This window comes from Typopeltis vanoorti, chromosome 9, assembly GCF_054136105.1.
Source record: "Typopeltis vanoorti isolate ZY-2024b chromosome 9, IOZ_Tvanoo_1.0, whole genome shotgun sequence".
In the NCBI taxonomy this organism is placed as follows: Eukaryota; Metazoa; Arthropoda; class Arachnida; order Uropygi; family Thelyphonidae; genus Typopeltis; species Typopeltis vanoorti.
Genome location: NC_143557.1, coordinates 24,671,918 through 24,960,275, shown reverse-complemented (window position 1 = coordinate 24,960,275; position 288,358 = coordinate 24,671,918). Strand labels below are relative to the sequence as shown.

At 35.4% G+C, this 288,358-nt stretch overlaps 2 protein-coding genes and 1 long non-coding RNA gene across 3 annotated transcripts in view; 1 reads left to right on the top strand and 2 right to left on the bottom strand.

Moving 5' to 3' along the window:
- Shmt (serine hydroxymethyl transferase) overlaps window positions 1-65,586 on the bottom strand; it is a 103,058-nt gene extending 37,472 nt beyond the window's left edge. The window contains exons 1-5 of the mRNA XM_090397325.1: window positions 65,467-65,586; window positions 25,968-26,173; window positions 20,724-21,082; window positions 12,286-12,498; window positions 7,834-7,950 (exon numbers count right to left, since the gene is read on the bottom strand). Coding sequence (XP_090253451.1) covers window positions 7,834-7,950; window positions 12,286-12,498; window positions 20,724-21,082; window positions 25,968-26,152 — 874 coding nt within the window. The 5' untranslated portion in view covers window positions 26,153-26,173; window positions 65,467-65,586. The remainder of the gene's footprint in view (window positions 1-7,833; window positions 7,951-12,285; window positions 12,499-20,723; window positions 21,083-25,967; window positions 26,174-65,466) is intronic.
- Window positions 65,587-91,185: 25,599 nt separating this feature from the next.
- LOC150102932 (netrin-1-like) lies at window positions 91,186-269,388 on the bottom strand. Its single transcript, XM_090397348.1, has 6 exons — window positions 267,765-269,388; window positions 139,030-139,218; window positions 109,547-109,591; window positions 103,746-103,814; window positions 92,583-92,771; window positions 91,186-92,144 (listed from the first exon to the last, which is right to left on the bottom strand). Exons 1-6 carry the CDS (start codon window positions 268,768-268,770, stop codon window positions 92,008-92,010), a joined length of 1,635 nt encoding a protein of 544 aa, XP_090253474.1. The 5' UTR covers window positions 268,771-269,388; the 3' UTR covers window positions 91,186-92,007.
- Window positions 113,961-248,619, top strand: LOC150102933 (uncharacterized). Its single transcript, XR_016548767.1, has 3 exons — window positions 113,961-114,080; window positions 164,086-164,193; window positions 248,601-248,619. It is a non-coding gene; the product is annotated as an uncharacterized LOC150102933 (long non-coding RNA).
- Window positions 269,389-288,358: the final 18,970 nt, after the last annotated feature.

The following is a 288,358-nucleotide window of genomic DNA, read 5'->3' as shown; positions in this document are numbered from 1 at the left end:
CTAAAGTTTCTCTCTCTTACACTCAACCTTTTCAATATTAGTTTCCCTGCCCAATAACTTCAACCTGTTCAGAAAACAATAACTTCTTCAATCTCTTATGTCCTTCCATGTTAAGATGCAGTCCATCTCTAGCATACAACTGCCTTTTTCCTTCAAACACACTCCAAACATCAACAAACTCCAGACCTCTTTTTCTGCACATTCTTGCAATCATATCATTCATTATCATTGCTCGTCTACTTAACTCGTAATTGTCAAAACGAGGCAGCACACACACTATTCTCCCATTGACACTTTTCCTCTTCACAATATCTAATAATGTTCTTAAATCTTTTCCTACCCGATTTATATTACCTCTCAGGTCATTCGTACCCACCATAACTATCATCTTGTCTGTTTCATGCCCTCTCTTTATTGCTAAAGCCACTCTTTCTATTGTACCATCAGCGAAGCACTCCTCATGCATACCACTCTCCATACCCTTAATCATAGAATCACCATATATTTTACCACTATTAACTTCATTCAAGTTCACACTCATGGACTCATTCTCTACACTATTCAGCATGACTCTCCCAGCTTCATTACTCAACTCTCTATTACTTACCCCCCCACTCTCACTACATCTCATTTCTTCTTGGCCACTTGTGGTTTTATTATGTTGACTCCCAATCACTCCCATACTATTTATTACTGAATCATTCACCAAAGACTCACCCATATGTAATCCTGTTCTAGTTACTTCAGCTAAAGTAATCTCTATAGTCCTAATTTCTCTGTTTAACACATTAAACTCAGCTTTAACTTCCAGTATCTCCTTACCGATCACTTCCACTTCCTCATGAAGAAGATGAAGGTCATTTTTCATTTTCATAAACTCCCGCCGAAGTTCTTCCGCTACGGTCCCGATGTCGGCTTCCATTCCTAAACGCTCCAGCCTATCCCGACACTTCTCACATACGTCGACATTTTCTTTCTTCTCATTTTGCCAGACCGACCACAGATCCTTCACATTTTTCGGTGCATACATGTAGCAGTTTCTGCAACGCATCCATTGCGAAAAATCTAACGCTGAGCCAGCCTTTCGTGTAGTAGTAGAAGTCCTGCGCGCCGCTAACGTACGTTTCTTGTTGGACGCCATCTTTACACGTTGATATAGTGAAACAAACGGCAGTGAAAACACAATATATACAACACAGTTCTAAACAATAATACCAATCAATCAACCAAACAAATATCTGCAGTAATTACTTTAAATGACTTAAATGAAACAAGAAGTGGTAGAATAGTGGCAAAACATATTCAAGAGGACTGCAATCAGGAGTACACTTATGTTACCCAAGACAGAAAAAGCCATCAAAACCTGCAATGCGAGAAGGCAGCTGTAATAGATGATATTCGATCAGAAATGCTCAAGAATGAAGGTATAAAAGTTTTACAGTGCATGCACTGCATAATTCAGAAGGCATGGTTAGGTTGACGTCTAATTCCATATGACTGGAATAGAGCTCTCATAGTGCCTATCTAGAAAAAAATATCTACATTCTGAAACAGAATGTGAAAATTACACAGAGAAAGTTATGCAAGCATACTTGAGAAGACGGAAACAATTGTGGAAAAGAAACTTGGAGAATAACAAGCTAAATTCAGATAGATAGGTGAAAAATCATGAAAATATAACAAGGATCTCTAAATTTTGTACATATGGGAAAAGGCATATGATAAGGTAGGTACGTACTGAGAGAAAAACTATTCAAAACACTACAGTTATGAGGAGTAAATGGGACATTATACAGAGAAATAATACACAGCCTATATTTAAGTTGTAAATCAGCAGTTAGAATTAACAAGTATAGGAGAATGGATTGATATCAAATCTAATGTAAGGTAAGGGTGTAATTAACCTCTCCTGATATTCGTCATCTATTTGGATCATATTATGAAAGAAATCCACATTAAACCTGTTATCAAAATTAGAAACATTTAACTATGACATTTACTTTATGCTGATGTTATACTCTTAAATAAATCTAGTACAAATCTACAGGATTCCTTAACCAAACTGAATAACTGTTGTAACATAAACAGCATGTAAATATGCAGAAACATGGAAAACTTCAAGTGTATCCTAAATGGGAAGCCTGTGAAACAAGTAAAACATTTCTGTGTAGGCACAATTTCTCGTGGTGATGGCAAACTGAATATGGAAATGAACATAATAAGCAAAGTTAGTATGGTAAGGATTCAAATTAATAAATTTATATGAAATAAGACAGAAATTAATCAAAACACTAAAGCTATATACAAGACTGCGTTCAAACCTATGGATCTAAGAGTAGGGTTAGAATGGGAGAGAAACATTAGAAAGCAAGTGTTTGATACTAAAATGGTAGGAAAAAGATCCAAAGCAAGGCCAAAAATGTAGGTGGATTGATACATTTAGAAGTGAAATAGTTGAACAGGGGGTGCTTAAGGGTCAAAGCTGTATAACTGAGAGGAGACCTCCACATAGCCTTTAAAGGAATGCGGAGAGCCGACCAGGGCTTCTGACCTAATGTCCAATCTTCACCTTCTCGTGGTGCACCCTGTTGGGTATCTACTTGGATACTGAATGAACGAGGATGGGCTGGCAATTTGGGATTTAGCCGAGCAAATTGTATTCTTATTGGTTAAACCAAAATAAAAAAATGATGGTACAACATGACAAAATTTCATGCCAGCTGGGGCGTCACCCAGTTAAACAAGGTCCCCATTGTTTTTGCCAGGGAACCAGGGCGAGCAGCGAAAAGTCAGCTACTGGAACAAATCTGAAAACAAACCCCAACTCAACACCACCAGAGTTAAAGATTGGTACTATTAACGTAAAAAGCCCAAATGGCAAAGAAATGGAGCTAGCTGAGGAATTAGATAAGTACCAGATTGACATAATAGGGGTGACTGAAACAAAAAAGACTAAAACTGGTGAGATCTTTCTGAGCAATAAATACAAAATGTTATATTCAGGCAATGACACTCAAGGAAAAGAAGGAGAAGTCATAGTATTCAACACAAAATACGAGGCTAATCTTCTTGAATGGCAGTCAGTCTCAAGTAGAGTAATGTGGGCACATATGAGAATGGGGAGCTGGACAATGAGACTTATTTGTGCCTGTGGTCCCACAGAAGGTTCTACTAAGGTAGAAGTGGAGGAATTTTTTGAGGCTTTAGAAAAAGCAACTGAACACAATGAAAAAAGAAAAGTTGGTCCTTGTTGGTGATCTAAATAGCAGAGTAGGAAATGATTGTGAGACATACAAAAATATTTTGGGAAAATTTGGAGAAAAGAGCAAAGCTAATAATAATGGCAAATATCTGTTGGATTTCTGCTCAGGACATGGACTGGTTATTACTAACACCATGTTCCAACATAATAATGTGCACAAATTTACATGGAGAGAAGAGGCTAGGAATAAGAAAAGTCTCATTGACTATGTTATTGTTGATAGTGATGTTTTCTCCCTGGTGCAGGACACCAGAGTTTACAGAGGATTTGAAATTGAAAGTGATCACTATTTAGTCTTGAGCAGGATAAAATTGAATTTTATATTGAAAAGAATAGCATGTAACAAAGTTTTAAAGCAAATAAAAGTTGAGCAGCTCTCAGATGTGAACTGTAGACTAAAATACACAAAGATTATATTAAAAAAAAATGAAAGAGTTTGAGAACAGGAATCAAACCTTGGAGATTCAGTGGCAAACTCTGAAGGAAACATTGATTGATTCTGCCAGAGAGGCATGTGGTGAGGTTGTCTGCAAGGATAAAAAAATCAGAACCCCCTGGTGGACACAGGTAGTTAAAGAGGCAGTGAAGGAAAAGAAGAAAGCATATCAAAAGTTTCTGGCAAATAAGTCAGCTTGTGCTCTTAGAGAATATAGAGACAAATGCAAGAATGCTAAACACTGTGTAAAACTAGCTAAACAAAAGTCATGGGACGACTTTGGCAAGAATATAGAAAATAAATATCAAGAAGGTGGCAAAATATTCCGGAAGTTGTTGAGAAAGCTTAGGAATGGAGGAAAGAGTGCTGTAAAAGGAGTTAGAGATGATAAAGGTGACATGAAAACGGGAGAAAAAGATATCCTTGAAGTATGGAGTAATTACTTTGAAAAACTGCTAAATGAAACAAGCAGTGATGACAGCACAGTGGTAAAAAACACTGACCAGTCATGAATACATATCCATACTCGAAGTCGAAAAAGCCATCAAAGGCTTGAAATGTGGAAAGGCAGTTGGAGTGGATGATATTCGACCAGAAATGCTGAAGTATGGTGGTATAAGAGTCTTACAGTGGCTGCACTGCATAGTTCAGAAAGCCTGGACAGAGGGACGAATTCCCGATGATTGGAGTAGAGCTCTCATATTACCCATATATAAAAAAGGGAAATAAAACCGAATGTGAGAATTACAGAGGTATTTCCCTACTGAGTGTTCCTGGCAAGATCTATGCAAGTATACTTGAGAAACGGTTGAGAAGAATTGTGGAAGAACAAGCTGGATTCAGGCCAAACAGAGGCTGTCAGGATCAGATCTTCACTTTACGACAAATAGTCGAGAAAGCATGGGAACGTAACAAAGATCTGTATTTAAGTTTTGTCGATTTGGAAAAGGCATATGATAAGGTGCCAAGAGAGAAGCTATTCAATACGCTGCAGTTATATGGTGGCAATGGGGCATTATATCAAGCAATACTTAGTCTTTATTTGAGTTGTAAGTCAGCAGTTAGAATTGAAGGAAGTACAGGAAGATGGTTTAATGTTAAATCTGGTGTGAGACAAGGATATACATTATCCCCTCTGTTATTCATTATCTATATGGATCACATTATTAAGGAAAGTGGTATTAAACATGATATCAAAATTGGGGATGTTAACATGAGCTCTTTGCTTTATGCGGATGATGTTATACTTCTAAATAAATCTGCAACAAGTCTGCAAGATTCTCTGACTAAATTGAATAGCTGTTGTAATAGATATGGTATGAAGGTCAACAATAAAAAGAATGAAAATAGGCAGAATCATTGAAAATGTCAACTATGTTGTGAATGGAGAACCTGTGGAACAAATAAAACATTTCAGCTACTTAGGCACGATTTTTACTGAAGATGGTAAATTAAATATAGAAATAGACAACAGAATCAGCAAAGCTGGTATGGTGGGAAGTCAATTGAATAAATTTATATGGAATAAGAGAGAAATTAGCCAGAACACTAAATTAGCTGTATACAAGACAGTGTTCGAACCAGTTTTAACTTATGGATCTGAGAGCTGGGTCATAAGTAAAACACTTGACCAAAGACTAGAGACCGCAGATATGAGAGTCCTGAGAAAGATTATAGGTGTTAACAGATGGCATCAATGGCAATATCATATTAAAAATGAGGATATTAGGAAAGAACTTGACATTGTCAGCATCCAGGAATGCGTTAGCAGAGCTAATCTCAGGTGGTATGGTCACCTAAACAGAATGGGCGAGCAAAACAAGTGTTCTCTGCCAGGTTGGCAGCAAAACGACCCAGAGGAAGACCAAGATATAGGTGGATTGATACGGTACAAAGTGCCTTAGACGATAGAAATATAAGATCCGATAATGTTGGAGTCTTGACAAGTAACAGATTGATTTGGAGGAAAATTGTAGATAGGAAGTTAGTAATAATATAATTTTTTCATGTAGTACTATCATATCCTGTACACCCCTTGTGGATACATGGCAGGAATTTGATGATGATGATGATAGTTGAACAGAGCGGAGACTATGGACATGAGAATTCTGATAAAATAAAATATCATATTAAAATAAAGATATCAGAAAAGAATCTGATATTGCTGGCATTCAGAAATGTGTGAGCAGACTTAATTTCTGATGCGATAGTCAATTAAACAGAATGGGAGAGAAAAGATTAGAAAGCAAGTGTTTGATACTACAATGGTAGGAAAAAGATCCAGAGCAAGGCCAAAAATGTAGGTGGATTGATACAGTTAGAAGAATCTTAAATCAAAATTTAAGAGCTATCAATATTTGAGTTCTGATAATAAAAAACTAATTTGGAGGAAAACTGTTGATATGATATTAGTAAATTTTTCATATAGTACAATCATAGTATTCTATATACTCCTTGATGGTACATATGAGGAATTTGATGATTATATCTTTATCTGTTCATACTACTTCATATTTTTTAATTTATGACACTTACACTTAGCAAGTATAAACAAGAGTGCGTAGCTATGTGTAAAAGTAACTAAAAAAAAGTCATGGGAAACATTGGTAAGAATATAGAAAATAAATATCAGGAAGGTGACAAAAAGTTCTGGATTAATTACTTTGAAAGACTTAAAATGAAACAGGCAGTCCATACTAGAAAACTTTCACATATTTTATATATATATATATATATATATATATAACACACAAACACACACACACACACACACTAGGGGGCTCTTCCCCCGCCCGCAGAGTTCCGGGCTGGTAGGCCAGTTCTTTATGAACCTCACTTTAATTATTCAAAATCACGAAATGAAAATAAAATATTTCCTATATCATCAGTCATGACATGCACTTTATGCTAATTTTAGTAATAAATACTAACACGTACTGTTCTAATGGTCGACAATGAGTTTGATTGTTGTAATCCTGAAACGATAAAATTGTTGTCTCGTGAAGGCAAACACACTGTTGGACGGTTAAAAACGTGACATAAAAATTTTTCAAATTTCGGCTTATCTTTTTATATATATAGATTGGATATATATATATATATATATATATATATATATATATATATACAGGGTGTTCGGGATAAATTTGACAGTTTCGTAAGGAAAAAGAAAATCTTCTTTGTATCTATTAAATTTAATGAATTGACAAAAAAACATTACAGGCAGAGTTAATTACAATACTATCAACAAGATTTACTCAAAATAACCACCATTAGCATCGATCACAGCTTCAATTCTGCTTCGGAACCTCGAACAAGCTGATGCTACAGTCTCCCTGGGAAGGGCCGCAAAAACTGTTTTAATTTTATCCATTAACTGGGCTTTTGTATTACTGGAAGTGCGATTGGTGTCTTTTTCAACTGCGCCCCATACAAAATAATCCATGGGGTTAAGGTCTGGGGAGTTTGGAGGCCAAACATTTGGACTGGTGAAGTCGTAGAAATTTTCAGACAACCATTTTTGACTTTTCCCAGAGGTGTGGCAAGGGGCCGAATCCTGCTGCCATACATACGGCCTACCATTGGCTACCCTTGTTATCCAGGGCTTGACTACAGTTAGCAACTCCACGAACACAGCCCGAATTCCAATGCCAGGGTTCTTCAACACCTGTTCCTGCAGATTTGCGAGGAATTCTGCTGTACGAACGCAATCAGATCGTCTGCTAGGGATCTTTCTTCTTGCTACATCCTCGTAGTCACCATTGCAAGTCTCTAGTTCATGCCTGATTGTTTTTACTGTATTCAGGGAGCATTGGGCAGCAGTCGTAATATCCTTATTTTGATGGCGGGCACGAATCATCATGATACAAGTTATTCTCTTCCATGATTCAGGTGGGTTCCAGCTATCCATCCTTTCTGACATCTTGTATATGAATGAAGAAGGGTCCAAACTTTTAAATGAAGAGAAGTGTGTGTTAATACATGTAACTTACGGAAAAATATAATTAATTATAAATATGTCAAATTTATCCCGAACACCCTGTATATATATATATATATGAAAAATCATTAAATTAGAGAATTTTATAATCCTTAAACAAAATTAAAATACTACATCTATATAAAAGTTGGTTACCTGCAATTGTATTGTTATGTGGACCTCCTTGCAACCCAGGAAATACTGCTTGATTAATTTTTTCCTCAATATCATAAAACACCTTTGCTTGTGTTGCTTTATTTACTGAACGAACACCTAGAAATAACAGTAATGAAGAAATATGTTTCATCATTATCATATAACACATTAACAATAAATGTTTTTAAAAAGGTTCACTAAATATTGTCTTAATGGCCACATTCCACTCAATTAGAAACTTTTATTTAATACAATGTTGGACCTCCTTTAGCCCGGATTTCAGCACATATGTGGTTTGCATAGATTCACAAGGTGTTGGATTGCATCTGTCTACAACATACCAGGCCTTCACCAGACAGTCCTTCAATTAGTTCAGATTTGACAGAAGAGGACTTTGCTCCCAGATCTGTTTTTCTAACATATCCCATACATTCTCAGTGGGGTTCAGATTTGGGCTTTGTATGGCCAGGGAAGATGGTGAAAGTCACTGTTATGCTTGCTGAACAATTCTTGTGCAATAGACAGTAACACATTGTTTTCCATGAAAAAAATGTCGCCTGTTGGATAAAAATCAACATTGCAGGATGGACATGATCAGCAACAATGTTCAGATATTCCTTGTAGGACACCTGACCTTCCAGCAATATCAGGGGACCTGTTCTGTACCAAAAGAACATGACCCACACCATGATACTATCTCCAGAACATTGAGTTGTGTTTATAAGGCAAGGTGGGTTCAATGCTTCATGGGACTACTGCCAAACTCTCTGCCGACATTGTTAAAGAACAAGGTGCACTGTGACTCAGACTGCATGACTTTTTGCTAGTCTTCTAGTGTCTAGTCACAGCCTTTCTGATGCCACTATAGATGAACTTTCTGGTTCTTTGCAGAAATCAGTGGTACATAGTTCAGTGAAATATGGGTCAGGAACAGCCTTTTCTCACATTTGGGTGGTGTGCTCCTAAGACATCCCTAAAAATTCTTGATTCAGTACAGAAGAGAGCATTTAGGTTAATTAGTAACCATCTATAACTGATTCACTCTAATCTTCTTCACAAATGCTCAGTTTTTGCTGGATGGACTGGCATCAGTAATTCTCACACTCTCCCATAAATCATTAAGACACACAATGGCCAGTCACACCCCTTCACAATTTAGTCCCAAACTCAGAAAACAAATTTTTCTTTCTCATTCATTCCTTTTACTGCTATCTTTTGAAACAACTTCTCCTATAAGTTTTTTTACCTTGGGAATAACGCATTAGATTTACCAAGTAATTTACCAAGTTTATAAAATTATTTGGTAAACCTATTACAACTTCTCTCATTATGTGTTTCCTAAAAGAGTACAATTTGCAGGTCTTCAAATGCAATACTAATAACTTTCTTCTTTCTCAATGCCTGTCCTTCTACAGCACTAGGATATTGTAGATTGAAGAGCATCTTTTGTGTGTGTGTGTGGGGGGGGGGGGGGGGGATTACCATAACAAATAACAGAAAGAATCAAGAATGTCATCATTATGCCAAGTTTCAAAATCTCCAGAATTAGGAATTTTTTAAATAACTGGGAACAAAAGGCAGCAACAGTGACCAATTACACCATCTATCTATCTATATGTTCACTGGACATCCTCAGATGCTGTATGGTCACTCCGATGCTCAGTGATGTGCCACACCAGGCCTAGCTAGTCCTGTTGTTTGCTTTTCTGGAGACTTCAACTCTCTGAAGATTAGTTGCTCCACACACACACACCATCCATCCATCTCATTGATGGTCTACCCCTTCCTCTTTTTCAAGAAGGCCTCCTTCCATCCTTTCAATGTGTCCAAAATATTTTAACTTTCTTTTGTCAATATCCTTAAGGAGACTTAAAGTTCTACTGATCTTTTCTAACATCCATTCATTTGTACACCTTTCAGTATATGATATCCTCAACGGCCTTCTGTAGCACCATATCTCTAAAGCAGATATCCTTTTCTTATCTGACCTCTTTAGGTTCCAGGTCTCACATCCATAAGTCGCTGTTGGAAAAACAATTGCATCCAAAATCCTCAACTTTGTTCCCATAGAGATAGATCTATCCTTCCAGATTTTAGACAAGTCTCTGACTGTTGTTTTAGTTTTTTCCTAATCTACTTCTGATGTCTTCTGAACAGTAATTCTTCACATTAATAATGGATCCCAGGTACTCAAACTTGCTGACTTTTTCAATTCTTTTTCCATTAAGGTAAACTTGTTTCTCAAGAGCTTCCCTGTTTGTGTTTCCTTTGAGAACCATAATCTTTGTCTTGCTAGGATTTAGTTGAAGTTCTCTGTTATTACTGATCTTGTTAATTATGTCAAGAATTTGTCCTAGTTCTTCTATATCATTACAAAGGAGTACTGTATCATCAGCATACCTCAGATTACTGATCAGTCTATCTCCTATCCTAATTCCTGTCTTGAGCTTATCCAATGCTTCACGCATGATATCCTCCACATATATATATATATATATATATATATATATATACACACATATACACTAAACAAGTGATGAGAAAGTAAACATCCTTGCCTTACTCCTTTTTCAACCTGAAGCCAATCAGTTAATCCAACACCTGTTCTTACTGTGGCTTCTTGCTCCCTGTACAAGTTGGCTATCAACCAGATAGTGTCTTGAGGAAAACCCATTTTTTTCATTACTTCCCACAGTTTCACATGCCAATTACACCAATAGTATTAAAATGACACTTATGTCCAACAACAAAGGCAGAACAACCCAGATTCAATTGTGGAACTTGCTGTGTAATGTTGATGACCAAGTTCAGCATTCAGTCATCTGGAAGGTCACTTGGTAGTACATAAGATGTCATGCAACTCAGTCCATGTGTTTTACTCATCGTGGAAGGTTTTTTTTTTTTTTTTTTTTTTTAAAACCATAGATTTACACCATTAAGAAAGGGAAAAGAAGAAATTTGAGACATATGTCATCAAATAATGATGGGCAGATTTAAATGGAAAACTGTTGCTATACCAGAACAGTACTACTTGTCATTCTTATATCTAGGTTAATAGAAGTATTTGAACTGTCCCTCTTGTATTTCACTTTTATTGTATATCATAATAAATAATTGTACCCGAATTATATATAAAGAACTTATTCATGTGAAAAAATTAATATATGAATCATTTATGTATTGATGCTGAAAGTAATTTTCTGTCCAAGCTGGGCAAGTGCTTAATGGATATGGATATTAGTGATTGTTTTTAGGTGGGAGGTGAAGATTGTCACTCATTGTAGACCCCCATTTTCAAGAAATTCAAATCCACTTTCAAAAGTGTATTGGAAAAGTTCCATGTATGGTCTCCAGAGCAGGGTACCAGATTATGTAAAAAATAATTAAAAAATCCTTAGCCCACCCATAGTACTACAGGGAGAGAGAGAGCCTCCATAGCTCAGTTGGTATAGATGAAGCCCTTTGGTCAGAAAGACCTGGGTTCGATTCCCATCCATGATGTTGGGAACCTTTATCTGGTCGCTTTCAACTAAAGGTGAATTTCATAGGGAAGCCAATCTCATAGGGAAGTAGAAGGTTTTTTTCACCTGGAAACTGGTTTTTCATCCCTCAGAACAGGCAAACTGGCCCCAGTGAACACACACACACACGGATTACAGCCATGAATACTTGCAACAATGTAGAAGAGATAGAGTCCTCACCACATTATCATTACACCAGTAGTCAACCTCCTGGATGGAGTTGACACGTGATGATGATGAGTACTATAGGTTTACAACGTATAGTGGGCAGGGTCACAGGGGAAAAAAAAGTATATTAGTTGCAAACCAACATACTTTGAACAAACTAGATAAACAGCTAATATCCACCTGGATATTAGCTGTTTGTTCAAAGGGAAAACACAGAAACTATGTTATCTATACTATAGCCTTTCTTGTGTGGCAGACTATGCCATGGAAACAGATCACTGGATCCAAGGGAAGAAAACTTTTGTTTTATACAGAGGTTTTCTTTTATATCTAAAAGACTATTTTGAGAATCTGTAACAGAAATACAACATTCTCCAAATATAAAATTCGGCTGCCTCACATTACCAGAAATGTGGGAGACTATTTTTTAACCTTCAGGAAGATTCCATCTCTGCACCAACAGAGGGTGGCAGTTTAACTTTAGGATCATGCATTGTTACAATCAGTCTGTGTTTACTTTCTTGCTTGTATGTCTGTATACAGACACATAAGCAAGAAATATGATACATCCTGCTTCCAGTGGAAGCAGGATGTATTTCTTTCGTCCATGAAGATGCCTTCGTGACCAAAGAGAAATATTGGCCTAACATTAACACAAGTATTTTTAATTTAACTGAAATTATTTTACAGGATTTGGTTAATACATAAATATTGCTCCACTAACTTTTCTAACAATGAAACAAAGATAAATTATTACCCTTACCTTTCCTGAAAAATATGATTCCAGCTCTTGGACCTCTTAATGTTTTATGAGTAGTAGTAGAAACAACATCACAATACTCAAAAGGATTTGGTGCAAGTTTAGCAGCAACTAAACCACTAACATGGGCCATATCTGCCATAAGATATGCATTATTTTCATCAGCTATCTCTCTAAACATCTTATAGTTTAAGTCACGTGGATAGCAGCTAACACCTAAAAATTAAAGCAGTAATTAACTTTCTTACCAAACAGTTAACAAAAATCAATGGTTTGATTTGTTGATTAATCTAGCACATTAAAATTTACTCAAATATGGCATCTGTATTGTAAAAAATGTACACACTGATAGCCTGATTGGCTGAGTGGTTAGCATACCTTCTCTCTAACTAACAGGTCAGGGGTTCAAATCATTGTGGAAGGTTTATCACCAACATCGATATGGATGTTGGTGATCATCTTTAGGTAGAAGATGAATTTCATCGACCAGTGTGAAACTACCACCCTGCTTATTGGAGGTCTGAAGTGGCTTGAAAAAGTTCCATGTTTGGTCTCTAGAGCAGGGTTTCTTTCTGGACTATGTAAAAAAATAAATGAAAAATTATAAAAAATATATAAAAATCATTAGCACAACGACAGTGCAAAAGTACTATAGATTTATTAATAACCTTTCGTGGATGGGAACCACATAAAAAAGAAAACGTTTCTGTAGTTTTCATGTAGAATCATATGTTTACTGACTAAACTGCACTTAATTAAACTTAAAACTCATTATTAAACATGATAATACAATACTCAGCATACAGCAAGTACATTACATTGGTTTCCCATGGACAACTGTTAATAACCAGTGAAAGGTCCTGTCTTTAAAAAAAAATTATGTTCCTAAATGACATTACTAGCAGAGATGAATGCATTTTATACAAATTAATACCACATATCTATTTCTAAATCTGCACATATGGTTTACAATAATCTACAATAATTACACAGTTTACATTAGTACTATATAATATTCATAAGAGCATTTTCATTATTAATTATCACAGCCAAGAAATTCACACAAACTATAACACAACAAAGAGAGAAAAGAAAAAAAAAAACACACTGCCATAAGTACCAAATACATTTTAAAAGGTAGAAACCAATCTCCTTCCTTGTCACATTTCCTCCGATTCCTGAACCAACATTCTTGGTAAATGCCCATCTCCTATTTTCTGAATTTTTGCAAGATTTCATAAGAATTATCCTCACCACATATCAAAACATCTCCAAGTCCTGATGGCATTTATCTGATTGTTCCGATTTGTCTTGTAGAGTTTCCTCCTTTTCTATGTCCCCTATCTATCCTGCATTTAGAAATTAGCCTGTATTCAGCTCATTCCTAAGAAGAGTATTTTTTCTCTTACTCAAGTTCTTTCTGAAGTAAAGGAAAAAACCATTAACAATCAACTTCTATACTACCTAGAAACTCTTCTCTTCCACTAATAAATGATTATCAGTATGAATTTTTCACTGTTAACAGAGAAATCATTATTCCTCTTTTAACAGTGGAAAATCTTTGGAATAGGTGACACAAGTCACCTATCTTTGGAAAAATTACATGGAAAGTCTGGGAAATCTCAAGTAGTTGCTTGAAATCTCTAAAGCATTTGACTGTGTTTGGCACAAAGACCAAGTTAATAAGCTCCCATCATGTGGCCTGTTTTCTGATCTGAAAATGGGCAGCTATTCGCATATTACATGAGATAATGAATGCATCTTTACCTTCAACTTCTGCAACAAATACAAGGGCTTCATAATGCTCTGTACATTCTCCTGTACTCTTCCTTCTATCTATCAATGTGTATTTTCCAGCACACTGTAAATCCAGTCCATAGTTCTGCTGATGACAATACACTTTGCTACTTTCTTATTTGATAGCCCCTCCCCATTCTATAAAAAAACAGAATTTTTTTTCATATTCAACTAATATTTTCTTCCAATGTTTGCAACATATTATTATTATAATTATTATTTGACACCTCCAGGGAGTCCAAGGACTCATCGAGGGAGGCCACCAAGTTTACAACTTCGTCTCCTGTCCACCATTCAATCACAACTGACCGCAACTACACCAACGCCATCTACTGCCTACCACCACTGGTATTTCCACAAACAATCACAAACATCCATGCCCACGGCGGGATTCAAACCCGCAGCCCTTTGGCTGGAGAGCAGATACGCTATCCACTTGGCCAACCAGGCCATATAACATAGTGTACTTGAAATAAGCAAGTGGCTCTTGTCTGTTTTTAAAGTTTTTTCCACATATCAAATCAGTGTACAAAGAATATAAATAGCAAATACTTATAAAAAACCACTAATAATATATTTTGGTAAGTCATATGATTTTTTCAAAAAAAAAAAAAAACTATTATTTTGATCTAAAAAAAGAAAATGTTATGGAGAATTTACAAGGAGAAAGGCGATCAGTACACCCACGAGCAGCACAAGGCTCAAGCTAGGAAAGTTACCAGCATAGTAAGAAAAGTTAATCAGATTATGAGAAGACCTTAGCCAAGGAGTAATCTCAAAGAGTTCTTTTGCTATGTGGCAAGTAAAAGGAAGAATGACTTCGGAAGGATAACTTTAGTGGGTGCTGATGGTATTGAGGTGACAAATTCAGATGTAATAGTAGAGTTACTGAGTGATCACTTTTCAAAAGTCTATACCCCAAGTGAGGATATCTCTGTACCTGTAGCAATAACTAATGTGAGAAATGAAGATACAAAATCAGAGGTACTTAGTATACCACAAAATTTAAATGCAAACACTGCTGTAGGTTTAGATGGAATATCAGCTCGGGTGTTGCGTGAATGTGCAAAGGAATTGTCAGCGCCTCTTACTTGGTTAATTAACTTAAATTTAAACTCGGGTATGGTCACTAGGGAGTGGAAGGAAAGCAAAGTAGTTCTTTTACATAAAGGTGGCTTTAAATTGCAATAGTTAATTACAGCCCAATCACCATCTCAGGTGTGGTGGTAAAAGTATTGGAAAAGTTGGTCATTATCATCATCAAATTCCTGACATGTACCATCAAGGGGTGTACAGGATATGATAGTACTACATGAAAAATTTTCATCATCACTAACTTCCTATCTACAATTTTCCTCCAAATCAGTCTGTTACTTGTCAAGACTCCAACATTATCAGATCTTATATTTCTATCGTCTAAGACACTTTGTACTGTATCAATCCACTATATCTTGGTCTTCCTTTGGGTCGTTTTGCTGCCAACCTAGCAGAGAACACTTATTTTGCTAATCTCTCCTCGCAAATTCTGTTTAAGTAACCATACTGCCTGAGATTAGCTCAGCTAACGCATTCCTGGATGCTGACAACGTCAAGTTCTTTCCTAATATCCTCATTTTTAATATGATATTGCCATTGATGCCATCTGTTCACGCCTCTAATCTTTCTCAGGACTCTCATATCTGCGGTCTCTAGGCTTTGGTCAAGTGTTTTACTTCTGACCCAGCTCACATAAGTTAAAACTGGTTTGAACACTGTCTTGTATACAGCTAATTTAGTGTTCCGACTAATTTCTCTCTTATTCCATATAAATTTACTCAGTTGACTGCCTACTATACCAGCTTTGTTGATTCTATTGTCTATTTCTATATTTATTTACCACCTTCAGTAAAAATCATGCCTAAGTAGCTGAAATGTTTTACTTGTTCCACAGGTTCCCCGTTCACAACATAGTTGACATTGTCAACAATTCTACCTATTTTCATTGTCTTTGCCTTTTTAATGCTGACCTTCATACCATATCTATTACAACAGCTATTCAATTTAGTCAGGGAATCTTGCAAACTTGTAGCGGATTTATTTAGAAGTATAACATCATCCGCATAAAGCAAAGAGCTGACATTAACATCTCCAATTCTGATATCATGTTTAATACCACTTTCCTTCATAATGTGATCCATATAGATAATGAATAACAGAGGGGATAATGTACATCCTTGTCTCATACCAGATTTAACATTAAACCATCTTCCTATACTTCAATTCTAACTGCTGACTTACAACTCAAATAAAGACTAAGTATTGCTTGATATAATGCCCCATTGACACCATATAACTGTAGCGTATTGAATAGCTTCTCTCTTGGCACCTTGTCACATGCCTTTTCCGGATCAACAAAACTTAAAATAGATCTTTGTTATATTCCCATGCTTTCTCAACTATCTGTCATAAAGTGAACAATCCAGCTTGTTCTTCACCAAGCTTTTCTTCCACAATTCTTCTCAACCGTTTCTCAAGTATACTTGCATAGATCTTGCCTGGAACACTCAGTAGGGAAATACCTCTGTAATTCTCACATTCAGTTTTATTTCCCTTTTTATATATGGGTACTATTAGAGCTCTACTCCAATCATCCCTCTGTCCAGGCTTTCTGAACTATGCAGTGCAGCCACTGTAAGACTTTTATACCACCATACTTCCGCATTTCTGGTCGAATATCATCTACTCCTGCTGCCTTTCCACATTTCAAGCCTTTGATGGCTTTTTCTACTTCAAGTATGGATATGTATTCCTGACTGTATGCCTGTTGAGTGTTTTTTACCACTGTGCTATCACTGCTTGTTTCATTTAGCAATTTTTCAAAGTAATTACTCCATACTTCAAGGATATCTCTTTCTCCTGTTTTCATGTCACCTTTATCATCTCTAATTCCTTTTACAGCACTCTTTCCTCCATTTCTGAGCTTCTTCAATAACCTCCAGAATATTTTGTCACCTCTTGATATTTATTTTCTATGTTCTTGCCAAAATCCTCCCATGAATTGTGTTTAGCTAGTTTTACACAGTGTTTAGCTTTCTTACATTTGTCTCTGTATTCTCTAAGAGCACAAGCTGACTTTCAACAATAACATAGTCAATGAGACTTTTCTTATTCCTAGCCTCTTCTCTCCATGTAAATTTGTGCACATTATTATGTTGGAACATGGTGTTAGTAATAACCAGTCCATGTCCTGAGCATAAATCCAACAGATATTTGCCATTATTATTAGCATTGCTCTTTTCTCCAGATTTTCCCAAAATATTTTTGTATGTCTCACAATCATTTCCTACGCTGCTATTTAGATCCCCAACAAGGACTTTTTCATTGTGTCAGCTGCTTTTTCGAAAGCATCAAAAAATTCCTCCACTTCTACCTTAGTAGAACCTTCTCTGGCACCATAGGCACAAATAGGTCTCATTGTCCAATTACCCATTCTGATATTTACCCACATCACTCTACTTGAGACTGTCAGCCATTCAAGAAGATTAGCCTCATATTTTGTGTTGAATACTATGGCTACTCCTTCTTTTCCTTGATTGTCATTTCCTGAATATAACATTTTGTATTTTTTGCTCAGAAAGATCTCACCAGTTTTTGTCTTTTTTGTTTCAGTCACCCCTATTATGTCAATCTGGTACTTATCTGATTCTTCAGCTAGCTCTTTGCCATTCAGGCTTCTTATGTTGATAGTACCGATCTTTAACTCTGGTGATGTTGAGTTGGGGTGTGTGCTTTCAGATTTGTTCCAGTAGCTGACTTTTTGCTGTTCACCCTGGTTCCCTGGCGAAAACAACAGGGGCCTTGTTTAACCAGGCGACGCCCCAGCTGGCATGAAATTTTGTCATGTTGTACCATCATTTTCTATATTGGTTTAAGCCAATAAGAATACAATTTGATCGGCTAAATCCCAAATTGCCAGCCCATCCTCGTTCGTTCAGTATCCAGTTAGATACCCAACAGGGTGCACCATGAGAAGGTGAGGATTGGACATTAGGTCAGAAGCCCTTGTCGGCTCTCTGCATTCCTTTAAAGGCTATGTAGAGGTTTCCTCTCAGTTATACAGCTTTGACCCCTAAGCACCCCTGGAAAAGTGGGTTAAAGACAAAATTCAAGAATGGGTGGATCAGGATATGATTCTCTATAGGGGCCAACATGGTTTTGTTAAAGGTCTATCCTGCAATTTATTAACTTTTTATAATAAAATGACATCTGAGTTGGACAAAAGAAATGGCTACACAGTGGTACTTCTGGACTTTGCTAAGGCTTTTGACAGAATACCCCATGGAATACTGTTGTGCAAATTGGAGCAGATGAGGATGGATACTAAACTGGTGATATTAATAGGAGAATGGCTCAGAGAGAGATACCATAAGGTGGTGTATGGAGGAGCAGAGTCCAGGATGAGGCAGGTGACCAGTGGTGTGCCTCGGAGCTCTGTGCCATTGTTGTTTAATTTGTACATAAATTATATAGAAAATAGCTTAAAGGGAGATATTCAGTTGTTTGCTAATGATGCAGAGTTGGGTAGCACAATAAAAAAATCAAGCTGATGTTGAGAGTTTGCAGGATGATTTAAATAAGCTGGCAAAATGGGCAAAAGGTAATGGATGTCAGTTCAAAGTGGAAAAGTGTAAAGTTATGCATTTTGGGATTAAAAGATTACCAGCTGTGTACTACATTGATGGAACGGTACTCCAAGAGATTGATGAGGCTAGGGACTTAGAGGTGTTGATGGATAGGGAGATGAAGTTCAGGGGACACATTGTTAAGATGTCCAAATTGCACATAGGATTACTTGGTTATTGAGGAACACACTAACATCCAGAGATAAAGAGGTTATTATTCTCCTTTATAAAGCGTTGATACTTCCACATTTGGATTATTGTGCTCAGGTCTGGTCACCTGGATTCCTTGGAGATGAGGAGGTTGTGGAGAGGGTTCAGAGGAGAGTGACTAAGTTGGTGAGTGATGTAAAAAATGCTCCCTACATTGATAGATTGAGAGCTTGTGGATTGCAGAGGTTGGTTGATAGGCAGAGAAGAGGGGATATGATAGAAACATTTAAATTACTAAAAAGTTTTTATAAGATTGATGCAGGGGAAATGTTTCAGCTATGTGATAGTGATGGAAGAACAAGAGATCATCTCTGGAAAAGTGTGGTTAACAAGGGTGTGAGAACGAGGTTTTTCACCTGGAGGGTGGTGAATGAGTGGAATGCATTGCCTGACTCAATTGTGAGTTCTTCGTCTGTAAATGAATTTAAGAAGAGATATGATAGATATTGTTTTGATAGTTTGGGTCTCCCACGATGAGTCTACTGACTCCATAGAGATGCCCATAATAATAATAATAATAATTTTCATTGATAGTGCATGCTTAAAAACCTAAGCTGCTGAAGTGTCTTATTCTCATATTAAGGTTTAATGATTCAGATATTCTGTCTCTGTCAGACAGAAAACTTCTGGGATGCAATATGAAAATTATAATAATGCAAACAAACACACAAAAAAGTAACTAGACAACATCATACTATATCTAATGTTCTAAGAGAGCATATCCTCTATGGACACTAGTAGGCAGCCATGGCTGTTGGGCAACAGGTAAGATTTATTAACAATGGATAAGACACAACAATTAATGTGTCCCAAATCTTGGGACATTTCATGCAATCATATTTATTAAGATTTGGTTGGTTTTTTTAAATGTTTTTTAAATTGAATCTAAAAAAAAAAAAATTAAAAAAAAAGCTTTTCAAATATCTGCTACAGTGAAGAATAGTAGTTATGGTTAGCTAGAACTGATTGACCATAATTGTGGTGGCAGATATGTTTCTTGTGTTCTTCAAGATCGATGTTAGCAGATCTTCCAGTTTAATCATGATAGGACAGGTTGCAAGAACTTTACATACACCTGGAAATGTGTATATGTAAGGTTCATACAAGGGTTAAAACAATACAGGCACTGTCTTATTGTCTCAATAACGAGCCACAGATCCTCATGGTAGGTTCTTAACATGCTAATCTTAAATTATCCCCCCCCCTCTCTCTCTCTCTCTCACATTCCTTCTTTGCTGCAAAAATACCTACCCAACACTCTGTCATAATGCTTTTTGGACCCAATTCCATGTAATAGCAGATATTACAACAGGCAAGGGTCTGCTCTGAAAATAGCTTTATTTGTAGATCTCGTTGAGATAAAATAGGAGACAGATTATGATAATTAATAATGTTAACTTTAAGCTAAATTTCTTTTAACATTTCACATAAAATAAAAAAATAAGATTACTACTGACATCTTAAATACCGAAATGACAGCTCCAGCAAACCATGCTTTGTAAATATTTTTAAGCATATAAACTGAAATTTCTCGAACAGAAATTTATATTAAAACATTACTTTTAGGAGTACTTTCTAAATTACCTGAAAGAATCAAAATATCTGAATTACTCTTCCTGTTCTTAGTCTATTTCCCAACTAAAGGCTGTGGATATAAAAGCAACCAATAGACAAAATGGAAAATAGAGAAATTTTTTTAGTTGGAATTTTCATTTTGAGTACAGTATTGTAATGTGTAAAACCAATTTCTAATTAAATTCATACCAAACTCACCTGCAATGATAAGCTTAGGTTTGAAGAGGCGAGCAGTTTCTTTTAGCTTATTATAATCAATTAATCCAGTTTCAGGATTAACTTTGTAAGGCATTGATTCAAAAAAAATAGAAGTAGCTGAAATTTTCTTCTTATCTGTCATATATCCATGGGTGAGATGCCCACCATCTGGCAAATCTAAACCCATAATTCTTCCATGAGGTTCAACAAGTGCTGTATACACTGCAAAGTTTGCCGGAGATCCAGAATATGGTTGAACATTTACACCCCATTCTTCAGGATTCAAATCAAAGGCAGCTAGTGCTCTCTTCTGGCAGAGCCTTTCTACATCATCAATAAACTGATTACCACCATAATATCTAAAATGCAAAGACAATAAAAATAGGCATAAGAAATAAGCTTGGATGCATTTGAACAACAACAGTAAAAGTATTAAAGTAAAAATTTTACTTTATGCTAAAATAGCATATCCCTTAAAAAAAGGATGCCTCTGCTGAACAGCACAATCATGAAGAGAGGTGGCATTTGTCCTTTGGTTTGAAAGATGTTCGAACCTAACCTATGATGTGAAGAACCATTATAAGGACTTTTCAACTGAAAGTAAGTTAGCTAGTTTCAAAAAGAGGTGTAAGGGTTTTTACCTCTCAGAAACTGTAGGATTTTTATCCTGCAAAATTAGGCAAACTGTCCTGAAGATACATGAAGAGTATTAGAATAAAAATAGGAGCTACACATGACAGCAATAATTACCGACCCTCCAAATTTAACAACTGAGCAGTCTTAATTTCATAATAAATCATTTTCATCATCTTCATTTGTAAACAAATGATTCTGCCACAGAAGCATGAGGTTAAGTTGTCTGCAATGAGAGAAAAATTTGATCTCCATGGTGGAACTCAAGAAGTTAAAGAGGTAGTCACAGAAAAGAAGGTGCATCAAAAGTTCATAGCAAATGAGTTAAGCACGTGCTGTAAGAGAATTATTATTACATGACACCTCCAAGGAGTCCAAAAACTCATCAAGGGAGAGCACATACTCTACAACTCTTCATCTCCACCATCACGCCATACATACAGAGAAAAACATAAGAATGTGAAGCAATGTGCAAAAATAGCTAAGTCATGGCAAGATTTTGATAAGAATGTAGAAGATTGGCAATGTGGATACAGAAGTATCCATTTTTTCTGTGAGGATGTCTGATGGTCTAATCTTTAAGTGATATCCTTGCCATAATTTTTTGGCAAGTGGGTTCCCATCGAATGGAACTATTTCTGGAGTGGGAGAGCAGGTCATGTGATTGATGCACTCACAATCAAAGTTAAGGTATGGTGAAATTATCAGATGGTGGAATAGACAAACATGCTTGCGATGCTGTTGATATTTTCTTAGCTGCCACCTTCTCAGCACAAGAGGATTTCAGAACAGAATAAAATGATCTATTTTGTTCTGTTTTAATATTTTGTATTTCTTTTTCATTTCTCCACTTCTGGACATGCACAAGAGTAAGTTGGATGATTTCCCTGACAGTTGACACATTTAGCTTTCTATGCAGAGCAAGATTTGTTATCATGCTCTTTACTACTACATTGGGCACAGGTGGTAGAGCAGGCAGTTTGTGCATGTCCATATTTCTGACATTTGAAGCATCTTAGTGTTTTAGGGATGTACAGTCTAACAGGAGAGTTTAGATACCTTGTAACACAAATGAGATACAGATGATGGAGGCTTAGGTGTATCAAAAGTAAGGATAATGTTCCTGATCGGAACCAGGTGAACCATCCCTACATATCAGGATGCACCTCGCACGTCACTCCCTGATCTTTAAACGCTAAACATATCTCATCATGAGGAACATCTAGGAGATTGATCCCATCACTCCTCTACAAGCATTGAGTGTTTCATGAAGTTTTACTGTGACTGATATTCCACCCCATTAATGTTGCTGACATGATGTTTCCACAAGGATATCATCAGAATGTAGTTTCTTAACAGTTTTAAGAGATCCTGCCAATTGTTCTAAGCCTTCTGAATAAAGGGTGGCATTTTCCCTATTTTCTTTTCACCTGCTGCATGGGTAATCAGAAACACTGGTACATTTATACTGGTATCACATACCTTTTGTTTCTCACTTCTGTTACCAAATGCTGTAACTGGTATCAGTACTTGTTGTGACCTTGTTAGGGCCCCTGAAAGAATTGAGGATGAAGAATTCATGCTCAAGGGATTTTTAGTTTGGCACCTGAGCTCCCCACCCACCACAGAGCCACACATGGATGCCTACTGACCAGCAAGCAATGACTGTGATCAGAAGTAAAATGCCAAAACTACCCTGAACGCTATACCAGCACACCAGAGCAAGACTTTAGTATCAACCCTGGACCATAGGGTGAAAGACTTACTGCAACATAGTTGATCCCTGCAGGCAAGCCCACTAGCTGACAGATCCTGGCCAGGCCATCTAAGACCACCTATTGAAGCAAAGGCTAAAGTAGTGCAAGACTACTTTAAACTACATGATCCCCCCCCCCCCTTTCCAGATGTCCACAGGTCACACCAAATGGCAAACACAGTAGTAGGACATTGGATCCCAGTGATGATGATGGTCTGGAAGAAAGGATGGTCAAAAAGACTTAGGAGAAGTACAGCGAAGAATATGGGAAGAAAAGAAAAGAAAATGATTAAGAATGAAAAGGACCGTTACCATCACTGTGAGATCTCCTCCACCATGAACAGGGTCCCATAGGGGTGATACTGGGGTGAGCAACTAATATGCATTCTAGTGATGCACTACTTTAGTCATATACAAGTGGCAGGAGAATTTTAAATATACGAATGCGTTTGTGTTTGCAGCTCAGCAGATTCAATTTGTCTAAAAATTAGTGGGGGTCAGAAAACCATGGTTGCCTAAAAATTACACTGTAGCAAAAAAAGAAATGGAGGATGCATAACACATTCAGGTAAAATAAAAAGGATAAAGAAGGAGGAATACTAGTAATTATAGCAGAAGATTAAACCTTCTCAGAGGAGAAAACTAGGATAGAAATAAAGGAAGACATGGCATTGGAAGTCTGTGGAGCAAAGTGGGGAAGCACAGAGAAGGTGATGTAAAGTGTTTAAGCATATTAGCTTAGTTAGTGCAAGATGGGTAATCATTATTGGAAATTTTAATTATAGCATATATACTGGAAAGAAGAATCAATTTTTTTTTTTTCTGGAACTTATCAGAGATGATTATCATAGGTGGCATGTAATGTAGGAAACAAAGAGAGATAGAGTCCTGACTAGATAATATTATTATTATTATTATTATTCCTGATACCTCCAAGGAGTCCGAAGACTCATCGCGGGAGGACATCTTCAACTGTCTCTACACCTTACCTCTACTACGAATCAACGCCATCTACCGCCCACCTCCAACACCACCACAACTTAGTAATTTTTGTCTGTAAATTGCGTGTGTTCTGAAGGGCCGATTTGTATGTATGCGGGATGAAAAACCCGAGTTTCCGGGAGAAAAAACCCTGCTACCTCCGTATGAGATCGGCTAACTCACATATACTGCATCAGAAAATACTGTGGACAAGATAGGATGTCAGCTTTACCTCCAACAGGGAAGGCTGATTACAATCCTTACTTGGGAAAGTCAGTATAGGAATGTGTAAAGTAAAAAGAGATATATAGGTATCATTTGAGCATTCCCAAATTATCATTATTATTCAGCAGTCATCAGAACACCAGTTAAGTGCTTATCTCATCTCCTTCCTTATTACACCTCATTTTGCATTCTTCTTAATATACTTCTTATTGTGAAGGTAGCTTGAATAATGATGATCACTAAATTATTAATATAACTTTGCCAGTATTGCCAAGATATTAAACTATCATGATAATGTCAACAAAATCTCTTGTACAAAAATTGTAACCAGGGATATGTGTAAAATAAGTTGTGTTAAGAGATGTCTGAAAGACAGTTTCAGATGGCTGAAAATACTTAGAGAGATAGTTAAACAATACTTGAAGTTAGAAACAAGGAAATATGGCTAAGATTAGGAATACAATTAGGATAGAAAGAGTGAAAATGAAATGGATAAATAAAAGGCATCAAACAAGAGCTGGCGTGTGCGGTAAAATAGTAGCCATGAAAGTATAAAAGAAAATGTAGACTATGAAGAATATAAAATGCAAGCCAGGAAATGTCTAGTATGGAAAGATAAATTAGAATAGGAGAAAAGACTAACAGCAAGCAAAAAAGAATCCAAAAAAGGTTTTGTTAGATGGCCAACAAGAAAAGAAATGATCATGGGAGAAAGCTTTGTTGGAAGAAGCTAGTAATCATGTAACTAGTGCAAGAGATAATGAACTATGCAGTAAATTCAAAGCAAGGAGGAAAGAGCTGTGGAATTAGAAGTGAGTAAACTTGTGGCATTTAGAACATTAAATCTAAATGCTAAAATTTCCCCCACACATTTTAATAACTTATGCAAGGCGAGAGACTTGTTGAGACCACTAGTTGAGAGAGAGAGACCGATTAAGTGAGCAATATTTGAAAGGAGAAGAGTAACATATTCAGAAACCACAGAGCTCCATACTTACTCCACTGCTGTTCAACCATATATAAATGACAGTCGGAATGGTTTGGGGAAAGATGTGCAGATTCCCCCCGCCCCAATAATGCAGAAATGGAGAGAGTTACTAGATATGCTTTAGCCCTTCAGGAGGAGGAGGACCTAATATGGAAGTTCTAGAAAGGGTGATATGGAATGCAGGTTATGCAGATAGATTGAGGGATGTAAATCACAGGGTTCTAATAGAAATATGAGTAAAAGGAGTTACAGTATATAGCTGAGACATATATTTTGAGAAGAGCTTACTAGATAGGTATTGGAGGAATTCTTCAGAATGGAAGTATTAAGAACAAGAGGCCATCCCTGAAACCTGCATAAAATGTGCTAACTAGAAGCATAATGAATATGCTTTTTTTTGGTGATGCACTCCAAAATTGCATCACCAAAAAGTGTCAGGGGTGCAAAGACTGTGAACATGTTTAAGGTATAGCATAACAAAAGTGACAGTCGAGATGAATTTCCCAAAGTGAGTCATTTGATTCTATCGAATATGTTGTAATAATAATAATGTTAGCTATGTGAACTTATAAACATCCAGATAATGGGGATAGGTGGGGGGGGGGGTGCATATTTAATAAAAAATTACAAAATTTCAGTTTACATAAACTCAAATCATTACCTCACTCCTGGATATCCTTCTGAATATTTATTATGCAAACATGTACTTAAGGCATGGAGAACAGCTCTACTGGTAAAATTTTCTGAAGCAATCATCTCCACACATCTGACTTGTCTGTTTTTCTCCTTTTGGATGATCTTAAATAGTTCAGGATCATTATTATCCAATGTTTGATTAAATTCCATTATTTTATCGAATAAGATGTCCTAAAGCATAGAATCGAACTATAAGATTAGTGCATATTATAAAATTAGTGTGTGCCTCACATACATTAATTTGTATGGGAGGTGTACACTAATCAAAGATGTTTCATCATTGTTTCAAAACTTGACTGAAGACATCCATCCAATAAATCTAAAAATTTTTACATTTAAGGAACATATATATTTATTTTTGAAAGAAATATGTTAACTGCTATCATTTCAATTAAATTTTTGACAAAGTTTAATAATTATTCAAAACTCTAACTGCATCCCAGATTATAGTTAGTTGTTTTAGGCTAACATGAACAACTGAAAGATCAGTGGTGGCTCATGGCTTGAAAATGTGGGGGTGCTGCAACTTTCAAAATATACATACACACTGTAAGTACAGTGTTATACGTGTTTGGATAAAATATCAAAATTATGGTAAAAAATTGTAAAAAAATTAAACATGAAACAATATTGTTTATTATCAATAAAATTATACAGTTTAGTATAAACTGTATAATTATTAATAATAAAATATAAATATTAATAATCAAAATTATTTAAAAATAAAATCCATTATATCATAACCCCAATAATGTTCTAAAATAAAAACTATAACAAATGTTATGTCTTTAATTATAATGTCCAAACATTTAAAGATACAGAGTAAACATGATAAGCACTATGAACACTATACTAATAGTTTTATCGATGTACATTCGATAAAACTATAACAAATGTTACATCTTTAATTATAATGTCCAAATATTTAAAGAGACGGAGTAAACATGATAAGCACTATGAACACTCTACTACTGGCACAAACTGCATATAGACAACAGTATAACTGTACGACGGACAGTGCCGCATGACGTGCATATGCTTGCGCATAGCAATATGCCACTGTGGTAAACAGTGCTACTAATATCCTTCTTCCTCCTAAGCGCAACAAGATGGATTTTTATTATTTTTTATACAAAATAAGAGAATTGTATAGGATTATTGATGATAAAATTAAATGTTACAAGCAAATATAAATAAATTAATAAATATATTTATATATCGAGAAAAATTGAGGGTGCTGCAGTTCCACAGTGCCTATGCATGAGCTGCCCCTGTGAAAGATAATGATTTTCAGTTATTCACATTAACTCAGTGAACACTATGCACACATGTAAAAATCTGTAAATAATAAATAATGTAAATACATAATAAGTCATGGGGGGACCATCACAGGCTAAATCACAAAAGTAAGAGCTCTTTGACTGTATTCCAAAATTGGTAGTCAATTTAAGTTGTGTTTTTCAAATTTTTGGAATATGCATCAGTTTATAATTGGTTTCCATTATTTTTTACATATTTCTTTTTCTGTAGTGAATTAGAATAGCAGAAATCACAAGTTAAAAACACATAAAAATTTTATTTGAATTATAAAACATTTTTCTAAATTTCACATGCCACCTGAGCAATGATGCCAATCATATATGAATGTTCAGAAAGCTATGTAAAGTGAATCTGACATAAGTAATGATTAGTATCTAAAACACCAGTTTATAAATTTTAATAAACACAGAGAACAAAAAAAAAGACTATATACAGGCCTCAAGAGATGCTAAGTACAGAAACTAAAAACAAACAGGGAGAAGTTCAAGTCAGTGCAATGGAACAAGACAATTTATGTTCTTTCAATTTACTCACAATATAGAAACAATTTTTTTTCACACAATTTTCAAATGTTTGTTTGCACTGAAAATTATCATGTTAAATATTTGTCATTTTTAATAACATTTATTGAAATAAATGTGACCTTTCGCTTTCTTTCCTTGCAAAATACCATTACATGGATTATCACACTTCAGTTTTAGAAACGATTTATATTTATATATGTGTGTGTGAACAATAAATTATGTTAAATTGCATTACTTGCAGTGGCGTAGCTAGAGCTTTTGCCGCAATGGACGGTCCCTGAGCTTGCCGTCCCTCTCAATAAACACCAAAAAGTCAGAATGACGTATAATATAATAGGGGCTCCGCAGAAATATTATTACATCGACAGGCCCTAAAATCCTGTCGATGGCCTTAGTTATATGAGAAATTAGAAGAAAGAAAAGAAGGGGGAAAAAAACGTTTTCGCAAATGTGTACTGTGCGGTGCCGTGGTATGAGCAATTATATTAAAGCAATCGCCGTGCCATGCGTTTTATTGTTTTATTTTTAAGAATTTGAATAATAGTATGATAGAGAAATGTAACAAATATTTTGTTATATTTAAACTAATTATTAATTAAGTAACAAAAGAAAAATAAAATTGTCTCACGTGAACATCCCAAAAAAAGTGGCACCCGGGGTGGACCGCCTAGCTACGCTACTGATTACTCGGTTTCCGATTGTGAGACTCTTTTAATATCAAAAATTTATATCCAATAATATTTCAGGGTATATCAGGGACTTTTGCGCCTTCGTCTTGTGCTTAAAATTGGAACAAATGTTTTTTTTTTTTTTTTTTTTCTGTAGGATGCACATTACTATAATAGACTATACGGACTGATTAAATTTTATGCTAATTTTTAAACTTTTCAACTGCATCCCCTCCCCTCCTCATCTACTGGAAATGAATTACATAACTATTTACTCTGCCTAATTTCCACTGGTTTGAAAATTTTCACAAACAGCATTCAAAATCTTTTGCCGTTTTAACAAAAGAAATAAAGCAATAATCAGGGGCGTACTTGCACTTTTCCCGAGGTGGGCAGGGCTCGAGGTATTTCTCGAGGTAATTCCGAACTATTTCTTTGCAATCTAAAAGCAGCCATCTGCTGAAATTATTCTAAGTTTTAGAAACATTATGCTATATTTTACCATATAAAAACTGTTTTTATTTATGACACAAAAAAGAAAGTTCATTTTTTTTATTTTTCTTAAAAAAAAAATTCTAAATATTACTGCTTCTGCTGGTTGCTATTTCTGAAATAATTTACGTTTAAAAATACTCGATAATAATCTGCTTGGCTTGGGGAAAGGCTAAAGGCTTACATTACTCTTGCTGCTATTGAGAAAGAAAAGAGAACCCTTCTCCAGAAGTCACACGAAAGTGCAGAATACATCAGCAATGTTTTATTTGTTTTCAATTGTTGATTATTAAGCCCTTAGGCAGGCTGCCTCTCCCTGTCGACGGCACTGTTGATAATCAACCCAAGGCGCTCGTTTAGCCATATTGCAGTAGGCGCTGTGAACTGTTAACGTAGCAAATGCGGAAAGAAGTTTTTCCAAGCTTAAACTGGTTAAAAATTATCAGCGAACAGCAATGACCCAAGAAAGATTGGTTGGTCTAGCAACTATATCGATAGAGGCGGACATAGTTTATCATTTAAATTTAGAAGAGCTTATAAGCAGTTTTATTTTGCGATATCCCCATAGAGCAAACATTTAATTAATATTATTATGTAATCGTTTTGCATTTATAAATGTAATTTATTAATTACATTTATTAATAACTCTTGTAATAAAAACAAAATAGTAACTGGAGATTTTTCTTATATTTTTGTCTTATAATCCATCAGAGGCAATGTTTAATTGTTTGCCTCAGGGCGCGATCTAATCTGGCGACGCCCCTGATTATCAGACATCCAAAACCGAAATACTGATATTTCTTTTACAGGCTGATACAGTATTTATGTTAAAATAATTCTTTCTTAATTTATAATTTCCACAGTTTCATTTTTATTATCGAAAAATTATACATTAATCTTGGGAGAAAAAAAAGGATTTGAATTCTTAAAAAAAAAAAAAAAGCGTACACGTGTGAGGGTTATACACCTATTCAACCTGCAGACATTTTAGAGAATTTATTTTCAAAATCGTTCCCAAGACAATTGTTACAAACGCAAAAATCAGTTAGGGAACATGCTCATACATTTTAGTGTAAAACAGTAGCAAAAGTATAATTATTTCAACAATGCCATGTATCTAAACTAGAGGAAATTGTCTTTTTAAAATGTGCAGTGATTTCTTCTTTGTACTACAAGGAAAAAAAAAACATAATAATAGTAAGGGGGGGGGGAAATACATAGTATTTTCTTTTTCATTAGGTGAAGTTACAATGTTCTTTCTTTGTGTTTTGAAAGGAAAGTGCACATGATTATTTTCTTGTTATTTTTGCCAACAGAACATCTGATATAATTACAAGAGTAGCATTTTACCGTTTTTCTCCCACACGAGAAAAAAAATAAGGCAATAATAATATTGTTGAATCTATCGAACTTAATTGTAGTGTAGTTGCAACCTTCATGACCTCTTGACTTGAAAAACATTGAAAACGAAACAGACTATTATTGTTGTTGTTATTTGTAGAGCGAGGATTTCATTAATATTTTTTATTTTTAACCATAAAATATATGATGAAATTATCTGAGACATTTCCTATACGGAATTGTTTCAATTTTATGTTCGTTTTATCCAGTTACCTGCCGCCACGACTGCCCATAGTAACTGAATTATAAATATCTACTTTTTTATTCTTTCGTATTTCATACTTTTCGCAGTGTGTACTTCACATTTCAGTATTAGAAATCTACAACTACATTTTAGTCGTCGAGAAATGAATTGAAATAATTATTCTATGTCCATACTATTTCTTTGCTATTTGATTATTCCAACCTACTTTCTATTCTTTCTGAGTCTCAGTATTCAGTAATAAGTTGTTTGGGGAATAGCGATAATCTAAAATTGTAATTTTTACTAATACATTACCTGTTATTGTTCGTACGTAAAAAGTCTTATGTCATGAACATTAGATATGAAGGTTATATTAGTTTCTGATCTTAAAAAAATGAAGAAAGGAAGCTGAAATGCATAAAATAATTTTTCTGCACTTCTGAATCTTATTTTTCCCTTTTGAATATGTCATGACATTTTTTTTACTTTGCTGTTTTGTAATAAAACATATTATTAGTGCTACTTTGAAAATTTCTAATCTGTGGCACACACACTGCTATAAAAATTTAATCTTCTTCTTCTACGCGTTATTCCCGCTTCCTATGCAGGGTCCGCGTGTTACTTAGATACGACTTCTTGTTAGTACTACTCCCAACCGACCCGTCGCCTGGTCTGCCGCTGGGGGGGGGGGGGTATTTTTTTTGACTGTAGAGGCGTATGTTCACGAGGCCGGTTTGCCTGCTTGCGGGATGAAAAACGCCAGATAAACTGGCGGAAAAAACCCTACTGACCACGCCCAAGACCGGCTAACTTGGCTATGCCTGAGGAAGATCCTCAAATTCCTCACGTCTACAACGGGAATCGAACCTGGGTCACTCCTTCCCCAGGCATATGGTTGCGAAGCGCAAAGCCACTAGGCTAACCGCGCGGTGCTATAAAAATTTAATAGTTTTACTAATTTTTAAAAATTTAATAGTTTTTTCCCCGTCATCAGTACTCTAGCGGTGGGGAAAAAAATATTAATGTCATTATTATTATTTATTTTTGTTTATTTTTATTTATTTATTATTGTTTTTATTATTATTTGGTGAAATAACTTAGTTTTCAATTGTAGCATGCTTACCCGATTGATAAAAGTTGATATTTCATGAAAAACAGAATTTGAGTATTATGAGATAACATGAACATCTTCTGTTGAGGTTACTCTAAGTATTTGGAAAATTGCTTGTTCTAATAGTAATTGTTTTACTTTCTTTTCCATTAGAAATAAAAATTTTATAATAAGAGTAATAGTTAATCTTATTTTATTCGTTCTTCTTTGAGTGAATGAGAATAATAAATATTATATTGTATGCTGGCCTGGTTGGCCGAGTGGTTAGCGTATCCGTTCTCCAGCAAAAGGCTGAGGGTTCGAATCCCACCGTGGGCATGGATGATTGTGAAAATACTAATGGTTGACGGTAGAGAGCATTGTTGTAGTTGGTGGATTCTGAGTGGTGGAGACAGAGAGTTGTAGAGTAGGTGCCCTCCCTCGATGAGTCTTTAGACTCCCTGGAGGTGTCAGATAATAATATTGTTATCACTATGCTGTTATTACAGAATACAATTTACATTACGATAACACAATAAATTTTCTTATATAAATTGATATGTACATGAAGAGTCCATTTATCCCACTTTTAGTAAAATATTACTACTACTACTAACAATATTAACGCTATGTTCCATATGCTGAAAGTGGGCATATTTCTTGTTTGATCTTTCAAGTAATGGAAAACTTGAAACTTTGTGTGTGCTAGGACGAACAGCGGAAACCCTTCCAAGTGTTAACTTTTGCATTTACCACTTGTGCAAAACTGAGGATTTCACAGCCCATCCAGAAAACTTTGCTCTGTAAGAACTGTGACCATGAAACTTTTTTTTTTATAAACGCCGTTTCTAAAACAACAGAAAAAGTATCTCAATTTCTTTCCTTTTTAGAAATTATGGATCTTCTCTATGCAGAACAAACAAATCAGCTGGCATGCGTTTCACAGATATGAGATAGGTGGTCCATAATGAATGCCTCTAAACAGATGTGAAGAGAGTGAAACAATTTCCTTCTGTTATAAAACCTATGTAGTACTATGAGAACCTTCGTTACGGGTTCTCAACTGAAAATCAGCTAGACAATTTCATACTGAGATGATAGTTTTCCCTACCAGGAAGTCACGTTTTTCAGCAAAGAGGCCAAACATTAACGGGAAAATATCAGACACACAATGTACTTGCCTCAGAGTTTTTCTGCCATAATTCCAATCAAAATCACGGCCTTGGTCGACTCAATCCTTTTCCTGATTGAAACAACTAAACTTGAGGACCCAAATGGAGATGGTCGTTGTTGTTGTTTTTTTACTAAGCAGCTGCAAATTAGAATCCTCATATTAGCACGAATGCTTATGAAAATATTTAGGTGGATAGATGAATTTGGTTCTGTAAATAACACAGCAAGGCCATCACCCAGTTTATTGGAGAAATGAAAAAAAAAACATTTGGTCTTATCTCTGATGTTAATTATCCTACATCTAGCATTAACGTTTATAGATTTCCAAACTTTTGCGGTTGTGAACAAAAAGAAAAAAAAAAAAGTATCTGCACCTAGAAGGCATGTGTCCCCCTATTTTTATTTTATTCCCTCAAAAAAGACACTATTAGCCACTTCGAGAGGAACAATATATTATTCTGTGTGTTATTGTATAAAAACAACTTAAATTCCTCTTCAAGAGGAACTGGAATGAGTACAGTCAGACATCTCTCTATCAATATTTGTAATCTGGAAAAGGACTTGTTTTGATGACCCTGAAAGCAGAGGCGTAGCTAAGGAGGGGCGGGGGGAATCACGCCAGCTGTGAACGCAAGGCGAACGAGGTAGTGCTCGGGAGGACCGATCGCTACTTCGTTTGCCCGAGCCGAGCCAGAGGAGATCACGGGTATCATGTATTGGCGATCACTGCAGATGTTCAGTCATAGATCGTATGCAATGCGTAGTGTCTATTCTCAAATCGTCTAGTCAACTCGCCCCTACCCCCAAGATTATATCCTGAGCGCGTCGCTGGTTAGATTAGTAACATATTGGGAACCAAATGCAAAAAAGCTAGACTAGCGGGAAAGGGAGGAATGAACAGATTCCTCCACTGAAATATCTTAATCGCAATAAGCTCAAGCTTAATGCGAAAAAGTAAATTCCACATTCAACACAACTGTGGCTTATAAAATGCCAATTATTTTTTTTAACGTTGTGTCGTGTCTTCTATTTCTATACTACTTATGATTAGCGGTCACATAAGGTGGGAATATCCTATAGCTCTCGGGAATCACGCCCACTGTGAAGGCAAGGCGAACGAGGTAGTGCTCGGGAGGACCGAGCGCTACTTCGTTTGCCCGAGTCGGGCCAGAGAATCAATCACTACGCGGAAGTCCCTCCTTAACAAAGTCAAGATGTCTCTCTTAAAGTTGTGTATCACTGTTCATTCACTCCTGATTTGCTGTTCGACCAACTTTACCAAGACACCACACCAGAAATGCTAATTAGGCTATAATTTTTTTTCTGCTCAATGCAGGAGAAGATGCATATTTGTCCTTCGGTCCGAAAGAATTTGGTTCTAATCAAAAGTCGAGAGATAAATTTTATGAGTTCTTCAATTAAAAGCAGGTAAATCAGTAACATGGGGGGGGGGGTGTTTCCCCTCACGTCACCCATTCGGGTTTTTCTTTGGCTTATTCTCCTGCAGAATCGACGACAAATCGGTCACCTCACTGACAGGCAAAATATAATACGTCACTCATCTGAGAAACAGTTTTGTTTTTGTTTTTTCATTTAACTTAACAATTAAACAATTAATTTATCAGTTAAACAAATCTTGAGGATAAAAAAAAATCCAACTTTTAAACGCCACGTTCATTTAATACAAACTCAATATCATCAGAATATTGTTTTTAATGAAATATTTTACCTATTTCCCACGTTAAATTAACAAGTAGGAGAGGTCACAGTTCCAGACCATATAAAATATCTATTGGCCAGTCAAGTTATGAACATCAAAGATAATACGATCTATGTAACATTTCTTCTTAACCTTGACCTTCAGATAATAGCTCTTCGAATGGGAGAAAAACATACGATCACATGACACAATTCTATTACTTTTATCTTTCTTTACAAAATGTTCGTGCAAAGTTCTTCACGTTATGTTATGAAAGAAATGTGTGTGTATGTATAAGAAACCTTTAAATTCTGATAAGGACAGTCATGCTTGCATATATTGTATACATATTTAATTTTATCTCGTACAAGGTAACTTATGTAACCTGAGCTGTTGAAGTGTTCATTAATACTGCTATAACTAGCTGTACACTTATACGAGCACAAGTAGTCTTTTTCACTCATAACATGTTTTGCACTCTTATCTTATTGTTTGATTTACACCCCCCCCCCCCCTCACAAACAAACGGAAATGCACTCATTTTAAATTTAAGGAAAATATCTGTATGTATAACAAATTAAAGAAAATAAAAATACGTAAATACTCTAAGCGAGTTTTCATTCGCCAATGGGAGTAAGCAGAGCTCTTTTACAGCAAACTTTTGGAAATCATAAGGAGAGACAGGTCTCCTCCACACAGCTGAACTCATGGCTATCAAAGAGAGAGAATAATACAGACAACTCTCACTATCCCCGTGATCCTAAACTCTAGTCATTGTTGTCTGAAATAGTTTAGCAATCGAGTTTTCTGAGATATATTGTAAAGTTGAGTTTCCGGGAGAGGATCAACAGTCTTTCTTATGATGGCCTAGTATTATAGCAAACAGAAACGTTTCATAGCATTAAAATGAAAACAGTGTGCTCGATCTATTTTCGATCGAATGTAAAATGGTAAAATTAACAGCTACGGAACTGCGTTGTACTGACTGTGCTACATTATAATATAATAGCGTCGCTTTGCTATAAATGCTAATTACTCGATCTTAGAAACGTATCATAATTTTCTGGAGTATATCTGCAAGGACGGTTTTGCAACCTAGATATCATGGCAGTACACCACAATATCCCATTACTAGTTTCCTATCAACAGTTTCTTCCAGACCTCCCGACGAAAGCAATGTAATAAATCAACTGCTTTATAATGCATATTTTCTTGGAGGACAAGCACGCGAACAAGTTTAGTTTATTTAAAATATACTATAACGAAAGACTTAATTAAAAATATGGCAGTTTAAATCTTGTTACATGAAAACATTTCACAACAAATTGAAAACAGTATATCTAGTATTCAAAAAAAAAAAAAAAAAAAAATGTAAATATTAGTGATTCAATAGTTTGAAACTTCAAGTTTCATTCAATGCGGGTGTTAAATCTTATTCTTTCCTCATCGAAGAATATAAAAAGGCATTCAATCAGTATTATTAATAAACACCTCCAAGGAGTCCCAAAGACTCATCGATGGTGGACACCTGCCCTACAGCTCTGTTTCCACCAAATGACCGCAACTACACCAACGCCATCTACCGCCGACCACCACCACTAGTATTTCCATAGACAATCATCACTGCCCACGGAGAGATTCGAATCCGCAGCCTTTTCGACTGGAGAGCGGATACACTAACCACTCGGCCAGCCAGGATGGCATTAGATAATTTTTTTTCTTGTCTTATCGTAAATAACTGCAAAATCAGAAAAAATATAATAGCAACAGAAGCAATGATTACGCGTCACACACTTGACAGACCAGAACACTGGTCTGTCAAGTGTCAATAAATCTTGAAATTATTCAAAGTTATCATCAAACCTTCGTGCACGATGGAATGATGGATTTACTTGACAGGCAATTTTCTCTTCAAGATTCCTTAGTAAATAAATAAATAAATTTATTTATTTATTTTTCCTGCCAGATAATTGGGAATTTTCAATTCGCAAACAGAAAAATCGGCCTACGAACATGCAGAGTACTGGTTCGAGGGCATTCTAATAGATTGGAACCTACATCTGAAGACTTAGAAAATGTTGAAACGTCATGTAGAGGCTGAAAAGCTGGAAATCTGTAGTAGAGCTGCAGATTATTGAAATCTTGAAGAGAAAGTTGCCTATCAAGTAAACCTGTAATGCAGGACTCCAACTTGAAGGACTGCATGTTAAGACCATACCTGTCCAATAACTAAACAACTAATCCTTATTCTTTACACTTTCAAAGTTTCATGGGTAATTTCCTATTCTTGTTCTCTTCCTTACTTTGTGTCCTTTAAAAAATATCCCAAACATTTGGCAAGCTCCTCTCAAAAGTTTATCAGCTGAGAATCTGGGGATGGGGGAGGGTTAAATCCCAAGATATCGAAGTGTAGTCTCAGTATAATGTTACTTTCCCCAAATGCACTTTGAATACAAATATCAGCGTGGTTTTAGAAATTTATTAAAATATAAAAAATAATAACGAGATTAAAAATGGTATGCAGAAATCCCATAAAACCACCATTTGAAGAACTCCAAAATTTTTGTACCATGCAGGAATAGCGATATAACTTAGAGTGGAGGTCACTGGGATGAAAACGCTGATATGAATGAAATGGCGAATCCTCGAGAAAGCGTTTTGTGTGCTAGTTATTATTATACTGGCATCTCCATGGAATCAGCAGGCTTATCGCGGGAGACCGAAACCATCCACACAATATCTATCATACCTCTTTTTGAACTCATTTACAGACAAAGCACTCACAACTGAAACAGGCAACGCATTCCATTTATTGCCTGTTTCAGTTGTGTCACTCCCCCAAACAAAAAATCTAGTCCTCACACCCTTGTTTGACCACACTCTTACTTAATTTTCAGGGATGACCTTGTTCTTCCACCACTAGCCCACTGCATCAATCCTATAAAAACCTTTTAGTAACTTAAATGTTTCTCTCATATCCCCATCTTCTCTGCCTATCAACCAACTTCTGTAACTCACAACTCTCAATCTATCAATATAGGGAGCATACATTACACCACTCAACAACTTAGTAATCCACCTCTGAATATTTTCTACCACTTCATCTCCAAGGAATCCAGGACCTGAGCACAGTAATCCAGATGTGGATATATCAACGCCTTATAAAGAGAAATAATAACTTCTTTATCTCTGCATGTTAATGTGTTCTTCAATAATCAAGCAATTATCAATGTGTCCTCTGAACTTCAACTCTTTCCATCAGCCCTCCCACCCCAAGTCTCTTGGAGTACAATTCCATCAGTGTGGTACACAGCTTGTAATCTTTCAATTCCAAAATGCATAATTCATACTTTTCGACATTGAACATCTGTTATCTTTTGCACATACTGCCAGTGTATTGAAATCATCCTGCAAGCAATCTTACGTCAGCTTGATTAATTATTACCCAACTTTGCATCCTCAGCAAACAACGTCATTTCTATATATAATTTTGGACTCCCTGGAGGTGTCTTGTAATAATAATAATTTATGTCAAAATAAACAATAATAATTCCAGCACAGAGCCTTGTGGCACATCACTGGTCACCTGCTCCATCCTGGACTCTGTTCCTCCATACATTACTTTCTGCTATCTACATCACCAGTATAATATCCATCCTCATTTGTTCTAATTTGCATAACAGTATTCCATGGGGTATCTAGCAAAATCCAGCAGTATTACTGTGTAGCCATTCCGTTTGCCCAACTCAGCTGTCACTCTATTATATATAAAAAAAGTTAATAAATTACTAAGGCAAGACCGACCTTAAACAAAACCATGCCCCCCCCCCCGAGTATCATATGCTTATCCACCCATTCCTAGATTCTGTTTTTAACCAGCTTTTCCGATAATTTTACCACCACTCCCGAAATGGTGCCTGGTCTGCAATTTTCTACCGCAGTATCTTAGAGCTCCTTTATGCAAATAAAATATTTTATTCCTTCTACTCCCCAGGGACCTCACTAGAGCTCAGACTTTAGTTAAACAAGTAAATGGCACTGAAAATTCATTTGCACATTCACGTAATATATTCCACGAATCTTTCTTTAACGGATTTCTTGGAAGAAATTTCAAAACAACCTTCTATTTGTTAAGATGATTTCAAGAAAGACTGCATCTTCAGAAAGAAATTCCAGGGTAGTTGCATGCCAGTGTAGAAACAGTTATGTGGTCGGCAGTCATTTTCCGTAGTCCTCGGAAATCAACGAACTGAACTGGACGACCGTAAAGTGCACCTACCGCTAACGATATACAGTATTGTAATATGGATATGGACCATCTTGATAGAAGTGAAATTCACCTATTCAAAATTTGTTCTGGTGACTAGGCCATATTTCATCTCAACAGGATGGAACATTAAAATCATAAGTGAACATATAGATTACGGATAAGCCAATGGCAAACTAGTGTTGCACTATGATCTCTGATAGTGTTGTCTTTTTAATTTACTGAGTAAAAATACAAACGATAAATCTTTATAAGGCTTTGCAAAATTAGATTCATATGGAAAGTTTCCTTCTTGGAAATAAACTCAAGTTTTGCATCCAACAAACTGGACAGAGAGCGCACACAATTAAGACATAAGTACACTGGTCTCATAATTTTGGAGCGTAAAATAAAGAAAGAAAATAATAATAATAATAATAATAATGAAATATCGATCTCAACATGGTCGCGATTGTCTATCACACATACACACACATAGATATTTATCAATGCCATCATATTCACGATACGTTCAATACATTAGCAAACGCAAATATGTAATCACTGGATTGACTGAAGGAAAGTTGGGGGAGGGGCGCTAGCCGCTGCGTTCACGTAATAAACCCACCTACCTTGATCCTCTTCTGGATCTCTATCAATTATCGAGTTACATGTTCTACTGTGGCTAGTAATGTTGAAAAATTAACAAGGGAATGTTCTCAACAGCACTATTATAAAATGCCAGGTTTCCAGTAAGAAATATAGCATGCTTCAAAAAACTCCCTATATTAGTGTTTGTTTTTTTCGGTAAACTATTTCAGTGCCTGCTGCTCACTGATTTGCGGTTTGTTTGTTTTTTCTCTTGATGCCTCATAAAAAGGTAAAACACCTGACGATCTGGTAGCAATCTCTCATTTTAGGCCAATCAGATTAAATTTTCCAGAGGTTTGCAGCACTGCACATCAGGGGCGAATGCTAGTCTTGAAATTCACGCTTGCTCTTGTTATCATTCAGGGAGTGATTGAAGTCTGATTAGCGGAATAACGAATTACTGACCATTTAAAACTATATACTGTATTTAGAAAGTTATGTACATTTAATTATACAAATAGATTATCATTTGTAAAATAGATGTATCTTTTTCAATTTAGCTACTTGAATACAAATTCTACCCTACGGTTCTTCTTTATGAACAGGTCAATAACATCGTCATAAAAAGTTGGTTGTAACTTAATTTTCCCAAGCAACACGCACACTTGTAAAGGCTGGCTGAAGCTCACTAGCTAGAGCTACTTTGGCTGCGTATGACTTTGTGTTTAAGACGACGTGAAGGGAGCGGAAAGTTTAAGACGACGTGAAGGGAGCGGAAATAGTTATGCGCGCGCATACTGCAGCGAGGACCTGGAAGCACCTACAACCGAGCAAGCTAGTGTAGCTTTGACTAGACGAACATGCATCGGCCTTCGATACACAACATAACGCAAAGCTCAATTATTGCCGCGCAAGCTTAAGACGTCTTCTGTCTACAAACATAAAAGCCTAAATGAAATGCTTATAAATGCATGCATTTATTAACAAATAGATATTACTTCTTTCTCAATTAATGAGCTTGCACAGCAAGCATGGAGAATTCGCCACTGCTGCACATCATAAGGAGGTGTTTGAGGAAGAAACAAAAGGTGGGGGATTAAGCTTTTGGGCTACTTTTCATATCTCTTATGTTATTACAGCACTTCAAAATATTTTTAGAAAAAAATTATCCACTGTGACTTGAAATTGGCCTTGATGGCCGATTGCAGTCCTCTTATCCAGTATTGGCATAGCAGATGAAGCAGAAATAGTCATAGAAAGCCACCTCAACTTGAGAAGAAATTACATTCTTGTAATTCCTTTACAAGAATGTAAATAATTTCAATTACAGAATTCATACTTTTGTAATTTCTTGTCAAGCAAAGTTTACGCACGAAGCATCGTCATGCGTAGTCTTGTTGTACATCGTGTCTGTTGATTTCACAGCAATTGTCTCAGTGTATTCCATAATGATTTTGCATTATGATGGGGGATACTGAGACTGATGTGAAACTAATACCTTTATATACCAAACAGCGTAGCAGTGAAGATTCTTCACGCACAAACTGTTCGCTTACGTAAGCTTGGGTAAAGGATAAAAACAATAATTAATTTCACATCAAGTTTAATATACTGCCGAAGCACCAAGGCCTACAATGACAGTAACAATTGTGTGTGTTTAACGGCTGGTATGTTTCTTTTATGGAAAGAAAACTTTTCGTCGTAATGAGTGCGGTAACTCACAGTCGGTTGGGTAAAAAAAAAAAAAAAAAAAAAAAAATCTTTTCTATCTCACTCGGCAAACGAGGAAAATTATATGCCTGTTTTTGAATATCACACCGAAGAAGCTACAAGCTTTTCAACACCGTAAAAGCAAATCGTGAAGAAGTTAAAACTCAAAGCGAGTTTTAACTTCTTCACAAGAGGAGAAGTTAAAAGCCCAACTGAAACCTAAGTATGAACTACGGAATTGTTGTTGCCAATCAAATAGAAATACAGCACTATTTGTGCTTATCCCTGCGACTGCATTACGAAAATAAATAAATAAAAAAAAGAAGAAATTATGTATTTGAATTATAAGACATAAAAATTTCTTAGAAGGTATACATAAAGTATCCGTACGAACATAATTTTTAATTAATAAATATTCATTTTATACTGCAATTGTATGAAATGTGAGTGAAATTATTTATTTCATGAAACAAATACAGGAAGTTCCTGAGTTTACGTCTCTTTATTTTATTTTCCTCCAAGAAAAGAATGCTAATTCTAATAAACTCCTAATTCTAATAAAAAAAATTTCTAATTTCTGGCTCCCACTGAGACCTCAATAAAGGTCGAAACCAACCTGTCTGAGTAGTGACCATTCCCATAATGAATAGCATCATCCATGTCTGTAAGGATAAGTGCTTTGCATTATGGGATGCTAAGGCTAGTGATGTGAAGTCACTAGCTTCTATATATGAGTTGCCCAGTCCTGAAGTTACTTCAGGTGCAAACTTTGTTTGCTTACACTTGGATCAAGGATTAGACCAAGAATATAATTTCTTGCCATTTTTAATTTATAGTATAACCAAGTGGAAAAACTTCCAACAACTTAAGTAGCACAGTATAAATAATTCTGAAGTCTTTTTTTTTTATGACAATCCACCCATGGAAGGTTGCTAATTAATAATCACAGTACTGTTGATGGGCTAAAGGTTAGATAATCTGGGAAGCAATGCTGTAGACACTAAGATTATACTTTTTCAAGAAACTCCAGGTCTCTAGTAGAAAAAAAAAAAAAGCAGTCTGATATCTGGGAAATTGTAAACCATCACCCACAATAAAAACCTTCACAAACATCCATGCCACAATGAGATTTGAATCCACATCCAGTAGACTTAAAACCACAGATACTGCCTACTCAGCCAACAGACCTTTCTAATAATAGTAATAAAATGACTAATGATATCCGAAAATAAATATAAGCATAGCACTGGAGATTAGCAATGGGGAAGTTATTCTGTACATCAAATAAAATTAATAATATTAAAAAAATCACATATACATCTTATGTCAAAAATGTCAATCTAAAATTATAAATTAAAAATGTGTCTTTTTTTTTTTAGAAAAATGTAGTTATTTATAAAATTAATTACAAAAGCTCAGGAAGAAAAATCAAGATCTCCTCTAAATATAAACATAGGAATGAGAACTGGGAAAGGATGACTTTTTATATTAGCTAATTAAAAAGAAATTTTCACATATTAGGAAACTACCAGTATGTTATATTTCTAAACACATTTCCACATAAATTTACTTCCCCCCCTGCCCATGAAGAATGTAAACCTATAGTACATTAATATTAATATTGCAGGTAGGATTAAATGTTAGATAATCTGTAAACTATACTCTAGAAACCAAACATTTAACAAGTTTAAGCCACTTCAGACTACCACCAATAAGCAGGATAGTAGTCTCACAGTGGATGATGAAATGTCATCTACCACCTAATCACAGATGTCTGTGCTCGTTTGTGAGATTTGAACTAGACAGGCAAATTTTTCCTTGCAATTGTTTAAAAGATGCCTGTCACCTTGATAAAGCTACCAGATATAAGTAGCAAAACATTATTATTACTGGAAGTTTATTTTGCACTTGGTTAGACTATAATATAATAAATTTAGTTTAATCCTTTATCCAAGTGTAAGCAAACAAAGTTTCCGCCTGAAAATATCTCCAGGACTGAGGTAAGGTGGTGTAACACCAGGCAACTCTGAACAAAGGTGGACCAAGCTCTCATTACTCCTTGTCTCAGTATCTCCCATAATGCAAAGCACATCTCCTTGCAGACATGTGTACTGCTATGCATTAAGGGAAGGGCCACTATCCAGACCGGTTTCGACCTTTATTGAGGTCTCGTCAGTGGGAGGCAGACCCAACCGTGGAGATACTAGGCAGAAGCAATAGGAGGTCATATTTACCTATACAAGTTGGCAACAGGTGTATCATCTTATTAAGGTGTAAAAAGTGTTGCACCACCTTACCTCAGTCCTGAAGATATTTTCAGTCGCAAACTTTGTTTGCTTACACTTGGATAAAGGATTAAACTAAATTTATTATAGTCTAATCAAGTGCAAAATATACTTCCAACATCTTTCTCTAAATCCAAAGTAATTCAATAATAAGGTGATACACCTGTTGGCAACTTGTATAGGTAAATATGACCTCTCCTATTGCTTCTGCCTAGTATCTCGAGTTAGTGTGAGTTTGAGACTGATTTTGATGTGAATGGACATATTAGTTTAGACTGAGCCTGATTAGTTTGTTTACAAGGTTTTTCACGAAACGCGCATCGCACTGGTGCAGACACAGTTTGTTTCCTACTGTCTCCCCCTGCATGAAACATGCAAGAGGTCTAATGGCCGGCATGCCCCACCCGCAGTGAGGACCAGTGGTGGATTTATGGTTTTATTTGGGGAGGTAGGATTTCAATCTGTGGCCAAGTGATTTCGTGACAGTCCTTTTCCCTATCATAGGACAGCTAGTTGTATTTTGTTGCTGGTAGACACCCAAGAGTGTCTACGGGATTTGACCCTCAAAAGTCTACAGGATTATCTTTAACCTGCTTGGGACACCTGAGCAATCTCTACTCTTTCTCCATCTGTGTCTTAACACATTTCTAAATTACTGTCATGGCAAAACTTCTGAATGAGGCCAAATTCAAGGAAGTATACATGGAATTCCTCAGACGAGGAAAGCTGCTGAGTGATAATTTGCCAGGAAAAGTCAAGCTCTTTGCACCCCCCCCCACCACAGCAGTCACAGAGGACAATATGAATGATATAAGTGAATAGCCCATAACTCCGACACAATCAGATTTTGCACACTCCCCAAGTATGGAAGATGCTACATCCCAAGACAGCAGTTATCATATCTTGGTAACAGATACAGAGTTCCAAATGGTCAAAAAGAAGAGGAAAATGTGGAAGAACCCAACCCAAAACAACAGGGATAGAAGCACTCAATGGTCCTAAAGAAAAGATATTCCAGTCATATTAAGGGATAAGGAAAAATGGATCCCTGTCTCGTCAGCCCTCAGAGAACAAAACATCTCATTCTCATGGGCCAAAAACTCAGATGAGGGAGTTAAAATACAACCCGCTACTGTCATGGATGACAGACAAATGACCAGATTTATGGACAATGCTAACGTCCCGTATCACACCTTCACTTTACCCTACGTGGGATAGCTGAAGGAATCACTCCTGAAGATGTGAGCACTGATCTCTCCAGACAGGGCCTGTCCCCAGTAAAAGTGAGCAGAATGCTCAGATCTGATAAAAGACCAATGCCTTTGGTGCTGGTGGAAATAAGCAACACACAAAAGCAGATCTATGAACTGACAGTAGTATGCAGACTCAAGATTTCAACTGAGCCTCTTAGGAAAAGAGCATCTGCAGGTCAGTGTCATAGATGCCAAAGGTTTGGACATGTCCAAAAATTATGTAAGGCAGCCTTTAGGTGCTTGAAGTGCGGCGAAGGACACCAGACCATCACATGCACCAAGCCACGCACAACTCCAGCATGCTGTGCAAACTGCAGAGGAACTCACCCTGCCAATTACAAGGGATGCCTTTCCAATCCAAAAAATGGAGGATCAACAAAAGTCAATCTTGCTCCTCCACGTAACAACGTTTTAAGCAACCAAACAGATCGTCCTCCAGTCCAAAACACCTCGCCTTCAACCTCACAGGAAGGAACAACCATGACCAAAAATATGCTGAGGCTGCAAGAACTAAGCCTCCTACATCTCTCAAGCTAGAAAGCTCCAACATAACATCCGTTTTAACAGCCTCACTTGCCAGAATGCTGCAGGAATTCAGCAAGACATGCCCCTCACCATCTTCCAGAAAGAGATTCCTGCAAGGCACTCAAAACATTATAACAGCCATCTGTCATGAATAATAAATTCAAACCAAAAGCTCTTAAGATAATCGCATGGAATGCAAATGGATTGATGAACAAGGTTTTGGAACTTCAAGAATTTGCAACTCGTCTCAGTGCTGATATCATCTTGATTAGTGAAAAACACCTAAGACCAGCTAATAACCCAAAAATTCGTGGATACACTATGTACAGAAACGACAGTATTGGCACAAGAGGTGGAGGCACAACCATATATATTAAGAGTTATTTGAATCATAATACAATAGACAAGCCCCAAACAGTAAACCTGGAGGTGACCGGTGTGGAGGTACATACCTGCAATGCTGGGAGTCTCAAGATCTATGCTGCTTATAACCCTCCGAGCATTCCTCTGCTGACAACAGATCTGGACTCCATACTTGGTCCAAATGACTCCATAATAATAGCAGGAGATCTCAACTCAAAACACACAGCTTGGTACAGCTCATCAACTAACACCAAAGGCCACACACTTTTCAACTTTGCAATGCTCAACTCTGTTGTTGTGGCCGGCCCTACCGAGCCCACCCACTTCGGCCCTTTAGATAGCTCAGATGTACTAGACATTGTCATCTTTAAAAATTGAAGATACCAATTCAAATTGGAATCAGTCAACGAATTATCTTCTGACCACATTCCCATAGTGCTTAATCTAGGTTCATCAGATCAATTCTCTCCTCTGCACACATTCATACCATGGGATAAGTTAGCCAAGGTTCTTCCTGATCATATTGGTCTGGTGCCCAATATCAGTAAAAAGGAAGAGATTGACACAGCAGTAAATAACTTAGCCATACAAATTCAGAAAGCAATAGAATCAGTCAGACAATCCACTGTCTTCTACCCAACCAACCATATCCATAAAGAAATCATGGAGCTAATCAGAGCAAAATATAGAGCCAGAAAGAGACACCACAATACCAGAGCCCCACAAGATAAAACAGTGTTGAACAATCTAAACAGGCAGGTCTGGGAAGTTCTTCAAAAACACAGAAACCATAAATTGGAAAGCAAACTGGCTAACATCAATAGTGAAGATCATTCTGTATGGAAATTCTTAAGAGCAATCTGCACCAAAAAGCAACTCATACCCCCTATACAAACCAAGAAAGGGACAGTTCACAAAGATGAAGAGGAAGCCAAAGCACTAGTAGATAACCTAGAATCTCAGTGCAATCCATCTTATACAAATCTAAATATCAACCTTATGTACAAGATTCGTCGTCATGTTAGGACAACCTTAAGACAGAACACTGTTAACTCCGAACATATCACTCCTACAAATCCGGCAGAAATGATAAATATCACCTCCTATATAAAACAGTAAAAAAGCTCCTGGACCGGATGGCATAACTAACAGAATAGTAAAACTACTTCCAAGAAAGGCCATAGTCCATCTCGTCAATATTACAAATGCCATCTTTAGATTCCAGCATTTCCCTACTACATGGAAAACAGCTACCATCATGCCATTGAAGAAGCCAGGAAAAAATCCTCACCTTCCCAAAAGCTACAGACCCATTAGCCTATTGTCCAGCCTTGGAAAGGTGACAGAGAAAGTGATCCTCTCAAGATTCCAAGCAGAAACAGATAAGTTAGGAATTTTGCCTAATGAACAGTTCAGCTTCCGTAAGGCCCATAGTACAGCTCAACAAGTGCACCGGCTGGTAGAAATCATTACTAAAGGTTTTAACTGGAAACTCAATACAGCTGCCATCTTCATCAACGCAGAGAAGGCATTTTAAAAAGTATGGCATCAAGGCCTTCTCTACAAACCGATAAAATTTAACTTGCCAGTCAAGTTAATAAAAATAATACATTCTTACATGAAAGACAGATATATGCAGGTCAGGGTCAGCGTAATGGTTTTGACCTGATTCAGGATCTCAGCAGGCATACCTCAGGAATCTCTTCTGACACCTCTCCTGTTCTCAATCTATGTAGCGGACATCCCTCTGAACCCAAGAACAACATTCACTGCATTATATGCAGATGATACTGCACTGATGGCAAGATCACTGAGCCCAAAACTGGCAACTAAAAGACTCCAAACCAGCATACACATTTTAGAAAAGTGGATGGCAGACTGGAGGATCCAAGTTAATCTCCAAAAAAGCTCAGCTTTATTGTTTACTAGAAAGAAAATCCATACCATGGAGGATATTTATTTATTGGGAGTAAAGATTCCATGACAGACTGAAGTTAAATATCTTGGAGTGATTCTTGATAGTAAACTCCTATTCAGCAACCATATTAGTTACATTATCTCAAAGACATCCCAAGTCTTAGCACAGCTCTACCCTATGATCAACAGACAAAGTAAACTGGACATGCAAACAAAATTAACAATTTACAAGATGGTAATTCGACCGGTCATCACTTACGCATCTCCAGTGTGGAGCCACACCACAAATTCAAACATTCTAAAACTTCAGAGATTACAGAATAAGTGCCTGAGGATGATTCTGGATGCCCCTTGGTTTATAAGAAACACCCAGATCCATAGAGAAGTTAATATTCCTTATATCTCTTCCCTTCTCCTAAATCTAGCTGAGAAGTTCTTTACCGAGACAAGTAACTATCCAAACCTTGTTAATCAAGGAAGCCTCAGAATACAATGAAGCAGAAAGTTACAAATATAAAAGACCAAAGTCTATCTTAAGTTCAGCTGAACACAGCTAACTTCACTGCCCTCAATGGGCGAGCATATAGCTCACAAACACTCCATTCAAAGTTCTTTCATTACAGGACAAAGGGGAATATGAAAAGCAATTTTGCTTCACCCATCTAGCCAGAAATATTAAAATGTTAAATGCCTAATATCTCCACATTTCGGTCTGCTTCCCATGCTGAATAGATATATATGAGAGGCTCTGCTTGGAGTAGGTTTTTGCCTGTCTCTGAGTAGAGTCACTGCTAAGATTATGGCTCTATCTGGTGGTGGGGTGAGACTGCCACTAGGTAGAACCAACGCTGAGAAGTTCTTGGTGACAGAGTGAGCCTGTCACCAAGTGGAACAAAGCTGGGTCGGGTGATCTTTCGAGATCGTCTAATTTTTAGAGAGGTCTTTACTTAAATACACCTCAATAAAGGTCGAAACCAGTCTGGGTAGTAGCCCTTCCCTTAATGCATAGCAGTATACATGTCCGCAAGGAGATGTGCTTTGCATTATGGGAGATACTGAGACAAGGAGTGATGAGAACTTGGTCCACCTTTGCTCAGAGTTTCCTGGTGTTGCACCACCTTACCTCAGTCCTGAAGATATTTTCAGGTGCAAACTTTGTTTGCTTGCACTTAGATAAAGGATTAAACTAAATTTATTATTATTATTATTATGTAACACCTCCAGGGAGTCCAAAGACTCATTGAGGGAGGGTGCCTACTCTACTCTCTCTCCACTAACACCAACACCATCTACTGCCCACCACCACTAGTATTTTCACAGATGATCACAAACATCCATACCCATGGTGGAATTCGAATCCGCAGCCTTTTGGCTGGAGAGTGGATACGTTAACCATTCAGCCAACCTGGCCAGCTTAACATGTGAGGAATCCAATTGGCATTAAATAGCATGACATCAGAATAACTCTGTTATTCTAATTTATTATTTTACTTCTTTCTTCTACACAGAATTTACATATATCAAAATTATCCATGATGCAATAATTCTTATAACATATTATATGAAATTATGTATTTATTTATATGAAAAAAAGCACATAAAAATGTCATAATGTAGTTGACTATTTATGGTGCACTCACTGTTATAATTAAATCATTCACTACAATGACTTTTTCTTGTAGTCCATACAAGTTGTTGAGACCAAAGAAAAATTGCAGTGAATGTTCTACATATTAAGAGTTATAAAGGAATATATTTTAATTGCAATTAACATTCAGATTTTGTCACTTGAAATGAGATGTTTGCTGCAGTGCTATGAAATCTAAAATAATTTGTTACCATTCTTATTCCCTGATTTGTAGAGCATCCTATAATACTTGGATTTTTTTTTTTTTTTTTTTTTTTTGATTACCCAGTCTGGAGGATTGCAGATACCCTTTGAACACTGTGTAATTAGGGAGGAAGCAGGTGATGGTGCATGATGCTGGTACCAATAAGGCAAATGAGTGTGCTAATGAGATTTTCAGTCCAGAGCATCAAGATAGTTGTGGGCCTTTTAAGGCTAATACCCTTTACGTATACTAATGCCAAAAGCATGGAACATGAAGGAGGAGTTTTGGCATTGATTAGTTCCTATTGTTCAAAAGTTATTATTATTATATACTTGTCCGAATACCTAACGCCATATTATCAGACACTATTCTACCAAACAAGGAAAGTAAAAACAGAAAAAAAAAATACCAGTTTATATGGATAAGAGACAGCAAAATATTCCTTAAAAAGGCACAAGAAGCAAAACCAATCGAAATAAAATCAGTAGAAGACCTCAACAGGCTGCCACATTAAAAGGAATATTGACGACTCGTAAAGAAGGAACAGCACACCAACCTACATGGAAGGAAACCATCAAGCAGACATAATCACCCCGGAACATGATAATTGCTACATTCTGAAATCAATAACAGAATGGGAACAAGTGACTATCCCCAAAAAAGGACTATCTATTTTCAACGTTAACATCAGAAGCATTCAAAAATACTGGCTGACCTCGCAAGCTTATCTGAAGGAAGATATAGACAACATAGACATTTTAATGCTGACTAAATTATCTACAACAAACGAAGAGGCAACTATCTACCAAATGCCACACTTCCAACAACAAACACTGCAGGCAAACAAAATGAGGCGGTGGTATAATAATATTTACCAAACATAAACTAGAAGTAACAAATAAACTATAAATTAGAATATGCAGAAAACATATGCATCGAAATTAAAAACATCAAAACAAGAAAACTCCTTGATAATAAATGCAATATACAGACCACCCAACTTAAGCACCACAAAATTTCTAGATGAACTAAACAGATGGCTTTCAGGCATGGAAGAAGGTGCCTCAGAATACTTGATAATAATAGGAGACATGAATATAAACATTAGGAATATAAATAACAACATAGAACAATACCCAGACCTCTTATCAGCATATAACATAACCCCATCCATACAGTCGTATACACAAGAAGAGATTGTTGGAAATACAACAACCTCATCCTGCATTGACCATATAAATATACGGGCCCCTCCAAACAGCCACACAGCAGCCGTCAAAACATACAAACTGGCAGACCATTATTTCACAGCATTACAGTTACACACACAACCAGAACCCATAAAACTCACTGAGACTACAAAACAGTATTATAGAATTCTAAATGAAACAATAGTAAATGACGAAATCAGAAAAACAGACTGGATGCAGATAGCATCTTTAGACTCTGCTGAAGCTGTATATAATAACCTTAAACTTGCATTTAATAAAATATATAACAAAGCATTAACAAAAATAAAAATATGCTACCAAACGAAACAGAATCCATGGATAACAGACAACATATTAACAAATATACAAAGAAAAGATGCCCTATGGAAACAACTTAAGAAGTTGCCAAACAATATCACTTTACAAGCTGAATACAAAAAAAAATGGAATCTCCTAACAACACAGATTAGAACAGCAAAAAGAAACTACTAGAGCAACAAATTAACAACAACTCAGAACGACATAAAGGAAACCTGGCACCTGATTAATGAAATGCTGGACAATATATACAGAACCACTGTCTCAGAAACAATAAAACACAGATATGCTTGCGACCCCAAATCCCTCAAACAGCTTTAATCAGCACTTTGTGAACTCTGTCCAAAAACTACAAGAAACAACTTTCCTCACACAAACGAACATTCTCCACTAGGTCCATGAGCAATCCAGTCAATGTGGTTCCCCACAGTAACAAAAGAAGAACTATCACTTGCAATTCAACAAATTAACCCTAACAAAGGACCGGGGATAGACGGAATCAGACCAAAAGCCATCAAGAAACATTCAACCAACCTATGTCCAGTTATACAAAAACTATTAAATAAAATCTTCAAAATGGGACACATACCTGAAACATTAAAGACTGCATTAATCACACCCATACACAAACATGGAAAAAGAAACATAAGTAATTACAGACCCATCGCCATGTTGTCTGTAATCAACCAAATCATAGAGCGCATCACACAATATGGCTATCAAAAGAATAAAGGAACAGCAACACTCCTGGGAGATTTTGCAGACCTAATAAACACTGCATTGGATAAAAACAGAATAACATTAGTCGTATTCATTGACCTAACAAAAGCATTTGACACACTAACATACAAAACCTTGTTAACGAAACTAATGCATATCAGAATCGGAGGTCGTCTACTCCAGTGGTTTAAACATACATGAAAAACAGGGAGCACATTACGTGTATAGGATCAGCGTACAGCAAAGAGGTACCAGTAACCTGTGGAATACTGCAAGGAGCTGTCCTATCTCAAATTCTATTTAACATATACACACATGACATAAGCCATCTTCCCCTAAAAAAGTAAAATCTTCCAGTAAGCAGATGACACGGCCATAATATCCATTCACAACAACACAAATATCACTTACACAAATATGCAATACAACATCAATCAAATCACTAACTGGTTAACCAAAAACGGCATATATATAAACCCTAAAAAAACAAAGCTAATGATATTCAATAATGAAACTAAATGCCTCACTATCCGACATTCATCCTCCTATACACAAAGCGCTGAACCTAAAACTACAACCATCACACAGGTGAAAACAGCACGCTATCTCGGACTTCACTTCGATGCTAATCCAAGTTGGAATAGCCATATAAACTACCTACACACCAAGCTTAGGATAATAGCAAGCAAACTATACTGATTAAAAGACATTGCCCCGACACACATAAAAATACTAATCTATAAAGCATTATGTGAAAACACTTTAAGATACGCAATCACATCATACGCATTCAGCGCAGACCACAGACTTAACAAGTTGCAATGGTTGCAAGATAAAATGGTAAAACTGATATTCTGGGAACCTCTCCAGCATTGATCCTATAACAACCCCATACTAACTTGTAGGTCTCTATCATATCTCCCCTCTTCCTCCTGTCCACCAGACTCTGCAAGTTGTATCTTCTCAATCTTTCCTCATACTCGACATTCCAGAGGTTAGAAACTACCTTAGTCAGTCGCCTCTGGACCATTTCCAACATCTCTTCATCCTTCTGAAAACCAGGTGACCAAATCTGGGCAAAAGAAAAATCACTGTCGGTGAGTGGGATTCGAACCCACGCCCATATTCGTGGACCAGAATTCAGTCATGCTACACGAAAGGAGATTATCCTTGAATTTTTCAAGGATTATTGGTAGTAGCAAGAGACATGGCTGAAAGAAGATGATATAGTTGGCATAGAATGTAGAAGCTATAGTATTTTTAGGATAAAACAAACAGGTTGGGAGATGGGTATTACCAATAATAGTAGATGAATTGCAAATAAAGAGTTGGTTTCGATTTCGACAGGAGATCAGTAAGATCAACAGTGTACTTGAAGCCATCTGCCTATGTGAGAGAGATAACAGAACAAAGTAAACAACAAACTACACAATAACCATAGTAATTAACTTTAATGAAATGAAAGTACAGATATTTCGTACTGAAAATAACAGTACATCATCTTTGTGTAGAAACAAGCAAATCAAAGAAATAGGAACACAAGGTACATATATATAACAATTGGTTTACCAATTAAAACGGTTGCCACATGCTAGAAATTAATATATTATATTAAAGCTATTTTTGATGTTTACATAAAATGAGAATTTCCCAAACTTTTGGGAGAGAGACAATCGTTCCAATTCAGGTTTGGCTAATATAAAAAGGACCTTGCAACTTTCTTTAAAAAGGCGTTCATATTTAAAACTGCTTCTATGGAAAAGACGAGCTTCATCACACCAGAGAGTGTGTTTAGTGTCAATACTATGTTGTGCCAGACCAAACTTTTGAAGTGTCATGTACTCAATAAAATATTGATGTTCATTAATTATTTTTTCCACAGAGAGGCCCGCCAAAAATATGTCAAATTACATTGACAAGGTATCTGGAAAACACCAGCTAATGATAGAGATGACAGTTTGTCTTTTGTAGGTGGTGGTAACAGATGAGAAATTTTGTTGATAGGAAAATATATGGGAATAAGGTGATACTTCTTCAATTTACCAATATATTAAAAGATATACCAGAAACATAAGGGATTGGAATCCTGAGGTCTATTGAAGAATCTTTAGGTATTGGAATACAGGAGTCAATTATCTACTGGATATAATGAGGATTGTAACCATTAAATTCTATTAAATTTTGATACTGAAAAGTCCTTGTTGTAAGCTCTTGCTGTATTCCCATTTCTTTGATTTGCTTGTTTCTACACAATGACGATGTACTGTTATTTTTAGTACGAAATGTCTGTACTTTCATTTCATTAAAGTTAATTGCTGTGATTATCGTGTAATTTATTGTTTTATAGTTATGCCACAGGTACCTTTTAAAGAAAAGAACAAAGTATTTAGTCAGTTGCCATTATTGGCCATGGGGAATACAAAGAATAATGCGGGTGATATGTATCACCCTCATTATCCATATTATCAAATAAACTCAATAAATAGAGGGTGAGTAATTATTATGGGGGACTTCAATTATGGAGATATAGGTAGGAAGGAAGAAAGGTCACACAGGCAAAGGGAAATGGAATTTAAGCAGTGTCTTAGGTAATTATTCCTTAGCAGCTGTATAAATTCTGTGTGATTAATCAGAGATTTATCTACAATTAAGATGGCTATATTGCCAGCAAGTGTAGTTTCAGTTTCTTCAGTTTTGATCTGGGGATTGGCTAAGCATGTGAACTTTTCAGTAAAGAAGATGTTGTTTAATTTTGATGATATATATATATCAGAACACAGATTATAAATAAATAATTATTTATTGACTTATTGCTGATATTTTGCTGGTGTTATAAGCATCTTCAGAGCACAAAAACACAGTTTGTCACAGTCTGCGAGACTACAACAACATGGTGTAACAAAGGGACTAGTTTAACAAAATTGTAGCAACAACACAAAGACTAAAGTCCTAATTAGGCGCCTTCTATCTAAAAAAAAAAAAAAAACAGAGAGAAAAAGCAGGTACTAGTTATGTCTTAAAATGAATGTCTCCGAAATCTTAGGCAAATTTATACAGCCATATTTGTTGAGATTCAGAGTATGTTTCAAGCTTCTGTTGCTTCTAAGAAATCTCTGACTTGTAAAAGCGTCTGTGCAGTACTTTTGTTTTCTTCCAGTTGATCCTGTGTGCTGGGATATCCAAAGCATGGTCTGCTAGGCCCGACTTGCCACAGTGATAGTGCCGGATGTATCTTTTATGTTCACTGATGCAGATGTCCACAGTTCTTCCTGTTTGACCGTAGTAAGCTTCATCACATGAGCAGGGTACTTCATAGACTGCTGGATGTAATAAAGGAGGGATGCTGTCCTTGGGTGAATGGATGAGAGTTGTTAATTTGACACACGGTCTGAATACAGTGCATAGCTGATGTTTATTGAGACTAGTTTTGTTAAACTACTTTTGCTGATAGTCCCTTTGTTACATCATGTTGTTGTAGTCTCACGTACTGTGATGAACTGTGTTTTTGTGCTCTGAAGATGCTGGTTATAACACCAGCAAAATATCAGCAATAAGTCAATAAATAGTTATTTACTAATAATTCTGTGTTCTGATATATACTGTGAAAATTAAACACATGTACAACGAACACATAAGCCTTTCTACACGTTTCAATAAAGAAGAGTTACATATGGAATTACAGAGCCGATTAGGAGAAACTTAAGAGATTACTTGCAGTAATGCCATGAAGAGACATGCTGCAGGGAAAAAAAATGTTAATAGAATATGGAAAGTGGTCAAGGGGTGTTTGAAAGAAGAAGTAACAGAATGCTGGAGTTAGGGAGAATTAAATGGATGAGATGTAGCATTAAGTAGGAATTAAAAAGAAAGAAAAGCAAGTAGAGGACATTCAAAGGAGGAAGGTGATCACTGGACCCACATTCATTATAAGTATGACAGGAGAGTAGTAAAGAGGGAGCCAAATTACAAGAGTTCTTTCAATATATAATAAGTAAACAAAAGAATGGAGCCTCTGTGACTCAGTCATATAGACGAAGCCTTTGGTCAGAAAGACCTGAGTTTGATTCCTGTCCATGATATGAGGAACCTTTATCTGGTCTCTTTCGACTAAAGGCGAGTTAGCCGGTCTCATACGAAAGTAGGGTTTTTTTCACCCAGAAACTCAGGTTTTTCGTCCCATAGAACAGGCAAACAGGCCCCATGAACACATGTATCTACAGTCATAGGACACACCGAAGGTATAAGGCCAACAACCTCATCCTCAAGACGGTTATGGAGTCCACAGCTATGAACTTTAAGGGTTCTGAAAGCTTAAGACAAGATAAAGGAAAGAATGCCCATGATAGAATAATTTTGATAGTGCAGATGGCCCAATGACTACACTAGAGAGGATAAGAGTTCTTTCAGTTGAATGATTAAGTGATCACATTGCAAATATGTATCATCAAGGTGAGATATTTCAATAATAGATGTAACAGATTGATTAGTGTAAGCTGAGGTGTATAAGATATTACAATATCTTGATGTGCATTCAGCGATGCATTTGGATGAGATAGCAGCTTGCAAATCATAAGAATGTGCTAGGGAATTGGTACTGCCCTTCAGCAGATTTTTTAACTTGTGTCTCAGCTCTGGTAAGGTCTCATGGAAGTGGAACAAGAGGAAAATCATTCCTCTGTATAAAGGAGGCTCCAAAACAGAAGTAGCAAATTACTGAGTAATCAGCAAGGTATTGGAAAAGTTAGTTAAAGATAAAATTCAGGAATGGGATACTGTATGGGGTGCAGCATGGTTTTGTGAAGAAGGTCATGCCCCAGTAACTTATGTTTTATAATAAAGTAACAGCTGAGATTGAAAAAAGTAATGGTTACGTCGTGAGACTGCAGGATACAATGTGGAATTTGGATAATAAATTGCAGCAAATGGAGATGGATATAAAGTTGGTAATGTGGAAAAGAGGATGGCTGATGCATATACCAGACATTAGGTTATGCAGAAGTGAGTAGAAGGCCAGTGACTGTGGCAAGTACCTATTTCCTATATCATTAATTTGTGAATTAATGATATGGGAAATGATTTCAAGGGAAATATTTAGTTTTCCCTATGATCAGTGCCATAACTAGTTTTTTCATAGGTCCTGTGCAAGATTTTATTTTTGGTCCCATGGCCCCATTAGTCTCCATGAGCTTTTTTGGGGGGAAAAAACGATAGAAATAGATTGGTTAATTTTTAACTTTAACCAGAAACGTTATGGAATTGGCCCCATGGTGGCAAAATTTAAAAAAAATTTAAAAATTTAAAAAAAAGATATCAAAAAAAAAAAAAATCAGTATTATATTTTCATATTTTTGATATCCCATTTCAGGCCCCCTTGATCCTGGGCCCTATGCCTGTTGCACGTGCCCAGTTACAGCACTGCCTATGATTGCACAATTGAGTAATGCAACAAGAAAGAACATCAAAAATGATGTTGAAATTATTCAGGATGATTTAAATATACTGAGAATATGGCAAAGAAGAATGGATTCAGTTTAATGTGGCAAAGTATAAGGTTATGCATTTTGGGATGAAAAGATTACTAGCATTGTACCATACCGATGGAATTCTACTCCAGGAAACTAATGAAGTCAGAGATTTGGGAATGTTGATGAATAAAGAGTTTAAGTTCAGAGGCATATTGCAAAAGTGGCTAAAACAGCTCACGCAGATTATCTGGTTACTGAAGGACACTCTGACAAGCAGAGATAAGCAAGTTATACCTCTTTATAAGGACTTGAATAAGGCCCCATCTGGGCTAATGTGCAGAGATCTGCACCTGGGTTTTTGGAGATATGAAAAAGGTTGAATGGATTCAGAGGCAGACCTAGATAGTGAAGGAGAAATCAAAGATTTGTGAGTTACAGAAGCTGACAGAGAAGGTAGGAGATAAATTCAAAAACTGTCTGATATGTAATATGCAGATAAGGGAGGATATAACATATAAGATGCTTATAAGATTGATATGGAGGGATTTTTCAATACATGACTAGTATGGGGAAAACTAAGGATCAACCCTGGAAATTTAAGTAAGATCACTGTCAGTGCCAGGTTATTTTGCGGCCTAGGCAAAGTTTACAAGTGCGCCTATTATTTCACAAGTTGGATATTTTTTAAAATGAAATTTTAAATATAAAAATTTTGAATTATTTTGAAAATTCTCAGTTATAATTCGTTTACAAAAAAAAGTTATAAAATACCGAAATTTAATATTTTAAAATGTTAACATTTTAAAATATTTATCTTAACTGAATTTTAAATAGCAGTAAGTTCAAATCATTTAGGTAAGGAACAAAAAAGAACCAAGAGTTAAATAGTAAAATAGTGTGATGTGTGAGGGATAAGGAAAAAGAATCGATACCTAAATCATATATCACTATTTAATTTAGATATTTTAGTAAAGTGTGAATAAAGCATAGCTTGAAGTTTTGCACTCCTTCATGGCTTGTGGCCTAGGCGGTTGCCTAGTTTGCCTAAATGGTAATGCCAACCCTGAGTAAGATCATAGTTATCAAGTAAGTGAGGACTAATTTTTTTGTTTGGAGAGTGGTGAATGAGTTCAAAGCAAGATATGACAGATAATGTGCAAATTATTCTTAATGATGATGTTAGTAACCTTCTTATAATGAGTCTTCTGACTCCATGAGGGGGTGCCCTTATGATAAAAGTATTTCTGATAGAAAAATTACAATGAGAGAGAAAGAAAGAAAGCATAAACTTTATGGGCAAGTAGCTGAACCCTTGACCAACTGGTAAGTCTACAAATGAATTAGCATTACTGATTGAATTATTACATTATTAAAAAAAATACTCACTGGAAAAAAAAGTATCTGAATATTCTTGAAAAAAAAGATGATAACCATAGACATCCAATCCAAAATCACTGAATAAATTATTCAATGATTTGGAGGTAGTATAATATTTACAGACTGATTCCAAGGAACCTCGATTTTGCTATATTTGTATAAACAACGTTGAGTAGTAGTAGTAGTAGGCAATTAGATGAAGTTCACACAAAGTTAGTACATAACTGATGCCAGTAACAAATTTCTATATCAGTCTGTTAATGACAGTATGAGACGATGACCTGTTCTCCAATACTCATTGTGTAAATGAAATCACTACATGATATGGTGGGCCATATGACTGAAATGTCATCAGAAGTACATCATTATGGTAACCAGAAAGCCACCAAGTGAAAGACCAGGAACCATTATTTATTATTTATTATTATTATTCAGGCCTCCAAGGAGTCAAAAGACTCATCGAGGGAGGTCCTTCCTAAGACATAAAGTCTGTCAAGACTCATCGAGGGGAGGTCCCCCCCTGAGAAACACAAAGTCTATCATACCACTCCTTAAACTCACTGACTGTTCTCGCTCCCACCACTCCATCAGGCAATGCATTCCACGGCTCAATCACCCTCCACACAAAGAAACCACTCCTTACCCTCTTGCTCACAGTTTCCTTTCGTAACTTCCAGGGATAGCCTCTTGTCATCACTCCTTCCCGCTGTTCAACCAAACAAAAGAACTCCCCAGTGTCAACCCTGTAATTATGCGCCATTGGGTGAAAGGATGGGTCAGTTTTTGAGGTGGAGCACAGCAGGTGAGTGTAAATTAGTCTCCATCAGCTGCGGAGGTGTTTGGTACTTGATACTTGTTGGCTACATTTCTACTATATATATCATCATCATCATCATGCGTATCAACGATTTAGGCCTAGCATGGCCTGTACCAGCCTTAGAAGTCATCGTTGAATTGTTTAAGAGGACGTCTCCTGGTTTTCTTTTTCCTAATGGCTTGTACTTTAAGGCTAATGGTAATCTTTCTGTTTTCATTCTTTAAACGTGTTCCATAAAAAATATAAAGATAAACATCCATTTATGTTTATATTTTTTAATTTTTTCTATTACTGGTTCTTGGTTTAATTCTTTCATAATTTCTTCATTGTTTGTTTTTGAACTAGGTTTGGTTTAAATATAGAGTTAATTACACCTGTTATTTTTAAATATTTTGCAATTTTTACGTTTATATCTTTTTCATTTTCATATGTGATCATACATCCTAGTTAAATGAATTCACCTGTTCTAAGATCTTGTTATCTATTACTATTTTAGTTCTTGCTGGATCTTGTCCTTTAAAGGCCATAGTTTTTGATTTTTCTGTTGATATTATCACCATAATCTTTGGATATCTCATTTAGATCTAAAATAGCTTTCTGTAAGTTATTTTCAGAATTTGTAATTATTATTTGGTTGTCGGCAAAGAGGAGAGTGTTTAAGTTTACTGTAGGAGAAAGTTTAATTCCTTGATGTAAATTTTTATTCCATTTTATTATTATTTCATTTAAGTAGATATTAAAAACAGTTGCTGAGAGGGGACTCACCTGTCAGACCCCTTGGTTTATCTCTCTCGTATATGATAGCTCGTGATTTAATCTTATTTGTATTTGATTATTTTCATATATACTTGTGATAGCTTTTAGGATATTATTTGGTATTTGTCTTTCTTTTAATATGTTAAATAATATGTTTCTTAACTTTGTCAAATGCTTTTTCAAAGTCAATAAATGCAATATTGCAATATGTGTTTCTAAATTGCATTCTCTTCTTTTCTCTATTATTAATTTTAGGCAAAAGGCCGGGTGAATACAAGATCATCCTTTTCTAAATCCATTCCGTACTTCTAAGATAAAGTTTTCAGAATATTTCATTAGTTTGCTATTTAAGATTCTGCTATATATTTTGTAACAGGAATTTAGTATACTGATACCTCTATAGTTTTTAGGGTCATCTCTATTATCTTTTTTAAAGATAGGAATCACAATTGCTTTTTTCCATTCTATTGGGGAGATACCAGTTGAATAAATTTTATTTAAAAATAATAAGAGTCTTTCTTTGAATCTTGAATATTTTTTGAATATTTATATAGTTTTGAACCTAGCTTATCTTCTCCAGATGATTTTCTGTTTCTTGTTTCTTTCAGGCTGATTTCTAATTCTTCTTTAGTTATTTCCTTTTCATATATATATATATATATATATATATATATATATATATATATGTTGAAGTGGCGACTTTTTGATATCAGAGGTGTTTGGTACTTGTTGGCAACATTTCTGCTATATATATATATATATATATATATATATTATTTTTTTTTTTTTTTTACTGGTTCATTTTCAGGATTTTTAATCACTTAAAGTTGCTGAAATGAACAAATCACCACTTCAACATAAACAAAAAAAAAAAAAGGATGAAAAAAAACTATACCAGAAACACAGCCAACAATTATTCTTAATTGTTGTACCCAAATTCAGTGCCTTTAACAGATTACTTTTAATTAAATTTTCTGCAACAAAAATAATATCGTACAATTATACGAAGTTAGTGAATAACTGATATAAAAGAAATGCTATCTATAACATTTATTATATAAATGCCGTTTATTTATATATATATTATATAAATATATATAGCTGGCCTAGTTGATAGCGTATCAGCTTTCCAGGCTGCGGGTTCGAATCTGGCCGTTAGCATGGATATTTGTTATAGTCTGTGGAAATACTAGTGGTAGATGGCCTTGATGTAGTTGCGATCAGTTGGTGAATGAATGGTGAGACGGAGTTGTAGAGCAGGTTCCCTCCCTCGATGAGTCCTTGGACTCTCTGAGGTGTTAAATAATAATTATTATTATTATTTCGGGCGACTCCAGGAGTCCTTAGACTCATCAAGGGAGGCCCTAAACATCATGTCCACACAACTATACGACATTCTCACAGTATCTATCATACCTTGCCTTGAACTCGCTAACTGTCATAGCACCCACAACAGACTCTGGCAGCTTATTCCAATCATTTACCACTCTAAAAGTAAAGAACCCAGCTCTAACACCCCTGCTAACCACACTCTTGCCCAGCTTCCATAGGTGTCCTCTAGTTCTCCCACCACCAGTCCTGATCTCAAAAATATCCTCTGAATTAATCCTATAGAATCCCTTTAGCAATTTGAATGTCTCGATCATATCTCCCCTCCTCTGCCTATCAACTAGTTTCTGCAACCCACAAATCTTCAACCTGTTCTCATATGGTTCATTCCATAGACCTGTTATCATCTTAGTCACTCGCCTCTGGATCCTCTCCACCTCCTCCCCATCAAGAAGGAACCGAGGTGACCAAATCTGGGCACAGTAGTCGAGATGAGGTCTTATCAAGGCTCGGTACAGAGGTACAATAACTTGCTTGTCTCTGCTCGTCAAGGTATTTTTCAACAACCAAGTGAGTTGATGAGCTGATTTAGCTACTTTTGCAGTGTGCCCCCTAAACTTCATCTCCCTATCCACCAACACTCCCAAGTCCCTGGCCTCATCAATCTCTTGGAGTACAGTTCCACCAATGTGGTATACTGCTGCTAATCTTTTCACCCCAAAATGCATAACCTTACATTTTGTCACATTAAACTGACATCCATTCTCCTCAGCCCAGAACTCCAATCTATCTAAGTCATCCTGCAAGACTTTGACATCTTCTGCATTCACTATTGCCCTACCCAACTTTGCATCATCAGCGAACAAATGAATTGTTCCACTTAGATCCTTCCCTATATCGTTAATGAACAGATTAAACAGCAGTGGTCCAAGAACAGAACCCTGCGGCACACCACTAGTCACAGGCCGTCTTTTTTGGACTCTACTACTGAATAAACTACTCTTTAATATCTCTCCATCAACCAACCACCTATCCACCTCACCAACCCTATATCCATTCCCATATGTTGTAGTTTACGGATTAGTATTCCACGTGGTATCCTGTCAAACGCCTTTGCCAGGTCCAGCAGTATCACTGTAAACCCATTTCCTTTATCCAGTTCAGCCGTCACCTTATTATAAAACTTGAGCAAGTTACTGAAGCATGATCTACCCTTCACAAAGCCATGCTGTCCCCTGTACAGTATCTCATTTTCATCAATCCATTCCTGTATTTTTCCCTTGACTACTTTCTCTAAGACCTTGACAACGACTCCTGATATGCTGATCGGTCGGTAATTTGCAACCGTAGTCTTGGATCCTCCTTTATGCAGTGAAACTATTTTCCCCTCTTTCCACACCTTCGGGACTAAGCCAGACCTGAGACTCAGATTAAACAACATGGTCAAGGGCACTGATAATTCTTTAGCCGCTTCACGCAAGACCCGTGCCGGTATACCATCCAATCCCACAATGTGTTCACATTAGGGTTCTGTAATAGACTAGTCGCCTTCACTTCATTCATCACTATTCCCGTATAAACTAATGGTTCCTTCATTTTTTCAATGTCACCACCTGGATGATATGCTTTTGCAAAGTGCGCGCTCAGTAACTCCACTATATCGACTGATTCAGTGACCTCCTTACCATCGTCATTCCTTAAAATCATTTTACCGTGTACAGTTTTTTTCTTGTTTGCAGCATATTGAAAGAACTGTTTTGGATTCTCTTTTGCTTGCAAAGCTAGTTTCCTTTCATAGTCCGCTTTTGCTTTTTTTTACCACACTCGTTACCTTTCTGGCCTGCACTTTATACGATTCGTGTGCCTGCAGGTCATCCCTTTCTTTAAATTCCCTCCACAGTTGTTTCTTTTTTTGCAGCTCAAGCTTAATGGTGTTATTCATCCATTTAACCCCTACTTGTTTTACTATTCGGAGCCTGGGTATACAATCAGCCATTACCTCCTGTAAATGCTCCTTGACCACTTCCCATGCTCTATCGACGTCCAGCCCTTGCAGTTGTACATGCCATGGCACTGATCCAAGCAATCTCCTAAGCTTGTCATACTTGCCAGCATGGTAATTCCACATATACCCTGTCTTAATCGAAAATTCCACACCTTTAGCCACCTCCCAGGTCAAGACCTTATGATCACTCTCACCAATAGGTGGCAACATGGTCATATTCATTACAGTCAAATTCTCAGATGCTATTACCAGGTCAAGCACTCTCACACCCCTAGTATTTTCAATTACATGCTGTCTCAGATGGTTATCCCTTAATAATTGAATAAAATCCTTTTCCTTCCTCACATGTGTCCTCTCCTCCTTCCAATCAATGTTACCATAGTTGAAATCCCCATAATAATTACCCTCCTTCCACTCATTTCATCAATTTCCCTATGCATACTATCTCCACCATCTATTCCATCACCTGGTCTATAGCAGCACCCAACTGTATATTTTATTCTGCCAGTCTCAATCTCACACCAAATAGCCTCAAATGAGCTCCTTTCACTATCCTGCAATACAACTTCAATTCACCTTGGCTGCAGTTTCATCAGCTATCATCAATAATACCCCTCCCCCCATTTTATTCTCTCTGTCCCTCCTAAACACACTATAACCTACACATTCTATCCCACCTACTATATCTTCTTCCGTCAGCCATGTTTCACTAATGCCAATAACCTGTGGCCAGGAAGAGCCAATCAAGACCAAAAATTCTTCCTTCTTGTTCCTAATACTCCTGGCATTAGTATACATGAAATGCAGTGATCCCTTAGTCCCACCCCTATATTAATACGTTATTCTAAATGACCCATTCCCATTTTTTGTCCTTAGTGCTGGCTCGGGTACATTATATACATTCTTACACTCATCTGTCTCACTGATGTCTGCATATCCATCCCCCCCCCCTTGGTAGTTCTAGTTTCCCTGGTTTTACACATCCATTTTCCCTTCATTCAGCAACACTCTTTCCAGTCTCCGCACACCAAGTCCATTCAAATGCAGGCCATCCATCTTGTATAAGTCCTTTCGCCCTTCAAACTCATTCCACACGTCCACGAATTCCACACCACACCGTCTGCATAACCTACGCATAATGTCATTTGCAATTATGGCCCTCCTCCTAAACTCCTCTCTGTCATACCGCGGCAACAGACTAACCATTCTAACTCTGTCACTCTTTTCTTTCGCTACCTTTAACAATACTTTCAGGTCCTCTCTCAAATAATAATAATATATTCTGAGCAAAACTAAACAAAAGGTTCGTGGATATGAGTAAGGTTATGAAGAAATAAAAGCGTCACAGAAAGTTTGTCGTTTCATTGAGATTTGTAGTGTTTATGTGGCATCTTTTCTGAATATTACTTGGCTTGTTTCCTTTTTGAAGTTCTATGTTTTCCAAATTTGGCGCGGATTAATTTCTATTATTCAGAGTGGTGGAGCATTCGTTCACAATCCGACGCGTGACAGCGCTTCACTCGCCGAGTGACGCCACTTTCGGTGATGTTCATTTGTACCGCCTACTCAGTCACGTGATTTTGTTTACATAAGGGATATCATTGAGCTCTGGGTGGGATACCACTTGATTTACTGCTCCTCTAGATAACTACTTTTTTTTTTTTTTTTTTTTTTTTAGTTTCATACATTTAAAAGTAATTTAGAAATAACGAGCATCCTTGCCCGTTATTTCTTAGTACAAAGAAGAGAAGCTTAAAAAATACGGGCATCCTTGCCCGTCATTTCTTAAGGAATGCTAATAAAGAGTACTTACAAATACAATAATGAAATCAAAATTATTACAGTAATATTCAAGCAGTGCTCTGTCGACTGTCTTCCAAAAATTGATGACCATACTCTGCAACTCCGCTACAAAGGCATAAATTATTTGGTTTTTCTGAAATACTAGAAAACTTAGCGCCGTTTTCGATCAAAAAATATTTTCAGCGTGTATATAATAACAATAAACATGGCGATCTAAGCAAAAAACGACTTATTCTTCATAACGATGACCTCTCCAATCTATATCAATATTCCATAATATACGCATAACTTCGAACTAAGACAAACTGAAATTACTTAAAACTGTATTAATCATATACACCAAAATGGCATGATTTATCAGAAGCCTATGGTACTGCCAGTACTACTTACAATACGCCAGTTGTGTTCCAATAATTAGCTACAACAAGGGAAGACACAATAATAAAAATCAAAGTTGCTACACGTGCGCAACCACCGCGGGATTAATTCTTTACACTTAAGGCTCTAAATAGAACCTTGTTTACACTAGAAACGCACTAATTCGCTATTGGCTGAAAGTTTCAAGCTGACGTTTTACTCAATGCGCCCTCTACATGATGTGAAACTCTATTACTTGCGTTAAATATTTCGTTAAAAGAGAATGGTGAATGGAACGATCGCTTCTCCAGCAGTTTGGAGAAGCTCTAGTTCTACCTTATATTCTATTCTCCGATTATTCTAGTCTCCGATTAGAGAGCCTTTTACTAGGCATTTTTTTTCCCAGTCGGTAGCCAAGCTACTCTGTCTGTGGCACACGGACAAGTGTCGTTTTTTATTTGTTTTGTTCTTTTTTATCTTGAAATTAGTACTTTTTTAACCTTAAAATACACGAAAATAGACCTCACTTTATCTCAGATAATAATGCAGTATTAGAGTTGGTGATCAGCGATGTGGCAATTGTCTGCTGTACTTTTCTTCATGGATGCCTTTGAATCGCGTCAGTGATGGTTTGAGGACAGCTATTAGCCACCGTGAAGGATGGAGGGTGACTGGCCATTGATATCTTATAAGTTAGTTAAGGCTAAAACGGCCTCGCCTGCTTCCCTTTAGTAAATAAGAGGCTTTGAAAGATTATCATTACTATTCTGATTATTCAAATTTTGGAATAAAATATGAACGTCGAGCAATGGCAAGGCCATCGCCAGATTAGATCGCGCCCTGAGGCAAACAATTAAATATCCCCCCTGATGGATTATTGAAAAACAAAACTATAAGAAAATTTACAAATGCTATTTTGTTTTTATTACAAGAGAAACATTAATGAAAAACTATTACATAATAATATTAGTTAATGTTGCTGTACAGTAATATCGCACAATAAAACTGTTATAAGCTCTTCTAAGTTTAAATTATAAGCTATCCGCATCTATCGATATAGTTGCTAGACCAACCAATATTTCTTGGGTCATTGCTGTTCGCAAATAATTTTTAATCAGTTTAAGCTTGGAAAAATGTATTTTCACACTTACTACACTAACAGGAATTGTTAGCGTAGCGATGGCGCCTATCGCAATATTACTGAACAAGCGCCCTTATTAAGCCGCGCCGTGAGGCTGGCTGCCTTTGTGCTACACCCTGTCGATGGTACTGGCAAGGTTTATCCTTTTTTTCATAGTGCATCAAATGATTATGTGTGCATATATCTCATAATCATTTGATGCGGCTTTGTTCATGAAATTTTAGTTTTGGGCTCCCCCCCTCAAAAAAAGGGAAAGACTTACTCGAGTTATCAATTATTCTGGAGAAAATAAAAATAATGAGCAATCTCTCACTTCTCAGATGTTTTCCAAGTTCAAAATGCATACGCCGATCCAAAGCAGTTGTTGGTATCATTTCAGAAGTGGCCAACCGGATTGTACGGTTTGCCGAATACAAGCCGGTGGTGTCCGTATTGTTATAAAGAGTGTGCTAATAAACACAATGGATTCCTCTCCTCCTCCTCCTTAATGAACAACCTATTGTCCTACATTGTCGCATGATGGACTCTTCCATCAAAGACAACATCCCATGTCACACGGTTTGCATTGTGCAAGTATGGTTCGAAGAGGATATCGAAGTATTCCGTATGCTACCCTAAAGCTTCCTAAATCGCCTGGTTTGAATCAATCGAACATTTGTTGCCACATGTGCAATACTGCATCCGCCAGTCGATGCCAGCTACTCTCATTCGCTAACCTCTTGTTCGTTAGTCTGTCTAGTTGGTCTAGAATAGACGCATGACACATCTATTGGTCTAGTGGACCCCCAAATGCCAACGGTTATCTCGGCCAAAGGAACTACAACATGCTACTAGGTAAGTGGCGTTATGTTTTGCTCATGAGTTCCATACAATTAAACCGTATGATGCTATTTCAATGAGATTGCATCATAACGGTTTAATTGTATGGAATTTCTATTGTTCAATTGTTCTTTTTCTTTTATTATAAGGGAGGGCTGTGTAGTCCTATATAAATTAGGTTTACTTTCTACTTTCATACCGCTAACCAATAGATAAATAGAGGGGGGAGGACTAAGAAAAATGGCCTAGAAAATTTTCTCTAGTATGACATGCTAGAGAAATTTTTCTAGGTCATTTTTCACCTGTCGATATTTGGCACGGAAAATAGGGTTTTGTTCCCTGCAAAACAAGAAGTTTTAAACCCTCAACTATTTTTGGACTATTTCGGAAAATGAGATATCTCTGTTAAGATTTAAGACTACGAGAAGGCCACAGGTTTCTTTCATATTCTCTTTCCTGTTTCCTATAAAATCACTGATAGCATGGGCCTCAGCTATTACTAAAAGTTGCCTAATGGTCTTCCGAAAAGTTATTATTGAAAGAGCTCCGTTTGCTAATCTTAGGAATAAAAGACATTTGATGATGTTTAATTTATTAGTTTCTAATAAAGCGAATTTCTAAACAACATGTTTTTAAATTAATCATTCTGTAGGAGCCTGTGTAGCTCAGTGGATGTGATGTTTGCACACTACAGCCCTTGACCGCACGAAGGAAGACTTTCTTTCGAATCTAGTCGACGACTAGGGGAAATGTTTCGACCGGTTCCCGAGTTAATCGATCTCTGGCAAGGGTAAGCAGGATTTTTCGTCCTTTAAACTCAATAAAATCGACTATAGAACCCAAACTATTTTCAGACATTAAATATATTGTGTTAGAGTTAGGGACCGCGAGATGGCGATACTTGTTGAGCAGTCTCTCTTCACTGAGTTCCACTTAATTAGTAATAGCCTTGGGCCAGCTGTCCCTGATTGGGTACCAGTGGATATTGAACTGCCGACTCAGTCTCCAAAAGCTAGACATGGCTCACCTAATCCCTATACGAGAATAAAAGGCGTTAGCTGATTTTTTTTATATATTTATAATGTGCATGTTTTTGATTTCAGATTATTTCTGATCATTTCTTTGCCTATTTTAAATCATGTTTCTAAGCCATTTCGTCAAGCATGACTTTAGTGTCATACTTGGCAAAATACCATGTATTTGGTTTAAATACAATACAAGAGAGTTTGAAAATTAATATTATGAAAAAATCGTCTTGTATGAATCCACTAATGCTTTGTATTTCCCAAAGGGAGTAGTCGCGGCCGTTTTAGTTTTATCTAACTTTTGGTGACTGAACTTCAGTCAAACTCCACCTTTACCAAATCAGATATACCTGGTCTAAACGATCAGTAATATTAAATGGCATCTAGAGAGGAGAATATTACAAACACCTGTCGCCATCTCGTTCTCCCTAATTCGAACAGAGTATATTATTGTCTGAAATAGTTTGGGCGCTATGATCAATTTTCTTCAGTTTACAAAATGGAAAACCCGAGTTTTTGGGAGAAAAAAAAGCCAATTTCCAGTGCCAGAGAAGATTGAGCAATCCCAGAACCAGGTTGAAGAAAGGCTTTAAAAATTTCCTTTTTCAGTATCAGCATTCGCCAAAAGTACGTGTACCCCCTGGAGGTATGCAAAAGATCTTGGGCGATATGTAGAACTTTTTTTTCAATTTTTATTACCCTCTTTTTACTTTTCATTTTTTTCACCATATTGTTACAGATAAATGCAGGTCTAGTCTATAAATAACTTTTCAATAACTCAAAAATCTAAAGAAAGTTTTATACAAAATATGTCTGTTGGCATGTATCAAGTGACCTCGATTTTGGGTGCACCTAGTTAAACGGTCCCGTTTTAGCAGTGTGGTTTGAACTGTTTGTATTAAGTTAATGAGAGCCACACCGTCCGAACTCTAATAAACTTCGATTAGCTCATTTAACTTTTTCATTATTGAAAATTTAAATTTCATAATTTTTGTTTTTACTGTGTGTTGGCATATAACTAAAACTCTATTTAATAATTAAAATAGATATTTCACGTGTTTATTTTATTATAACGGAAATGTTACAAAATAAATAACTTTATAATTATTCATGTTTGAATGAAATATTAAAATTACGTGAGTACTGAATGTTTTTGAAAAACACTGCTCCAGTCGTAAGTGGAGCAGTGTTTTTCTCTAGAATCGATCTTAGAATGGTCTTTTTTCAGGCGGCCTAGCGCTATGGATGCAAACTCCATTTTCACAGGGCCACACGTCTTTCAGTATGTAGATATTATTTTAAAAAATCTGCTAATGTGAAATATTCCTTAGACCATTTAGACCTAACTAATTTCTGAAGACTGTAGAAAGAATATGCTACAGTTTATTCCAGATAGCTGGACAGAAAGGTGTAAATGATTTTCATTGGTATCTAGAGGGACAACCACTTCATATTCTGGCATTTATCTGTAACACCATAACATTATTGTCTGCAATAGTGTGAGTTCAATGATCGATTTTCTTCATCTGCTGTATTAAAATCTTCAGTTTTTGAGAGAAAAGTTCCTGCTTTTGTAGCGATCACTACTTGTGTAGTAACCTTATTTCATATCCAGCAGGGAAAAAAGGCCTAGAAAAATTTCTCTAGCTGGCGACTAAAATCCAACTTTTAGTAGTTGTACAGTCCTATGGAAAAGGCGTTTGCATTCATAATGATCGGCTGTCTGAAGAAAGACTGTTATACGTTGAAATCTAATCACTGACTAAAGATACTAGTCAGATTTTAGTTCCTCTTGCAATAGCCTTCCCTCCCCCCCCCCACTTTTTTTTTTTTTTCGCTAATTCCCTAGGTATTCGATTTTGGCATGGGCAAATATAGGTTTTTTTCCCTCCAAGAAACTCAGATCTGAAAAATTCTTCATTGAACTCACACTGCTATACTCGTAGACAATATACGATTGTAAGGATTTATGGCCCCAAGTTTCGAAATTTATCTGCCATCCATCTCTTTCTCTCTCTCTCTGAATCTCCTGAAGAATGGAGAAGAATATCTACCATCTTTAGAAAGTTAATTAATTCTAAAGAAGCTCTGCTTACTCCGTTTAGAGAAGAAATGGTTAGAGGATTTTTTAATGCTTTCTAAATCTGTATATAAAGTGATTTTTATTTTACCGTAATGAACTTAAATATAACAAATTCCCTATGCGTTTTCTTCCCAAAATGTATGTGGCAGTTTCTGGCTCTGACTTTTTTTTTTGGAAAGAAATTGGTAATTAGCCCCTCCTTCGTCATTTACCAAAAGTATTATATTTTTATCATTTTTATCCAAACCGTGTAGACAAGTATATGAGAATACAGCGGATTACAGTTATCTCATGGTCCTATTCATTAATTGTTATTATTGCATGAACTTATTATTAGGGAACTCTTTTTAAAAAGCCTAATCAAAGTTCCTATAATAACCGGATAGAGGAACGGTTTCTAGACGTTTTCCTGTAGCGTTGTGATGTGTTTGTGAAATGAAAATAGTGAAAGAAAATTCGCGGGGAGGGACAAGCAGAAGAAGAAGAAAATTTTCAGGTCTTTCTTCTGCTGTTTTTAGTAATTTAAATATTCACGATATCCATTTCACTATGGAGAGTACCTGTGTGGCCTTCTAATACACTACATTTATGATGATGGTTAAAATTTCCTGCAAGAGTAGTATATATTTTATATAAATTTTGCATTTTTGCAATCAGCTGTCCTATCTGAGAGGGATTAAAAATGTCACTGATTGGGGGAGCAATGGCAATCTTGGAATAAGTGGCATGTTTACAGCTTTGCGGAGCATTATCCTCAAGTTGTTATGGATATTCTCCTCCCAAGATTTACTGCAGAGCTAATGGTTACTGCTTTTAGTTAATATATACGTGTTGTTTTCAAAGCTATGTTGTGCATGGTTGCTGATCCTAGAGGTTAATTTTGTCTTCTGACACTGGAAATTTGTTTGTGTGAGCATGACCTGTTTGTCCTGTTTGTCCTTCGCAGACAAGTAGGATTTTTTTCCGGCAAAGTAGATTATTTTTCCACTGATTAATCACCCAGGGATATCTCACCTTTGAAAAGCCAGACAGCTTTCCTATTTTTAGAATTGTGGCTCCAGCCAGACCAGCACCCACAATGAGTCCTTTATCGAATGATAATTTGTTTTTCCCATTGTGATCAATCCTATTGACGATTACTGACCAGCGTCATTCTTAAATAGTTGCCTACAACACGTGCTCACGCACGTGACCAAATATTTTGCATATACATTTGCATTAAAGTTTCTAATTTAGTGGCCGGTATGTGTAGATATTAGAAAGTTCCCCACAATTAGTATTTAATTAATTACTTTCTGATCAACTTTTTTTCCAAATAGCTATTATTTGTGAAGTCTCTCATTCGTTCAGCTCGTACATGTTCATTCGTCTGCTGCTCTGCTAACATCATAGATTTAATTATATCTTGTTCTTCCTCTGGATCTTCTTCCTCAAGTCACTCTTTTCTAATATTTCATCCTCCATTCTGTTTAAATCAGCTGGTCAGGGTGAGCATATCTGTTAACTGTTTTTTCTAAGTGGGAGTATCTAGCCAATCCACAGTTTGGGTTATCATGAAATCATTCTTATGGATGCTTTGAGACGCATATATATGGGAAGATAATTTTTTATGGGAAGATCATTTTTAATAGTGTCCCAATAGGAACAGGAACAAAAAAAAAAGAGAAAAATGGGCAGGAATTTGCCTGTTTTTGTGTGTTTTGTTTGATTTTCAGCTGGTTTCAGATAATGCGTAAGTGCCTGTTAGATTCGTAGAATTTATGCATCGTATTCTGGGATTCTGGTCATTTAGATTTTGTTGATATTTCATATTTGGAATTCATACAGATATTTCTTTACTCATCTCATCTTACACGTGGATAAAGGATTATTTCGGAGCACCGAAAAATTAGCAAATTTAATAGTCCAAACAATGAGCGGGGGAGGGGCCCCTGAGTACTCTTCCTCGGGAAAAGTGCAGGTACTGCCCTGTGTACATGAGTCCTCATGGACAATTTTGTTTTACCTATTTTGCCACAAAATGTTTGGTTCTATAAAGAAAAAAGAGAGAGAGAGAGAGAGAGAGAGAGAGAGAAATTTTATTAACGACTTGGGGGTGAAAGTCATTCTTCAAACAGTTAAACTAGAACTAGTATAACACAATTTCTTCTTACTACTGCATGCATTCTAACCAGATTCACGTTAGGTAACAACATTTCATATATACGAAATGTTATTTATACAATAATCTTGTATATTCAGTACATTACAATAATGATGTAACAATAACAATAATGATGTTTACGCTTTAGGGTGGAATTCTCGATAGTCGATATTTTCATTGTTTACACGAGAACTGTGATGATACCTGTGACAAGTTATTCAAAGAGCTCTAGCGAATGGTTTCTGGAACAATCCGACAAGGGTGTAATCAGAAGTTACGGCACCTTTATAGATACGTCAACCTATTTTTGGCTTATGTACATTAGATATATAATTTTGTCTGGCGATTTCTTTTTATTATTTATTATTATTATTATTATTTTCCTTCTAGTGGCTTGATTGTAACTGAGAATGTATTGCAAGGTTTTAAGTTTTCTTTGTTGCATCTGAAGGAAATCAGCGATTGTGAAACAGCGCTTTCACGTAGTTGGATCTTTGAAATGTACTACGCGTTGAGTATACCGTCTTTACAGGCTTTCTTTCTTTTTTTTTTTTTAAGTCTCTCTCTCTCTCTCTCTCTTAAAAATTAAGGCAACATGCAGCTAGTTGTAATTTTACTTTACTTTACGGTTTAGCATTTAAAAAGTAAAAACTAATATTGATGGAAGACTCTCAGATTTCAAAATAAGAATGATAATATGCCTGCTTATATATTTAACTTAGATTTAACTCAGTTATACTTTTCCATTAGCCCATGTTATAAAATTTACAGTTCAGATTTAATGGCGGCCATTAATATAATATATAATTTTATTATAATTATAAAACTCTTTACGGGTGTATGTGATGGTGTATATAATTGTTTAGATTATAATAAAACCTTGTATTAAAGGACACATTGTCGGTATAGTCTCAATATATGGTAGAGCAAACATGGCGACAAAGACGCCTTTTGTCTTAGGAGTTTAATGTGCGAGATTGTGTTCGGAGCAGTATGTGTGAGATGTATTCGTCACAGAAGTTGAAAGATTTGTGGAAGGAAAGGGAGACTTGTGGGCGAATGGATCGGAAGTGTTCTGAGAGTGAGTGTCAATTTTGTGGGGAGAGTAAAACATGTGAAAGTAGAGAAGATTGACAAGGAAAATGTAAATATCGATAATATTGTTGATAGACCTGTGATGGATTCTACGCTAGCGTGCTATTTCTTGCGCTGTATATTATTATTATTATTATTATTTGACACCTCCAGGGAGTCCAAGGACTCATCGAGGGAGGACACCAGGTCTACAACTCCGTCTCCACCATTCAATCACAACTGACCACAACTACACCAATGCCATCTACCGCCTACCACCACTGGTATTTCCACAGACAATCACAAGCGCCAATGCCCACGGCGGGATTCGAACCCACAGCCCTTTGGCTGGAGAGCGGATACGCTATCGACTCGGCCAACCAAGCCGGTATATTAAGTCCTTTTCATTTTCTTGGCTTCCATCACTGCTCTATCAACAATATCATCGATATTTACATTTTCTTTGTCAATCTTCTCTACTTTCACATGTTTTACTCTCCTTTAAAGTTTGCAGAAACGTTAGACGATTGGTAGATTTCAGAAGAGAAAAGCGCAAGAGGTGCGAGATAAGAAACAGGATGACTAAGCGAGAGGAGAGTAAGATCAAAAATTTGAAGGTGATTCTGTGATAAGGAGCGTGACTAAATTTTATTTTCCTGGTATAAAAATTAATAATATCAGTTTTATTTACCCATCCTGGTAGTTTCTATCAGGATGTAGAAAGGCAAAGCGAAAGAATTGATTGTACTGGCTGCAATATTAGACCATAAAGGGGGGAAATACTGTATGAGAAAGATATAAAATATAATAGTTATTGAAAGAAGAGCGAGAAAGTGAAGTTTGATGTTAGAATCGAGAACTGTGATAGAATCGAGTTAAGGGGAGGACACTGATCACAAGCGAAGCAATGCGCAGACTTTATAGAAGGAATTGTGTGGAGTTTGAAAACCTATGGACAGAATGTGACGGATGCAAGGACTTATATAATCTTTATGGTCTGCACGTAAATCGATTTGGAGTTAGGTGTCTCGAGAAAGCTTTGTTTACTGAGAGTATTGAAGCGCAGATGCAAGTCAGGGAAGATTGCGTGTGGTGGGTGGATGCTTGCAGGCGCCCAAGAATGAGTGTCAGCATGACCAAAAAAATGCGGAATTTTAAGGATTAGGGTGCGGACCGTGCAATAACATGTTTACCAACCACCCGGAAGCTGTTCACCATAGAAAAAGTTGTAGGTTTAAGGTATACAGGTGGTTGGAAGCCTGAGGGGCTACAGTTTATGTATAGTAATGCTAGACATATTAGCAATAAGAGGGAACGGTTTTTGACATTGGATGACTCAAATTGTCTAATAGCAGATGATGTAATTACAGAGACAGAATATCAATAGAATAACATTTTCAGGGGGGGGGACAGAGATAACAGGGAGAAAGAATATCCCTTTCCCTTTATTTCTGTCCTCTCTGAGTGCTGATGATAGCAAATGAATTGGAGACAAACAGAGCAAGACATCAGGAAGACAGGCGTGTGGCATGCAGTTCATTAGAACCAGTCTGCTATAAGACAAAGACCAATAGGACAAAATATGCAGTTGGTTGTTGCTATAGGTTAAGCGGTGTGAAAGGGATGAAATGCATCATCCAGAAATGCAGACATTGCACCAGCAAGTTACTATAATGAGTGCAGTTTGAGTAATTATTTTGAGGGAGCTTCAGTTACAGAGACATAATTGGAAGGAGGAAAGATCACACGAAGATAACGAAATGGAATTTATCCACCTGGTAAGAGATAAATACAGGGTGATCAAAATTAAAGGATCCCTCTTTAAGGTCTTGTGGAGCGTCATCTACTGATCTGAATGCTACCAAACTTTGCAGAAATACATTGTGCGATATGTAAGAAAAAAAAAAGTACAGTGGTATCTCGCTAATCCGAACTAATAAAAACCGTGCTCGTTCGGATTAGCGAATTTTCCCTAAGAGACAACAATAACTAGCATTTAAGACAAAAATAATTAGATTCTAATGGTATTTCTGTAAATAAATGAAGTAACTGATAGAAAAAAAATCTACTGTACTGTAATGTAAAACATAAAAAAGATACAGTACACAACTTTATTTAAGTAAAAAATTTAGTTCGTATATACTGTATTGGTGAGGATTCTGATTTATTAAAATTGCATAGTTCAGTACATAACTTAATTTGCGTAAAAATATCACTTTCTTGTACACAACACACAAAAAAAGCTTTTTTTATTTCTTTGTAAAATAGTCACTGATTTTCTTTTGCTTTTTAGACGCTAAACTTTTTTCGAATGCTTCTTCTCAGAGTTGCATTAGCAATAAAATTGTGGAATGGCATATCATTCTGCTTAGCCCATTCTATACGCATATTAAAACTGTCAACTGCCTCTTTATGTTTTATTTTTTTTTCACGTTCTTTATCGTCATCATCATCATCTTCTAATTCATTCTGTAGTGTCATATTTATAATTTCAGCATCTGATTTGATTTCGAATTCACTTTCGGTTCTGCCTGTAATCTACAGTAAGACCGTACAATCGACATAATGAAAAAAATACCGTACTTTAATAATAATAAAATAAATAATAGTTAATAATAATTATTAAATTGCAGTTCGGATTACTGGAGGGTTCGGACTAAAGAGGTTCAGATTAGCGAGATACCACTGTAGTTCCAAAATTCGCCACCAGATGGACTTGTAAACATAAATGCATGGAATTTGCCTATCACTCAACTCGAGAGGTGCTAGGGTGGTTTAAAAAGATACACACAGGACTTAATTGTAATTGTACACACACACCTACATACACACACACCCTTCATTTTGGTTGTTAATACGGTCCACAGTCATGGCACTAATCTTTCCCAAACGTGCTTTGCTCCTGAAGCTGTACTAACTAAACACCTCCTGCACTACGAGAATTCCCTCGCCTGAACAAATGTCGACGAGGTTTACACTCTCCATGTGCTCTGCGGCGAATAATTAGTCATTTTGAAGAAACGGGATTGTTGGGAATTAGACCCGGCCAAGGTCACAAACCAATCGGTTCATAAGTGAATGAAGTTTCTACTGCTATTTTAGAAGACCACGAATAACAACATTGGTTCCTGCGCTGTATCATGACACTTTGATGTACCTTACAGAACTGTCCGGAAAATTCTATGGAAGATTCTGTATTTCTACCCATTCAAGACAACCCTGACACAGAACTCGCCCCTGCAGTGCTTTGAAAGTCGACTAACATTCGTTTTAACATTCCTTGTTCGAGTAAAGTTGGATGCTGCGTGGTTGTGGATGATTTTGTGAGGAGATGACACTTACTCTTACCTGAACGGAGCTGGGGATACCCATAATTGCCAGGTGTGGGCTATGCAAAACCCTCATGCAATCCAGCAAATTCCTTTGCATTCACCCAAAGTTACTATCTGGTGCTGGTTTACAACTATGTTTATCATTTGACCATTCTTCTTTGAGGACATTCGCGATATGATAAACAATTTTATTGTGCCACAGTTACAGGCATGGATCCCTTCCACACATTGGTCGATCTGTACAGGAGGTTCTTCGAGAACATTTCACGGACGCCAGAGTGATGACAGCATGGCCTCCTCATTCACTAACATCAATCCAGCTGGTCTTTTCACTTTTCTCCTCTCACACACACACACACACACACACACAGAGAGAGAGAGAGAGAGAGGGGGGGGGAAGGGAGAGAGAGAGAGAGAGAGAGATTGATACATCTACCACTACATTAGGTACATCATATAGCGCTCCTTGTTGATGAATTTTTGAACTACAGTACTTTTTTTTTCCCCTTAGATATCGCTTCCGCATGACGCACAATGTATCCCTGCAAAGTTTCGCAGCATTTGGATCACTGGGTGGGTGGCGTTCCACAAGGCCTTAAACATGGATACGTTAATTCTGATCACCCTTTACGTGAAACAGCATGTGATGATCTGGTCATAGTATCAGATCTGTCCAGAACTAAGGTGGTCACATTTTCTCAGCTTGTGGAGGAAGATCATGCGGGTTTGCTATGGGAGATTGCGAATCATGTGGAATTTGCAATTAAGAAGTTAGGAGATTAAAGCAGTGCCATATCATAAGATCAGCAATGGAGAAGGTATCAGTAGATGAAAGAAAGCAGGTAATGACTAGCAGTATGCCTGTAGACATCAATATATCCATACAGATGTTCTGCAGAATTTTGTTTGTGTACATTAGTGTAAAGTTAATTTTTTCTGTTTCAAATTACCATTTTCGGTTGTTAGTACATTTATATTTTGAGAAATGCACGATTAATTGCTTATATATATATAGTTATGAATTGTTTATATACAGTATAGAAGTTGTGCATAGTTAATATATCGTGTTTACGTGTAGTCCTACTTTTTAACGAACTGTATATAGTAGATTCGCTTGTTAGTTTGACCTAAAACTGGTATTATAGTTTAATATATGTGTATGTTTAAAATATATAAGTTAAAAAGACTTATTTAGTTGACTGAAAATGTGAATTTTTACCACTTTAAAGCAAAGCCCTGTGAATTTAACGTGTAATAGGGACGGTTTCTCTTACTTCACGATTGAAGTGGAACCGGAAATATTGTTCGCGCTGGAGCATGTGCGAGTGTAAAGAACACGGATAGAGAGCTGTGTAAGAGAGAGAGAGAGAGAGAGAGAGAGAGATTGAAGTTTTTGGAACTAGTCAGAAAAAGTTCCCTTAGTTTAGTAGCAGTCTTTCAGAAAGAAAGATGTTTTGAAAGCTATTTAGCTGTCATGTTAGAAGAGTAACTGGAATAACAATTGTTGGGGATAGTTATAGGAACTTTGGGACTTGATAAATGAACGTTCTCATAGAGAAAGAGAAATGTTTATCAGATATTAAATGTTCCATTATCGCAGTAATGATTCAACGGCTGTTTCGGAGAATAGATATAGGGAGTTGATTTTATTATTAGCGTTCAATCATTTTTCCTTGGGAATCCTTCATACAGGAGGATGGGAAAAGATTGTGAATCTTGCAGAATAAAGTGAAAAGAAGCAACGCTTATGTGACTTCCCCCCCCCTCCATAGAAGCCATTATAGAAGAAATACTAAACAGTGTTCGAATTCGTTGTCAAGTCTGAACTTTTTGTGTTTCTGACAAGGTATGGAAAATCTACAGTTATTGCCCAGATAGAGTGGTGTTTTCAGAAGAACTGTTTCCTCCAAAGGAATAAAGAAACTGATTCATTCAAGAGAGGTCCTGACGCAGTTAAGCGACATAATGTTCTATTTAGCTGGTACATTTTTGGGCCCAAAAACCAAGATGAGCTGAAATTTGTCTGTCTTTTTAGCTTTAAGTAAGACAAGTTTCTGTTGTTGAAGTAATGTTCAGAATTTGTGTGTGTGTGTGTGTGTGTGTGTGTGTGTGTGTGTGTGTTTAGAGGTGTGAAAACTCAATTTACTTAATTATTGTTGAAGTTAATGGATTTTGAGAATAGATAGCGAATTATCATAGAAAAATTGCATATATCTAGGATCTTCTTTGTGTGCTTAGATTCAGCATAGAAATCTGATACCATTTGCAAACTATTTTTACAATAGACTGAGTAGACAAGATTTAATAATTTATTTTTTATTTCGTATGATGATTCAACGGCCGTGATCCTCTTTTATGGGGAGGTACGGCACCATCTCAGTCTCCCCTATTTTTATCCGAGCTCGGGACTGGCATAGCTGACGAATCAGACCTATGGCTGAAGGGACCGTCTTAAGTATTCCTGACTGTAATCCGTGTGTGTTCAAGGGGCCGATTTGCCTGTTCTGGGGGACGAGTTTCCTGGTGAGAAATCCCCCTACTTCCTTATGAGACGGTCTAACTCACCTTTCGTCGAAAGAGAAACGTCACTGACAGGAATCGAATCAAGGTCTTTCTGACCACAGGGTTTTGTCTATACCGACTGAGCTACGCAGGCTCGATTTAATAGTTTAAAACTATTCACAATAGTGCAATCCAAGGCAGGATTTAGTAATAAATAAATGAAACTTTTTACGAATAATAAAAAGTTTTAAAATCTTCTTCACTGCCAAGCTCTCTGTGCCTTGGACAACTATTTTAATTTCCTACACAAATGATGTAGGAAATGATTTGAAAGGAATATTCAGTTATTTGTTATTTGCTGATTGTACAAAAATTGGCTGGTGTTATAGTTAATTAAAACGATGTAAAAGGCATAGGGCGATTTAAATAGGCTGACAGTATGAACAAAAGATAATGAAGACTGTTTAATGCGGAAAAGTGTAAGATTACTGGCTGTGTATTACATTAATGGAATTGTACTCCAGAAAATCGATAAAGTTAAGCATTTAATGATGTTAATAGACAGAGATGAAGTTTAGATGGTCTATTGCAAAGATCGCCTAGGTAGCTCATATGGTTACTTGGCTATTAGGGTTACTACATAGGGTTACTTGGTTATATCACTAACAAGCAAAGATAAAGAAGTTATCGTTCCTCTTTATCACGCCATGATAAAGGTGGTAATAAAGGTAATTTTCTTGAGATGAAGAAGAGGTGTAAAGGATCCAAAGGCTAAGTGATCACGATGGCGATTGTCTGGGGAATGCTCCCTTTGACAACAGATTGAGGGTATTGGTTTGCAAAAAGTTGGTTGACAGGTGGAAAACATGCACGTTATTGGAAGCGTTTTGAAGGACTGAGGCAGAGAAAATATTTTAGCACTTGGCTATCCAAGCAGAACAAGGATTATCCCTGGAATGAGATAGCCAGAATGGCTATCTTTCTCTTTTCACATACATTTAGTTCTTCGGTGTTTATGCTACTTCATTCGTAAAAGCAGAAATCGTGTAACCTAGAAAGTGCGTTTAGAGTAGCAAAAATATGGGGGTGGGAGATGAGGAAATATAGTGTAATAAGCTTATCATACAGGTTATACGAAGAATAATCATTCACTTCAAAGAAAGGCTCTGACTGTCTTTATTTTGCAAGTTCATTTTAAAGGAAAGATCTATAGTGAACATATACGTACAACACAGGCTAAGTACGTTACAGTGATTCAATCTAATTATTATAAGATTAAAATACAACCAAACAAAAATTATTTAACAATATGGCACATTATTAACAGTTCAAAGTAGTTTACGAATGTTTCTACAAGTTTTCTAGAGATATATTGGAGCTTTTCTTTATTTCTTTCTTTGATTTCAAAATTTTGTTGCTATGATCACACAAAATGGTTATGACGAGTAGAATTCATCAAAACAGTCAGTAAAGTCAAGAAAATAATTTATATGATGCCTTTCTATAAAAACTTTCATAACTCCACATAAAACACTTGGGATGCTTATAAAACAACAATATTGTACACTGAGGAGAATATAAAATTGTAATGTACAGAACAAATCTACATTCTAATAAACACGTGGAATAATTCTTTACGAACAGGGCAATCGGTAACCTAGTTACAGTTACTATCACTGTTTATATTAAGTTCTTTTCAAAATATTGTCCTTATATTCTTCAAGGCATTCAGAGTTCCTTAGCATGTTTCTTGAATTACAGAATTATTAGGAAAGAATCATTTGAGATTACGGCTTAATCTGCTTCACTGAGGAAAAGGAAGAGAAGGAAAGCATCAGACCAGATTAACCAGAGAAGCAGTGCGTTCTAATAAGTAATTAAAAAAAAAATGAAAGAATTATGGGAATGCTTTTCATAGGAAAGAAATTTTGCTTCACAGTTGAAATCTTCCCCAAATTAACCGATATTCGTACTTTAATTTACGACACAGAACGCAAGTACGTGACGATGTTCCTTCGTTACCTTAGGTGTTCGCTTACCCATAGCAAGTTTGGTGATCAGAATAAGATATTACAATCGGTTCATGGGAAGGTCCTGAGTAAATACAGCACATTCCCGATAATACTTATCATATAACACAGTGTTTATCCATACATGCGCTGATGACTGTCCGTAATTGCACGGCGTGGAATCTGAATTCATTATGCAATCTGATTCCGTGTTCAAATTACAAAATTATTGTAAAATAATATGATTACATATGTGTTTCTCAGTAAGTAACCCTTACTGATGATGATGTCTGAGCAATTCCCCCCCCCCCCACACACACACACTTTTTTTCTCATGTTTACAATTCCTGGAATAAAATTTTGTGGAATTAACTATTTTACTGTTTCAACATTAAACTGATAAAGATTTATCAGTTCCCGTATTTGAATTTCAGGCATGTACATATGCCATCTGCCTTTAGAGCTATACTTCTTACTTCTAGAGCACTCTGATCACAAAGCAAAACGATGCGTAAACCGTGGATTAACAAAACGCCTTTCGCCGTTTGCCAGGAGGTCAACAGTACAAATAATAAGGGAAGAGTTTCTGTGCTGTTTCTTTCAAAAGCGATGAAATCGTTTAAGTATGCGAATAATTTTTGTTCTACTCCGAAGATAATGATTACTATTTCATCAATTTGGACGCACACGCGCATGCACACACACACACACATAGAGAGAGAGAGAGAGAGAAAGAAACGGCTTCTTAACCTAATCAACCTGCAGTGTTGCGGCATATTAATATCTATCTCCCCCCCCCCACTTCCTTTACAACTTTCGCTGAATTTTGATTCAGTTAGGTTGAAATTATTCCAGAACCATCAAAAATGTAATCATGGACTGTATTTGGTCACAATTGGTTGACTCATCGACCTAAATGTCTGCTGAGGAAGAAATACCGCCCTCTATTTTAACCCAGTTGTGCTAAAATTGAGGAGGACCGTATGTAAAACAGGATGTTTCTTACATACGGAGGACCGTATGTAAAACGACCGTATGTCGTTTAACATATTTCAACTTCATTGAAATCTGTTAAACGACAAACTGCAGAGGAGAAAGAAAAAGGACTAAAATAATGCTTTTTAGTACCCCTTCAAAGTGCTCTTCTAGTTATTTTATAAACAATATTCAATTTTGAATAATGGGTATTCAACTTGTAATAAGAAACACCAGTATTTCTACAGGACTTGGCGTAAGATTCATTGCTGTGACTCTGCATGAAAGGCAGTTATTTAAAAAATCATTTAAAATTGAAATGAGAAATAATTTTGATTTATTAATATGTATTTCAGATATACTATTGTGTTTCGCTTCTAGATAATTTAACTTTACATGCCTGAGATTTAGAATGTGTTAACTGGCTAGATATTAGACAGAAAATAAATTGGCTAGCATATTATCAACATATTTTAATTCCCTACTTGTTTAAGATATACAGTTGTGTATCTTAGAGTCAGACCATACATAGTGCCTGACCCTAAGAGGAGAACGCACTCACAAGAATACGCTATATTAACACGTGATACAGCATTAATAAAAAAAAGTCTTTAATTTTTCAGTCTTTAATACTTAATTTAAATTAGAAATTGCTAGTGTACATTTTGCGAATGCGTACTAGGCTGCGAGGAAGCAGAGCAAACTCTTTCCCTCAACAACAAGCGTTACAGGAGAGCGTCAGTATTATACTCCTAAATAATCTGAACTGGCTTCCCAGACATAAATACACGTGCCTATTTCTTTTAAATATTAATGATTAATTTCTGAATTGTCGGAACAGCATTCTACTACTACTACTACTACTAATAATAATAATAAAACCGCTCTCCAATTTATGAAGGTGTGACTGCCATTCCTAGCGAAATTAAGCAATGTCGTCACGCTCCAGTTTTTGATGTTTTCTTTCACTATCGAACGTTAGTTGCCTGTGAGCTCTTACGCTGATACCATTTGTATCAGCATAAGAGCTCACAGTACACTTATATTATTCACACAGGATCCCTTCCTCTTTTTTTTTTTTTTTAATTCCCCATTATTTTCGTATTTCAGTTTGCTTTGAAACTGTTTTTGCCATCTGTTTTTATCCAATGTAAATTAATATGTATATAATAAAAATATATAATAACGCTTGTCTAGACCGGGCTTAGGCTTAGCAAACATTTATGTCTTATATGAAATTTTAACTTTAGTGACTTTTATCAATTGAGCTAACAGACACTCGCAAGTTCCACTCTGTTACTCGTCTGACGCTTGTTCCCATTGCAGTTCAAAATATATGCGTTTATTTATTCATTAATTTATCTGTTTTAATCACTTTCATTAATTAGAATCTTAAGAATATCTCTGTAATAATTTTATATTTGAATATTTTGTGTTATTTGCAGATTTTCATAATATACATTACAAGGGCAGATTTTCATATATACAAATGAAAATCTGCCCTTATTATGGAGTCACGTGAGTTTGTCTAAGAAAACTTAAATCGAAAATAATAGAAGTGAAACTGCCACTTTTTTAATTCACCATTTAATAATTCTCCATGGAACATGGCACAGCGTCGCAGAGTAAAGAATAATGTCGTTGGTCTACTGGTTTTAACACTTTTAGCGCCAATTTCTCACTACTTTTGACGTCTGCATTTCGTTCGGTTAAAAATCGACACTGTTTATACTGAGTTTCAATAACTATTGTTATGTTTTGATTAAATATCAAGTAAAAATAAATATATCGTCTTAATAATAAATATCGTAATAAAAATGCTTAAATCAGATCACTAATGATTATGCGTAAATGTGTAGGGTATATGCATATAATATAAAACGAAATTATATTGGTTTTCAATGTTTACTGAAATCTGTGAAATATGAGTACAATGCAAGATATCTAAACTGCTAAACATAACTGTTTATAAAACTTTTCCCAAGGTGAGTATAATTTTATGACGGTATGCAACTGCAGTAGGCACCATGTTTATGTTTAATGGCAAGTACATACCCGTTTTTCGAACACTATCTCAATAATTAAATACTGTCGAAACTGTTCAGTTTGAGCAGTAAACTTTAAGTAGTTGTAAACATTATTTTCCAACATTAACGTTCTCAATGAAAATGAAAATACGAAACTTTGCTGATCTATAAAATAAAAATTTCAGTCTTAAATCATCCTTTATCTCAAATTTTAGCATTTTACAAGAATTTGTTATACCGTCGATAGATTGTAATGTAATATTTTTCATTATGCAACAAAATCCAAGTTTTTATATCATGTCATTTTTATTTATTTATTTTATTTTTTCGCCTCATAAACTCGAGCTACACTAGTCGGACTGTCGTAGTCACGGTCCTGCAAGTGACGCGTGTGAGAGCGGATATATATATATATCCGTTTTACTTTACCGTTTTACTCCATAATATATATATATATTAAATTAAATGCTAAGGTGAAAATAAAGATCGTATTTCTTAATATTTATTATAAATGTTATTATTTATTAAGCCAATAATAAATAATAATTTTACATAATGTGTAAAATATATACATGGAAGCATATACAGTAGCACCTAGAGCATACATATGACTATTTGCTCATGACGCCATTTTGAGTATACATCTAACTAGATAAACTGTAAATGTTCGTTTAAGGGCACTACAAAACTGATAACTATTCTAAATGTAAGCTAGCCTGACCAGTGGCCTAATGCATTCTTGCTACAACATGTCTCTGTTGGTAGACAAGATATGTCATTAATATGGCAATAATGGACATTTAGAAACACAGGCATTCCATTTGACTGGGGAAGGAATTGTTTAGAAGGATCTGAGAGAATGCGTGAATTTCCTGCGTCATCTTTTTTGTCTTAGTTCGTGCTTACGTTTCTCTATTTCTCAGTGGGAAGGAGGATAGGGTCGGAAGAGCTCCATTGCAAACTTAGTTCCTGAGCCAGAAATATGTTTTCTACTTACAGGACGTATTCTGTGTGAGTGAGTGTGTGTGTGTATGTGAGAGAGAGAGAGAGACTTAATTCCTTCATCAGATTAACAAAAGCTTTTTCAAGTCGTAGAAATTGTTTTAAGTAAATGAATCTGACTCAGTTATGCCACTTATTATTATATTTACGGTAATATTTGTAGCTAAACTATTCTAAGGAATAATCTAAGGAGCTGTCTATATCATTAATGATTTCAGTTGAATCTAAACTTAATATCGTTTGATCAGAATTTCTACCCAAGTTTAGCGAAAAAGTTTGATATATTCAAAGCGGAATCTTTCAGAATTAAAAAAAAAATTTTTTTTTTAATTTTTAATTTAAATAAAAAGAGCATCTATCTGAAAGACTGTACCTTTTTAACGTGATTTTCATGTTCCAGGTCATTATCGATATGATATATTACGTACATTCAACAGAGCAAATTAAAACACACTGAAAAATATTTTTTCCGGAGAATAAAAGAAAGTACCTCTCTGTGGACATTTTTGAACTACAACCTTCACTGACAGTTAACAGTTACCTAAAAATTTAGTCACTTGGAAAGAGTGGGGATTTTCCTTAAAAATAGCAAAAAACAGAACTTATCGCTTCATAGGAAAGCATCGACTTATTTTCTTGTGATTTATCTCGTACGAGTTCCATGAGGAATACAGGCAATACTTATAATATAAAATCAACATTCTCTAGCAAAGAATTATGACACTAAAAATAAAATGTATCCTTCAATTAGAAATGGCCTGAGTGCGATTACGTCACGACAAGAGCAATCTCGTATGGCCATTTCAACTGAAGGTGAGTTAACCAATCTTACATAGAGTTAACCTTAAACAGGGTTTTTGGTCCTACAAAACAGCGAAACTGGTCAGAGAATATACCAATTTAACAGACAGAAGTGCTGTGTAGTACATGGTAGATGGAATAGCATAACCGATAGATAGTTTAATGTAGAGTAGAGTGGCTTTCTGCGATGAGTTCTCAGAATTCGCGGAGTTTTCAAGCCATACTAATAATAAAAAGTACATAACTTTTAGAAGGGGTGTATGTTTAGTCTCGTGCAGATAATTCTGGTAATCGATTCAGCAACCAGTGGAACTTTTTCGCATTTCCCCCCTCATCCATTTCAAGTATTAATCGATCTTTGGTGCAGGTAATCGAGATTTTATTTATTTTTTATTTTTTGAAAAACTCTGGCCTTAACCACCGCAATAGATAAAATAAATCATATAACACAAATGCACAAACAAACATACAAATAAATACTGGTTAGGATTAGAAACATCACCTCTTTATCTTGCGCTCCGTGGGCGGTACTTAGCTCGATGGTGAGAGGTTACGTTTGGTTGCCTAACGATTTTTAAAACGTTATGCTGAAAGAGTATCGCCTACTTTCAGAGAATAAGAAAGCATTAATTGGTTTATTGAAGTTTTTTAGACAATAAAAAAAACAAATTAGTGCAATGCACCTGTTATCAAACGCCTGCTATAAACAAGCTAACAACAAAAAAGTTCAAGGTCTATTAGAAGCGTAAATGCACGAAAGTATAAAAGCCGCGAGCTAACTTACAAAGCCAAATGAACGATCTTTCAGACAAATGGGTAAGAAAAGGAAACAGTGAAAGAGCAAACATAGTTCTGAAAAATAAACTTCTGCTTGTTCCTTTTATCTGTTTGCTTCTAAAACAAATATAAACATAAGAGCATATTTATATTTGTTTAACTAATAAGAAAGGTGTGTGAAGTGCAAGATTTGTTAAAAGACAACATAGAATCTGCTTAGCAGGTGTCCTCAATAAATGCTCTTCTTCTTGCATTAAGCTATAATATTATCAAGTAAGCTGCGTTGCTTATTTAATTTATTTATACAAGATTTTTATAGAATGGATTCTCGTGGTGTTTATTCACCTTTGGTCAAATCGCTTATCACCTTTTGTTAGTTTCGGATTGCATGAGCCTAACAAAAGCTCATATTACTAACTGGAGCTTATTTCGAATTACAAGGTAGCATTCAAGCAATTTTGGCTCCGTCTTTGCCAAAATTAGATATATGTTTTTGAGCAGCTGATATACTTTTGCCACTTACTAATTAACTTTATTGTTGTTTTACTCTATGGCAGTCAGTAATATTGTATATATAAAAATTAACTTTCTTTCCCAGGTTGACACTTTTCTCCATATTGTTTAGACTTGTACAAGCCCGATGAAATATGATACTGACACACATTTCTGAAAGAATATTGAATACTTTTCAAAAGGGAAGGAGGAGGGGGCGCAGAACTTTTCACGGTGTGTTTTTTGAGCACTGTTTTGTTTTGCGCTGTGCTTTTTGCATTGTTTCAGCAGAATGTTTTTAAACATTCTGCTGAACAACAAAAACTATTGTGCCATGCAAATTCATATATATATATATATATATATATATATATATATATATATTGAAAAAAGTTCTGACAAATATCATAAAACTTATTTTAATCAAGATAATCGTCTTTTTGGATTGTATTTAGGGAATGCTAATTGTCATCTATCTGATTATCCTCTTTTCGGTTATACTGTCCTCTTTCTCTTCCCAACAAAATATTTCTAAAATAGTTTGATATTTTAGAATAACAAGTGCTGTATATCTGTAGCGTAATTTGGTGATGCTAACTTACAAAGCCAAATGAACGATCTTGCAGACAAATGAATAAGAAAAGGAAACAGTGAAGGAGCAAACATAGTTCTGAAATATAAACTTCTGCTTGTTCCTTTTATCTGTTTGCTTCTAAAACAAATATAAATATAAGAGCATATTTATATTTGTTCGACTAATAAGAAAGGTGTGTGAAGTGCAAGATTTGTTAAAAGACAACATAGAATCTGCTTAGCAGGTGATGTTATTACCGTGCATATATGTAAAATGGATGAACATTTAGGCACGCAATTTAAGCAAATTAGATCGAAACATGTAATTGGTCCTCCCTCACCTTTCCTACTCCAGATATAGGTGAAAAATTAGTTTGGTACCTTGTACTTTATTTGTTTATTATTATGCTTAATGCTTATTATTACGGAATCGCTACCTTTTTAGTATGTGGTAGGTGTTCAGACGTGACGTTTCTGAGACAGTTGCGCTAACCGTCTTGCTTTTATATAGCAATGCAAGTCGTGCAAAGTAGCTCGAGTTACTTTTTATTTATTTATTTAATGTTATTTATTATTGTTTTTATTCATGGATTTTATTGATACTTGCTCGATTCGTTTACTTAGCATTTGATGAGCGAGAATCTAGAACATGTGACCAGAAGTTGATAGGAAATACATTGTTGGACGTTTTGTACAAAATGCGGAAAGTCAGGCACTATGACTCGCTATTTATAAATGGATGGTATTGGTGTGGATGTGGAACTTACGGCAGATTCGAGCTCACGATCTTTCAATATGGCCATTACATTTACCCTAATACACGCATATGCATATATGCATATTAGTGTTCTTTAATCATGCGATACCATGCAATCGGTCATGGCCAGATTTACGCATAAGGTAGATAAGCTACAGCTTAGGCCATCGTATCATTACAGGGCATCTGAAAAGTTATTAAACCAAAAATTTATTTAGTAGAGGGGGATGAACCTCATAAAAGTTATAGCTTATTACAGAAACATTAAATACTGACCTAAATACTGCTTCAGGAGCATTCAATGAAAGATCCAATGGAAGCTCAGGTTCTTGCAACATTTTGTTTGCTCTAATAACATGTTTGTCAAGAATATACCCTAAAACCATTCTGCTTTGGAACTTTTAAGAGATGGTTAGTTTCGGATGTTGTCTGGAGCTACAAAACATCCCAAATTGTCAGTCCAGTTTTTCTATCAACCTGAGATTGCAATCCTTACTCCAACCAGGCAGTTTTTAATTTGAACGCATAATTCCATTTCGTGGAAACACTGACTTCCTACAGACGTTCTTCTTTAGTCTTCTCCTGGCCCTTAGAACCTTTGACCTGCCAAGCATCCTTGGTGTCCATAACCGCCATTTAGTAAAAGTCTTATGGCTGTTGAAATATCGGTCTGTAAATGGCATGTGCTCTTCTGGTAGGTTTGCAAAAAATTAAAAACCGAAGTTTGGAGAAATAGCCTTCTTTCGTACGAAACCGCTAACTCATCTTATGCCGAAAAGCCTGTATAATAGTTTCGCCTCCTAGAGAAGATTTGGGTCTTTCCAGATCGTCATTCTTACCGACTGGTTTACGGAAGTTCTGCTTCTGGACATTATACAAGGTCATATTTACAAATGCACGGCCGTACAGTTTATAATAATTTCGATTATCTGCAGCCACAATGCGTAGTATATTTGCTGGAGATTTCAGAATCTATATTTTAATATCATTCGGTGGCACTGAAATAGAGAGTATGAACTCTTCAACAAATAAATGAAAGGGAAAATATGACTCTGTGTTCTTTCTTGCAATAAGCTACTGTCAAGTTTTCTATCTGTACTAATATTCCTTTATGAGCAGGATCGATATTCCTTTCTCAGAACGAAAAAAAAAATTTATAAAAACTGAAACACCATCACATTTTAGTCGAACAGTATCAACGTATAACATGGATCTCTTTCCATCCTCTTGTTGAACGTATCCCTGATATAATTTACACCAATATCACTTTCGATGACACATTTTAAAATTTTAAATTCGGTATAAATTTTTATGTTCGAGAAAAATTTTATGTTTTAAGAACCAAATATCTTTGGTTCTTAAAAGGGAAAATGCACACACGGCCAGTAATTGCAAAATTACTGGCCGTGTGTGCTCTGTTGTTTTTGGTATTCAGACAGCTGAGTGAAGAAAAGTTGGGAATCGAAACCTTAATAAACGAAAATATTGCAAGACGAAAAGAATACTTATAATACGAAGACCTCTTTAAAAAAATTGCTAATCCACTACATAAATAGTAAACTATTTATGAATCTGTCGTTAAACAGTGTCTTTTGAATGCATCCTAAAGAAAAAGTTATTACTTTGAAGTTATTATTCTTTCTGTAGAAAATAATAAATTTGTCCATTATGTATAAAGCCATTTTAATTTTTTTTTTTTTTTTTTTCCCGGTAAGAAGTGTTTACGCTATTATGAGATGTTACTACTTGATTATCTGTGTGTGTGTGTGGGGGGGGAAGCTAGTTACTGAATCCATCTGGTTATAAATAACATTTGTTTACTTCACGATACTTCGTTATGCCTGCAAAGATATCATCATGCGTCTATAAAAAAAAAAGATAGCTAATCTAGTGGGTAACGTGAAATTAATTCGAATTTTTAGGATAGCTCATAGGAAACTTAAGAAATTTACACTTCACTTGTAAGAAGTTTTACTCAGATTCACTGTCATTATAATTTCTGAAATTTTGAAATATATTTTTAAAAAAGTCGACGGGTGTTTTTTATTTAATCTCATTTCGTATTTCATTGCTGAATATGAATCCCTGTGCTGTTTTTCGAATCTTTTATTAAGTGCCCTTGATCATAAAATATAAATAAGTATACCTATTCTAAAAAAATTCTGAGCATATTTCCGAAAAATGTGTTCAGAAAATATCAGTAATAAATTCCAGATTTATTACGCATAAATAAATAAGTTTATGCGTAATATTTTTTTAACATCAATATAGTATATAGTATAGACATTCAATATAGTATATTGAATGTCTGATATTCAAACAGACCTTTGGGAATATATTTATTTTTAAACTGCGTCTATTTTTAAACGCGCAACAATTTTACTGTATTATTGTAAGTTGGCTGTATTATTCCAAACGAATGTTAAATAAACAGCGATGATGCCGTTCAGTAGAAACACTGTTCCCATTTGACGAGTGTCGACCTGCGTCAAATTGCTTGCTTTCCTTTCGGCATCTGCCTGACGTAGATAAGTTGGAATGAGCGACAATGTGATATCACATTAACACACACACATGCATACAATACAACATCCATAATACTCAATAGAATAGTACAAAACACAGAGCCACTAGGAACTTCTTATACACACGACATTCTCGAATCAGAGAAAACACGGCCTCTGTGGTGTAATCCAAGCAAAATGGGTAGTTGACCATCAATGCAAAATCTTCCTCTTCTTGTTGACTAAGACTCTTACTACATAAATGATATGTTTCACATGAAACTATTACGACATTTTTAGACTGGTTTCACTTTTTTTTTTTTTTTATCTTTCTCCTTTAACTGTAATCACCGCTGACAGAGGCTCACGTCCTACCCTTGGCTTGAATATATTAGTGTAGCATGCGTCCACGTTACCTGGGAGGAATTCTTGTGTACAGGCAACAGAACAGGACGTAAAGGAAGCTTTTTACACACCGATTCAGTAACACGATGTTTCAGGAAGAGTGTGGCTCTGTCGTGAGGTTATTTTATTCTCATCAGTTTTTACATCGTCCTTTCCGCTGTCGACGCTGAAATCGTCGCATTCGACGTGCCCAGTCATCCTTCCATTCGATTACGATATTTCGACTGTCTGCAGTAAGACCTGGGTGTTCTGAGTTTCGACTGTCTTTCCCTGAAAACAGACAGAGAAAATTATTATTCCGTCACTTTTTGTTAATATTCTTTCTTAATATATGTTCTCAGTATGTTTGTATACTTGCAATCATGCATAAAAGAGTTACATGATTTTAATAAACATCTTTTGGCTATGTTTACTTTTAAAGCTCAGTTTTAAGGGTAAACGAAATCATATGGTAAAGTATTTTTATTAGATGTCAAGTACTTGGGTACAACACTAATTCTTAAACAATTTTTAACATTTTATCAACTAAATTGAGAATTACAGTTCAATTCGTTTATTATTATTATTATTATTATTATTATTATTATTATTATTATTATTATTTTATTATTATTATTATATTAATAGCGTTCACTTTCACATTTTGAATGTTAGAATACAAGATTATTATAAACAGAGATTTATAAACCATTTAGAACAACCTCTTACCTAGAATGAGGTAGGAATTTTTCACTCTCAACTTAGGACACTTGCATGCTAAATCCGTTGTGCTCACCCACAAGAACTGAGTTCCTCTGCGTACTTTACTGGGACCCGGTTTGTATACTTGCATTATATGAACAGTAAAGCGAACCCAGTCTCCCATAGTCTCACGAGAGAGGATATTCGCTTGCAGAGCTGAAAGACAAACAATAATCGTCATCATTTTTTTATTTTAATCATAATCCATAACAGTTTAAAATTACTCAAGTTAGAAATGAAAGATTAAAGATTTGCTAAAATATACAGACCAATTTTAAAATATTCTTAAGATAAACAAATATAAAAAATTATTCAAGTTAATCACGAAAGCATAAATGCATAGTATTTATTCTACAGTGATGTCAGATATCACAACTTGAGTTAAATCCTTTTTGCGCATGAGTTATAGGCAGTTTTATTATTATTATTATTATTATTATTATTTATAATATATATTTGTAGGACTTCGGTTTATTTATTTGTGTAATTTCTCCATTAAAATAGCTCACGAGTGAAAATAAAACTGACATGAGTTAATAACTCAATAACAAAGATCACAAATATCGATAGAACGGTCACCAGCCAGATCCGAGTTCTGTATGCGCTAAAACAAACCTGTTGCTTTCATCTAAAATTTATTCAAGGATACCTTAAATTGCATACGGAAAATTTATACTTGATGAGTGTTTCAACAAAAAATTCGCTGTGCATTATATGCTAACATTTTGCCTAATAAAAAAAAGCACACAGTTAACACTATGGTAACCATTTTTTACTCACGCCAGTCCTCGACATCTAAAACGTTTTCCTAACAATATATATATATATATATATATATATTAGGGGTCCTCCCCCTGACGCCTACGGCGCCCAACCCCCCGTGTTCCGGACTGGTAGGCCGGTTCTCCTTGAATTCTGATGACTCGAATTGTGAAGACTCGACCTCAGGGTAGCCCCTAAGTTTCAAAACGTTTCAAATAACTTGACAAAAACGTTACAGCTTAAATCCGTTTCAAGCCGACGTCACATCCGTTGCCAATTTCAGCTTATCATTTTATAGTATAGTATATATATATATATATATATATATATATATGTATGTATGTGTGTGTGTATGTGTGTTAAAGATACCAAGCTATTTTAAACCTGGTTTTTACTCCATTTCCCAAGTAAGCAAACAGACAAATAAGTCAACTTTGTGCCTGCGTGTATTGCAAGTCCAGGTGACCCGTAAAGTAGTACAAGTCTAGGCAACTCGTGGTAAAGGTGGAATAAGCTCTGATCACTATTCTTAATATTTACCCTTAATGCAAAGCCCATCTCCTTGAGGAGATGTGTGATGCTATGCATTAAAGGCAAGGGTCCACTACCCATACCGGTTTCGACCTTTATTGAGGTCTCATTAGTGGGTGCCAGGCTTAGAAATATCAAAGTTAAGTAATACAGAGCTGATAAGTATTTTTACAAAACAAGTTTACTATAAGGTGCTTTGACCTTATTAAATAAAAATCTCAGGATGAGAGATAGATGTAGAAAGTTTTTTTACCCTGGGTATATACTATGTTAAAGATAACAAGCTATTTTAAATCTGATTTTACTCCATTTCCCAAGTAAGTAAACAGACAGATAAGTCAAGTTTGCCTGCACATACCATAGCATCATACATCTCCTCAAGGAGATGGGCTTTGCATTAAGGGTAAATATTAAGAATAGTGATCAGAGCTTATCCACCTTTTACCCATGAGTTGCCTTGGTCTTGCACTACGTGTGGGATCACCTAGACTTGCAATACTTGCAGGCGCAAACTTGACTTACTTGTCTGTTTGCTTACTTGGTAAATGGAGTAAAACCAGGTTTAAAATAGCTTGGTATCTTTAACATTTATTATACCCAAAGTAAAATACTTTCTACATACATACATTATATATATATATATATATATATATATATATATATTTATTGCGTCAATCCGCACAATATAATTTTAACACTAATATCACAATAAATAAATAAATAAAAAAATAAGCGTACAAGATGGTAATAAATAATTATTTTAATTTTTTTAAGATACTTATACATATTTAAAAACAACATTATCAACCAAATGGATTTTGACTTTTGATTTTGATATTTGACTCAATCGCCTACTTGAAATCTTTTTTTTTTTTTTTAGATTACATTTTGTAGTTTCCGTGTTTGGAGGTTCCACTGTGATTTCTCAGCAGTTCTCAAGTTGTTTATTATTGAAAATAGACGTTCTGTTGCTGCATTCGCTCCAGGCAAATAGTGTTTAATGTAAACAACCCATTTGAAGAAAGTGCTTCAACGCTTCTAATTACTTTCTGCATAATTCCGCAGTTGGTGTTGAAGTTCACGAATTTGTCAACAAACCTTTCCTTTTTGTATACCGCTTTGTTTACAGCTTTGTTTAGCGAAGACTTTAAGGTTGGTGGAACAAATTTACAAGAAATTCTTTCCTTGCATTTAAAAAACTAATCGTTGTTTAGTTGATTACTTGATTATCTGTTCTATTAAGAAGGCGAATATACAAAAAACATTCAGTAAACGTTATCTCATTTTTGAAATAATATTGCCGCCAATAGGTGGCGACTTAATTCAAAGGACAAATTATTTTTATGAAAAACGCCATAAACTTAAACGTTACTTTCAACGCTTATCAGGCAACTTGCAAGAGCTTATGAATGGTGTTTCAATTTACTAATTTGGAGCAATGTATTAGAATCCGTGACGGTTGGTCACCCTCCACATAACACACCCCATAGCCCTTTCTGTTTCGGCTGTGATTCAAAAAACAAACAAAACCAAGAAAAAAACACCGTTATAACCATTCACTGTAAGTTGGCTTTTGTGCATCTTTTTGTTTGTTGCTTGTTCACGAGACCAAAAAAAAATGATGTTTAGATCTGGCAAGTTTGAATAGCCCAAAAAATATTCTCAACACTCGAATGCCTCTTATGTATTATTCTTTGTGGAAATCATATCAGTGCAGATACTTTTCAAAGCATAACTTCCATTGTATAAATGTCATTTAAATGGGAAAACGGCATGAGTTCGGATCAGTGGCATAGCTAGTTTTGTCGCCCGTGGGGAGTGTCCCTGAGTTTGCCGCCCCTCTCAATACACACCAAAAATACTACAAAAAGTCAAAACGACGTATAGAGAAATAAATTAAAACGCTATGTTTGTTTTTGAAGTAAAACTTTAACGCCAACATTCTAAAATGTTATTTATTTATTTATTTGCTCTTCTGTTAGCAGAATCGTCGATGAACATTGGCGAAGCTTATTTCATAGTAATGTAGGTAATTCCTTGATGAATTTTAATTTAGAAAAACTCCTCTCACAACTAGCAACACTTACAGTAATTGTGAGGAAAATTCGCAGTAGTATTACAATATTAGGAAATGAGTTCTCGAGACTGTATTTTAGAATAAGCTGCAAAAGTTCAAAAAGGTTCAAAGTCCCGGGGCGGACCATCCCCTCCGTCTTCTCCTAGATACGCCACTGGTTCGAATTCTATCTGTGCCGAAAGAATTTCTCAGATCTTTTTTTTTTTCAAGCTTATTTTATGGCAGAAACAGATTTTAAAAATAAAAACTTTTTTTTTTCACTACTAAAATCGGGATTTTTCTTCTGGCAACACAGTCTCCAGGACATCTTAGCATTTGCCGTTTGGTGGAAAAGATCCTTTTCAAACCCCGTGAGTAAGATGCAAGGAATCTTTATAAGGATTTTTCAACCAAAAGGGAGTTGCCCAGTCCCATATGGAGGTGAGGAGGGATTTGTTCCAGAAAACTTGGATTATTTTATTCCAAAAAAGGTAAATCAACAGGAAAACATGTGACTGACAAACAAAATACATTGACCTCAGGAATTAGTTTCTTCAGTAGTAATTATAAGCAAACCAAACTGTTTAAAGAGTACAAAAATATTCGAGATTCAAACTGTCCGAAATTCAGGCCTCTAAATTAGATAACAGATTTGATGTTGTGAGATATTTCTTTTCTGGCGGTGCAAAGTTATTTAATTGTACAATGAAACCTGTGGAAAATTCACGACTAAATAAACACACGTAATAACCACAGTAATAAGTTTTAATAAGTAAATATTTCATCCTAAGTAGCTTAGGACATCGTCAGTCCAGTTAAGTCAAACAATACTAGGAATAACATACAGTTAGGGCACATGATTACAATGGAATCCCAATATGCGTGCAGTAGCTTGTTATAGAATTAAATTAAAATATATCTGGATGGGGAAAAAAGATTATATTGAAATAAGATAACATATATAAAAAAATATTATTTTACATAATTTTATATGACAATTTCCCATACTTTAGGAATAGCAAGAACGTCATTACGGTTTAGATTTGGTCTGTGAAGTAGGGCTTCAGCATTTTCTTTATATTAACGTTCATATTTATATAAAGATATATATGTAGAAATTTGGTCTTTTTCCAATGGATTCTATGGTTTGGGTTTTCAACTCCGTGTGCGAGGCCAGGTTTCTGCGGTTCGATAAGACGGATATGGTCTTGATATTCCGAATTGCGTTTATGAGCAGATCTACCAGTCTGTCCATAGTAAGACAATTTACAGGAGCATGGAACCTCGTACACGCCAGAGGTGAGAGTTTGTCTTTAGAAGGTAACAAGTTATAGATCTGGTTGATTGGTTTGTAGGTAGTAGCAAGTTTGTATTTCTTCATAATTTTTGAAAGATGTTCGGAAATGCCTTTGACATAAGGTATGGGAATCCTAGGGGCTTGTTCATGTCTAGGTTGATGTGTGGGGAAGTGAATGATGATTTTTAGTTGTTTTAAGATTGTATCCATTTAGTATGGCTGTATTTTTTTTATTATTTCCAATTCCTTGTTTAGAGATTCTTCAGAGGAGCAGAATCTCTGTGCTCTGGTTGCTAATGATTTAATGATGCCGAATTTTTGAGATGGATGATAAGCAGAAGAATTGTGAATGTGGCGACCTGAAAATGTCGGCTTCGATAGACAGAAGTGGAGATGGAACCATTTTCTTTTCTTTGGATGTGTAAATCCAGAAAGAGAATTTGTGGATGAAGAAGGTTTATTTTATCTAGATACAGGTGTAGGTCTTCTTCGGAATGACCCCAGACAACAAAGAGGTCATCGACATATCGTAGCCAAATTTTTGATTTGGGTTTAAACGTGAAAATCTTTTCTTCAACGTATTGAAGAAAAGATTTTCTTTTCTTCAATACGTCGAAGAAAAGTTTTCTTCAAAGAAACTTAGCCAACCTGTTTTTTCTTCAAGGTATTCTAGAAACAGTTTGGCTATGTTTCTAGAATACCGTCGTCTGAGAAGACTTGCAGGGACAAACATAACTTCCTGTATGCAGCAATTGGCCGAATCATTTAATAAAAGCTGTTCCGACTCGTATCTCACCAGAGAAGTATGCTCAGGAAATTGAAGAGGGTCGGTATTGGTAGTCGCTAAAGGAGTTCCAATACGGTATTACATAAAAGTTTCTAATTCAGATAACTACCTACGGTAATAATCTGCTATACGTGTTGCATAACTGTGTTAAAAATGCTGCTAATGTTATTCCCCAAAGGAATAATTAGGTAATTAGTCATTCAGAGAATTTAAATAACTTTGACTAAACAAACACACGTAATAACCACAGTAATATGTTTTAATAAGTAAATATTTCATCTCATTTCATCGGTAATCTCGTTCCTGATAGGCTGTCTTAAGACCACAGTTACGCCTCTTAGACAAGCAATGTGGGTTATTTTCCCACTAAGTAAACGGCCGGGATATCTCACCTTTTGAGAAACCAGATAGCTCTGCTGTGTTCATAATCATGGCTCCAGACGGCAACACAATAAGCCCTTTATCGAACTCCGAAAGATCCTTTGTTTTTCCTATTGGGATCAACGCTGTTGACGATTATTGATCAGCAACATTTTTAAATAATTGCCTAGAACACTTGACCAAGTATTTTGACTCTCGTGACCAAGTATTTTGCATATACGCTGCATAAGTGATGTTTATATATTTGCAGAAAGGTTTCTAATTCAGTGGCCGATATGTGTAGAACCTGTTATACAAATAAAACAAATTTTTTTCCAACTTCTTGAGGCTTCCAATAAAAAATATGACAGTTTCATATGCGATAAAAAATAATCTTTTCACGAACATCCACACAGTGGAATTCGAACCCTCAAGTTGTAGGTGTAGATAGTTGCAATAAGAAGCTGTTTACTTGGCTCCACAGATCGGCAATTTGTTGATTCAACTGAATTTCACTTCCATTTATGGTGGCAAAATGTTTCGAAACATTATATACTAATTGAGAGTACTAATTATCTACGGTTTACTTTTTGTAACCGTAAAAAAAGCTTTCTCTCAGTTGCCGTGATAATGGTGTTGGTGACATGGCTATACAAGACAGTCTACATAATTTTGTATTTTTTGAATCGGTTTTAGACACTGAAACGATCCGAAGGAGATTAACTTTTCAGGACACTTTTGTCAATAATTTTTCTCATTTTCCACACGCATATGGTTATAAGCTTTTATTGAAATGCCTGATAAATTTTTGAGTTGCCCAGAAATGGCATTTCCACAACTAGATGTGACTTTTGAAGCTTAAAAGAAAATAATAATCAGAAAATAGGTCAGAGCCGATTAATCAATCAGGAAAAAAAAAACGGAAAAGAAACAGAACAAACAGCAGCATGAAAACTGAAAGCATACTAACATAAACAAGTGCAGCGAAAACGAGACTGTATAAAAAAAAAGTGTCCTTCGTAAATAGAATTCTTGTATTTCAAGTAATTCATTCATGGCAACATCCAACTCGCCCAAAAGCTCCCCCCCCCCATTTCATAGTGGGAGGATCTTGGGTGTATAGATATTGGGAAACCAATAACTCAGTAGGAGTCTCGTTAAGTGATTAGTGATGTTGGATCATCGTTTGCATTAAAGCTTGCATTTTTTTTTAAAATTATTTGTGGGAAAACCATTCCAGTAATAAGCATAAGAAAAACCGTAAAACACAGCATTGATTTTTTGTGTTTGGAAAATATTTGTTACATAGGTTTTTGTTGCTAGAATTGGCCCTTTGTATAAGCACATTCTTCTGTCTTTTCTTAAAGCTGAAAAATTTTGTTAGGAAGTTATTGTTTATTAAATTAAAAAAGTCATGTTTTGTCCATCAATAAGTAAAATCGTTCGGGCTAGCAATATAGATATTTAATAAATAACAAGTGAATAATATATTTATCTTAATTTATTTTCCAGTATTCTAAAAAAAAAAATGCTTTCTATAAAGCCATTTTTTTGCGCAACTCCAGCTGGCGCGCTGTGAAAAAAACATTTTTTTTTTTTGATAATAACAGTAATAATAATAATAATAATCTCGCCAAAGTTAAAACATTTTGATGTCTGTTTGAACTTGATAATAGACGTTTGATCTCTCCGGTATTATCGCCACACTATGTTTCTAACGCAGCTACACCGATGTTGCAGGGAACACGCGTATGTCGAGGTAGTACATTCACTTCGTCGGTTGGACTTGTGTCTTTCGTTGTTTACAGATTATTTTATTAAAATAACTTGCTAAAAATTCCCTCATTCCACTGTAACTGTGTAAAGGAAAATGGAATTCGATGGCTGAAGATTTAATTAAAAAGGAAAGTAAGACGAATGATTATTTTTTGTGGAGCACAAAAGGAATCTCCTTATGCCTCATAAGCAAAGAATCGGTAGTCGCTGTAAAGGAGTGTAACATTTTTTGTTGTTTATTTATACACGTACCGATGAAATTGGTTAATACGTGGCAGGATTTCTATAAATTTACTTGAGTTTTAAATATCACCTTAAGTTTAAAAGTAATTTACTTCAAAAAGCGTTAGTAAATCAATACTTTAATATGTTTTTGTACAATTTTGTAATAAACATGCATTTTTAAAAACACAAGCTATTGAAGTTATTTTAGTACAAATATTCTTTAAGTATGCCACATATGTGTGTGTGTTTTTACGTCCGTTTGACCATATGATTGCATTTTTATTGATGTATGAAAGTTTTAAGAGTGTACAGGGCATCAGTGCTCAGCTTAATTGGTCTAATGCAATTAACTGTAGGATAACTTTAATTTATCAATTAATTGTAACCCAATCTTCGCAGAGTGCCTCAAATCTACGCATGTGTTTATTTTAAGATACTGTATATTAGAAAACAATAATGAAGGAGAATGATATATTTGTGCAGTATATTTGAATTACTCAAAGGTGTAAAATTTGGATGAGGACGTGGCTTACCTCCTTTGAATACAATACTGTTTCCCATAGCTCCTTGTAGCTCAGTCGATAGACGAAGACCTCTGGTCGGAAAGATCTGGGTTCGATTCCCGGCTATGACGTGAATAACCTTTATCTGGTCTCTTTCGACTAAAGGTGAGTTAGCCGGTTTCATACGGAGATAGAGGATTTTTCATTCACAGAAAAGGAACATCTTCCCCGTGAACACACAAGGATTTACAGTCCTAAGATACACACACACACACACACACACACACGAGGGTGGTCTGAAAAGTTCTCTGCCTAACAATGAAAAAACGCATTAATAATTTCAAATTATTTTTATTTTTCAACATAATCTCCCTTAAGACACATTTATTCAAGCGATGCTCCAGTGCCATTATTCCTTCCATGTAGTGGTTCCTCACTAAGATCTGCAAAATACCCCTCTACAGCTGCAATCACCTCTTGATTCGAAGAAAAACGCTGACCAGCGAGGAAGAGTTTTAGTTTTGGGAAAAGATAGAAGTCAGAGGGAGCCAAATCTGGAGAATAGGGTGGATGTTCCAACAATTCATAGTGCAGATCCCTTAATTTTTCCACTGCCAAAACACCTTTTTTTGTGAGCAAGTGCATTGTCCTGATGAAAGGTGATTTTTTCTTCTGCAACCTAGGTCATTTCTCACAAATGTTTTCGTCTAGCCTGGTTAAAAGATCGGAATAATATTCCCCGGTTATTGTTTTATCCTTTTCAAGATAATTTATAAACAAAATGCCTTTAGCATCCCAATCCCATAACACCGATGCCATGACCTTTCCTGCTGATGGAACCGACTTTGTCTTCTTTGGCGCTGAAGAACCGGCTTCTGACGACTGTTTTGACTACTGTTAGGATTCTGGTGTGTAATGGTGAATCCAAGTCTCATCCATAGTAACAAATCGACGCACAAAATCAGTTTTATTCTTGTTAAAACGCTCCAAGCACTGTTTTTCATGCAATTTTCATGAGATTTTCATGCAAGTGCGTTTTTGATCTGCTGTGAAAAAGCGCAGCACCCATCTTGCGGAAAGCTTTTTCATTTGCAATATTCTTCATGCAAAATATATCCTACACGTTCTTTTGAAATGCCTATAGTCTCAGCAATTTCACGCGCTTTGACTCGCTGGTCATCCAATACCCTATCGTGCACTTGATCAATGATTTCTGGTGTTGTTACACTTTTTGGACGTCTTTCACGTGGATCATCTTCAAGGCTGGTACGGCCACGTTTAAATTCGGCAGCCAATTTCTTAACTGTCGAAAATGAAGGAGAAGGGTGCCCATAAACTTTTATGAACTTCGAATGAATTTGTTTTGGCGTTAAACCTTCTTTTACTAGGAATTTTATAACACGATACTCAATTTTATCCATTTGAATGGATTCAGATAGCACTTTTGCTTCAGACACTGTATAAAACAAACTACTTGATAGAATGACTTGCAATTTCACATGGAGATGTACCAACTTAGAAAAAAAAAATCTTCCCGATAGTGTTGCCATCTAGGGTCGAGCTGAGAACTTTTCAGACTTTTCTTATGTAGTAGCTCAGGAGTGGCCACTTACAAATCTCAGTCTAAATGCAATGCGCGTCAATGAAAAGTTGCCATCCAGTGGTATATGTTATGCGATATTATCTCAACAAAACACAGCAGGACAATGAGGCATTTGACAAACAGCATTGACGTTTTAAGTATTTTAATGTACAAATACATCGAAAGCTTCCCGCGACCATCAAATCTGCTAAGAATTAAACATTTTTAGATATAAAATACATATTCGTAATGTTACTGATTCCCCCCCACCACACACACTGTTTGCTGAGAACTTGAACACACTCGTGCGAGTTGAAGCTAAACTATAAATATTTTGAACGAATTTGTGAGAGAAAAAAAATCGTCCTCTCTCTCTCACTTACACACACATACACACACACACACAGCGAGAAAACGAAATGCCAGGAACATAAATACCTTTCCGGATATTTCAAGCAGCCAATAAAGTAATTAACAATTAACTCAAATGAGGTGAGCAGATACAACAAACTATCCACTTATTCCATTGATCTCGATGTACTCCAACTCTCTCTCTCTCTCTGTGTGTGTGTGTGTGTGTGTATACGTGCGAGCGCGCGTGTGGCAACCAAATGCTCAAAATACCATCAAGTAGCAAAAGTTGAGGGGGGAACGTGCAGATGCTCCCGGTTCAAATTCATTCCGCTTCTTGTACCATAACAGATTCCGTTATTCTAATCAACCGTGCAGCGCAGTAGATAAGAGATTTGTCACATGGAAGGGATCGCGTGGCTGTGGTATGTTTCGACGATGAACTAAGTGAGCTAGTGGAGTACGGCGCATCTGCACTATCCCGTAATGTTAACCAACGAAGAATAAGAAATATCTTCCCTTATAGAACCACAATTTGGAAAGAAGCATTGCAAAGGACTATAAGCTCTACTATACTACATGTAAAGAGATAAGCTGTTGTAACACCGATACAATATTGATACTACGGATAACTGCAAACGTTTGAGAAGGCAAATGATGCAATATCATGATTCTTGTGAATTCTTATTATTCTAAAATCGCACATTGAGACGCTCTTTGAGCACCAGCTTGTATTTTATGCCTTTAACTTAATTGCTTATAAACGATAAATTCATGACAAAAGGATTACTAATTTTTAGGTTTTAGGTTTTCCCTATACCTCTGCAAAAAGTCCGATGTAAAAGAGAAGAAAACAAAAGTATGCACATAATGTCGAGAAATGCTAATTAAATTACTTACCGTAATCTCTCTTGCAGTATTTGTTTAAATTTACCCGTTTTTTTGCAGCTTTACAGTTTGTACATTTTTCTGAAAATAAATGAAACACATGAGAATAGAATAATGCATTAAATTTATATTTTGTATTTCAGGATATTATGAATGCAAAATATAATCACATGAAGAAAAGGATACAAACTACGTAACAGCTCTCAGGCCTTTTCCAACAAAATGCTTTATTCTTCCGAATAATGACGCATTGATTGGAAGCACTTTAACACAATGGTGATAAGAATTGTTTTACAAAACGGTTCGCATTAAACATTATAGCTACTATTAAAAGATGTCCTGTGATTAAGAAAGATTTCATCTTAGTCTTACAATAAATTACTTACATACTCGGTCTCAGGCTAGCGCTACTTTTTTTTTTTTTTTTTTTATTTTTTAAGCAGTAAGGAGATTGATTTGAGTAGCACAGCAGTTTGTTAATCATAGACCAGTAACACAATCTCATACTTCTTTCCGTATATTATGTTATAAATTCATCAAAAGAAGTTAGTAGTACTGTACGCCCACAGATGCGAGACCTTTCGACACTTCTGCGCATGTCAAAAGAAGGAGAATCCATTCCGATATTAGGGTAATCAATGCGTTTCATGGAATGGTTGTTTATTATTATACGTCGGAAAATTAGCTTTTCTTTTATGAAAATTCTAGTTCTTAAAGTGGTAACTATTTTGCTTGTACAACAGTTGGAAAATTTACGTATAAAGGCACGTGATTTCGCATGTTGGTAACCAATTCGTACAGCCTTTATTTCTTTCTCCCCGTCAGCATGAATTGACTATTCTTGACACAAAGCCAAGGTCTGCTCCACGAAGTGTGGGCGTACAATACACCTTACCTTACATGAGTTTGTGACCAAGTCCCAAAATTGAAAGCAAGCATGGCATAAGGAAATTATAACTCTTTTCCCTGTTCCCCCTCATTTAACTAGTATAAACTACGTTATTAACCTTTATATAGAAGGAATATAAATTGAAGTCACGCAATAATAAACTAAACTGGATTGTAGAAACTATTATGAATTTATGCATTGAGGAAGATAATAAAAGAGAAGACTTAGTAAACACAAAACAGACCAAAAGACAAATTCCAAAGAGTTTAACAGAGGGTGGGTTCCGAAGTTTTATTCTGGAGAGAACATTACATCGGAAACTACGAGGACGGAAGATCTATGCGCCTGTTTCAAATCCCCCCCCTCTTCATCTCCAGTAGGAAATAACCTCCAGTGGTACAAAAATTTTGGATTAGCACAAAATGTTAGAATGCGGACGTATGATGGAGCCAATTTTTCAAGTGGCCACTACAAACTCTGAATGACTCTGTAAATAGAAAGAATTTTTACTGCTGACTATTTGTAGGGTTAGTCAGAGTTTGCAGTGGCCACTTGAAAAAGTGGCTCCATCACATGCTGCTTAAATTTCAAGATGGGAGAAGTGTGTCACAAGATCTGTGGAGCATTTCTTTAGTCCATAACAATCAAAACGCCCTTGAGCACATTTTTCAAATGTGTTGCAGTGTTCATAATCGTTGTGCAGCTTCACCTATGTCTCCATATCTCAATAATACCAACTTCCAGTAATGCGCTTTTCCGGTATAATAGCACCACTAATTTCTTGTGAAAAATACTAAGCCATCGTTTGCAGAGCACTATAGGGACTTTCAAACTTATCTCGGCAGCTCCTAAACCATGTGGACTATTCTGAAACAAACTATCGACCTCATCATCTTACGCTTAGATATAACGGCGAACATAGTCCTTTTTTGGAAGTGGTCCTTTTTAGAGGACAATACAGAGAACACTGATAACAAACCAAGTGAAATGGGTAAATCTTCAAATAAATTTTTGCATTTACCGTTATTCAAGAAAGGATGGTGGTTATAAATGGAGTTAGTAATCTGCTTTATAAAAACGGTGAACTTAAATATATTTTGGTAACTGGATATTAAATTGAAGAAAAACAGAACACTTAATTAAGGTATAGACTTAACAAAACTCCAAAAAGAGACATCAAATGTTCCTCATCAAGCAAGGCAAGAAGTAGTTAGACTGTCGACTTTAATAATGAAGACTTCGTTTGGATATAGAATAGGTTCTAGTTGGAAGGACAAATGTTGTCCTAATCCATAAAGAAGGATCAAAAAGTGAAATGGGATTCTGCATGCTTGTAATTTTACCATCTGTCGTTGGTAAAATAATGGAGTCTGTGGTCAAGGTTAGCTTGCAGGAATATTTAGATGCCAATAAAAACTTATAAGTGAATCACAACACAAGTTAGTAAGTAAGTGCAAGTGCTATTTATCAATCGGATGGAAAGAATATTTCAGAATTGCATATTTAGATTTTTAATGAAACATTTATTAACTGCACGGCATAGTCATCGCAGTCGACTGGTGGATGACCGATAAGAATGATGTTTATGCTAGGATGAAATGTCGATATTCGTTTTCATGCTCTTTATGAATAAAGGAGAGCCTCCTCAGTCGGTAAAGACCTGGGTTCGATTCCCGTCAGTGACGTGAGGAACTTTTATCTGGACTTTTCGATTAAAGATGAGTTAGCCGGTCTCATACTGGGATAGGGTTTTTTTTTTTTTCCACACGGAAACTCGGGGTTTTCGTCCCCCAGAACAGGCAAACCGGCCCCGTGAACACACACGGATTACAGTCATGAATACGTCCCAGCCATATGCCAGTCCTGAGCCCGGATAAAATTGAGGGGTTGGGGAAAGCAATGGTGAACTACCCTGTAAAATTCTCACCAGGAATACTTTGTAGGCAATGCCTACAAAGTCACCTAGAAAGTCGGATACGACTGAAAGGGAAAATCAGTATAGTCATCTTATTTTCAAATTGGGGAAATACATTATTAAGGGTTAGCCATGGAGTGATTAGAAGGACTATTAAGGTTGAGGTGCAGGGAAAGATAACCAGAAGCATAGCGATAATACCTGAAATGCGAAGACCAAGATTGCAGGAGACTCCAATTGTTTAACCGTATGGTGAAGGTATATGACCCACTTAGAGATAAAATTTATGAATTTACGTTGCATACTCGATTCAGTTCAAAATATTGGATACAGCCATATTATTGTGGAATCGTTTCATTCTGTTGATATGGAGTTATTTTCAGCGACAAAAATGTTAGGTGATGCGGCGGAAGAAGTATAAAATTTAAGTGACGAAGTTGCAGAAGGAGAAAAAGTAAATCATGCTATACAATTTTGTATATTATCTGATGTATTAAATCTAATAAAAGAAACATTAATATTTCATACTTTTAAATGCATAAAAGTGCATTTGTGATGTGAAGAATTTCATTAACTTACAAGAAATCATTATTACTAGAGCCCGATATGTACATAATTAGCATGTTATTCATAACTTATGAGACCCCTTTATGAATCATAAAGTACTCTGTATTATTACCTGCGGGAATGCCCCTATATGTTCAAGTACGCGAACGGCGATGATTAATGGTTATACCTCCTACCGGGCCCGTGTGAGTGGTGGATTCCATTGTGGTTAGCATTCGGTCCACAGTTATCTTAATTTTTTATAACTGATAATGGAATTAAAAGCTTAATAAAAAGGCTCTGCCATTAATGCCACCAGTTCACTCCCCTAATTTTCCTCAGAGCTTTCATATCTACGATCTTCAATTCTTGACCAACTCTTTTATTTGTAAATCAGCTGTCAAATCCGTACAATAAATCACTTTGAGTACTGTTTTGTTAGCTGGTAGCTTGTCTTTTAACTTATTTCTCTTGTTCCATATCAGATTATGACTTCAGTGTTACTTATTCCATTAACTCTTCTTATATTTCATTTGCCAATTTAGCTAAAATTGTGTTTCAGCCGTTACCATTTTTAATTTGTCCAGCATGAACAAATTGAATATGTAACACTACTGTCGATATTGAATTGTCAGTTGATGCATATCTTCATAACTTTTGTTTGTTTAATGCTGTTGTCATATCAGATTTGTCACAGCATTCGTTTATTTTGCTTAAATATGTAGCAAACTTAGTGGATAACATATTCTCTTTTTAGTAAAGAACTAAACATATCCTAGTTTTGCCACCGAAATATAAAATATATTTCTTCAGAACAAGCTTCAGAACAAAAATCTTCGAAGCTCTTAAGATTTTTATCTTGACATTTTATCATATACTTCTGGACTTCAGTAATGCCAGTTAAGGGAAACTACTGGAAATATCTGCCATTTTTCAAAACTTCGTGAATTTTTCCGCTAAATTTTCCTACTGTTACTGAACTATAATGGGTTCCACAGGAGGGATCTGTCAAATCCCTCGAGTCTTTAAGCAAAAATGTTTAGATCTATATTGATACTAATTCTGGGACAGACTTTTTGGAAATCATTGTACCATTCGTCAACTAATTGAAGTGCTGGCTAATGTGCACGTATTATCGTGGTCTAGTTAAGTAGTCTAGTTCCTACAAGCATTCTCATGGCTTGTTGTGTGTTATTGGATTGATAGTGTGCAGTAGTGCGTGTTTAAACGATTCCGAGTAATTTTCAAATGAGGAGTATGTTATTTTCCACTTCATCCATAGTTTCCAGCAGCAAGTCAAGAGCTGCTATTGAAGAATTTTGAAAGCAAATGCCCGATATTATTTTCAATAATTGATATGTTTCTATTGAAGTACGCCGACCTCTCCCGGAAACACGACCATTTGGTGCTGGACTGAATGTGGCATTAATCACTGAGTTCAAAATAACGTCCAGCAGTGATGCAACGCACACGTCAAGCATCTCCTTCCCTACAGTTCCTTAAACGACTGTTTACTAATTAAAGAGCTTTTCATTTCTTCCATTTGCCAAAAAAAAAAAAAAAAAGCCTTATATGCAAGGAGTGATAATACTTAATATTCTAAAAGGGGTGAGCAATATCAGTAACATTCGTGCAACAACTGAACGAACTTCCGATGCTGGGGGTCTCGATAAAAGATGTATACTTTTTAGGAAACAAAATCGGATTACTGAAAATTACTTGTAAAAATATTCTAAAATCATATATCTTAGAATTTTGTTTGTCATATTAGAAGCTTTTATGTTATTTGTAATAAGAATTTGAAGAGCTAATAATTTGACGTTTCACTTCTCCCAGTAATTTTTTCTCTTTCTTATGAGGCTCGAATAGAAGAAATATAAAGCTCTTTCTTTATAACTTGTGGTCAAACATAAATTAAAACAAATTTGACGAATCCTACCTGATTTCTAACACTGAAATAATATGCGATGAAATATTACATTTTTCATCCATTTCATACGGATATATTTCGTGACACGAAGGAAAAAGATGATTGAAATTATATCACATTTCTATAAAACAAGATTCCTATACAATAGTGTTAGCCAAACTTTCAGTATTCGCATATCTCTTTAAAATTTTAGTAACACCAGCGTATAGGTAAAGACAATTTGGGAAAGAGTTATGAGACAAATGGAATTTAGCGGAGAGTTACGACCGCGTGATTTGAACTGGATATTTTGTAATTTAAAATATCCGGACGCCTGCTTAGTCAGACGGCGACAAAAATATAAAAGTAAAAGAAGGTAATCAAAATTTAAAAAAAAAAAAAAAGTGCCTCGTATTCCCTAAAGACCGTTTGCGTACCCTAAAGGTACACTTTAAGAAACACTACTGTAAGAAATTGCTTTTTGAAAATCATGGAGTCATATTACTGACATTGAATAAAGATTAATATAAAAACTACCCATTTGTTGCTCTTACCCGGTCTTCCTACAGACTGTTTTGGCACATCAACTCGAGGTATTTCTAAAATAAGAAATAAAAGTTTGTTATTATAAATTCGAAAGAAACAAATTAACAAATAATTAAGAGGGTTACAAAACAACTGAATGAAAAAAAAATTGAGACAGGGTTAATAACAGTAATAGTTTAGCAATTTTAGAGAGTTTCATTTAAGTTCACAACATTTTTTTAGTCGTCGATTTTTTCCATTAAAACAGAACTTCATTAGTGTTTGTCAAGTTAATTCATTAATATTTTCGTGTGAAGGTAACAGTGAGTTATCACCTTTACAGGTATTTAAATCATTAAATAGTGCTAAATGCTTAGTCTTCGTAAACTATAAAACACTTAGAAATAATTACTTGAATAATGGATAATCATTTTGATATTTAACTGAATTTTTATCTACAATGCTTACTCGCACTTAACTTCTGATATCTTTGCTGCTTCCCTTCAAACTGATCTGGTAATCATTTCCTTCAGACAATACTAGTGTAATCTAGTGGTGACCGAAAAAAAAAGGAGTTGGTTCATCCTAAGCCAGCTTCTTTCTTAACTGAGCACGTCATCATAAATATTGTAGACAATATCAATGCATAAAAGTAGAGTGTGAAAAAAAAAACACTCATTATGGAATGTAAATATTTTCACTGCATTATTTTTTCCTAGCTTTCTCAGCGAAATCATTCTGGACCAGTACCTATTACCGAATGACGAAATAGATTTTGAAAACAGGTGTCATTCGTTGCTTGCAGAGTAATTCAGTTGTGAACTGATTCTGCCGAGGAAAGTTATAAATATGCGATAAGAAAGGATGAATGAATATAATAATTATGAATTGGAATTATCCCAGGAGGAAAATAGCCACGCCAGATTAATCATCAGTGACACTGTGATTTATCTCTTCATAGCTACAAAATTATATGTATTTCGCCTTCATAGTGTCTAGCATGGCCGATCTGCTTTCTTTATTCACCGTGCTTTGTTCAGATTTATGGAAGGGAACGTTTAAGATTCGCTATATTATATCTATAACACATGATAATTTTAATCTCAAAATAATAATTTCACGAGGAAACCAATGGTATTGATTAGGCTGGGATGGCTAGATAGCACGTGAAAGCCATTCAATATTGAACTTATATTTCGAATTTACAGATTTGTTTTTATTAGCTTAATAAAAAAATAGGAGGCAAAAGATTTTATCCAAACAAAAGATAATCATCCTTTTCATTATGCTTATGTGTACAGATTAATAGATTTAACTGTCTCCAAAATCATAGAATGATTATAAGGATGATGACACTCTCTTATGAAGATAATAGTGAAAAAACTCACTAGTAAAGAAATTTTTCTCTGAAGAAACAGGAGAAATAACAAATCCTCATGGTGCAGCACCAGGAAAACTCTTTACAGAAGTAAAGAATGAAGTGGTATGAGAATGTCAAAAGATTAATACTTTGTTCAGATTTCAAACGTCTCTGAACTGTCCTGTACCTCATACTACTTCCTTCTAATGAAGACACAATACATTGTATTATTTTTTTATTCCACCAAATCAAAAAATATAATAAAATAATAAAAATATGCGAAACTTGGAAGTTCAGAGCAAGAATAAAGAAGAAACTCATTTGTATTACCGAAAAAAACAGAAGGAACCAAATGATTCCTTCTGTTTCAGTAATACATACGTATTACTGAAACAGAAGGAAAATTACCTATATCATTTATGGCGATTAGGAATTTAATAAAACATTATTAAATAAAACGGGATAAATGGCTTTACTTTTTTTAGCTATTGAGAATAACTATTTTACCGAAGAAAAAAACAACTAAAAAACTTGACTGCAATTTTATAAAATTATGTCTCAATCGCTGCAGTTTACACACTTCCGCCAACGCCTGGACAATTTTGTGAGTTTCGTTAAACTAACGAAACTGACGAATTTTTAATTTACTCCTTTTATGAATCTGATCTGTGATTTATTTTGTTTTATTTAATTAGTAATTAAAGAAGTTAATCAAATATGTCTTAAATATATCGCTCAAAGAAAATCATGAATAGTGATATTTTTGCGTTAATACTTCAACGCAAAAAAGAACATGGCTAGCATAATTAGAGTTGTGATTACCGTGAAAATGAGAACATACTTTTAAAAAAGGCAGTGCGTTATAACTTCATAGACACGTTTTTTTTTTTTTTTTGAATGACAGACTCATTTTCCGATTTTTGAATGAACCATTTACGCCGCAAAAAAGGGTACCAAGGATTGCATCTCATGGGATGTAACATCCGAAGGCCAACAGTACCGTCTACATGCTTTTATCCTAGATACAGTTCTCATTCGACTGAATTGCAGTCAGAAACTCAGTCACTGATTGATGCTTCATTCTCAAGTGGCTTCGTCTCCTTTGCACTTCAGACAGCTTATCAAATAAAATATAAAATTTTGTGCCAGACTACGGGAACATCTAATGAATGAATGTGGTTTAGCTGACATGCCAAAAAACTACGCCGAAAAATTTTCCCGAATAATTTTTTCGTAAAAAAATAGGAAGCATTACTTTTTAACACGTTTCAATAAGATATGTATGTCATTGTAATATCGATTCTCCATATTTATATATATGACTGAATAAAAATCCTTCAGCGTTCCTAAGGCCAACAAGCAAATAATAGCTTAATATTTTAAAGCAACCAGGATAACGTTTTATTCTTCGAATGAATGAAGTTCTATTCAGATTTGGTTTGGAATCCCGGCATGGTTTCTCATCGAACAACCATAAACTGTGTCAATTACTTATCACGATTGAAGTTTTTTTTTTTTTCTGGGGGGGGGGGGCTATGATATTAACTGACTAGTGTTTTTTCTTCTTTTTCTGCTTTAATAATAACACTAAAACATCAATAACAAAAACATACTTCAAGTTAATTAACGCTTGACTAAATAACGATAAGGCTAAACCTAAATAAATAAATATTTATTCAGGTCTAGTTTTAATAAGATTTTGACGATGAGTTTTTATGTTTACTTTGTTATATGATGTCGACAATTATTTAAATATTCGACACCCGGTTGTACGTCTGCCTAAAATAAAGAGATATCTTTCATGAGGAAGATATCTCATTGGAAGCATGCATTATATAAATAATCGTAAGCATTTCTTTAAGCTGATTTTTATAATAAAATAATAACTTTAGAATAATGTTCATTAAAATAAATATTATTTTTATGTTATTCTTTTATTATTATTATTATTATTATTATTAAAGAATATATTATCTCTTAATATTGTTTTAAAATGAATACGATTTCCAAATGCAAAGACAACGTGTATTAAATTGTATCGTCAGTGAGGTATTTTATAAACATATCGTTGTGGGTGAGTAAAAGCAGTACACCGATTTCTCATCGGTTTTACATAAAAGCCAATTCAAAGTTTAATGCAAAACATTAATGCCAAAACCTAAATTTAATATATATATATATATATGCATTTCTTTTCAGTCTTCATAAGTATACTGTAACCTGAAAATGTGAAGGAGACTAGAAATACTAAGTTAGGTAAACTGTCGTTTGTAATTAAAATTTGCTAGAAGCATTCATTCATCATCCATTATAAATTATCAATATTAGAAAGCAGTAGTTAGCCTACCACTCAGGCATACACCTACTGATGCATGGGGCAATAGGGGAACGGCTCTGTTGATAACCTTTAGCACAACGGTTGCACGTTACGCCTGTCACTCCATCTTTACAGGGACACTGGCCGGTGGTTTGATTGCATGTCCTTCCTGAAGCTCCTACTGGGTGGCAGTCGCATGCTGGACACAAGCACAAATATGAGTTTACAGAGTAGAAGTTACGTATCAGTAAAGACAAACTAGGCTAACAACATGTCACTGGTTTTCTTTAGTTCAAATACAACTGACAAACAACGCAATCTTTAGCATTTCCAAGGTGAACTGGAGAAGTTTAATTATCGCAAAATTATACTTGGCGTGTTTACAAACAACGAATGAATTTTTGTGTTGAATACGTAATTTCAACTATAAAAAAAAAGTGTATATGGATCAAAATACTTAATTTAATAATGAAGCAACGAAACTGATTTTTTTTTTTTTTTTTTTTTTTGTGGAAAATGTAGTAGCAGATATTTGATTCGGTTATTTTGAAGTTATAGTAAGTATTATATTGAAGCAAAATAATTTTATTCCTTTCCCCCCCCCTTAAAAATGGGTGATAAACGCTTAGAACCGAATCAGTATTAACAGCGTTAATAAGATAATTGAAAAGTTTTCTGTTTAAAGATTTTGTTCCGTTTAATAGATTTCGAGAAGTATCGAAAGATGACAGCATATCGAGTAGTCCGAGAATTTGAAGAACTGATTCCAAACTGTCTAAGAAGTGACAACAAAATGGTTGCAGGAAAGAATTTCAGCAAGCGACTTGTTGGGGTGTGTGTTTGAAATCAGAAGGAGAGTGAATGGAAGAAAAGTACACAACTAACGGTTAGTGATAAATTAATTTTTATCTCATTAATTTATTGTTGGAATGAGATATATTAATACAATTTATTCCACATAATGCAACATTTATTGACATGTTTCATTATTTTTGTAAAGCGTAATATATTTTCTATCAGTAGCAAGGTAAAACATCCACAGACGCAATCAGCGTCATGGTTCATATGAATTAAGACAACACATGGCGCAGGTTAAATGAATGGTACGGATTTGCGCAGCAAATCCGTATCATTCATTCAACAAAACATTCACAAGGAATCTTTTGTCGTGAATGAGTGGGGAGGAGGTAGAGTCGATTAATCCCTTGCCGACAATTTATATGAATATGAATGAATATGAATACAATTTTGAATATGTATTCGTATTCAAAATTGCGAACGTGCTATGTTCTATTTCAATTTCGTTTAAGTACGGAAGGCATTCCAATACAAACTTTATAATATGCATTAGCAAAACTTTGAGCAATATGTAATATGAGGCAAACTGAAGCAGTTTATATCAGCTCGTTCATTTTTTTTTTTTTAAATTGGAGTTTTTAATAGAGTTATGTTTTGCTGGTGCTAACATCGATCGAATTCATTTCATGATATTTGATAAGATACAACCAAAGAACTAAGAAGAAAAAAAAAACGTTCAGAAATGTAACACAGTGCTAACGTTTTACAGGAGTTTACTGTGATATAAAGATTATGCACAGTTAGCAAAAGTTGTTTTCGTATTACTTATGTGTGGAGAGAATGTTAATCCGGGTAGACTTTTCTAATTAGTTTAGCTGCAATTAGTGCATACAATGCTAAATGTCCGATACGGAACCCGGTAACAGAAAATGGGTAAACTGATGAAATTTGTTAACTTGGAGAGGCAGAAATATAAAATACAATCAAGTGTCAACAGATAAAAGGAACTATAAAACTTACAGTTCAATACATTTGACATAATTAGTTGCACACCCATGGTGCACACTCTTTTCTAATAATATCTGCATAATTGACTCGTTAAAATTTCCAATTAAAATAAAAAAAATAAAAAAAAACACGTGCTTCAACCAGAAGCGCACTGAGGATTTAATCTTGGTAGGGGCGAGTTGAGTAGACGATTTGGGAATACACACTACGCATAGCATACGACCTATGACTGGGCATCTGCAATGATCGCTAATTCATAAGTAGTATAGAAATAGGAGTCACAACACAACTTAAATTTTAAAAAAAATGAATTTTAATTAGGAAAAGATTTTAATTAGGAGAAGTTTTCTAGCGATTTTTTCCTTTTTCTTTGGGTGCATCACTGGCTTCAATAAGGATAAACATTGCTTTAAAATTTTAAAATTAGGAATACACATAAATATTGGTGAACTGTTATGTAAATGATGTACCAAAACCCGTAGAATTCTAAAATTAGTTGACTTCACTCCAGTAAATCATATTAACAAAAACCTGGAGGAGTTGAATCAAAACATTGCTTGCTACCAGGAACTAATTTTGAAGATGATGGTTCAGCTTAGTTCAAGCACTCAAAAAGAATTTTAAAAAATTCCTTCTCTCTTAATTCCTGCCTACAACGCGTCATTAACGTGCTGTAGGTTCTGCAACTTTTCGTTGTGATGGGCTGATACTGAAAAAACATCGACTATTCTAGACTTTTGGGCTCAGCGGATTGCTACAAAGCCTTTTCCAAAACTCATATCGGGCTATTTGTATCAATAACTGTGAAAAATATTAAGAGGGCACTTTTTTAAAAGTGATACTGATAAAGACAGCAATATTTAAATCTTTTTAATATGTTACGTTACAGAGATTTAAAAACTTTACATTATGCCATGCGTACCCGAATACCTGGTAGGATCTAACTCGGTAATTAATTCCAGTATATGCCGATATATATTAAATGGCTTGATTATGAATTAGTCTTTTGGATTTTTTAAATAAAATATTTATATAGGTAAATTTTAGTAATAGTGTTAACAAAGACAGAATTTACAACTGAATAATATCAAAGTTCGAAATATTTTACGTACGAACCGGATACTATGAAAGAAATATATACTTTTACAACCCTGATGTGGATCTTATGACGAACGTTTAATGGGCAATGACAAATTGATTTCATTCAGTGTAAAATAATTCACACCTGTCTATTATCGCAATAAATAAAAAATAAAACCCCTCATTGAATTTATCTCATTCTTTAAATAAGACTCACGCTTCTAGTTAAGACAAGAGTTTTTTTTTTTTCTCTCTCTCTCACTCTTTTAATGATTATAACATTCGTTTACATAAGAATGTCATAGCACTGCGGTTATTTCTTTTTTCCGTTACCGGCACTAAAGCCTCGTTCTTTTTACGTATACAGTGGCTTCTGTGAAGGAATTCCACTAGCTCATGCTCAAATACTTGCACATGTAAAAGTTTTTGTTATTCTTTTGTTATTTGTTAAATCATCAGAAATAAGATTTCTTATTATTTAACTCTCATCCTCCCACAGTGCTAATATACGATAGACTTATAGCCTCTCAAGCTTGTGATTCGCATTAAAAAAGCTTAATAAATAAATATTATTACCTAGTATATTTCTAATAATAATAAAAAATCAGTTAACGCCTTTTATAGGGAGTAGGCGAGGCCATTTTAGTCCTATCTAACTTCAAACGTAAAGAAATCAAACTTGTAATTTATTTCATTTAAAAACATGTGAATATTTAGTGCAATGGGTGATTTGTCTTTCAGCCCCAACTTCGTCCTGTTGCAGTGTATTTAAACTTGAGAATTTACAAAGTATAGTTTTCGACACTGCTCTCTCATGTGTACTCAGTTCAAAAGATATTCACTAGAAGACAAAAGTAAATTATATATAATTTGATAGTTCGTCCAGTTGTTACTTACGGATGTCAAAACCTGCATATTTACAGCAAGGGTGGAGGATTTAATTTCAGCTTTTGAAAGGAAATTTCTTAGAAAATAGCCCAGTGAATAATAAGCTCTGAAGGATCAGATCCAATCATGAGTTATATCAACTTTATTATACTGGATATTGCAGGCTGTTTATAAAGAACCCACAATATCCAATGTAATCAAGTTCAAAAAGTTGCAGTGGGCAGGACATATTTTTCGTAATCAAAATGACAGTGTTCTTAAGAAGTTAATAAATATTAAAATGATTATAAAAGACCAAAAGGAAAACCTAGAAAGAAAATGGATAGACACCATTAGTCAAGATATCAACATCATATTACAAATACTTTATTTTTACATTCTTTTTTTTATTAGGTCATATTACAATGTCCAAACTGGAGAAGTAAAATTTTGGTTTGAAGGCAACAAATCCAGGAGGCCAAGGCTGGATTTGGGCTGTATAGCCATAAGAAGTTTACGGCACTGCTGTAGAACATGGCAATGCTTGCTCCAGTACATGATGTCAATGTACTTGAGCAAGCATATAACATCCAAACATGTTGTTATATGCTGGCAACTTCTATGCACAAGATCTTTTCTTTTACAACTTCTACTTTTCTTCATAAAGCGAAGGTCAAGGATAGACAGATAACATGCCACTGAAATGTGATTGGAATTATTTTGAGCATACCTTCCGTTGATAAAGAATCTCGCTAATATTTGGAAATCCTGCCATAATGAGAAGCTCAACCTTTATTCTCATGTGTAGAGTGCTTCACGTAAAGTGAGGATAGCTATGTAGCACTGCTATCAGAACTTTCGATTTATTTCTGCGCAAAAGTTTGTTGTGATTTAATAGCAAGTTTAAATACTGTGACATACTGTTAGTATGAGAATACTAATCTTTAAGAATACTATTTGTTATTTTTAAAATATTAAGCACACGCTGGGAGAATGCTTAAATTTCTGTTTTCATTTAATTCAAATATTTCATGTTGCATGATAAAATGCTTCCATAAATCGAGGTATTTCAATCATAATCATACAAAAGCTTTGGAAAGGTCCCTTCAAGTACGAGAGAGAGAGAGAGAGAGAGAGAGAGAGAGAGAGAGAGAGAGAATAACATACAATATGAATCGTATTATGGATGCATGCTCTATATTGGCTTAGTTGCTGCAACTCTGATAATAATATTTCATTCGACAAGGAATGTTTTTTTTTTTTCTCATTGTTGAAGTTAAATCGCATTAAAATGTGTCTCCGCATCACATAGAATATTGCTGAGTAAATGTGTACAGGTATTCATCATCAGTCCGGGTGCTGGTTTCAGCAAATTAGACAGAGTCGTTTTTTATTTTATTTTTTTAGCCATTTTAGCCATTCAAAGAAGAAAGATGTTTTATGAATTCAAGAAAGAAAACAATGCAATTGCAGCCACGCAGAGCGTTCAAGTTGTTAACTGAAGAAAGCCTGACGCGAGGGAAATGGCAACAGTAGTTGCAATAATTGGGGTCTGGTCACAACAGCTTAAAAGAAGTACGCGCGTTCAAACCAGTCATTTCAGTTCGACTATGATGGTACATTCTTTACCACATTTGAGTGGAATCTTGATATAACTATTACTTTCTCAAAATATCAATTTCACACATTCAACCATCCACCAGTTACTTACAACAACTGTAAAAATGTATGGGGAATAAAGGATCTTGAGGTCCGGATATGCTGGTACATACGTTGTCATTTAAATAGGTAGCCGTTGTAAACGGAGGATTTGTAGTGAACTTGGAGAGACATTAAAAATGATTTATTCTGAACTGTTGTAACCCAATAATGCAATTTCCTCTGATCTACTGTCATCAAAAAAAACCCTTCTTTCTTTGGTCAACCACATTAGGAAACATCGCCAGCGTGTGTTTCGTAATCGCTCTCATCATGTGGGCTATAATTGAAGAGCCTGACTGGAAAAATTAATTCGAACCCAAAATTCGTTGGTTGGAGAAAGGATTCTCACCCAACCAAGCCGGCAAATTTGAACAGATTGCCCACTTCAACCAATGTTTGGTTCTCCAATGTTTGTTATAACAGTATTATTATTATTATTATTACGTGAGACCTCCAAGAAATCCAAAGACTCATTATGGGAAGGGCAAATACACTACTCCACTACAACTCATCCTCTTCTTTACTTAATCCTCCATCTACCGCCGCCCCCTACAACCACCACCAATATATATTGTCTGTAAATTGCTTGTGTTCTCATAGTTTTTTTTTTTTTAATGTGATTCTCACTCACAAAATTTATAGGACTGTTGTACATGTACTAATGTAAGTAAAGTAGGTTAAGGATTTTTCTATTTTATTAATTTTTGTGTATTTTTATTTATTTTTACATAGTTCGGAAACCCTGCTCTAGCGACCAAACATGGACTTTTTCAATCCATATCAGGACTCCAGTAATCGGGGCGATGGTCTCATACTGTGTTCATATATTTGCCTATATGCGCGATGAAAAACCCAAGTTCCCGGGAGAGAGAAAAAAATCCTGCTACCTTCATATGAGATTGGCTAACTCACTTCAATTGAGAGAAGAAGAAAGAGGAAGAAAAGAAAACAACAAACAAACAAGGAAACAAACATATAAATATTTCTCTCGTTACGACGAGAATCAAACTCAAGTCGAAGAGTGCAACGTACCGTCGTTCTTTTAGTTGCACTAAGGAGGAGTTTGAACATTTACTGATCGTATTTATGTTTCAAGTTATTCCCATTTAAACTGAATCTAAAGTTACACATTTGTGAACTGTTTTTATTAAAATCGTTATCTTTACACTATCCATATTCAAAAATAAATGGGGAATTTTTATGCATAATCAATATGATTTTTAAATATGATGTTGCTTTTAATGAGCGCCTCTGGTGTCAGTGTGATGAAATTACACAAGTTAATTTAACAACAAAGTGTATGAAAGATTTAAAACATCTCGAGCAAAAGTTAACCTTTGAGTTTTAGAATTTAAAAAAAAAAATCAGTTTTTCTTTCAGATTATTTGACGAAACCAAATCTACAAAGGGTGGGTGATAAAAGTTGCATTGGTTTTTAAGCCAAGTATACCAGTGACAGATTGTTAGAACTCTTCATTAAAGACAATTATATTTTACTGATTAAACGTTAGTTGTTAGCTAACATATAAAAAGGCAAACACATTTCCAAAAATTAGTAATCATACTTTCACATGTTATAAGAAATAGTTAATATAACATAAAATGATACAACTTGCAAAAATGAATTAGTAAACAATCATTTTAGTTTTGCGATACATTTAAAATTAAAAATCACACTATTATTAAATATTTATGATCAATACAGGGTTAGTTAATTAGCACATTCTGAAAAAATGGCAATGTATTAGAGTTAACAATGATTTTGCTAAATGATGCTTCTAATATTCTGACAATCAATATGAGAAAAGTATAAATTCGAAAGATATTTTAACATGCTTCATGACAAAAATAAATAGGGAATTTTTATGCATAATCAATATGATTTTGAAATGTGATGTTGCTTTTTATGAGCGTTATTAAATATCTTTAGTAAAAGGATGTGTTAGCAGCCCCTTTTACTAAACTTTTTATAAGACATACGTTTTGAAATATCTTTGTACTTTTTTGAATGTGACTGACATGAGTTTTAAGTGAATCATTAAAAACAAATGAACAGAATACTTCTTATTACACAACCAGTTAGCAGCGATAATCACTTCTACTTATCGTGTTATAAAAAGTTTACTTAAAAAGATAAACCCGGTAAGCAAACTGATGTTCTAATTATTGATTCATTTATTTACACAAAATAATTTTCAATATTGAAATTACTGCAGTAACAAATTTGAGTAAAAGTTGAAGTGCTTAAACAAGATTTCGATACAACGATTCTGGAATCAGAAACATTTATCGTTATCGTTGCCAAAGCATAATATTTCCTCCTAGTATAGTATATACATATTAATTAAGAGGTAAATATATTACCCATATAAGTAATTGTGATCATCGTAAAATGTCGATTTCTTGTTTTCACATAATATCTATTAATCAAGAAAAATGAGAAAGGATTAAACGTAATTAATTAACGTTTTTAGGTAAATAAACTAAACTTTTACTAGCAAAATGATATTAAACATGATCTTAAATGTAATACTCTACCCTGTGAGGACCACCAACAAATTCTGCAATTTTGCGTAGCTTCTTCGTTTCACTAAAGATGGCCTTTTTGAAAGATGCAAAATATTAAGTTACCATAGATTTACTTCTGCCACTATTTAGCATCTCATCCAAGTAAGTGAGTGTAAAGAGTAATTAGTGTTACTTTATATCTAGAAAAATTAAAAGTTGCAACGATCTAAGAAAGTAGGGGCATGCACGTTGATACGCAAGTTCGGATGGAGAGAAACGGAGAACGAAGATAACAATTACTGGTAAGTATTCTATAATAGTAGTAGTAACAAATAAGCTAAGAAAGTCATTTGCGTGTGGCAATAATTTCCGAAATCTTCTAAAGATAAGAAAAAAGAGGAAGCGTTTTTTTTTTTTTTAAATTTGAAAATTCGCAAGCAAAAATACTAAATTTAGGTTAGGCTAGAACGACATTTCCCAAATTTTGCATATACTTTTTTTTTTTTTTTGCCAATAACGGATACATACATGCATTTATATATTTAGTTTGCTGAATTAAAGAAGTACATTTGTTCATACTAGTAAAAGTAATATATTTGATCTGATATCAGATAGATAACAGGTTAAGACTGAGTGTTTATTTTCTATGTGTATGCTGTTAAACTTGAAGAAAGAATTCTTAGACATTTCTGTAGTTTAATTTTTTTTATTTATTATTTTTTTTTTTATCATTTATGACTTGATTTTCTCTGTCGACAGTTCACATGCCATATATTAATTTTTATGTTTTCTGAGAACCAATAACTTTGTTCCAAGGGCTGTCCTGGCGGATCGCACTCTGGGAAACGCTGGTCTATATGATCTGAAAATATTATGCTTTCGGATCTTATAGAGCATTAGGTAGAACATGTTTTGTAGAATTATACAGAATCCAAACTCAATATTTCCCATTATCTTTATATCCTGAAGAAGATTAAAAAAATAAAAAGTCGTCACCATCCATCTTACCAATCAGTTTTACTTTCTATTTATTCATCGTGTCTATCCATCTGTAGTACTGTTTGCTTTCGTAATTATTGATCCTGTGTGCACTAATATATATTTGACTAATGTATATTTGACAGACTTTTATAAATAAGACTGTAATTAAAAAATAAACTAAAAACGTTCTCATTTATAAAAGTATCCAACAAAAACCAAAAATATTTCCATTTCCAGCATAAGCAAAACTGCTAGGCCTACTTGACAATCGTCCTGCGACGAAACAAAACTTTTGAAGAAATTAAATAATCCTGTTAATTATATAATCGTCTTCCTTCTGCAATCAATTTCTTTCTTACCGTTGGCGAAGATAAATAATTAAATTACCCAGACTGCCGCAGAGGAAACACTCAGAAAACAAACCTGACAGAGTAACCAGCTTCATCATTTGCCGAAAGAAAAAAGGAATGTTTCTATATTCCGAGAAGTGTTCCGAGCATGGTCGAAATGTTAAGCCAAAGGCCGGATTATTCGCGTGAAGAGTTCGCTTCAATACAAGGCAATCTTCTTTTCCTTTTCGTCCTTTCTTCTAGGAATGTAGTAGCTGCACGCCAGTTAATAATAATCACTAGACGAGCAGCTCCAGTATTTCCCCATTCTCAGTTGCTGGTCATCTTACCACTCATTAACCGTCTATCTTCGTGACGCCCGAAAGGAACGAACCGGGTGTACGGCACTTGGCAACATTTCCTTTGCCATCCTGTCCGTCAAGATCGGAAGAGAAATTGAAATACCTCTTGAGGCTCATTGACACTGACGTTAATAAGCAGCCAGCTCTGCTCTCTCTAAATGAAGCTTACTCCCGATGTATTGATCTGTAGTTTCAACAAGTGAGAAGTCATCACTTTCCTATCGTGTCCCGGCAGCGTTCGACGCGACATCCAACTACAAGCCCACTTTATCGTTAATTGGTTCGGGCTTGTATGTTTTGGAATTCTAGTCACTGGGTTTGCTTGTAGGAGGAATGCACGCTACCTACAGTTGACTGTAAGTTTGTTTCATTTTTTTTTTTTTGTTGTTGTTACAATGTTCGTGTGGGTCTGATCAGAATAATTATAACTGCAAAGGAACTGACCGGAAAATTTACCAGCGACAGGGTTCACAATATAGTTTTCGAATGCCTTTTTGCATCCGAAAATTATATTTCCGAGATTAGACAATAAAAAAATATACGAAACAACACAACACATCTGTACACGAAAACGCGAACTTTATATATATCTCTCTCTATCCTATCTCTCTTTTAATGTTTTACTGTGCAGAAATGGTGACTGAAATTTAGTTTTGAAGACTATACTGAGTGATACAGAATTCAAAACAAATCGAACCTTAATTGCCACGAAATGTACGAAAATGCCTTCAGGATTCCTTCGAAAATGGTGCATTTCTAGACGTGATCTCAGTTTGATGTTGCCCACAGATAATGATCATATACAAGAGGAAAGTAACCTTCATAAGGTATGCTTATCGAAATTTATTTTGCATTTAACTTCTTTTTTTCGTTACATAAAAATAAATTTTTATGTAACGAAAAAAAATGTTTTATGTAAAATATAAATGAAACTAAAGGTCAAAGAGCGTAAAGCACATGAGTTGTTATGGGAGATATTTACTTTCTTGTATGAAGCTATAATCAACTATCTATTGAAGTAAGAACGAACAGGCTTTAACCATCAAAACAACTGAAAATTTTTTTCTTAAAAAGATTATATGTAAATCATCATACGCTAATTATATAACATCTCATGTTCAGCAAGAGTAGAGTGTTTACGGTATCTCTCGCTGTCGACTCTCCAGTATAATGAAAAATGCAAAAATCTACGACAGAATTTAAGTATGGTTTCCTTTCTGCTACTGGTTATCATCTAGTGTTAGTGAAGAACAATATGTTAGCCAAGAACAATACGTTCTATTAATTTGTGAGTGCGTGCGTGACTGTGTGTGTGATTTTTAAGTAATATGGCAGCCAATGATAATACCGTCACGGCAGTTGGTTATGGTTGGTTGACATTGATGAAAACCGATACTTAACACTTCTCATCGATGTTTGTTTTATTTACTGACAGACTGTTTACTTGATACCGTTTACTAACCCAGGACAAGACTTTCATCAACTGGACTATGCTGCATTGGTTGACTAAGTTTTAGAGTATTCGCTCTCCGGTAAAATAATAAAAAAAAAAAAGCAGTTCAATTTCGCCATCGGATTTTGTGAATGTGTTTAAGAAAAAGGCGAATTTAATCACCCAGCGGAAAACCACTGCACTGCTTAATGGAGTGCTGAAGTGGATTGAAAGAAAGTTCCATGTTTGGTCTTCAGAGTAAGTGTTTACGATTACGCAAAAATATAAAATTAATAAAAATAAAATTGAACCTTTGCTGATCCATGATACTAATCTACTATAGTTTCACAATGTTCCTTGGGTGGGAGTCACATAAAAAAAATCTGCTCCTACAACTTTTGATGCCATATCTACAACCATCTGTCATTTATGTTTGTTTCATTTTAATTCCGCACTTAGATTAATTAACTAAAGAAGTTCACAATACATTGAAACAAAACATTTTAGCGAAAGCAATTGTATTTAATTTTTATTTCAATATCCAGGTACGGCTCAATTAAAATGCAGATCAGCAAGCTTTACAGAGAGCATGCTAATAAAAATGTATGACATTTGTGTGAAGGAACTTGTTAAAAAAAGGTTAAGTGTGTAAACAGGATTAAGTTTTGAAAGTGTAGAATGGACAAGGTAATCACATGTTGTAGAATAAAAGAAACATTTTGGTCTACCAAATCCCAAAGGATACGAAAGATTAATTAATTGATTATTCATCTTCAATAAGTTAGAGATGGAAGCTCCTTCCACTTATTCAGAAAGAGTTAAATGTTTACGATAAGGCCATGATTATGCAGACGTCCTAAGAAAATGCCAATAATGGATTTCTTTTGTACAGTTTGAAGTAGCTCCGATTGTAGAACAAAGTTACAGAAACTTAATTCTGTAATTCCGTACAACTTGCGTGTACCCTTTTTTGTACACCCATTCGAGAAAGCTTGTTAACATAAGCTGAATTACAAAAGAACTTGACTACATAAAAAATGGAAACCATAGTTAAAATGGTTTTAACAATGTGCACGTGATGGCATATGTACTTTGCGGGAATGATCACAATTTTCAAAACTTAATGCACATCATATCCACATCTTGGTGCGTGAGATGTTTGATAAACAATAACCACTTTTGATGTAGAATGATACGAGGTATCATTTTACATCAGTTCATCAATTCTACATGCCATTTATATATGTTTGTTATTATTATTATTTCTTTTTTTTTATAATCCGAAAACATTGCTGTAGAAACCAAACATGGATCTTTTTCAAGCCATGATTGTGAGACTCCCGTCCGCTTACTGGAATCCTTCAAGCCTCCAATATATTTGCGAGTCAATGGTCTCAGCATGTGATTAAGATGCCAGCCTGTTGGTGGAGAGTAGGCATGCTGACCACTTGGCCAACCAGGGAAGCAAAATCGCCTGGCAGTTTTCTGCTATTCATCCTAAAATAAGTTATATTTGAAAGTAAAATTACATTTCCTTTCTTTAGACCTCCATATGCTTCGCCTACCAGTGGAGGCCTTCAGTGCTAATTTCTGCAGAAGACATACTCCTACACACAGGTCTTGTTTCTAATGCTCCATTATAGACACTATAATTCATCAGGATGCCTCTCTTAGCCACACAACACGGAGAATTTCTTACGACACGAAATAAACTTGATAAAACTTTTTTTTTTAATCTAATGGTTGTAGTGATACTTTCCTCAGTGAGGATATAAATAAATATAGAGTACTACGTCTTGAACCACTCAAGAAGAAGTTAACCCTCTAGCTGTCCGCTGATGTCCACGGAATCTCTGGACCATCGCTAACATACTTTGGACAACTCTTGTCCTTCAATACTCATTTCGTCCTTTCCTTAAGCTTTCTACATTTCAGTTCCTGCGAAGGAGCCATTTCTTCTACATGCATTTTCTGTTGTTCATCAGACTCTCTTAAAGTTTATCTCACTTTGGACAATCTTGGAACTGCATGAAACAGAGAAATCTGGACATGCCATCGATGTTATCACCTCCACAAATCTGACTTGCTAGTTAGACTAAGGCTCACACAAGAGAGCATATTCCTTATGGAAAGATTGATGGAGGAAACTTGATAAGCATTATTATAAAGCTCAAATCTGAACAGTTTTGATACACTATGTTTGTCATTCATTTAGAATCAGTATAAAGGGTGTGCATTTTTAGCTTTCCTTAAACCATGCGAGCACTTTAGCTTTAATTAGAGCTGACTATAATATGTACGATTTGTGATATTATACCTGCATTGTTAATCTTTCTGTCATTTGCGCTTATGCTGTTGTTACATTTATCAATCATGGGTAGGCGCTGAGAGTACACTGAGCGAAAATTCCATAAATAAAAGCTTTTTTCTTTCTTTTTTTTAACGTAAGTAATTGTATTTCATTTCGGTTATTTCTAAACCATTGAATTGTTCAGTATAGTACACATTTACAAGTTATATGTAGGCTGCATCCTTTGCCTGTACGACTTGCTATTGCTAATATGGTAATGACAGCTAAGTACTGAAGTTTAATAAATAAAAAAAAAAAGCAATCCATAACCTGACATCCAACGTATGCACTTTTTAATTTTGCATTTTTGGGAGGTCTGATATAAGCAAAAATTGAACGACCCAAAAAGTATAAATCAGTTGAGGCTCTCGGATTATTTCGATCTTTCATTTTTCATGGCAAACTTTTCTTCCCACCGATCATAATTCCCAGTTAATGAAGATGATAATGCAAGACGAAGATGTGCCGAAGCGAAAAGAACAGTCCCTATACGCTATGATGCCTTATTAAAAATCATAATAAATGAAATCCTTTCAGACAGACAATTTCCTTCCAACGAAAAAGGAATTAATCGAATCTGTTAGTTTTCCTTAGTTTACTTACCTTAGTCAGCAGAGGAGTGACTAAGGTAACTCCTCTACTGCATCCTCTAAGGGCAAGTATTTATGGCTGTAGATCCGTGTGTGTTCACAGGGCCGGTTTGCCTATTCCGAGTATCCGGGTGAAAAAACTTCCTACCTCCGTATGAGATCGGCTAACTCACCTTTAGTCGAAAGAGACCAGATAAAGGTTCCTCACTGCAGGGACGTCGAACCCAGGTCTTTCCGAACAAAGGGCTTCGTCTATACAGACTAAGCTACGGGGGCACTTCTGTTAGTTTATCCTTTGCTTATTTTTTTAAAGTAATCGGAAAATTTTCAGCAAAAGGAAAGTTCAGTTAGGTATGAAAGAACAATTTTCATTGTGTTTTTATGAATAAGAAAATAACTATATTTCATTTACATGAATATAAGCACGCTTTTCATGTTATGCACTTATTTATCGATATGATTTTCTAACGAATCGTAAATTCGATAAGAAGTTAATAATTGTAGAGAATTAATTTTTGACGCTTACGCTGTTGCACTGCATAGGTTAGCCTACTGCAATCTGAACGTGCTTGTGGTCGTGGGAAAGCGCTTAGCTGGAATCAGCCCTACACCAACACTACTGTTTACGACCATGATCCCCAGTATTCCGCTCGCATTCATTCTTTGTACCTACGTGTGCCGCAGAGCTCGTGGTGAAGAGGTTTCCTTTCCATACTCTAGGATCTGCAAATAGGAGGGCCGCCTACACAAAGGTGCAGTGTGGGATATTATTGCTTTGTGGGCAGCGCAAATATTTATGGCTGCAGTAATCCACTCTGTTCACTCACGGCTGTCAGGAGACACAACGCATTCGGATGAAGGTCTTTTAAACTTTTCTTACTACACTAGGAGGTAGGAAACGAAATTATATGCACCCGTTTGCTGAATATTATCCTTTCAAAGGATGAACGTTTGCTTTGACAGTCGCAAAAAGGGAAAAAAAGGCACTAATATCACGAAAGGGTAATTCCTGAAACTGCTTCAGTTCTGTTAATAAAAAGATTTTTAAAAAGTTTTTTGAAGATACAACAAAGAAAAGTATATTTGGAAGACATCATTGCTGTTGGAGCAAATACACGCAAATTACATAGCAAGGCAATCCTAGAAGTGTCTTGAGATAGAAAGGGCGGGTATGCAGAATACCACATAGCGGGTTGAGACTAGTACCTGTCAATTTCTAGTTCTTCCTAATCCTAGCACACGGCTGTCCGCATTCAACAATTAACGTTTAAAAAGCCGAACTATTCGTCTAAAATAAAATATGTTTATTTAAGTGTAAAAAATATTCTTGCAATTTATTATTATTATTTTTTAAATTTATACCTTCCATATACAAGATATTGGTAATACAACTATACAATGTAAATTGATAAATGAAAACCATCTGTGGTAGTCGGTAATATCAAAATTCTAATTTAGGCAATGATGAAATAAGAACTCTACACCTACAGTAGAATTAATTTGATAATTTAATTTAGTAATTTAAATAAAAAGTAATTTAATATCATTAAATATTTTGTAATCTGGTTATACAAAGATTTAATGATAATTAACCAGTGATGTTTGATTTTTGTTAATTGACTTATGTAAGAAAACATGTGCTGTCATCACTACGATCATTCAATCATGAATAAAATTTTATTATGAGAATCGCTGTTGGGATATGGAAAATGTTTACCTCATTTTCTATTTTACAAAATTTGTAAAATAACTCAATAAAGCAAGAGGTGGGGAGGATTGTCAGAAGGAGGTGACTTTTTTTTTTTTTTTTTTTTTTCGTAAACCAATTCTCGACTCATAATAGGCGACACAAAACATACAAAAAGAAAGAAAAGAAAAGAAATAAATAAATTCCTGACTATTCGTCTAAAATAAAATATGTTTATTTAATAAAATCTCTGATCTTTCTTAAGTTAAAATATATAATAATGAACAAGCGTGCAATTTACTTTGAAATTTTTGACATTCAGAAAAGAAATTATAAATCAGCGGGATAATCCCGTTTAAATATTTTAAACGAGAATATCCCCTGATTTAAAATAGATATCCAATAATATCGTATGATTTGAACCAGACCTAGGAAATAAAGAATCGTTCCCACTTGACTTTTTCTCTCTTCCATGCATTCAGAAGCCATGCATAAAAAGCCACGTAGAATTGCTATTAATGGCGATCAGTATCTGTTGCATTTGATCACAACCTGCTTCCAGTGAAGCAGGTTGTGGTCAAATTGCAAGATAATCATTGTATAGCTTATTATGAAAGCGTCGTGGAAAACAGGTCAGAAGGACCTCTCAAATGATGTCATAGCTCTCCTTAATCGGATCCGCGAAAATGCGAATCCAGGATTCCGTTTTAATCATGGTATTTGATGAGCTATTTTACAACGGTCGTGATATGGGATAATTCTTATTATGAACAGAAATCGTCCTGTTAACTGAATTTGTATACAGACAAATTAGGAATTGAAGAAAACTCTAAGCAACAAGATTTCTATTCGTTTTATATTATAATGTAATCAGTGAAATGTATATGTCTTGCATTCCTTCAGACATTGATTAATATTATCCTCAGATGCACGGTAAACGCGAAAATTTCATACACAGAGCAAAGTGGTTTTCTGAATCTTAGTAAACCACCATAAAAAATGTATGACTACAGAGCATTACCGTTCGGTTCAATGCCACAAATTCAGCAAATACTCCCCAGTATAAGACTCACCAGAGACAGAGAAAAAGTCCAAATTTCAGACATTTGCAAGTCATTACAAAAATAAACGAATAAAATAAAACAAATAACTAGTGCGAATTGTAAGAACCTGGAAATTACTCGGACTAGTTACTTATAATAATTAACTACTAGCTGGCCACATCAGACTATGTCTTTTTTTTTTTTAATTTAATTATTCCTGATCACTCTTTTACCTTCTGACCCGATTCTAAATTAGTTAATATTGTCAATCCAAATGTCAATATACGTATCTGTCTATATATTATGATCTGTAAGAACAGGAAGTAATCCCATTTATCCACTGGGTAAATGATTTTCAAAAAAAGTCTTTCGAAATGCTCATGATAGATAGAGACAGAAAGAGAGATGATGTTCCGAATTTCAAGTCTTTTCGCCTCACAGTAAAGTTCGTAGGGCGTTTAAACTGAAGTACACATGAATGATGACAAACGAGCTATGAAAATTACCAAATGTCATGTTCAATACTCAGCTTGTAGTTTAGATTGAAATTTGGTACTGGCAGTTTATTATTCGTATAAACTGGATGAATTTTATTTGTATATTTCAAATGTATTTGCTGGTATGATGATATAAAAAATGAAAATTAACCATAAATTCATAGTAGCTGAGAATATAGAAAGTACGAATTTGCTTTTTTCTGGCGTCGGTAATGCGTTATTTTGTTTAATAATCGCGATAACACAAAAAGCAATAATACTTGCATTAAGTTCATTTAAATAAATCGTAAAGTATTATAAAAATGCTACACTTTTATGGTTTGTAAATTTATATACATTTTAGAAGCAACCGTTTATTATAAATAACCAGTTTACTTCGTGAAATCAAAGGGCAATAATACATCGTTGTACACGTGGTCCTCTTTATATGAGAACTGCTATTTACAAAATTTTCTTATAAACGAAACATGCATTTTGACACCTTTATTTGACACTTTTATTTCAATAACCAAATTTCTTTAAAACGAAAAACATAGCGGCTTGACTGATTTTCATTAAAAAAAGGAAGTATCCTTCTCATTTCGATAACTTGTTATGGCTAGCACTGACGTCATTACTGGTATAATAATCATTAACAGGAAAAAATATTTGAGTTACGAACCTCTCTCATCTCTTCTTATTGCCAATCCCAGCATCATGACTGGGGGACAGTTGTTCAAGGTCAAAGAGAGCCACCACACCTTTAGTAGTGTTGGCTGCCTAACCGAGATGAGATTTGCATTTTTTATATACAGGAATTATCTTTTTTTATATAGAGAGATTGTCTGGATCAAAAGTGTTTCATCTACAGAATAGGACGAGTTATTAATAACAAATTTTATTAAGAAGATGATCAGAGGAATAGTAGATCGGAGAGATGAAAAAATGAAATATAATATCATTCCATCCCTTTAACAAAAGTGTCAAATGGAATATCTTTGTATCGCTTTATCACCATCCAAAACATTGTGTATACTCAGCGACCAAAATTACAAAATTGCAATATTAGTCCTTATTTTTTCTGTTATATTAGTCGAAGTTCCTGTTTTTTTATTTTTTATTATTTTAGACGATAGACAGGAGGAATTTATATAGTATAAAATTGTTCGATAATATATCATCGGCCATCTGTGCACAGTTAATTTGAAATGTTTCGCATGATCAAGGACAAAAGACTCAAGAAACTAGATCTAGTTATGTTTAAAAGACGAATTACGTGCCTACAACTGTTTAGTTACATATAACTGCTCGGATATACTGTACATCCTGTTTGGTAGAACTTTGCTTCATATTTATACCGAAAGCTGACAGAACAGCTGCGAGGATACTCATGTCAGGGATCAAGATTCTAAGCATGTCTTGTTTACTGGGAAACCTAAACGTTTTTGGTCTTGCTTTTTCAACTGAAATAGGAGCTTTGGAATAGCCGTTGACAGAAAGGATTGCAAATCTTCGGAATCTAATATTATTATAATCATAATTAAAAATAGTTGTAATGCTAGTAGTCTTTCACTCTCCCCAAACATCAGTGCATTCTTCAATTCCTGTTTTATATATTTTCAATGTACATTATTTTCACTCTATGACTGAAGGATCTTCAGTTAAATAAACTTCCTGTTTAAGAAAAGAAATTTCTTAAGAAAATGATATTTAACACCAAATAACTCAACATAATGTTCTCGCATAACGCATTTCGTATAAGTCCTTTAATTTATGAAGTTTTTTGATCTCTCAGGAAGAACTTTATATATAAATATTTTAAGAACCTCGGTTTCTCTGGAAATGGCGAAGAATTTAGTCGTGGATTTCTCTAAAAAGATTTCTCAATTGGCGGCCTGTCGGTTCCAAGAATTGCGGGTCGGTCTTTTATTACATTATCTCCTCTTCAGGGAGAATATTTAAGTTGTTTCATTAGTGAGCATGGTCATGAGGCAGAGAACAAGAATCACTAATAGAGCATTGCTCTCTCTCTCTCTCTCTCTCTCTCTCTCTCTCTCTCTCTCTCAATTCATTAGGACTTGTCTACAATTCGAAGGTAAAGTAATCCAGCCCGTACCGCACATTATTCTGATTATATTTAAATATTAAATAAGTTGTCGTGTTAAACAGTACTAAATAAATCTCCCATCAAATCTATTAAAATTTATTTCATAAGCAGATCAGTTAACGTTTGCGCAAATTACTTAGCAATATACAGGGTGGCCCATAAGTCACGAAGGGGTTTAAAATGGGAATAACATAACTAATAAAAAAGTTTCCAGGTTCTATATTTCGTTATAAAAATAATAAAAATAATTAATAAATAAATAAATATTAAATGTTTAAACCTCTTCGTGACTTACGAGCCAGACTATGTGTAATAAATTATTATACAAGTTTCACTGGGTTTCAAATCCTAAATAAATTATGTTTGCTGACAATCTTTTCAGGTTACTGCTATCACAGGTGTGCATAAATCGATGTTTTGACTATAATTTAAGAATGACATACACACACACACACACACTTAAAAAATTGACTTTTTTGATTACCTTTCAAAACATGATTTTGATCCGCAATTTCATAGCATTATAAAATCAGCGGTTCTGACGGACGATAAAACAGATTAAGATTATTAATTATTATATGATTATCGATTATATCATAGGTTACTCATCAATGATTATTAATTAATAATCAACGATAAAGAATGCATGGTTACATTTTTCAGGCCAATGCCTTTTCTGCAATAATAGAATAAAACAGATGAAAGTTAGAAATATATCAATGAGATATTATAACAAAAATTAGAACTCTCACACACTTTTTAACCTATCTGTACGTCTCCGTATACATAAATCCTGTAATGTCATTTCATCCTCCAAAATAAGTAGACGATACTGTTTTGTACGCCGCCAGCCACTCCCTACCTTTCACTATTGAGAGACTGAATATAAACACGGCGTGCAAATAAGAAGCAATGCCGACTATTCAACTAGTATTTATTTGCATGTATTCTTGTTCGTGGATTTAAAAAATCCTATTCTCTTCATGGAAAGAAAGAGAAACTACTGCTCCAAGAATCGACTGTGATCACGTGTGAAAAATACCAGAAAATGTACATCTGGTAGGTGACTCGAATTGAACATAGAACGATCTTTCTTCTGCATTATAGCTTCAGAAAAATTGTCGTGGCTTCGCAGGTATTTGCTTACATAAATATCGATCGGTTACCCCAGGACAAAAAAATAGAATAAACATAAAAATATCAGCCGCTTAGCCATCATATATTTTCAAGTAATTTATGTCATACATTCATGTAAACGATGGTAGGAAGATAAAGATAAAAGTACTCTAAATAACACACACACATATATACACCCGTGCCTGCAAGTCGCAAGCCCTATGGGGAAATATATATATAAATATGAACATATCCCAGTACCGAGTTAATACTACAAATTGCTATATATATATATGTATATATATATATATATATATATATATATTATGCGAGTCGTTGGCATCCTCAGAGGGGGCAAACGGGACACTTTCGACCCCAGGATCGAGTAAAAAATTCCACAAATTATAATCGTAATAAAAGTGATTGAGATATGTAACCTTACACCCTCGACCATGGCTTGCTTTGTCTGTCTTAAAATTTTATTACAGGTTGGTAGGAAAAATTTTCCTTCGACTGATAATCTCCAAACTTTACCAGAAGTTTTGGAACATAGCGACTATTTCTTTTCTATTAATTCGTCAATAACTATTGGTATGACATTACCTGTTTACGACCTGTACAATTGAAAGAAGTTTCAGCACCTTGAAACGTGTGAAAACATGGTTAAGGTCCACTATCTCAGAAACGCGCTTATCAGGTTTATGCGTATGTATGATTAGTGTGCATAGGAAGAAACTAGAAGAAATTTATTGAAAATGTCATCAATAGGTTTCAAGCGATAGACGGAGAATTCAATTCTTATACGATACGTGATTATTGAAATTATATATATAATTAGTGTTTCCTTTATATTGTAAATTTATATACATTATATATGTGTTTTTGTATTGACGTAATACTGTATTCTATAATCTACTTGTGAAAAAAAAAATTAAACAATTAAATAAAAATTTATTGATGTAATTATTTGTCTCCAAGCTTTACCCCTCCCCCGGAAAACTTTCTGCGGACGCCCATGATGCGAGTCCCATTCAAGAAAGGTAACCAATTTACGTCGGGTGGGTTAATGGTAAGATAATCCGGTTCTCCTTCTAGATACCAAGATAAAACTATTTCAGTCCACACGCCGACGAAAATCATCTTCCACCATTCGCAACAATCCAAGATATTCACAGATGATAATGACAAACAAGTCACGACAAACCTACGACAGGATTGGAACCCACAACCTATTGCTTGGAAAGCAGATGTGCTGTTCGTTCTGCCAACTCAGTTAGGCATTATTTAATGCAAATTATTAATGTAAATAATTTGGTTGAAAGTAAAATAAAAATGCGATAGTCATTCGGTGATTTATAGGTTTTATTTTTCAAAAGTATAATTGCAAGTACGGGTGGGTTTCTTTTCACTCTAAAAAGTTATTTTATTAGCCGCCACTTCTAGAATGAACATTCTTTTACGCAGAGAGAAATGAAAGTGTCAGTAACATTCCTAGAATTATGGAACAGTCACTGGTACTAAAATAGATTTTTATTTAACAACAAAAAAAAAAAATGGAGCGGCTCTGTAGCATAACAAAGTCAGAAAGCTATGAAATACATGCCTTTTAAATGAAAACTGATCTGGATTTAAATCTTTTCTTGATGTCAGGAATATTCATGATTGCTTATTTCAATTTATGGTGAGTTAGCGGAATGGATGGATTTGTCTCTACCTTAAACTTAGATCTGTCTTTCCACAAATTAGTCTGTTAATAAAGACAAAATACATATAATTGATGAAGTGAAGTTTGCTATGTTGCGGAGCGGCTTCACGCAATGAATGCAAGAACTTCATAGAAATGCAATAATAAATAAATAAATGAATGAATTCTCCAAAGGAAGAAAGGGGAACTCTTTCAGCCTCACCCAAATCAGTAGGTATTTGGTCTCTACTCTTAATTGTCATCGATTAATTGGGTTTATTTCTATCGGCGATTTGTGGACTTAAGGGTCATAAAAGTGCGGCGGACAGTCGCCGTCATATCGTGCTTCTAACCCTGAGTGATGATATTACATGAACAGGGCCGACCCTAGGAATTTTTCCGTCCGGTGCAATAACATATTTTATCCCCCCTTCCGCCTAAAAAAACTATTTTAATGACGTCTTAAAAGCCATGATGTTAAGCCAGGTTTCAACAAGTCTGATTGCAAATTCTAAATAGTAGCATTAGTTAATGAAAATTCATAAGTTAATGAAAAATGATCATAAACTATATTTTTACAGAAAAAGAGAGACAATTAACCCTTTAACGGTGGAATTTTATTCTGAAAACGTGCATCTGCATGGGTAATTAAAATCAAGCGAACACGAGTATACTCGTCAAACGCAAAGTAAATACAATTTTGCCGCCCAAAAAACTTGTTGTCCCGTGCAAATGAACGTTTTACACCGTCCGTAGAGCCTGCCCTGTACATGAAACAATGTATCTGTGGTGGACATTTTTGAGTTGTTAGGTTAAAAGCTCGAGTTTTCTAAAGGAAGAACCCTACTGGTCTGCAGGAGCAGACAAACATTTGAATTACTTAGTACGTTAGAGAATAGTTGACCTCCCATCAAGTACTTCACAATAATGCACAGAATACTTTCTTCTCGGATGTGTATGGTATAGTATGGTATGGCTTGTGGAAAGATTCCTACCTAGATCGGTTTATTTCAAACTTCATCGAGATCTTATCAGCGAGAACCAGTCCAGTGCGGATCCTGAGAGCTAAATCAACGACAGAGTCCTTATTGCCAGAAATAAGTAAGAAAACAGTGCATCACCATATTATCAAATACAATACATTCTTGCATATGTATTGTAATAATACAGTACTGCCCTCTTATATTCAAGTGGTCCACGAGTGAAGATTTCTTGTGCAAACTTTTGTTAGTTCATGCGTGACTAAAATAAGTATGAAAATAAGAATATGATTTCTTGTCAAGTATGAATGCGAATTTATATTTTGCAATAAGTAGGAGAATCTAAATGGTCATGTGCTTAAATTGGGCAAGTTTAATCAATTGAATCAATTCAACATAAGTTTAAGAATAAAATAATAATAAAAAAGGCAAGTCATTCATTATTTACAATAGTTAACTCTAAACTTTATAGTAACTGCTGAAACACCCCTTCCCCCACGTACTTTTTTGGCATATCTACTCTACACAGTTATTTGTGACATATTACGAGACTGCTTTGAAATGTTTTGCCTAATTTTGCTACTGGAACCATCTGGGATGACTCGACGAATTTTGTTTTCGTGAGAGTTGCTTACGTCTGTTAGAAGCAGAGGTGAAATTAAAAAAAAAAAAAATTATAGTGAAAGAATATATCACTCTTTCACTATAATTGGACCGTTTTGTGCTAAGCGATTCGATTAATGAAGTTTGATATATGCGAACCCTATTAAAATTTGTCGTTTCAATTGACCTATTTTAATCGTTTATGCAAACCAAGATTGTCTTTATTGACATAAGTCAATATATATTCAAGATACCAAGTAATTTTATATAAACTTGGTTTTTAATCCTATTTCCCAAGTAAGAAAACAGACAAGTAAGTCAAGTTTGCCCCTGCACGTAGTGCAAGTCAATACATAATTCTACATAAGTCAATATGTATACATATAGCAAAAGCGTTATTGTTACACAGGATTACGGTAGAAGCAAGTAAGTATCGCGTCTGTTCATCATTTGCGTACTTAGTCTGGTGGGATTGCTGTTTTACGGAATAAAAAACACGAATTTCCGGGAGTAAAAAAACTCTACCAAAAAAAAAAAAAAAAGCCTCTAGGCCCGTTGTTGTAATAACGAAGGGTGTTGCTATACAATTCGCCTTTCTGTGATTGTCTGCAGTCATTTCCTTATTTATTTCCTGAACTCGGAGTAGATTGTGAATAGACTCAGTTTAACTAAGTTGAGCTATAAGTCTTGGGCGTGCAATAAAAACTTATATTGTCAGTTGTATCACGCATCAGAAATAAATTTATGCTACATAGTACGGGAGCATGGAAAGGAACCAATGCTAGTACTGCCAATAGCTTCCGATAACTAATTATGATCGCTAGACTTGCTGATGTTGTTTATGATATCTAGACTTTCTGATTTTGTTTCGAGATTCAGGATAATAAAGGCAATGTTTAATCAATTCACTGTCTGTGAAAAATCTACCGCAGGCGTAATTTTACGCTTTTGCTCTTATCAGACAGTACAGTCTTATTACAGTGTTAACTGGAAATTTCCTCTTTGGAATTATTTTGCATCAAGTTAATAAAGCTTCATAAAAAATAAACAAATAAAAATTAAAAAACGAAGTTTTATTATCTTCATAAATATAAACAATGCTTTTCTCTTCTTGTATTTCGAAATTTCCAAAATTTCTTCCAAAATATAAGCTTAAATTGTGAACAAAAATTCAATATTTTGTGTTTTCACATACTTTAATTCAAACGCTACGGGAAGATTTCTGTCTTAGAAAGACTCGTGACATTAAGTATTACTTCATAAGCATGCATGAGGCACCATTTACAGCATTAATCTGACGGGAAGGGGCTTTTCCCTTACCTTAGAGAGTGGTGCTTTCTCTTAAAGTTTATTTATATGTTTGGGATTATTTGTAAGGTCGATGATGATTTTCAGAAATAGAGCATGTGCAGAAAACATAAAAAATAAACAAACAATACAGTATATTATGCAAATTCAAACAGCATTATCGAAATTTAAATTCTGAAAAAAAAAAGGGAGAATCACCAATTTAAAAAAATAAAAATAAAAAAGACTATCTAGAAACCATTCATACGAATTTAACCCTCTATTTTTTATTATTATTATTATTTTTTTTTTTTTGGATCGCATGCAAGCGAAATTAATAACACCTTAATCTACTCTCAGACTGCCGCTAATAAAATTTGTTGTCTAATGTTATTTTGTTGTAGAAAGATTAGTCGATACATCCAGCTCGGGAGTGTCGTCCACAGACACGTACCAGATGATTAAGTCAAGCGCAATAATAACCTTGAAATGTAGAGTTCACAGCTTTGCAGTAAAAGGTTTTAGGTAACAGAAGGATATTTTTTCGGGGGGGGGGGATATTAAGTCGTACAAATCAAAAACCTGTTATCAGTAAATTATTTTAGTATTAAAGTTTTTCCACTTGCGTGTTGCAAGGAACTTAAATTCGTATATCGAATAATGTTGCTGTTCTGTTATCTTAATAATCATTTTGTTTGGCTGAATTTCGACCCTAGCACAGTGATTAGTATCATGCTTACCGTCGTCATTAATAGTTCAATTTTAAAATTACAATTTTGTAATGAATGTAATTACGTTGACCCATTAGCGCGTGTAAAACGTTATCAAAAATGTCTTTCCTCTTACCTTTGCATGCCTTGCGGTGCGTAATTGGCTTGGTGGTATCCCTATAGTAGCCTTCTTTGCAGTAATGGCAGTGTCTCCCTGCAGTATTATGGCGACATTTCAGACAAACCCCACCGCTTTTTCTCCCGGAAAGCTTGAAAAGTTCCATGTTGAACCGACATCTTCTGGCATGTAAATTGCAGTTGCAAGCTGGAATGAAAATAAAAAGTTTCAATGCCATATTTTAAACTTGTGGCAAAAGTGTGATAATTTTACTAGACAAACACAGACATCAAATTTTAATAGTTAAAATTAAAGAAACAATTCTTTTATATATATATATATATATATATATATATATATATATATATATATATATATATATATATAAGTTATTCCTAAAGAAAAATTCAATAATTACTATTGTGAAACATTTTTTATGACTTTAAACGACGTGAGAATTAGTATTTTAAACATGGACACATATCCCATTACTTCACTATAGATTCCCCCATTGCGGGAATGTTCACACAGTGAGTGCGAAGGGAATTTAAAGTATTTGTTACAAATAAGAATGAGATATGAGCCATGGTTTATGGTAGTAGTCACCACGATCACTGCATCATGGTAGAATTTTTCGGTTGGACATTTTACTCCTCTTCCAGGCAATTATAAACAAGTGTACTAATGTTGATGGTTTTTTTAAAAAAAAGTACTGTGCGAATTGCAAAATGGGAAATAACTTGGTTTACTGTACTGTATTTGCTTAAAGCCAATCGATTCTTATTATTATTAAATAATAAAACAGCGAGTGAAAGATAGTGATTGGCATCAGAAGTGTACATCTGCCATACATAGCCAATCGGACACGAGAGAGAGCGAAGGGAACAAACTGTGCTCGTTTAGGTAATATATTTAAAAGTGCAGATGAATAACAGTTCGTTTTACATTTTGTGTGATGTAAACGACTTCTTTCACAATCCGAAAGGTTTGCCAATTTGGCTATCCGTTTTCGTTTAGCGAGCAACTGGAATCGCTAAATGCAGTCAGTGTTACACAAATAATAAATTGGATTGTTTTGAATTAAATGTGGCCAAAAAACGAAGGGAGTAGACTTTCTAAATGATCTATCAAGCATCACACGCAATATACTGCCAGGAAAGAAGCTGAAATCCCAAATGCAAAAGACTGAAGGAAGATAGAATGGAAGCTTATGTAAGTCCTTTGCTGCAAACCTGATCGCCTGCCTTAGAGCTATCAAGAGCAATCATTTTCTCCAACTTTCCATAAAATGCACCTTTAGGCAGAAAACGTAAATAAACGATCCCTTATGGATCGACAGCGACGAAATCCACAGTGGACATCGTTTTATGTTTGAGGCGAAGATCTTCAGAGACGCAGGCACAAGATCGTTAACATTTGAGGTTTTACGCAGATACTTGAACAATTTCTTATTTCCACAAGAAAATAGTCTTCCTCAAAGAAGTCACGTGGTCGAATAAGGCCTGCCTGTAAAAGAAAAGCCGCATCAGAGTTTATACATTGCGAAATGTATTAGAAAGCAGTAATGGCAACACGGCTTCAGTCCCATTCAGAATAAGGCGCTCTGCGATCATCCGTCGGAAAGTATATGTACGACGACACTGTACTTTTCAAGGTATCATTGCGCAGATAATTTCTGATAGTAGGGCATCTGAGGCGAATATATTCCTTATAGGATTTATTATTACTTATTTATTTATTGGCGTTTAATGGTGCCAAGAAATCAATCCGGTCTTGTTGTTGTCATATTCACAAGTAAAAGTCACTTCAATCTTTTCTAGTACTTTCGCGTATTTCGAAGCTGAGAAGGTTGTCCTTTGACTCAAAAATTAAGCAGATTAATTTCGGCAGTGAACACTCATGCATCGTTTATATTTTCATTAATGATTTATCAAAACCAGTCATCCAAATATTTAATTTAAAGATAGCTGCTTTAAGCATTTTAATGTTGATACTCATCTTCTTTTATAAATGAACGTATAAAGAAATCATTGACAGGGGAAATACTAAATCTGAAATCTTAAGCAATATCCACATCCTAATGTGGTTTATCAACAGTATTTCAGAGGTCCTGTGGATAAACCTAGAAATTGAAAAGATGCTAACTGAAGAGTAGAAAAAATTCAGACAATATCTAGTTCAAGGACCTTTTATCCAGCATTATTTATCCTGCACCGAATTATGAAATAAGATACTTCTGGGTCATAAAGTATAATAAATTAAATTTTTAGTTCATACTCTTTGACAGTCTTTAGTCCTTATCCAATAGCTGTATGCTGATATGCTGACGATGAAGAGAGCTCGTATCCACTTTCTGACAGAGCGCATGTTGTGAATTCCGAGATGTAATTGTTCACCACTCGTTTTCAGTATGTTGTCTGGTCTTTCGGGTTTGTACTCCATATTAAATTAGGGACACCACTGAAATGATTTCATTTTGGTCCCGCATTTGCTACATCCGGGATTTGTAGAACAAGAATAACCAGAGTGCAACACATTCTACTTGTTGAATATCACAATTATTATTTCTAAACAATGTAAAAATGATTTTTCGTCGTCTTTCCTTTATATTATTTAACGTTACTATTTAGCACTGGTTTATTTTATTAATCATTTATATTAAATTCCTCTTCAAAGTCTTACATTTACATTGCTCATTATTTTTACTGGGATGTTCTGTTTAGAGAAGTGCTTTTTTATAGTTGTATCGTGTTGTATGACTAGAGTGGCACAGTGAAGATCTAATAAGAATATAATTTCGTTTAATAGCGTACCATCTCAAACAACAAAAACACTGCGCAATTTGTTTATGGTGCGCGAAATTGCTTTCCATTTCAGAGTAGAAATAGGAAACGAGTTTTATGACTTTGAAACTTTCCCCCCTCCGTTTCTGAAACAATTTTTTCAAGTACTTTTAATATAAAATATTACTTTGCATATTAAAGATTTCGAGGTACACAAAATAAGCTCCACTAATTAATTTAGTGGAGCTTATTTTGTGTTCATCGAATGTTTTAAATTCTACTTATTTTGTATTTTATGGCATCTACATCATCATCATCATCATCATTAGAACCTATGTTTTATTAAAATTATTTGTGGTTCAGATATCCCGAAATAAACAGCACAGAGAAAAACCAGATGTGGGTCAAGGAATATCAGTTAAAATTCATGCCGTTTCATTCTTACAAAACCACTTATACACGTACACAGTTTTAAAGAATGCGCATCGATTTAATCCTCGAACTTTCCTTTACCTTGAGTTAAGCGGCTGATACGCAGTGATAAAAAACTTGCTATCTTTGATTGAGGGAATAAACGTCTTCAAGATGATAGCTGCAATGAAACTTAACTCCTATGCACGTGTTGAAAAATTAATTTATATACATATATATATAAACATCACATTTTGAAAATCAGTAATATTTGTTAATTATAGAAAATGTATCAGTTGTGCAAGCGTACGATTTTGACGCTTTGTGAGACTGCTTTTTAAATTACTCTTTATATTTACTTCATAACATAATTAAATGCAATTATATCATTTTAGGCGTGCCACGAGGTTTCAGAATGAACGATTAGCACTTTGAAAAATTCCTACCAAAACAGTAAAAATTATGAGCAAAATTACATCTGCAATAAAGACGCATTTAGTTATTGACATAAGATAGCAGAAAACCTCTTCACACATATACACATTTTCCTGCGCGTCAGTGAAATGTTTTACGTGAGAAATCTAAACCAAGTAATACACAATGTATGATTATTTTATCATATGATATAATTTCTCATTTTTGTAAATGTTATTTTAAATAAATAATAAAATGTATTTATCATTTAATCATTATTTAACTTCAGCTAATTTACCACTTGTCATAATATGTCAATCACAAATAATTAAAGCGATGACGATGTATGAAACATTTTTGATGCAGCATTTCACATATCACAGAATAACACACCACAACATACAAATCAGTTGTAATTTATAACACCAAGATAACTCTGAAAGTATCAGCTTAGTTTTACTAAAGTGAGCACAACAACAACACACGGTATACAAGCGCACGTTTCAAACAATAGTTCCCTCCCCCCCACTCCCCAGTCCCATAGTTGTGCATGATCAAGAAGTACGACACTATTCAATCTCGTGCTTGTTATATGATGAGGATAGGCTCTAGTGAATCTCTGAAACTTGTGATTTGAAGTTATTTTTGGCAAGGGACGTAGCACATGTTTCCATTCAGAACTTTGCTACTTTCTTTCCAAGTCGTAGCGATGAATCAGCATTCCTTACCTTCTTCACATTAAAAATGCGATTACATATTATTTTGACACCGCCAAGGACTCATCTTGGGAGGGCACACAGCCCTTCATTTACGCTCGATCCTCTACATGCAGCGCCATCTATTGTTCGCGAATAGTATTTTTTGAAACATGTGTGACTAGCAAATTTGACTGTATACAGTATGAAAAACCTGAGTTTCCGAGGGGGGGGGGTGAAATCCTACATACCTCCGTATATGATCGGAGATTATATAGAATCTAATCTTTCCCGTCTAAGGATGCAATGTGCAGTCATCTTACAATTAAGCTATGGAGGCGCTGAGATGTCCAAGCATTTTAGTTTATTCCCCTTAATGAATTATACGAACCCATTTCGCACAAACCCTGAAAGTGAAGTCTGTTGTAGGTGGCTTGATACTGGCTCCACACTGCACTGTTAGTTGGTGTTGAATTGCCGGCCCTTCTTCATCTTCAGCCTACAAAAAATCGAACACTACAGTGCTTTTTATTTTATTTTATTTAGTTATTATTTTTATGCATATACCCAGTGAAACGGAATACTTATTAATACTTGGTCGATTTCACAAGATGTGTGTTTAGTCAAGTGAAATTTATTGACGGCTGCATGCATTCTGCAGTGGGCCCAATGAAAAAATAAATAATAAAACAGAGGGGATATTTTCAGTTTTTTTTTTCCCTCATATAAGTATTTATGTAATTCGTTACTCAACTGGTTTTAAAAAACACCATTTTTTTATTTCGCAGTATTAACATAACCTTTAACCCAGTATTAACCTTTTAACATAATATGAACACAGAAAACAATTAGATACCGTCCAATTAGCAGAATAGCGTGTGATAAAATGGAAGAAAAATTTAAAAATATGTCTTGCGCCATAAAATCACCACTTCACATGCTAAGTTTCTTAAACAAGAGATGCATCAAACTTTCGCATATAAAATCCTAGTGAAACATGTTCTGCCAAGAGGTTTGATTATTTAGTATTTTACTGAAGTTTCTAATTATTTAAATCCCCCTCCTCCCATAGTACAGCTCATGCAAGATGTTTTAACTAAAGACAAAAAATAATTGTTTCACAGAATTGTGATGAATTTTTCACAATGCACAGAATATTGGATGAGCAGTGTAGTAACATAATACGGTATCGTTGGGTAAACTTTGTGTGATTCCACGTCATTACGTATATAAGAAGCTGAATCAACAAACAAATTATTCAAAAGATGCTTAAGAGAATCTATGAGAAATGCTTCTTAAGATGAAATTAAATAAAAGAATAGATTTAGAAGATGCAGTATAAACGAGAACTTCTAGATAAAACGAATAACAATATAAACTAATATGAATGTATAAATAATGGATTATAACTTTTAAAACGAACGTTCCTAACATCACTGTAACACAGTGGAGAAATTTATCTAAACCAAAACATGTCGCCCCTCGAACATATTTGCAAGGAGAACTAAATATAGAATTAAAATTATGGAACTATGCTTTGGAATTAACATTAGCATTCAAATCACACATTTTAAAATAAGAAATGTCATTTTTTTCAAAATAAAGAAGATAAAAAACTCAAGAAAATAACGCCACATTAATGAGGCAATTCCAAAAAATAAATTAGTGACACACACACACACACACACACACACACACACACACACACACACACACACACACACACACACACACACACACACACACACACACACACACACACACACACACACACGTGGAGAGAGAGAGAGAGGGAGAGGTGCATGGGGTACTTATCAAAGCGGTTTTACGGGTATACACAATAGAATAAGCATAAAATAGCTTTTCATCATTTAGCCCCTATTATATCTGTCCATTGATAAGTAAGAGAGAGAGCAACTTTGTTAGAAGGAAATGTTGCTATACAAAAGAAAATACTTCATTTTTTTAAAAAAAAAATTTAAACACAGAATATAAAAATGCTTACCTGGGTCCTCATCTTATTGGCTACACGTATCTAATAAAAAAGCAGGCCATTTAGTCCTCAGAACAGCATCAGTTATTCGCGTAATGGAGCACAATAAGTTTTTTTTAAATTAAATGATAATCCCATACATAAGATGTTATACAACTTATAGTATATTAATACTGTGACTGGACAAAAAGCTGAGGAGAAAGAAGAAAATTGTTAACAGAGATTTGAAGATCAGCAGACTATGCTGCTTACCAAATGCTTAAGGGGGATTTCCAAAAGACAGATAGAAGAAAAATTGCTTTGGGAGTTTAGAATTGAACTAAGAAGAAGTGTTAAATAGCTGCTGTACGTGTTTTAACAGCTTTGGAAAGGCGTAAAGGAACTACGGATGCAAATTGAACAGTGCCGATGAAAACATTTTTCGAAAACATGCAGCAAAAACCTTTGTGAAAGAGAGAAGAAAGAACTGGAGTGAGGTGGATCATTAATCAACCTAATTGCTCTTTTCTGACTCTTAGGACTGGAACCAAATGCAATAGAGTATCCAATAGTCGGATGAATTTGTACTTTATACAGAGTTAACAGCTGTTCTGAGATATACGAGTAGTAACACCTTGAGCGAAATAGAAAGCCAATTTGGAATTATTATTATTATTTTGTGTGATGAAGAGACGATATTCGTAATATGTTCATGAGAAAAAGACTGGAGGTTACAGATATACAATGAAAGAAATATCATCTTATTTCGAGATTTGCGTGCTCAAAAGTAAGACTTGAAGACTTTTTTTTTTTTTTTGCTAAAAACAAGACAAGATTTGTCTTTCACCAGCACTGTAGTTAAGAAAGTTATCAGAAATTTCCTGTAACTTAAACCATCATTTTGTTTTATCATTTGTGGAATTTTCCAATTTGTGTCCTTCGGCTCTGCAACGGCGACAAGTAGAATGACATCCGGAACTTCTATTTTTCCTTTCCCATGGTCAGATTACTTTCCACTCTCCAGATTTCTGATATTCCACTGAAAATTCCCACTCAAAATCCAAGTTTTGGTTTTTGATCAAATAGGCCAAGGCAGTGAGAGTCAAAAAAAAAAAAAAAGCATATTTTAGAGACGAAATCTCCAGCTTCATTCTCAGCATACAATGAAGTCTACAAATAGTTATCAACAAACCTTAATCTGATTTTGAAACAGCTAAATGGAATCTTGTCAAATCAAGATAACACTACTGCAACAATACCCAAAGACAAAGCTGACCTCCTGGCATCATCTCTCTCTTTTTCTTCTTTAACTACCCAAAGCCGACAAGAACAGCAATAGTGCAGCACATTTTTTCTGTGGCTTTTCGCCAGAAATCTAGACGACGACCTTGAATAACCTAGTTATTCAAGAGTCTTCTACCCGAAATTCTCTAAAAAGACTTCTTGTCCCTATCTTCATCCAAATAGACTTAAAATTTGTCTCCGGTGCTAACACGTGTCCTGTATCATATGTACAGACGTTTATACTCAGCTGTCCTTTAGCTTCAAAGCGTGGAAGCCATATTCAGTTCCTTCCAAAAAAGAAAATAAAAGCCTTCCATTCACATTATCCGCTCACCTCAGCACTTTCTAAAATAATGAAAAAGGTCACCAACAATCACCTTCTTCACCACTTGGTAGCCATCAGCATGAATTCCACCTCACTAGATATACAGCAGTTTTCCTTGCTTATCTATCTCCAGACGTGGCATAAAAAGGTTTAAAAAAAAACATTGCTTTACCTTGTCCTCTGACATTTACTTTAGCATTTCCAAGGCATCTCACATAGAAGGTTCATTAGAACATTACCAGCTTATTGTCTGTTTTCCAATAGTTGTAACTAACCAGGCAGTCAGTTTCTCTCTCTCTCTCTCAATGGTCGTTCGCCACGACTAGGAAGCCTATTCATGGCTTTCTTCAGATTTCTCTGCCGATGCAGAAGTGAATCAAGAACTCTGTTCTATTGCCCGTTCTCTTTCTCCTGTATATAAATGACATGCCCTCACTCATCTCAAACTCAGTCCATAGCTTTCCCGATGATATAAAGCACCCACTCGTTCCATGTATTTGGCAAACCTTGCAGCAGTGCTCAAATGTCTCAAGCTTCAAGATGTTTTATAATCCTTGCTATAAACCCTGATCTCCATGAATGCGCTTAACGGATGCACTTAATAAATTAATGAGCACTTAGACATCTTAAAAAATAATCTTAGTTTATCTCCCTCTTATCCTTAATCATGGCCATCTTGTCTAGCAAGCCGAGCATTATCTTGCGCCTCCTAAGTAAATTCCTATCCTTTACTTTTCACCCTTATCAGTTCAGTTTTGGAATATCCGCAAACATATCAAAATTTATTATGCTGTCGAAAAGAGAGCCATTTGGCTAATCATGAAACCCGTTAATAGAATAACACTGTAACTATCGTTACACATATGGTTGGTTTCTGCTTTATGCATCCAAATGGGAAGGCACTGTTCCGAACTGGTGTCCATTACCTCTCGCATCCCTTTCCGTAATATCTACAGTAACACGTGCAGTAGCTGTCTAATGTCCATTTATAGTTCAGCAGTTAATCCACCGACCCCACTTCTTCCGCTCTCTTTCATTCCCCCTATCTCCATTCTCTGAAACAGTCTTATTGTTTCCCAATTACAACCTTCATTTGTTTCCAAGAGAAATCGTCTCTCTCTCTCTCTCTCTCTCTCTCTCTAATCTCAGTCCTCACTTAGCACAAACATCGTTCATTTTCTTCAGTGAATTGCCAAGGTTTGAATACGACAGTTACATCACTTATGATTACGAAGACACATCTTAAGTAGAATTATGCCAACGTACGATTTATCGACTTATTTAACTAAACGAATGCTGTACATCTGCAAATAATGTATTTCCAGTTTCTGGAGTGGGTGTTAGAGGACATTGTACCACATCCCTTCCCTCAACTATAAATTTATTATGGAAGACATGATACAGAAATTCAAGGATTTGGGATACTCCATGAGCTTAAAAGTTCACTTTCTCAACTCTCGTTTAGACTACTTTCTTGAGAATCTGGGAACTGTCAGCGAAGAGCAAGGAGAGCGATTCCACCAAGACATCAAGGAGATGGAAAAAGGTATTAGGGCAGGTGGAATGTCAACATGATGGCGGACTATTGTTGGATGTTGCACAGAGACGTCCCTGAAAAAGAATTTCACAGAAAAAGTTCAAAAAGAAGCTTTGAAGGAACAAGAAAAAGACACCACAACGAAATATAAGGTATGAACTAGAGATTCATCTTTAATTACTTTTATTAATTTTTTTCCCAATACTTTAATTCCAAAAATGTTTACGGAAAATTTTAAATACTGTACTATTATTTTACTTAAATATAATGCGTTTTAAAGCTATTTTACTGTAATATTGGGATCTATTTTGTGAAAAATCCTTACGTGATAGAGAAAAATGGAAGAGATATTTGAAATCAGTGGTCAAAAATAAATCAGAAACAGTTAATGGTTTCCAGACTATTTTTCATAACTCAAATTTTGCAGGGACCTTATTAGTTAAGAATTTACATGAAAAGCTTAGCCTTAAATATTGGATTAAAAGGTACTTATATATACTTTGTCCGCGCGGTCAGCATAGTGGCTTTGCGCTTCGCAACCATATGCCTGGGGAAGGAGTGTCCTAGGTTCGATTCTCGTCGGCGACGTGAGGAGCTTAAGGATTTTCCTCAGCCATAGCCAAGTTATCCGGTTTTGGGAGTGGACAGCTGGGATTTTTCATCCCGCAAGCTGGCAAACCGGTCCCGTGAACACACAGGGTACAGTCATAGGCAAGGATGGCAACAGGAAACCACCTTGCTCATAGTCATTTCCCTAGATGGTGGCGTTATATACGCCACCAAAGCTGCCTCTAAACAGCCGAAAGGCTATAACCACCACAACAACAACTATATACTTTATATGATATCAGAATCACAGTAGGAATCACAGAAGTTGAGAAATTCGTCAATGATCTCAAGAGCGATTTATTTGGCCTTTCTTCAGGTTTCAACTTCTGTGCAGAATTTGAGACACTCATTCACTTATTTAGCGATGTGCATATTACAAAGAGATGTAACGTAAGGTTACCTTATATTACATCAAGTTTCTATTTTTCATAATCTGGCTATCATTGAAATTAAAACATTAAAACATTGAAATTAAAACATAAATAATAGAATTTTAATTTGGATATTAGAGTGTACTAAACCTACCTGAAATTTTGTTGTCTATCCTTCTGATAAAACGCTTGTTAAGTTAGAGAATTAATTGTAGCATATGTCGATACCGTGTAAACCTTTATAGGCCTAGTTGATTGAGTTGGTAGCCTCCCTGCTATCCAACCAACATGCTCTGAGTTCGAATCCCACTCGGTGGGGGCGGAGGGGGGAATGAATGCACCGAAAGTTACTTCCATAAAAAAAATATTAAAAAAAAACCCAGCCTCAACATAAATTAGATAAACATTTTGAACTCTAGTAACCTGGGAGCAGGCATATTACATAATATAAAATAATGCTCGACTGAAACGTAAATGGCGTTTTAAGGTACGAATCTTGTCTCCGACTTCACCTTTTCCAATGTGGAGAATAAAAGGACGTTAGAAGATTTATTTTTAATGATTATTAAAATAAAATATAAAATAGGAATTAAAAAGTAAGTTAACATATAAATACAGTACTGGAAGTTTTGTATACAGAACACTGGAGTAACAACGTGTTGTTAACATAATTAAAAATATTATATAAATATAATGATATATAAACTATTTCAAAAAGTCTAATATTTTAAGGTTTCGCATACTGCGTTTTATAAACAAACGTAACTACTATACACATCTTGTTTTAAAAGTTATAAGAGGAGAGAGGAGACATTCCAAAGCGATATATGCAGCAACATTATAACCGATGAGTTGTGTACCAAGAATTCAGCTTATTTCACATGAAAGCTTAAGAATCTTTAGTTCTCTCTTCATTTGAACAGTTTGTGGATTTTCAAGAATATGATAAATGCTAATACACCATTGATGAATCAATCTCACTTCTTACAAGAACTATTTCTCCTTAAAATTTTAGATCTGTTTATTCTGCTATAGAAACTAGTTGCCTCACCATTAAAGAAAAAGTATTTTATCAGAAGATTTAGCTGTGGGCTCCACTCGTTTCATTCCCAGCTCCAGTTAAAGTAATTCTAATAACCGTCAAATCTTTCATGGAACACTGCATACCTTGTTTCTTCCAGAGCAAATCGTCTGTGCATTGTCCGATGCATAAAAAATGAAGCATCGATAGCGGTTTGAGATTTAAACGGTGGCGTTATGATTTTATTCTAAACGTACACTGAGAATCGCAACAGATGCAGAATAACCAATCAACAAATCTTAAACTGACTTTGAATAGGTCCAATGCCGAAACCGTTTTTTTTTTTTTTGTAGTTGTGGATGTTTGCTATTATCTGCTCTTGTCTGCTTCCAATCTCTTCCACCACAAAACAAAAAATAAATAAATAAATAAAAATGAAAAAATGAAATTCTTTTTAATAAATTAGATATCAGAAAAACTCTTAGTCACGACAGTGCGCCATCCCTCCCTTTTATATATATAGTTATTAGAAAAATGGCAAGTCTACGAATGTATAGCGTTGTTCCTCTGATTTCTTGTACTACCTTAATTCGAAGCTTGGTAAAGTTCTAAATTACACTATGAATTGACATTGCTAGTTGCCATATTTAGTATTAAAGAGGATTATCTCTCACACAGATATGCGAGGAAAATATGAATCTGTACAAATTGCATCACTGTTAACCATAAACAGGTGACATTAAAATGGAATATTACAAGAAGGATTTTTCGTTTAAAATATTTATCAAGTAAAACGATAACGTCTCAAGAATATGGCAGGAATTGAAACAGAATGAATGAAACAATATTATGAGACATTTCAAGAAACAGGATCAAGAACAATAAACTTAATACGGAAAATAATGCAGAACAGATCAGTATTTTTACAAAGACTGCTATCTGGACCTTTTCGCAACGTCTTCATTTTTTTTTTTTTTAAATCTGTCTGTAAAAATCAACAAGTACAACTTGGAGGTGGTCTCACTTGAAGCTATTGTAGTGTCAAAAGGACACGAGCCTGTGAGTTTTTACAAGAATATGATCTGGAAAGCTGAAGTGAAAGGTGACCTTGACAGTATCCCTGGGAGGAGAAATGGTAAAGAAAAAAAAATCAAGAGCGTTGATTATATTCCGATAGGAAAATGGACGATCACTGTTTACCGCGAATACTTGCCTTAACATTCTGTCCATTTGCACCGAATAATAACCGAGAATATTAACTTCTATTTACACTCCAACAAAAAATGAGAGAATTCAAAGAAAAGCGCGTGTGCATCAAGATCGACTTCAAACTAAAAACCTTCAAGATGAGAAGTTGAAATTAGATTCGAAAGAAGAAATAGATTAGTAGTTTATTATTTGTAATTACTGCCGAAGCAGCTAAGTGTATTATGCCTATAAATTGCTGACGTGTTCTTCTGGCCGGCTTGTCTGTTTTGCGGGATGAAAAACGAATTTCCAAGAGGTAAAGCACTTCCACCTACGTAGATAAAACTTCTAGCTCACCGTCAGATGAAAAACCCTTATAAAGTTTATTGTGTTTTAAACTGGATTCCAAACCATGATATCGTCGATACCGACTTACCTACGTAGGCTCGGAAATGATGAGAAGAATTTGCATATTTGATTAGTGTTTAAAGTTCAAATGTGATGTGATGCATGTAGATAATATGAAATATTTGTAACACAAATCGACGGGAAAAACATATAAAATGTAATATAAATCAAGGAATTTGATGCGAGTTCATGAAAGAGACGCGACACTATTCGGTAGATGTACGACCAAAAAGTCCTGAGAGGATTTGCATTAGAGACTGATTTCTCCACAATGACAAAACTTTTGCTTTGTTTACTCAGGAAATCATAGTACATAATATAATGGGATCAATGGTATGCCTCGAGTTTACCATTATTTTAGTTGAAACGAATAAAGTTTATTCTTTTATTCTCAATAAACAAACTTTTAAATAATATTTGCACTGTGAAATAGTAGGTATGGTAGCAAGAACAGATAATACATGTCTGCCTGACACACCAAAAAAGTTTTCATATTATATTATTCTTTAAAAAGTGCTGGAAGAGAAGAAAGCATACAAAAAGTTCCTAGCAAATAAGTAGCACCTAAAAGAATACAGAGTAAAATGTAAGACAGTTGAGTTGTGTGTAAAAGTAGTTAAAAGTCGTGGAAAGATTTGGCAAGAATGTAGAAAATAAATATCAGGAAGGTGGCAAAATGTTCTGAAGACTATTGAAGACGCTCAGAAATGGAAGAAAGAGTGCTGTAAAAGGAATCAAAGATGATAGAGGTGACATGAAAACTGGAGATAAGGATATCCTTGATATCTGGAGTAATTATTTTGAAAGAATGTTAAATGAACCAAGTAGTGATAGAAATATACTGGAAAATTTTCAAGAAGAATGCAAAGAGAAGTGCATATCAATATTTAAAGTAGAAAACGCCGTCAAAAACTTGAAATGTGGAAAGGCAGCTGGAGTAGTGATATTCGACCAGAAATGCTTACGTATGGAAGTATAAAAGTTTTGCAGTGGCTACACTGCATAATTCAGAGGGCCTGGTTAGAAGGTCGAATTTCCAATGACTGGAGTAGAGCTGTTATAGTACCCATCTATAAAAATAGGAAATAAAACTAAATGTGAGAATTACAGAGGAAATTTACCTACTAAGTATTACAGGTAAGATTTATGCAAGCATACCTGCAAAAGGTTGAAAAAGATTGCAGAAGAGAAACTTGGAGAAAAACAAGCTGGGTTCAGGCCAAATAGAGGTTTCAAAATCAGAATTTCACGTTAAGAAAAATAGTTGAGAAATCGGGAGAATATGACAAGGATATGTACTTTTTTTACGTTTTGTATATCTGGAAAAGGCCTACGACAAGGTGCAGAGAGAGAAGAGCTTTTTAAAACACTACAATTATATGGGGTAAATGGAACATTATTTAGGGCAATACATAGTTACATATTTACGTTGTAACTCAATACATATTTACGTTGTAACTCACCAGCTAGAATTGAAGGAAGTAGAGGAAGATGCTTTGATAAAATCAGGGGTAAGACAAGGACGCACATTATCTCCACTCTTATTCATCATCTACATGAATCACATTATGAAAGAAAGTAGAATTAAGCCTGATATTAGATTTGGAGTGGCAAACTTTGCTTTTCTTTATGTAGATGGTGTTCTATCCTTAAGCACATCTCCACTCTTACGCGTTCCAGAATTCACTAACTAAACTGAATAACAGCTGTACCAAATTTGGCATGAAAATCAACAATAAAAAGACCAAAACCATGAAAATAGGCGGGAACATAGAAAATATCAGCTATATTCTGAATGGAGATCCGATAGAACAAGTAAACTATTTCAGCTATTTAGGCACAATTTTTAGTGAAGATGGAAAATTAAATCTGGAAATAGACAACAGAATAAGTAAAGCTGGTGTGGTGGGTAACCAGTTACATACATTTATATGGAATAGAGAGAAATTAGCCAAAACACCAAACTAGCAGTATACAAGACAGTGTTTAAACGAGTTTTAAGTTATGGATCTGAGAGTTAGGTTAGAAATAAAGCACTTGATCAAAGACTAGAGACCAATATGAGGGTTCTGAGAAAAATCAGGGAAGTGAACTCATGGCATCAGTGGTAGAATTATATTAAAAATGAAGATATTAGAAAAGAACTTGACATTATCATCATTCAAGAATGTGTTAGCAGAGATAATAAGGTGGCACGGACGCTTAAATAGAATGGGTGAGGAAAGATTAGCAAAATAAGGTGTTTGATGCTAAGATGGCAGGAAAGAGATCGGGAAGAAGACCAAGTCTAGGTGGATTGATTCGGTCAGAAGTGCCTTAGAAGCACGAAATGTTAGATATGACAATATTGGAGTGCTCACAAGTAATAGAGTGATTTGGAGGAAAATTGTTGATAGGAGATTAATAATAATGTAAACTTAATCATTGATTGACTTACATTTAACTGATTGCCGTTTCAGACCTTGTTTTATCAGACGACAGGAAATTTTAGATTCACAGGTTATCTTTGTATTCTAATATCATCATCAAATTCGTGACATATATTTTCCATTATTCCATTATATATATGTATATACACACACACACACAGAAAGAGAGAGAGAGAAATTCTGCATTATGATGACTGCTAGCTAAGACCTCAAATCTGCAAATAGTTCTTCCATCAATAGAACTTCCTTTACATGGCAGGATAACAAAATGTCATAAACGTTTTATGTAGTCTCCTCTATAAACGCTTCCGCATAATGGAGGTAGCTGGAATTTATCAGGAAGCCCTCCTGTGGAGAAAACCCCATTTCGTCTTATAACTACGCGTCTTTTCTTCACACTCTGGGCGTGCTCAAGGTGTGATGCTACATGGGAGGTGGACACTGTGGAACCAAGTTTTTTAACTGTCTGTTGCAAGCTGAATGGACGATCATAAACGATCTCAGCAAGGAGGAGAAGAAGAGATGTAAGTAATGAAGCCTTGAATTAGCTTTAACATATGTGTACCTGTATTGAATTTTTTTTTTTTTTAAATAAATGGAGTCATGTGTTAAGCTGTTAGTGTACATTAACAAGACGAAAGGTACTGCAATGGTATTCTCACGCTAGAATAAATGCATTTTTAGTATCGCAATAAAGTTTAATCAGGCCATAAAAGTTAAAGTATAAACTTTTCTTTTTAGTCACCAGACTACAGTCTGGCACTGAAATAATAAAATTTGAAAGTTCACTGGACTCAAGACTGCGAACAATAGTCACACGATTTCCAATGTTTCCATTGGAAATCTTTCAGTAAGACCTCAAACTTTCCCGTGGCCTGGTTACTCTCAAAGTTCGTCAAAGAAGTTTACGTGTTTTCGTGTGTGTGTGTGTGTGTGTGTGTTGGGGTGTTTGGTTTGGTTGCACGAGTGCATACGCACGTGCTCGGTACTGTATAAGAGATGGTATGGCTAAACGGCATCTGTGATTTACTTCAAGATATCCAATTTTTGAAGCGTCCACCTTCTAAAATGAATACCACAGCTATCGTTGACTCTACAAAATATGAATTTATGTTCTGCATGTCTGTTGATTCAAACAAGTGCATACTAGAAGATATGTTTATTTATTTATTTTTCATGCCGATATCACTGAAATTCACCAAAAATCACGCTTTGTTTTAGCTCCTATACGAATCGACTTGTTAATAAGACTTGTTAGTTTTATTTTTATTTTTTTAAATAACAATAATGCGGCCTTTCCAGCTGATAATACTTCGGGTGTTCCTACATGAAAGAAACTTACGCATAATAAGGGATATCTTAACATTAATTCACACCATTATCCTGTACAAACAGATCACATAATAAAAATCATTAACATTCAGAACTACAGCAACTTGTTGGAGTGACAATATACGTCTGAAAATAATCAGAACACATTTTAATCATTTCATCAACAATAGCTACAATCCTTAAAAAATAAACAGATTATTACACCCTGAACGTAATAGCAGACAAACTAACAGAGAGCGGTTATCTCACTAAAAAAATAGTAGTTGCTTACATTAGAAGAGTATTTGAAAAAAATAAAATAAAATAAATAAACAAACACCCGATTATACGCATGTCAGCGCTCCAAATTATTTTCAAAATTATTTCTTATCCCTCCCCTCTCTCTCTCTCTCTCTCCAAAAGTTGAAGTTTAGCTACTATTAGTACATGGATTACATAAAATACACTGCCAGTGCAAACGCACTTATACTTATTATTGACAGTCTGGAAGATCCGCAGCGAAACGGACAGAAGAACACCAAAATTATACAGTTATGAACTGATATGGACAAAGTGGAGTAGCAGTCCACGTGCTCGACACTCTACATGCAGTTAGATGGAGAAAAACTGTTATCTTAAAACGACTCCGCATCAACAGTCACAGGTTATTCTGGGAATCCGCCTATGCTGTACAAAATAGTCATAACCTAAATAAATATGGGTGTAAAAAGCTTTCAAACATTTGAAAGATTGCGATTCTGCGTTTAAATAAATAAATAAAAAAAAACCTAGCTACTTTTGACTGTGTCCTCAGGCTATAATCAAAACATTTGAATTTTTGCTTGATATTCTGTGTTCTGGTTCCACTTACTTTGTTTACCTTTTCCCTCGGTTACTGATAGGCAAAACCTTGCATTAAAATATTCAAAACGTTTACTTCTGTGTTGATAAAATCACTTTATCATCAGCTTAACATGTCTGTAGTTATTTTTTATTTCAATCTCATCGAAAAAAATATCAAATAAAGTATTCGAAAACAAAATAAAAAAAGATGTTAATTTGAACCCAACTGTGGCTATCCACTTTGAAACTCCATTTAGTCAAACTTTAAGAGAAGGCTGAAGAAGAGTACCTGATCCTTATTTATTTTAGAGCATACAAAAATACTAAACCATTTAATCTAGTGCTCATAAAAGTGAAGTTGTTTTCTCCGAATCACAAACATATATTCAGTTTTAAAATGTACCATTGCAGTTTTATTCAAGTTTGATTGCCTTTCCTTGCATGTAGAAAAGAAATGTATTTAATACCTATTTAATATCAACATCTTAAAACAATTCAATAATCCTTCAGCGCAGCTATACAATCTAATATTTCAGAGTCAAGTGCTGCAGAATTTCTCCACAAATTCACGAGAAGAACAGACTCATGTTTGCTTGGAGTCTTTTCGGAGCAATAACATATTTGACTCGCCGATTTGGATATTTAGAAATCTGGGTTAGGTGGTTGATAGTAGCTGCTATGGATTTATAGTGAAGAATGGCAGTGTTGGCGTAGGTTCAAGAAAATGAAGCGACAGAACCTCGTGCCGCAAATGTCACAGAACAAGTCAGATCTGCGGTCGTGATATGTTACAGCACGAGGAAAAACGGTCTAAACTATGCGTGAAAAAAAAAAAAAAGGCCTTTGGAAGCGACAGTGAAAAACGACAACGTATCATGGACCAGTGAACGCCTAAGAGAGGCTTCTCAAAGTGACAGATTGTTTGTCCCAGGGAGATATCTGAGGCTATCACTTCCTGAAGCAACTCCCCAAGCGTAAGGTTGGCTACAATCTCCGCTATTCGGAGAACATCATCCATCATCATCGCCGTGTGAAATGTGCGTCCGGGACTCGATACTGTGTTGACGTTCCGCGTGCTGAAACCGATAGGCAGGTAGACGGACCGCCAACGACCGATTATACACCACGGCTAAGCATTACACAGGCAACTAACGGCCCGTTACTGTGGAAACGAAGAACTCGAGTCCCTCTCGGGTTTCCCGCCTGCTGCTGTTATTACACTGTATCCATCACGGTGTTCTCCGCCGATTGGTCACTCGGAATGAGGTAAATCATGTCATTACGGGATATCTAGACACGCTTTATAGGCAGTACACAGTCACGCGCAGTACGTGGGCCTGCCTGATCCAGTTATTGCTGCTCACTGGCGATTTCAACGCAAGCCCATTTATGCTGACAAATGACGACCACTGGTCAGTCGCAGTGGACAACAAATAAGTCTTCTCCCCCTCCTCGCAGGAACTCTTGCCATTACTTTGTCGGGTCAATAATACACAAGACTGCACAATGCACTCTCACACTGACACCTTCCGAATGGACACGAAATCTGCTTGCTACGCAAACTTATTACTACGCTAAGATCGAACCCCGTTATACGTGGCGTTTCGTCCCCAAGTGGAACGAACATATGCATTTAGTGCACGCATCGGAAGTACCTTTAATGAAACAGTACATGGCCGCAACGGCTTGTGCTAAAGCAGTTATTCTTTCAATTTCTCTCGCCTCACAAGTTTCATCAATCTCTCCTTTCGCCGCTTCCTGTCAGAGTAATTCACAGTGTGAAATTCGAGTAAGCTTCAATAAGCTGCTGTTATGAATACGTAAAGTGCGGAGAGGAAAAAAAAAAAGAGTTATATTGCTTCTCTTACCAGCAAATGCATTTGATCTTCAGGAGCTTTGTGCAACTGCCCGTTTTGTAAATACAGGTTCTCGTTTTCTGTAAGCAAAACGTATCATCTAATGTCAGAACTAATGAGTCAGTTTTTCACTTTTTTCTTTAACAGTAGTCATGTAGATTGTAATCTGAGTGAATCTTCGAATGTTTTGTTTTCATGCATTTATTCAGGCGACGAATGAGGAATATTATAATTTATTCTAAACCTGAAAACTGATGTTTTTTAATACCAAGAGCCATTGCAGAGTTTTTGAAGATTCGCAACTCAACTTTTTTTTTCCCCTTAAAAGAGAACGAATGTCGAAACTGTAGTCATCTTTTCCTCCCGCAGGGAAACATTATGATAAACTGTCTGTTATTAGAATTAGTGAAATGATTTATGTGAATGGTGAGTTCTGTAACTAAATTCTCATAAAAGGGTATGGGATCAATCCGTTAGGTGGAGGTTTGAAATAGGTCGATATTTGATCTTTGGAGCTTGGTTTCAGTTTATGTTAAATATAACAAAAATATAAAATATAAAAACAATAAATAGTTCACTCACGTGCAGAGGTTTGCAATCTTTTTGGGTGGGACCTTTCTCGAAGCCAAGTAATTGGGTCTCATAGAAGCTTAATGCTCAGACAGCCTATCAGTGTATGGATGCATGGTCTGCTATGTTAGCTAACTGCGTTTATTCTTTCCAGTTTGTCAGTCTTGAGAGATGCGAAACGTGTCACCTCCATTTAGAATAGATAACTCAGCTTCATTTGAAATGTCGTATAAAGCTTCTCCGCGACCTAGACGCGATTCGGAAATGCGCCCTTTTTAACCAAAGAGCATTTTGTTATCGAATGAGTTAGAAGAGACATTGCAAAAATACTGCACTGGGGGGAAGGGGGATAGCAGCTTCTGGAGCTTAAAAAAACAGAGCTAATGCAACGCTCAATTTTTTTGTCTTGGTTAATACAAAAAAAATGTATATAATAAAAAATAAACTTGTAAAACACATAAAGATATTAGAAAAAACATAGAAGAAATACTGGCATTATCAGAAGAATTTGTATACGGTAACAGCTGATTTTAATAAGTAGCGATGATAAAGACAGGCCTATACAGACACAGATTTTCCCAAATGTATTTTAACTGCATTATTATTTACTTCAGCCGTACTGCATCCTGAAATCCAATAATCGCCTCAATAAAAAGACGGCTGATTTCTGAATGGAGCTACCCAAACTGAAACTTTAGTGAAAGGATTTGTTTTAAAGTAAAGAGGTGACAAAACTCGGAACAGATTCCGAGAAATGCACGGTTTCTTTACCTATCAGCGTCGATTGTGAAAAACCTAAGAGGTTAGGGGATTAGTATGTTTGATGATAAGGGAATTTTTAGTGTACTGCATTGAAAAGCAGAGGATTTAGTTTCAGATTGTGTTCTATCCATTTGAAGATTCAATTATTTGTATTTAGCCCTTTTCGTCTCTGTTTGTTGCTGTGCCTAATTTAATTATTTCTGTGGTTTTTATTATTACAACATGATTCAACAAAAATATTATTACAACAAAAGTATTTTTCATAAAAAACCATTTAGATGGAAAGATGTGCGCTGATAATCAAGCTAATATCTAAGCTTTTGAGATCCTTCCTATACAGGAAGAAATTTTTGTGTTAATAATCCAAAAATATTTGGGTTATTATTAACCTAAATATTAGGTTGGTAAGTAGTTAGCACGCAATATCTAGCTGCTCAAGATCAATTATTAACCCAGCCTTTGTACTGAGTGGTCTGTTTCCACTCAATGCGTTCTGATCACAATTTCTGAAAGGAATACAATCTGAATTTCTTGCTAAAGAAAGTACAGCACCTTCCCGTTCAGTGAAAATATAAATTAAGGACTGTGAATAATGCACTTCCAAGATGTCACTGATATCCATAGAAGGTTCTAGTTCCATCCTCATAGAAGGAGATACCAGTTAACAGTCTACAAATCTGAATCGTTTCGCTGATGAACCGTTCAGGTAAATTTGCCTTCTTCCAGTCTGGACCTCCGACAGGCTAGTCTCCTTACAAAATTGAATGTACGCAATGTCAACAGGCTAACTTAAGTAATACGCGTAGATTCTGAGAAAAGAGATCCTGAGACATGCTCTCAGAATCGATCTGTACATCTCAGCGCTCATAAACTTTTTCTCACTAAGAATCCCTTCAACTATACTGCTAACGTCGCTTCTCCAATAAGAAGTTTAGATAATAATCTCGAACATATTCTTCCCCTACATTTCGTGTAAAGGACGAATTTAGAAAATTCACCTTCTTTTATTCCACCTTGAACTCTCATTAAAAAATATCGGCTCGAGCATATTTGTAATCATTCACTCACTTACCTGCCAACCGTGATGGTTTTGCTGAGAAGAATACTCTGATCTCTTCCTTCTCGTTTATATAAATGAATCAGATTGGAAGAACACCTACGGCAAATTGTTTAAATACTGACCTACTTGTTTATATACTGTGGGAGAAGAGTAATCTAGTCAATTCTACTTCTAAAATCCAGTCCGATATTATATCACGTTAAAAGCAGTCCACCTCATCTAATCTCATTTTCGGTTCCAACTGGGTACCAAGTAAAGAACAATTTTAGTGTGATTACTCTTCAGCTACCGTCAGTACTTCACAGAGCAACTACCTATATTTTATAGTCACAGATCCGTCAACCAACTGTAGAGTTGTTGGTGTCAAACCTTCACTAAAAACTGTGGATGCTCTACAACAGAAAGCAATCCGATTGATTGCACCATCCTGGTCTACTAGAAAAATGATAAGATATATATTCAAAGAAACATTTGTGTCACAAAGAGACCAGTTTTAAAAATACGCTCTCTCAAAAAGCATAAATATAATAATAAGTGTTATATCATGGAGCGAATCCTATTGCAAAATTCGTTAAATATTTCAGTCGTATAGCAAAATCTATTTTTATTTCTCCTTTCTCCAAGCGTACATCTAATTCTTCTAAGGTACTGTGTGTAAATTTAATTACTAGAAGATCTTAATGCACTTTAAAAATGAGTGCCATTTCAAACGAAGAACAATGAGGAGTATAAAGTACTAGAACAAAATTCGCTTGCAGTCCTATAAGAGTTTCTATTAAATAATCGATTTCTGAACTGGGAAACTATTCCCTTGGTAATGCCGATGCAGTAAGCATTACTTCTCATTTCTTTCATAAAAACGTCTTTGAAATGAGGTGCAGACAAATACGCGGTTGATGACCTAGTCCTAAATGAGAAAGGATACAATCAGTTTGACTGGCGAATTCCAGCAGAAGGCATAACTTCTAATAATTAGAATTTATGCACTTGTAATGTCAGAGGTTTTCCAGCTACCGTCTAGCACCCGAAGGTAGCGTGAGAGGATGCAATGATTCGGGCTCTCAGTACGTTTTATCGACGTTACATAAATAAACCTATTTGTAGAACAGGTTCTTAAAAAGACTGAGTTCCAGGTGAACGTTTTGTGAAATATTCTTCGTATTCTATCCATATTCAATGAAGTCTCCGAGAAGATCATCATAAAACCAAAGTTCATTCGAGTTCACTGGAAATATATGCTGCAAACGATAGTTTTAATACGTTCCATGCTGAAGTTATTTCCGAATATTATATGCTGCTAGTGTTATGATAATATTCCGAATCAACCACATAAGTAAATACAAAAATATTTTTCATTCATTACTACAAGATGTGAGAAAAGAATTTTAAAAAAATAAAAAATTGACACGGAATTCATACGTTGAACTGTTCCCACATATAGGGAAAGTTACGTTCAAAACTGTTATATCATGATTTCGATTTCAATACTGTAATTAATGTTTGTTCAGTTCTCTTTCACACATAAAATTATGCTTCTCTCCTTTTTCTGTGATTTTCGAAGTAACGTTGCTTCATATTTCACGCGCCCGCATAGCGTCGTAGTAACTGCCATGACCGTAAATCAACGGAAGAGAGACTTATGGGTTCCGTTCTATTCACTGACTAGAGAACGGTTTTGTGAAACTTTTTCGGAACCATTCTAAAGTTATTCGATTTCGATCTTTGAAATAAATAAGTAGGTTTCTTTTTTTGAAGAAAAACTCGAGTTTTAACCCGTCGATTTCGATTGACCATAATCAACACCAGTTGTTTTTCGGAATGTCATTGTTTTACATCGTGAATGGTACACTCAGATTTCAGGAATTGTTAAAAGTAGAAACTTAAAAGTAAAAGTCTTAATATAGAAAATAAGTTAAAATAAAAGTTAAAAGTAAAAGTCTTAATAGGTTATAAGAATAAAAAATCATTATAAATTCAGATCTAAATTTGTAATCCAGGTCACAGCTTCAGGAGCCGCTTGTAAAAAATCATTCCAGTCATTCTGATAAGCATGAAAGGCGCATTATTTTACAATATGTTACACAGTCTGTCGTGGAGCACCACAGTCACATACTGGAGATGACTGCCTGTTCCATTTATAGAGCGTATCTCCACATAGGTCATGGTTTGTCCGAATCCTATGATTTGATAGGATCAAATCATTTGATGTAATGATTTGATCACTTTTAAAGATGTTATTCAAATGTTCTTTCGTATTTTCCTTCCATATTTTCTCCCACTTTGATAAAGGATTAAAATTATTTAGACTTGTTTTTCTGCTGCTCGTAGTGATGAATGGCGAGATTTCAACCTATTGAAGTTAAGAGTTGGGAGATCCTAATGAATAGGTAGGTTTGGATTACCTGCAATTTTTTGAAATTCACGGACTAAAGAATTCGATCTACGTAGTTCTGTAGGGATAATGGCTGGTAAAAGAGGTAACCAATAGGTTAGAGTCGATCTAATAGCGCCTGTAATTAATATTAAGGTATTATTCAATTGAGAATCGATAATCCTTGTGTAAAGGTTATTTAGCCACACAGGAACACAATATTTAGCACTTGAGAATACCAAAGCAAGGGCTGTTGTCCTAATAGTATAGGCTCTTCAACCCCAGGTAGTGCCACAGAGTCTCTGTAGAATATTATTACGTGTCCTTAGTTTGTATGACAAGTTTGAAAGATATTGTCTGAAAGTGAGATAACGGTCAAGTGTGACTCCCAAGTACTGAGGGAATTTATTATACACCATAAATGTGTATGGAAGTATGGTGTTGTTCAATTCATTTTTTAGTCCCGCATTTGCCAAGTTATTATTTAGATGAAAACAAGATATTACTGCTTTGCTCCTCCTATTTAAACAGTCTCCATCTGTTAAAATATTCATCCAGTATAGTTAAGTCAGCTTTTAGAATTTCTTCTGTACAACTTATGCATTTATGCTGTGTAGTTATTGCTATATCGTGGGCATAACAAAATTTCCTTGATGTAGTGACAGGAAGATCAGATGTATACAGATTGAATAATAAGGGAGATAAAACAGATATCCCTGTGGCAATCCATTATTTAACTTCCTTTTGCAGCTAGTTTTATTACCTGTAGCCACTATAAATCTTCTATCTCTTAGCATATTGTTAATAATATGGGCTATTGTTTTACATGGGATAATTTTATATAATTTATATAGAAGGCCTTGTCTCTAGACGGTGTCGAAGGCTGCTGACAAATCGATGAATGCTGCTGCTGATGTTTTTAAACCTTTTTGAAAACCAGCTTCTATGTGAGTTACTTCTATGTGAGTATTATACTATAATACTATACTATATTATACTATAATATAAGCAATAAGACGAAACGAATGTATCAATGTTTGTTGGCAATGTTCAGGAAATGCATTTTCAATTTTAATTAATTTTTATGTTTATCAAAAGAAAGGATATCGAAACATTAATTAATAGCACTAATAAGAGGCGAATAGTGAAGTGTCTCTGAGCAGAGTTCCTCTTGAATTTTTTTAAAAATGTGATAACACCCCACGAAAGATTGTAAACCTATAATACGTTAGTACTATCAGTGGGCTAAGGATTGTTAATATTTGTATTTATTTTTACCTAATCCGGAAACCTTGCTACAAACGTGGAATTTTTTGAAGTCACTACAGGCCTCCAAAAGACATTAAAATCAGAAAGAGCCATGTCCACTGCCGGAATCAAATCCGCAGCATGTTGGTTGCAGAGTACATGCGCTAACCATTCGTCCAACCAGGCTGGAGCGATGACTGTCTAGTTACCAAGGAAACTCCTAATCTCTCGGTCACTTTCGAAACTTTTTTTAATTTTCAAATATAGCTTTACTTTTTGATTATAAAACATTATTGGCTATGAAAACATTTTTTTTTTTTTTTTGACAATAAAACAAACGCAATGAAACGATTATAAGTAAGTTTTCTTTAAAACTTACTGTAGCACTTCGAGGTATGATCAGCCGAAACGAGAGAACAGAATAAGTTTCCCTTGAAAACAAATACTTTCGATAAGCTATAGTCCTACGAGCAACCTTTATCCTAAAATTTATTTGCCCAGAAATATGTCATTAGCTAGTCACTGCTAGACTGTTTCTCATTTTCTGGAAAAGATGATTAAGATCATTTGAAAGTCATCACTTACAATTTTAATCCATTGATTATATACTTATTAGTGGACAAAAATGTCGATTTTTTTTGCCAAATATGCCATTCCCAAAAGTGAATCCGACAGATTCGAAATAGAGCAGAAATGACACCTCCTTAAAATGCATGACATTTATCTACTCTTCTGAGATAACGTAAATGTATTCAACCAAGATGAACAGCTGCTTAAAACAATTTGATTCTCTAATATCTAGATCAAACTAGACCAAATCTAGATCAGATTGATCAATTTAAACACACTTTTAGCTGACATTTTATTATGGATCCCGATGCTAAAATCCATTCTGTAGTTTAAGAGGAAATCCATGCAGACAGAGACACACAGAAACGATAAGGCACTGTATTATCAGCGTTATTGGGAAAAAAAATCGGGTTTTATTCCAAACATAAGTCTCTAAAAATTTTAGCTAAAATTTTGTAGCTGAGAGTCATATTGCATTTATAGTACACAATTTAATGATATTAATAATTATGAACATCAAATTATTCTAATTCTTAATTTTAATAAAAAATAAATAAATTTTGCTCCTCATCCGATATATCGACTTACTTTACTTCTTTTAGCTGATTAATTGAAATATTTCAAGATCTTATAATAGAATTTAATTGCATTTGTCACCGAAGTAAACGCAGATCAAGTATCTGTTACTCATTTATGTCAATTAAACAATAAACACACTTAATATGCTTCAATTATCGAACGTTTCGAGGTTTTGTAGTACACGGAAAAACATAACCAACGTAACCTCATTATTACACTAATAAAATGGCGAATTTCTACCAGAGACAAGCACCATAATCAATGAATCAACAATAAGAACGTGTCATTCCCACGTGAAAAGAGTAAAGCAGTACTGTCCAGATGCTCTGAAGTCCTAACTACATTATATATATAAAAATGACAATCAAATTAAAAATAATAAAATTTAAAAAAATAAAGAAATACTCGTATGTAAAAATTAATTAAGAATATCTGTGTGAAAAAGAACATTTTTTCAAAAAGGGGTATAACATAATCTCATAACATCTATTAAGATCGGGACAAATATTTAGCAAGGTTTCATAGCTTTCTTTATACAATCTTTATACAATTGCTTCAATTAGAAGCGGTTCCATAAATTCCTTTAATTTATAGGACTAGAACTTTTTCCAAATAATTATGCGTTGATCGGCAAGTCCACATTTGTTCCATGAATGGAATTTAATATAGCTTAGATGTTGCTCACGAGGATCAGCTGCTGATGTGAATTCATCCTGAAGATGCTCTTAATACTTGGGCAAACATTTTATGCAATTCAACTCCCAAGTGATCGTATATTTTTTTTTATCGTTGGGAATTATTACAGATAAGACTATAAACAAATGATAACAAGGCATTCATTTATTCCTAACCATAAACTAATTATGAGTACTCACCCAGGTGTTGGTACATTTCAAAGAGGGGTAAGTATTCATTTACGTTTATAAATTTTCGATTAATTTCCATGTGAGGGAGAATTTCTCTGCTTTAGTTATATTTCTTTGGCTTAATTGGAGCTTCGATAAAAAGGCATTCCTATATAGAGAAAGCGAAGGGATGGGTGGGGATAACGAGAAAGAAAGAATTTATATTCTTGTCATCCATTAAAACTAGGGAAAGTATTCACTAGGGAGATTACTGGACCAAATGCATCGACCTCCGTGCACGATCTGCTTTTCCTGCACTCTAGTCTTTGCAGAGTATGCACAAGGGACAATTAGGAGGTATCCCTTAACAGTATTCATCCCTCACTAGTGGACCTCAGGGCTGCTCGTAATGTAGCTTCACAGCTTGTGTTGAGGAAAGTTTGTTCGAGTGCGTTATAGCATTCGAGTGCGAGGACGAACATTCGGGAATTCTGTTGCTTGTTTATATCGCTAATATTTCTGACTCGCCATTGTAATAATCGGCACTTGTTTCTCTGTTCACTTGAGACACATCATACTTTTTGTGATCGACTTTAGTTAACGTATTATATTGCAATATATTATTTCAAGAATTACAAATACTTTTAAAACTGTGTTGTTTTTAACGTGAATAAGTTACTAAAAATAACATTGCAGTTTTGGCTATCGTAACACACGAAATTATCCGTTTATCCTATGAACGAATGAAGTTCTTGAAGCCACCATAACAGGTGCTTCGACCATTAACTGTACAAATACGAACCGAAAACGAAGTTTTTTTTATGACTTGAGAAAACAATGTTCGCTACATCTACAACATTTATTTAGAATCACTTCTGTCAAGATCCAATGGAAACGTATCAGATTTATCTTCTTATAATGAATTAAAGCCACGTTATTTCACTCTCATACTATTTTTGCCTAGTTCAGCAATTTTTCTTTTGTTCAGGCATTCAATTGTTATCCATTCAGTTTACGTGTTCTAACCATTTTTGCTTATACTTAATTATATAAGAGTTTACTGGTTTTATATCAAAGGGCCAGATTTTTTTATTTTATTTGTTTTATGGTCTCTTATAGGGAATACCCAGTTGATTTTCTAAGTAATTTCATTTCTGCACTGCGGATTCATATTTAATTTTTTTACTGTTGATGTTTCACTTCCGCAGAGAAAGGTTGATTTGGATTCAACATTACGTACTCTGCTTTTTTTTTTTTTTTAAACTAAGATTAGTATAAATATTATAGTTTTGGTTCCATGATGTAATATTTAGCTTATTGCGATTTGAATCCAGTCATATTATCTAGTCTTCTGACTAGATAATATGGCTAGATTCAGATCCCAATAAGCTAAACATTGTCATATCTCGGGAATCCACAGTTCTTGACTGCCTCATTGGCCTGGGGATATCCCATCATGCTATGCAACGAACAGCAGGATGGAGGTTCGACTGCCACTGTGGGGTGTCTTTTGCTTACTGGAAACCTGCGTGCTTGAAAAAAAAAGTTTCAGATTCGATTTTGGAAACACCAGAGTGGATTTCCTTATTATTTAACTCTACCTTCTCACGGTTAAGAGTTAAATAATCCTTCACGCTGATTATCTATCAATGTTAAGAGCTGCATATATTTTTTGGTTCGCATTAACTCTCATTGGCTGAACTACACACGATGAGGAGGCAGAGCAACACGTTAACGATCAGTTTATTACTTGTTAAGTTATAAACTGATAATTTTATTCACGGTTATCAGCGATAGTAGCGCTTTTGCGAAGTTTCCAAAGAAATTCTTTGGAGAAATATTCCATTCACTTCAGAAATATACGTGGTCGTAGTTCCAACTTCAACAAAGCTCATTTTCATCTTCCGTCTGAAAAATCACACCTACATTTCCTAATAGAATCTCAAATTTCAGCTTAATCCATGGTTTGTTTTTCCCACTAACACTCGCTTTGACAGTTTTCTTCTCAGAGGTGGCATCTACATTATATTCTCTCTGGTACAGTAATACCTTGCATAGCGCGGTTAACAGGTGCCGAAAACGTTCGTACATCGCAAAACCGCACTATTTAAAATATTATTATAATATATACATTACAGTATAATGTGTGTCAAACTGACAATTACAGTATTGGTGAAAATAAATTAATTACACCTCATTTCTTTACTGCAAGATCGCCAGAATTACTAATTAATGCACACTGAAAAACTGCGAAGGATTAAATGAATCGGGGAAAAAAAAATAAAGATTTTTATTGTTGATAATTGAAGAGGAGTTTTTATTTGGAAAAATTGTATTTAAACGATGTAGTCAGCATAGCTTTTTCTTCATTTTCTTTGCATGCTTATCTTTATAACATCGAACAATTTGCAGTGTTTGCCGAACTTTGTTCAATGTTAGGATCGGTGTCCATAAGAAAATCAAAGCATCTTCTATTTCTCCGATAAAAATCTAAAGCACATTTAATGAGCACTTCAGTTACAGTTTCATCTCTCTTGTTCATATTTTGTTCAGTTTTTGTTGTTCTAGTGTTAAGCATTTGTTTTTGTTAGCTTCACAAGCTTCGTTGCATTTCCTCCTCCCATTCATAAACGTTTATAAAAGGGTTCTTGAATTTAATCAAAAATAAATAAAAATTGTAGACCGACCACAACTTTGCTGCACCAAAGCTGAAATACAACTAAAGCGTGAGTCGATATACAAATGTTACTGCAATGTGCTAAATCACTACTGTGCTGTTTTAAGAGTTGGAATGTCATGCATTACAGTGTCACACTACTGTTAAAATATTTTCAAATTGTTAAAATTATAAACCGTGCTATAGCGAAACTCGCGCTATGCAAGGTATTACTGTATTAGTTTAGAGCAACTTAGAATCTTCTTTGGCTAAAATATATCTGTTCCATTCTAGAAAATTTATTTGGTGTCTTGCACACAATCATTTTGTCATTTTCAACTTTTCATGAAGAGGGTACTTTTGAACCCGTAAACATTGCATCACATTTGCGTTAATAGCCCGGGTGTGCGGCCACAAACAGGGACACATTTGAGCCCTATCAACAGACGTACAGATGGTGTAGCGGGTCAAATTTTTAGTTTTGCAGTAGTTTTAAACCAACCAGAAGGCGAAGCAGGGTGTCCCTAAGACAATAGCACCCAGAAATCAGTGGCTGTGATTGGTTATTGTGTCAATCAATGCAATTGAATGTCGTCATTTGTTGTGCTTTTGTTTTCTGACTTTCATCTGTTTTGCGTGCGAGAAGTGTGATGTGTTTAGGACACCAATACCGACAAGTAATTTTCTATAAATAATTTGTAACTTTTTTACCCATATTTACAATGGAAAACCGTGCAGACGATCTACTGAATATCCCGTTATTTTCTGCCAGAGCTTTCGTGGATTGTATGATTATATTCCAAAGAGTTGGAACTTGTGTATAAATAAGTAAAACGACTTATTTCAGCCTTTCATTGGTTCAATCAGAAAAAATGATATCCCAAGTGATTACGTTTTCCGATTTCTGTGCGTATGATATGGCTGTATTTAAAAATCGTATCAAAATTCAAATTATTCGCATGAATCATAGTTATTTTTCATTTGTCATTTACGCTTTCCATATTTAAACTTATATTAATTGATAAATTAAAGTATTCAATGTTATCCTACATTTAATTGCATTGGACCAATTTCAGACATCAATAAAATGCAATCAACGGTCAAATCGATGTGAATTTTGTAGCGCGCGTTGTATAAGCCAGATGACAGCACAACCAACCTAAATGGGCATGCGGCGCCACTGATGGATATACAACCTTTGTTGGGCGAGAATCACGTAAAAATTCAAAATCATCACTCATTATTAGCATTAATATATTACCAATATTGCCTTCTTAGGATTTTAAACAGTGACTTCATTACTTCCTGCTTAGCAAGGAGTGACTTCACCACTGAACACACACACACACACACACCGCCTGCTGAATTAGAAACGTTCATTTAGTGCAATGTTGAACCTCCATTAGCCCGAACATATGCAGCTTGGCATAAATTCCACAAGGCGTTGGATTGCATCTACAACATACCAGTCGTTCACCAGAAAAATCCTTTAAATGTCTCAGATTTGACTGAAGAGGACTTTTCTCCAGGATCTGTGTTTTTAATGTGTCCCGTATATTTTCAGTGGGGATCAGATCTGGGCTTTCTGGTGGCTACGGAAGATGGTGGAAGTCACTGTCATGCTCGCTAAACCATTGCGCGATGGACTGTAGCATTGTCATTCATGAAGCAACGGATAAAAAGTCAACATTGCAGGATATACTTGCTCGGCAACAATGTTCAAATATTCTTGGAGGACACCTGACCTTTCAGCAACATCGAGAGACTCGTTCTGTATCAAAAGAGCTTTCCCCACATCATGACACCACCTCCAAAACTTTGAGTTGTAGTTACATGGCAAACTTGGTTCATTGCCTCATGGAACTACCGCCAAACTCTTTGACTACTACCACCAGTAAGAACAAGGTGCACCATGAATCGTCGGACCACATGACTTTTTGTTAGTCTTCCAGTGTCCAGTCACAGTGTTCCTGACACCAGTGTAGACGAACTTTTCAGTTCTTAGCTGAAATCAGTGGTTTCCATATAGACATGCGACTGCCAATACCGATCCTCTTCAATTCCCTGCACACAGTTTGATGAGATATGAGTCGGGAACAGCCTTCATTAAATGCTCCGGTCAATTGCTGAGCAAAGGAGTTTTGTTTGCAAGTGCAAGCCTTCTCAAACGAGAACGATATCGTTCCCGACAGACTGCCTTAGGACCGCAGTTACTCCTCTCAGACAAGTAATGTGGGTTATTTTTCCACTGATTAAACACCGAATATCTCACCTTTTGAGAAACTAGTAAGCTCTGCTGTTTTCAAAATCGTGGTTCCAGACGGACACCCATAATAAGCCCTTAACTCCGAAAGATCCTTTGTTTTTCTCATTGTGATCAACACTATAGATGATTACTGACCAGCAACATTCTTAAGCATTGAGTTACCACCTGTTGCCTGGAACAAGTGGTAACGCACGTGACCAAATAAATGACATACACGCTACGTATGTGACGTTTACGTACATCTACATAAAGGTTTCTAATTCAGTGGCCGTTATATGTATTAGCTCTGTACAAACCACAAATCCATTCAGTTGTTTATCTAAATAAATCGCAAATCCATTAAATATATGAATACTGTTCTTACATTTGGAGATGATGCTCCAAATAGCTCCCTAAAATACTGAACTATGCGCAGAAGAGCGCAGTTAGGTTGATTAGTCTTTCATCTCTCGCCAATGAACTACATTCTCTATCATACTGATGTTCTGTTTCAACTCCTTCACAGTTCATCTCCAGACTCATTCAACAAAATTTTTCTTTCTCTCCATTCATTGCTTCTGCTGCTGCGTTTCTTCTTCTTCCTTCTTATGTATTCCTGAGTACAATCTACAGGTCGCCGAATCCAATGCTAACAGTTATCTTCTTTCTCCTTACCTTTCTACATCTCAAGGATACTAATATGTTTCAGGTAGAGCAATCTCGTGGATGGGATGATCATAGTAAAAAAATAAATAAAATTATGCTTGCTATTAGATGATGATAATAAATACGGAAGTGGACTGACTTCTTTGTGCACAATATTGATAAAATAATCCTGTAGTATACCGAGTTATATATTCAAACCATTGACCTCATTTTTTTTTAAAATGAATAGAGAATATCATTCTGCTAAAATCAGTACAATTAATTATTAATTGCATAGATTAATTCGAATACATGGATGATCTTGTCAAAAAAAAAAAAAAGAGAGAGAATGCACAGTTTAAGATAGACCTCATCGGTGAGATTCACTCAACTGTAACATCTTTAAAGACTTTCCAAGTAAATCCAATTTGTGCCGCTTTTTCTAACTAAAAGCCTACGTATTTAGAAAACAATTCGCACATAAAACGAAATTCAAAAAAATTTCACTTGTGTCACTTTTCTTGCCGGGATGTGAGATTTGCTACAATTCTGCACAAATGTAAAAGAGGTTTCAGAGCATGCTGGTGATTCAAGGTGTTTTATAAAATTATTAAATTTTGAATTATACGTCATATTTTATAAGCTTGGTTTGACGAGGATTTCACAAACACCTATGTTCGTCAGTCAGTTAGCTACATCGCGCCAAATTGTTTATGTGGCGTATGATTTTCGTACATCGGTGTGTTCTCAGGCAGGTCTGTTATTTGTAGGAATAAAAATCAGAGCTTCAGGGAAGAAATGTCTTCTGCTTATGAAACTGTCTAACTCAGAATCCGCATAAAGGACCTTACAGAGTGTTTCTCTTGCTCTGCAACGGAATTTAAGCTAACCTTCTTGAACTGTGTCACTACTGACTGCACTACGGAGCAGAGGATAAAAGAACATAGTATAAGCTTAATGAAAAAAAATCTATTGGCGAAAGCGAAAAGCTTAAGGGGAAAGAAACTTTGGATAGAATAGAATAACCACAGGGAAAAAAAGCCGGAAAAAAGGATGTCTCTCCAGTAAATAAATAAATAAATGTGTGTGTATATATATACACACACACATGCCCGCACGCACACTTAAATCTACTTAGTAAGCCACAAATTCCAACATTTTTCATAGCTGTCCAAAATACTAAATCACCCGTCTCTCTCTCTTCCGCTCGTGCGCATTTGTATGTATCTCTCAGGGTTTTTTTTAATATTTTTTTATTTAGAAATAAACTATTCTTTTCAGTCCATATACTATACAGAAGATTGCTCAGAGTATCTTCTCATATGCGAACTCCTGTTTCGTGTCATCTGTAAGAACATCATATACTCCTATACCTTTGTTATAACGTATTGCGACCAATAATAATATTAGTCTTAATATACAGTATTTGTCTCATCATGGCGTACCATTATATGTATTTCTGAACAATAATGTAAGATTAATAATAATGTACACTTAATCATGTAGCGCTGTCACGGTAGCCTGCATAGCCCTTGAGTTTACATATCAGAACATTGCTGATGATGACGTATTATTATTTAGCACTCTTAGCATAAGTAAACGAAATGATAATATTTTCACTTAAAATAAAATTATTGGGTATATTTTCAGAACATCGATTACTACTGCTACAAACGTTTGGATCATACAAATAAGAAGGAAACCTAGGAAATTGAGGGGTTCCCTTATTTTGAGAAACATGCTTTCCTCCCTAAGTTTCCGCCAGATGTGTGGTTTGTTCATAATGCTCACAAAGAGAAGAATCCTGTAAATAATCATTGGCATTCGAGTCTTCTTCATGTTAGACTATAAAGAAATTGAAAGTTTCAGTCTGATTATCAACTATTGTTGGGGAAAACATTCACGTTAGATTCTCTTAAAAATAGAGAACAGCTATAAAACCACGTAACAGATTTAATGGCAAAGGGGAAAAAGAATATAAAAAAAAGAAAAATTCTAGACTTATCCTGTACCATTAAATTAACTCGTAAGTAGCCAACGAAATTTAGAATTCTCTTAAGCTGTGAGCTAGGATTCAACCTCACGTCTACTATTCGTATGGATACTCAATGTAGCTGAATTTACAGATTGCTAAATTTGCATTTAATCACATGAAAAGGAGGTCCGAAATTTGCGTAATAACACTGATCTGCAAATCACGAAGAATGCTAAAATTTGAAGAAATGTTCTAGAAGATCGAATGATTTGTAATTTATTAACGTGATGGTAAAGGCAGCACTACACAACCTGCATCCATGACAGTAATCTATTAGCATCGATCTTTTGGCATTGGCCTAGTTTTAATTTCAAGGGAGGAGCAGAACTACCGTTATTATTGAATAATAATGATAATTATACGCTGGGGCTTATGTTATAATTAATCGTAATACATTACAACCTGGGATAAGGAGTGAATAGCAACATTTTCAGAGTAGAGGGAGAATCGACTATATTTTTAATATGCAGACCTGCAAAACGTATGTATATATATGAGAAAAAAATTATCATCATGAGCGCGCGTGTACGCACAACCACACATGACCGGAATGGACAGCGGCTTCCATGGGTTTAAAATCTCACTGTAGCACGGACTTATGGGAAAATGCGGTGAATGAATTTCATCGCCAAATGTGTGGCCAATCAAACTGTACACGGCCTTATGTACGGAAAGTACACAAGGATAAAAATTTGCGGTGTGTAATACACTTCCACATTCTCTCAAATATTGGAATAGTTACTGAAACGGATTTAAGTACAAAGATTCCCCCGCGATCAGCTATGAAGAGGCACCACAATCTACACGTACAACTGACAGAAACCGACAGCAAAGCTGTAGTTTTTTATAACTACACCACCGAAGTCGAGTCGGCAAGTTTTTGTTTAAATATTGCATATTTTTATCACTTGCACTCCCCCCCCCCGCGCAAAAAAAAAAAAAAAAGCGAAAACAGGATACTTAGTGCAATGGTAGTGCGACGCTACAGGAAGGAATGATAGGCGACCGTTTCAACGGAAAACAGCCATTTTCTAATAGTATTCTCTAAATTATTTAAATTAAGGGGATATTAAATCCCACATTGTTTCAAAACCGAATAAGAAACTCAAAGATCGGAATCAAAGAGTTTCATGCCGAATATAGTATAACTATAAACGTATCGGCGACTACTAGCGTAAGCTAAAGCACGTAGTCCAAGTACGTAGTACAAACTAGGGCAACTCGTAGCAAAGGTGGGGAAAGTTCTGATCGCTATTCTTAGTATTTTCCATAATGTAAAACCCATCTCATAGGAGATGTATGATGTTATACATTATGGTGGGCGGTCAATACCCAGACCGGTTTCGATTTTTGTAAAAGTGAAACGGGCTCTAAAAATAAGACGATTCCGAAAGATCGCCAAACTCAGCGTTGTTCCACTCAGTGACAGGCTCACCCTATCACCGAGAAGAACTTCTCAGCATTGGCTCTACCCAGTGGCAGGCTCACCCCACCACCAAGCAGAGCCATAATCTCAGCGGTGGTCCCACTCAGAGACAGGCAAAAACCTACCTCCAAGCGGAGCCTCTCAAAGCCAGATCCGCCCCCGACCGGTTTCCACCCTCATTGGCGTCTCATCAGTGAGTAGGTAGACCAGAGTATAGGTAGACCAGAGTATAATTCTAAGGGTATAGCGAAGAGAACTTATATACTCTGCTATACGAGTTGTCAAAAAGGTGCACGCATAAATCATTTGAAATAAAGAGGCAATAGGCTTCATTTCGGCGATGTAAACATTATTTAAATTAAAATGATATTAAATCCCACATTGTTTCAAAACCGAATAAGAAACTCAAAGAAAGATCGGAATCAAAGAGTTTCTCACGGTTTTGTGCCTAAAATATCAGTTTTACCATTTGATTCTGAAGTGATTGTGATCTGTTAAGTTTGTAGCCTGCGCAGAATGCGTATGATGTAATTGTGTATCTTAAAATGGTTTCACCTAATGCCTTGTAGATAATAATAATTGTAATATAAACAAGTTTAATTTAAAGCGTGTTACAAAATGCAAGCTTACCAAATATCACTTTATATCCAAAAGCAAAACGAAATACGATAAATAAAATAACTCCAACTAAGAAGACTTCACGTTTCAGTTTCGCTGCAGTACAGAAGAGCACATAACCGAAGGCTGTTTACCTCCTACGGTGTCTTTTCCGTTTAGAACAGATTACACAGCAGTATAATAATTATTTTAATACCTCTTTAAGCTCAGAATATTCCACGATATGCCACATTCTCTTTCAACAAAAAGACGTCTACTTAATTTTCTCCCAATTAACAAAAGCCCCTAGAAACAATTAAGAATTACGAAATGAAAGCAATAGCTTTCAGAGAAAACGTCATTCCACATATGATACGGGATTCGAACCAAGGTCTTTTGTCGTAATTATACAGTTATTTTACACACCGTCCTGCTTCTACTTCGAGCAATTTAAATTATCAATAATACTGGAGATATGTAAGCGAAAGTTCAACACCTAGAAGAAAATAAATCACATATACAAGAAACCAACTAAAGCCAACATGCGAACTGCAAAAACACCTTCAGAAATACGCAGGAGACAACAGTATTGTGCAAAAATCAATTAAACCGATGTTTATTACCAAACAGATCAACTACCACCTTCGAGACTTCGTTCCTAAAAGCTTCGGAAAGACGTGAACCAATACATCAAAGTCAACAGCAAACTATTTAATACCGTTCGCATCCAAGAGCCAACTTGCTTGACTGAATGAAAACAGTCCTCTGCCATTCAACTGAAAGGCTGTGAATTCCAATTCCAAGGTGTCGCGATTGCTTTAAGTGGTAAACGATAATCGCTGTACCGATGGTGTAAGACCATCGCCCTGTTTATTGGAAGACTGAAGCGGCGTGAAAAGTAATATATGTGCGGACTCTGGATAACCTGTAGATAATCCGAGGATCTGAGGATATTTCGTGGATGGATTTACATGGAAAAAGAGTAAGGAAAAAGTGTCTATCCTTAATTTATATTAATAAAACAAGGAATGTTTAAAATTTCATTGAAATATTTATCGGTACTCCCCCCTTCCCACTAATAATCACAAATTGCATCATCTGAAACTAACGTCTCGATATGCCGGTGATTTGATAATAGAGTATCAGCCTAAGAAATATTATAAAAAAACCAGTTCGATATCGGAATTATTCCCAACAAATTAAGCACACAGTATTCATTCATTCTTTCATTTCCTTTGTTATTAGGCGCATGTTTATTTTGCGAACTCTCATTATTCGGCAAGATACGACGCTGAAAAATTACTTCTCCTCTCAATGAATCTCGAAATTCATCCTTTCCTTCTGCCTTTACATAATCAAGAGTTTTTTTTTTTTCCCTTAGAGAATATCCTTCACTCATCTACCATGTCCTTCGTCATGTCTCATGTCCTTTGGCACTACTGTCAATTGATTTCGAGCGGTGATTTCTAATCCTTCTTTCCCCGAGATTGCTATTTCCACTCATTTTTACTTTCTAACCGAGTAAATGAAATAATTCTTACTGAAATGTAAATTATAAATTTATATTAGTTATAAATTTTAATCTACTGTTCGTATTCTACGAAAAAGCGCCACCACTCGATAGAGAACTCTTTGATTATCGCAGATATGCCAGCTATGCCGAATGTTTATAAGATCGTATTGTGTACATTTAAGGTCAGTATTTTTCATTGTTCAACCAAACCTAGGTTTATGACTAGATGATGAAAATTATATACATTTTGTTTTCACTATAATTGGATCATTTGTACTGGCAAAACGATTCCAGATGATCACTATCATCTGCAATAATCGCTTCGATGAAATTTGATGAAATTTGGTGTTTACAATTAAAATGTGTTAAAATGGCAAATTAAGCACAAACGGATCCAAGTTGAACTTTTGTGACAGTGAATGGTTGTCTATCATCTTTTTCTTATCTTGATTACATAAGATACCTAATGTTGCCATTAAAATAAATAAATAAATAAAAACAGTCATGAATTATTACAATCCTTTGGAACATCTTTGCCAGATTTTGGCGAATCCGATTATACACCTCCAAATGTTCAAAGTACCTCATAAATTAAAAGAATTCCATCCACGTTGGTTGTGGCTATACATAGAACTCTGATTAAAACAAAAATTGAGATGGTCGAGAAATTTTTATATTGATCGGAAAATAATAATAATAATAATATCAATTAAATGCGTCCTTAATCCAGAAATGACTTACGTATGGCCCAAAGTGAAAAACGAATCTAATAGGTGTATAATTATAGGTGTCTTTCATAAACGAAACTTGCATTTAAATCTAACAGGGAGGATTTCTAATAAAACTAACATTAAAAATTAAAAACTAAAAACCACAGGAAAAAAATAATAAAAAATACAAAATTGACGCGTGTGTGCGCGATGCCAGCAACATTTCGTTTTATTCATGCACAATTAATTTAAAATATATACGACAATATGCAGGTAAGTTTTACGTGTGCTGTTCATTATATTTGGACGTATAGGGTAAAATGGGTTGCTTGTGCATTCATTTATCATACATCATTATAACGATGATTAATGAGCCGTACACCCTTCGACGGCCTGTAGTTTTTTACAAACTCAACACGTGTGCAAACATGTTCTTGAACTCCACACAGAATGCCCTTTAAAATTGCGTTCAGATGCTGATATTAATTACTATATGATGAGAGAAAGCTTTGATGTTACGCGTGCCGGGGAAACATATACATGATGTACATTTCTATATACATAATTTTATACATTTTGAGAGCTTTATTAAGCTGAGATAGTTGCATTTATGGGAGAAGCAAATATTATCTGATATTATGTACTTTAATAGTGTGCGTTCTTTGGCCAATTTTCCTTTTTTGAGATAACAAAATGCAAGTTTAAGGGAACAAGAAGAAGCATTTACACCTCCGTATGAGACCGACTAACTCGAATCCAGATTCTAAACGAAGACTAAATAATACCACGTCCTCGAGAATGCATCAGGGAGGAATTCGAAGACTGCGCGATTGATTTTTGATCGTAACTTATGCACATTTTGGAAATCAGCCTGAAAAGGTCTTTCAAAATCATGTCTTATTAGTTTCTTCTATCAGGACTCATCTCCCTTTTCCAAATACACAAACTTTGAATCTCTTCTTTGGATAAGAATCTCTCATTAACCAACCAAGGTTGAATTAATGCAGAAGCCATGTGGGAAATATATGACTTTTTCATTACTTCGACCTTGGTATCTCTTCTGAGTCTGGATCCCATTGATGAGACTTCAATAAAGGATGAAACCACTGTGGTAGTGGCCCTTCACATAATTCTAGCATTGCACACGTCCGAAAGGGTGTGTGAATTGCACTGTGGGATACTAAGGCAATTGATGTGGTACAAGTAGCTTAGTCGTGAAGAAGCTGCACTCGCAAGTTTTGTTTGGATCAATTATTCAACAATATTCCTTGGCAAGTTTAATTTAATTTATAACCAAGTGAAAAAAAAAAAACTTTATGCAACGTAACATAAGTATTCTGGAAAAGAATAAATGAGTTGTTCCTTCAAAAGTCAAAAATGTTAAATTGTAATTAAAATTGAAATTAAAATTAAATTTTTAAATTGAAATCAAGCAATGAATTCGTTTTCATTCTAGTTTGTGTTTCTTCTATTTAATACCGATGACACTTCAGTTTTCTTTTCATTCCTTCAAAAGTCATTCATACTTGTTCCCATGAAATGAATGAGTTCTTGTGAATTTCATTTTACCTTCTAAGACTAAATGTTGAACTGAAATACTCGGTAGGTTTGTTTCAATTTCGCGATCAGTGACGATACAGGATAGCATTTATGCGGCATCCTTTAGATATAAGGAGGCATGACGAGTAAACGAACAAAAATGCAAATATGCATGTTGTCCTTTTTATTTGTTCTAAACCAGACAAATGATGACTCATAATCAGCAGAGTAAGATGCAAATATTGCGGAAACGGCACTGCACGAAATGAAGAAGTCATACATATCACAAGCAGCTGTCGTTCTTGAGTTCAGAAAAATTTAATTGAAAGCATGCAGTTCAAACTCCAACGTGATTTTCGGATGAATATTTCAGTATCAATAAATTTCGAAGTGCTCGAACCCATCTCATGAAAATCCTGTGTAATCTGCTACAACGTCATTTTAGGTTTAATTCGAATACAGCATACACAATGGTATATAAAGGAAGCGACAAACTACAGCCTACATATCAGTCGCTCAGACAATATTTTCATTAAGTTGAGGGTTAGGTGAGAGAACGACTTTATTGAAATTAAGCTTTTCTGCTATTAATTTACCAATATACTATGAAACTAGTAACAAATAATACTAAATTCGATATATAAGATTAACAAAATTCTACCAAAATAATAACGATACTTGTGTTTCAGCATTGATCGCTTGGTAAACATGCATCCGTCTTTAGGCGAGTCAGATCCATTAAAAATAAACAAGATAAAAATTCAGTATGCAGGAACTTAGGAATCATAAAGATGAGAACAATAAAATTTATGTCCTTTGCTTAAAGAATTTCTTATTCACATAAAACAAAGCAATTGAGAATGAATGATTAATAGAACAATAGTTTGGTTCGATTTAGAATACTGAAGTCTTAGAAACGATGTGACAATCTAGAGACAAGACAAATACTGTACTTCGGTTTTGCTACAAACGTTAGAGAGAAGGAAAATACCAGGAAGTTGATTAACTTCGACAAAGGTTAGGAGAATGAATAAATTAAATTACAAAAGTAATTTTAGATTTTTGCAGGAGTTTCGTACTAAGGAACAAGTTTAAAGTAAGAAGGCTACACTTAAGTGAATATTCTTCACGTAAAAGAATCAACTACTGGAATAAACGGAATAAACTACGATAAGTATTTTAGTAGCACATGGTCACTGCCGTCTCTTGGATGTCGTATGGTCACCCCTCTACCTCCTTCACTCCTTTTGGGAGTAAAGTCTCTGCAGAAGAAGTGGTAGGATGACAATTCCCTTTCTACGCAGAATCAGCAAGAAAAATCAAAAACATTCCTGCGGACAGTAAGATTCGAACCCACAACCAGTCAGTTGGAAAGCGGATACGCTAACCGCGTAGTAGATATCTTAAACCAATTACGAGGTTCAGGACAAATATTCAAAAGGCATTAATTTAGTGTAAATGGTATTTCTCGCAATTTTAGTCAAATACAACAGTTTTATTGGGATTGTTTTTGATCAAATACATTTATTTATTACTATTCTTATTATCATTCTTTTTTCAACTTGGATCGGTCAACTTCTGAAGGTCTCTACCAATATTTTATTTACATTTATGTTCTCTAAATTTAATGAACTAATTAAGTATCCCTCTCTCTCACTCTCTCTCTCTCTCTCTCTCTCTCTCTCACACACACACACACACACACACACACACACACACACACACACACATGAAAAAGCAATGAAAAAAGCATAGGGACTGGAAGCCCATTTCTCATCCTTGTTGGCCGAGTGGACAGCTCTTCAACAAAACAAACTTTGTGTTTGAATCCCACTGTAGCATGTTTGTGAATATCAAAATAGCCTAATTGGCAAGCAGATGACTTTCATTTGGGGAAGCCTGGCGTGGCTTAAAAAAAGGCAATGCTCTTTCCAATTAATTCCTAAACAACGAGATTCCCTGGTAGGTCTCCAGTCTTTCGTGGTTTTATACATATTAACTCTACACGCGAAAAGTTGCAGAACCTACTGCACATCAATGTATTAAGTAGCCATATTGGGATGACTTAAAGGAAGAAATGTACCTGAAAAAAATCTCGAATGTAGTGCAAGGATATAGCTGAAAAAAAAGTAATATTTTCAATACTTTTTTGACTCGGAATAAAAAAAAACCCTAAAAAATATAAAAAAAAGAAAGATAATTAACTTTTTTTTTTCAAAAACGAGATAAATCCAATGCTTAGATCACTCACCATTACGTCATAATCTATTAATGGGCCACAACCCTGATACAGACTTCACATGGTCAATGCTGTTATTAATCTAAGTATTGGCAATAATATTCCTGTGTTTGTCAGTTTGATCCTTACACCTCTCTCCCAACACATAATATTTTCTTCAAGCTACAATCATCGATATTGCCAAATGTGAGTCGCGAAGAGCAGTTGGTAATGATTATTCTTAATTAACAAGCAGTGAAAATTAGCAGATCCCGCAGAGAAGAAACTATTTTCGAAGAGAAAACATTTTTTCCCTTCTCTTCGCATCGCTAATGTTAACTGTTTTTTCTCTTTTCTTATCTTTGTGGCTATCATCTTTAAATATACAACCTACAGAAGTGGAAGTTTACCTCTACATACTGATTTTTTTAATGTGAAAGGGATCAAAGATTCATTGACAACAGTGGGTTGTTGGATGCAATACTGAATCTATATTGACAAATACTACATTCAAGCGTGGTACGTTACAAGGGCAATGTTGTTGGCAATACATCAAATCATTTTGTTTCCATATTCATGAATTCAAGTTGCTTCAATATTTCATACTGACAGTCCTATCAATATTTACCTGCATACAATCAATCAGGATTACTGACAACATTCCAAATATTGTCAATAATAATGATCGTGTGAAGGTCACTTTAGTCTGAAAATACACTTCTGAATAAAATCAAATCGTTGCCTTACTAAGCCTACATCAAAGTGCGTAATCCGTTAATTAGTCCTCAGTTACTTCTCTCTATCTTTACATCAAAGCCTATCTGTGCTACCTTTCTCTTTTCCTTACACAACTCTGCAGTTATTTGGATATAACACCTTGAACACCGAGAGCGAGTAAGACTAACGGTATATTTGGCCTCGCACACTGACCTTTTCCGTGCTTGTTACTGTGCTTTCTCTCGCCCTGCTTGATTTAGAGAGTCAAGCTAAGCTGACAGAATGATAGAGTGGCTAAATATAGAAGAAAGAGTCCCAGACTTGACGAGACAGGGTTCCATGTAAGCACGTAACTGATGACAGCTAAAGACACAAGATCTACTGTCCGATTACTAAATTAGGGGTTCGGAGATTTTATATCTGTAAGTGCGTTGTTTTCATTGCCATTAAATTTGAACACGACAATCTCGGGTATGATCATAAAATATTTATTATACAAGGAGTATATAGCAAGACGAATATCAGCGTGAAAGCAAAAGGAAACGTGCGTGATGAATAAAACATAAAATGTTTAGTGAAAAATGATTTAAATCATACGCAGAAAACTTTAAATATATAAATATTAGAAAGCTCTGATTCTGTGGAGAAGGATTCGTAGACGATTTTTTTTGTGAAAAAAAAAAAAAAAAATTCTAGTGTGATTTCTAGTCCAATGAAAATGGCAATAACCTCACTCATGGATATAAGCTTTGATGTTTCCTGTTTATTCTTATTTTTAAATAAATATTTTGAATATAAACTCAAAGATGTAATTAATTTTTCTTCGGGATAGAGCAATGTGCTAATTTTAAAATAAAATCTATTGACGTCAATAATGATGTTTAGTATTATTACAAGAAACAGAATTGCATGCTTGGTTGTAAGGTAGCATCTTCGCTCTCCAGTCAACAAACACTGACAGGTTCGAATCCCACTTAACATGAATATCTGCAGTAAAATGTGTTTAGTTGCAAATGAATTTCATCGCTAGCGTGAAATCATCACTTTAAGTGACTTGGAAAAAAATTCCATTTTGTTCTTTAGAGCGGGCGGGATTGCTGGATTAATTAACGTCTCAGCCTGCCCGCTCGTGGCACTGGATGAGCTATAGGTCACTAACCTTTTGTGGGTATCTTTGACATAGAACCTGCTGAGAAATAAAAACAATAATAAACACTTCTTTTTTGGATATATGACACATCTATTTAAAAATTGTCGGCGGCACAAAAGCGCAGTAGTCCTGAAACCATAATGTGTTTGGAGCGTCACAGTGCGAAGCCATTTGTATTTCTTCTTCTTCTCCTTCTGAAAAGTGCAGCGTCATTGCGTTTTAACGAAGCAGACACCATGTTGTATACCTAAAAGAAGTATTTCCTAGTGGTTTTGCTACGCAGCAGGTTTCCGACACTAAATTGCATGGTTTCGAGATTTTTCAAAAATCCTCTGATGAATCCACTCGTTTTCCATTATTTACTTTCAGTCGTCAGCTAGACTTAAGTTATCACTCGCATTCTCAAGAACGATCCAGTAGAACAGGGGCCTCAGAAGAGGAAATACTGAATGCGGTTTATATTCCGTTATATATGTATATTGAGGAACTGTCGTTTATCTTGAAAAATTAATATCGTTTTATATGAAAGAGAACAAATTAACCAAAACTGAAGAAGACCAAGAATCAAAATACTTGATTGACAAATAGAAACCAATGATAGATTTAAGGGAACTATTGAGAATTTATCACTTAATAATCCTGTAATGGATGGCATCAGTAGTATATGGATCACTAATATTCAGAATGGATTCGGTTGTTTTGAATTCCGGTCAAAGCAACTAAGGCAACCAGGTTCAGTATTTTAGGGCTGATACTGCAGGTGTCATTCTGGTCGGTTGGCCTGTTTAGCGGATAAAAACCTTGCCACCTCCGTTTGCGATCGGCTAGCTCACCTTCAACTGAAAAGCCCTATGAATCAAGAACGGGTAAATAGAGTGAAAAATCTAACTGGTAAACGGATAAAACATCTATATTAATTTAAAAGTCATCGCATCCAGGCATTCTGTGGAACTAAATGATCAGAATGGAACGCATGGAGCTTTACACGAAGTCTTACGATGGTCATTCCGAAGGGTAGTAACGAGGATTTTAGGCAAATTTGACACAGTGGAAAAACGTTTATTTTATTTTATTTTACTGTTAGCTGTGAATGAAGAGGTCTTAAAAAAATTATTTATTTTTTTTAAGATTTATTTTCATCAGCTTAGGATTAAGGTCAGTTCCAATGATTTTAATTGGATAAATAAAGGGATAAAAATCATCTCCAGTGGTTTTAATCGGTGGGGGTGATTTTTCGGTGATTTTAATCCATAGGGATTAAAATCTGTTGATTTTAGTACTTGGTATTATTTTTATGTTTATCGTTGGTAAATTATTTAATCCCCATTATAGCGATTAGTAGTAAGAATCTCAGACGGAAAATTCAGAGAAGTTAATAAAGAGATTTCTGCTGTCAACTGGTGGATAAAAAAATATTAATTTTTGCATCGGTGTTGTTTTAGGCAGATTGGGTCTGTTAATCAGGTTGCATTACACAATAAGGCAAAAAATTCTCTCCTGAAATACTGTATAAATATTATAGCAGATGATTGTGAACATTTTTGTGCACCGTCCAACATTTTAGTATACATCACTTTTTTAAGGAAGGAAGAGTTAATAATACCAACGGTTCAAGAAGCCTACATTGGGTCTATTGTGTTATATTAGAGAAATACGAGAAAGCAAAAAAACAACAACAAAAAAAAATTATTTTACTTCAGGTTCATATTTATGAGGAATGTAATGCATGGCTTGTGGAATTAAAATTAGCAACTGAAAGAGGCATTCGGGTTTTATCCACTGATGCTTACCTAGCATGTATCACTTACTTGTAAGCAGATTTCGCTTATAGGGATTTTTCATAAATTTTCCGGGGTTTTAGTAAACATTTCTTTTATCACAACCTACTGTTGTGATATTGTTGTGATTGTATGCGCTGTTACTGTTATGTGGAATGACAGCTGAAGCAATTAAGGCTTTAAGGTCGGTGTATTATGTCTTCTGCATACTGCGTGAGTCGCATTATAGGTTGAAACCCTAAGTGTCCGTGAGGAAAAACTTTCCACCTCCCATATGACGTTGTATAACGGACAAGACAGTTGGGAGAACTGCAGATATTTCTTCAAATAAAACAAGAACCTAACTGAAAACATTTTACTTGAAGGAATATTTTAATTAATATTTTAAACTTTTGTAAAGTAAGGTAGAAACTAAACTAATAAAGACGGTTTATGCATTTAATTTGGCCACACGAACATTTTTCTACACGAACCAGTTAATCGTCTTCATTTGGTCCATGATGAGGAAAGTCTCACTGCATTGAAGTAGACGTAAATTTTGACGATCCGATGATGTGGAGGTCAAATAGCGGTATTTGATTTCTTCCTTTTGAAGAATTTTGTTATCGAAAGTTCCTTCGAATAATAAATATCATCAGCATAAAAAACACAACTTAATGAGTGAATACTCGTTGCTACAGCAAGATCACCAGTACGCACATACATATATTGCCTGTAAATGATTGCGATAAAGTGAGAATTAACGTCTTAACTTCAGAAATTCACCACGAGTTAACGATTTTTGAATCAGAATTTTTTTTTTTTTTTTTTACTTTTATTTTCCTACATCTCTCCACTGTGCTCCTAGCATCACCGCAATCAACGTGTCTGTTATTGCATTGGATTATGAATGTATGATGGTTGGTGAGGTTAAACTGTTACAAACACCAGTAAAAAAATTAATATATAAATGAGATATTTGCGGAACAAATTTATTTGACTCTACTACCTTTGTGTACTGATTTATATTTATTTCTCGGAATCTATTGGTAGCATGTCAGAAAATGTGATATTTCTGTTCAGAATTACCTGGCTACGAGAAACAAAAACGTACAAAAATACTTTAGAAAACAGACTGACCAAGCATAATAGAAGCTCAAATAATAGAACACGACAGCTCAAACGGTCATAAGAATGAGAACTCGGAGGAAGGCGAGAGCAACAAGTGACACCACAATGGAGTGTCAAGTTTGAAGCCGAAATACGTGAAAGTAACGCAGGTGGAAACAAAGGAATTCGCAGTGATAAGAAACAGAATCATATTAATAACAACAATTATTTTGTTGTGATTTATGCGATCATATTAGTGACAACGAATTTTATTAGTAACAAAAATTAGTCATGTGATTATTGCGATCATTATATAAACGAATCATATTAGTAACAAAAATTAGTCTGATGCAATTATTGTCATCATATTAGTAACAACAATTAATCTGTTGTGATTATTGCGATTTCTTAGTAACAACAATTAATCTATTGTGATTATTGCGATCATATTAGTAACAACAATCAGTGAAAGACTGATTCGTGATTATTGCGATCAGTTTCCCCATCAGCGCTTCATTGAGGTAAAAACTCTTCATGACATAAAAAATTAAAAAGAAACACTACATATAGGTGGTAGTATGGGTCAACTAAGGAGATGAAATACTGACTAACAATGAAAATTTACTCTCAGTTTGCTATAAAGAAATCCTGAAGAAATAATAACACCACGCTAAAAATGCAAGGAAAAAAAATCTAAATTCAGATAACAATGCTAACAAATATCCTAGCTAAAGAGATTCGGGGAAACGAAGGATTAGAATTTTCATTAAAAAATCTAAATAAAAAAAAATAATAATAAATAAAAATAAGGCCAAAATTAAGTGGCAATTCCTAAGGCTAATAACTAAATATCCAAAACTGTTGAATATGTCGATTCGTATTTTAAACATACAGTTTGAAAGCGAAGTAGTGATTCTTTTTTGTTATATATTGTGCATGTAGAGTATATATCACGTGTTATATATGTCGTAAAAATGACCTGATACAGTCATTTGATTTCATACTGACTGTATAGTTTTCATTTATACTTGTTCCAGTAACCACCGTGGCTTTGGATCCTGGTTATACATACCACCCCCGTACATTAACTCCCCCTATTATATATATATATATATATATATATATATATATATATATATATATATATATATATATATATATATATATATATATATATATATATATATATATATATATTAGTGATCAGAGCTTATTCCACTTTACCACGAGTTGCCTAAGACTTGCACTACTTGCAGGCCTAAACTTGACTTACTTGTCTGTTTGCTTACTTGGGAAATGGAGTAAAACCAGGCTTAAAATAGCTTGGTACCTTTAATGTATATTATACCCAAAGTAAAAAACTTTCTCTCTCTCTCTCTCCATATATATATATATATATATATATATATATATATATGAAAAACCTTTAATGACTAATACCGAGAGATAAAAAGATGACAAGATATATTTAAAAAGATACTACTAGTTTACTAGTTTCGTTGATCTATTCAACGAAACTAGTAAACTAGTAGTATCTTTTTCATCCTCAGGTATCACAATCAAAGAAGTATATAAAAAATTACAGAGACTTAAAATTATAATAACAGAACAAGTATAAAAAGACAGTAGCGTGTTTGAAAACAAAATGCGAGCTTGAGTTCCAAACAAACGTATACTACGCGCTGTCGCGAGTGCGCCAGTACTGAACAGAAGCAACGTATGCGTCAGAGAGATTGTAACTCAGGCTGTTGTTGATATGAGAGGAATCTAGAGAAATTTCCCTGGATTCGACAATCTTTCTTTCGAGTTCATCGTAGCACACATGGATGTTAGAAGTTTGAGTCCAGTTTACAATGTGTTGGCGGCCTTCGTCTGAGTTAGCTGCAAAGAGAACGTGGCTAGAGAGAGCGCTAGCTCTAGTCCTGTTATAGGAGATATCTCTACGGTGTTCATCCAAACGTAGAAGGATGGATTTAGCAGTCTGCCCATAGGATGGCTTTCCACAATCACACAAAATCTTGTACACTCCTGGAAACTGAGTAGGAAGATGTTTCTGTTTATGTTTGCTAAGTAATGAACGAAGTTTTGGAGGCGTAGTGAAGCAAGTTTTGAAGTTAAATTTCTTGAGAATCTTGGCCAGTTTTGGTGAAAGAGAGCTATACCGACTGAGCTACGGGAACCTCCGTAGCTCAGTCGGTATAGACGAAACCCTTTGATCAGAAAGACCTGGGTTCGATCTCCCTCAAAGACGTGAAGTCCACAGCTAAGAATCTTAATGGTTCGTGAAAAGCTTAAGACAAGCCGTTATTCTTCAGTTTTAATTTATTTTATTTTGATTACAATTTTTGTAGCGCATTTATACAAAAAGTCATTCACAGAAAAAAATGAAGACTTCACGTCTTTGAGGGAGATCGAATCCTCACACAACAAGAAAAAAAAAATTCATTTTTATTGTCTCAACTTATTTGCATTCAAAGAAAATGTCTTGTTTATAATGACTGCAGTAAATAAATATAATTTTCTTCTAGTCACAATTACTGCTATCGTTCACCGTGGAGCAGTCACGACGAGCCGATATTTGACCTTCGGCTATGAAAATGCCTTAAATACTCTGCAGGATACGAAGAATTTTCAGAATAAGGACTTTTCTAATTTTCAAAGGGAAGAACAGGCTGAAGAGCACAAAAAAATTACCAAACTTCATATATTGGCCTTATAACCTTTGACAAAACCAATTCAATTATTTCTCTTGTTTCGCTCCTTTAATACACGATCTAACAAATCATTGAGGGGTACTGACTGAGGTTACTCTCCTTACCCGTATGCAATGATTCTGAATACAATGAACTAAAGCGTGGCCTATCAGGACAACTTTCTTTGTTTTTCGTTCGTATTAGTAACCAATGAACTGTCCATTTATTGTCATTTATGCTTATCACAGGCCCTGCCATTTCCACCTAGCTCCATAGCATCATGCCCAGTCAAGGGTATGATCATGTTTACAATAGTAATAACGCACTTTAAGTGAATTATTGCTATTGCAATTTTAGGGACTTCCCCCCCCCCCTAATCGACTCGTAAGCTATGAATGGCTTATATATTACTTAGAAACCTTCGCAGGTTTAATACGTTATTAATTATTAAAAGAATACAAAAAAAACAAGCACTTCAATTGTCAAGTAGTTTTAAAATCTACGTACAAAGAGCCACTGAAAACATTGCTGAAAGGATGAGAAGTTTTATATTGGAAACTCTTTTTCCACGTATACGAAAGACAAGAAAAGATAGCACATTTATGCAATCGATGAAGCACGCATGAAAATATTGCGAATTTAACATATAAGAAAATAAAATGCTGTTTCAAAACTTACATCACACTGATGTACAGCTGAACATACAAGGAAAGTAATTGGTTATACTCGTATTTGCCTCATGATGATGGAATCTACTTCCATAGCAACAAACAATGCAGAAGTGAATGTCAAATTCTTCCACTTCCAACCGGCATTTAGAGTTACTTGAAGGTAACAAATCTTCGTCGGATACGAAAGTTCACATCCTCCCTCCCCGCAGGTATAGGTGTGGTCCTGTTCTTGTCTCTACATAATCCTTTCCTGACATGCTTGGGTTAAATAAAGAAATTATCAACAGAAAAAAAATCTATTCTAACCCGTTTTCTTTTTTCTCGGCTAACTAGCTAGTTTAAATCCATTAAATTATCTCTTTTAATTTTCCAGGTTATTCTTTTTAATTTGATTTTTCAAGTCTATCCAGTTTTCATTCATTTAATGCCTACCAATATTTGATTTTTTTTTCACTTGTTATTTCAACACATTTTTAATTTTATTTCATTTTGATTTATTTTCATTTTTTACTGACTTTCCCATTCTCCACACGTTCCATAGACTTTACTTAGTACGTTCAGTATTTAAAAGCATGTTCCCAATAATTACCGTACACCTCATAACCTGCAATAATTTGGAATTTGGTGTATCCACTGCATGAACTGCCACCTGGATAGTGAATGTTTTCTTTATGCCGCCAAAGGTTTGAATATGAATCCTGCTGTGGAATGAACAGGTCGATGATTTTTATTTCAGACCATCAACCTTGCTTGCTGAGTGCCTGAATTGTAATATTAAGTATAAACGACATGTGTTTTGCCTATAAATATCCGGAAACAAAGAAGATATTGGCTGTCGATACCTGTTTTCGTTAAATTTCTTCCAAAATGTTCTGGTTTCGAATTTGTAACAGTTCAGCCTTTGGCAGACTTTTGATAATACGTATTCATGATCATTTTTACATATGAATTGTACCAGGATCACAGGCTATTTTTTTTTCTTTTGTCAAATTAAAAAAAAATTCCTGTTTAAGCATAATCTAATTATTATAATTGCTAAATATAATAATGCAATGACGCAGTTTGAAGGTGGAAGGAAATCGCTCGGAGGTGGTCAGAAATTTTTTTAAGGACCAAACTCAGCTGTTGGAATAATGAACTTTATGTGGAAGAAATAATTCCAAAGAAAGAATGAAAGATCTTTCAGCTATTGAATTAAATGAAAATTAAAATAAATAAATAAAAACGCTAACGCCTTTGATTCCCTTACAGGGAGGCCGAGGCCATTCTAGCCCTATCTAATCTTTTTTTTTTTTTTTTTTTTTTTTTTTTTTTAATTTGGAGACTGAAGGGGAAGTTCAATTTCCACCGGAAGCCAATAAGAGATAGCTGGCCCAAGACTATCGCTAACCATATCCGGCATCCGGTGAAGAGAGGCGGCTGACAAGTGCCACCATCTCGTGGTCGCTAATTCTAACACTATATATTTATTGTCTGAGATAGTGTGGATTCTACGGTGGATTTTCTTGATTTTATCGGACGAAAAACCCGGAGAGTTTTCCGGAGAAAAATTCCCGCGCCGGAGATCGACTAACTCGGAACCGGTCGAAGAAAGGCTTAGAAAATGTATTTAAAAAAAAAAAAAGTATTTTATTTTCTTTAAAAATAATTGCATTATGTTACTCAAGTGGAGGTTTTTTGGGTCATTGGTGGTGACTGAATCCATGCCAGGACATTTATACATCACACCACCAGTGTGTTATAACACACAGATACTCGATGCCTAAAGTATATCTCCCAGCTGTGGGCTTCATTCAAAGAACGAAAAAAAGAAAACCGTTACCTATTTCCCACATTGCAGAACGTAGTAGAATTAAGATTCAATATCCGTTATTGCAGAACGTGTGGATCTTGACTATAGACTAGGAAGTTTATCATCATCCCTGGTGGTGAAAAAGAAACTTAACAGCACTGGCCCGAAGCTAAAGATAAGTGGCTTCGTTATTGCACCCGAACAGAAAGCCGAGGAGATAAGTGTAGAAGCCTTAAATCCGAACTAAAGGGTTAATTTTAGTTCGGTTTTGTACATATAATTTGGTTTGAGTTAGTTCATGAATTTTACTTCCATTCAGATTGAATTATATGTATAAAACTAAAATGAACATTATTTAATCATACGCAATTTATGTCAATAATAGGGAACTGAAAAAAAAAATGTCTAGTACGTCTTAGTAATGGCTATGAAATTATTATTTACCGAAGAACATTAGGGCAGCACAGCTGTGGGCGATTTCGATGCAAAAGTAGGAAGAGGAAGATTACATTGGCTGATTCGGAAAACAAAAAAAATGATAGCAGCGAACATTTCTCAACCTTATTAATAACTTAACAGGCACCTGAAAATAATAGCGAAGAAATACCCTTAATTACTAAAAAAAAAAAAAAAAAAAAGTAAATGAGATCATGAACCACTCGCTAGCATTATCGATATCAAACTCAAGAGCTGTTACTTGAGATACCGCGTACAAAGGTGTTTGTAAATATGATTAAGTGGTAGATGAATCTCGTCGCCTAGTATGAGACCACGAATCTGTTCACTAGAGGCCTGAGGTGACTTGAAATAATACTGTTTGGTTTCTGGAGCACGAGCTCTGGATTATATAACACTTAGCCAACCCCCAGTATCAATGTACGACATGCTTACAATCTTTTGTAGCGGGATTCATATAAAAGTTTTAATTTCAGTAATATCACACTATAAGACAAGAACAGAGAAATACAAAACAGTACAGCATTGACAACTGATAAATGACGAAGGATTAAGGTATAAATACAGAAACGCAACTGAGCCACACAAAGTATGAAATTAAGATAGTAGCCAATAAATACCATGATAATTGATGACTAAGTGCAAAGAATAAGAGTAGATGGCAGAAGACATCAGACACTTAATATCTGATAGACAAAAAATACGATTTAGAAACTGTGCTATTTACAAATTTGCAAACATTATCAAAACAGAAATCATTAAAGCAAAAGAGAAATGTCTTGAAGGAGTGATGAAAAGAAACAGAGAACTCGGAGTTCACCACTAAACCAGTGCATAGAAAGTAGGAAATGTCTGTAGGACCAGTTTGCTGCGTAGAATAATAAAAGCCAAAAGACAAACAACCCTGATAATAAATGCACAGAAAATTTATATACATTAATGAAAGAGACGCATTGCAAATTTTCAGGAGTCATACAGGATGATTTCACATCCCGTAATAACAAACTTTAAAGGTGTATTTCACGCCTGAAACTAACAAACAGATTCCGATAAACATGCCGGAAAACATCGCATTTCCGACATATAGCTCTTTGTTATTTGGAGTTATATCGGAATTATATCACGAACGCCATTAATATGCAAAACAGAGAGAGAGAGAGATGTATCTCGCTGAATCAAGTGATTGTAAACATCGAGAATCGCATACAGTACGCACCGGGTGTTGTTTTCATTCTAACGGACCCTATGCAAGTGGCATTTATTTGTTTTTCAATGTTTCCAAGTAATATACTTTGGTGTTTTGCAATGGCTGGCGAGTTAACGTTTCCCAAATTGGCTGATGTCCACTTTTATTGTGGACATGGCAACAAACATGTACTCAGTACGTTGGTTTAATAAAGACACTTTCCCTGCTCATCGAATTCCATGCTCTCAAACACAAAAAGTGGTTCTCACCTTCATCACTGGATTTGTGAGTGCGGCACCATTTCGCACCTTGAAATGAAGGAGGACTACGAATCGTAAGACTACAGTAAACTGAGGAAAATATGCTGCGTCTTGTGGCACGGTATCAGCGCACTGGCACGTCTCTTAAGCAGTTATATTCATTACTCATACCATTTCCAGAGGGTTCGAACACTTTTACCACACGATCGTCATCACAGATTGGAATTTTGTTTGCTACAACAATGTATGCAGGACCAACGATTTTCCTCTTGTGTGTGATGCTCCGTCGAGATTGGATTTTCAGTATCACAACAATCATATGTATTTCAAATCTAAATTTAAATGCAGTTATTCATTCAAGACATCAGCAGCAATTCTCTGTCTTCAGCATATGGGCACGAATCTTCAGAAACAGATATGGCCGTAGGTTTTGACAATAGGCTTCTAGGACCTTTATATTGGGAATTTTCTTGCAAATTCTTGTAGAAGACATCTTCCGCGATGTACCTGATGACGTTCCTTTAACGTGGAGGAAAACGTGTTTCATGTATGACGAAGCTCCACCAAACTTCATTTGTGAGACCCATATGATATCTTGATAAATGATCTTCTGAAAGAGTGATTGCTCAATGTAGACTTAATGCATGGCCTTGTCAATGCTAATGAACTGCAGGAACCTTTTGAACATGCATTACACTACCATCAGACATTACCAGAAACCTCTCTGTGAGTGACGAGATCTCTCAACGGCTGCATAGCTAGCAGCTGGTGTGAAGTACGTTTATTCTACATCGTTTCTTTTGTCAGTTGCAAATGGAATTTATGCTCTTTTTTACATTTTTCTTATCTGCATTGAAGATTGATGTTCGTCGTTCTTGCTGTCGTCTTTACAAAGGCCTCGAAAATATGGGTCTGGACATATGTATTAATATGACCTTTTTTAAAAGGAATAAGCTTTAGATAAAATTCAAATTACCTGGGTGTAAGGGTGCGTTTTTATCTCTACGACATTTTATTAATTGAACGCAATCCTAAACCATGAAAGAAGGTCACCATTGCTATGTAAAGAGACAAACTGAAATCAATGTTTTGTTGTTCTTGATTACATTACCCACTTTTTGTGGGTAATGTAATCTTGTTGACAGAAAGGAAGGAAACGAAGTATAAACAACTTAAAATATACCGGTAGTGTTCTGATACGCAAATATTTTATTTGCGTATCAGAACACTATCGTTTGCACTACTTGCATACTAAATTTTGATATGAAAATTTTAACAGGACGTTAAAACATTTTTAAAAATAAAGTCGTAATCGATGCCATTGTAGCTTTCTAATAGCATTTTGTTCTCGGGAAGATGTTTTCGTTGCACGGGCTTGTTAATGTGTATGGTACCAAACTATATTATGTATTTATAAAACTATACTGCCTATTATATTTTAACTATTCGATCATTTAAATTATACTTCAGTATGTTTGCGATTAGCATCGATAAACATATTTACCTCCATTCATAAGTACAATGTGTAATGATTGTTATTTGTTACAAGATGGTTGCTTCCTTTAAGAAATGTTCTTTGTATTTTAGACAGTAAGTGAGTGGACTTCGGCTTTCAATATTCTTTTGTAAGGCGAAATATAAATTCGGAATTTGCCCTGAAGATAATATATTTCGATACGCCTATATGTACAAAAGACTTGGACGTGACTTCACAACTTCGCTCTTTAATTACTTTCGGACTCCCTGCCGATTTACAAAAGAACCATTCAGCATTGTCTGTTGGCTCAGCTATATCACAACCATGTTTCTTTGCTGGGCTTCATAAATTAAAAAGCAGAGGAAGTACTTTCAACTGGGACGCGGGCGTTGTGTTGTTCCCAATACACCCACCGTCTCTACTCACACGCACGCACGCACAGAGAGAAATGTGGATGTTCGTTTATCCAAAAGGTGGCAATTCACTTAATATGCTCCTCTTTAGAAGAGGGGATAAGCAGTGCCATTTTTAAAGAGTGTCTCCGGGCGATTATGATTGTATAGCTAGGACATGAAAACTTTTTCTGATGTAACTGAGTGCTTCCAACAACTGCATCGCGAAAGCTCCAACACAAAGCAGTAATGGCATAATTATCACATGCTTCAATGACTTATAGCACTTGAATTTTCTACACATTATATTTAAGGCATCAATTTTCAGAAAACATTCGTTGTTTGAGTGGTTCTTTAGCAAACCAATCAATTAAAAATAATTATATTTTTAATTGCAATACTTTTTGATGGAGGTTCTGGTTTTTTTTATTTTTTGTTGCATGCAGAAATATGCAAATCACATATTATTCCTTGCATGCAAATTACAATTCCTCTTCCAGAAAAAACTGGAATAAATGAAACAAGGATAAATCAATAATGGCGTCTTTGTTACGAAAGTGACTATCGTTGTTTCCTTCTTTTTTGCGTAAGCTATGTTTTCGCATGAGCGAATGATACATCCTGACCACCCACCATGTTTCGGGCAAACATACTGTACAGCTGGCTTAAAACCGGCCAGCAGTGACGCTATCCTGGTTGTTTCCGTAGAGATCACCGGGTCTCCTCTCATCCGCATTGAACACACACACATCTTGACCACTAATTCTTACTTGTGAATTCCTTTCAACCAGGTATTGCCGTACACAGAGACAATGTGGCCCAGTGGATATGGATTCTTCCAGCAAGACAACGCCAGTGTATCGCAAGATTCGTATTGCGCAAGCAAGATTCGAAGATCATATCCAAACATTCCGCTTAGTTCCCTTGCCGACTAATTCTACTAATTTGAGTGCTACGAACATTTGCAGGATCATGTAGAACATATCATCCGCCAGTCGAAGCCAGTGCCTCTCAGTTGCTGACCTCCGAGACGTTATTCTGTCTAGTTGGTCCAGAATACCTCAGAACACCTTCCGTCGTCTAGTCATGCCAAGCCAAAGGAGGCCTAATACGCTGATAGGTAGGAGGTCATAATGGTTTGGCTCATGAGCACAGGTTCTACAGTCTGTCCAGACGTTAATGTCACCAAATCACTTCGGAAATGGTCTTCCCTTAGCTTTATCTTCATGGAATCTTATTCCTGGGATGTTTGCCCTCTGAAAACGTTTAATAAGTTTCTTGCAAAAGTAGTCTCACTTTTCTCTTTTTGTAATTAAAGGTACAAGATCTGTTTTTCCCTTTTTATCCTCATGAAAATATGATTTTTTTCCCAAATAATTTATAAAAAAGAGTCTTCATTTATAAAAATTAATTTTATACTCATTTATGTGGTAAAAGACCACGAAGTAAAGAATCTATGACTCCGAATTCATAAATCATTGCAGCTAAAACATAGCATTTCAGGCTTTTCTTCTTCAAATATCTCTGCTTAAACAAAATGTTTCTTATTTTTATTTCCCTTTTAGTCCTTCTAGCTTCAGTTATATAGTTTCCAGATAGCAGTTGTTGTTTGGAATGAGGCTTCTATACTTCAGTATGGGCCAGTATACACCTCATATCATCTTCCTTAAGGTGTTAGGGTCAATGGCCTGTCCAGGCTAAGTAATTTAATGATGATGTTATTGATACTGATGTTGGCTTCATAGAAACCTAATCAATGCTCTGCGAGAGTGGTTAGTCCTACTTACATATCTGCTATGTCTGTTAATTGCTTATATTCTCTTGCCACTTTGTCTCCCTGTGGAATAAAAATCCCTGTTTTGGGTGGGGGAGAGAGAGGGTGATCTTGCCTCCTCCAATAACGACCGCTAACTTACCTTCACTTCTAAAGTCCATAATTATAAAGATTCTTTGTGTTCTAGACAGGATTAGAACCTAGATCATCCCAACCAAAGCGCAACGTCGCTAATCGAATTAGCTGCAGATTTTCGTGATGCCAACACGTTATGTTTGTTGTTATCCAGTGGGCAGTTTGCCTGTTTTGCGAGATGAAAAATTTCTCACTTTCGTATGAGAAAGGATAATTAATCTTCATTTGAAATGCACTCATAAATATCCTTGAGGCAGGATCGAATCCGGCTCTTTCAAACAAAAATACTACTCTACTCTACTCGACACATTTTGTTCCTGTTTGCATATTGCCATAACTTTTTGCCATTCTTGTGATCCTTCTTATTCGACAGTAGCTGCATGTCTCCTTTGGATTTGACAATAAGAAGTGCACTTCCTAATGTGTTGCGATTATAGTAATATAATATCATTAATATCCTAATGGTGCTGTCTGCCCATTCTTCTCACGTTAATGAGAAGTCTCTCTTTTCGGATTACTTTGCTGTATCAATCATTCACTGTAAATATCAAACAGAATGAAAAGCCTTTGATATGAAGGTTGACATTTTTAAATTTAATAATAATAAGAAGAAATGTATATTATTATAGCGCCTCGACGAAGCTAGGTAGATGGGAAAAAGAAAGATTCTGGTCACTATCTTGAAGAACAGTTTCTGGTTCCAGAGTTAGATGAATCATGGTATAGGTAGGTAAAGATTTTGTTTCTTTCTCTGATGGATGAAAAAAAACAAAAACGTAGAACTTTAGGTCGCAGATGATTTTCATCTCCCTGTTTACTGAAAGCATTAACTGGCTTGAAGAAGGTACCGTACTGATATGTGTGACTTATAGGGTGGCCAATGAGATAAACGATTCGAGGTTTTTCTAATTTGTGCTTTGCATTATGTACGACTGTTTCAGAGATAAGGAGATAGATGGGAAGTTTCGGTTTCGTTGTGCTTTGGAGAGGAAAGCGCCTTCATGCTTTTCGGTATTACGCATGGATAGCTTGTCTATTTCTGACAAAATTGCGGAAGTACTTTTCGGTTTGAGTTTTGGATATGTGTGTTGAAAATTCACGGCTTTCTGCTGAGCAGAGTGGGTTTTGCTAGTGTTGTGTGCTCGAACAACTCTTTTTCAAAGTTTTCAGATGAAGCTTTACGATGATGTTTCACACTTTTTTTTCTTTCAAGTGTTTATTAGCTATAATCCATTGCTTGATTGATACTAATGCTATCGGGTGAAAAATTGTGTGAGATCTTTCGTCCATTTGGCTGTTAGTTAACTTCTTTGAAGAATATTATGGTTGTCATTAGATTTTATTGTCAGGTGATGTTGCTGAGTGTGGTATATTATTATTATTATAGGTTTTTTTTTTTTTTTTTGTGGAGTGTTGTTACGAGTATTTGTGTATATAGTGAACAGTATATACACATCGATAATGTGTGAAGTGGCATTTACTAGATGATGCTCTATGGTTTCGGTACTTATTCGTAATGTCTCTCTCTCTCTCTCGCGTGTATTTAATGAGATCAATGCACGATTTTTTTAATGAGAGTTCAGCATTTCTTCTTCTGTTAGGAAGTGTATGATGCAGTTAATGCCACAGTCTTAGGCTCTCTTAGTGTGTGTCAAGATTGCAGCAGAGCAATTTGTAGCAGAAGTGTGCAGCGAAGATTTTTTATGTCATGATCTCCAATCAGAATGTGTCACTTTGTTGTCTGTGCGTTAATGTCGTTATACAAAATTCTAATTATGAGAATTTGCTTCCTTGGATATGTATACTGCTTTACCATCAATACCATTGCCATTATGGTGGTATCATCATGATCGCGACACTCTTCTGGTTGTGTTTTCGTGTCTAATTATTTCATACTCCTGTGCGATATGTTACAGTACTTAAACTAGTTTTATGTTAGTGTTAAAATGGGTTATTAAGAATAGTTTATGTAATGATGTTTTGTTGAGTTAAATCACTTTATCATTTGGAGTACTACGATAGCAGTCAAGACTAATACGTAGTTGCGTCAGTTATTAGAGGTTTTCCCCCCTCCACATTTAGTGTTTCAGCATGCTCATTCATTTATCATTCAACAGGAATAATTTTCGAATTAATTTTATTTTGTGCACCTCTTGAGTTATTAATAATTCAAAACATTTCTTTAAACATATTTAAATTCATAACCGTGTTGTATCTGAACATAAAGAAAGCAAATTATATAATTATATTTCTAAACAAGCCCCAATATAAATAATAGGCTATTATTATTCTAGATTAATTATGAACTACCATTCCACTTAATGATTAATCATGATGAACTTACTAATGGATGTCCATTTTCTAACTGATTTTCCATTGGCAAAAGAGCTGAAGTGGAGATAAACTACTATTATTATCACATCACACTTTCAAAGATCTCAGGGACTCGTCTCCGAAGAACACTCCACACCATATACCATCTACTACGTATTAGTAGTATTTCTGTTAATTGAGTATGTACTATAGATACGATCTATCTATAGGCAGAATCAAAAACCCAAGTTTCAGTGAAAACAATCCTACTATATTTGTGTAAGATTGGCTAACTCACGGTCAGTTGAATCCATATTCCTCTCGTCATGACGTGAACTGAACTCAGATTTTGTAAACTTTATAATATGCGCATTTAAATTTTATATTACATGGAGAATCCCATCTATCAATTTCTTATTTGTCCATGACGGGGTGGTTCCCCTGATTAGGGGTTTTAGGCAATTCAATGCAGTCATTCCTCTGCTGCATCCTTCTAAGGGTGCGTAATGTATGTCTGTAGAACTGTCCTGATGAACGTAAAACCTGAGTTTCCGTAGGAGAAAATCCTCTACCTCTGTATGAGACGGTAGAGGATTAAAAAAACCTAATTAAGATTCCTCACGTCTTAGGCGGGTTTCGAACCCAAGGTCGAAACAACTGAGCTATGGAGTAGAAAACTCACATGGAAAAGCAGTGGCGGCTCGTGGCTTGAAATCGTGGGGGGTGCTGCAACTGTGGAAATATACATACACACTGTAAGTACAGTGTATACGTGTTTGGATAAAATATCAAACTTATGGTAAAAATTTTAAAAAAAATTAAACATGAAAAAATATTGTTTATTATCGATAAAATTATACCGTTTAATATAATTCAAAATTACTTAAAAATTCTGAGGTCTTAATTGTCAATAACCCCAATAATGTTCTAAAATAAAAACTATAACAAATGCTATGTCTTTAATTGTAATGTCCAAATATTTAAAGAGACGGAGTAAACACGACAAGCACTACGAACACTACTACTACTGACGCAAACTGCATATAAACAACAGTGGAACTGCGCGACGGACAGTGCCGCATTACGCTAATAGCTCGCATCTCACTATGACGTGCTTATGCTTGCGTGCGTAGCAATAACACTGGTAAACACAGTGCTGCTACAAGATGGATTTTTATTTTTTATACAAAATAAGAGAATTGTATAGGATTGTTGATGATAAAATTAAATATTACAAGCAAATATAAATAAATTAATAAATATATTTATATATCGATAAAAATTGGGGGTGCTGCAGTTCCGCAGTGCCTATGCACGAGTCGCCCCTGTGGAAAAGGCAATTTAGAAATTTAATTTAGAAGACTTTTTAAAGTATAGGTTTCTTAATTAGATTATTAGATTAATAGAAATAATAGTGCATGTGTGTGTGTGTGTGTGTGTGTGTGTGTGTGTGTGTGCGTGCGTGCGTGCTCGGTGTCATATTTACACTTGTATATGCTGTTTACATTACATTTAAAAACATCCTCACTAAAATGCTCTTTTGCACTTTAGTTATTTTTGTTTTAACCTCCTCTAAGAAAGAGGAGGTTAAAACAAATATTTTTAATTTGTCCCTTTTACTATTTACACTATCGAGTTTAAGTATTTATTTTTATGTATTGTCCTTTATGCCCTGGAGGAGTTAGGGAGAGCTTACTGCTATGATACCTGCTGCGTTGCTAATTGAACAACAAGAGGTCCGTCGAGAGAGAACCGTCACCAGTTCGAGTAACAGCGTCTGCACTGCTAAATGGATTAATTACTTACCCGTAAACTTTCATATGGAGAGAGCCTAACTCTTTATAACCATTTCACGATCTTCAATAAACAAGGTGGCAGTGTTATAAGGGACAAGGAAAATCATGTGGCACTTAATAATTCCCATATATAATAACTCACTGTACAGTCTGTGTCCTTTGCAGTCTTCGTGCCAAACTGTTGATACCCGAGCTGAAGTTACGTTAGTTGAATTTAGAGTTCAAGAAACTGCGAACACACCGTATTTGGAACGATCTTCTTCTTCTGCAGCTTCTCCCACTTAAGTGGGGTCACTGTTGGTGATGAGTCTCCTCCACATCCTCCTGTCTTGGGCTGTCACCACATCCAAGTTCTTCATCCTCAAGTCCTCTTCTACCAGCTCCCTCCATCTCTTCTTTGGCTGCCCACGCTTCCTCCTTCCTTGCACATCAATCTGCATGACCCTTCTTCCCACATATTCGTCCTCCCTCCTCATCACATGACCAAACCATCTCAACCTTGCCTCCTGTATCTTCGCTCCTAAGTTCGTAACTTTCACTGTTCCCCTCACATAGTCATTTCTCAGACGATCCTTTCTGGTCACACCGAACAATGATAAACGCTAAAGATAGTGTTTCAAAGAAAATTTCAGAATGTAATAATTCCTGGTTACGCTGTTTGAATATTTATACGACATTATTCAAATATTGCACTTTGCATGGTTCTGTAATTCCAGAAACGTTTAGAAATGATTTTTGCAAAATCGGGTTCGAATTTGGGTAAAATTAATGCAGAATGTGATAGTCTATTCCTACAAACTGCCCTTTGTGCCCCGCGGGTAGTTAGGGAGAGCTTACCGCTATGATACCTGTTGCTAATTAAACAACCTCTTACCAGTCCTTGCAGCTGAAACGCTACATCTCAGTAGCGAAAACATCGGCAGGCCTCTCTCTCTCTCTTTAGAGTAAGCTATAATTAACACAGTACTTCGTTTATAGCGGTATTCAACTCTTGCATTTTCTTTTAGTATTGACCTCTAGTTAGGGTCGACGAAGATGGATGAAGAAATGTAATTCCACTAAGCGGTTACATCAAAGTCACGCTCATAAAATGAACCCACCCATTCTTGTCAGGCTGCCGCCAATATACTGAAAGTGTTCTAGTTGAAAATCCGAAATCATTTAAAGACATTTCAGAAACTTCAGGTTGGGAGGGAGAAGAGAACAGGGAAAAGCAAGGAATTCAGAGGAAGACGACAATGTGTTTCTTCCCATGAACCTTATAGTCACTTAGAAACCTGGAGGGAAGGGGGATAAAATAAATTTAAAAAAATAAAAAATCTCGAATTCATTTTACTTCTGTATCATATTTTTGCAGATATAGCAAAGTTGTAAATAAGTTATTTTTAAATCTATGGAACGGCGGAAAAATATCTCGCCAAATAGATGTTGTTTGATCTGACTATTATCATCTTATCGCATGATATTTTGAGGAAGCAAAAATACAAGATATTGGCAAGATGTGTAAAATTTAAAAGAATGTTTTTTTTTTATTCACAAAACTTGAAAAGAACATTATTAATTAAGGTTCTTCTTGTCTGTCTTTATTTTAAACTGATATGCACATAACCCACAGTGGTAATTCTCAAAGTGTGTCCGAGAGGCCACTGGTAACTCCTAAACACATTTGCGCACTCCACCGGGTTAAATTCTAAATCAGTGACGTACTCGGCATTGCCAGGTCCAAGAAAAAGAAAAAAAACTCATGATTCCTCATCCCTGTTATTCGCTTGACAGGGATTAAGCGAATGACGCAAACAAATCGACTCTCACGTTTACGTGGAACAAGGCATCCGAAGTAAGCGTAACAACAATGGAATTTATTTATTTATTTATTTTTATTATTACTATTAAATTGAAATTTTACACAAGGATGGATAGAGACCTGAACCACATTACCCTATATGTGGATTAAACAAATTATATAACCCGAGCTGTAGCTATGTGTGCTCATGTTGCAGGTTTTTCTGCTTGCAGGAGGAAAAAACCCTGCTGTCAACGCTCAAGATCGGCTAACTTGGCTATGTCTGAGAAAGATCCTTAAGCTCCTCACGTCGGCGACGGGAATCGAACCCAGTACGCTCCTTTCCCAGGCATATGGTTGCGAAGCGCATAGCCACTGGGCTAACCGAGCCGGCGTTTACAGCAGGGTTTTTCCTCCTGGAAGCAGGAAAACCTGCCCCGTGAGCACACACATAGCTACAGCCATTGAATATACCGGGAGGCATAGGGTTAGTCACCTTATCCTCGGGACGGGTATGACTTAGAAGGGCTTAAGATAGCTCTGTAACAGGCCAGTAGGCCTAACACGTAGAAGGGAGAAGAAGAAAAGATATAACCCAAGTAACATAGATGGTATTTTTTTTAGCCTCGAAAGCGACAACCTTCAGTGAGTAAAACAGAGTTTTTTCTTCTCCAGCCTCCAACACTGGAGAGCATAATTATTTAATTAATATATAAACTATGCTGCAAAAATTATGCGCACACTCATTTTATTTATCTTCAAATACAGTGCCACGTAGTTTGTTATCGGTACAGCAATGTATAAAGGCTGGAATTATTATTATTATTATTATGACGTGGTATCTCCAAAGGGGGTCTTAGCACTTATCCTGAAAGAAAGCTCCACACCACACAATTCACCGTCTATACTACTCAATCCCATGTAAATGCACCTTGCTATCTATCTGTCGCCCACTAATAGTATTACTGTCTGCTAACTGCGTTTGTAGACGCTAATTAACTAACAATATTGGATGGCTATTAAGTGGTTCAGAGAAAATCATCTTCTAGCGAAATATTACCAAAAGCTGCCACAGTAATCATTAAATCAGTTCATACGAAAACACAGTTAAAGCAGATAAAGTGTGCTGCCGTCAATAAAATTTGGAAAGGTGAAGATAAAAAGAAACCAAGTAATAGAAGACCATGGAAATTAAGGGGAAGCTACAGGAAAGCATTGAAAACAACTGTGCCTTCCTACCATCGTATATCAGTTGATTCTCTCGAAGCCATTCCTCAGTTTTAGAAGTTTGTATGATAAAATACGATGTACTCCGTTTTCAGTGGCCGGGAGTGGTTACAAGCCAGATATCGCGGCAAACAATGCTTAAATTTGATTTGTGTGTATTACAGGATACAGAACTCGTAAAGATTGGAAATTAAGCTATGAGATTATAAGTCACGACGTGGACTCTTCGGATGAACGTGCTTGGAGTATGTTTAGCGATGAATCCGATATTTGCAAGGGTTCACCGTCCAATTTGCTAAATGTGATGATATAATGATCTGGAAATGTTTCTACTGTATTATTACTATTTTATACATCAAACTCTCACACGAACGGAAGGTTGCCAAACCTTTTGCACATTACAGCCAAGAGTAACTATTAAGATCCTTAATGTAGTCTTCGGTAAAATAAATATCAAATGTAATACTTCCACATTCTACAATTCTGTCTTATCTGTGCTTTAGAAGTTTTACAGAAACGACCCAGTGGAGAATCAGTGATACTGTACCATGTCATACTGCAAAGGGTGTGAGAATATGGTTTTGAGAATCAGGGAATATCTTCAGAAAACACTTAAAAATCAGTTGAACGACAAAGTAAGAAGTCTTACTTCATGGTAGACTCTGGCTGCCATTCTGATGGTAAAATGGGCCAAAATATCTGTGTTCAAAAATGAATCGAAACTTCGGCCTGTAAACTGACGTATATCTGACCTCTGTACCCTCGAGGGCACGTGGGGGATATGACAACTGAGATTCATAATAGTCAACCTGTATTCAGGGGTGATCAATCCAAGTTTTCGGGAGAAATCCCTTGACCTCCGTATGAGACATGCTTTCTCTTGTCATAGACGGGATTCGAACACGGGTCTTTCAATAAGTAAATAAAAAACTGCCAAAACTTAGCTTTCCTTCAAAATAATATTTTACTTTAAAAAATCCGTTGCTTCTAAACCTGCTCATAAATGCTCTTTGCGAGGAAATATGTATGCAACATTTTCTTCTACGACTTTCCCAAAAGCTGCAGTCTTCTTTCACACCTCAAGAATTGTATGCCTCCGTATGCAACATCGGTAACATCTTCTTTGGTCAAAAAAGAAACAAAAGAGCTGATCAGGCCACCCACGTGAAGCCCGACCTTCATTCTTCGACGAATTAAACCGACTTTTAAAGTGAAAACGTTAAACAGCAATAAAGTGGACTCGTGGACATTGCTCACTATCTTAAAAGACTAGTCCTACTATCACCGAACAGAAACTATGAAAATTACAAATACGTTGGTACCTCCCTACAAAGAGTCAGAAATGTTTCAGCGAATACTTCTTTTTGCACAACAGTAATCACCTAACATCAGAATTTACGATTTCTAGTAAACTTTTAATAAAACCTTGAATAAATTATGCAGATTTCTAAAACGAAATCACCAAGGAGACAAAAAAAACAAACAAACAAAAAAGATATATTCAAAATTTGTGTAAAGTGTAACTTTTTAGCTGTTCTTCATATTATTTTTGTAATCTCTAATTAGAAATGTGCGTTAAAAGTTTATAATTTTTATGAAAAATAAAATAGGATGAAGGTAGGTCTTTAGTCATAAAATAGAAGTAATAATCCAGATTCTAATACTAAGTAATTCAAGCAGTAAGTAAAATTTAAAAATCCTAGTGAAAAATGGAATCCAGTTCACTTTTTTTCGTAGTATTTCTAAAGGTGAAAAGAAATTGCACGAGATATTCAAAATATGCTTATTTAAAATCATTATTTTCAAAATGTCACAATTGGAATGGGCAACAGCGTTCTTCCGACAGAATCTCTTTGGTTGAAAACACACAGATTCACATCCCATCAAGAACATGGCATTGGGAACACCTTTTGAATTGAAGCTAAGTTATGTGGTATTAAAGAGAAATTGCAGAGAAGTCTTTTTTTCCTTTCGTTCTTCTCCTCTCTTAGAAACTCAGATTTTTTGCTTCAGAAAAACAAGACAAATCGGCCTAGTTGTAGATATTAATACACTCATCTGATGACCTTTGATTTCTTTGTGTTAACACTATAAAAACACGCCTGTCCGGAATATGAAATTGCCACTAAAGATACGCCAGGAGGCAGCTGTCATCTATTTATGATGGCTGGTTAGAATTACAGCTGAAGAAACTAAGGCTATGAGGCTAGCGTATTATACGTGGTAAATTGCATGTGTTATTTTGGCCTCGCGGGATGTAAAAGCCTGCCACCTCCACAGTTGTTCTTCACAGCTACCTGTGAAGAACAATAATAAATAGTAAAACTAAGTTAGAATTAGGAACGGGTTGGAATATACTCACTTGCTTGTCTTTGTTTTACTGAAAGACAGGAGAACCGAAAGTACTAAAAATACAGGAAGTAATCAAAACTACGATGTTGACATCGTTTTGTTTTGATTACTTCCTGTGTATAAAGAATGAGTATAAAAAGAGAAGGATTTCAAAAGATGGGATGTTTCCTAATATTTACATAAACACAGTTTTTTTTTGTTATTCGGAGAATAAATATGTTTGTAAGAAGGATTTCCTGGCACTATTAAATATGATGTTCTGTTTAAACAATTTAATTCTTTCTTTGAAAAAACCGGTCGCACTTGTTAACCCATGAATGCAACAGAGTGTTATTCTCTCCGTGAAGGACTGAATGAAAAGTGTGCCTTGGGCTTGTAGGTAGAGACTTAACGGCGTTTGTGATAAGAGATTATCTGAGACTTTCTCACGTACTCCAACGACATGTTGTCAGGATTACGTTCACGCCCAGTCAGGATGAGATTTATGAGATGTGTGTGTCTCCTACTTTAATTCTCTGAGCCACATCATTTCGTAGCCCGTAATCTAAAAGAGCCGCCCTGATTGTTTAATAGTAATTCTCATCCAGTTCGTGCCCCTTCAATTCACCAACGACGTTTCTTGGGCACACCTCAGGAATTAAAGAATAACAGCAATAGACGTAAGGTTGGGGTTGGGCAGGTGCTTGAATACTGTCTTTTTATTTTATTTTTCCCGACCAAGAAAATAAAATCGACAATCTAACTAATTTTTGCACAACAATTCTGAATAAAAGCAAATCTAGCAAATATGTACGATTAGCACTGCTGATGTTGATAACAGCTAGTCCGAGACGAGCAGAACATTTTAGTTAGTAAAAATGCTTTTTAATCTACATTATAAGTGAAACTTCGATACATACTGTATTAAAATCTAATGGAACTTTATATTATATTAAGATAATATTCGATGGATAGATCTGCATATTTTTTTATTCAATACCCAGTCGTCTCATTGTAAACCAATGAGACATTAGTACTTTACCACACCCATGATAAGATGATCTGGATTCAGTGCTCTAGAAATATGGTACTTTTATCATTTCTCATCTCGCATTCAGGGATAAAACTCAATTAACAACGAAACAAAAGCAGAACGCATTCTCTCTGTAAAATAAGTGAGATTTTGGTAGTTTGCTCAATGTTGCATAATTACGTGCAATTATCATAAAAATCTGAAGCACATTTTTACCAGTCCTGAAAACGAAAGATTGCAGAATCTATGACACAAATTGAAAAGAGGCAGCATTTATTATTATTTTTTTTTTTATTTGGCAGAATGAAAGAGAAAGAAAAATAATTAGCTAAGATTGCGGCGATTAGACTGAATGGACGTTGGCATGTTTGCTGCTCGCGTATTTACAGGCTGTCTTCCTGGATTTTCATCCAGGAAGACAGCGTAAAGCATTATGAAAAGCATTATAAAGATTATTCGAGCCGAGACCAGATTCATCACAAGGTCATTCTGCCAATTGCTGACGTTATATTGGGTCATTTAATTACTCCACTGGTTGGTTATGTGGATAACGTCTTCGATCTCCAGCTTACTGGTTCAAATTTAGGTAGAAGATGGTTTTATCTTCCGACAGGAGATTACAATCCTGGATATTGGAGGTCTAAATTGCTTTGAAGAAGTTCCACATCTGATCTCTAAAGGTGTAGGTTGTATTTTTATTAATAATATTTATTATTATTAATAAAAAAAAATAATAATAAATGCTGCCTCTTTTCAATTTCAATGTAATCCGTCGACTACTTACGGTAATAATGACACTTAAATTCACGAAAGGTTATAAACAATCTTAAACCACTGTTTTGGGCCATAAAAGTACAAAAATGCTATTATGAAATGCACTTTTTTATAAGACTCCTTTACATTCTTGAGTTAAATAAAAACTGAGAATGAGTGTACTTAATGGTAATCTGCAAGTGTGCACTATATGGCAATCTATAAGGTTGTCAGTTTGTAATCTTTAAGAAATCTGTTAGTTGGCAATCTGCTGGTTTGTACTCTTTCCAGCTGTTAAAGAATAATGTTGTTTTCCATTCGCCTTTCCTTGAACACCTGGAACTGCATAACCCTGACACTTCTTTTTGCAATTTATGGAACTTGTGTCTTCTGATTATTACACATTGGTTTCTACTGAACAGCTGTTGCTCAACTGTTGATCTAGGTTCGAATCCTGTCTGAAATGAGAAAAAAATTCTTATACATGACTTTTGAACCTAAAGCGAGTTAGCCGGTCTCGCTTTGAATCTAAAGCGAGTTAGCCGGATGCAAGATGATTTGCATCCCGAAACACGTGATTAACAGTCATAACGCTTTGGTCCCAGAGCCACATAGTAGCTTTGGCATCAATTCCGAAAACAGCAATGACTTCTGCTCTAATAGTGTCTTCTAACAGTTCGCTTCTACTGTGAAAAAGTGCTCTTCATCGCAGACATTGGCGTTTGAATGTGGTCGCTGCTTATTTTTGGTGATTGAAAATGTCTGTGATAACATGAGTAAACACTAATTCAATCAGTGTCTAGAGTCTTCCGAGTCTTCCACATAATAAAAAAACAGAGATGGCTGGGATTAACCACAACTAAATTAGTTGAAGTAATAGAAATTTCTACCGGGTAATTAAATGAGAGTTTTGTAAGGTAAAATATGTTTTCTACTATTCTACATTCTATTCTACTTTTGGAACTTTCGTGTACTTTCTGTCTAATGTGATGAAGTAATAACAGACATGTCGTTAACATGCAACAGTACGATAAAGACCGTCCAATAGTTACCAAGCAGGATAATTCCTACATTTAGCAGCATTTTGAACTTACATTGATGCTATATTTATACCTAGAAAGGAACTTCCAGTTTGACTCTTAAAAGTTGGAATTAGTGAGAAAGAAAACCTGATGCGTTCATTCGATAAACGGCGAGAACTGATGCAAATTACACTCATGGTATTTCTTCAGAATTTTGCATTATACCAGCAGAGCTTCTCTGAATAATTCTTCAAACAATGAAATTCTTAAATCCAGTGGCAGCTTGAAATCGTGAGGGAGCTGCAACTTTCGAAATATACATACACACTCTAAGTACAGTGTACACGTGTTTGGATAAAATATCAAAATTATGGTAAAAATTTAAAAAAAAATTAAACATAAAAAAATATTGTTTATTATCGATAAAATTATACAGTTTAGTATAATTCAAAATTACTTAAAATTAAAAACCATTCCATTAATTGTAATTAAAGGAATGGATTTACAATTTTTGGAACATTATAATTAAATCCTTTAATTGTAATGTCCAAATATTTAAAGAGACGGAGTAAATACGATAATCACTACGAACATTCTACTACTAGCGCAAACTGCATATAAACAACAGTGGAACTGCGCGACGAACAGTGCCGCATTACGCTAATAGCTCGCATCTCACTACGACGTGTATATGCTTGTGCGCGTAGCAATATGACACTGTGGTAAACACAGTGCTGCTAGCGTCCTTTGCCCTCCTAAGTGCTACAAGATGGATTTTTATTATTTTTTATACAAAATAAGAGAATTGTATAGGATTTTTGATGATAAAATTAAATATTACAAGCAAATATAAATAAATTAATAAATATATTTATATATCGGCCAAGTGGTTAGCGTATCAAAAATATCTAGCCAAAAGGCTGCGGGTTCGAAATCCGCCGTGGGCATGGAAGTTTGTTTGTGAAAATACTAGTGGTGGTGGTCGGCGGTAGATGGCGTTGGTGTGGATGAAGAAGGTATTTGCGGCTTGTGGAGGCGGAGAGTTGTAGAGTAGGTACTCTCTCTCAATGAGTCTTTGGACTCCCTGGAAGTGTTGTGTAATAATAATGATAATATCGAGAAAAACTGGGGGTGCTGAAGTTTCGCAGTGCCTATGCACAAGCTGTCCTTGCTTAAACCCAGAAAAGAGGTAAAACATTCATCGACACTGCCGATTCTTTACATGATTCAGATTGTTAAATGTCAAATAATTTCTCGCCACAGTTAATCAACATAAAATAAAAGAAAGCTATGCTCATAAGACGTGAGATTCAGTGGTTAAATTTCCTTTTCATATTACTCGCGGAGAGAGAGAGAGAGAAACAAAGGGCGTTCTAGTATAAGAACATGTTACAAATAAAACACAAAATTTGTTTCTTCACATCGAGTGATCTTCTAAATTCCATGAATGATAGACACCGATCGTTGGTACCCAAACTTAAAATTCGAAAGACTTTGAAACCAGGATTGCATTCAATGCTGGGAAGACATTTTTCGTTTCTTTACCTGATATATCATTTTAAATGGTTTTCTGCTTATTTCAAAATATATTTTGGGTATGTGTTACATCCAGGGTACAGAAATTGAAGCGTATAAAATCGTGTAATCCAGCTTCTAGTATTCTCCGGCATCCAGGTTTCTAATTCCACCAGCGCCACATAGACAGACCTCTCTGTCTATGTGGCAGAAGAGATGCGGATAATCTCTTCCGTCACCGTTCTCTCCTTGTCTACCACCTGTATGGAAATAGGTACTGTGCCAATTAATCTAACGACATTTTACACAGGATAGGGGGAGGGCTTCAAAAGGTGGAAAAACTGAGCTGTGATCTGAAGGCGTTCCCGATCCCTCAAATACTCAAAGAGCATCTCGTCCACAACATTATGATATGAAGTCCAATCAGAGTATACTTCTTCTTTCTTGCTTGAAGTTGGTTGGTACGATGCGAAAGCTAAGGGATACAGTAGTTCATCTCCAATCCTTGCACAATACTTCCACTTCCCCCAATTCCTAGAAAATCTAGAAAACAGAACCGGAAATTATGAAATCAGCTCTCGAGGAGACCATGGCTGATATCATCATACTCTATAAAACTAGTTTATTCCTTGAAATTCGTTAAATCCTCGGTAACACTCGACTTCCACAACATGAATAAACTGTACTCAATATTAATTAATTCAATGGCCTTAGTAAGCATTTTCATCAGAGAATTTTTCACTGTCCCAGCAAATATCCCTCGGAATCAGGATGACAAGTGTAAAGCTATCAAATCTGACTCCGAATACAGTGGAGAATGTGACCCAATGCCCTCCGACTCCTATCACACTGAACAAATTTCATACAAATTCACCAGGAAATTTTATTTTCTGTGACAAGACCGGAACTTTGCGGTACTGCCTGGAGTGACCTGTTAACAATAAAGTAATCCCATTCGTTCCAGGAAACTGAAGCTCCAACCCACGTCTATCTTCCGTCAGAAGAATGCCTCAACTTTATTCATACACATCTAAAAAATTGAATCATTGAATTAATATTAATTAATTCAATGGTCTTAGTAAGCATTTTCATCAGAGAATTTTTCACTGTCTCAGCAAATATCCCTCGGAATCAGGATGGCAAGTGTAAAGCTATCAAATCTGACTCCGAATACAGTGGAGAATGTGACCCAATGCCCTCCGACTCCTATCACACTGAACAAATTTCATACAAATTCACCAGGAAATTTTATTTTCTGTGACAAGACCGGCACTTTGCGGTACTGCCTGGCGTGACCTGTTAACAATAAAGTAATCCCGTTCGTTCCAGGAAATTGAAGATCCAACCCGCGTCTATCTTCAGTCAGAAGAATGCTTCAACTTTATTCATACACATCTAAAAAGTCACTTGGTCTACAACTATCTCTTTATTACAGTGGAAACAATAATTTTTCATATTTTACCTTCGACACATTACATAATATACTACAACACCTTTTTTGAGCCAGGTGAATTCAAACAAAACCTGTTTGAATTTGAGAACTCAATCCATCCCCTAGGACGGATTGGGCCCCATAATGAGGGATTAAGTATGTATTTTACGACTGTAGATCCGTGTGTGTATGTTCACGGGGTAGATTTGCCTGAGAGACGAAAAACCCGAGTTTCTGGGTGAAAAATCCTCTACCTCCGTATAAGACCGGTTAACTCACCTTTAGTCGAAAGAGACCAGATAAAGAAGACATTTTTCATGTCATGATTTATAAACCCATGATTTATACCGACTCAACTACAGAAGCTCTTATATTAATCATATTTATGAAATGATTATGCAATTAAGTCATTTCATGCAATAAAATTGCAAGATCTTTCGCTAAGCATAACTGGCAGTAAAAACACCGCCTACCAAATTGCATTCCGTATGCGGTAACACAAACCAGTAATAAAAAATGTGTTATATTTTATATTAAGTATAAAAAAACCTTATGGATTCTACTTGTTAAAAAATGAAATGGACTTTGAGAAATAAATTTCCATCCATACTGTACTACATACTTCATATGCTCAACAGGAAAAAAAGTTTTAGTGACGTCTATAGTAGGCTATAAAGACAATCGTGTCTGCCTTCCACCAAGTTACTTGATTTGCTCACATTTAAACAGCCATAAAACCCATGATTTATTATTCGCAAAACCAGGCTGATTAGTTTGTTGTAGTTACTGAGCTAAAGTTCATTAAGTGAGCTACCCAAGCATGCCTCGGTAGTTCACTTGGTAAAAGCGACTACTTGTTTATTGCAAAGGCGGAGGATGGGCTTGCACTATCTAAGATAATGATGTTTGTAAAACTTGCTTCACACTGCCTTTTGTTTCTTCGCTATAAAAATAAGTTTTGTGTTGGTGCAGAAACAGTTTATAACCATTATTTATTACGATCTTTCTTGATTTTATGCAACGCAATAAGTCTATAATTTGTTGAAATGAAAAGGGGATTAAAAAAGTAAACTGCAGCTTGTAACCACGGCTTGAATATATAAGAAATCCCATACACAAATAAAACGTTTCTGTTCAATAGATATCGCTATTACTCAGCACACATCTAAGTGTAACTACATATTTGCTATAGGACTTATAGCATTATTATTAAAAAAAAAGAAGCAAATTCCCTAAATTCATGCTCATGATGATATTTGAAAGCGTAATAAAAATTCATTTATTTTACACACCCTAGATTAATCTAGAGTATGTTAGATAATAGTCTTGAAATGATTTTCTCCTTCGAAATTTTTTTTCCTATTTTTATTTTTCTGTTTTGTTTGCATGGTTACTATGTCGTCATCAACATTCTAATTTTTTTTTTTTTTTTTTTTGGCAATCTTTTACATTTTTCCGCTCTGACATTTATACTTTATTCTCTCCCTACTAATTTAGAGACACATTGTCCTACGCCGTTTTCATTGATTAGGTACAACAATATAACTAATCCATTTTCTAGACTAGGTGTCCATTTCCTTTACATCTTAGTGAACCGAAATTAACTTTATCTAAGCTCTTTTTAAATAAAACTCGAGTTATTGCTCCTCACACACAAAGATAGAAGGGTTTATTTCCTCAATTTTTCGTCCTTCCTGTAGAACTCCAAAAACCTGTCTCGTGAAAAGAAGGAACGGGAGTATACAAAGGAACGCTTCGTTAACTGAATTACTTCGGCGATAATTCAACCATTTTCACAGTTCACCAAATTTCAGTATTAAGCAGACATTAAAGGCTGAAAGGGAAGAAATGAGTGGAACCAAGAAAAGAGAAAGTTTCCTCTGCAACATAGGAACAAAACCACCGTCTGAAATTTATAGGGGCACTGTAACTGGACAACGTTTATCATCAATATGCTGACTTCTCCCGAGTCCGAAAAGTTGTTATTATTGCGGATTTTATAAGTAAGCGACAACAAACAGCAGATGACTGAAGACGAAATCAGGTGTATAATCTCCCACCATCCCCGAAACAAATAAGTCGTAACATACGGACTATTAAATTTCACACTTGGGGAGTCAAAACTCACTAAACTTAGATGATTTTTTCCCACAACTTATAGCCGACACTAAAGGCGAAGTATTTGCTCAAAGAGGAAAAGAAAACGGAACAATGCTCAGCCCTAATAAGCTTTACTTATTGGGCACAACGGTAAGTAAGTCTTTGCTATTTTCTTATTCTCTTTCGCTTGGTTTGAAAAAAAAAAAAATATATATATATATATATATATATATATATATATATATATCCACGCACGAAAAGTTGGAAACACCTTTAGTGCATTAGTGTCATGGGTTGTCTAAAGTTTAGGTAATACGAAATCTACTCCCGAGAGACTATCCACGAAGTTTAAGGAACCTACTTTAGAACTACCAGTAAATAAGGTGGTGGTAGCACACTAAGCGATGAAGTCCATCGCCTGAAGTCATTCAAAAATATCCGTACTACAGTGGGATTCGAACCTATGACTCGTAGGTGAGAGAACGAAGACGCTGTTCCAGCAGGTCCGCCAAGTCGACATACTCTGGATTTCAAAAATTATTGAGACGTTATTTATTTCAAGTTCTCTCACTGGCATGATATGGCCATTGCTTACAAGGGTAAGGTAATGAATCTGCCTACCTTTTTATTCTGCAAACTTCTGCGCATATTAGCAAACGTGGCTCAAGGATGCCAAGTCCACGGCCAGAGAATGATTTTTATCTCGCCATCGAGAATATATCGATGGCCAGATGATTAAATATATCACTTTAAAATAAGTATTCATATAAAGTCACACCAGCAAAGAGATACGAACATGCACTCAAACGTCCTCAGAGACACAAATTATAATTATTGTCACACAAATGTACTAAACACGTCCGTCAGCTAGCCCTGAGTTGTCACATCTTTCTAAGTTTTAGTTGGCATCGCACATCGTCATGGATTTGAGAGCAAACTTTTAATCGTATGAATTGAACAAATCCAAAAATAGGATATCAGATTTATCTCTGCTGTTTACTACGGACTAGTATTTCATTTTTTAAATCCCTTCCTAGCCCAACTTTCTGTACTGCTGTAACTTTTTTTTTTTTTTTTTGGCGCATATGACCTTTACTGTCCTTGCGCCAATAAACCATCAATCAATCAACTCCCAATCCCTTCCGTCAATTAAAAATGCAGCAAATACTACAACCCCATACATCTTATATATGCATTTCATTGTCGTTTTCTTTTGCCAAACCCCGTCTATCATATGAATAGTGTCGCCGATTAGAAGTTCGATCCAGATTTCATTTAAAATTCTTCCCGCAGTCACTCCACTGCAGTAGCGGAGGCAAGACGCCTGAGAAAGTTGATTAAAAACAATCTCCATTTCTGTGAGAAGAAGTTGGCCAATCTCGATAAGACTGCTACTTTAGTTCTTAAGCGGAAGAATATTATTGTCAAATGTGTATTTCATAGATTTAATTTGCACAGGGAGACATTCTTAAGGCAATTTTATTCGCACATAAATATAGGGAGAAAAAAAACTATTAAAAGAAAGGATAATACCTATCCATTATAGTTTTAAATCAAGTGGCAAAAAAGTTTCTTTTTCCTTCGATGTTTAAAATGTTTCCAAATGATCAACAACTTGAGAATACTAGAGTTGTTTAGCATTGCACTTAATATATATGTTAAAAATACCAAGCTATTTTAAACCTGGTTTTACTCCATTTCCCAAGTAAGCAAACAGACAAACAAGTCAAGTTTGCGCCTGCAAGTGTTGCAAGTCTAGCTGGGGTCAACTAGACTTTGCAACACTTGCAGGCGCAAACTTGACTTGTTTATCTGTTTGCTTACTTGGGAAATGGAGTAAAACCAGGTTTAAAATAGCTTGGTATTTTTAACATTTATTATACCCAAGGTAAAAAAAAAAAAAAAAAAAACTTTCTACATACATATATATTAGAATTCTGTATATTGCCTTTTGTTTTGCACTTTGATTTCATTAAAATTTCACTACCTGGCAGCTGTTTCAAACTGTTAGTTCGGCTAAGAGACCAGTTAGATATTTCATAAGGACAAAAATCCTCTTAGTGTGTAGTTCATTGTCTTTTGAATGGTGCAATAGCAAGCGACTCTCGTGTCGAATGTTTTATTCTAGTAACTCTTGGTTATTTTCGAAGCTTTTTAATTGTCGAAGGCAAACGTCATTTTTGCTGCTTGAGTATAAATCAGTAATGGATATTTCTTATCCTTTATTTTAATAAATATATTTGCTAAACTTTTATGAGACGATATTTTATTTGTAATGGTGCTTGACGAAGAAATAATGTAAGCGTCAGGCATCAGAACTCCAATTAATTGTCGCTACATAACTCCAACTGCGTTGCTATGAATACATAATTCACGTTCTCAATTAATATGATCATTTGTTGACATGTAGTTCAATCATTTGATTTATTTACTTCTGGATAATTATGAATATTGCTGAGACTGGCTACATTAAACAGCAAGTGACCCTCAAAACCTATGAACGAAATCAAGAATTACAATCACAATATCGTAAAATAATTAGTGTTCGTGTCACTTTCAAATAAAAACAGTTCTGCAATTAATCTATCACTGCGAACTATCTTCAATATCGAAGAAACAAAATCATAAAATCCAATAATTCGATTCCTTATTTTAATGAACTTAACATGTATAGGAAGTGGGAATTCATAACGTTAGCTCTGATTCTGCAAAAACAATGAAGTAATAGCAAACAGTTTCAATCTAACAGCAGTACTTAGTGCTATTCTTTCGTAGTCTTTGGATATCCTTTCTTATGTCTTGTCGATACTGTGATAGATGAATGAAGAGAGCAATGCAACCATCATTGATTTGATTAAAAAAAAAAAAAAAAAGATGCCTGTTTTTCGCATTTGGCAATCAACAATGGCTTAGTGTCATTTTGACTTTAATCAAGTGTCCATCCACCCACAAAAGGTTGAACACTTGTAATGGATTGTTAGCATCATAGTGAAATCAAAGGTTAAAAGCAAGTCGGAAAGCCTGCTCAAGAATTACAATCACAATATCGTACAATAATTAGTGTTCGTGTCGCTTTCAAAACAAAAAATGTTTTGAAAAAAATTCATGACAAAAAATGGCTTTATGCCACTTGAAATTCATTGGGGGTGATGGTAATCATTATCCACCGCTTGTTTTTTGACAGCCTTAATGAATTTATTTAGTGGAAGGAGTTTCAGAAAACATTCATGCCTCATTGGAATCTCTCAGCAGCATGCCTCAAGTTGATTTACACGAAGTATGCTACCTAATGGAAGGAGTTTCAACCCAGGATAAGGACGACTCCAGGGTAAGTTTTAAACATTTAACCATCTACCCCTTCATTTCCCCTTTGTCTTTTATGTACCATGAGATAGCTTGCAATAAAGTTGCAATCTAGTTGCGCCGAAGTTAATATTCGGTTGTTTTCGTTTTTTTTTTTCTTATCTAAGTCTACCTTGCAGCGTCTATTAGGTGAATTTTGACTCATCGTCTAATACATAATGAATCCATTGTCTTGCTTTACTGAGAACCTTTATCTGCTTTCGCTGCTATTCATCCGTGTTGTCTAGGAATAATGTACGATATTATATTCTGAGGAGATTTTATGTACATCATCATTACCATATCTATAATCTCCATATAGTTCCATTACCTATAAATGTACCGTATCGTAGTATGTATTACCTAATGAGGATATTAAAGATCCATCGTCTTTTTATAGCCAAATGAAATGAAACTTAAAAAGTTCCGAATTTTACCAGAGAGTTTATGAGAATATAACTTTCGGCATAGGAAGTGCCTTAGCTTGCAGTACTTAAACACAAAATTAAAAATAATAATAATAATAAATAAAAAAAAAACTCCTCGGGATTCTGTATATTCGCTATTTATTGATTAGGAACTTAATCAATTCACTGATTTATTTATTTTTAAATTAACACATTAATTAATTTTTTACATAACCCAGAAATACCAACTCAAGAGACTAAACATGGAACTTTTCCAAGCTATTCATGTCTCTAAGCGACGATTTCACACCGAGGGATGAACACTAAAAGACAACCACAATCCATGCCCATGAGGGGATCCGAACAACCCATAGCTTGGTAGGTAGAGAGAGCGGGCACATTAACCACTCCGTCAACCATGTCAGCATTTTTTTTTAAAATTTATCAAACAAACAATATGAAACTCCAAATTTTATGTTTCTTCGTATATTAAAATTAATTATGTATAGGAGTATGCGTCCACGCAGTTAGCCAAGTGGCTTTGCGCCTCGCAACCATATGCTTGTAGAAAGAGTGTCGTAGGTTCGATTCTCGTCGACGAAGTGAGGAGCTCAAGGATCTGCCATAGCCAAGTTAGCCGGTCTTGGGCGTGGACAGCAGGGTTTTTTCCGCCAGTTTATCTGGGGTTTTCATCCCGCAAGAAGGCAAACCCAACCCGTGAACACACAGGCTACAGTCAAAAATACGGCCAGGAAGGCAACGGGAAACCACCTTGCGTCACTATCTCCCTAGTAATCAGCTGCACCCCTCTCAAGAGAGGAAGGATCAGATCAGATAGGAGTATGCATATTATAATTTAAATGCATTACGGATTAAAATAACTTCTCATTTCTTTTTAACTTCCCGAAAGAGTAAAAAATGTAAGTTATCAGCCGAGATTTCGATTCTTTTAGTTTGTTGGAAAAAGAAGCAAAAAATAAAATAAAATAAAGCAATAACCGAATGCATTATTATTATTAAATTGGATTCGACATCATGAAGATATTTTTCGTTTGTGTTCATAACAGGATATGAGAACAGTACTTATTAATAGTACCTACTTTTAAATTTTAACCAACTGACTCTCGTTTAGCTCATGCTGTTAGCATTTCACGAAAACCTTAGGATTCACCACACCAATAATTAACACTGACAGGTGTTGTGCATCAGTTTCGCGAAAATGTGCGAAGGTGCTCTATGAAAACTGGAGAAACTGACGCGCACTTTTGGTTATAGCAAGCCTGCCCACAAAAAGTTGCTTCCCTATAATACGTTACTACTCTCATCAAGTCAAGGTCTGATAAGCTGTGAATCCTACTTAGGGATCTAAAGGTGATTTTTCTTTCTAACCAAGCTAAGGCACTTCCTTTTTTAAATTCTCTGGCTTGGAAAATTCCATCGTTGGAATTATTCAAGCCGCCACAAACCTCCAATAAATTGGGTGGTGGTCTCACACCAAGAAATAAAATTCACCCCCTCCCCCTAAAATTTATCGCCTCTTTAAAATTAATTCGCATCTCACCACTGTTCTGAGTCGGAAATATGATTTCTTAAATCAGTTGAATTCTTAAAGATAAAAAACAAAAAAAGAAAGGAAAAAATCAATGGTGAAGGAGAAAAACAAATGACCAATTTCAAATAAAGCTTTCATCAAAGACAGCGGGCAATTTGAACCTATCTCAAATAATTTTACATGAACTAATGCTGGTGTATTGCGGTTGTGAGCTCTTTCATTTTGTAATCTTCTCAGCCGTATGATGATATACCGCTTGTGTTGGTTCTGCATACTGACTGCGCCCTCTATATTACAAACAACTTATTATTGAGTGAAATGAATTTTTTGCCTGCAAATTGCATGTGATACTATAGGCGGTTTGCTGGTTGGAAATTCCTGCAACATCCGTATGAAACCAACTGACTCATCTCTTTGGAAGATTCTTTTCATACTACAAAGAGAATCTAACCCGAATCTTTCTAATCGAACGTCGTTGATCGACTGGGCAGTTTATTTTGAATGGCACTTTTTGCTTTTTGATATAACAATTTCATATAGTTTTAAAAGCTCATTAATTGATAGTTTAATATGTCAACAACTTCATAAATTAAAAAAAAATAATAATAATAATCCATGCAAAGATATCGATAGCGCCAATCGGCCAATTACTGTTTAGTAATTGGCCGATTGGCGTTATCTGCAACCTCCTTTGCCATCGCCGAGACTTTACTGGCCACTAAAATCAGCACGAATATGGGACACCTAGTGACGCCTCTGGAAACGAAAAATAAACATGAGACTTAGAAGAGAGGCGTTAGCAGTGAAAGTAGTAAAAGCAATCGGTTGCCCAATATAGTCAATCAATTAAAAAAAAAAAAAAACGATGTTGTGCATTGCGCCGCAAATCTACATTATTGAAAATGAATATTATAAAAGGCTTTATCAAAAATTCTGGAATATCAAGCAGAAATTTGAATTCAAATTTATGAGAAAATATTGCCATGCGAAGTGTACTTTTCTTATGAATTAACTCTTTAGTTCACAAATATTAAAATATGTAGTCTGAAATATCATGCCAATCTTATGTCTCATTAATTATTTTTTCCTCTTTGATATACGGACCACACAGACAACTAAGTTCTGACCACAGCTTCATCATGAACTAGGCTTAGGAATATCTTTTCAAAATCGAATAATATATATACTGTATATCAAGACTTTCTCTTTAAAAACACTGCATTTCCAAAAATAACTAGCAGAATATCTAAGCATTTGGCACAGAATAAATAAGTAAATAATCACTCCCTTGAACATCCAAAATATTTGTGTGTGTGTGTGTGTGTGTGTGTGTGTGTGTGTGTGTGTGTGTGTGTGTGTGTGTGTGTGTGTGTGTGTGTGTGTGTGTGTGTGTGTGTGTGTGTGTGTGTGTGTTACAATTAACAAATTACATAAAGATGCTAAGGATGACGTTAAGGTGTATCTCTAATAGAGTTATAGACAGATAATGCTGATTACTTCTTGGAGCGATCCCCGATTGCTAGATTAAAAGCAACTTTTTTTTCAAGTGCATGCACACTGACCTGCAAGCTAAAATACCCAGGAGTGGCCTAGCGTGGGTTGTTCCCGCGAGGCAATGATCAGTACAATTTTATACGAAACTAGTCTGTTCATTCAGCTCAACCTTTCCTTATCGAGCCCGCTGTCATTATGTGAGAAGTCTCGGAGGGGGTTCAGCCTTGACTCCAGGCCTTACAGGAACTAATGCGAGAAAATTGGCGCCCAACACAGTACCGCAGACCGCCCCAAGCCCGCCCCTCGTGATGCCACACGTGATTTACGACTTGTTGCACGCAGGAATCCCCAAGACTTGAATTGTGTACATATGGAGGAGAAGGCGCTTTCCTACAGGGCCAAACGTGAATCAAGATTTTGCGGTTGCAGACTGTTTCGTCCCAAAGAAGGGATAGCAAGAAAATAGGTGTTCGCTGGCAACCAATGGTCATTTCTAATAACAGTACAAGTCATTAAGAATAAGATCTTACTCAGGCTAGGTAAGCAAAACTAACAATACAACATCCGGCTTTTATGGAAAAAAAAAAAAAAATTGAATTAATACAATCGTAAAAAAGAATAGCGAAAATATAAATAAAGACTTCGTTATTGTTCTTTTTATTCACCCCTTATCACTCATTTTGATTTTGTAAGGAACTATAAAAAATTCACAATATTTTAATTGATAATCACTTGTTTTATTCGACCATCTCGCTTCTTCTATTGCATCAGTTTTATGACTGGTAGCTCGGCAGCATTTCCTTCCATTCTTCTCTTCTTTTTGCTTTCCTCTTTATTTCGTAATATGTTTTTAGTCAAGTGGTTTGTTTTATTTGATCAAAGTATCTTTTCCTTGGCCTTCTTCTTTCTCTTTTTTCTTTGATTTTTCCTTCCATTATTCTTCTCATCAGACTTGCATGTCGTAAGATATGTCCAATCCATCTGTCTCTTTCGTTATTAATGTCTTTATCAGTGTTCTGGGTTCATTTGCTTCCTTAAGCACTCCATCACAATAATCACTTCTTTTATTCGACCATCTCACAATTACTAAGAAAGTTAATAGTAAGCAATTTTTTTTTAAATTATTATTTTCAACTAGCGTCTTCTGAACTCAGCCTGCACATACATTAGGTTTCTTTAAACTACCAACCATAATTCATCAGAACGATAAAAGAAATGGTTATCAACTTGTTTGCAACCTAGAAGAGGAAAATATGCAGCAACAACAGAAAAACAAACATAAATGCACATCGTACTATCAAGCGATAATGGACTGAAGATTTCACAGAGGCTATGAGGCGAGTGTATTATGGCAATTAATTCGTATATTCTATACCAGTTTGTCTGTGTTGCATGAGGGGGGGGGGGTACCCAAGTTTCCGAGATTTAAAACCTTCTGTCTCTATATGAATCCAGCTAATTAAAGGTCCTCGCCTTCGTGTGAGACAGGCTAATCGACCTTCAAATTAAAAGTCCTCGCCTCCTAACCGTGGGTTGAGATAGCCAAGCTTTTGAACCAAACCCACGTGTCCTGTCCCCAAGCTATGAAGATTATTAATAAATGACTATTATTACAGTGTAACTCTATATTAGGGAAGTTATAATCATAATAGGAAACATCTAAAACTATTTCGGAAGTGGGCCGTATGAGCATTTCTGTATTCTCGCAAATCAGACTCTACTTTATGAACATGGATTCTTGTTGTTCAGTTGTAAAACTAATCATAACTGGATGGAAGAATGTATTTCATTTATGGAATGCATCCTACCTACCTACTATAGAGGGATTTATTTACTTACCATTTGATGTTTTATTTAAATTGAGGGTTTTATTAATTTGAATGCCAAAATACCCTGCTGGCAATTTTCAAAAATCATTAAATGTCAATGGAAGTGTCCTGGACTAAATATATTATGTTAATCGCCAATCTCACACAGACCATCACTCGCATAACATTCCACTTTAACTATGTAAATCTTAAATTTGAACGAATCTAAATTTCAACCGATAGCTCCTTTGAGATATTTCAGAGCAGACGACAAGATAAAATTAATTCTTCGCGTATTGCCTTCGGATACGTTGCCACACATCACAAGCAGTAATGCACGTTATATTTGCAATTATATTAAATAACTCGTTTATTAAAGCATGTCACTTAAAAAAAAACAGTAGAGTCCGTTTTCAAATTTACACAAACATTGAATTATTGAGGAGGAAATACGTTTAGTATCTTTAATTTACTGATAATCAATCTTTGTTCTTCACCTGCACCTTAGGTGCACACCGTTTCTTGGAATATGGTACACAGTGAGAACGATTCGATCATTCTAGTGGTTAGTCTCGGTAAACCAAGCGATTGTTATTGGTGAGTATGATCGAAGAAACTAAAGCTGTGAGGTCAGAGTGTTTTTGTCTGTTAGTTACCTATGTTCTTCTGGCTGGTTTGTCTGTTTTCAGGACGAAATTTCCCAGTTTCCAGGAGGTAAACAAACAAACATCCACCACTAGTGGTCCCAATTTCGTTCAAATTTAAATTAAACATATATTTTTAGTCTGAAATCACTAGCCTTCTTGTTTGAGATAATTATATGCTAAATTAATTTCCTACAACGTCAACATTTTATTCCCGCATCGCTTTTAAAAGAGCTGATATCTTAAAAATTAAAAAACTTATACATTTGAAAGAATGCTTTTTTTCGAGGAGCCAAAAAGATTTTCCAAATTTATTTTGTTTGGAAGGGTACAGAGGCGGGCAATTAATGTTTTATCGGTACTGTGCCATGCATACTAAGAATGCAAGTTGAGGGGAGCTGAAGAGTGAATAAAATGAAAAGAAGTGCATAACTGAAACCTTAAGTTAGTGAAATAAGGTTTTCGGATCAGCAGAGAAGATATTTCCGTCAGCCAACCCTGAAAGTTTGCACAATGGTAGTTTGAGAAAGGAAGTAGAATGCGCATTTTTCAGCTAAGATTACGACAATAATCAGTATGGTATGTTTATCATCTTCTTAAAGAAGAAAAAGTACAGTTACGGAGAAGAACCGGCCAGACTACATCAGTAGCTCATACCAGAAACGTTTTGCGTTCCAATCATGACGGGAAATGCATCTAGTGGAGCGCAATTACGGAAACGACACTTAGGAAACAATATGTTCTTTGTTCAAGTAAAATTACCGATTTAATCTATCACAAAGAACATATTATCTATTTGCGAGTGTCAGTTCGCGAATTCTTAGCGAAAAGGATTATTTTAGGCTATAATTAAAACAGCTAAAATGAACTTTATGAGAAAAACTGCAAAGTATACTCTATTTGATCAAAAAAGAAACGAAGAAATTATGAAAGAATTAAACTAGGAATGAGTAATAGAAAAAATTAAAAAATATAAACATAAATGGATGGAACACGTTCAAAGAATGAAAACAGAAAGATTACCAAAACAAGCCTTAAAATACAAGCCATTAGGAAAAAGAAAACCAGGACGTCCCGAAGAAGTCTGCAATTTTCTCACTTATGACAAACCTTACTTTAATTATTTATGAAAAAAAGTGAAATTTTGACAAAGATATTTAGGAAGAAAATCGGTTATTTATCTTCTTTTTTTTCTTTATTTTTGCATTATTTTCTTTTTTGATAAAAATGAAAGAGAAGGAGAAATATAGACGTTAGTGTTCTCTGATGTAGCTGGTAAAATTATAAACTAAGGAGCTAAATGATAGAATGACGAAAAAATGTAATATATAGTGAATTTACTACTTAGAGTTCAACTGCATATATGCATTAATAGCCTGGTTCCATAAGTGCAAGTGAAACCTCTAAAGGAAATAATTGCAGCCGACAAATGCACGTTCATTTCGAGAAATCTCCCCTGGTTGTATTAAAATATAAAGAGATATCAATAATTGCCGACCTGGTTAGCGTATCCACTCTCCAGCCAAAAGGCTGTGGGTTCGAATCCCTCCGTGGGCATGAATGTTTGTGATTGTCTGTGAAAATACTAGTGGTAGTGATGGACGGTAGATGGCGTTGGTGTAGTTGCGGTTCGTTGTAGTTGGTGGATTCAGAGTGGAGACAGAGAGTGTCCTCCATAGATGAGTCTTTGGACTCCCTGGAGGTGTCACATAATAATAATAAATTTTAAATTAATCTTTAAATTGCTTTATTATTTGAAGTTTATGAATTTTATATATATTTTTAATTTAAAATTTCAGATTGATCTAAAATACATAGGAAACAATCTGCAAACGTTGTTCTTGTTCTGATAACATAAGAAATGCAAAGAGAGCATTCGTTTTCTTTGCTTCTTGAAGCTGGCCACCATTTTGTTTCGAAACTAGTTGCTAAATTGTAACACGGCTTTTAACAGAACATAGAAGAACAAAGTGGGTGCCGAATATTCTTCTTGCGCACTAAATAAATTATCAGAACAGATCACTGTGAAATTAACTCTTATCATGGACGAGGAACAACATTGTATAGTCCTTTTCAGCCCAATAAGAGTTTGAACCGATCTTAAACGGCGTTGAAATTCTCCTTGTCCCCCACCTCCCAGCTAAACAAACAAACAAAAGCTTCTGAAATAATGAACTGACAGAGATAGCAGACTGGCCTTGGCCACACATCAAATTTAACTCTAAGTAGAACAGAGCTCTACGAAAAATAGGCTTATCAGATAAAGCTAATAACTATTGCAGCTGTGAATTCTTAACGAATATCAGAATATATTCAGATAATAAGAAATATCAGAATACTGGAAGCTAATTCAGTGTGTATTTTAGGAATCTTAAAGCATATTGGAGTATTATATGGACGTTCGTTAGTTTTAAATATTTCAGTCTAGATATGAAATCTGAAATTCGCTTAAAGCCTAACAGATTTTGAACTAATTCTCAAGTTTAAAATGATTAAAGCCTTGAAAAGTAGCGTCGGTTGATTATACGCATGCCTATTATTTTGACGCATTTTCACAGCTCGAATTGATGTAGAAACACTGCTAAAAGAGAACGAAAGATATTGCGAGAAAAATACGAGCTCTAGGAAAACCAGAGGATTTTTTTTAAAAAAAGAGGAGAAACGCTAGTTCGTAGAGAAAATAAATTTAAACCCAAATCTTTCTGAGTAATGGATAATTATCGAATCCACTGAGCAACAAAAAAATGCTTCGGTTATTAAGACAATCATATTGAAAAGTAGTTTCTGAAAGACACATCACGCCTACAGAACGATATGTATTCCTACATCTCCATGGTGCATTTGGAAGGATACGGGTCATTTGGCTTGATTTAAAGACCTGCAGAGGAAATGCGTCGTTACAAGGATTTCAACCAAAAGGACTTCAACTTCCATGAAAGAGACAAACCTGATGAAGAATGCACGCAGTCATATGATTACGTGCCACGTCGTACTAAACAAGTAACTAACGTTCATAGGTTATGACGAACAAAGTTTAACATAATTGTATTAAAATTGTGAAACGTAGCTGACAGATGGATATCGGAAGAGGAAGTTTATATCCGGGAATTTTTATTTTCATTAACACTTTAAGATGTATTAAACAACACATTGGGACTTTAAAACGGTAATTATGGACAAACTCTAGAATAACTTGGGAAACCATCATTTCCATAACTAACATTTAAAATAGGGCAACAGAAAATTCCATGTAATTAATCAATTCGTTTAAATTTAAAAAGTGCACAAATGTTTTGCTGCAAATATAGTTACACAGTTTTTTTTTTCCCTATGTTCACGGTTCTAGTAAGCAGTATTTAACAGCACACACACTGGTCATAATTCCAGATGCCTAGTTAACATTCGCTTTGAAAACAAAAACCTGCAAACGGTATTCGCATGAGAGCATTGCGATATGCTTTAATGCGTTTATTAAGTGGATAAAAACAAGACGAAAGTTATTATAAATGTAATAACGTGAAAAAAAAGTTGCCCTGTAAAATCATTCTAATGAAATGATACCGCATTGCATGACAGACCATGTTCATTTGTGACAAACCAATGCCGCAGTCATCTGACTTCTAATGCGTTAAAAAAACAAACAAACATTGCCCCCTTTAGGGTTTGTCATTCACCTTGCGGTGCCACCCCTAAAGTGGGGACGCACAAATACCGGTAACTTTAAAGTAAGCAGCCTTCCAGTAAGGCTAATTGTTGGACTATTCCTCGCTGAATACAAAATAGCTTCAAACAGCATTCCTGCTTGGTTATTAGAGTCTCCTTCTGCATGTCATCAGATAAGTCAGATTGTCACTTCTCGTCAATCTGAAATAGGTGATAATAATAACATAGATAACTATATCGCAGTTAGGCACTAATTTAATATTTTCGCCTCTGTCTTTTACAGAAATCGTGTACTAACAACAAACGTACACACCTTTTAACGTTCACACGAGGATTGCTAGACTTAAACTGTATATTCAAGCATCTTAGCCTGAGCACCAGCTTCGCATTTCCTGAAATGTATTCGTGATTTCCTTAATACCCTAAGGATCGTTAAGATAAATGTGAGCATACCGACGAGATTTTTTTCTTTTTCTATCTTTCTCTGTAAATCATGCTCCACTTGATGCTGTTTGAGTGATTCTAATGCAGAGTATGAAAAAAAAAAGAAAAAAAAAGTCGGGAGTAAATGAGCCGTGAATGTAATGAACCACGACACTTCTAAGTATTTATCTAACCTATGACTACAATGATGCGATAAAATCCTATGAGTCATTTCATGTTCTGTGATTTATGATGAAATGGAGGGGAAATCAAAAATAAAATTATCAGCAAAACCAGCTGGTTTCTATGACCGTAGGTGAGAGCTTAAGGGAAATACTGATGCTACCCACGCTTAGGATCAAGCAACGTATCATAAAATGTGGCATCTCAGCTGATATTCTCGAATGTTTTACACAACTTGAAATATTTCTTAAAATTATATTTATACAGGAATAATTTACTGCATTTTAAACTCAATTTTCTTTTTCTTTTTTCTTTTCTTAATTGATATTGCCGTGTGGTCTGACCATATATGCATAGATTACCGAAATACTGAATTCCTGTAATCACACGAAGAAACCACTTGTATGAAACACGTTGTTCAAATTAATTACGTAATTAAGTGCAGTGTTCTCAGACATACAGTATTATGTTTTTAAAAACTGCAATAAATTTTTATTGAAGTTACATATCTTATATATATGCTTGCTATTGAATTCGGAACCAACTCTTCCAATTTTAACAAGTGTACGAACTAACCTGTGCTCAAATCAAACAAACAAAAAAGATTTCTGATAGAGGGCGCACCAGCATAACAGCCAGGATTACTTAATTCGCCTCTCCTAAGAGTTTACTGAACGTGTTACTATATTTGTTAAACACACGATTCTAAAATATCACATTCCATAATTTTTCTTTAAATTGATTTCTTTTAAAATTACATAAAATAATAACATGATTAACAATTTGCTAATTAATCAGTAACTGCAAATGATCGTAATTGAAACTACGTGAAATGTAATAAAAATACTGAATAGCGCATGACTATTGTACTTGCAAATAAAGAAATATAATAAATAAAAAATATCCAACTGCAATGCTGCATGCGATTTTTTATCAATAGTATAGAGATACACACTAAATTTGTTGTAGATCGCGTGGCGACATCGTGTTTGTTTATTATAATATTTTGCGTTAACATTTTTTTTTTTTTTTTCAAATTTAACTAAATTTCCAGTTTCTGTGCTGAAGTGAACGTCTTTATTTTATATATCATCGCGCCTGTTATTTTCTAAGATATAAAATCCTACACTTGTTTGAAGCTATAAGTTGTACACAACAAAGCAATCAATCAGACTTTATCCTAATTCAATGTTTCAAGTCCCTGGATTTCAGACATCTAGAAAGACACCAAAAATATAAAGATCCCTTTTTCGTGAAATATTCTAAGGCCAGCATGTTCGCTGGCCTTAGACAAACCGTTTGATTAACAATGCAGTATAGACACTTCTTTACCATCTAAGATATCTACAACGTTATTTTCATCATTTAGAGATATTTTACTTGTTTTTAAGTAAAGGAAAAATATCGAAGAAAGAGATTGATGTGTATATGTGTTTGCAGATGTGTGGGAGAGAAGAAAGAGAGAGAGAGAGAGAGAGAGAGATGGGGAGGTCATCATTCGAACTGATTGCCTTTGGATATTATTAACCGCTTTCAGGAAGAGGTTTGGTTCATCACTCCAAATATTAGAACAGCATCCTAAGGTTGAGTGGATTTGAATTTATCGATTACTAGCAGCTGAACAGATGAGAAATCATGTCTCACTCGAAAAAGAACACAAGATTCTTGGAAAACTAGAGGCTATGGATATGATGTAAAAGGCTGGAGATCTGGTATTAACAAAGAAGGCCGGGGGGGAGAGAGAAGGTGGTGAAGTGATATCGTGTGTGTGTGTGTGTGTGTGTGTGTGTGTGTGTGTGTGTGTGTGTGTGTGTGTGTGTGTGTGTGTGTGTGTGTGTGTGTGTGTGTGTGTGTGTGTGTGTGTGTGTGCGTGCGTGCGTGCGTGCGCGTGTGAAAAATAAGACATGACTGTGGTTCAAAAATATTGACGTTAACAAAGTTTGTAATTATCTTATTGAAGAAAGGCAAGGAGATGTGTTTAAGGAATGGATCATAGAAGATCTTGAAGACAAATTGAGAACTGCCGGCATTAAGTCTGGCAAATGAAGAAGCGTGAACTGTAACTGTTATTGGCAAAATTATGTACAGAATTTCAACTTATGGAAGGTTCGCAGTACTGAGCTCTCGGATACTGCAGCTTGGTAAGAAAATTTGAAGAGCAGAAGTCTTCCACGATGACACCAAGTGAACGACCAGAAAGAAACTTGACAACCCACCATATATGCTTACTTCTATACTTTAGAAAGATACCAACAAATATCAATAATCTAACGCAGATTTTGAGCTTGATTCAGGAGATATCCAGAACAAGAAAATTGTGCTCAAGTTTTCAGGATCCTTCTGATTATTATTATTATTGTTGTTGTTATTATTAGTTTGCGAAAGACAACAGAAGCTATTCTTAGTATAATAACAAAAGATAATTTGACATTGGCTGTACAAAGATTATCTTCTTTGTACCAGATTATTCATCCTTCCGTTCAGTTACTAAGTGGATTCTTATTACCAGAATATTCCTAGGAGATTTTGACCCAATTGTTCAATACTAGTTCCAAATTCCTTCAATAGTAGTAGTAGTAATAATAATAACAATAAAGTGCATATTGCATATGCTTAAGAATTACATTACCAGATTAGTTTTAAAATCTGTATGGAGAACTTAATATATAGTCTTTCTTTAAATTATTTCTATCAATTAATAATAGAATTCACTTGGATCAACGAATGATTAATTACGCTTAGGTGTCAGAATGCACGCAGATCAGAAGTGAAACTCTACTCAGCATATTTGAAGTTTCAGCTGCAGTGCAGTGTTTGCATGTTGCGTCTTTTGAATTACTGTAATATGCAAAATTACTCGATTCCAACATTGCATTTAACCACAAGAATAAATAGATGCGTGTCATGTGATATGAAAACAACTGTCTATAAATTAGAAATTAATATTAATAAACTTGCTTCTATGCATAAATGATAATGGAAGAAACGTGTTAAAGGTAAAAAATAAATTTGCGTTGCAACCAAAATATAAATCACATGACAAAATGTACTGAACATTACTAATATCAAAACTATAGTTAAAAAAAAAAAAAGATAAAACGACGTAAGCTCATCGCTAAGTAACAATATATTATATTAATAGCATATTTTAACAGCGAGTGACTTAAAACTATTCTCTTTCTCTTTGGCGTTTGATTATCCAATCCTTGTTTATATATTTCAATCTGTAAAGCGATCACATTCTATATATAATTTGATACAATAGTTGGAAATGCTCACAGGGATTGGTAAAAGAAAGAAATATTCAAATTAAAAATAGCGTTTTTAAAAACAAAATAACGAAATCGTTATTTTGTTTTTAAATCCCTCCCTCCCTAAACAATCCATCGGTGCTTAAGAAAATGTTTTTTCAAGCACACCTTCTTATGCACAAGCAGTAGCCGCTACGTTTTGGTGTTAGCCACAAAAGAGTGAAAAGTCTTGCAACTACAGCAAGCATTTCGCTGAGGGTGTTGCTTCTGGTCTTTGATATTTGCTTACACTAAGACTGACCACTCCACCTTTCCGTCTGATGCTCACAAACCCTCGCCCTTAAAGGCGTGTTATGGCATTACTTCGAAAAGAACTAACTGATTTATTATTATCGATGATAATCTTAAACATTGAATGAAGTGAACCGAAACGGTGACCTTCGAAACAGTTTTTTTTTTTTTTTTTCGAAATTCGTGTCTTTTCCATTTCGCCAAGAACACCCAGATCACTGTTTAGTTCGTCTACGTACATTCTCTTCCATCATAGCAAAGAATAGAAAAACTTGTAAACGCGTTCACACAACTAATCGCCTTTGGACCTCAAACTCTCGAGTTTCTTCTTATTTTTCATCAAATATTTAGTTTTGAGATTATGCTGACATATTTAGAAGAACGCATGATCACCAAATTACTGATTTGTACTCTCAAGAGATGTGTACATGATAGTAGGATATCAATAAAAAAATAAAAATATATGTACATCATCACTAACTTCTTATTGACAACTTTCCTCCAAATTAGCCCATTATATGTCAGGACTTCAATATTGTTAGAATTTATATTTTTGTCTTCTAAGATACTATTTAACTACATCAGTCCACTTATATCTTGTTTTTCCTCTGGATTATTTTCCTATCATTCTGGCAGAACAACAACAACAAAAAAAGTTTTTCTAATTTTTCTTCTCCCATTCTGTTTAAGTGACCATACCACCTGATATTAGCTCTGTTCACATACATTTCTAAATACTATAAGTAGCAAACTCCTTCTTAATATCTTAATTTTTAATATGCCACTGCCATTAATACGATCTGTTCACTTCCCCTAATCTTATCACAGCTCTCATATCTGTGATGTCGTCTTTGTTCAAGAGCTTTATTTCTAAGCAAACTCTCAGGTCCATAAGTTAAAATTGATTTGAACACTCTCGTGCATTTCTTTAAATCATTAGACTTTAGGACAGGTAGAATCCTTGATTAAGGGGTCACAACGAAGTCATGCAGCCGGCACGTCGCTCCTCTGCTGCATCCACTAAGGATAAGTATTTTATGTCTGTAGATGGTGTTCACAAGGCCGGTTTGCCTGTTCTGATGGATGAAAAGCCAGAGTTTAGGAGAAAAACCCTTCACATCCGTATGAGACCGGTTAACTTACCATTTGATTGAAAAGTACTGATCAAGGTTCCTTACGTCATTGACAGGATTCGAACTTAGGTCTTTCCAACTAAACGGCTCGCCTATACCAACTGAGATACGGAGGACTTCGTGCATTCAACTGGTTTAATATTTTGACTAATTTCTCTCTTGTTCCATATAAATTTATTCAGTTTACTTCCCCATGATGCCATCTTTCCATATCTATTTCCATATTTAATTTTCCATCTTCAACTAAAATCGTGCATAAATAGAAATGTTTTACATGTCTATAGGGTTACCATTCAACACGCAGTTGAAGGTTTCTATATTCCCGCCTATTTTCATAGGAAGGAACATGGAAAACCTCTCTCTCTCTCTCTCTCTCTCTCTCTCTCTCTGCTCATTTTCACACCGTATTTATTACAGCAACTTGTACTGGATTTATTTCGGAGAATAACAAATGCAGATGAACATCTCCAAATTTGATATATGAGGCCACTTTCCTTTATAATGTGATCCATAGATGATGAATAAAAGTGGAGATAATCCCTATTTCACACCTGATTTAACATCAAACAATTTTCCCCTACCGCCTTCAATTCTAACTGCTGACGTACAACTTAAATATAGGCTGTGCATCGTTCGGCACAATGTCCCATTTATACCACATAATTTCAGTGTTTTGAACAGTTCTTATCTTGGCACCTTGTCAGATGCCTTTTCCAGATAAAGAAAACTTAAATACAGATCCTTATTATATTCCGATGATTTCTCATTTATCTGTCTTAAAGTGAAAATCTGATCCTGACAACCTTTATTAGGGCCGGAACTCATCTTATTCTTCTGCAAGTTTCTATTTTGATAACATTTCTTAGCATGTTCTCAAGCATGCTTGCACATAATCTGTAATTCTCACATTCAGTTTTATTTCTCTTTTTATACTCGTCAACATATACTACACGAATAATGCTATTCCAGTCATCGGTAATTCAGCTTTCTGACTTGCTTTTTGAATTATGCGTTATAGACATCGTAAAGCGTTTAGGCCTTCATTCTTGTTTAATTTAATAGCAACTCCTTCAACTAATTACTGCAGGCATTTAGAATATCTTTATATTCAGTTCTCATATTACCTTTACTATTTCCAATTCCTTTTACAGTAATTTTCCTCCATTTCTCCTTTTTCAATGACTTCAGAACATCTTCCTACCTTCCTGTTATTTATTTTATAAATTCTTAAGAGTCTTCCAGGACTTTTGTTTATCTACTTTTACAGATTGCTTCGCTTTCTTACATTTTTCTCTGTATTCTCTCGGAGCACGTGCTCACTTACTTGCTAGGAGCTTTCGATACACTTAACGTAGCCGAAGATATTATTTCATATTGTCTTAGGTTGATGTTAGTGAAGTCTCCTGTTCAAAAGACATATCCGAATAGCATTGCTACATAATCGGTACTGAATTACAAAATTTTATTTAATACCGTGTTGGACCTCCTTTAGTCCGAATTACAGCACATATGCGATTTGGCATAGATTACACAAGGTGTTGGATTGTATTTCGGTCTACAACACACCAGACGTTTAGCGGACAGCCGTTGGGCTCAGATTTGAAGGAAGAGGACTTTGCTTCTGTATCTGTTTTTCTAACGTATCTCACGTTCTCAATGGGATTCAGATTTTGGCTTTATGTGGCCAGGAAGGATGATGGAAGTCTCTCTCATGCTCGCTGAACCACTGCTGAACAATTCTTGCGTGATGGAAAGTAGCATTATCGTCCATGAAATGACACCGTCACCTGGATAAAAGTCAATAATGCAGGATGGACTTGCTCGGCAACAATGTTCAGACATTCCTCGGAGGACACACGACCTTCTAGCAACACCAGGGACCTGTTTCGTACCAACAGAATATGACACCACCTCAAAAATCTTGAGTTATATTTACAAGGCAAGCTGAATGTATTGCATCATGAGGTCTCGCAAAACTCTCTGCTACCGTCGGTACAGAACAAGATGGACCGTGAATCCTCGAAGTTTTTTTTTTTTTTTTTTTTTCAGTCTTCCAGTGCCGGTCGGCGAGATATGAGTCGGGAACAGCCTTCATTAAATGCTTCTGTCAATTGCTGCAAACTGGAAGTTTTTCCGTACAGGTCTTCTCTGATGACAGATCGCGTTCCAGACAGACTATCTCAGCACCACAGTTACACCTCGTAGACAAGCAATGTGGGTTATTTTTCCACTGATTAAACACCAGGGATAGCGTACCTTTTGAAAAACGAGCTCTGCTGTTTTCAAAATCGTAGCTACAGCCACAATAAGCCCTTTTTCGAACTCCGAAAGATCCTTTGTTTTTCCCACCGAGACTGTTGACGATTACTGACCATCAGCAATTTTACATACTTGCCTAGAATACGTGGTGACGCATGTGACCAACTATTTTGCATATATGTTGAGTAAGTATTCAGTGGACGGTTTGTGTATAGACAGAATGATTTTGGCAAGGAAATAACGGAAGGAATTATAGGGAGGTGTGTTTCGTTATATAATGGATATCATTCATTCATTCAACAGTAATTTAACAGTGTGGGGCTATGTATCAAAAACATAATTTGTTATACGTAATTTTGGGGAAAAATTACATAAGATATACTTCAAATTCTTACCGAGATTCTAAATACCAAATTTCATTAAATTCCATCAAATTATTAGGGAATTAAAATTATTTTTATTTCAAATGGTTTTGTCATTAAAATAGTCTAATTATTGGCAAAATAGTAGAAAAATATCAAATTTATCATCTGTCAATAAAATGGAATGATAACGGGAAAAAATCTTTCATCCCAGTCTTGCATGTGGAACTGGTTCAGCAATGCAAATTACCGGGTTGCTGCATATCAATACACATACTCTTAGAAATTTTTCCATACAAACACTGAATTATTCGCAGTTCGTCTTATATCCCGTCTTTCCAAGAAAAGTTATTTTTTTACTATGACAAACGAAACCAACACAATTAGATATTATGCAAATTGAAAAAATGACTAACTAAAAAATCTTAAACGTTTAAGTACAATCAGCAATGTACGGTTCTTCAGGTTCTTTATTGCTCACTTATCTCATCTTTTCCAGCTAATCCATCCACTAATACCATCTTATAAGTTGGTATCAGTGATCAGAACAACCTGAAAAACCATATCTCAGATATTGTCAACGTCTAATTAAATCTTTTGGATAAATTCGGCTCAAATTTTCTTTGCATTGTCAGATGATATAATCTCGTAACTTTTACCATTACTTTGCATGTTGAGAATATTAAATTAATTGTCGGCCATCCTATGACAGTAAAGAAAACATTTGCTCTGAATGCATTTCAAAATATTTTTCTTACTTGCATGCATACCATGCCATTTATTCTACTGGAAGTTTTCATCTAAGCCTTCATGTTCCAATCAAGTGAGGAGAGGAATTCACAAATAAATGAAACACATCCGGCATGGTAAACGGAGTGGATATGGTCTCCTCGCTTTAACCAGCAAGCTATGGATTGTGCGAATCTTATTGTGCCATGAATATTGTTGATACCATTATGTAGTAGCCGATTTTTATCGCCCGTTGCAAGAAGCCATCCTGCTTATTGAAAGCCAGAAGTGGCTTAAAAATCATTTGTTCTCTATAGCAGGGTGTTCGGATAAACCCAGTACTAACACATTATGGGTTTACAACTTATTCTGGGCGATATTATCATAAAAATAGGCTCAAAACAAAATTCCCAAATCGGATTTTTCTCCATGTCTATAATCTAAAATAGTCGAAAAATCTGAGGGTCTCCATAGCTCAGATTTTTCAATTATTTTAGATTATAGACATATAGAGAAATATGCCTTGTCGTTAGAAAGGCCTTGGTTCAAATCCCTTCGTGATCGCGAACAACATTATGGTTTGTCAACTGAAGTTAGGTTAGCGATCTCATACCTAGGTGAAAGGATTTTCTCCCCCAAACTCCATTTTGCCTTTTTAGCTGAAGCGTATACGACAATTCTCAGATAGGATTAATCGCCGTATCGTAGCATCGGTTGGGTTTCTGTCAACTACTCGGCCACGAGAACTAGCAAGTGAAAGATAAGGTGCACAATACATAAATAAATTTTTAAATGACAAAAAGCGAATAACTTGCCAGACTTTAGACGTGCTCTCTGTCGTAACTTCAGTCCATCTCTGTTTCCAAGTTCAGATTGTTGTGTTGTAATATCATCAAAATGTAAAACTAACGTTATCATATTGATAACTACTCGAACTTCCGCCACCAGGGAAAATTTCATCATATCTAGCAAGCAGAACTGGTGATGAGTTTCAATGTATGACGAAATTACTTACGTTTTTAATAGTTTGTTGTTTTTGTTGTCCTAATTAAAGTCTTTTCATTTTGCAAAAAGTGTTTCACTTGTGCTGTTTCAAGAAATGTCTCTTGAAACAATGACTCCCTTGATCTTCTTCTTCACAGAAAGAGAGAGGAACAGATAGTTTGCATTGCTTAGAATTAAGCCTAACGCTGCTGAACCAGTAAGATGAGTGCATTTAAACCCTCCGAGTCTCGTCTTATTCTGGCTTTCAGCTTGAAGTGAATTAATAATTATCAGATTACCTTGATGGGATTCAAACCCAAATCTTTCCAGAGAAAGAGAGGAAAGTAAACAAATCTTGAGATATTAAATTTATCAACACACACACACATATCAAATCGGCTTCGAGTCTGATGATATTTTTGTACTTGTGAACGACAAAATTCTTCGGAAATATGAGCTTTATTGTAAAAGAACGTTGTTGATCATTGTAATGATATATTTGATGGTTTCATCAACAAAATGATTCGCTTTCTCTTAGGTCCCTACAGTATATTTAGAAGGGTAGTAAGAATACTAATGCTTTATTTATCAAAATGGGAGGTAGAATCGCCGTCAGAAGGACATCCTCTTAGAGTCCGGGCAAGAAAGTAAATTCCGCTAATAAAGCACACACGTGACAATCCAGTAAATCGATCATAAGTAAGTAACTACGCATGTAGCTGCTCCTTATGCACAATGTGAGAAAATTGAAAATATTATAATTATCCTGCCATTCCCCATTTATCACAATAAAATAAATTAGGTCAGTAAATATGGATGTTTATTTCATATCGCAACTTTAGCAGACACACTAAATATAGTTCGTGCTAGCTAAGAACGTATAAAATAACAAGTGCAGACTTTGTGTAAATGGAAGATACAAAGAAACTCCGAACTCTCGCTATTACTCTACCCTTTTTGGTCATCTTGTGACAGCATCATCAGAATTTAAAAAAAAAAAGAAAAAAAAAAAGAATGACCGCATTGCATTCAATTTAGTAATTGGAACTCATTGTTGGCCCGACTCGATGTATATGGAGAGACACATTTTTGTATTTCACTTGCGTTTGCAATAAAATAACGCTATGCTACTTCATGACCACTAGTTTAGTATTGCCTAATTATAAATCCTTTTTAAACGGATCATTTTTTATCAAAATTTAAAACTAGCATTAATTTCAAAAATTAGTGTTATCTACCATATGACAAAAGAAAGCGCAAAAAATAATTATTAATGCACCTGATAGAAATTTAATTTTAATGTTAATAACTACGATAGAAATTTAGCATGTCATAAAACTGTAAAAAAATGTGAGAATGTATTTTTTTTTTTTTTTTTTTTTTTTTTTTTTTTTTTTTTTACAAAAATGCTTTAATTTGTCAGATTCCACGAATATCTTGTATATTAACTACTTCTAGGAATACATTTAGATCAAGATCCAGACACACATATACGACCTCAATCACATCATATCGATAGGGAAAATTCCATTTTTATTATTATCTGGAGAATAAGTTGGCCAAAGGATATGTATAAAAAAGTGAAATAAATTTATTATTTGATGCTCACTCAGCCGATTATATCCATCTTATTTATTCCACTCTTATTCAAGATGTCCGGTTTTTGCTCCACGAATTTCCTAAAGATTCTTCCACGATTGCTGATCGTCAGAGATGGCAGTATGTGTGCCACACCCCTACTAAATCTGCTAACATACGTGCAGCTGTTAGTGACACCATTTGCAGTCAAACAAAACTCGGAAAACGTTTTCTTCTTTACAGGACATGATTGAAGAAGTTGTTTGATACAACCCCCTGCATACGTATTTCCTAAAAAAACAGCAACCCATAGGTATTCAAAGCTTAATGCTTTCGTTTCTTCTTTCATCGCAAGATTTCACATATTCATGTACTTGTATTCTACAGGTTGAAATCTCTGGAATTTAGGATCATTTATAAGCACCTGCAGTGGATTACTATCGTTCGAAGTGAAAAAGGAGGACAATAACTTGTCCATATGATGTAATATCCTCTGCTAATCACTCGGTGAATCCTAGAAATCTTTACCGACAGTTCCTTAAGAAATAGCCAGATAACGAAGACCCCCTTATTGTAATCATCATAGAAAGGAAATGACAAAATGTGCCATTTGTACAGCATTTCTCTTTGACAAGATAAGTCACTCGCGAATGTGTTTTTGATTAAATTTCATCAAGCAGAGCGAATTAGCTGTAAATCGTTTGAAACGTTCTGTCAAACTTTGTCTGCAGGGAGGGGATAGGTTGTTTCCACAAATTTGTTGAAGTAAGGGTTCCAAATACTAAGTTTCAAAATCTTTGCTGCCAAAGTAATGGAAAATATGCTTAAGAATGGAGCAAAGAAAACACATCTATGGCACTTTTAATCAATATTTATCAGTAACACTGTAGAATAATGTAATTTCTGAAACACGTTTTTATGAGTCACCGATTATACCATACTTGTTATTAAATCTGTTCGCGGAAAGAAAATAATATTGCATAATAACACTATCTTATAATATAAATTAAGGAGTTCTTCTGCCCAAGCTGACATCTTGGGCAGAAGAATCAATAATTTCTTATCGTGAACAATGGCATTATTTATACTAATCACTATTAATAGTATTATTTACATAACAGCGTTATTTCAAGATGGATTAATAGCAAGACTGTCAACATTGGCCTCGCTAGAGGGCTATGACTAATCCATAAATATTTCTTAACTCTCGTACCAGCCATTGCGAACTTTCACGGTTGAAGACTGAACATTAAATCCTGAAAAACCCGTCAAAGAACATCAGGATGGTCACGAATTCTCCCATCCAAACATTAACAACCAATTTTAACAAGGAGAGCTTTTCTTGTGTGTGTGTGTGTGTGTGTGTGTGTGAAAGAAACTAACTCACTTGTGTGAAAGTGAGTTAGTTTTCTTTCGATAGAAAATCTCTAAACTTACCTGTGCAAAATATCAAGTAACGCTAGAATCAAATGAACAAACAGCGGACAAAAAAAGGTCTGTGTGTGCGTGCGCAAGTATAATGACTTAGCTTGACGTAACTATACACAAAGTCCCCCCCCCCCAAAAAAAAAGAATGCCGCTATTATAAATGCATATAGTTATTGAAAAGCATTCTATAAATCCTGAAAAACCCGTCAAAGAACATCAGGATGGTCATCAGGTTCGATGACGAGAGGAACCTATATCAGGTCTTTTCGACTAAACGTCAACTAGCCGGTCTGATACGGATGTGAAGAGTTTTTCGTCCCCCAAAACGGGTTAACTGACACGTAACCAGACAGAACACTTTTGGGAAATGAGAGTTTCCACTGGTCCCCGACTAGAAAGTAGTAATGTTTGACCAATACCTCACCTCGAATCTAAATGCCAATATCGGTATCTTACATACTCCCATACGAGGTACAACTCAAAAGTTCGGGGAATTTGAATAGAGCGTGCGAACTGGTCAGTACGGCCTTCATTCTCTATAAGGGACGAGCAGTATCCCTTGTGAATCACTGTGCCAACAGCCGCCAGGCTAAGAGGCTACAATCTTGGGTTACTCCGTTTGTAACGTTATATTTTAACGTTAGTGGTTTGCCGATTTTATTCTCCGGCTGAAATGGTGGATTTTAAGGTGCAAAGAATCTGCATCAAATTTTGCTTTAACCTCAAAAATAAAATAAAATAAAATAAAATAAATAAATAAATGTTGCAGCAGCTGAGACAAAGCGGCTGTCGTCGCAGTGGAAGTCGCCGATTTCACCGCGACCGAAAAAAGCCTTATTCTTTATATTAATTACCAATCAATAATTATAAGTTTATAACTAGTAAATGCAATTTGTACTCCGAATGAGTTCTGGCAGAAACAATAATTCAAATTCTTAATTGTGATATAATGAGCAACAATATGGAATTGCAGATTTCTAAGTGTGTATGATTAACAAGAGAGAAAAGAGATGGAATTTGTGTTAACTGTTCAGGTGTTAATTGTTATTTTTCAGTTAGAATTAGTGGGTTGTATAAAGAGGCTCTGAATCGCACAATGAGTTTCACATTTGGTAATTGTAGTGGGTTATTAATTGGGTGGGTTAACTGGTCTTGGCTATGACAGATCTTTATTTGGGTGAGTGAGTTCATGACATAAATGATATCGCACACTAACTCCAGATAATTAGTACAGGGGTGAGTACAGGTTAGCTATATGACAAACAAAAAATTTAAAATGCTTCGCGTTTCAAAATTTCTCCTCTTTTTTCTATTTGCTATCAATACAGCATTCTTATCGGGCAGGTGGTGTGTGTGTGTGGGGGGGGGTGGTTCTGTTTACGGAATGAAAACTTCAGTATTTTCGAGAAAAAACCCTGTAATCTTAATATAGCAGCGGCTAACCCCTTTATTAATGAGCAATCATTAAATTTTCGTTCTTTTTTCTTCTTTGAGATTAAAATGGGATTAAAATAAATCTCGCCAATAACAAAAACAATTTAAATGGCTAGAACGGTTTTAATATTAAAACACATTTATGATTTGATTTGCATCTATCTATCATTATGAATTCGTAAGATTTCAGAATGATAATTAAACGTGGGAGACGACGAAGCAGTCGCACTAAAGCGGCGCACGAGACAGCTTGGCTACTTCTGGGTTTGTTGGCAATCATACAAATCACTACGAAGAGGCCTTAAGCATCTTCCTGGCAACTCAACGAACAACTACTGCGCCGGGGATGCATGGATCATCCTTGTTCCGCTGACGTCACCGTGATATTTATTAAGTTCAGCAATGTCAAAGGGTCCACTCAAGTTTCCTCGAATTTGTTTGTCCTTCAGTGCTCTCTCTCTCTTTCTCATGTATATGTCTAGAGTTCTGTACCTATATTTAGTAATGTCTGAAAATAAAGGTTAAGGCTACATGTACAAGAGGAGGGTACATCTCTAGGGAGGAATGCAGATCTGAAAATAGCGTAACAGTTTGCGTTTCGTTGTAGGCAAACGCAATTTCTGTCTGTGCCATTGTTAGGTTGACTATTAACAAAACTTGCTTATTGCGAGTTCTAGTGCACAGCTGGTGCATGTTTACTCATAACTGCAAATACAAAAATTTCATGCATTGTTTAATAACAAAACAAACCCCTCTGGGTTACATATTGGATGAGTTTATATTCTGTTGTATGCTCAGTTTGTACTCTTCAAAATTATAAGAAAATTAGGGTTGCAATAATAATAGCAGAAATTTTAAGATGCGACCAATTTTAAGAAACATTGATACGGCTGAATATTTCACATAACATAACGATATTCTGAAAAAACAGACAAGATTTTTGTCAACATGTACAGATTTTTATCTGCCAGTAAGTCGTATGCACATCGCACTCTGTAGTAAGGCATTTTATAAGGGGATGTATTGCGCTATGTTTCGGGTCACTAAAGAAATATATTTTCCATTTAGAAATGATAACGAGCTAAAACAAATCACAATAGTTAAAATCCATAAAAAAATATTTCATTGTATACGACAACAGTTTTTACAAGGGAAGCGGTTATCATACTTACTCCATTGTTTTTATCGTCCCCATTTGGTTGTAAACCAAGAAATTACTAAAGGCGCTTCTGCGCCTTTAGTAATTTTAAGCTTAGAATTTAAGCTTAGAATAAAATGTACACTGAGTGAAAAGAAGTCCAAAAATAAGAAATTAAAAAAAGAAGGAAGAGTGGAAATTATCTAGTTGCAGGGTTGCCATCTAATATAAACCGAAGGTGGGCAGGAGTTTTCCTCCTCACATCGTCAAACATATAGCAGTGTTAACACATTGAATCGCACGTGTCAACTAATAACAAGACGTATTTTCCATATCGCTTTAGATATCTTGTGGTTAATTCAAAATAGCCTTAATGTGAAAAGAGGTGCACCGTAGCAGAGATCAATAGCTGCGACCTAAGCCCTGTACAGGAGTTAACTTTAGAGTCCAAATGTATATTTAGAAGGAATTGCCGGTGATGAAATAATCGAGTGGATTACCTGGAATTCTGGTGTCAGTGAGCAATACGTGTTACATCACAGCTGATTGTAAACGCTTCGTTGTGTCTAGTTGCTAGATCAGGGCGTTTCTAAAAATAAATGTGATTTTCGGTTAAGTGCGCCAAACCTTTCACAATTCCAAAGAAAGAGAATAAGAACATTAATGATTTGTTAAGAGTAAGGGAGAGATCAATCGGCTGATCTCTCCCTTAGATGAATCTGTTAAAATTTACTTAATGTGATTATGACTTTTGATGAACTGTCCGTCAAAAGTGGGAGTAAGAAGACATCCAGACAAACACAATCGTTACAGCGATGTGAGGCGATCACACATTGATTGCAGATGTCGGTTTTGGATTATGCCATTTAGATTATTCCCAAACAAGTAATCTAAACCACCAAATTGCACGTGTTCTGGACAGTGTTTTGTGTGAGTAGAAATCTTAGTTTCATGAAGAAGAAAACTCTGACAACATCGTATGAGATCGCATTTAGTTTAAAACCCTCGCTATAAATATTCCTCTTAGGAATCTAACCCAGCTCTTTCAACTCAAAGGGCGTCGTTATTGCCGACTGCAAACGACCTTTGCAACCCAGTGAATCATTTCCACAAAACCTCGGGTTTTTCCATAGCACAAAAGGCTAAAACCGGCCACAAGAACAGACGCAATTAACAAACAAACACTCTGGCGTTATGTTTATGATAACCTTCGTTACTTCGACTACAAACCCGAATATCCTAACAGTCCACCATTACAGTTGCAATTTCACTGAATTTCAAATTTCCTTCTTAATTCAAAAGAGTTACAATTTTTAAGAAAAATTTAATATAAATACATGAATGATGACATTTAATTTTTTATCCAAATTAATTTTCCTCTGTTGTAGCTTCAATAATACTATACTTCTACAAATAATACTATCCGCATCTCTTTTTTCAAATCATGTGGTGGTAAATTAACAATTGTATTCCGTTCAAAATTTCCTTACTTATTACTTAGGAAGCTATAAAATGGTGAGTTTTGTATTATTTTGTAACAATTTTGTAAACTTAATTTTGTTTTGCAACCAAAAAATTAAATTGTCCCAAATTTTAACACAGATCACCAAATGCCAGATTTGATTTAACTAAATTCCATTCAGGTACAAAGGACTGAAAATTATTTAGTGAGCACTCTCACCATTACTCGGTCAATGTGTGTTCACGGGGCCGGAGTCGAGTTTCCGAGTGAAAAAACCCCTACATCGGTAGGAGACCGGCTAACTCACCTTTCATCGAAAGTGATCAGATAATTCCTCACATCACTGACCAGAGCCTTCGTTTCTACGGAGGCTCTGGTGAACCTCATCATCCAAATAATTATCGACCTCAAAATCTAGAAATCATATCAATATTGGGAGCCTGAACCGATATTTATATAAATCAAAGAAATTAAATTTCTTTCAACCACATTTCATAAGAATAACGATGAGAAAATAAATGAAATTCAACTTTTTTAAAAAAAAAAAAAAAAACAGATAATCGGTGGAGTTTTTCAATTTTATTTTCCCGTCCTGTTATTTATTTTTATTTTTTATTTATTTTTTTCTGTATTCAACTGCCTTGGCCATTATAGAGAAGACCAACACAACTGGTCTTGGCTATGACAGATCTTTATTTATAAAGAAACGGGCGTGTCCTTCCATTTATAAGCTATTTCTTAAAAATAGTTAAATATGCCTAAAAGATTCACAATGATTCAAAACTGAAATGATTTATTAAGTATTTAAATACATCTAATAGTTTTAAACAGCAATTGTCAATCAACTCATTTTTCAAGAAAGAGTTAACTCATTTATAATATTAGCGATGAACATTGAATGCCTCCACCAATATTTTTAAAACACCTTTAATAATCAAGGTATTTTGATCGAGTAAAAAGATTAAAACATATAGGTTTGTAATTATATTAAAAGATTTTCTAAGATATGTTACATATACTATAGTACTTAAATATAATGATGACATTAAATAAATATTTATGTAAAAATGTGAGATTGAGAAGACAACTTCGTCAAATGGGCTGGAAAAGCGGTCTAGTGAACACTTACAATGTTTACTTCTTAGCATAAGACACTCCACTGAGAAACAGTGTAGTGAAGCATGCATAGAGGTATACTGTCAAAGTTTTATTCTCCTTTCCAAAACATTGTTTCTGAAAGGGACCCATTAATAAAAAATTTCTTAAGAGAAACATTCATAAATTATTTCTTAAAAATAGTTTTTAAATTTTGCAGTTCTCATTTCAGGATTTCTTGAAAGTCAAAAGAACAGAGTAAGATAATAACCGAAGTTGCGCCAATTGTTTTTCAGCTGAACTCGAGTTAGTTGGTCTCACCAAATGAAGGGCACGGTGTTTCCTTCAGAAACGCGGATATTTCATCGAGCAAAACAGTGCATGACTAATCGAATACGAGAAATTAGCATTCGCAATATACTGGTCTCGTAGACAGTTTATTCGGCTGTAATTCAAAACCACCCTATAAATCCAAGTACGAAATGCTAACTGCTAGCGTTAACTTCTCATATTAGAACGAGAAGGATTCAGGAAAGCATAAGCTTTCCCTGATAGTACCTAAGCCTACTTGAGCTGATCCCATTTTCGCTGCAGTTTCGTTTGTTATGCACAACTCTTATACAAAAGTGCCTGATTTCAGCAATCTTCTCAAACACTGATAATCTTTTAAAAAGTTTTAGTTTCTTAAAGCTCTTCATTTATAAATACAGGTATCCCTTGCTTAACGCGGTTTTGCTTAACGTGGGATTTGATTAACGCGGCTAAATTAATTGCGGCAATCCCTTGATATAGGCGGCAATAGTTTTGATTAACGCGCCTTTAACCCTGCGGAGCTCGCAGCTGATCTGACAGATACATGCAAAATGTTTAATATAAATATTCTTACACAATTCAGTGTATAGCTTGGAGGTCATGAGTAGCTGTGCATTCATATGTTAGGAGTGATATTACGCATTTTTTTTGCTGTCAGTTTGGTTTAACACATCTTATGTAAAGGTTTGTGAAATTTGACATTAAATTGTATCTGAGAGATATACCGCGACCTCCGATGTCAGTATAGTATGATTTTGTTGTTTTTTTTTTATTCTTTGTTCAATGATTTCTAGATTGTAGCTGAAAATAAATAAAGCATCATGTATTACTGAAATAGAGAGCCAAAGGCTTATTTATCATATGAGTCCTCTAGGAGATGTGCTTTACATTATGGAAAATACTAAGAAAAGTGATCTGGAGCTAACTCCACCTTTACTATGAGTTGACCATAAGGTTGTTTATGCTTGCATCCGCCGAAATTTTTAATATATATATTTCTTTTTTTGCCGAATATATTTCTATATATTCGGCAAAAACTCTTGTCGTTTCTATATTCGGCTATGAAATAATGTTGGATTCAATATCCACTTAATTTGTACCACCATGTTGAATATTTGCAGTGTTTTTTCTTTGTTTTATTGCTTGTTTGCCGAGGTCTGGAGAGTCATTTTTCTTGTTATCGTAGAATTTATGCCGATAAGAAAAAAAACTAAAACTGTCAAACGACTCTTGATAACTTCTTTTGATAAAAAAATTGCAGTAACTAATGTAGGTACAAGTATTTATTAAACATTTACTTTGCATTCATTTTTTATCTTTCCTAAAAGAGTACCATATAAAACGAATTATTAATACAGTAATCGATCATGGACGAATTGTAATTTTTATCATTGATTATTATATTTGATTAACGCGATTTTGATATACGCGGTAACATCGAGGGATTAATTAACCGCATTAATCGAGAGCTATCTGTACTCTGCTTTTTGTTTTCTTAAAGCTAATTGCGTCAAGAGTCAGTAAAGGATACTGAAACCTGGGAGTATTTCTTCTTTAAAGAATCTTTCTTCGCCTGCCAAGGAGGGACAACAAACCCTGAAAAACGAGGTGTGGAAGAGGGGATAATGTTGAGTGTTAATACGTAACAGAAGCGGCTTACCGTTGAACGATAGCCCTTTACTTCATTTGTAATGCCAGTAACTCGACAACTCGTTTTCATCAGAAAATTAAAATTTTTACTGCTTCCATGTGCTTAATAGCTTTCTCTATTAGCAAATGTATTTCCTAATAAAATGTCGTTTTGTTTTAGATACTGTTGGATGCGAACATGGTCTGAAATTTACTCTTGACTTAATATTCCAATCCTTGATATATGTGAAGCCTTTCCTAAAAATACGGTATATTGCATTATGCTCATCGTTCAAAAAATAATAATACTAACAAGCAAAAATTATTTTAAAATATATTCCTGTTTTTAAATTCTTCTCTGATCATCTTCTTAAAGTGTTATTTTCAGTGGCCTGTCTTAGTCAGTTTATGTACATTGTCTGTCACGTGCATATTTTTTGCCATGTTTCGCTGTTTTGAGAAACGAAAACCAGAAATTTGGCGTGGAAAACTCAAACCCTGCCACCTTCATATTAAGTTTTTTCGTGTCCTATTCATTATGTTCATATGTTGTAACAATTCTTGTGTATATTGCTCGTATACTGTATTCTATGTATCATAGTTTAGTTTATTCATGATAACTTTCCTTTTCATCCGGTTCAGTAACGTATATCCTGCAGTTCTAAATTTCAATTTCAACTATGTAAGCTGTTTTTCATCTTATTTTCTGATGGACCAGGCTTCACTCCCATCGGTAAGTAATGGTCTCGCTAATGTCATATATGCTTTAATTCTAGTATGCGTCTGTACTTTTGAATTAAATACTTGATTATTTACGCTAAATGCCTTTTGAATTTTACTATCAGTTTCTTCTTTCTAAGCGAGATTATAGCTACGCAAAATAGTTAACAAATATCAGGTTTTGAGTGTCACATTTATTATAATATTATATAAATTATAACATTATAATATTTATATTTAAATGATATGCTTTTCTACATATTTTATGAACATAATTTTATTTTTAGCAATTAAAAAGGGTAAAACTGTCTGGTTACCTCATTTTGAACATTAAATTTGTGGTTTAGGTTATGCTGTACAGAATTGATTGGATCAACTCAGATTCTCCTTTCTGGGGAAAAATAAAACCGTAGATGAAAATAGGCGGGATTGGTATTGACATAAAGCAATTTTAACAAGCGAAGCGAAGCGACTGAAAAGGAAAAGGTTATCATTAGGTATGAGACAAATTTTTGAAGTTCCTAGATTTTAATTGTAACTTCTCATTATACAGGGTATCCCAAAAGTCGCTGTACATAGGGAAAATGGTAAATTGTAGCTAAATGTACCTTTATTTACAAAATATTCTCTACGTGTTAGCCACCTCTTTGTATACATACACACACACACACATAAGTCTTTTCTCCCATTCATGGCAAACACAATCCAAGATATATCTGTTGTTATGCAAGTAATTGCATTTCGAATACGTTCCTTTAAATCAGTGTGTTTCTCAATGTGGGGCGTATGCCCCACAGGGGGGGGGGCAATTTGAATATTTTGGGGACAATTAGAAAATGTACATGTACATATTTATATTATACTTTTTCAGAACTTGGCTGAATATTATGCTAGAGGAGGGTCATCAAGATCTTTGAGAGGTTGATGTGGGGCATGATCCAAAAAACGTTGAGAAACACTGCTTTAAATTATCCATGTTTCTAATCTTTTCCTTGTACACTACGGCTTTTAACTAGCCCCACAAGTAAAAGTCAAGTGGGGGAAAGATCCAACCATCGCCGTACGCTGATACCATAATGAGGTGGTGTCCCGTCGTATTTGTTAATGAGTTTGTTAATTTTTCCTTTGTATGGTGACTTTTGGGACACCATTTAGACAGAGAATGACGCTCGGAATTTTGATTGAAGCCAGTCACGATATCCATTAGGATTTTTATGTCTCAAACCGCCTTATCAGATTTACTCTAAAAAAGGTTCGGATAAGAATAGCTTTACACTGAAATTAGCATTGAATGCATTAGTTATTCGATGTTCTTTAAACACATTCTTTCCGATAATTATTTTTCCAGAATTAGTTCATCGCCTAGCTGATCTAGTATTAGGATGAGATGTCAGTTTTAATGGAGATGGTTTTTTTTTTCTTCCCGGTGTCTGTCATATTTTCAAAACCATCATCGACGCTTGATGATAGCGTGGGTTGATTGATCTAGTACAAAATTTTGATTAAAATATTCGTAATATTTAGAATTACGAATGCGAACTCCAATGATTTTTATTTATGTGTTTAGCTATGTTGGAGTTAATTGGTCTAACGTATGGCAATTTATTGCTTCTCACCTGGCAATTTTGATTACATTCTGTCACTCAAATTGTGTTTTTTAAAAAAAGGAATAAAGCTGAATCGCATATAAGCCTACTTAATTCTAAGTAAGTTAATCTGTTTTGCAGAGATGAGCCGAGGTTCCAGGAGGGAAAAATTCACCATCGCCATGAGATCAACTTTCTCGGCGTAAGTTGCAAACGACCGTAGAAAGATTCCTCGTATTCTAAATTGGGATTGGCACCTGTGCCTTTCTAACCAAAAATTGGCAGACAGAGACCGCGCAGTTCAGTAATGTTTCATTCACAATCACTTAACTGGATTCGTCGATATTAACTGAATCGCATTATCATCGACTCTCAGATCCATTTCATCTCGTTTGTCCTGATTACCCAATCTATCAATGTATCATTTCTTTCGGATTTAAAGAAAATATACATTCTTTAAAACGGAAATGCTTTCTAAAGCAAGAATCTAATGAGAATGCCTGAAATGAAATCTCCTGTTCTTCTTTTTTTTTTTTTTTTTTTTTTTTTTTTTTTTTTTTTTTTTTTGAGCAGAGAAATTTTGATTAAAATCAAAAATTCTCTGCTTCATTCTGTCAACTTCGCTTACCGTCTCTGTCACTGCTTTAACTTTCCAAATCATTCGGAAATTATGATTTTCTTTCCACTTATGTGGACTTTATGTAGCTCAATTTCTCTCGCACAATATACTGTCCCTTAGAGAAGCGGAGGTTAGTAATAATAGTAACAAATCCAAAGCGCTTTTAGTTTTCAACGATACTGTTTTCGGAATAAAACGCTATAATAATAATAATAATTTAATAAAGGTTCCAATAACTACTTCCTGTTTCTTTGTGCAGCTTTTTTTCAATATTATTAGGACAGTCAAGTATTAGTCATCCTGTCTATAATTTTTGCCTCTTAACCGCGCGACTAATTTCAAATAAACGCGCAGTTGGAATATGCATGGATACATTAAACACTTAGAATGCGAAAAGTGTAGAGTTCATTGTGTGACAGAACTCTCGCAAGCTGATTCAAAACAGTCGATTCATTAGCTGTACTCCGAGCGTATTTGCAAACATCCAGAGATCTTATTAAAGTATTGCACCACCTGTGAGCTAATGCATGGATCAACACACACACGCACACGCGCGCGTTATTTTGCTGTCTTTTGTGCGAATTGGCTATTTTGTCGCGAGGAAAATACGAACCGTTTCCAAGCATGAAATCGCGCGTTTCGGTCGTCTAGATTAGGGAATGCGACAGGAGATCCAGACGTGTGGTCATTAGTACGTAGTAAGGTCGGAGGGAGACTTCAAAGAATGGCGGTTGTACCCGGTGACACATCGAAGCTGTCGAGCAGGCATGTAACAAATGGGTACGGAGTTTGGGGTAGCCACCCATGCTCGCTTCCTCCAGACCTGTAGCTGAAAATATCGCGCTTTCCTCGTTGTTCGTTCTATTTTAGAGCACTTCCAATCTAGGGATGAATGAAAATCTGTCTCCATTAGAGTCAGGATGCACTAAACAGACAATCAATGAGCACGGCAATACTAGTGTGATGTTTCTTTTGATACACTGTTATTATTCTAGTGTTTATAGTACTTTTACATTTCAAACCTCGAATGAAGTGCTGTAGTATAGACATTCTTAATTTACAGCATCACAACTGGCAGAGATCATTCTTGGTCATCTCACAACACTGATTTTATCACAACCAATCAGTAATGCATATTTTTGCATTTTAAATTTCATATCCCAATGGTCTTTCTGTAAAAGTTATTACAGAATATCCAGCCTGGGTGGCTGATGGATAACATTTCCACTTTTGCAACCACACGACTGTGAGTGTTTGTTTTTAGGTGGTGCATGGTTTCGTCGTCTGTGTGTGCGTAGAGTATCTCATTGTAGGCTGTAGGTTATCAACTTTTCATGAGAGAGATTCTTGCAAAAATTCTTAAGATAGTTTCATCCACTTAATCGATATCCTGTTCCTCCTCTCCATTATTAGTACTAGTGATTGATTTCGAAAGCTAGATAGGAAAAGGTGGTTAATCCGATTCGTTCATTTCCAGCCGGGGCTAAGTTACCCTGCTTTAGACGAAGCACCAAAATAGGCACATCTCTTTAATCTACACAGTTGTAATATTTAGTATATACTACTATCAGTCAGCCTGCTAACTAGTAAGGATTAAGATGAGCTGAAACGATAAGATTCTCAAATATTTGGGAAAATATGAAATGAAAAAAAAAAACGATATGGTAACTAATTCTAGTCCCATAATATCAACGGATCCTAATATCCAGTTTCCATATTGAAGAGAGTACTCCCCTCAAGAAAAAAAAAAAAAAAAAAGACAGAGAATTTATGATCAAAAATTAGAGGTGAAAGTTTTGCTATTTTCATTCAACCTCATACTACGGGTTGTCATACCCAAATATCAATTTAAATATGTACCCATTGTGAGCAGGCATATGTTTTCTTTCTTTTTTCTTTCATTCGACATATAAGTGCTTGAAATATGATCTCCTTATGATGACTGTTTTGTTGTACGTATAATAAACTGCTTTCTGTCAAAATTGGGCTTTAAATAGATCATTAGCATATTCTCTTATTATTCCTACTACTAGGAATAATCTACTTATTGGAAAGCACTTATTATTTGTGATTTTAAGATATGTATTATAACATAATTTTGATGATAATGAGATGAGACGGTTTCTATTCTATCTTCACAGTCATTGTTTTTCAAAGCATGTATTCTCTTACCATCTTATTAAAATATGCCGTTATTTCAGTTTTCGTTTTAATTGAAAGAAATTTTGTTAAGTTCGTCCAATTGAATTTCGTTTTAATTTTTTTTCAAGAACAAATTGCTGATATTTTTGCAAAATGTACCCACAGTTCCAATTCCACACTTTAGTTAAATAATGTAAATTTGTCGTAAATATCAGCATTGCTGCGATACAATTATAATTCTTTCTCGCTGAAATTGATGTTTTATTGCAAAACGATCCGAAATTCTAATAATAATTTCCTCATGACGTTATGTAATTTAATAAAGTTGGCATTTCACTGATTAAAGGTTTGACCATTTTTGGTAAATTTCGCAAAGCGAAATGGTGTATCCATTATCATTATACCCATAAAATTCTCTGGGATCAATTAAGGTATCATAGAATATAATTGCGAAACACATCATATTAGGATTATTTTCGATCTTTTCTGTATTTATTGTGTTTTTCGGGAAAATTATATGTCGTCCATCATATGGGACCTGCTGTCACTCGCAAATGAAAATTCCTTTAAATATTCTGGCAACTAAGATGGTTTCGAATTAACATCTTTCCGACCAATTAGCGTTGCTTCAAACTGCGCTACTTCATCAAAAATAAAAATAAAAAATAAAATAAAATAAGTTAGAAATAAAACATTAAACTAACTGAAGTAGTATGCTGTGTAATAATCAAGAATCCTGTTTTAGTCTCGCAGTTATAATTTGTTCTCTTACTGAACAGTAAGAGCCTCCATAGCTCAGTTAATATCGACGATGTCTTTTGATTGGAAAAAACCCGAGTACTAGTCCCATCTACGAAGAACTTTATAAGAGCTTTTTAAAAGAAAGTGAGTTGGCCAGTCTCATATAGAAGTGGATTTTTCTCCCAGAAAATCGAGTTTTTTATTCTCTTAAACGAAACAAACAAGCTGACTTCAGAAGAACAAACGCAATTAACAGACATAACACATGGTCTTATTAGTTACCTTGTATTCTCAAATAATATCAGCAACCTCTTACTGGATATACATCTAAACATGAAAAGCTATTAAAATATATTCAAAAATGATTTTAGAATAAAGTATTAATGTGTTACTTTTATTTATATTATGTGTTGAATTGCTATTATGCGTAATTGCTATATTCTGTTAAATTACATTCAATTGGTACAATACTATCATAAAAATAAATATCATCCACTATCGCTAGTCGCTGTTAACAACTGGCTGTAAGGTGACGATCCTTTCAAAGGGAACGTTATTTGTCACTGTTTACAACTGTATCCATTCCTGAAAGGAGGGGAAGTACCCTCCATCCTACGTCACCTGCCATCCAACTGAACGTTTTCATTCTTCTCCCAAGGAGTGTCAACTTTTCTACAGCATTCCGTCATTTCATATCCGACATCCGGCGATGAGGCAGACCACACGTGTGCAGGTGAAGAGAGGTTGCCGACGGCAAGAGCTTTCTTAGCGGTCTGTTGACGGTTGAGGCTTCCGGCACACCTGCCAGGTCCCCATTTATCGTTGTTCTGACCAGCTATGTTGTTCTCTCTCTCTCCCATACCATCAAACCTCCTTAAGAATCTGCAAACGCACCTGCACGACCCGAAAAAATGGCTTCTTCTAGCCGCCACCTACCCTATATACAATACCACCTAGTTTTCACAGCGATCAACAAATCAATGCCGAACACTTGTACAAAGCCTCGGCATAGAGGTGAAGGACGGGAGCTCCTCAAAGATCGCGCCTTGCTGACCTTGCGCTGCTGAGAAGGAAAGCCCCTGTATGACTACCCCGCCTCTTGCGACCGCGATTCCCATATTTAGGTATCTGTAAATGTCACTTGTTGTCCAGGTGGTGTAATTAGGCAATTTGAGACAATTGTCCCGTGCCAGCCATAAGCTGTGTTGTACTTTCTTTCAGTGCACCTGTGAAATAACGAATACAATAGAAAAACGAAACCCTCCCCCCTCTCTGAATAAACAGATAAACGCTCAACTTAACTCAGAGCCGAGCTGTATGCAAAAGATCATAGAATTCTTCAATTTTTGCCAAAAGAACCAGTAGGAATACAAATTTGTTTTGTGAAGGAAAAAAAAAAAACAACTGTCCAATAGTTTTCCGGTTCACCGAACTAATTAACTAAAATAACTTTAGTTATACGCGGAAGACAAGATTCTGATCTGTCCGCATTGCCACGTTATTTAAATAGAAATGGTGAATGTTGGTTGCTTTCAATAGATATTTTACCCGATTACATCTGAGCAATGCTCTTAGGGTGTATATTTCAAACTCTTAGGAACCGATTTAGTTTGCCTAGTTGACGTAGAATATAACCATACAGCAACTACGTTTTCATAAGTCATAAATCATCCGCTTCGTCAATATTTAATCTAGTTGATAATAACATATGCTTTTTTAGGAAAGACACTCTCAGTAGCCAACTATTCGTGACTGATAGAGCCAAGCTGGATGTAAAAGATCATAGAATTCTTAAATTTTTGCGAAAAGAACCAGTTTGGAACACAAATTTGTTTTGTGAAAAAAAAAAAAAAACTGACCAATAGTTTTCCAGATCATTTTTTTTTTTTTTTTTCAGTCTTTCGAGGTTCAAGATGAACCGAATTTCATCTCTACTTGTTTTCACAATCCGTACTTCTATTCCATCGGCAAATTATCTGTCCAAGTAGATAGTTTCAAAATCTAAAAATCATGAATTCATCATCACGTCTGGCAGATCGGATCGCTTGAATTAGCGTTTCGATTCTGCTACCAACAAGCGCTAGGTTTGAATCATTTTCTGTGTGATAGATGTTTGTGAAAATCTCTAAGTAGTAGATGATTTTTCATCGCTTAGTGCGAGATCACCACCTTGCTTATTGGTTTGCTGAAGGGGAAGGTCCATGTTGAGTTTCACAGCAAAACTTCCCACTCTTTCTGAAACCGAAGATGGTTTCAGAGAGAGAAAGAAAGAAATCCTTGCTCTCACTTCGATCTTTTCCACACTTCACAAAGTGTGGGGGAATCCAATAACGATCAGTGTCTTCGCTAACGCGAAACCTGTTACGTAATTAACGACTGCCAACAGCGAATTCCACAACTAATTTGATCTGTAAAGAGTTTTCTGCTTACGTCATTCATCTTTAAATGAACCCTACAGAAAGGTTTGGAAAGATTCAACAAGACGTTTCTCCTCTCTTCTGCAATTATTATTATTACTTAGCACTTCCCAGGGATAACAGGATTTGGAGGAAGCTATTTCGCAGATCATACTGCAATCCTCCCATTAAATGAATTTTCACTGTTAATTTCGTTTATTCGGAATGGCTCGTTTGCTTTATAGAAAGAAAAATTAGTTTCTGAGAGGGAAAACCTTTAACACTTCCGTATGAGATCGGTTCACTTTTCTGGAAAAAAAACTTTCAGAAATATTTCTATCGTCACAGTGAGCAGTTGTCCTTCCAACTGCGCTACGAATATATTTCCATTTCCCACTGCGCTTCGACTGAGTGGTTTTTCTCTCCTGTCACTCAATGTTTGTGTAATAACGACTTTTTATTCAGACGCTTCTCTGTTAATGCCAACCCTTGATCCTATTCGTTCCTGCTGATTTCCTTTTGCTTATATTTTTTTACTTATACGGTATCGTAGAGTTCAAATTTTGCTAACATTTTTATTGATAGCAGCACTAAATCTTTTTCTTATTTAATGAAAAAAAGCAAACACTCTTTACCATTAGTTATTTAAATTATGATTTCGATACCATTTTCTATTGGATGGCAAAAGAACAGAACATGTTAACGTGTGGATTCAAGAGTCTGAGGTAATTTTTCCCCAATGCTGACAGACAAAAATACAGTTTCAGTCTCATAAAAGAGACAAAGTGAGCCTCGGAATATCCACACTAATAGACGTAATGCACAAATCTACTGACGGACTTTTGGTGATAATGCAATTACAATTTTCTCAAAAAAAGGTTTCACATATTTTTGCATTTCACAACGCTAAAAACATAACGTTTCTCCTCCTCTTGAAATGACATCAAACTCTAACTTTTTGTCAGCTTTAGCGCTGAAACAAGGAACGAAGACGAGGCTTTTCTTTTGCAGAGGACACTATTTAATTACAGAATTACAGTACGTCGTGCTGAAATCCGAAATTCCTAGAGAAGATAGATGAATTAAATATTTTGACAAGTTCACTCCCCCCCCCCCCCCTCTAACACACAAATGCCCGGTGTTCTGTGCATTTTTATAGTAAGGATGAAATTCAATAATAATAAGCAAGATTGCGTTTTCTTTCTTCTTATCTACTCAGAACTGTCTCTACAAACAATTACAAAACAACCTAATATTAATCAAATCAAATGTTATTAGATTTTTGACCTTCTCAGTTTCTTACACTCCCGAAAGTTTAGTATTTAGAATAAGTATTAAAATTTGTCAAGTCGTTTCAAATGGGGAGCTTCCGTAGATCAGTCACTTTCGATTATACGCATCGGTTGGAAAGACGCGGATTCAGAACCGCCTATTATTATGTTCTTCGCCTAAATTAGGCGAAGAACACTTACCGGGGCTTTTTACAGTTGAAGCTGAGTTAGCTGGTGTCGTATGAGGGTGGTAGGGTTTTTTCTCACAAAACCTCGAGGTTTTCATCCCACAAACACACGTAATTTACATACAAATATCAATAGATATATGGCCGACCACCCTATCCTGGAATATCAGGTTAGGAAATCCAAGGATGGAAGATCATGGGAGCGTAAAGGCTTATCAAAATCATAGGAAGAAGAAGAAGTAGTAAAAAAACAAAACCAACGAGAGTGTGTCTACACCAGATATGTGAAGTTGCTCCTTTAGGTTCAACCGATACGATAAAATTGATGCCACGAGACAAGAAAGTGGTTACCAAATGCAGCGTTTTCTTGCTTGTTAATAGTAGTGTATGGTAATACAGCGATTTTTGTAAATTTATACAAATTGGTACAAATCCATTATCTATATCTTTAAAATAACCATTGACTATTAAGACAGTTTATCAAAATATTTAATAAATACAGAAGAAATAATAGAATAATTAAAAACACGGAACACTCTATCAAAATTTACTTCAGGTTTTCTACTCGGCAAAACTTACTAATTGACTTTAAAGCATATTTTTCCAAGTTAAATAAACTTATAATAAAAACAACTTTAACAGTTCATTATATTTCAAACAAGTTACGTTAGAAAATTGTAAATAGCATTGCTATATTTTATTACAAATCCAATGCATGTGACGATGTTATTAAAGGTATTGTAATTACGTCGAAAATAACAGAAAAATTAACCAAAACCTTTATTACACTGCATAATTAAATATTCCGCGAGATAATACAATAAACTTATACAAATTGGTACAAATCCATTATCTATATCTTTAAAATAACCATCGACTATTAAGTATTATTAAGTATTAAGTATTGAGAGTATTATTAAATTTTATGCATTCAAATACAATTTATACTGAATAGATGCCGTATTTTTTTACAGTAATAATTAATGAGATTTTGCTTAACCGCGACTTTAATTAAGCATATGTTTCACCTGATGATATTGTACTTATTTAGTTATTAGGGTAAGTACTAAAAGAGCATGATGAATGTATTATTTGCAGAATGGTCTAGAAAGAAGAGGAATAAACAAGATAAGAAGAGAGACAAAAGCGAATCACAGAATTTCTCACGAACAGTTAAAGAATTTCTTTTGTAATTTTGTGTTTAAAGAATAAACAAAATGAGCATAAATTATATTAGTAATGAAATATGAAGAAATGATGAGGCGCCGTAATCCCATGGACTGGAAGATAGAGTGAGTTTTTTTGTTTTTAATATAGTGTAATTAATGTAACTGATTAATGGTATATAAAATGTTAGTTTGTTATTGTAGTTCTCTGTTTTATATGATGTGAATGTCATCTTTTGCTTCACTAAGTGCGTTGGTACAATTCCAAAGTTCATGTTTTAATGTTCCATAACAGCTTAGGTGTTTTAGATTGCGTTTCAGGTTGTTGAGGAGTGTGGGTATAAGATGCTGTCTCACAGTTGGGCTGCATGAGATTTTACAGTGCTTAGTTGTGTAAAGGGTTATTTGTGGATCGTGTTATGCGATATGTACCTCTGTTATAAGATCAGCGCTATCGAAATAATTTCTTAGTAATAGGATATAAGATCTCAAATTTTTAATGCCCTGGATTTCTGTATATTGCGGGGTTCAGTTACCTAGTCATGTGTAATGGACCTTCAGAGTACAATTGAAACAATTCTTTGCATTTTTTTTTTCTAATTTTGCTAGGCGACTGACTCCGTTTATGTAAATCGTTATACCTGTACCTGAGTACCGATTCACAAATTCCGTGATATACGAGTTCTTTTACATTAGCTGGAATTATCTATGGTTTGGAAGAGTTTCGCATCAATAATATGCAGTTTGGTATGCAATTATTTTACATTTTTATCCAATTTAAGATGGTGTGTGTTAATTTTGGGACTGTGACAGCTGTCATTGCCAATACACTGATATGCATGTAGTAAGGCAGTAGTATTTATGTGGTATATAACAATCATCATCATAATAAAAATTATTAGTATTAGAAATTTTTAAAGTTTCCCAACATAAAAGCTCTACATTGTAATAAGAACATAGTTTTCTCAACATCTAATAGAACACCCAGAAAAAATTACTATTACTATAAATTGCACTGAATATTTTGGTAAAATAAATCGATTACTTTTAAACATGAAATGAACTAATACAAATACCAACTTGGGTTTTGCATAGCACGGTATTAAAATGAAAAGGATGTATTGTCACAAATAAGCATCATATTGGCATAAAATACATGATATAACACTGAGAAAAAATTTTATAAATCCATTTCCATTATTAAAAGTAACGTATCATTGATACGTCAATAGGTGTTCTAACCTTGTATCGAGATATTTTCTAGATATCATGCAAAATATCAAGGTGGCATAGCGAAGGGGAGACAGTTTTCGCCAAGCATCATGTGAGGTGGATACAAACGTCTATGATTATTTCTTATTTCTATAAATTCCAACAGATGATTCTGATTAATGTGTACAATAATTGCTGTGCTGTTTGCAAGAATTGCAGTTCCGTTTTGTCAAAACAGGAATGCTATCGTTTTGAACGAACCACGTGAATTATATCCAAGACACAGTACTTCACTAATATAAAGGACAACTAACACTGTTCACTCGAAAAACTAGAATTCCCTCCCCCGCTCTAAAAACCTCAGTATCTTAATAAAGTAGCTTGAATTCAACATAATTATAATGTTTCTGTTGGCTGCAGTTAACGTTAATTTTAGATATTTCAGTATATACAGAAAACAATCAAAGCTGCCTATAATATGAGTTTCTGATTTTTTTTATTCTTGCTTTGGGCGTTATTATTTAACTGATCGTGATAGGCACGATAACGTAAATTCCGAGGTAGAATATGAATATTAGTTTACACATGCGTAGCATTTTATTTATTTTTAAGAAGTGGTGGAGATTAATTCTGAGCAAACGATTGCAGACATTCTTAAAAATGTAGCGTTTCGTAATAGCATTCTTTTATAGTGGCACGTTCCTTATCAAAACTTCGTACTTTTATCTAGATGAGACGATTGGACAAATTTTTAGAAATTCCAAACAGCAAATTCCCTGAAATACCATCTGGCTCGTGAGGAATTATTATTATTAATTCGCAACAATTTTCAAATAAGAATAATCAGATTAAAATCAAAATTAAACCAAAGGGACGAACGAAATCGTGTGTACATCCTAAACCTCATTCTTTGTTAAATTTCGCCCAGTCAGAGGGGAGTTGTATACAATTTCGAAATGTTTTGTTCATTTGTCCCATGGAAACAAAAACAGAAGTGTGGCTCAGCATTTCGAATACCAAGTTTCAACGAAATCATCTGGTCAGAGACAAAAAATAACTTGTATAATTAAGGACGAACAAAACGAATCTATTAGAGACCTTCTTGTGAAAATCATGAAGATACTTGATTACAGCTTTCAAACCAAATGCTTGGTTTATATTTCAGGCCCACTGTAACGCTCAACATGACCGGCGCATAAACAGCTGAGAAAATATTACAATACTCTAGGTGTTTTAATAATAGGGCCACACCTACTTTCTTCTTGAACTATCTCAAATGCTTCTCAAGTGAGTTGAGATCTGGGGACAGGGAAGATTTATTTATAGTATAAGGCCACTCAGTAATGCGAATTCCTCACATTACTGAGTGGCCTTGGATAAGTGCATTTTCTTTTTGAAAGCAACAATCATCAGAGTAAAAACAAAAAAAAAATATAACTTTCGGGATGCACGCGAACTGGACACTGTTTAAATCATCGAATATATTTATTTACTTCGTATGGGGTTCCCCCCTTTCCTTCCCTGTCCCTTAGGACGGGCTGATACTTCCTAATGAAGGATTGGGTATATATTTTATGACTGTAGATCCATGTGTGTGTGTGTTCACGGGGCCTGTTTGACTGTTCTGGAGTACGAAAAACCCTCTACCTCTGTATGAGGCAGGCAACTTACGTTTAGTCGAAAGAGACCAGATAAAGGTTTCTCACGTCACTGACGGGAGTCGAACCCAGGTCATTCCGACCTGGGATTCGTCTATACTTACTGAGCTACGGAGGTTCACAATCATCAGATATGATGGATAGTGAGTTTCTTCATACGCTTGCTTACAATATATGCAGGATACAAATATGGATTTGTGCCCCTTTCTGTATGTCTCCAGAATTTAACTTTCACTCAAGCATTGTGAGTGGAGATATCACTACGGATGGTACAACTGCCAGCTCTCATACTTCGTATTTCTCTGTTCATGGGCTTAAACCTATCTCGGGGGAGGGGGGGTGAGATATGACTATTTCGCCTTTTCATAATTAGCCAGCCTGGTTGGCCGAGTGGTTAGAGTATCCGCTCTCCAGCCAAAAGGCTGCGGGTTCGAATCTCGCCGTGGACATGGATGTTTTTCTGTGAAAATACTAGTGGTGGTGGTAGATGGCATTGATGTAGTTGCGGTTAGTTATGGTTGGTGAAAAGTTGTAAAGTAGGTGCCCTCCCTTGATGAGTCTATGGACTCCCTGGAGGTGTTAGGTAATAATAATAAAATAATGATCGTTAAAAAGTCCAACCCAAACTCTAGATAGAGACAGCCTTTAGAATTTCATGATTTCTTATGAAGTAACACTTATTGAAAATCTGATAAGGATTTACTTTTTTTTTTTTTTGATAAAATGCAATTTGTTGTTATTATTGTTGTTCGGATTAAAGCAAGCCGGAGCGCTCTCTTGTTTTTCACTCAAGTATCCAGAAGGGAGAATCCAAATGCGCCCTGTCCAAGTATAAGGAAAGTTGCAGACACAGGTACTAAATTAAGCAAATTAAAATATGCACTTTACATTTTATATGATATTAAACCACAACTGTCTGTCATGAATTAAACAATTTGAGCTACTGAGTTAACTCAAATTATCACTGAAGATTTCATGAGAACACTGCATATACAACATATAGCAGCTATGTTTGTATGAAACCCTCATCTCTCAGCAATAGGAAGCCCCATCGTACGGTGGAAATAAGAGTACGGATTTTGGAGATAACTGATTGATGAGATTCTCAAGAGCTATCAAAAGATCTCTCCAGCGGTTGTTACGTGTTGTGGACATTCACTCCACGCAGAGCAAATCCTCAGAGATGACTGCTTTTAAATTTCTTATTCAAACACTAGGTTTAATCTTTGGGGGGGGGGCGAGTTTAGTAGACGATTTGAGAACACACACTACCCATCACATACGACCTATGACTGAGCATTTGCAATGATCGCTAATTCATAAGTAGTATAGAAATAGAAGACCCAACACAAGATAAATAAAAAAAAAATGAATTTTATTATTTAGTAAAAGATTTTTGGAATATTTTCTAGTGTTTTTAACTTTTTCTTTGCGGGGGGGCAGAGCCCCTTGGTTCGCCCTCTGGGTGCGCCACTGAGTTCGATTATACTCGGCTTGGAAAGGAAAGTAAATGAGGACCAGTCGTAATAATTATTATTGTACTAAAGCAAAAGTCAACTATTGTTAGAGCTGTAGAATATCATTTAAGTGAAGATGCTGAGTGACACACCTGTAGAAGTTAGACAAATAAGTTTCAGCATCAAACCAGCAGCATTTCTAAAATGTTTTAAAACCAAACAAACCGACCTATAGAAAATGAGGCAGGAGAAGAAAATAATTAAATTTGTTGAGTTTTGGTTTATGGTAAGTGCTGCAAGGTAGAGCTAATGAGTCATAACATCCTGCCAATCAGCAAGGGTTGCACGCACTTAGTTGTCGGTTCCTACACTGTTTCATAAACGTCCGATTATGTCTGCATGAAATGTCACATGGGTTTAATTGCGCTCTCTTGAAGGCTATTGGCTGAGTCGACACTGTGCACTTTGCACTGTCTGACCTTGCTTACTGGAAGGCTGAAGTTATTTGAAGCAACTTTATGCCGAAAGTTAAGATCCTACATACTGTCCTTTCGAATTTACATGGTTTCTAAGAAACCTTCGATTTATTTGACATTCATTTAATGAATAATGGATCTGTAATCATGTCAATGACTTTCACAAATAATAACTGCATGCAGTATTTGATTCATTTGTGATTCACTATACTTCATTAGATATTCAAAGCAACTAAAGCGTGGCATCTCAGGGCGCAGCTCTGCTCACATGCTCGCCAGGCTGGAGAATGTGACAGTTCATTAATACACGAGTGAAAATAATTGTCTAAGGGGAAATATTCAGAAATTATAATTAAATGTCATATTTACACGAATATTTCCTTATATAAGATAACGAATTTATTTAATTTTTGAACTGTCGTTTTAAACTGATGTTATATGATTTGTCAATAAATGAATATTTTTGAAATGAGGGACTTCTTTCCTAAATGAGTTGATATGCTTTTAGGGGAAACCGTTGTTTCAAGCTAATAGCCATTAAAAAGTTTCATGTTTTAAATAAAAGATCGATATGTGGTAAATTAATAATTTAATTAGCCTTCTTTAAGTAAATAGAACTTAGAACTATTAAATTCAGATGATCAATTGTCTGTCCATATTTGTTCTCCCTGAAATAAATTTTAAACTTGTTAAGTGAGTTTAGTAAAACGTTGTATGAATATTATACTGCTAGAAACATCTGAGTGATATCATAAATCCCAAAATGAAGAAAAGGGGACACTATACACCGCTTTTTTTAAGGGGAGTTTCCAGTTACTGGATTCGGAGTTATTATACGCATGAAATAATATAGAATCGTGGTTCAAGTGGAATGGAGTTGTTCAAATATATGGGACATATACATTTAGCTCCACCAACTCGTGGCATATCACTGTGGTTATAAAAAAACTGTGCACAAAAGCTATCCGTCAATGTATCACGAATAGCATCTTAGGAGTAGGCGTTATTTGCGACTTCGAGAAGAGCCCTCATTGGATCCTTCGAATCTGGGGAATTATAAGGCAACAGTAACGTCAGATAATATACTGATAAATAAGAAGTATGAATATCCCTTACCTGAAATTGGTATAGAAAACCTTCAATTAAAAATAGTTCCGGAGAAAGAGAAACATGAATAGGAGAGCCCATCTTTCTACATCTTTTCAAACACAACAGATGTTCTAGAAAAGCATATAGGAGAGCAGGAGCAACTGCTCAGTTACTTAGATTACCTCATTCCAGTAAGTCAAGTGATGATATTAAGAAGAGCGAGAAATTAATATGTCACCTAAATACGTTTACAAATAAAAATATGTATGCTACGATGCAATTAGAATCTACGGTTCTGGTGAAAAAGCGAAGGCTTTAATTTTATATTAGTTTTCTTTTCGCTAAGTTCATTTTAATTTCTACACTCAACTGCCAAAATAATAGAAATATCTTATGCTGAATGGAATCCACCAGTAGCAGCCACTGAGAATACGTAACAGATTCTAGATATAAATAAGCAATACATTAGGTCCAGGACACAGTATCTATTTCTTTAAGCTTGTGTATTTTGAGCTTAGGCATAGGTTAGTGACCGAACGAAGGATGCTAGTAGGAACTAGACAAGCTGCGGAGTATCTCTGAATCCGTTGCCCTCATAAGGATGGCCACGAACAACAACGGATTATGCCAAAAATGTAATAAACGAACAATATGAAGTCAACATCAAACATGTGGTCGGAAATCGCTGATCAGTGCATGAGGCAGACGTAGATTCAAGAGCAAAGAGTTAAAGTCGTGCTACAACTGCTTAAGTAAGTATGTCTCGGACACTGTCCAGAATGGGGTAGTATAGCAGCATACAACTATGAGGATTATCGTCTTATCCAACAAAAACAGAGGACTGAAGAAAGGTGGTATGGAATTATACTTTTCTTCACTCTTTTGATGTCTTCTGTTATTTCATGGAGACAGAAGACACAATAGCATTGCTGCCACCATACTGCTTGCAATAATACAGTAGCAGTGGAGTGATGGCGAAACCTGCCTGTACATTCGTGTTGATCATCTACCCTTCCAACAGTAAAGTGCCAAGTCGGAAGGAATTTGTCATCTAGACAAATGGTGAATGTAATAATTTATCTTAATGAACTGGTTCGATCACTCACAGGATATATACTTAAAAACTAAAAAAACATCTTTGAGTACAGCGAACAAAATGTTATAAGCAAAAACTTCCGGTTATAAAATCTGATAGAACTACATGAATATATCATCTCTCTCTCTCGAGTGAGATCCTGTGGTATACTTCTGGAATTTCGTGAAGTCAATGTCGCATGTATATCGGGGTTATTCTGAGGGCTAGTTCAACACATCACTATGTGGGTATCTGTAATGAACTGGCTAGTCTGTGCAGTTTAAATGTCATTTGAACACGCCGTTTTAATTCTTAAAATAACTACAACAAAAATGTCTCTTCTCTTCATGTATACATAAATCAGCGCTGGTTGCTTGATAATGATCCATGAAAATGGATGGAAATTAATGAAATCAAATAACACTTCACTAGTTCGGGAACTTGTTGACGATATATAAAAGGCGGTGATATCTAACTATTTAGGAGTGTTCATACTTCGACTTCTAGTACAATGAATCCCCTTAACCAAATGAAACCAACAGAAATCCCATTAAGAAATCAAAGAGTTATATTGTACATTAATGCCGACAGTTAAAAGGCGTTGTATATAATTTGACTGATCGCTGTTAGTGAAACCAGTTTCAAAACCTGCGAAGAGTCGGCAGGAATGCTGTTTCTTTGAAATTTGATAATGAAATATTTACAGTGCTCTACTAACGATCTGAAGCAATCTAATAACTGATATAATTGATTGTGCATAAAAATTTTATTAATAAAGTCTGAATCATTATAATCAGCACAGAATTATGATTTTTGCCCCAATCCAATCTCACATTCATGTCTTTCTCTAACGAACTTGAGACCGCATACGAGAAAGCTTGTGTTTTTGAGGTTAATAGTCCGACCTCTTTGTCTTAAGAACAAATTCAGTTAAACTAAATGGAAGTACTTAGTTTATCGGAATAGAAGAGGAGTCTATTGTCTGTTTTTAGCAAATACCAATCTGAAGATCCGAATCTTTCTCTTGAATCTTTAAATTATCAATACTGAAAATGTCGAAAATGTCTACTGGAGAATATTGTTGCATTGAAAACGTGATCTTTCATAGCTGAAAACTAGTCTGAAAATACACTGCATTATGCCAATTAAATGATTGCACAATAAACTATTTGCCACTTTTCAATTATCGAGATATAAGACAAATTATGGTACCTATATTTCCTTTAAAGTGACATCTCAAAACTGATAATAACTATCTGATCTGATTTGCCATTTTCTTCTACGCTGCTAACATGCGAAAACAAAATTGCATGAATTGCAAAATTGTAGTTAAACGATTGCGAATCATTTTATGATTAAGTGTTTGTTTCCAAATGATAACATTTTTCTATAGCAAGAACATCTAGGGCTATCCGTTGGGCAGTTTGCACATGGTTTTACTACGATTTCATTATATAGTTTTAATGTAGCACTCACTGTAAATGCTAGTTGGGAATTGTTGTAAGTTCGATAATATAAAACTGCTTGTAAAATATCACTGATTAGACTGATATGCTTACTAATATTGATGGAACAATGACAAGAATGGAAGAAAGAAAAGAATGCAAAAATTAGAATTACTAAAACTTTGCGAATCCCTCTCTAAGTCTCTTGATGTCTAAAGATAAATCATATTAACACTGTTATTCGGGTGTGTGGGAAATCACCTCACTGGAAATAATTCTGCCAACGAAAGTTTTCCCAATTTCGCAGAAAAAATTTTCTTACAAGAAAAACTCCAGACTCGTCCCTGGAAAATTATTTATTTATTTATTATTATTATTATTTTGCCTACCTTCTTCTATAAAGAGTCTATCTATGAGAAGATGAGAAGAAATTTTGCTTTTTCTGTCATTCGGTAAATGCTAGCCGATTTTGAAACCCGGACGACCCAATAGCAATCCGGAAATTTGTACATTAGGTACATTGAAAATATGGTGAATCAGAAGATTTCAAATTTTACAATACTCACTATAAAGACATCCTCCCTGCCATTATGATGAGCATTTTCTTTCTCATTACCACCTTTGTCAAAAGTAATGGGATATGTTTTAAAGCGAAGCCGCGATGCGATTCATAGCTTATGGCAAAATACAGCATAATTAAAGTAATTATATTCGCGCGTAGAAGCAACAGGAAAGAGCTAATTAACACGCTTAAGCGTACTGTATTTATGATTTAAAATGAATATATTTTTTGTGCTAAATCAAAATATTTTGCTGTTTATCACATCAGGTCCACAATTTTTTGATGTTACTTAGGATGTTTGAGCTTTGTCGTTTGATAACTGAAGATATAAAGTCCTCATAAATAGGATAAAAATTAAATCTGTTGGCGTGTTTAAATTATTACGAAAAAAAAACTAACTCATGATTAAGGGGAAGGGGGAAACTTACCTACGCATTCGTGGGCTTCATGCGCGGTGGCTCTACCCCAGGGTCGGTCAAAGTGGAAAGGTTTACACTTCTCGCAGTCTCTACCAGCTGTATTATGTTTACAGTCACATACAAGCAAACCCTCCCTATTATGGATGCATCGTGAAGCGTGGCCGTTACATTTGCATCGTCCACCGACTGCAAAGTCTGACACTGCATAATAGTAGCTTTCTCGAAGACTGTAAGAGTCATTATCGCTGGGTTCTGGAGTCCAGCCAGAGAGTCTGTTGAAAACAACTTTGATGTCAGTGGCAGTCACCCAATCCTGAAGAACGGGACTGTTATCAAAATCGTAAGCAGATGGACGCCCTTCGAGGGTACTGAAAGCAATGCGAGCCCCTGAGATTGGTTCCACATTGGACTGTGCATCTGTACAGAGGGCTTCTTGCTCGTTGGCTTTGGTAATTATGGCTCGGTTATGTCTGCCGTACATTTTTCGGCACTGGCTGGAGTAGAACTGGAAGGGATGCCACGTCTTACCATAGTCCATGCTTTTGTAAATAGCCATGGAATCGGGTTTCTGATTACAGAACTGGACGCTGATGTATGTCAATTCGTACTTCTTGCTCAGGCTGAGCGTGAGGGACACGTTATGCAAGGACTGCGTAAACGGCTCCGCCATCCAGCAGGTCACGTTATTCGGATTGTTTAGGTCAGTTAAATAACTCGTGGGATGTCGACGTTTGGGATGGCTAGCATCACATATCTGACAGTTTCGTACGACTTCCCCTTTATCGTCCGTAGATGTGACGCAGTAACGACTTGGGGGATTGCCGCATTCGCTAGATGCTTTCACTTCTTTCCCAAAAGCGGCGTTTACAAAGTCCGGAATACACCGACGCGGATTACCCAACTCATCATAGCAAGGGTCCGGAGGATTTTGCTGGGCGGCGAACATACTTAAGAAATTGGCAGAGGCGGAGGCAACCAGAGCCACGAGCCCGATCATCACTGCTTGAGACCACATGGCGAAATGTCACTTTTACTCTGTTGGTCTGCTGAAGTGTAATGATGATATCAGCATCAGTTGGGCTGCCGCCAGGTGATGTGGACTGTAGCTCTCCGCGTGGAGACTGACAACAGGATGACACGCACGCTCGCTACTCACCAGGTCTACGATTTCAATATCCGCCGGCGGTCCGCACCAATGCCGCGTTCTGTGCACCCATGACGAGCAGCGCAGACGCTAATCGCTCGCCCTGACTTAACGCGGTTGGTACAGCTCCTCTCTCTCTCTCTCTCTTTCTCTCTCTCTCTCTACACACACACACACACACACACACACAGACAGCCGGTAAGCGGCGAAGTCTCCGCAATACCGACAATCGATTCCAACTTCGTCCACACGGCTAAAGGGCACTACATACGAGGGGTCTTGGGTCTTGAATGAAAACAAGCACTCCAAAGAATCGCTTTCTCGGCTACCAAGATGCAAATTCTTAGTGAAAGAGTATACAAAGGTTTTCAGTTAATTTTGGTTATGCACATGAAAGTCAGGGAACACGACTGCATCCGAAAGATAGTCTGTCACTACGCACCACAGGTGCGACTTACACAACATGTGAGATGTCTGCGCGACGTCCTCGACAGTCTCAGTACCCACTAGCAGTTTAGGTATCAGCTCATTACTGTACTAGCACACACTACTGTCTAGAGGCCCTACTTGTGTGGTGCCGTCACCACTTCCGACTGGCATGCTGTTAGCCTGCTTTCTGACAAGTTAGCCGTAATCGTCCCAACCACGACACACCCACTCTACCGTGTAATCGGCCCGTGCGTCTAGGACTCCCATTGGAAGCGTTCCCTTCTTTCCCTGCTCTGTTTCCGAGTAAAGGGCCCCGCGCACGAAAACAGGCCTTTCAGTCACGCAAAGGCAGAGTGAAATGGCAAGATCCGCGCGTTCTCCGTCACTCCTCATTAATATGAAGCGGGATGATTGAAAGTTAGCCGCTTACTATTGTCAAGAAGCCTCTTTATACGGTCAGATCACTTCGTGACAGAATGACTCGCTTCGTTTAATAATCCGGGTATTGCTGTGACACAAATGCTCATAAAAAGTGACTTGTCAAAACGTTACGAGTAGCAACTTGAAGTTTAATTACTGAAGAAATAAGATAATACGCCTTGATATTTCCCTAAAGCAGATTATCACCCCTCCATTTTCCGCAGCAGGTACTCGGTTCATCAGTTACAGCGCCACATTTACTAGTGGCTGTGTCGATATTTAATATATGGGGATTTTTTTTTTTTTTTTCCATTAATATAATGGTCGAAGAAAGTAAAAGTATCTCTAAGAAGTTAATATTTAAATGATTTTTTGTTAAGTTTCTGATCACTATGGCAACATGTCAAATACTTAAATTACTAAAATATTAGTCGATGTCGGCTTCGGAGTTTAAAAAAAAAATTAATGTAAACGGCCTTCAAATGAGAATCAGCATCCTGATTTGTGTGTGTCGTGTTAATAATATTATTGTTGGTACAGACGTTTCTAGTTGTTGACGGATATTATTAACTTGGTGCTGTCATGTGATTAATATTGAGTAATACAGCATGCAATATTTGTCATATTTCCGACATGGGGAAAAAAACCCCGAAGGGGATGATTGAATTCGGACAGGTAAACATCTTTAAAAAACGCGTCGGAAGAAACATACAGGAAAAGATCTTCCAAAAATATTTTAACACCACCTGACTGTATCGGAATTTACACGAAGTGGAGAAGCATTCTGCAAACTCTGTAGAGAATGCAAGCATGTTTCCAGAACGTTGCTTTCTAAAGATGAAGAGTTCCTGTGCCAACAACAGCGAGAATGAATGGAACATTGGGTAAAAAGAATTAAAAAAAAAGTACTAAATTTGTCTACCTGTGAAACGTGTATTGCTCTCAACACGAATGTGATCTTTATGGTTTGCAAATGATTTAATGAGAAAGCTTGTTATAAATTAAATTAAAATATGTATAAAGTCCGTGGGGACAAAATGATCTTCAAAAAAGTGAAGGGCGCTTTGACAGTTGAGAAGCGGACTTGTGAGGCATTTTAAATAAATGTTTGCCGAATGAGAAGCTTCATCAGTGGGTATTTAGTGCTCTGAAATAAGGTTCGTCGTGGGTTTTCGAAGACTTTCCAAAACGAACTGCGCTATACTCTACAGCCAAGAGCATTTGTGGCGATATTACTGTGGCTGATATTCCATTCTAGGAAGGAATGTACTCTCTTCATGTGTAGGAACTGGGATATTATAAAGTTTATTGATGTTGAAAGTGTGTATTATGATTTCGAATTATATATAAAATAGCAGCCACGTAAGCCTAAGTTTTTTAACTTTTTATGTGAAAAGAAAAAGTTACTCCCTCTTTTGAAGAGCGAATTTCACCAGTTTCTGGAATTGTCATCAATAAAAGATAATGTAACTCCAGAGGAGATTGAAAGGTTCAGTAATCATCTCAATGGACTTAAATTGGATATGGAAAAAACGATTTAGTGATATTTTGAACTTGAAGGTGTGAATGGATGGCGAATCCTTTTACTGCAAACGCTGCTAAGGCTGATATAACATGTCAAGAACTACTAGAACTTAAATAAAATGAAGAGGGCAAATCGAATTTCAATAGTGACGGATACTGAAAACTCTGGCAAAATAAAAAAAATGTCCGTCTTATATCCACATATGTGGAAAATAATATTTAATTTAGTGCAACCTTTCCCTGCCTCATATCCAGTAGAATCAGGATTTAGTGCTGTGAATCATATTTTCGTCAAACAGAGAAACTCTGAAAATCACTGAACTTCGCTTGTTCCTTCGCTGGTATCGAACCAGATATCCAACATTCAAGGATCTCATTAAATTAAAGGTGGTTTCAACTGATTTTATTGTTTTATGTAGGGTATGTAACTTTTTTTTTTCTCTTTTTGTCAATTTAAATATTAGTGGGCGGTAAGGAAATTTTACCCTCACAAAAGTTACAAAGTGGGTGCTAAGTATTAAAAGGCTGAAGAGCACTGCTCAAAAGCCTTACACTCCAATATGAAACTTTACTTAAAGAGGGGGGGGGAGAGATGAAATCGATATTTTGTGGCTTTCCATATCTAACTCTATTGAAAATCGGCTATGGTTATGGTGAAGGAAAGGGGGACTTCTTCTCTATTCGTCTCCTGACAACAGGACTGCACGTGTCATGAAGCTTGGGCAGTCGAAGTTGTTTCCGCTACTGTCAAAGCCGTTTGCATTTTGCTGCTTCGCCACTCACCTTTAGCTTGCCATTGGTTTAGTGTCCTTAATGGGACTTTCGCTTTACGGGAGAAATGGGATTAGCAGGCCACCTCTTGAGAGATTTTAAAGCTTCACTTCCTTCCCATTTTTATTTATTTTATTTTCAGTTTATCTGTCCATCAGGAACAATGTTCATCGCTGGTAATCTTTTAACAATTACACGATTTGTTCATAATCTTCTTTACGTTACAGGATTTACTTCTTTTTTTATTTATTTATCAAACACGTGATTGCCGGAACTTCTTGTTAACTCCACAGTGCAAAGATCTATTTTTCTTCCTCCGCTCCTGTGATATTCATTTTAGAGTCTTAGAAATGACAATCATGATCGGATTCGAAATCGAAGGCTCATGTGAATCAAAGTTTAATACACGTAGTCGGGAATTTATGATTTTACTCTTTTCAAGGGGAGAGAAGTTTCTAGCAGTTATATCAAACTGAAAAGCGTGGCTTGTTAATTAAACTTATTTAATTGATAGCTCAATTTCGACAATTATTATACAACCTTTTTCCTTTGAAGAGCGCATTCGCCTTAAGATCCGCCATGACATAGTCTACGTCTGTACAAATGCTTTAATTCTCTGGAGACCAACACACACTTTTACAGTGATTCACCGTACTAACAAAATTTAAACGTGGTTTCGCTGTAACAGCAAATCACGTTTCTATTTCTTCAAGTTATTCGTCCGCATTTGGATCCTATGATACAAATTTCCGTATGCGGATCAGTATTGTCGACAGTCACGGCAAGCAGACTTCATAATTATTATTATGCTTATGATTGTTATTAACTATATTAGTTCAGGCTTTTCAGTTCAGTGACGCGTCATGTCATTCCAAATTATCGTGCACGCGCGCGTGTTTGTGCGAACGATTTTCTTATTCTACTGCTGTGGTAAATATCAGATCTATATAGCATGAGTCTACGTCCAAACACAGCAATCAAACCAATAAACAATAACTAACCAGTGCCATCTTCAGATAAGCTTAATAAAAAGCTTCGAGGATGCAAGCTGAAACATTACACCACAACTAAGGTCAACACAAATTGGGGAATCCATTTATTACAACTTAAATACATTAAAGCAAAAATGGCAAATATATATAATTTATTGTTAATATTACAAATATTGTAAAAATGTAATTTTATTCAACTGGAACTGTAAATTACCAATTACAGTTACTATTATATATATTAGTTACTCATTGTACAAAAAATCTGTATGATCTTCATTGTTTATATTAGAACAATACGTGTTGTAAATACATAATATATAAGAAAAAAATCATTATTAAAATTTTTATTGACATCTAATGTAGAAAATGAACGGTATACGCAGCACTAAGTGCTGTATTTTGTAAAATAACATGTTGGAATGTCACTCAAGATGATTATCGTAGATGTGTAAATATTTTATAGATCAATAAAAAATTATTATTACAGTTACTATTATTACTAGTATATAACCTACAATAAACTAAACAGATTAGTATATCTGCAGTATAAAATTATGAAAAAGCTGATCTTCTAGAAGCAATGAGATGATGCCAGATTTATTCTGCATTGCAATGACAGCTATCTACCTATGCCACTACGCAGTTATTCTAAAGCATTAATTTTATGCTATCTGTAGAATAAGTAGACCCACATATCGTATAACAAGGCCTCAGGCCATCTTAAACCAATATTAATAAAAATGGTATTACTTATTTTAAAAATTTTTAATTATTGTAAAAAGGTTTTTATTTACTATAAATATAATATTGGAAATGTGTAAAGATTGCAAAATGTATTATCATTTATGTATGCTTATATACAAATAGTTACCTAGCCTTTTGTATTAATCTGATTGTATATTTATACATACTAAATATACATATAAAGGAGACGATGGCACACTTCCATGAAGTACTAGGCCCGCATACTCATAATTTAAAATTTACTTATCTAACAGAAAATGTTATGATTCTTCTAAATTGCAACTTATAACATGAAAATGAGTTCGTGAGCTTAAAGAAGCGTCCTGATTTTTTATTTATTTATTTTTTATGGTTATTAGAATAGAGCAATAGCTTTATTTCCCCAAATTTGAATGGATAAAAATTTGGATTTGTAAACTGGGCACTTGAAAGTTATGAGAAGTGAAAGACATCTGGGACATCTTAAGATTGTGAAATTTTCAGAAAGAACTAAGGTGTAATATTAGAAAAAAATAAAAGACAGTTTATCATAACCAGTATTAACGCAAAAGCATGTTAATATTGGTTAACAAGCAAGAAAGCCTTGCTTCGGTTTGCCTCTGCGGAGACAAAAAAATAAAAATAAATAACAGATTGGTTATATTTATTATTTCAATTTATGAAACTGAGCATAGGCGTTACCCTCGGAATTCACCTGAAGTATATTACGACACCAGAGCATTTTACATCTCTTTCACTGCCGCCAGTGGTGTGCAGTGTGGATGATTTCATACAATTAGAACACTTTACACTGCCCTTTTCATTTTTAAATATAAACTTTAAAATAAAAAATAGGTATGCGATATAAAAATAGGGGAATGTTTATTTTGGAAATTAGACTAATCTAGCAATATGTGAATGGGGTGAGGTCTCTGAGAGCTCTCCTTTCATCTATTGCTAGATTAGAGTCAACACGAGTTGCACAACGCCCTTGAAAAAAAATCCCCCAGGCTCAGAGAGATCGACAACAATAGTATAATTAGTGCGAGTAAAAAAAGTGTCAAATAACTCGAATGAATAAAACTATTCATCAAAATCGGAAAATTATTGTCAGTATATCGTTTACCTGATTCAAGATATTCATTCTTCTGTCTGTCTGCCAGAGCCATCTAGTGTTGTTCACAATTTAAAAAACTTCGATCCAATGAAACAGTACTTTTAAACATTAAAAATATCAAAGCTGTAAGCGATACAGTTGATTTTTTTTCCTAAGATGAATTCCATCGATGTAAAGTTAAAACTTATTGCGCATTTTAATACCATGGGCGGCGGAAATGTTAGATAAACTGGAGCTACTCTAGAGATGCAGTCACAGACATCCAAGGCCCTCAAAATGATTCAGACATTGTATTCAATGAAATACATTATTTTGCGTTTATTACTTAGTTTTAATAATTGCAGATCCCATTAAATTAAGATTATTATGTTACATTAATTATTTTAAAACTTAACTAACTTTTAAACTAAACCAGATACTTGATGAAGTTGAACAAAAGCGCATTACAACTGTTGACGCATTTGTAAGATTTTTACAAAATTAATATTCCATAGAGTTCTAATGGATAATGTAAAAGTGTCTTGGACATTGGTAAGATCTCGTGTAAACAACACGACAGATAACCATTCAACTTGGAATAATTTTAGCGTGTGCAAATAATTATTTCATCTTGGTGTTGCCATTTGCCTTTTGACTGGTGAGTACTCTTCAGTGGAGTAATTTCTGTTGAAAAACCGTCTCAAGGCCACTCCATTAACCTGATCTAGAGAACAAACAGTTTTTTCATGCTTCGAATGAATAGAATGGTGCTCTTACACCGTACAATGAAATTAATTTATCACCTAAACACACTGCTCGCAACATCTATTCCCTCTGTGAGAGTCGAACTCACAACTTGTTGCTTGGAGAATTGGTACGCTATCCGCTCGACCAATCAGATGGGATTCTACTCTTTAAAAACGCCAGTCAATTTCTGTACATGATTTTGTGGGCATACATGAAAAGTAAATTAAAACAGCATAGTAAACTCTTCAATCATATTAACTTTTAATGGTACATTACTGATCTTAAACTTTACTTTCTAATAATTTTTAAATCAAAACTCGAAAACTGTGTCGGTTACTTTCTGATTGCTCATATACACTCTTGGAAAGCAGCCAACGGACACTATAATGTGAGGAACAAACAGCCTTGGCGCCCACCTAAATAAGATGTAGGACTGCGATGACTACAACAGTCCTACGGGGCATACTTTCCACAAGCGTACGATAGCAATCAACGGGCATTTTTGACCATTTTTTCTGTAGGGATGCAATGGTGTAATGAGGTCCTGGATTATTGTGGGGTGGATGTCCCTTGACATCACCCAACGCTCCAGTTGTTCCTGCAGATGTTCAGTAGAATTGAGATCAGGGGTCTGTGGAGGTCAGTCAAGTATGGTGACGTTCGTGTCCATAAACCACGCAGTTGCAACAGCCTTATGACACGGTGCATCGTCTTGCGGAAAGAGACAATGTTCAGTTCCGTATAGACGACACAAAGTAGGGAATATTGCATTTTCCAAAATGTTCAGATTCCTCTCGGAGTTCAATATTTGTAGCAGCACAAACGGAGGTCCGAGACCAAGCCAGGAAAACAAGACTATACCATCACACACCGCCACCTCCAAATTTCATAGTTGGGGCTACGCATTCTGGTAAGAGACGTTCACCAGACATCAGCCACACCTGTCCATCTGCTGGGTAGAGGGTGTAGCGCTATTACTCGTTCTTAACCACAGTTTTCCAAGATTTCACGTCCCACCTTACACGTTCTTTACACACCACTGAAGACGCCACTGCATGTTGGTTCGGATAATGTGGGACTTGCATATTGCGGTCTTAGCATAGAAACCATGTTGTGTTTCTTGGTTCTGAATGTTTTTTGTGCAGATTCGTGTTCCCATCGATGCCCAGAATTCAATGTGTCGGCCGACGAATGGCGGATTTTACATATGAACTTTCGTTGAACTTTACGGTCATGATGGTAAGTGTGGTGGGTCGTCCACTGTAGGTAGCACTTGCTGTTGACTCCCTGTGCTTCTGTCAAATAGGCCTACCACAACGCGTCTTTCAAACTCTGTCAGGTCCCTTCTCGTAGCCATTTCACCAGGACACACAGTTGCAGCGACATCATATTTCCCCCACCTTATACTACAAACAGGTGACTTGTTACATGCCAGGTTGCACTTTGCCCATGGTGGTGTACGTTGACCTCTTTCCAAGCAGTTTATGTGTTCATGAGACCGGTTTGCCCGTTTTGAAGGATGTAAATCTCCAGTTTACGAATATCGACTAACTCGCCTTCGATCGAAAGCCTTGATAAAGGGTCCTCGCGTCTCAGACAGGATTCAAACCCATGTCTTCCCAACCAAACATCTCCGTCGAAACCAACTGAGCTACGAAGGTTCCCACCTTTACACAGAAGGAGAACTGGTATGTAAGTTGTATGTGGAGGAGGTTAATTTTATTCCTTAAGGAACAGGAATAATAGTCGAGCTCCAATTTCTTGTCTGGTTCCAACTAGATGAAACGTTTTCCAAAACAGTCATCATCAACAATGATAGGACACAGTTTTTGAAATACACAAATCCTCGGATAAATTTGTTCTTAATCTGAACGTGAAATTCAGCGAGTGCTCTCTTAAAGTCTCAAAAAGAGGATGAATGAGTTCGTATTAGCGATGCCTGTTATCCATAATGGGCATAAATGTAGAAACTGTGAATCACTATATGACATTCAACGACTACTAACAATATGACCAATGCGGTATCAGCATTGGACATAAGACACTTAAGTGAACTCATGTTGTATTAAATTGACAAATCATAGCTAACCCACATTGGTGTCCAAAACCTAAGGACTAACCCTATTTCTGAAGATTACAACTGCAAATTCCGCGAATCAGCTTGTGGAAATATGTATAACTCATGATTTCGAATAAAAAACGCCGGTACACATTCAAATTTTCGAATCGTGTGCAAAGGGTCACGTGGTAGCACTCAACAGGATATGAGACAAAAGGCTACGCTAAGCGAATTGTGTTCGAAGGAAGCTCTTTTCGTGAAGGAATAAAGTTGCAATCCTGGATGTCTTGTAATGTCTCCAAGACATCATCTAGATATTTTCACGCGAGGAAGAATTATTGGAAAGCTCGCAGAAGGACGAAGACTTATTGATATTGTCAGAAAGTTCGGAATCTCACATATTGTATCCATGCTCTGGGCAGCGTTTCAAACCAATGGAATGTGGTCCAGACGTTTGTTGAGGGATCGCCCTCGCTCTACTACAGAGTACGAAGACATTTTTGGTTAAGCACAGGTATGCGGATATCTCGACAAGCTGTGGCAAGACGTCTGCAACAAGTAGGCCTATACGCCCGAAGGCCTGTAGTCCTCGTCCCTTTATCCACAGCTCATCGTAGATCACGCTTTCAGTGGTGTTGTGTCCATAAAAATTGGACAAGTCACCAACGGACTAATGTACTCTTTACATATGAGAGTTGTTTTAATCTTCCCACTGATTCCAGACGACACTTGACCTGGCGTGAAAGTGGTGATGCTTACCATCGCGAGAATATTCTTGAAAGGGATAGATACTGCTGTGGGAAGGCATTATGCTTAATGGATGCACCGAGCAACAAGTGCTGGTAAAAGGGACTATGAGTGGTGAGCGATATTGCAACGAAGTTCAATGTCATGTTCGATATTATTCCGTGATGTTGTAGGCGAAGAATTCATTTTTATAGATGACAATGCGACATCACATCGTACGCGAGCAGTGGAAATACTTCCGGAGACCGAGGTTATTAATCGAATTGAGTGGCCAGCACGCTTCTCAGATGTGAACCCCATAGAACACGTTTGGAACCCAATAGGGAGACGCATTGCTGCTCGAAATTCCTCTCTAGAAAACAAACAAGGCCTTATCCTTGCTCTGAACGAGGAGGGGATTCGTTTTCCTCAAAAATGCCCGAATCACTGGGTGCTACGCGTGGTACGACGTTGCGGAAGCTGCATTGAAGTTCGGGGTGGACATATTCCATACTGAAACGTCTCTGCGCATAATTTTCTGTAAGCAATGTATATTAATTCCTTAACTACGTCCTTAGGAAATTTGTAACTTTTGCCCAAAACAGTTTAATTTGTACGAAATGTATAACACCTTTTTTGTGTAATATAATTTATTAGGATGCTGGCAAATAAATTTATGTCCAAATTTAGTTGTAGTCATGAAAATGTGTATTACATATATCGGTAAAAATGTAGTTCGTCCTGAGCCTTTTGGACACCAGTGTGTTTATACACCGCGAGACTGTTATAATATGTTAATGTGAACAATGGTTCAGCTGAACATAAGAATACTGTTAATTAAATTAAGGGAATATTAGATCCCACATTGATTTAAAACCGAATGAGAAACTCAAGGATTGGAATCAGAGAGTTTCGTGCCGAATATAGTATAAAAAACTATAAAAGCATCGGCGAATACTAGCGTGAGCTAATGCAAGTAGTCCCAGTACAATACCGGGCAACTCGTTGCAAAGGTGGGGAAAGTTCTGATCCGTAATCTTGGTATTTTCCATAATGTAAAAACACATTTCCTAGGAAACGTATGCTGTTATTACATTATGGTAGGGAGATCACTACCCAGACCGGTTTCAGCCTTTTTTGAGGCTTCATCAGTGAGTAGCTAGACCAAATAGATACCAAAGGGTATAGCAAAAAGAACTTATATACTCTGCTATACGAGATAGGAAAATACCAAGATAGCGATCAGATCTTTCCCCACCTTTGCAACGAGTTGCCCGTGTTTGTACTACGTGCTAGGACTACTTGCATTCAGCTCACGCTAGTATTCGCCGATACTTTTATAGTTTTTTATACTATATTCGGCATGAAACTCTCTGATTCCAATCCTTGAGTTTCTCATTCGGTTTTAAAACAATGTGGGATCTAATATCCCCTTAATTTAATTAATGTTTATATCGCCGAAATGAAGCCTGTTGGCTCTTTATATTTAAATAAGAATACTGTTACTTCTGTGTAGTGGAATCATTTTTACAACACTAGCGCTCTAAACTCGTATTTTTAATATACCTTTTTGAATCAATTCTTACTTAGTTTTATGTTGGCACTAAGCGTTTTACAGTCAAAAACTGAAATGGCTCGACAAGTTTTAGTACACCTTCCTCCAAAACACGCCTTAATGATATGTAAGCTCGAATTATTATTACAATAAGAAGTACAGATAATTACACAAAGGAAACTGAATGATCATAAGCTGCTAGTAATAAGTAGCCTAATATTCTATAGAGCCATGTTTTAATAACCATTTGTCGAAATCTATCCTCTCTCCCCAGGTGCACACAGTACAAAATGCGGACAAAACTCTGATCAGCTGAAACAGCTAAGAGCACTGAAAGAATAGATTGTAAAAACGGGCTTTATTCGAAAATGATAACTGTAAACAATAAATAGAATATGAGAACATTAGGAACGAATTGTTGGCAACTTCGTTAAAACGAAGCTGCCGTTTTGATTACGTTGTCAATAAGTGGCCATTAATATGCAAGCATTTATTTGTACTTTCTGGCTTACTATGATTACCAGCTACCAGTTTGTTAAAAAGATTCAATAAAAAGATCGTTTTATTGGTTAAGAAACTGCAACTACGAGGGGGAGGGGGAAGGGTCTGGAAGTTCTGATAAACCCCTAGAACAAAAATGATATTAAAGCAACTGATATAACCACAAGAAAAAACATACGAGGATATAAGAATATATGAACGTAAGTTACCTTCATAACTCTGCTACTAGTATGTTTTTTCTTGTGGTTATATTAATTTCTTTAATACCATTTTTGTTCTACGTGTTTATCCGATTGAGTACACTCAATTTCAATATATCATTGAAATTGAGTGTACTCAACAGGACAATTTGAATACCTTCATCACCTAATCTCTGCATATCGCACAACCAATATGCGATATGCAGAGTAGTACTACAGTTTGATAATCATCCCATCACTGTTATCAGATTTTCGGAGTTAACTAAGGGAGGGTTATTAGATGTTTTCTGGGGTAACCCGCTGCCTAAGTCTTGAAATGAATAACGTTGCTTTCTTTGAACAGACCAAGAAAATGTTCCCGCTTCCTTGAGCGATTGAACGCTTTATGTTTAGCATAAGAACACTGTCATTTTATTGTCACAATCGTACTGTGTGTATTGTGGACTACATTTTTTTTAGGCAATATATTCCTCTGTTAACCATGCTTCTGATATTCCGCTAACATGCCGGTTTTCGGACTTGCGAGTAAAAAAAAATAAGTAAAAGATACAATCGAAAATCCCAACAATACGTGGTATTTTCCAAGTCGCCACATTACTTCCCACTTCAATGTGTACACAAGTCAATTTTACACAGACTACCCGTACGCACTCACTCCTACCGTAATAGAGAATACCGTAATGTCGAATTAAACGGTACTTATTCAAAAGAGGCATATTAAGGACAACAGCTAATTCCATAATCCGAAACAAGAAACATGGTGATTAAAAATAGCTTTTTAAAATGTTAGCGATATTACTGATTAAAAATTAATAAAATATCAGTGTTTAAAAGTGACTAATTTAAAATAGTTATATTTAAATATTCATACGTACATATTAATAAAATTAATTAATATGTAGGCATCACTGCGTTTATCTTATGAGTTGGATAATATTATTTATTATGTTATTGTGTTATTTAATATATCAAATTAAAAATGTAGTCGCAAAAATATGCATGATTAATATGTTCTTAAGAAAGTATACTAAGAAAATACTACATAATGCGTATATAAAAAAAACAAAACACGAAATCACTGAAATTATTCTTAATAAGGTAAGATTTTGAAGCTTGAAAACTTAAATAAACGGGATCTTTTTCATATTTTGTTGTTTTTATTATTCTTTCTGTCCCCTCGGTTAGCCTAGTGGCTATGCGCTTCGCAACCATATGCCTGGGGAAGGAGTGTCCTGGGTTCGATTCCCGTCGCCGACGTGAGGAGCCTAAGGATCTTTCTCAGACATAGCCAAATTAGCTAGTCTTGGGTGTTGACAGACAGCAGGGGTTTTCTCCCCAGTTTATCTGGGATTTTTCTTCCCAGAAGCAGGCAAACATGCCCCGTGAACATACAAGCTACAGCCACAGGATATACCGGGAGGCATAGAGCTAGTCACCTTACTCTCGGGGCAGGTACGACTTAAGTTAGCTCTGTAAGAGGCCAGTGGGCCTAATGCGTAGCAGGGAGAAGAAGAAGATTATTCTTTTTCTATATACAAATCGCTGATCAAGTGCAAGTATTGGTCAGCAATGGTTCAGCGAGAATGATAGCGACATCTACCTCTTTGCTGACCACCACAACGCCCATATTCAACCTCAGTGAGATGTATGGTATATGTTAGAAAAACAGATCCGAGAGCAAAGTCATCCCTCAAATCTGAGCGAGTAAAGGGACTTTCTGGTGGACGCTTGATAGGTTGTAGACGTAGATGCAATCTAACACCTTGTGGAATCTATGCCAAACCGCATATGTACTGTTTCTAATTCAGTAGCCCGTATGTGTATTATATATATATGCAAACTTATATGTCAACGTATACTGCAAAAAGAGAGCCAAAAGAGTTCACTTCGGCGGTGCAAAATTATTCAAATTAAGTGTATATTGAATCCAACATTATTTCAAAGCCAAATAGAGAAACTACAAGAGTTTCGTGCCGAATATTAAACTATAAAAGTTTCGGCGGATCAAACCCAGATGTAAATACTTCAACCTGAGTATTCACATCTGGATCTGGCTCCCACTAACGAGACCTCAGCAAAGGTCGAAACCGATCTGGGTAGTGACCCCCCATAATGTATAACATGATACATGTCCGCTAGGAGATGTGTTTTACATTATGGGAAATACTAAGGGTGGTGATCAGAACTTACTCCACTTTTACTACGAGTTGCCCCTGTTATGAAAGGTTTGCTTACGCTTGGATCCGCCGAAACTGTTATAATTTCTATATTCGGCAAGAAAACTCTTGTAGTTTCTCTATTCGGCTTTGAAATAATGCTGGATTTAATATCCACTTAATTTGAATGTCAACGTATAGTTAAAGTTGAAGCTGGAAACAGGCGATGCATGTATTACACGCTGCGCACGTGGATGGTAAACCTATAGCACAGTTCGTTGTCGTGAACACGTTGAGCAACCTGAATCCATAAAAAAATATAAATAAAACCTAACTGAAGAAGAACTGCCATTCAATAATAATGGCGAAGGTACAGAACCGGTTCGAAGAGAGTCAACTAAAGCGTTTAGTACTGCTTGAAAATATTTTAAGAAATTCAAAGGCATTCCAAAATCATTAGTCCAAATTAAGGATATTTGCAGTGTAACATAACGATGATTAGCAAATCAGAGCAGCACTACTAGAAGGTACATGACCTTCATCATTCAATGAAACTCCACCACCACCACCGTCTTGCTTACTGAAGGCCAAAAGTGGTTCATGGCATGTTCGGTCTACGGAATAGCAGTCCCGATTTCTAACTCCCTTTCCCTTTTCATACAGTGTGAATTTAACATACAGGGGTATGCAGACACACGCACACACAGCGGAGACCAAAATCCTCTTCATTCGAGGATACAGTAGTAAAGCGGTAATGCATGCCACATACTAGTAATGCTAAACGAATGGTAAGCATCAGGAAGCCTCAAGTCAGTTGGTGTTTAACCCTGCTGTCGCATACTCTGCTACATCGTGCCTATTCGGACTCTCCATTAAGGGAGTCCAAACAATGGTATGGAGGGAAATCAAAGCACAATATGGCAAGGAGACTGGGTGCTCCCTCTATACTCAAATAATTACTAAAATATAAACCATGAACAGAACAAAACAGCGAATTATGTAAAAAAAATTTTAAAAAAAATTTAAATCCCTAATCCCTACCCACGGTTCTAATGTACTGTAGGTTTACAACCTTTTTTGAGTGGAAATCCCCCCCCCCCCAAAAAAAACCCCACTGCTGGTTAAAAATCTCCTTCAAAAAAAATGATTTCACATTCACTACATCAGCATTTGCTGCATAAACACAAACATTCAGCTAACCAGCAGGCTGTTTCACAGCTTCTTCGATTTGTGTGTTATTATTATTATTGTTATCATAATTATTATTATTTCATGACGCCTCCAGGGAGTCCAAAGACTCATCGAGGGAGGGCATCTATTCTACAACTGTCTCCACCACTCATATTCCACCAACTAACCGCAACTACACCAACGCCATCTACCCAGAGGCGTAGCTAGAGGGGGAGGGGGCGGAGGGGGTCAACACTTTAAGTGGGGGTAACCACTTAAAGACATTCACAAAAAATCCATGCCCGTAGCTTGTTGACTGGAGAGCGAATACTCCAAACACTCATCCAACCAGGCGGGCTGCTTCACAGCTTTTTCGATTTGTGTGGAATTATCTACTATTTTAATAAGATTTACTCCCAACCTGAAGCTCTTTTGTCCATGTTCTTCTCTAATATACATTTTTTTTAAATAAATGTAAATCAGAAAACATTATGCATTCCGTTCTGTTTTTTCTTTCTACACAAGTTGTACAAATCTGAACAATTCCTATCGTCCTACTTTGAAATACGTAAAATGGATTATTCATATTTTATCACTAACTTCATTAAGTGTTCCATTTAATCTTGGAAAATGTTTATGTGCATAAATACTAATATCACTACAGTTGGGAGTTTTCGGTGTATCTGTTATTCTGCGGATTTTATAATCAGTGATTGGATGAATCCTGCTTTGGAGTCCAAATGCTATTTGGTGATTTCGAGGAACCACGTGTTAGCATCACTTTGGTGTGAGACAGTCGTCGTCATCCTTGTTTGAGGCCTAAAAATGGCTTAAGGACGTGCTAAGTCTGTAGACTACAGCAGATCTAACCCTCACTCCACCAATAGTATTGTATTAAAATGCTCTTGGATTGCAATCTTTCGTGTATGGGGTTGTCATTAAAACAATGAGTGATGATAATCATCTGGCATTTACTCCAGTAGTTAATACCTAGTGATAAGTTTCATAGCAGCTACTCTGAATGCTGATACCATATAAACAGTAGTACTCACTAAAGGTATTGTGTGTTTTTACACACAGATGAAAGTGCAGATACAGAGTTAACTTGAATGTGCATGAAAAAATTTCGACCTTGATCTTCCGAATATTTTTACACTTGTGTTGGAAAAAAAAACATTTACAAAATAACCAAATAATAATTATTAATATTTTCGTTGAGTTGTCTCATACGATTATTAATACTAATACAACGTGCTAACAGACTGTTTCCAAACAACGTCATTCATTTCAACACAGAAGAGAGCACCTCTATGAAAAGAGCGAAAACAATACCACCTGTAACAAATACGTCGGAAGTTACAGCATAAAGTAGAGAGTACTTCCTGCAGCAGCGGTTGACAACACATTCAGGAAGCTTACATCTTCGTGCAGAAAACAAAGCGCTTTTACTATCCGGTGGATATTGGTAGGACAGTAGCTCATTTAAGCCTAACGAGAACCACACTTTTCACTTACTCCAATCCCCAGAAATGGAGTGAGAAGTGTCAGTATTTCATCATTTAATCCTTCAGTCAATTGAGCTCAGCATCTTCACGAGAAACGCTAACATTCTCTACGTAAGTCTTATTTGCCCCCGAGAAGGGCGTCCCTCTCCATTCACGGGTGACACGCATAATTTACGACGCTGGAGCTGCTATAATAAAGCGTTTTATAGGGATGTTTCGACATGTATGTAACCGTCTAGGGATGGATATTTTACAGCTATAGAAGTTTACTGGTATCTTGGAGTCGCGAAAGTTTTTATAGAAAGTACTACCCTAATAATATTAGGAAAGTTGGAAGAGAAAAGAAGGAGAGAGTTAAATAACACTGCATTCTCTTTCTCTCCTCTCGGCAGTAGAATGGAAGAGAGAGAGAGAGAGAGTTACTCCTACTTTGTAAAGCAGAGCATAAAATAATCCTTCGAATGTAAAGCACTGGGAGTGTAATGATAGTTTATAACCTGTTGAATAAATCCTCCTTTCCTGTTATTCAAACTAGAAAAAGTAAACAAATCTTTCATCATCTGAAACAAACATAAGAAATGTTGGCTGACTTTCTCGTATTCTCTGGGCTTAACTTCTGAAAGAAATTAGACTGCTGTTGCACTACTAAGATTAAATTTTGAATATTTATTTCCTGCTTTCTTCTTCAGTTTGATGATTATTGTTAGTGTTGTATTGTTAAAGATGAAACGCTTTTCGTATAACAGTCACACAATCTTCTCTAGTGCTCACAGGTCAAACTTGGTCAAAATGACACACGTCCGTCATTAGTAATGATTTTTTTTTATCATTAACGGATTTTTTTAAACTGATATAGAATGTGAAATTTTTTGTATTGCGCTCAATTAAAAGTTGCAAAACCCACAATACGTTAGAGTAGAGGATAGGCTGTGGATCAGATATTCTCGAAACTCAGCTCTGTGACTAATAACAAAAAAACAAAAAAAAAATCAAGTAGAGTCAGGGCTTGTATTTATTTCGCATCTAGTAAGGAAAATAAAAACACTCAATACCACAATAGAATTCAAACCCATAAACCTGTTTTGAAAAGCTGGGGCGCTTTCCATGTTGCTAACCAAGAGACGATTTTTTGATTTTTTTTTTTTATGTGACTCTTCCCCCTACCCTCAGAAAGGCTTGAAATCTACAATACGTTATTTTGGTGAATAGTCTGACGGTTTAGATAATTCGGAAAGATTCGAACCTAAAAACCAGAATTTCATATAATATCTTGTGATATCAAATGTATAACTTTATCAAACCATAATTAAAGATACCAAGAAATCATATACTTGGTTCAATCCTTTATCCAAGTGTAAGCAAACAAGTTTGTGCCTCAAGTATCTTCAGGACTGGGGCAACTCGTGGCAAAGGTGGTATGACTTCACATCTCTTGTCTTAGTACCTTTTGGCAACTCGTATAGGAAAAATATGACTTCTGCATTACTTCAACCTTGGTATCACCTCTGGGTCTGGCTCCCACTGATGAGACCTCAATAAGGTCGAAACCGGTCTGGGTAGTGACCCTTCCCATAATGCATAGCATTATACATGTCTGCAAGGATATGTGCTTTGCATTATGGGATACTAAAGCAAGTGATGAGGTTATACCACCCTTGCCACGAGTTGGCGCAGTCCTGAAGATACTTCAGTCGCAAACTTGTTTGCTTACACTTGGATAAAGGATTGAACCAAGTATATAATTTCTTGGTATCTTTAATTTATAATATAACCAAGTAGAAAAACTTTCAACATTTATAAAACCACTTCAGGTCTCCAATAAGCGGACTTGCGATTCAAGCGATGGATAAAATTCATGTACAGGCAAACATCTACCTTTGAACTTTCAAGCTAAGAAGAATTCGTATTTACGAACGTTTCATGGACTAATGAATTGCGACCCCAATTCATTAAATGAACACAGAACCCCACACTTACGAACATCTTACTTTAGTTGCTTGAAGTTCACCGATAATTTACGATGCGCAACGGAAAATGTTTCGTCCGGGAATTCTCCCTTTGCCATATCATATTCAATATCCTTCAGTTGGTGAACATATTCCGCAGATTAATAGTATTCGCCTATTAAAAGGGTGATAAAAACAGAATGGTATACGTAAATACACAGTTCTATTCTTTATTGTCCTTGAAATATGGGAAAAGAAATGGAGACGTAATGATTGTGAAAGTACTAAACGTGAAAAAAAAAAAAAGATTGACTTTTATAGAAACTGGACAGGACATAATTAAGTGATCTTGGTATCACCTCTATGACTAATTGACGCAGGTGATCTGAACACGGTTCACCGTGTTCAGATCACCTGCGTCAATTAGTCATCTTTAAACGTGAACTATTTCAACACTTGCAGCAATTTTAAAGCAAACTAAAATTTCTGATTATAACATCTAATATTTCTTAGTCAGCAAAGCCTATGTAGAAAATTTGCCTGATACAAACACACACACACCAGTGTGGGAAGAAATGTAAAAAAATAATAATGAATAATAATAAATAAACATTTTCAAACTATACATTTTTTGTAATAAAATTTCATTCTAAAAATAAAAAATTAATACTTTCTTAATTAACATGAAAATAACTACCGGTCATGTCCTAATATTCATTCTATATGCAATAAATTTTATTTCTTTCGATAAAGGAACCAAAAAGGACATAGTGGTTGAATAATTAATATAATTAATTAGAGTTAATGATTGTCGAATTATTCATTTCAGAAAGATAATCATCTTTCTAAAAATGAAATTTTTCGACTGAGCCCTTCGGTTGGAAAGCCCAAGTTTCTAATCTCATCTATGACACGAAGAACGTTCATCAGGGCTTATCG

What these genes read in the sequence shown, in the direction of transcription:
- LOC150102932 (XM_090397348.1), bottom strand. Translation starts at nt 268,770, where the DNA reads ATGTGGTCTCAAGCAGTGATGATCGGGCTCGTGGCTCTGGTTGCCTCC. An exon ending in ACAGTCTGTAGGAAGACCGG is followed by an intron (nt 103,815 to 109,546) that starts GTAAGAGCAACA and finishes ATTTATTTTCAG; the next exon opens with AAAAATGTACAAACTGTAAA. An exon ending in AAATTCCTACCTCATTCTAG is followed by an intron (nt 92,145 to 92,582) that starts GTAAGAGGTTGT and finishes GTCTGTTTTCAG; the next exon opens with GGAAAGACAGTCGAAACTCA.